Here is a 248039-nt window from a genome sequence, read left to right as displayed (position 1 = left end):
AGAGACACAGAGAAATTTCATCCAGTGGTTCAGTCCACAAATGACCTCAATAGCTAGGGCTGTGCCAAGCCGAAGCCGGGAGCCAGGGGCTTCTTTTGGGTCTCCCATATGGATGGGTGCAGGGGCCCAAGGACTTGGGCCATCTTCTGCAGCTTTCCCAGGAGCATTAGCAGGGAGCTGGATCAGAAGTGGAGCAGCTGGGACTTGAATCGGCATCTATATGAGGGGTTGGTGTTGGCTTTACTCGCTACGCCACAGTGCCAGCCCTAGCACATGGATGTTTTGGGGACACAGTCAAACTGTATCAGAGTCACAGCAGCTGTCTTGACAACGTTGAGTCTTCCAATACACAAACGTTCAGCAGTTTTGAATTTCTAAGCATTGGGGGATTTCTAAGATTTCTTTTTGCTGTTTTGTAATTTCCTTTGTGGCCAAATGCTGTATTTTGTATGATTTCAATTCTTTCTAATTTACTGAGACTCGTTCTATAGCTTCATACATGGTTTTTCCTGGAGAAGGTTCCAAGTATACTAGATTACATTAGAGAAAAGGAAGATACTTCATAATAATAAAGTAGTTACCAGGTGGCCACAGAACACAAATGATTTTCAAGCATACCTGAAACATTCCCCAGAGGTTTTCCAAGGCCATATAACAAATCACTTTGTATGCACATGCATACTATCTTTGTGCTGCTAAAATAGAAAACTCAAGATGAGGTAACTTATAAAGAACAGAAGTTCAGTGTTTCACAGTTAATGAAAGCTGGCATCTAAGATCAAGGTGCAGAAGATTTGATGTCGGAGAGGACACATCCTCTGAGCAAGAACTGTTGGGTCCCCACCTGGTAGAAGGCAGAGGAGCAAGCTACCTGAATGTTGCATGAAGCCCCCCCTCCCCTTTTTTTTGACAGGCAGAGTTAGAGAAGAGAGAAAGGTCTTCCTTCCGATGGCTCATCACCCAGAGATGGCTGCTATGGCCAGTGCGCTGCGCCAATCCAAAGCCAGGAGCCAGGTGCTTCCTCCTGGTCTCCCGTGCGGGTGCAGGGCCCAAGCACTTGGGCCATCCTCCACTGCACTCCCGGGTCACAGCAGAGAGCTTCACTGGAAGAGGAGCAACCAGGACAGAACTGGCACCCCAACTGGGACTAGAACCCAGTGTGCTGGCGCCACAGGCAAAGCATTAGCCTAGTGAGCCGCAGCACTGGCCACATGAAGCCCTTTTTATATGGGTCTTAATCCCTTTCATGAGGGAGGAACCTTCATGGTCTGCTCACCTCATAAAGGCCTGCCTCTTAGTACCATTGCTTGGGTAGCAAGCAATGCATTTTAACCATAGAATGTGCTGACACACATACACTGTCAGTTATGCCGAATGGCATGATACAGTTGTCTCTGTCTTCTGTGTCTTTGCTAATTTACTTTCTAATACTCTGACCAATTATTGGGAGTGGGCTATTAAAATCTGAAATATTGTTGAATTCTCTCTCCTTTTGATTTGTAATATATGAATTTGGGTTCTCGTCATTTGTTAAGTCTTCCACTGTATTGACCATTTTATCATTAGAATATCTTTGTCTCTAGTAGTATTTCTAGTTTTGATATACATTTTGTCTGGTATGAATATAGCCCAATTCAGTTCTCCTATGGATATTGTTTGCATGGCATATCTTTATCCATCTTTTTGCTTTCAACTTATTTGTGTCTTTGAATCTAAGATGTGCTTTTTGTAGGCAGCACATGGTTGATTCTTGATTTTTAAGGCCAGTCTGATCACCTCTGCCTTTTAATGTGTTTTAGACCATTCACTTATAATTTACCTGTTTCTATGGTTGGATTTATGAATATCATCTTGCTACTTTTCCCCATGTTTCCTGTTCTGCTTCACTGCTTTCCCTGTGTGTTAATGAGTTTTTAGGGGTTACTATTTTGATTTCTATTTCATTTTAATCCTGTGTTGGGTGTTATTTTGCCTAAATTTTAAGGAGTGTTTTGTTCATGTGGAATTACTGGTTAGCGATATTCTCATTTTAGTACTTTGAGTATGTTGTGATGCTGCCATCTGGCCTCCGTGGAATCAGATGCGCAGTCAGCCGCTCATGACCCAGGAAGTCATCTTCCATTTCTTTCAAAGTTTTCTTTGTCTTTTAAGAATTCAACTCTAAGATGTCTAGATGTGAATTTGTGTTTATTCCATATTGGTTTTTTATTTTTTAAATTAGCTCTTTGGATCAATAGGTTTAAAAAATGTTATCAAATTTTGGGAATGTTATGCCATTATGCTTATAAAGTTTTTTTTTTTCTGCTCTATCTCCAGTCTCCTGGGACTCCTATGACATGAACTTTGGCACAGTTTATATAGTTCCACAGGATTCTGAGGGTTTTCCAGTTCTCTTTTGTCAATCTCTGTTCTTCAGATTAATTTCTGTTTTTTGCTCAAGTTCACTGATTCACCTGCCACCTTGAATGTTGTATTGAAGCTTTAGTTGTAACTGTAGACTCTAGAATTTTAATTCCCTTTTTTTTATAATAATTTCTGGTCCTAAATCTCTATTTGTTGATTCACTGTTGTCACTCTTTCCTTTCATTCTTTAAACATTGCTTCTCTTTAGTTCCTTCACTGTATTTGTAGTAACTGGTTTTAAGTCTCTTTTTTTCTGTTAAGTCCAACATTTTAGGACACTCAAGGCAGTTTCTATTATTTTTTTTCTTGAATATAGGTAACACTTTGCTGTTCGTGTGTCTTGTAATTTTTTGCTGAATGCTGGACATTTTAGATAATGTTTCGTAGCAATTTTGGATTGTAATTTTGTTACCCTGGAGGTTGCTAGTGCCATTTCATTTGCTTATTCTGTAACTTCCCTTGCCTGAATGTGTGAAATAGGCATTATGCATACAATGATGTCTTGCCTCAATTTTGTCTTCAACATTGTTAATGTTACTTATAAGGCTAGCCTCCTGAGGGTCAGTGTGATGTCTGCATAATATTGGTAAGCCAATGATTTAATTCAGCCTCAAGCCAGAAAGCCAAGAGTCTCATTATTCTTACCCTAATTAAGTAGTTTTCAAGGTTTATAAACACTTCTCAGATTGTCACATGACTTTGGTTGACTTCTAGAGTGGTGAAATGGTTGTTTTTGTCAATTATATATCCATATTTATGGTTGCTAGGGGCAGGTAAGTTTTGTTTATCTCCTTCCTTGGCCCTAGCTAGACATTCTTTCTTCCACATGGATGTTTACATGGCTGACATACCCGTAGAATGGCTTTATCAGACTATCCTCTATGAGGTCTTGGGTGGGTCCTTCTGAGACCATTCAGGTGGGCTCCTTGAACTGAAATGTCTATGATATTGGCTGTGCATTCTCTCCCTTCAGCTACTTCTCTCTCGCTGGGTTTGGTTTTCCAATGGTCCACCTCACATAATTATGGTCCCATAATTCTTCCAGGTAGAACTCTGGGATGTGATTTAGACACGGCTCCTGCCCCACTCACTTTCTCTCTCACATGACCCACAACTGGTCCTCAGGAAATACACATTAATCCTTATTCTGGCGAGCTCCAGGGGTGCCAGCCTTCTCAACAAAGCAACTCCTCCTTTACTCCACCACCAAATCAATCCATCATCCATGTCTCTTATCCTCCAGATTGCCAGGCTGCATTCCAACTCTGCCCACAATTCCCAACTTCAGGGAGTACGCGGTGAGGTCTTGAGTCATTCCCTGGAAGCTCTCCTCACTTGGGGGTGAGGAAAAGAAATGAAGTGCAGATCTCTCAAGGAAATCCTCCTTCTAACCTTCTTCTCCACCTCCATACTTGTGATTCTTTTTTACAAATTTTCAGGAAGGGATTTTTAGGGGCATGAAACTGCCTCCGAGATACTTCCTTTTGAAAAATCTGCTTTTCAGCCGGTGCCGTGGCTCACTAGGCTAATCCTCCGCCTTGCGGTGCCAGCACACCGGGTTCTAGTCCCGGTCGGGGAGCCAGATTCTGTCCCGGTTGCCCCTCTTCCAGGCCAGCTCTCTGCTGTGGCCAGGGAGTGCAGTGGAGGATGGCCCAAGTGCTTGGGCCCTGCACCCACCTGGGAGACCAGGAGAAGCACCTGGCTCCTGGCTTCGGATCAGTGCAGTGCACCAGCTGCAGCGCGCCGGCCACGGCAGCCATTGGAGGGTGAACCAACGGCAAAGGAGGACCTTTCTCTCCGTCTCTCTCTCTCTCTCTCTGTCCACTCTGCCTGTCAAAAAATAAAAAATAAAAAAAAGAAAAATCTGCTTTTCACTCTAAAACATTATTTTGGGATTTCTTATCTATTCTATCTTGTTAACTCATTAAAAATTCCAATCCAGCATCCTGTTACATGTGTGTTTACTTTTATAGACTTCTTCTGGTCTCCTTCAGACCGGAAGTTCAGTGTTTCTTAAAGCTGTGGGTTGTTCATAGATGTCATGTGGGAAATGGGTCCTGGGAGGAAATAACTTTGGGGAACACTGTGCTAAGCAGAGTTGGGCATATGTTTTGCTGCAGAATTCTCAGAGCCTTCCCTCTGAGGTTCTGGGAGTGGAGGAGCAGATAGAGAGCACACAGTTCTTATCAAACTTCCTTGCCCATGAGGAACTGCCCCTTTACTTCTTCAGCAAACCATTGGAATGAGTGCTCTGTAGGAGAGGTTCTTGGGAATATTGGGCTGGAAAGTCCCAGGGAAAAGGGGGTGGGAAGGTTTCTTCTCTGTGTGGAGAACTCCTCTTAGAGAGGCAGTGTGTTACTGCCCCTCCTCTCCTAACCATGGCAACTCGGAAAGGATCAAGTGCTTCTGTCCTCTGAGCTTGCATGTCGTGAGGCTTGATTGCACGCTCCCTCCATGAGGTTACAAGTTCCTCGTGCATGGGGAACTCTATCATATTCATGTTGCCAGGGTGCCTGGCACTTAGCAGGACTGAATGAACAGAAGTGTTGGAGAGGGTGTGTGTGTGTGTGTGTGTGTGTGTGTGTGTTAGGGGGTGGTTGTTTATTTTCCGCAACTACATTTTCCCCCCTTCTTTTAAGGAAATTAAGAAAGGACTCCTTACGAGGGTCCTCAAACCACAGTTACACAGCAGTCAACAAGCCCATTGGGTGTTTATGGACCCCCCCACGCCCAGCATTTAAAAATCTGTGCTTATGAATATCCCACACACAGACGGCCATGTTCAGTGTCCAGTGTTCTTTCCAAGGGCAAGCAGGGTGAATTTTCTATCTGTGTGTGATTGTGTACACACAGCTGAAGAGATGAGTTGTTGAGAACTTTCCAGAAGAAATGAATGGGGTGAAACAGATTGCCAAGTTACGGACTAGTAATTAAGAACAGATTCCTAACATCATCACTTCACCATTTTAAGGATATCTTCCTTTAAAAGACAAAACCACGGAATGATGAAATGTGTTATGCTTCTCCTGAAGTCCCTTGGTCTTAGAAAAGTGCCTGCACAGTTTTACACATACATGTGCACACACCCACACATGCGCCAGCCCAAAGTCACACACACCTGAACGTTGTAAGTGGTTCCAAATTATGGTTCAACAGAGAAAAGTCGTGTGTGTTTGTGTGTGTGTCTCAGTCTCATCCTCACCCCCTGCCCCCAGCATAGATTACACTGAAGCTCACTGGAGCACTTGGCCTTGAACATTATTTTTCAAAGGGTTTTTGATCTACTGAAAGTGGGGCTAGGATGGAAGTTTGTATGTGATCCCAGTGGTTCCAGAAATAACACAGCAGCTGCGGTCACAGTGGGTATGGCCTTCCCCAGAGCGAGGACCTTGGGCCCCGATCAGATTGTCTGGGGCCGGGGTTCATAGAAGGCTCAGGAAAGAATCTGCCTGCTCTGCTGCCCGTCAAAGCACTTTGCTCACTGTGTGATATTCCATCCCACATCTGGCCAGGTGTGGCACAGTGGACTGGAATCGGCCTCTCTGGCCTTTGAGGGGGCCACATACCAGATTAGACACGTGCGTGGCTTGCCTCGCTGTGGGGGTGGAGGGCAGCCACCACGATGTCCCAGGATTGTGTGTCTTGTGGTTAAACACTCAGGGTTTTGACGTAGGCAAGGCAGCAGAGCTGACCCTCCAAGCCTTTGCAAACGACCTGAGAAGGCTTCTTAAAAATGCATCCCCGTGTTTCAGAAGGAGGCGGCCTTTATGGGGCAATTTTCCAATTGCTGCCTGTTTGGTGTGGTCATGTCTGAGCTGGAGGAGATTTCTTAACTCTGGGCAAAGAGGTTTGCAGAGAGCTGGATGCCAGGAACCTGGGGAATTGTCCGTTAACGTTAAGTGCATTCTTGGTGTTAGTTAACAGAGGGTGGTGTGTTTTGGAGAGGAGAGATGGAAAATAGGGTAATGACAGGAAAAAGCATATAAGAATAGTAGCCATTTGTAAGGCACAAGTATTCTGTCATGTAACTCTTGTTCCAGCACCTTGCCATTGATCTTCCTGTTCTAAATTCCTATTTTGTAGAGAAGCAAAATGATGCTATTAGTTGCAAGATTGAGGGCTGGGAGAAGCAAGCCAGGCTCTTCTGCTATATTCTAGGTCTTTCTGCTGCATTGCATGACCAGGAGAACCTAAAATACCTTCAAGCTGCTCTGACATCCAGTTTCTTGCTAAGCACTTTTTAAAGAAGAAATGTAGTAGCTCTAGGCTTTTCTTCTCCTTAGTCATTTGTATCCTTGAAAAATTACTGTCAGATAGCAGGCATCCTGTTCTAAATAGTGGAGATGGCATCCCTCACTGTAAGTGGGAGAAGCTGGGTGGGCTCACGGTCATGTCACCTGATGTGTATCGTGTCTCCCAGATGGGGTCCACTTTGGAGCAGGCTTCTTCTGCCTTGCAGACATGAATAGCATTCTTAATGATGGAGTTCAGCACCTCCTTGAGCATGTCCTGGGGAGTGGGGCAGCAGGCTGCTTCTGACATCCTAAGAGGTGGGATGAGAGAGATCCCAAAATGAGTGATTCTCCTCTTGCCTCGTCTTAAAAGAATATGTTGAGGGGGCCATCACCATGGCGCAGCGGGTTAACGCCCTGGCCTGAAGCGCTGGCATCCCATATGGGTGCCGGTTGGAGACCCGACTGCTCCACTTCCGATCCAGCTTTCTGCCATGGTCTGGGAAAGCAGTAGAAGATGGCCCAAGTTCTTGGGCCCCTGCACCCACGAGGGAGACCCGGAAGAAGCTCCTGGCTTTGGATTGACAACTGACTGTTGTAGCCAATTGGGGAGTGAACCAGTGGATGGAAGACCTCTCTTTCTCTCTCTGCCTCTCCTCTTTGTGTGTAACTCTGACTCTCAAATAAATAAATAAATCTTTGAAAGTCTCTACCTCAATACATTTTTTAATCTATTTAGCCTCATTGATCTTTACAGAAACCCCTTTGGATGGAATGATCTTCATTCCATATCATTGATAAGGAATATTATATTAGGGTCCTCCCGAGAAGCAGAACCAACAACATATACATGTACATACACACACACACACACACACACAGGCACTTCAAAAAGTCTGTGGAAAACGGAATTAAAAGTGTGAGTATTTTAGTGCAAAAAAATTGTTGGAAAATGCATATTATGAAAAACCTATGCATAGGTTTTCAATATTTTTGCCTGAAATCAACACCTTTTAATTTCATTTTCTGTAACACTTTGGAAGGACTTTATTTGCACCTATACACCCCCACACAAGGGTGCACACACACACACACGTCTGGTGTCTAATGTTCACCACCTGCGTCAAAGTCAGCAGGCCTGGGAAAGGCATATTTTTCATGGAGAGCCTCACATTGGTTGCAATGGCATGTTCATGGGGTTCCCGCTCGAGAAACCTGAGTGTTAATGTGTCCGTGTGGTGTGGACTAGGAGCTCTTCCCCTGGAGAGTGAGTAAGCAGGGATCTTCATGAAGCCTGCTGCTCACCATGATAGACTGGGCTTTGGCAGTACGTGATAGGCTTTGGGACCTGGGCCAAGCTCCGTGAGTTGTTTAAGGATCCTGCATCATGAAGGTGCCCTCTCTAGATGGGTGGTGAGTGGCAGGGGCCTCGCTGAATGAATGTTCAGGGAGCACTCCTGGAATACACAGGTGAAGAACAATACAACGCTCGAGACACCCACCATGAGACAGAGGGTCAGGGGTCAACCTGACGACTTTTGAGAGAGCGCTTCCACTTTGTGGATTCTCCAGAGCTCACCAACCTCAAAATCGGCTCCTTAGCACTGAGAGCCACACATTGTAGGGACTTCTCTTGCTCCTTGTCCCCAAAGAACCCAGGTAAGGGTCATCTGGGCAGGGAGGGAGACTGCCCTCTCCCAGACCTGGGATGCTCGGTTGTTCCTCAGCCTCACTTGCCCTGCCCTCACCCTTGTCATGGCCTCCATCTGCCCCCTCTAGCCCTGGGTGCTGGCTTGCTTCGCCTTTAATTCTGTGCCTCCTCTCTCTGCCAGGAATGAAGTTCCCCAGTGTCTGGCAGGCCAATGCTCACGGAGAGTCCCAGTGCAAAGGAGTCCATGGGGATATCCTGCTTCCCATTAGGTCTGCCACTTCACTGCTCTCTCGTCTGCTACTGCTAACTTCCACTAACCCCACCGCCTTTCCTTCCAACTGTGGAAGATGGAATTGGCTTGTGCAGTGATCTCCAAGCTGGAACGGCCACTCCATAGCTCTTAATACTAGAAATTAATCTGTCCTAACACTTGCTTCTGCCTTAGAAACTTTCCTGTGTTCTTGACCATGATAACTAAATGTAGAGACCTTCTATTTCCTACTTGCCATGTGCTGGGTGACACAGATGATAAATGTTTGGGAGAGAGGGATTACAGTTGATAGGAGGATGGTGTTTGGAATATAGACTTGGGTATGGAGTCCATAACCTGGCCTGATGGTGACTGAGCCCATGGTGGAATCTGCAGGAGTGAACATGACTGCACGAGGAAGGGCCTGTGGGGTGCCGGAGAAGGAGGGCTGCTGACAGAACCCTGGGGATCTTCGCCACGCAGATAGAAGGAGGAGAACCAGGAAGGAAAGGCACCCAGGGCACATGGGAGCTCATCATCCTCGGGCAATGTCCATGGGAGGGGACGAGTTTCACGGAAGGCGTGGTTTATACATCTCAAAGGACATGAGGACCAAGAGCCACAAGACTAGATCTATCAAAAGGGCCAAGTAACCTCGGAAAGAGCTCCCGGGATTCAGGGCAGGATGTTGGGGGACCAGGGGGTCAGGGGAGACAGTAGAATGGACTTAATTCTTGAGTGAATTAAGCCAATTTCCATGTCCAATCTACGTCATTCCATGTGCAATCTACGTCATCTTGGTTGGATTAAGTAGAATTCACAGTGACTTAGAAGAACAAGGATTTGTCACTAGACACTTGCTGTCATTAAAGACATGGCAGAAAATACAGAGTTGAAGACAGAACAAGGTTAGAGTCCAGGGTTCCTGATTTTTTTGAATGTGTTATCTTGGGCCAGACTTTTACCATGTCTGTCTTGCAACAACAGTTAAAAACATGGAGGTCCTAGTTATAATTCAGACATGGGGTTCAGGGGAGTTAGGTGTAAATGGAAACTATAAACAATTATGCAAGTACAAGCAGCATGCTAAAACAAATTGTCATATCATGGACCAGTGTGATGATCAGTAATTATTCCCATATTATATTTTAGTGGGTTGATGGAAATGTACCACATAAGATTATAGGAGTACTTGGCCATCAACAACAGAAGACTCAACTATAGAAACTTAAACACAGGGGTTAGTTTTTCTCACCAAACAGGAAGTCGGAGGGAGGTGAGTCACTTCAGGATGTCAAGTGGGTCCCTCTCTCCTCCTGCTTTCCCACTGCATTCTGCAGTGAGGACCTTTCTGTTCTCAAGGTTGCAGGATGGTGGCAGCATCTTCAAGCATCACATCTATGTTTCGAGAGAAAAGAAACCCAGGAAGTAGAAATAGGAAATGTCAAAGAACTGGAGGGGAACGGCTCTTGCCATTTCTCAAAAAAAAATTTTAAGATTCATTTATTTGAAAGACAGAGCTGCAGAGAGGCAGAGAGAGAGAGATCTTTCATCTGCTGGTTCACTCCCCAGAAGGCTGCAATGGCCGGAGCTGTGCCAATCTGAAGCCAGAAGCCAAGAGCTTCTTCCAGGTCTCCCATGAGGGCGCAGGGGTCCAAAGACATGTGCCATCTTCTACTGCTTTCCCAGGCCATAGCAGAGAGCTGGATCAGAAGTGGGGCAGCCAGGATTTGAACTGGTACCTATATGCTGGCACTGCAGGTGGCAGCTTTACCTGCTATGCCACAGCGCCGGCCCTAACCCCTGCCTTTTGCATGACAGTCTCATTGCCAGAACTCAGTCTTGGGTCTCCCTGGATACAAGGGAACTAGGAGGGTGAAGAGTGTAGGTTTCCAGCTGCTTAAGTTGAAGACAAAGGAGAAGGGGCTTATCAGTGGCTTCTGGACAGCAACTCAGAGTCTGCTGCAGAGCACAGCTCACCCTGGCAATGGACCTGCGATGTGAGGAAGGGGATGGAGGCAGGTGGCAGGGGCATATGAGGGGTAATTGTACACTGACGAAACACCGTAGCTGTTCTCCCTCCCCACCACGAGGCCCAAGCCCAGGCTTGGATCCTGCAGGCAATGAGCTCTAACTAGGAGGTAAACACATCCCAAATCCTTAAGCCCTTGCTGCTTTGTGTGGTTAAGTGTGGTTAAGCACACTCCCACCCCGTCTGGCGAAGGGAGAGCTCATCATCCTTGGGGTTTTACTGATGGCTGTTACGCACGTCTCCTCCTGTTTCTGGGGAGTTGAGTATCCACAGCCTATGTTATCCAACTTCATGAGAGATTGGTATCTCATGGGTACTGTTCCTTTTACTTATCGTTTTTAGTTTGAGAGATGAGAGAGAGAGAGCTCGCAAGCGCTTCCATATACCATCTACTATTCACTCCCAAAATGCCTGCAGTGGCTGGGCCTAGGCTAGGAGCCCAGAACTCAAACCAGGTCGCCCACATGGGTAGAAGGAACCCCGCTGCTGAGCTGCTACCACTGACTCTCAGGGTCTGCACTTGCAGGAAGCTGGAGTCAAATCCAGGTACTGATACGGGGTGCAGGTGTCTCAACTGCCAGGTCAAGCGGGCACCGCCGTGGGCACCACTTGAAAGTTCTTTCTTCAATCCTTGGAGAGCCATGAAACATTACACTCCATTTTCTCTGGAGAGACGGCGCCTCAATGAAGCCATCCCCCTGAGTCCCATTCCTGTGCTGGAAAAATAGACAATTCTTGGAACCCAGACCTGAACACCAGGTTCTGGCCGAGCGCAAGGGGGCACTGTTTGGTGGCAGAGGGGCTCCTGGCGTTGTCCGGTAAAGAGACCAGGAAATCCTCACCTTGAGAGAACGGTGGATTGCAGAGCAGACAGCTGCTGCCCACTCAGGCGATCTCAGTGCAGTCCGGGAGGTGGACCACAATGGTGTGAAAAAGAGGCGAACTTGAGAAGTATGAATAAGAGCTATTGTAAACGGCTCATACTATGTATATAAGCAAAGAGGTAAGATGAATTGACCGGCGCTGAGTTGTAAAAGCTATGCAGGGGGCAGGGAGTGTGGAGCATAACTCAATAAAAATAAACTATATATGCACATGTGTATTCCCAGAGAAGAAATGGGAAGGTGGTTATTCCTCCGGACTTGCCTCCCGCCAGGTGCCCAGAGACGCCACTGTGCAGGTGGCCAAACTGGCCTCTGTGACCCTTTCCTTGTGCCCCACACAGCGGGGCTCGGAGGCGGCGGCTCCTTGCCAAGGCGCTCAGCCCCGCCGGCCGCTGCCCTCCCGCCCTCCGCAGCCTCTGCGAGTGTGAAAGTCGCAAATCCCTCGGAACTGCAATCAGAACTCTACCTAGGGAACACTCAGAGTCTCCTTGCCATAAATATCCCGCTCCAAGACGCCTGACGTCAGAGCGGGGCGGGCGGCGGCGCGAGGCCGGCCGGGCGGGGATCGGCCGAGGTCGCTCTTGCAAGAGGGGAGCGAAGCACAGAGCACGAAGCGGGAGCGGCGGTGCTGCGCGAGGCGGGCGCGCCCTGGGGGCCTCCGGTGAGTGCAGCGCTGGGCCGGGGCACGCAGTGGGGACACGGCCTGCCTCCTTCTCCCCTCTACTTTGCTTGGGATGCTCGAGCTGGCTGGGAGAGGCGGCGGCGCCCGGCGCTCCGGCTGGCCGCGTCGGCTGCCCCCAGGGTCTTCGGGAGCCCTGCCACCGGAGTGGGCTCCCGGGCCTCTGTGTGTGTCGCATGTGTGTCTGCAGCGGGGGATGAGCGCGCGTGTCCCCCAGCACTGGCACATCTACACGCAGGAAGTGTCTTTGGAGAACTTCTAAAAAATGTTTCTTTTCTTTTCTTTTCTTTCTTTCTTTCTTTTTTTTTTTTTTTTTGTGGCTTTGAAATCGGACTCCTTGTTGTTACAAGCGGACAAAACATAGCCTGAACCTCCAAGCTGACAACTTTTGTGGAGGTGGCTTTTCCCCAGTGGGCTTTTGCCTTTGCTTGGGGGTGGACTGCAGGGGTCCCGAGCTCGGGGCTCTGGCTTGCAGGCCTGGCCGCGGGCCGCGGGCAGGGCAGCCGCAGCAGCTTGGTTCTTGTTCTCAGTGGCGGCGCTGGGACCAGGGGCAGGCCAGGAGCATCCTCAGAGAGGATCCCAGCTCTGCAGCCCTCGGCACCTGTGGCCAGGGCCTTGACCTGGACAGACAACTGGACTCCGACTTAATGGGGGAAGGGAGGACCTGGAGTGGCAGCAGGTAATCCTAAGGAGGACGGAGAGGCGGGGGGAGGAGGTGGTGGCCGTGATGCCTTGCGTCCGTCCACAGCGTGCTGGGTGTTTGGGCCTCCTGTGCCCCTGGTGGGGTGCGCTCCAAGCAGCGCGTGGGGTGCCCCAAACAAACTCCTAACCGAAGAGCCGTGTCTGAGCGGTGGGGCGGAGGAAGGGGGGCGCTGGGAGAGAGCGAGGGAGATTTTTATCAAAATTGAACACAGATTGCCGAGGTCTGGGCTTGATTTAACTCTTCTCTCTCTGTCTCGGCCCCTCTGCCACGGCTCTGTGGTGCAGTCGGGGAGTGCATGGGAGGGTGGGAGGGGAGCTCGCCCCTCTCTAGGAAAGCTTCTCCATAGATTTTCCTTGAAGCCCATATGGGGATGAAAGCAACTTCCCATCTCTAAGAGGGTTCAAGTTGTGTGTTTTCTCCCCCTTCCGAGTTTGATGTCAGTTTCTTGGGTTTCTCTGGAAAGCCAGCAGAGGAAGGGATGGCTTTTCCTAGGACCTAGAGAGTGAAGAAACGCACTTTGCTGGGGTGGGGAACAGAGGGACTATGAGGCTCCACCAGCCCTGTGCTGCACGGTGCAGGGTGCCGCACGCATGCACGCACACGTGCACACGCGCACACAAGCACAGAGGTGACTGCGAGACAGCCTGACCAGCTCTGCCTTAGCCAGGTCTCTGGTTTTGTATTTTGCAACAGAACTAACCTACATTGTTTGGGTGGGAGGAAGATGACCGGACTCTCGCTATGTCCTAGAAAAATGAGAGAGGGAAGAGACAGGAAGGAACTCTGGATGTAAAAACAGAGCTGCCGGAAGTTGAGTTTCGGGAAGGATTTTAGAAAGGATACAAATTGACCCCCAGGGAAGCGTGGTAAAAGATTGAACAGGCGGCAAAGTCAGCAATAGGCTCATTTGTTAACTTCTGGAGCGGGCTGGCAGTTAGGGAGGGTGCGGGAGGAAGGCGGAAATCAGGTAACCTAGTGGTGCTGGAAACCGGAGCGCGTGCCTTTGACAAGGGGTGGCTGGGTTCCGGAGACGCGCATGCACGCGGGTGTTTACGCACACATGACTGTGCGGTGATGGCCATGGCCTCAGGCGTGGATGCATAAATGGCCCATTTCTTCATCTCTGCTGGGAGCTGCATCCCACCCCCATTTCTGCCTTTAAACACACAACTGCGCTATTATGTCTCGCGGCTTCACACGCTCTGGCTCCTAACTGCCAGTGCCGTTTTCAGAACTTTCCCTGGATCCTGGCTGCGGAGGCCACACTCGTGCCCCCATCAGGACAAAAGGAGGAGAGAGAATTCTCCAGGGCGCTAGGGTGTGGAGGGTCAGGGGCTCAGGAAGGTGGCATTGGTGAGGGCAGGACCCACAGGGGGGCCTGGGGCTCTTTTTGCATTTGGCAAGCAGAGGGGAGCATTGTGGCACCTCTGCTGTTTGTGTGAACATGCTCTCTCCCCAGTCCTCATTCCCAACCCCCTGCCTCCAAAGTTGCGGATACAAAACAGGCTGAACTCTCCGCGTTAGTGAATCATCTCTGTGGCAGACGTGATGGCTGAGTGGTGGGGAAGGCGTAGAGATAATGAATGAGGGGAGCGTTTTCTTCTTGGGTGTTAGTGCGGCCAGAGGAAGTAGCCGGGCTTTGAAAGGGTGGACAGCTCGGCTCTCGCCCTCGGCAGTCCCTGACCGGTCCTGTGCAGGGACAAGCGTATTTCTCTGGCTTCTCTGGAGGATCAGCATGGTCCCGAACCTTCTGGGTTGGGGATAGGAGACGCTTCTTGCACCTCTACCTGGGCTGACGCTCGGGCTGACTTGAAGGCCTTCTCTCTCTGTTCCTCCGGCCAGTGCTTGGGTTATCTCTGATATCGGGCTAATCTGAGAGGCTGCGCGTTCTCAGGCTCTTCTGAAGGTGCAAAGGGCAATGCACCTGGCAGAAGGAATGACTTGGAAGGTGTCCCCGATCTCAAGAGCTGACGGCCCTCCAGGTCCGAGCAGCCAGGGTCGTGTAGCTCTGGACGTCAGGTACAGCCTGGCAGCGTGGAAGGATGCAGACTTTGGGGGAGACTACGCTGGGAGACAAGTGGGACCTACAGAATGGTGCTTCCGAAAGTTTGTGGGGAGGGGGCAGTGCTGTGGCACAGCAGGTTAACACCCTGACCTGAAGCGCTGGCATCCCATTTGGGTACCGGTTGGAGACCTGGCTGCTCCACTTAAGATCCAGCTCTCTGCCATGGCCTGGAAAAGCAGTGGAAGATGGCCCAAGTCCTTGGGCCCTCATACCCTCATGGGAGACCCAGAAGAAGCTCCTGGCTCCTGGCTTCAGATTGGCACAGCTCTGGCTGTTGCAGCCAACTGGGGAGTGAACCAGCGGATGGAAGACCTCTCCCTCTCTCTCTCTCTCTCTCTCTCTCTACCTCTCCTCTCTCTGTATAACTCTGACTTTCAAATAAATAAATCTGTTAAAGTTTGTGGGAGAACAAATCATATGCAGTGTGGGCATCTGGCCTAGTGCCCAGGTGCCAGTGAAGACCCCCAGGTCCCATATCTGAGTACCTGGGTTCCCAGCTAATGTGCACCCTGGGGGAAACAGTGGTGATAACTCAAGTAATTGGATCCCTGCCACCCTGGATTGAGTTTTGGGCTCCTTGCGTGGGCCTGGTCCAGCCCCACTGTCGCAGGCATTTGGGGGAGTGAACCAGCAAAGGAAGATGTGTCTGTTTCTGTGTTTCTTCTCAAGTGAAAAAAAAAGTGTGTGTTTCCCATGAATTTTGTGAAGGCTGCTACAGGAATTATAACCTGGGATACATCACTTATACCTTCTGAGCTTCAGTTTCGCCATCTGTAAAATGAGGGATAGTATTTACCTTTCAAGGATATTTTAAAAAGTGGCATTTATGCCAAAGGACTAAGAATAAGGCTAAGAATGTTGTGGGTCCTTCATAAAGGGAATAATATATATTATTTGTAGATAATATATTAATACATTAATATATTAATATATCAAATATTATAGCACATTATTATATTAATATATATATTTGGCTATTCAGCCATCAACACCTAGTATTGTCTGGAGGGGACCTCTCCCCAAATCCGGCTGTGGATTTTCTGTGATTAAAGGTCAGTGGGGGCCGGCACCGCGGCTCACTAGGCTAATCCTCCGCCTTGTGGCGCTGGCACACCGGGTTCTAGTCCCGGTTGGGGCGCCGGATTCTGTCCCGGTTGCCCCTCTTCCAGGCCAGCTCTCTGCTGTGGCCCGGGAGTGCAGTGGAGGATGGCCCAAGTACTTGGGCCCTGCACCCCATGGGAGACCAGGATAAGTACCTGGCTCCTGCCTTCAGATCAGCGCAGTGCACCAGCTGCAGTGCGCCGGCCTTGGCGGCCATTGGAGGGTGAACCAACGGCAAAGGAAGACCTTCCTCTCTGTCTCTCTCTCACTGTCCACTCTGCCTGTCAAAAAAAAAAAAAAAAGGTCAGTGGGTGGAGTTTCTAGGGCTCAGGTTACTCTTCCACCTTCCTGGGAAAGGTGACCAGCGAACATTATTTGTAAATTTGCCTGGTCTGTTCTCCTAAGAGGTGATTCCTGGAGGCACCTCGGCTCCCTCATGTGGAAGCCGCTCCAGTGTTTGGATTCTCCAGTGGGAGCAGAAGTGCAGCTGAGTAGATGGTGAGTGTGCGATGGGGGAGGGAAACAGGAGGGTGGGCAGGGCAGGAGGTCCAGGGCCAACTCGGTCTGGAAGGACAGGCCCGAGGTGAGAGATGGGTCAGACAGCACTGCTTGTCCCTGGTGCTCGGGGCAGAGTGAGGGGCGAATCTGATGGGCTGTAGAGAATGGAGGCCTTAGCCGTGGGTAGGGGTGGGAGGCTGCCCCTTGAACCCTGATTGACACATTATCCAGGACAGTCCTGCTCCCAAGGAGTGAAGGGGAATCAGATGCTGGGGAGAGCAGCTGCAGGTCCTCTAGGCCCGTTCCAGAGCTGCTAAGTTAGCCTTCAAGTTGACATTTAAGACTTTGAAGCTCACATTTGCTTTTGTTTTGTTCGAGCTCTCTCTCTAACCATGGCCTGGGATGACTTTTAAGCTTTTAAGAGGCTTAGTCAGTGGCCAACTTCTCTTGAGATGGCCCAGACTAGGGGTCAGTGAATGCCTCACTCCTGGCAGCGTGTATTTCTGCAACTCTCTCCTCGCATTTTTTTGGTTTGTTTGGTTTCTTTTCTTTTTATTTTTTTTCTTCATTATGAGGTTCTTAAACTGCCCGGTTTAGATGCTGTGGAGGGAGGGGATGCTTTTTCTTTGAACTTGAGCATTTTATGCAGGTGCTGTCCAAGGCTTAGCAGGCTCTCGTCGGTAGTAGGTGTTGTGGGTTTCTTTCCGGTTCTCCCCTCTAACAAAACGGAACCAAACCAAACCCTGGGAAATATGAGTGTTAGGCAATTTGGTATATTTTTAAATCCTGGCTGGAGAGGAGCTGGATTATCTATAGGCTGAGAGCTTTAGAATCAAGGAGATGGACATTTGTCTTCTGGCACCACCAGGCCACAAGCTGGTCATCCTTTCTGAGTCATCCTCATCTGTTAAATGAGAATAACCGCTATCCCTTCCCAGGGTTTATTCTCACCTGGAAAGGGGATGGCACAGAGGAATGGGCTGACCACCTGCTGGGTGCTCAGCACAGTGGCAATGCCTTTGCCCTCCCTATTTCTAAGCTCATGAAAGGCCGTGGGTTTGGACATCTGAGCGTGAGTCCAAATGGGTAAGTTACTCAGAGATCAGCGCTCTCAGCCTGGAGATGGAGACCTCCATTTCCACACCCCGGGGGGACACAGACCAGCCCTGTGTGACCATCTACTGGAATAATGGGAAGACCACCGGTCAGTTCAGTCACCTGTGAACTGAGCTATTTGTGAACTCTCCACAGGGCTTATTTTAAAAACCCCAAACACTGTCTTGGTTCAAAAAGTTAAGCTCATGGGCTGGTGCTGTGGTGTAGTTAGTTAAGCCTCTGCCTGCAGTACTGGCATCCATGTGGGCACTGGTTAATGTCCTGGCTGCTCCACTTCCGATCCAGCTCTCTGCTGTGGCCTAGGAAAGTAGCAGAAGATGACCCAAGTGCTTGGGCCTCTGCACCCATGTGGGAGACCTGGAAGAAGCTCCTGGCTCCTGGCTTCAGAGTGGTCCAGTTCCAGCTGTTGCAGCCATTTGGGGAGTGAAATAGCAGATGGAAGACTCTCTCTCTCTCTCTCTCTCTCCCCCCCCCTCCCCTCACCTCCCCTTCTCTCTGTGTGACTCTACCCCTCAAGTAAATAAATCTTTAAAAAAAATTGAGGTCAAAACTGGGTTTAAAGAACTCATTGAGGTAGTGTCTAACATTAAAACCTAGTGATAACAGCACCATTTAATGACAGCAGTGCCTTAAATGTGTGTAACATTGTACTGTTGGAAAGGCACATGAACTCACTTACCCATCATAACAATTGTGTGAGACTAGCGTTAATCAGATTTTGGAGCCTGACTCTGAGGGTTTAAAAGACTTACCTCGTTTCACACACAAGTAAGCAGAAAAAACAGAAAACAAAACAGCCTCAACCCTGGCTGCACATTAGAATCACATAGCAGCACTGGGCCCACTCTTGACCAATCAGGGAACAGTCCCTGGGAGGTGGGGCCCAGGTCTCCATAGTGTGGATCTGAAATTTCAGTTGAGAATCACTGGTCTAAGAAGAGTGGGAAGCACCAGGGCACCAGGCATGGGTCAAACAAGCAGCCAGCACTTTGCTAGGATTTGTGTATCGTGAGGGTGGGGATTTTGTACTGCTCTCCCTGTATCTTTAGAACTATGCCAGGCACAAGGCAGCCACTCAACAAGCATTGGGTAGATGGAAGAACACCTAACATACTATAGATTAGGTGTCAGTGATTTTGTTAGCCAAATTCAGTTTGTCATTTCGGAAGTGTAGTTTTATTGGATCACAGCCATGCCCTTTTGTGTGTCATCTGTGGTCCCTTTTGTGCCACAACAGCAGAGCTGAGTGGCTGTGACAGAGTTGGCCTACAAACTGGAATTATTTACTATCTGAAGGTGGGCACTTGATGTAGTGGTTAAGTGCTGGTTGATATAACCCACATCCCATAGAGGAGTGCCTGGCTTCACTCCCCACTCCAGCCTTTTGCTGGTGTGCACTCTGGAGGGCAGTAGTGATGGATCACAGTAGTTGGGTCACTTCTACCCACGTGGGAAATGTAGATGGAGTTCCTGGCTCCCAGCTTTGGCTTGGTCCAGCCTCAGCTGTTGCAGGCATTTGGGGAATGAACCAATGGAGGGGAGATCTGTCTCTCTGCCTCTCAAAAAATATTTACTATCTGACCTTAATGGACACAGTTTGTTGCCTCCTGCTCTGGCTCTCAGACATGAACAGAGCAAGTAAAGTAGCTTAGAGAAGGTGCTGGTAGCATGGTTGTTAAGGATGCATCTAGAATCAGACACACCTGTGTGTGCCCTCTGGCTCTTCAGTCACCTTGTTGTAAACTCTGATTCTCATCTTTCCCATCTGAAAACTTGGAATAAAAGTACAATAAGACCTCCCTCACAGGATGGTTGGGGCAGTTGTCACAACCATTGGCCAAGAGCAAGCACCCCCAACATGTTAGTTATTGCTGTCTATGATGGCTGTTGTAATTACTGGCAATCAACCAAGAAGAGGGACAGTTGAAGCCAAATGTAAATCCAGCATTAAGTGGCAGAACAAGAGGTATGGAAGGAAGAACTAAGGGACCTGTAAACTAGTGTGATGAAGAAAGACCGATTTCTGAGATAAAGGATGTGCTTTCAAGACAACACAGGGCAGGTCCCAGGCTGTGTGGGCGAGATGCTCCCAGAAGGCTGGTGGCTGTGTTGACCAGCGGTCCCCATCATTCCACAGGGGTTAGCTTAGGTCTTACTGCCCTGAAACTATCTTCAATAGTCTTGTCTGTAGCTCTTTCCATTTCAAAGGCCCTCCCTCTGCCCTTATCGTCCTTCAAGCCTGTCTCGGGTGTTCTTTTCTGTTTGCAAGAGTCTCTCCAGCCACTCCTTCCTCCTCACCCTCCCAAACTTGCACCCAGCTCTGCTGTAACATTTAACATGTTGCATCATAGTCAAGAAGGACTAAGCTTCCTTTGTGCCTTCTACATGTTTAGAGCTCGTGAACATCACATGGCTTTCTGGAATCCATACCTGGTAGCCAAACCACATCAAGTAGAGCCTTGATCCAGTGCGGAAATATCCAAGTTAACTCTGCAGTGGCAAGAACTTGTCCTGGGGATGTTGGGATTGCAAGAGCAGATGGCCAGGGGCTGCCCATTTTATACACGAGGTAGATGCCTTCTGTGTTCATCCCCTGTTTGCCATGGCTCTCACCTTCTGAGACACTCCTAGGTGGCAACCAGGAAGAGGGAAAGATGCAAGAAACTTAAAGCCAACTCTTTGACCTCTGGTCAATGGATGCGGTGAAAAATTGGGATTTGGCATCTCTGGGCTTTTCATGTATATGTGGCAAGATAATTGGGAGGCGGCTTGGTATGGGCAACTTTCTCTAGCCCAGTAACAAAGGCAAGTGTGGTCACAGATGGTAGCAGACATAATTCACACCCTTGCTCTTTGCCTACAGAATAGGTTATGTAATATTTAGAGATATGAGAGGTAGACTTATTTCAGTGGCAGATATACATTGTGGAATAATGTTAAGATGGAGTTCCTCTCTAGTTGTTAAAGAGAAGGCGTGGGCTGGCGCCGCAGCTCACTAGGCTAATCCTCCGCCTGCCCAATGCCCCGGTTGGGGCGCTGGTTCTGTCCTGGTTGCTCCTCTTCCAGTCCAGCTCTCTGCTGTGGCCCAGAAAGGCAGTAGAGGATGGCCCAAGTGCTTGGGCCCTGCACCCACATGGGAGACCGGGAGGAAGCACCTGGCTTCTGGCTTCAGATTGGCACTGTGCACCCGCTATAGCGGCCACTTGGGGAGTGAACCAACGGAAGGAAGATCTTTCTCTCTCTCTCTCTCACTGTCTAACTCCACCTGTCCAAAAAAAAAAAAAAAAAAAAAGAGAGAAGGCATGGAAAATTCTTCAGTTTGAATCAAATATTTCTGTTGATCAGCCCCAAATGGGCAATGAGAAGCTGTCTCCTAAGAGGGGGAAGAAGAGGGAATGAAATAGTACTCTAATAATATTTTTATAATAGTATTTTATGATAGGTGCCCCTTATCCCCATGGTGCTATGCAGATAATTTGAAAGATTTTATTCTTTGTTTTTTCCATATTATGAAAATGATTCTTCCTTGTTTAAACGAGTCAATATCACACCAAGATACATAAAAACAAGTAGAAAAAAATCACATATCCACACCTTTGTGTTCACTGGTAATTAATCTTAATAGTGTAAGGGAATGTCATTCCACAACTTCTCCTTTGTTCACACAAAAACCTACAGGTAGCTGTCCCGAGATGGAGGGATCTTGTTTGAGCACCTGTTTTTAACCAAACCCGAATCTTCCTATGCATGTCACTCTACAGCACACTTATCTCCCTCATGACCATATGTCAGTTATCTCTATAATGGGTCTAACTTGTCTGTCTTTTTTCTGATCTCATGATGCCTAGACACACATAACTTTACACACTGGGGATCCTGCTGTTCTCACTGAGCTGTTCGTTTTTTCATTAGTTACTAACTAGGGTTTCACCTTGAAGGGTCACCAGCACAATCCCCCAGGCCCCCAGAAAAGCTTTGCTTTGGGCTGCGTGGTTGACGTGAACAGCCTTGAGAGCAGCCTGGGGTAGGACTGCAGGGTATGTCTGGTCCTTGTGCCCTGTGGCTGCCCTCCCACCCCACCAGGTAGCATGTCCTCCTTGGCTCTCCTTCATCACCCAGTGGGCAGGAAATGCAGCAGAAAGCACCAAAGAGTGACAAATTCTGTGTGAGAATGGTGGGGATGGAGTCAGGCAGGATGGTATAAGGGGCAATCATGTGGACTGAACACTCGGACTCCTGAGCAGAGGGCACTGGCCTGTGCCACCCAATCCCCGCTTTACAGCTGAGCCTCCAGCTGCAGGGAGTACTGGCCTTGGGCAGCCCTCCTTGCACTCGCCTTGGCTACTGGACCCCTGCTCCCCTCTTGGGCCACCTGATGTCCAGTGCCTGGGGGAACTATGAAGGCTGGGCCCCTCTGCCTCAATGTGGATCTGTTCTAAAGAGCATCTCGGCTTCAGGACTGCGTGTGGGTGGCGCCCCCTGTCTCGTGCTCTCTCCTGCCCCTCCCCAGGCCCTAAGTGCAGGAGCCCTTCCTGATCCACCTCTTCCCTGCTGTGCTCCAGGGCGGCCCCTAAGGGACCCAACCTGCTGTGCCCTTTGACTTGCCCAGCAAGTGCCCAAGCTTCCGTTTTCAAATCTGCCAGATGGAGGTAACCATGTGCCCATCCGTGTAAGACTGTGGAGACTGCTAAATAGGAAGACACACAGTACCTGGGGAGAACTACACGAAGTGCCTCATCTTTTAGATGAGATTGTTTGGGAGGAGTTCATTGTTGTCCAGATAATTGTTGGTAGTTTTCAGAATCTGAAAAAGTGTATTGTTTTTCGTGTGTGTGTGTGTGTTTAAGATTTTATTTATTGGAAGAGCAGAGTTAAAGAGAGGTTTTCCATATGCTGGTTCACTCTCCAAATGACCACAATGCCCTAGGCTGAAGCCAGGGGCCCCATCTGGGTCTCCCATGTAGTTGTAGGACCCCTAGCACTTGGGCCATCTTCTGATGCTTTCCCAGGCACATTAGCAAGGAGCTGGATTGGAAATGAAGCAGCCAGGATTTGAACCAGCACCCGTGTGGGTTGCTGGCACTGCAGGCGGTATCTCAACCCATTATACCACAGGCTGGCCCCTCCTGGTGACTTCTAACTGGTTTCTCTGATAAGAGAGTGTGTTCCAACTGGGAAAACTGAGTGAACATCTTGACTTTTATTGTGAGTACCTATGCATCCCCTGCCCAATGCTAACCTCAAGGGTTGGGTGTATCTAGTGGGAAGCATGAGCAGATGGCTTTGTCATCCACCTGCCTGGACACGGAAGGATAGACAAGTTGACCTTTGGGAATTCCTCTTCCCTTTATTGGTGCTTCTTCAATAGAAATGGGGTGGCCTTGGGGGACCCTGCTAGCCCAGTGGGACCTGCTGCCCTGCCTGCATGGATGGTCCTGTCATGCCTATGCAAGTCTCTGCAAAATCTAGTTCCTCTGACCATTTGTTTCTTGCTCCCTTGTCTTGAGCACGGGCAGTCTGCATTCTGCTTTGGACATTCCGCCTTGCAGGTCATGTACACCTGTCACGTAGCCCCCGCGTGCCAGGGCAGAGTTAGCCTGTATGGTGCATGCTGGATCAGCCAGACTCAGGGGCATAGGCCTGGCGTCAGTTTCAACACTCCTGGCTTTGTTTCTTCCAAGGTGCCACAGTCCCCAGCCTCAAGACCCCTTGACCAGAGCAGGGAGGGAAGCAGAGGATGCCAGGTCAGTGAGAACGTCCCTGGATATGTCCGCAGTGCTACAGGTAGCTTTGGAGTTAGTTTGAAACAAATTCAGGATTCCTGTGGACTCTGGGCAGAAGGACCAGCCATTAACTCTTCTTCAGTCTCCATCGATGAATTTGGGCACTTGAATATTTTCTTGGAAAATGGAATGCAATGGAACTAAAATTTTGTTTATTTGAAAGAATTGGAGGGTGGAGAGAGACAGATCTATTCAGCATTCACTGGTTCGATCCCAAATGCCCCCAACAGCCAGGGCTGAGCTAGGACAAAGCCAGGAGCCAGGAACTCCATTCGGGTCTCCGCTGCATGGCAGGAACCCAGTTACTGGGCCATCCTCCAGTGCCTCCCAGGGTGCATTAGCAGGAAGCAGGGTAGAAAGCAGAGCAGCCAGGACTGAAACCAGCAGATGGGTGTGAGTGTCCCCAAAAGCAGCTTAACCTGCTGTGTCATATACTTACCCAAGATAAGTTTATTTTGGTACAAAAACGTGAAATTCCTGCATATGACGAATCTCCAAACAGTTCCTGAAAAGTATATATTAAAAATACAATATATGCATTTCAATTTTTTGAGCCAAAAGAAGCCTTTTATCTACAAATGTTGCAAACCCCCTCCAGTCTGTCAGTCTATTCCTTGCCATGCAGCACTATGCTGGCAGCCACTTGGAAGCAGAGTTAGCAACCGCCCTGCCATTCTAAGACATGCAGTGGATAACTTCCCAGCACCCCTGGCCTGGACAGAGGTGCTGGTTTTGAAGTGGGAGCTGGGGCAGACAGAGCTGAGAAACAGATCAGATTTCTCGGCCATAAGGCTGTTCTTCAGGGCCCAGGCCCTGGATTCACGTGGCCTCGGTTCAGATTCAGGCTCCGCTGGCTGTCTTTCTGCGCCTTGTTTCCTCATCTATAAAATGGCCTGTTATGAAGATAAAGTCAATGCGTTATTTGAGTAGGAAAAGAAGAAAGTAGTACTTGAAATCTTGGCAGACACATAGCAGGCAGTAAGAAACGTTGGGGATGATCTAGATGGCGATGGAGTTGGCGATGGAGCTGGTGACGGAGAAGAGGCACCACATCTCATTAGCTGTGTTTCCTCCGCACAGCGTCCTGAGCAATGGTGCACAGTACCTGGTGCAGAGCTGGGTCTCACCAGACATTTAGTAAGTGAAGACCCCACAGCCTCTTGCTATGTGTCTGCTGCTTAACTCTACCAAGCAAGAATGCTATTTTCTACTTTAAACTTTTATCTTAGCTTTCTATCGAAGGTAAACATAATTCAGAAAGATACACAATTTATGTGTATGTGGCCGAATGGATTTCTCGCAAACTGAACACACTTGCGTAGGCAGCACCCAGCCCAGGAAGTAGGGCATTGGAGCCCTTCCTCTCTACCACACCAGCCCCTCCCCAGAAGCACCCCCACCCCATCCTGCCCCATGGGCGCCCCTTGCTGGCCAATACCCTTCCAGGTTTCTCATCTCAAGCCCCGTGGATTAGTTCTGCCTGTTCTTGAATTCCCTGTACATGGAGTCAGACAGTGGGTCCTCATTTGTGTCTGGCTTCTTTGGCTCAGCTTAATGTGTGGCTCACTCACTCTCATTGTTGTGTAGTCTTCCATTGTGTAGACGTAACACCCTTTCTGTATCCATTCTGCTGACTGGCATTTGTGTGGTTTCCACGTTTGGGGGCGTCATCTGTCTCCTTGCTGCAAACACGTGTGTGCTTGTCGGGTGGACATGTGAGTGTGTTTCTGTGGGTGTGTTCCCGGGAGTGGCATTGCTGGGTGGCGAGAACACACATGCCCAGTTCTAGGAGGAACTGCCAAACGGTTTTAGGAAGGTGTTGGGTCACATTTTCCACGCTCTTTAAAGACCAAGAAGCAGTTATAGCTCAGTTGTGCAGGGCTTCGAGGCCTGGTGCTATCCCGGGCTTCCAGATCTTCCCATCTCCCGTGCCCTTTCCATCTGGAGCTCCTTGTTCTAGAAAGCAGACTGGGGGTAGGCAGGCCAGGCCCTGCGCTAGGTGCCTTCTGTGTCCCCATCACATAACTACAGTTAGCTCAGGAGTGGACAGTGAGAAAGAGAGAGACAGAGAGAAAGGTCTTCCTTTTTGCCGTTGGTTCACCCTCCAATGGCCGCCATGGCTGGTGCATCGCGCTGATCCGATGGCAGGAGCCAGGTACTTCTCCTGGTCTCCCATGGGGTGCAGGGCCCAAGCACTTGGGCCATCCTCCACTGCACTCCCAGGCCACAGCAGAGAGCTGGCCTGGAAGAGGGGCAACCGGGACAGAATCCAGCGCCCCGACCGGGACTAGAACCCGGTGTGCCGGTGCCACCAGGTGTAGGATTAGCCTAGTGAGCCACGGCACTGGCCGCCAAAGCTGTTTCAAGAGCGAAAGGGGCACCCCCTGGATGGGACATGAGGGCAACAGGAGTAAATCGAGACTGTCCTGGGCAGACTAGGGCGGACACTTACGCTCTGGAGGTCTAGGCAGGCCTTGCTGTCCTGGTCATGGCGTTGTACAGATTATTTTTAACCTTTTTGGGACACGGTCTGTCTGGAGTTTGCCCTGGGCCAGTGCCTTGGCTGTCTCCTGTGTCTGTGCTGAGAGCGGGGTCTGAGCCACTTTTGGCTCTCCCACACCATTCTCTGCTCTCAAGGTGTCCTGATGAGGACCTTCCTTTGATGGATCCAGGCACCTTCAAGGTTCACCTGCTGGTGAGAGCCATGGCTGCTAAGGACGGCCCCTTGGCCACTGTTATGGCCCCAAGCCTGGTGGCTGTGCACAGAGGGTCAGCACTCCAGGCATCCTGGATGACTGCGGATCTTTCAGCCATGTGTTCGTTCACTCAGTGTTCATAGAACGAGAGCTCAGCGCCCTCTGTTTTTCTGAGGTTACTCCTATTCCACTGGTCCAAAAGGAAAAGTCAGGTGTGTGTGCATATGTGCGCGCATGCCTACGTGTGTTGCAAGCACATAAAGTATGAAGAAGGAAGCCGGCGCTATGCCTCAGCCTGTGGTACCAGCATCCCATGTGGGCACCAGTTCTAGTCCCAGCTGCTCCGCTTCCGGTCTAGCTCTCTGCTATGGCCTGGAGAAGCAGTAGAAGATGGCCCAAGTCCTTGGGCTCCTGCACCCATGTAGGAGACCTGGAAGAAGCTCCTGGCTTCAGATTGACCCAGCTCCAGACGTTGAGGACATTTGGGGAGTGAACCAGTGGATGGAAGACCTTTCTCTCTGTCTCTCCTTCTGTCTGTAACACTATTTCTCAAGTAAATAAACTCTTTAAAAAATATGAAGAAGAAAAGAGATCAACTTAATTAGTAGCGAAAGATGCTTTATCATGAGACTTGGTGTCAGGATCTAGGTGTGAGTTCTAGCCTTCCACTAATTAGCTGCCATGCCTTAGATACATGATCGGGGCACATCTGAGCCCTGGCTTAGCCATGTGTGACATGGAGATGGCAATAGTGCTGGTCGCAAAGAGCAGGGGAGGGTGAGTGATGGAGGGCGTATGACAGGTGTTGGGCAGGCTGCAGAGGGCTGTGTGATTCTTGGTTGCTAATGCTTGTAGTTGCTCAACCAGTGTTTGCAAAGCTGCTGGGTGTAGGGTGCTGAGTGCTGAGCCAGGCTGTGGAAAGGGAAACCCCAGTGTTCAGGGCTCCATGAAAGTGAGGCCACAGCGTGTGGGTGTGTGCAGGTCTCTGTGACTGGAACTCCTGAGACAGAGGAAGAAAGCGGCATGTTCTTCAAGGCCTTGGGGATTTGAAGCTGTCAAGGGGGAGGATGCAGAGGAGAGCTGGTCTCTCACTAAACCCCCGCCGCATTTGTGCGATGGCAAGGCCGTGACGTGCTTGAGAACGTCGTGTGGCCAGCAGCAGCTTGGGTACAGCAGAGTGGCTTCTCCTGCAGAGCCTGGGGCTCAAACTGCCAGAATCCCTGGCTTTTACCTGGCCCACCCCTGGCTACTGGGGGCATCCAGGGGAATGAACCAGCAGGTGGAAGATCTCTCTCTGTTCATCCCGCTGTACATCACCTTTCAAGTTAAAGGAAATAATAAAAATTTGAGAAAGAACAGAGTGATGATGGACATAAACTAAAGCTCTCTTACTGGGGATCTAAAAGGCATCCAGCACACACTTTGGGATGCCGCCTTGCCACGGAGCCCTCCCTGATCTGATTTATAGAATACCTACTTGTTCCAGGCTCACTGTCCCCCAGGTGCCCTCAATAGCCAGGGCTGGGCTTGGTAATGGCCAGGGATCCTAGAGCTCAATCTGGGTCTCCCATGTGGGTGGCAGGGGCCCAAGTCCTTGAGTAAGCACCGGCTGCCTCCCAGGGTGTGCATTAGCAGGAAGCTGGATCAGAAGTAGAGGAACTAGGACTCGAAGCAGGCATATGCTCGTACTGGATGCAGCCACCCCAAGTGGGGACTTCAGTACTGCACCAAATGCTTACCCTGTCATTTCGTTCTTGAAGCTCGGAGAAGATTCAGTGTGCAAGAAAATCCTGCTTCTAAGGAGCCGTAAGTCAAGTGCCTACCAGAGCTCCAAACCCGGGTGATGCTGCCCTCGGCATTTCCAAACTAGTTCATGCATTTTGCTGCCATCCTCATGCCAGGGACAGGGCTGCCCGGATGAGTCCTCACCGTGCTCGCTGCTATGCTGGGGGAAGGATCTAGAAGAGGATTGGTGCACGTGACGAGTGCTGGGGGGCAGGTGCTCAAATCTGAGGGATTCGTGTTCTGCTGAGTGAGGGGGGAGGGGAGGCTGTTAGGGACTCCCAGGTTCCTGTTATCAGAGGAGTGGTTTTGTCTGTCGGGATGCTAACTACAAGGGCATTTCACAAAGTTCATGGAACACAATTAAAAGCAGTGTCTTTTGGTGCAAAACCAATTTGAAATCTTGTATTTGTGGGGTTTTCCAACAGCTCCTGGAGAACGCATGTTGTAGGGGAAAAATGCGTGGATGCTTGTGCACCAAAATAAAAATCCCTGTGTGATGTCCGTGCCGTCATGTGTCTCGCAGGTGAAAGGCACGGGAACATAGCCTGACGATGCCAGTGAGGCCTGAACACACACTCCTCACCTAGCATCGCGTGGGACTGCTGGCATTTCTGTTTGAGGGTTTTGTCTCTAAATTATCTCTCATTTAAAGAAATCCTGGCCTCACAGCCAGTGTGCACAACGAAGTCTCCCCTCTTCCCTCCAAACTCCATCCACTGTGTTTCTGCTCCACAGGTTTTCCAAACTTTTATGAATGGAAAGGACCATTCTTTGGATTTCTCAAAGCATGCAAATGTAATTTTTTAAAATATAAATTTCCTAGGTACAGATTTTGGATTATAGTGGTTCTTTGCTCCATACCCACCCTCCCACCCCTACTCCCATCCTACCTCCTACTCCCTCTCCCATCCTGTTCTTCATTAAAATTCATTTTAATTATATACAGAAGATCAACTCTATACTAAATAAAGATTTCAACAGTTTGCACCCACACAGACACACAAAGTATAAAGTACTGTTTGAAAGCTATTTTTACCATTAATTCTCATAGCACAACACACTAAGGACAGAGGTCCTACATGGGGAGCAAATGCACAGTGACTCTTGTTGTTGATTTAACAGTTGACTTATTTTGAAATCATTGATCACCCGAGGCTCTTGTCATGAGCTGCCAAGGCTATGGATGCCTTTTGAGTCCACAAACTCTGACGTTAGCTAATGTAATTCTAACAGTAAAATGATCCTACAGAATAAGAGATAAAGGAAAAGATGCTCAGCCTAGCTTGGCGTTAGGGAAATGCAGAATATAAAATCACAAGGAGACTTCACTCCACACTCTTTGGCACGGGCAAAGAAGACACACTCATCATATTGGCCATAGAGCCCAAGACAGCCACTATTCAGTGAGGATGGAGTTAAAGCTACAGGAACACTTAGAGGGTGGGGGGATAGGCCTGTCCCCTCTAGTGAAACTGGGGATGCATCCACAGAGGGCCCAGGCATTTCATTCCTAACCAAGTCTAGAAAGACTCTGGTTTGAGGGCTAATACACGTGAAAAGGATTTAGGAATATTCATTACAGTGTGGTTTTTAAAAGAGCTCAAGTGCCAATCAAATACTTGTCATGGACCACAAGGCTGGTTCAATCATTTGATGCACACACACAATGAGATGGCATGGGATTAGGTGGGGGGCGGGGTTGAAGGCACAGGGGAGATGGGACGAGTGTTCAGTGTGGTCTCAGACTCAGCGCTCGAGAGCGCCAGCACAAGGCTGGTACGGGCATGAGTTACAGTACCTTTTATCTCCACATCTTTGCATGTGGATGTAAAGTGTCAAATCATGTTTGGGGATAGCCACAAAATGCCAAGAGGTGGTTCCTTCTGGGGAAGGCGACAGGGAAGACCAGGAGGGCTCCACAGCGGTACTGTTGATTGTGTAAAATTTTGTTCCTTACCCAGAGCAGTGAGCACACAAATGTTTATCCTTCTTGGTATGTTTTAGATATTTTAAATATTTTTTGGTTAAGATGAGTTATTTAAAAAAAAAATGGTCCTAGACTCCTAATCCATCCCACCTGCCCATTGGCACCCAGCCATGCTGCAGGGTGAGTGGGCGGCTGCTCTGGGCTCACACCAGGTCCATCTGGGGAGCTCTCGGGGGCTGTGGCGTCTCCCAGCGGGCTGTTCACAGGCATCTGCGCTGGGGCAGCTGAACCAATGATGTTGACCTATTTCTAGCTGCCTTGTGGGTTGGTGTGGATCCCACTTTGATGTATTGGATGACAGGCAAAATGGGGTCATGGCCGTTCTGGGGATCATTCCCATGGAGTGGATTTCTGCAGCCTTCTCTCTGCCGCCCCTTCTTGGGAGTGCCTGGGGTTTCTTTCACGTGCTAGAAAGCAGCCATCAGCATCATCCCGATGTCCTTTTGAAAGGGACATGGAACCAGTGGTCTTGGGTGTCTCTCACTAGCTGGGGGGAAGGGTCGTCCCTGCCCCTCCATGACTGCTCAGCCTCCCCCGAGCTCCTGGTCACTAGTTCTTCTGCACACATCCTGCCCTTGCATGGGGAATGGCTCCCTGCTGTGCCCCTGACAAACAAGGCTGTGCCACCTCTGTCTCTGGGTGTCCCCTGAAATACAATAGATGCATCTCCTTCCCCCTGGGATCTGCTCTGAGCCCAAGGCAGTAACACACTCAGCTTCAGCCTTGCATGTCCCCGGCGGCCTCTGAACCTCGCCCCTGTGCTCTGCAGTGCTGGGTCCCTTCTCTGGTTAACCTGGTGCTAGGACTGGGGACTGCACTCATGGGCAGCTGTCCCCTCTGCACCCTGCCGAGGTGTGTGTCATATGATTGGCCTTAATTAGGAAGACGACACTCACATGACACTGGCCCTTGCCCGGGAGGACGCGGCGAGTGTGGCTTCTTTAAGAATGTATCGTAGGCCACCCGGGTGGGCTCCAGGCAGTCAAGTTGGTATGCCTTTCTGATGAGAACCCACTGAAATGGCTCCTTACACAGGAGATGTTTAGGCTCTCAAAGAAGAGCAGCCCCAGGAAGCCACTAACACTCCCATTGGCCGTGGTGCAAGGGGTGGAGTCATGTTGCATATGCCCTGTGCCAGCTGGGGCAGTGGACCTGGGTCCTGACCATCTGATCCCTGGCTTAGCAGAGGGCAGGGGGAGCGACCACCTGCAGGCTCTCCTCCCCCTGCCTTCCCTTCACCTGCACTCACTTCCCGATGGCTGCTTCCCTGTGGGTGCAGGAGCCCAGGGATCTGGGCCCGGAGCATGGAGAGAGGTGGGCAGGGAATAATGAGCACCTTAGTGTTTCTGTGTGCACTCCCTGTGTCACTGAAAGAGCCGGGCAGCACCAAGAGGCCCCATTGGTTGACCCAGTAATAGCATCTGGGCATTTGGGCTGTGCTTTGGCACAAGAAACCAAGAGGCTGGTGTGGGTAAGCCAGAAAGGTGGGCTTGAGGGCATGGGTGGGTGGGAACTGACAGAACTGGTTATGGCTTAGGGGTGGGCTCTGTGTGTCAAAGGAAGAAACTTTGCCTAGTGACCCACAGAGTGGCCATGGCTGAGCTGACTGGTCCCATGTGGCAGGCTATGAACTTGAGACCAGGCCGGAACCAAACTCAAGTCTCACACATGCAAATGCACACTCCATGTTGGTTTGAAGCCCTCCCCAGGGGTAAGCGTTTGAGGCTGAGGGTGCTCTTCGCTGGGGCTCACCTGGCTAGACTCCCTTCTCGTGTCACACCTCACCCTTTTACCCTCAGGTGTACCTGAGTACCTGTTGCCTCCTGCAGTGCTGACCCAGTGGCCCTGTTCTGTGTAGACATGGTCTCTAAGCACTGTGGCAAGGCTTAGGGAATGGAGAAAATAGTACTGCTGAGCTCCTGGCAGTAGAGGGTCTGCCTTTGAGAATTCCCAGTCCAGGGATGCACATGGCAATGGTAACCGAAAAGCAACCTATCAGAGCCTGTCCTTGGTAGAGAGCGGGGGTGAAGCTACTGAAGCTGGGGGGCCTTGGGGCTGAGCCCCACTGTTCTAACTCACCCAGGTGTTTTGAGTGAATCCCTGGCCCTTCTTATTAGCCCCCAGTTTCTTCCTTTGTAAAATGGGCACAAGCAAGGGGCCTCCCTCCAAAGACAGCTGGGAGGGTCCATGGATCACCCATGTGGAGCACAGCTCTGGGCACCCGGCAAAGGCTTAGTCTGTCCTGCCGTTATCTCTGCACCATTTTGTTTTCTGGAGAGAAGTGCCCGGCAAGCGTGCCAGGGGAATAAGTGCTCCAGAGTTTTGAGAGCCCTGGCTCTTCTTGAATCTCTGGATCTTTCTAGTTCCTGGTTCTCTTCTCAGCAACCTCAGGAGTCCCTGTTCATGGTTCTCACTCAGGTTGCATTAGAGGCCAGTGCCAGAGCTGCTTGTGGACCTCCAGAGGGGAGCAGGGGAGTCCAAAGAGATTGTACGGTGCAGCCTAGCTGTTCTCAGACCATGTGTGACAGAAAGCAGGGGGCTCACACGGTCCTAGGGAAAAGCACTCTGCTTAAGGACCTTGGTCTGATACCCTTCCATCTCCCCTACCTGTGCCCGTACAGAGCCGCGACGTTCAGTGATAAACTAGTTTCCCATCATCCCAACCTCACTCTCACAATTTATTTTATTGAGAGGGCCCTTCTAATGAGACAACCCACAGAACTAGTGTTGTAAGGTTGGTATCAGTTGTAATTTGTATTCAGTTAAGTGGAACGGAAACCCAAGCAGAGTTGCTCAATCATAGAATTCTTAAACATGTCAAGCAAACACAGGCCAGAGTTGATGGAGTACTTCCACAGTGCCGTCTGGGACCTGGTCTGTCTGTCTGTCTGTCTGTCTCTCTCTCTCTCTCTTTCTCTCAACCTTCTTTAGCATGAGTTTTGTCTTTGTGCATATTGCCTCATGGCTATAGAATGGCTGCAGTGCCTCTACCTTCACATCTGTGTTCTGGAAGGAAGAAAATGGTGATGCACAGTAAGCACACACCAGCTAATTCCGCCCTTTCTAACAAGCTCCTCTGAAAGCCCCAACCAGAAACTGGCCCAGACTGTGTTAAACAGAAGCCCCAGGTGGTAACAGAATCTAGGAGGTAACTGAACACATTGAATCGGCTGTGCTGCTGCCTCAGACGAAAGCAGGGGTCTGTTAGAATGGAAGAAGGAACAGACAGTTATTAGGTGCACAATTAGGTTGATGAAGACTTTACTTCTCAGGCTGATCCTTGAAGGCATCCCATGCCAAACAGAAGGAAAACAAAGCAAAAGCCATCAGTAGAAAATATAGCTTCTTAATTTACATTTTAAAAATCTCTAAGGTGAACAAATATCATGTATTTCATTTATACAGATCTGGGAGCATACCTCCCACACTCCTCTCCCCCATGCCTAAGTTCCCAACCTCCCTCCTCCTTACCTTCTTATTCTTTCTTAATTTTTACATTGACATACTTCCAAACCCTTTTTATAGTAAAATTAACCCTCCACTAAATAAAGAATTCAAGAAATAGAAGAAAAAATGCTGTTTCTAACAGTAGAGACAAGGGCTGTAAACAGTAATCAATTCCCAAAATGTCAGTTTTGCTCACTTACATTACATTATTTGTACTTTTGTTACCACAGATCAGGGAAAATATTTGGTATTTGCTTTTGGGACTGACTTATTTCACTAAGTATAATGGTTTCCAGTTGCATTCATTTTGTTGCAAAAGACAGGATTTCATTCATTTTTATGGATGAGTTGTATTTCATAGTGTATATATATACCACAATTTCTTTATCCAGTCACCAGTTGATAGAAATCTGAGTTGACTTCATATCTTAGCTATTGTGAGTTGAGCTGCTATAAACATGGATGTATGCTAACTCTTTCATATGCTGATTTCATTTCCTTTGAGTAAATTCCCAGGAGTGGGATGGCTGGGTCATATGACGGATCTATTTTCAGATGTCTAAGGAAGCTCAATGCTGTCTTCCACAATGGCTACACTGGTTTACATTCCCACCAGCAGTAGATTAGGGTACCTTTTCCCCCATATCCTTGCCAGCATTTATTGTTTGTTGATTTTTGGATGACAGCCTTCTAACTGGGGTGAAGTGAAACCCCTTTGTGGTTTTGATTTGCATTTCCTTGATGGTTAGTGATCCTGAGCATTTTTAATGTGTTTGTTGGCCATTTGGATTTCCTCTTGAAAAATGCCTGTTCATGTCCTTTGCCGATTTCTTAACTGGATTGTTTGTTTTGTTGTTGAATTTCTTGAGCTCCTTATAGAGCCTAGATATTGATCCTTCTTCAGTTGCATAGCTTGTAAATATTTTCTCCCTCTCAGTGAGTTGCCTTTTCACTTTGTCGAATGTTTTCTTTGCAGTGTAGAAGCTTCTTGGCTTGATGTAATCCCATTTGTCTATTTTTGCTTTTTATTGCCTGTGTTTCTGGGGTATTTTCCAAGAAGCCTTTGCCTATACCAGTGTCTTACAGAGTTTCCTACATGTTTTCCTATAGCCATTTGATGGTATTGGGTCATAGATTTAGATCCTTGATACATTCTGAATGGATTTTTGTGTAAGGGCTCTTGCTTCATACTTCTGCATGCATAGATCCAATTTTCCCAGCACCATTGGTTGAAGAGACTGTCCTTGCTCCAGGGATTGACTTTAGCTCCTTTGTCAAAGATAAGTTATAAGTTATAGGTGTGTGGGTTGATTTCTGGAGTTTCTGTTCTGTTCCATTGGTCTACATGTCTGTTTCAGTGCCAGTAATAGGCTGTTTTGATTATAACTAGTATGTCTTGAAATCTGGGATTGTGATGCCTCCTGCTTTGTTTTTGTTGTTTAAGATTGCTTTAACTGTTAGGGGTCTCTTGTGTTTCCATGTGATTTTAAGCATTGTTTTTTTCTAGATCTGAGAAGAATGTCATTGGTATTTTGATTAGGATCACACTGACTCTGTAAATTGCTATCAGTACTATGGACATTTTGATGATATTCATCCAGTCCATGAACATGGAAGATTTTTCTGTGTGTCTGTCTTCATCTATTTACTTAATGTTTTGTAATTTTCAGTGCAGAGATCTTTCACCTCCTTGGTTAAATTAATTCCAAGTTATTTAAATTTCTTGTAGCTATTGTGAATGGGACTGATCTTAAAAGTTCATTCTCAGGCATGACATTGCCTGTGTATACAAAGGCTATGGACTTTGTGTGTTGATTTTATATCCTGAAACTTTACCAAACTCTCCTATGAGTTCCAATAGTCTCTTAGTGGAGTCTTTCATTTCTCCCTATGTATAGAATCATGTCATCTGCAAACAGGGATAATTTGACTTCCTCCTTTTTGATTTGTGCCCCTTTGAGAAAATACAGTGCAACCCCTCAACCTCTCGTTGTCAGGCCCTGTCCAGTGGGCTGGAGATTGCTCACTGCCAGGCATGTAGCTGGGGGGCCACACCTGCCTCTGTAAAGGCAGAGGTTTGTAGAAACATTGCTTTGTGTTCTTAGTTTTGCGTTCTTAGGCTCAGTAACTGTTTGCAAGGACTGACTCTGTGGGGATGTGAGTGTGTGTGTGTTTGTGTTCGTGTCTGTGTGCCTGTGTGAGCATGCACATGTGTCAGTTTAGCTTTGTGCATGTCAGTGTGCATATGTGTGACTGATGTAAATGTGAGTGCCTTGTATGCAGGCGTGTGTGTGGATATGTGAGCGTGCATGTGTATATATGAACATGTGTGTGAGTATGCACATGCATTGGCTGTGTACACTTGTGTGTATATATGTGAGTGCCTTGTTGCAGGTGTGTATATTTGTGTATGTATGTGAGTATGTGAATGTGTATATGTACATGTGTGAGTATGCACATATGTGAATTGGTTATGTGCATATGAGTCCATGTGTGAGTGCCTTGTATGCAGGTGGGTGTGAATGTATGAGTGTGTATGTGTCCATTTTATGTGTGAATATGCACACGTGTGAATTGTCTGCTTGAGCAGGTATGTGTGTGTGCATGTGTGTATGAGTGGATGTTTGAGTCGGCTGTGTGCATGAGGGTGATTGTGAGTGCATGTATCTGAGCACACACATGTGGACTGACTGTGTGCACATGTGTGCATGTTTGAGCATGTATGTGAGCATATATGGGTATGTGCATGTGTGAATTGACTGCATGTATGAGAGTGCACATGTGTGAACTGGCTTGTGTGAACACATGAGTACAGTGTACATGTCAGCAGGTGTGTGAGTATATGTGTGTATACATGTATGTGTGAGCACACATGTGAGTATGTACATGCGTGAATTGACTGCATGTGTGTGTGAGTGTGCAAACATGTGAACAGGCTGTGTGTATGTGTGCTCATGAGTGTATGTGGTTCTGTCCTGGGGGCAACGCCAGGCATCTATAGCTGGATCCATAGGGCTGGTCACAGAGGTGAAGCAAATGGAAACCTGTTTGTCTTGTCTCCTCCCGGCCTGCAGTGGGAGAGCTGTGGTGAGCAGAGCCCTGCACTAGACAGAGGCACTGCCCATACTGACGCTTCTGGACAGAGTACTATGCCCTGCAGGGCCCCTGGGAAAGTGGGGTTGGGGGAGAACTCCTGATGGCCAGCCACGTCCTAGAGGTCTGTGTTGGGCCTTCTGGGCCCCTGGGTGCACCTGCCTCAGGCCAAACCTGACCCTGCCCATCCCACACAGCTCAGAGCCCTGGAGTCCCAGCAGGGCCACTTGGCTCCGTGATCTGTCTGATGCTTACCTAGGAGCCACCCCGCTTCCCAGCTGTGGGAAGCAGATGCGCTGGGAGCACCCAGGATGGCGCAGACGCCTGGTGACTTCCTGCCGGAGCCCACAAGGCCTCACCTGGGGTCTGAGCAGCCACGGCGAGAGGTGCATTCTTGCAGGGCCTGTAAGCCCGAGAAGGCAAGAACTTGGGCCTGCACCCCAGTGGGCGGCAACTCCTCCCTGGCCATGCCCGGTCTCCTAGGCACCCCGCAGAGGAGCTGCACGTATGCACGCTTCAGTACAAGTCATCCTCTGAAACCAGGCAAATGGGGTGCTATTCCACTTCGCAGAAGAGGAGCTGAGTTTCTGGGCAGTGAGGTGGCCTACCAGGATTGCATGGCCAGCTAACAGTACACACGTGCCTGCTAGAGCCCCGTGTTCTCAGCAGTGCCACCCAGAGGGCCCCTTCCCTCTCTGCAGCTTCCACTGGATTCCCAGTGCCCTGCACCTGCTGGGCATCCACCCTTGAAGGCGACTCCCGAGTGGAGTGGAGCATGGGATCCACCAGTGGGCAGCTCTCAGAGGGCCAGGGACTGGAGCAACATCTCTGCCCTCCGCCACTCTGCCCCAAATGTCCAAGTCCTTTTTCCCTGCCTGCTTCCTGCCCTGCCTGCTGCTGTGAGCCACGAGCCCTCAGGCAGAGCCAGAGCCAGCGATTCATGAATCCTTGTCCTGTTTCCAAGAATCTCCCGAATACAAAAATTCCTCATGGAAAAGCCAAACATTCTTGGGGAAAGTGTGTGTCACCAAGAGAGCAGGATCCCTCACATTGGACAATGAGATCAGGCCGGGCCAGGAAAATAAGTAGGGACTTCAGGGCCAGATGGAAGCTGATGGGCCCTCCCTGGCGGTCCCAACCCCAGCTCCCTGCTCCTTGCGGACTATAGTGGGAAATTTGACTTCCCGGTTCATCCGAGGGCACTAAGCACGGGACGCTTCCTTTTGGATAGGGGAGGAGCAGAGAGAGGCAGACTGGGGCCATGTGTGTGCATGTGTCTGTGCATATGTGTACACCCCAGTTTTCTCACCCCTGGGCCATCTTCTGTGCAGTTACTCTTAGCATGAGCTGTTGACTTCATGAAGAGCCTCCTAGTGAATTTTTGGGCTGGGAGGGTTGTCAGGGAGTGAGTGGTGGGCGATGGACCCAGCTGCTCTTCCATCTCTGGGAAGCACCTCCTCCCAGATGGGGGCAGCTCGGCTTCCCAGAGGGTCTCGAGTATGTGTGCAGGAAAATCCGCTTTCACAGCCATGGATGCAAATTCACGGGCCAGAAACATAGAACGAGAACCAAGCAGGGACACGTGAGTGAGCAGAGTGGGCATGGAGAGGTTATAACCAAGAAAAGCATTGGAAGGATGTATAATTAGGAAAAAGCATTACCCCCTGATCATAAAAGAAATGCAGGTTTAGTGCAGAAAATACAGAGGCAGAGGACAGCAATTCAGTTAGCTGATAAGCCCGTCCCTGGGGGACTGGAAGAGGTCTAGATCTTTCTGTCCCTTCAACCCCTGCCCCCCAGCTCCCTAGCTGGCCACAAACCATGCTTGGGAACTGTGTCTTCGCACTTGAGCTACTATTTGGTGAGTGACAAGCGTCTTCTCCCTACACAGACTTCTTAAGGCAGGGTTGAGTACCTACTGTGTGTGCAGATGTCAGGCCGTTTTGTGTCTGGTTTTATACAACCAGCTGTTTAAATAAGTTGTGATGTAAGTGCGGAAAGTTGTCTTGGGGGACACTTTGTTAGACAGCTCAGAACTTAGGGAGAAGTCCCTAGAATGCTGGATGATAAGCGATGGAAGATCCCTTAAATGATGGGGATGAAGGGATTCTAAGTTCAGCCTCCTCCTCCTGCAGGGGCTGTGAGCAGGGACTAGCAAGCTCCTGGGTTTGACCTTGGCGGGGTTTCCCTGGCCATGGGTAGAGCACCAATGACCTTATGAAGACTTCGAATAGAGTGGACACTCTAGTGAGCACATCACAAACAACTGATTTTTACAACTGAAATTTGGATGGTGAATTTGGCCCATTTTACAGATTTGGAGACTATAGTGTAGAACAGTTAAGACCCCTGAGCAGGAGTGGGCACTTGATGCAATGGTTAAGGTGTTGCCCGGGACACCCACATCCCTTATGGGTGTGCCTGGTCGGAGTCCAGCTCTGTTTCTGATCCTGGTTTCCTGCTGCAACACTCCCTGGGAAGCAGCAGATGATGGCTTGGGTGCTTGGGTCCCTTTCACCCATATGGGAGATCCAGACTGAGTTCTGGGCTCCAGGCTTCCACCTGACCCACCCTGGCTGTGGTGGGCATTTGGGAAGTGGACCAGTGGATGGAAGCTCTCTCTTCCCCTCCTCTCCTTCTCCCCTTTCCCCTTCACCCTTCCTTTCCCTTCCCTTCCCCTCCCCCACATCCTTCCCTTCCTCTCCCTCCTCTCCACCCCTTTCTCCCCTTCCTCTTTCTTTCCTTCCTCCCTCCTTACCTCCCTCCCTTCCTCCTCCTCCATCTCCTCCTCCTCTTCCTCCTCTCTCTAGCTCAGCCTTTTAAATAAAACAAAAACAATAATGATTTTAAAAACTGGAACTCTGAGCAAAGGGCACAGCATGCAGTAGCAGAGCTACAGGTGGGCCTCGCTGCGCTCTCTCACCGCCCGTGTCCTGCACAGCGCCCCATGCAGGGCTGTCTGCCACTCAGAGTTGCTTCAGTGACTTTCTGGGTGGATCCACCAAAGGGCACCAGGGTCATCTGAGCGAATCATGTGTCCCAGAGGGAGGGGACTGAGCCCTGCTGTCTGGAGAGGGTTTCTGGCAGATTGCAGGAAGTTGGTATCCCTGATGCCATGCCCCTCACTGCTGGGCTATTCCAGGGTTGAGTTGCCTCCAGCAGTGCCTGCCCTCCTCCAACCTCATCAGTCTCCACCTGCTGTAATTCTGGGCATCTTGGGAGTTGATGTGATGGCACATTGTCCCCGGGGGAGTCATGGCCTGGAGATTTGTCTCCCAAAGCAGCGGGTAGTGGCTCTGGAGGGCCTCCATGGTGGGACCCCTAGGACCAGCATCCCCTTTGAGATGGGCTCGTCCTTGGGCCCCAACCTGACTCCTGGATCAAACTCTGGTTTCCCAAGCTCCCAGACCACCCTGCTGCACACGTGAGCCTCAGAGAGGGCAAAGTAAGCAGGTGGCTTTGGATCTGACTTCCATCCAGCTCGTTAGGATTCTTGGTGTATCCCTCAATGGCAAGCAGGGTGGGCCCTGGAGCCATACAGCTTGGTCTTCAGTCCTGCCTCTATGGCTCTTTCATTACATGGGTGTCCTGAGTGCAGGGAGAAACTTTCTTCTGCCTCTGACATTGTCTTCCCAGTGTGGGATAATTGGGGCATCCCCCGGTGGGTGGCTGAGAGCTACGGATGAGACTGCGTGTTAAATACATGAACAGTGCCTGGCACCTGAGACAATACCTCCCAGCTAGCTACTGCGGGTTTCCCAATAGTTATGGGCAAACTGATTCTCCTGCACTATGTTGACCCAGGTGTGGGATTTGGCCCCTGTGCCATGTTCTACACACACACACACACACACACACACACACTAGGACTTTTTGAATGTAGTACACCTAAAAGTGGTCTGGAGGAGTAGCTGTTTACCTCACAATACAATTTGCAATTGGCTGACCTTAGAACAAGTTCCACTTCTTTCCCTGGGTGCTCACCCATGACCCGGATGAGCAAGCTCCCCTTTTGATCTCGCTGACAGTGCCACTGTCTTAGGCCTCTAGTCCCCCTCCTCAGCTTTGCACAGCAAAAGCCAACTTCTACATATTAGACCTTCTAGCTCATTCTCCTGCCAGAGTCCTCTGGCACAGGGAGCAGAGAGTAGCAGATTTATTTATCTTCCAACAGGAACTATGCTACACAGCAGAAGAGAGGCTTTGGTGGTGTGGTCAGTTTGGGTTTATCTATGGGAGGGTACTTCACAAAGTTTATAAAGATGTAGAATTAAAGCATAAGTTTATTTTAGTCCAAAAACTTTTTGAAATACATGCATAGTTTTAAAGTTTATTTATTTGAGGGACAGGGAGGGAGAGCGAGCGAACGAGCAAGAGACCTCCCATCTGCTGGTCCAAATACCTGCAACAGCTGGAGCTGGGCCAGGCTGAAGCAGAGAGCAGAGAGCTCATTCCAAGTCTCCCTTGAGGGTGGCAGAGACCCAGCTACTTGGCCATCACCTGCCTTTTAGGTACATCTGCGGGGAGCCGGGATTCAATCCGAGGCACTATGTGTGTGATACAGGCACTGCAAGTGATTTAACTGCTATGCCAAATACCCACCCCCATAGTTGGATTATTTTTAATATATGCATTTCCATAAAACTTTGGAAGACCCCTTGTATGCATAGGTTTCAAGTTTTGCATCACAATAACAATTATCTTGCATTTTCCATGAACTTTGTGAAGCCCTGTTATGTATGTATCAGAATATGTGTGTATGTATACATGTGTGTGTAAATACATATATAACCCCCCACACTGGAACATATCTCACTGTAAGTGTTCTGCTCTTTGTGTTAACCCATCAACACTCATATAACCGGAGTTTAAGTCTCAAGCAGGGTTGCTTAGTCTTGGTAGCAGTTCAGACAGTTCTCTGTTGTGAGTGTGTCCTGGGCACTGCAGGAGGTTTGGTGGCACCCCGTCTACCCAGGAGAGTCCATAGTTTTCCCCTCCTGTGACGATGCGACATGTCTGCACATATCATCACACGTCCCCTGGGAGAGGGGGTTAGGGTTGGGGTGGGGGACCACGAGCAGCTGAAAGCCTCCGGTCTGAGCGGGATCCTGCCTACGGTAGTGCAAGCCCATGACGTCTTATTCTACCCTGGAGTTTAATTGTGGAGTGTGTTAAGGTCAGGGGGATGGATTTATCCATTGAGGAGAAAGACACAGAAGTGCCCGCAGCCTTGGCACCACGCTGGCTTTCCAGGAGCAGTCTGCACCATCATGTTCTTGCGTTTCCGCCAGGCCTCCATGCTCAGCGCATCTGCATCTGAGCCAGGGCCATCAGCTCTGGTCCCAGGTCCCTCCCTCCCCAGGCAACCGGAAACCTCACTAGAACCAGGGAATGGCCTTTAGTTTTTGGCTTATAAATACTCATTGGATCATTTCTCTTACTGAGAATTTTTTTTAAATCATGTTTAGCATTCTTGTTGCCGTAGTGGAAACTTTTGTTCTTTGGAGAGCTTCCCATTCTAGGCTCAGGTCAGATTCCTCAGTGGAACTCTGAACATTTTAGGCAAGTTTTGCCAGAGAGGTTGCACCTTGGATGAGTTTACACAACTGTGGTCAGATCCTGGGTTAAGACTCCCAGCATCCCAAGATAGACAGTGGGGAAAGCTACGCAGCTGGACAAAGGGCACGCACCCAGGCCTCTCAAGGGAGGCTGGGATCAAACCCTTGTATGGTTCCAGTAATTTTCCAGATTTCTCTCCTCACACCCTAGCATCTGGCATGTAAGAGGACCAGCCGGCGCCGCAGCCAGCAGAAATCCAATCACTCTTGGTAACACACCCTCCCCAAAGGCCAGGCACCGGAAGATGGGTCACTCGTATCATGTGTCTGTCAGGGTCCGTGGAAGAGCCGTGCCCACCACAGTTATCGAGGAGCCCAGGCTGGCAGGATGGGCACCACCTTCCATATTGGTGGTTGCTATGCCAACGGGGGAGGAGTCAGCCTCTGCCAGGGAGCACAGGGAACAGCTGTACACCACTCAGGAACTTTGTATTGGGGTTCTCCAGAGCCACGGTACCGATGGGATCCCTTTCTCTTTGCCTCTCTGTCTACCTGGGTTTGCTGTTAAGGAATTGGTTCACATGACTGTGGGAGCCGGAAGTCCAACATCTGCGGGCTGCAGATGCAGCTGGGTTGACATGCCAAATCCCCCATCGCAACTATGAGTTTCTACTCTCGGCTCAGGGGCTGTAATTAGCTGCACGGCCCCACCCAAACGCAAGTGGCCAGGAAGTGCCCTCTGCAGTGCCCTCTGAGTGGGACCAACAGTATTGCCTAAGCACCCAACACTAGTGCAATTGTAGATAATTTTATCTGGGACTGTTGCCTATGATTCAGGCATCTCATATAGGTGCTGGTTCAAGTCCTGGCTTGAATGCCACTTTTTTTTTTAATATCTGTCTATCTATTTATTTGAAAGGCAGAGTTGCAGAGAAAGAGAGAGGTCTCCCATCCATTGGTTCACTCCCCAGATGGCTGCAACAGTTGGAGCTTCATCAGTCTGAAGCCAGGAGCCAAAAGTTTCCACTCGGTCTCCCATGTGGGTGCAGGGGCCCAAGGACTTGGGCCATCTGCTACTGCTTTCCCAGGCCATGGCAGAGAGCTGGATTGGAAGTGGAGCATTAGGGACTCGAACCAGTGCCTATATGGGATACCAGCACTGCAGGCGGCAGCTTTACCAGCTACGCCACAGCGCCGGCCCTGGCTGCACCATTTCTGATTCAGCTCCCTGCTAATGTACCTGGGAAAGCATCAGAAGATAGCCCAAGTGCATGGGCCCCTGCACCCACGTGGGAGACCCAGAAGAAGTTCCTGGTTTCAGTCTGGCCCAGCCCTGGACATTTGGGGATTGGAAGATTTCTCTGTCTCTCCCTCTCTCTCTATAACTCTGACCTTCAAATGAATAAAATAAATCATACAAAGCAGTGCTCTAATTTAGTAAAATTGTATCTGAGGATGAAGGCAGTGATGGGTGGTATTCCTGGTCCGTGCACTCTGCTGAATTAATGCAGAGGTAGTCAGAATTGGACTCGTGTGAGCCATCTGTTCACGGGCGAGGTCAGGGAAGGAGCTGCGATATGACATACCTGGTCTCCAGGGTGCCTCCATTGAACTACTGCTTCTGAACACCTGCCTTGGGTTTTTCTTTACTGCTTTCTTTATTGAGGGTTTTCTGTGGGTGGTGTTACATTTAAGGGTCGTTTGTATGATGGAAGAGTGCCCTGCGAATTGGCCTTTGTGACTTCCTCGGGGTACAAATCCTCGAGGTTGCCTTTCTCCTGCTTGCATCAGACTTTCTGGAAAGGGCTCAGGAGCCAGCTGTCATTTTTGCCACCATCTCGTTCTGGGTTTCGGACACGTACGCTCCAGTGCGGGCTCCAGTGTTTTTCCCTGGCTGTCCTAGGGCTGGGGGTGGTTTGAGCAGTGTGATCGCTAAGCGGCTTCCACCTCTGACACTCTGTGTGCAGGCAGATGAGCGTCTGGCGGTGTGACCTCTCCCGGAGGAAGGGGTGGGGCAGAGCTCTGCGATTCTCTTGGAAGAGCATGGATCCCATTTGGGAGGGCTCCACCCTCGTGACCTAATCACCCCGCAAAGCCCCAACTCCTAACACCAGCACATCAAGTTGTGACCTTCTGAGGCAGCACAAACACTCATCCATTACAGGGGGCAAAGCTTGTGGGGATTTAGGGAAGACGCACGGGATTCAGTCTGTGGGAGAGGAGGACTCCACAGCAGCAGTGACGACAAACCTGAAAGATGCCACCCCCACGGGAGGAGGGGGAGGAGGTCCTTTGCAGAAGGCACTGTGTGTGCAAGGTGTACAAGTGGCTGGGTGCCGGACAGGCTTGTGCAAGCTTTGGTATCTGGCCAGGCTGCTGGGAGGGACGGTGGAAGCTGCAGAGGGCATTGATGGTCAAACTATGAATTCCTATGGCGAATTTGGACTTGAATTTTTCAAGTACCTGGTTTTTAAATAGGTTTTATTTCAGTGTTGGCTAACAGAAAAAGCTATTGCTTTAATTTCACTTAAAACCTGTCTCTTGGTCTATAATAGGCAAACTTTAACTCAAATAGAGTTAATCACAGTGTTTCCCGCACTGTCCTGTTTTTCACTCTCTCTTAGAACTTCCACGTGGGATGCACACATCTTTCTTGCTCTGGTCTTGGTGGTTTGAAGTATTTGAGTGGCAGAGAGAAGTGCAATCTTTGTTATTTTTTTCCTCTTTATAAAGAATAAGTATTTTGGAACGTGGAAAAGATAGAAAGCTATAAAGATGGAAAGAAAGGGCGTACGTGATCTGCCCCTGAGAGACAAGGCTGATGCCGGCATTTGGGGAGCACTGTGAGGGCCAGACGGCTCGCTTTGAATGTTGCTGTATCTGAGCTGTGAACCTGACCTCGGCAGGTGCTCCAGCTCCAGCTGCAGACAGACGCAGCCAGGTTTCCCTGGACTCTCCGGAGGAAGCTTCATGTCTTAGCTCCATTAGAATCACTTTTGCTCAGTTCCTGACTTTTCCCCTCATGGCCTGTGTAGTTTTGGCAATTTACCCTCTCTAGGCCTCAGTTTGATTGTCTCTAAAATGGGAGTAACTACAAAAACAGTGATAATGGCCCCTTACGTTCTTGTGAGCGCTGGAGGAGTTTCTCCACTCGAAGCACTCGGGGAAGTGCCCAGTACAGAGTGAGTAATTACTTTTTGGATATCCGCTCTTGGTTATTGAGCTGCCCCCTGGAGGCCAGCCGTGCAATGGGAGAAGGCTCTTTGCCTCAGCGTCCTCGTTCTCTGGAGGGTGTGTGAGCTTGTTGGTCTTCAGGGTTAGGCTAGTGCAGGGCCAGGGGCCTGGAGCTTGGTCAGAGCTGTTCCTTGGGGAATGCTGGCCCAGGCTTCTCACGCCTTCCCTTCTCCCACTTCCGCCCCCTGGCTGGCCGGCTCGCAGGGCAGGCTGTCCCTTTAAGAAAGACAGTAGCACGCACAGCAGCTGCCCAGCCGGCCCTGCCTCCTCTGCTGAGCACAGAGCTAGAGCTGGGGCTGCAGCTGGAACCCTCCTGGGCTGCAGGAGCACCAGAGCCTCCAGAGAAGGGGTGCAGCTTGGGATCCAGTGCACACACCCCTCCACCCCGGGAACCCATGCCCACAGAAGGACCCCCTGTCCGCAGCCCTCCACTGCCGCCCTGGGCTGCCGCCACCCAGCTCTGGCTCTGGGACGTAAGAAGCTCATTCTTGAGGCCTGAGCTCAAGATCCCTAAAAAGAAAGTTGGAAAGTAGCAAATGAACTTGGTAAGTGAAAGAAACCTGCACTGCCTTCTCCAGGGACTGCGAAGGGCGGTATTTGGGTTGAGTTCTGGTATTTTTTTTTTTTTTTTTTTTTTGCCAATGAGATCTGATAGGCAGATGCGAGAGGAAGCCAGATGGAGGTGAGGGCTGGGATCCCCAGTGTGGGTAGGTGGTGAAACTTGGACTTGGGGGTAACCCCCAGCCCCTCCTCCCAATGGTTGTCACCCTCAAGGCAAGGAGCTGAGGGTTGACATCTGGACACAGCTGGAGGCTGGCCCAAGGCGTGCAGACCGGGGAGGGGCGGATGTCAGATTTCTCCCTCATTTGGAGAAAACTAAGTGTGGTCAAAAACGGCTGTTTGTGAAGATAGCTGGGGGCAAGTGACATATGCGACTCAGTGGGGGGTGGGGGTGGGGGTGGGGTGCCCAGGCTAGCTCCTCTTCCTCCTGGGGTGAGGAGGCCGGCCAGGCCCTGGGCTCGTTCCCCAGGCCCTGAAAGGTCTGTGTTGTCCCCGTGGCCTTGCCCGTGAGCTGTGTTGGGCAGTGCGCGGTGGGAGGAGGCAGCTGTGCCAAGGGCAGGAAGAAAGGAACGCTGTTACTGCTGAGGGCTGGGAACGTGGCCTCGGGGGAGGCCCATGCCGCTCAGAGCTGGCAGGAGAAGGAATGGGGGAGAGGTCTGTGCAGCGGGGCTGTGGGGCCGGGCCAGCACCTGCCCTCCGCACCACGCAGGGCCCTCCCACCCCCACTTGCTGTGGCACGGACGCAGGTGAGCCCCCTAGGCCTGCAGGCCAGGTACAGGGTGATGGCCAGGGTCTGTGCCGGGGGTGGCCTCCCCTGCGGGCAGGACAGGGCACCAGCCTCTGCTCTCTGGCACTTGCTCCAGGCCAGGGTTTCCAAGTCAGCACTGCTTTCTGCTAACTTCTGCTCTTCTGTGCTCCTGCTCGTGCCAGGCTCTGGGTGTGGGATTTAGCACAGCACGAAGGGTTTTGATGAGACCAGGAGCATGTGAGACCTGGGACGATGTTTTGGATGTGAGATTAGAGCCGTCTCTGAGAAGGAGCCATAGTAGTTACCATTTATTCCGTTATCTTGAATGCACCGGTCGCTGTGCCGAGGGCTTATCGTCTCGTTTAATTCTTGCAGAATTTCTTGGCGTCGTGAATAATTTTGTGGATTTTTACAGATGAAGCAAGTGAGGCCCTGAGATTAGGGCTCGTTCCCAGGGACACAGAGCGGGTACACTGCACAGCCAGGACTCACACCTCTTCATTCATTCATTCATTCATTTGTTCAGCCACACTGAACTTGCAGCCTATTGTGTGCCAGCCATAGTAGCTGAGACAGAGACTGGGGAAAGGAGGCTGGGCCCACGTTCCCAGCCTGGGTCCACACCCCCATCGCATGGGGGCCTTGTGTGTGAATGTCCTCTCCAAGGTTTGAGAGCCCTGCTCGGGAATGGTCTCTTCCTTGAGAAATGTTTCATTTTGCTTTCGTTTGAATAATCATCTAAAAATTCCAGGTCATGGGAATGACCACATAAAGCCTACCATTGGCATGAGATTGGAGTCCCCAAGTTTGCATTTTGGTACAAGTTGGCAGCAAGCGGTATTGTCAAATGATAGTGTTTAACTTTTAATGCTTCTGTTTCTTAAACTGAGTTCAACATTGGATGCTTGCAAGGCCCCAAGTATCAGAGATTAAGAGTCTACAGTGATTCTTCTGCAGAACGGGCGAGGTGTGGGAAGGGGGTCCCCAGGGGGCATGGTGTAACAGCTCCTCTCCTCCGGCCAGCATTGCTGTCCTCAGCTGGGCAAAGAGGCCTCCTGGTCTCAGGCTTGGTGGGACCCAGACAAAGTCAGTGCTTCTCTCTGGCCCTTTGCAGATGATGGGACAGTTTGTGCTGAGGCTGGGGACAGTGAGTATGGGCCTCCCTGGAACTCAGTGTGGCTCCCTCCCAAGGAGGGAGGTTATTCAGAAACTCCCACCTTTCCAGGGCCCGCTGGTGGGTGGAAGGCCACAGAGCCCTCCCTGACGTGACTCTGGCCTTGCCACAGAGGGTGCCCAGGACACATGGTGCTTGCCTTGTGTTTTGGCGCTTGGGGCTGGGCAAGCAGCTGCCCGCCTGCATCGGCTCCCCGACCAGCACAGGGGTTGTGACAAGAGGCTCAGGCCCTGTGCCTCCTTTCCCAGGTCTTCCTGCTGCTGCTGAGGTTTGGGTCCTGCCGTAAAGGGGCTTTGACGCGCTGCCCCAGTGTAGCTTCCTTCGCTGGTGACTGTCCCTTGGCTGCATGCTGGGCCTTCGGCTGCATGCTCTTCCTTGCTCCAGAGCCTGCCTGGCCCTTGTCTGTCTTTGACATTAGAGGTCAGCCAGGTTTTCTGCAAGGATCCTGAGAGCCAATGTTTCAGTGCTGGGGGTGGGGGGGCACACGGTCTGTCTCCACCACTCTGCTCCTCCATCGCAGCACCAGAGCAGCCAGGGACGCCTCGTCGATGAACAGACGAGGCTGGAGTCCAACAAAATGCCATTTACAGAACCGGCGGCGTGGGCCTGGTTTGGCTGACGCGCCACACTTTGCCGCCCTGACTCGGATGGAGTTGGCCTCCGATGAGATGCAGGGACCGTTCCCCACGGCCTGCGGGATGCTTGGGCATGCATGATGGGCCCCATGTCTTCTACACTGGCAGGTGCGCTTTTTGCACTCATCCTTCTCGTGGCCCTGTAAGCCCAGCGCTCCAGCCACACCGCCCTTCCCACCCTCCTTAAACATACTCTTCCATTCCCTGCCTCCCAGGCTGCGTCTGCGCAGTCCCCTCCACCTGGGGCGCTCCTCCCCCGCCCCCTCCTGCTGCATCCCATTCTGCTTATAAGCTTGACTTCCTGTCTGGGTCAAATAGTTCCTTTGTGTCCGGCCATAATCTCCCATCCTTCAACCCTCACCGACACAGTGACTTCCTCCTGTCCTCTGCAACCCCATCTCTTTGAGCGTCCCCACACGTTAGTAATTTATTCCCAATGTTATCCCCTCAAGGACAGGAATCCCTGGGACCCGGCTCTCTCTCATGCCTGCCCCATCCTGGCTCTGCAGCAGGTCCCTAGGGAGTATTGTTGGCATCTACCCTTGGCTTCTCCTTTTATTCCCTAGAGACCGTGCTGCAGCACGGTGCTAATTAGAGGCCAGCTGTGCCATTTGGGGAACTCAGAATCTCGTCACCTGTTGGGCACTGAAACATCCCATAGCTAAATCCATCACTGGCCCTGTAACCTGAGCCTGACGCGGGCCCTGTGTCCCCACCATCCAGATCCAGTGCCCCTGTTTGTTTTGACATCCCGTGCAGGGCATGGGAGAGCCAGATTTCAAAGTGAGAATTTTTTCTAGCAGCCGTTGAAGGGCAGGCCCCTGCCAGCTCCGGGGCTCCGCTGTTAGTGTTTTCAGTTCATTAAGAAAACAAACCCTGAATCCCTGCCGGAGGTGGCCGTGCTTCTCGAGGACGGAGGAGGTTGTGTCGGCCTGCAGGACAGGTGGTCCAGCTGCTGCTGGCAGGACGGGCTGGGCTAGGTTCCGGGAGAGCCAGTGGGGACCCCCTGCTGCTGCCTCAGCCTGAGGACACACTGCAGGAGCCGTGTTGTTCAGGAGCGAGGCCCTGGGCAGGTCTGCAGCACAGCTTCTGCCCCTCTCCTCTGCCCCAGGGTGCTTCAGGGATGAGCAAGGGCCCTGGAGAGGTTCCCAGGAGCAGGAAGACGCACGAGGCTTCTGGGGCTCACTGGTCTTTTGGGGGGCCGGATTATCCCAACTGCCCAGCTACAGGAGGCGCATCATGCCAGGTGACCTGGGAATGGCTTTGGAGAGAGGGGTATGCAGTTCATCACACACAGGTGGATGTGAGCTTCAGAAGGATTTTATTCCCCTAAGGAGACCAGCATCAGTGACACCACTGGAGAAGAGCCATTTCTGCCCTGGTGGGCACTTTCCCACACCTGGCTACATTCACGGGTGTGCCTACCCTCCTGCCGGCTGGCACACCCTCTGTGATGCCATGGAGGCAATGATGGGCCTCTGCTGTGGATGGCGGTGGGCAGGTGGCAAGCTGTCTCTGGGGGGCTATGGGACTGGCCCCACTGCACCCTGCTGACTGCTGAGTATCCAGGCTGTGTGTTCTCGGGGTGGGGAGTGGGGGGCCCCTGTCACCGCCTGGCTGTGTTTTTCTTCTGCAGCTCCCAGTCTGAACACTGCCTATTGCAGTCTCGCTGCCTTATGGACACAATGGAGTAGGAGAGACACCAGTATGGCTCTGCCATTGCCCCATAGCCCGGGATCGTTCCAATTTTAGTATATGTGCTGCCTAAGCGAGCACCCAGGATCAATTGTTAGGGCCTTGGGAGCCTCCTAATAGAAAGTGAGGCTGATGCTCTGGTATTGTGTTTGCTCAGGAGTATGCACGCTGGCAGACGTTGAATAAGGGGTACTGTGCACCTGGCTCCAGGAACCTGGCCTTCCTCCTCTCCCCCTCCAGCATCTCTCCTGATCCAGCTTCTTCTCGCTGGCTGGGATCTGGCTTGCCCTAGGCGCTGTTGGGAGAAATAACAAGCACGTGATTAGTGGCTGCTCGAGCGGGGGTGGAGGCCTGGGGAGGAAGTGGTTGCATGGAGCATCTCATCTGAGTAACTGACAGTTGGTGGCAAAAATGTTAGGGCTTTTGAAATTCCTGTCCTCAGGCCCCGGGACTCAGGGTGGGGAGGGGTCCTTGCTGTCTCTGATTCGGTGCTTACTGCTCTGTGTGGGTGAAATGAGTATTCCCCAAAGCAGACTATCTCTGAGGTCTGCAGCATGAGAGGAACCAGTCGGGGCTTCTGGGGTATCTGCCTGTCTGCCCCTGTCGTCCCACTGTAGCTGCAAGGTTTGGGCTGTGTGGCTGGTGAGCCCATAAGCGTGCTCTCCTGGAGATCAGATCCAGTGTAGCAGCGTGCTCCTCAATCCCCAGATCCCTGGGCGGCAGGCAGGCTGGCTGCCTTTCAGCTTTTACATGGTTTTCCTCTTTATGTGAGGATCGATTGCATGCTACCTTAAGGAAAAGATACATAAGCGATCGGTGTGAAATATGCAAAAGCTCACTCACGAAGAGCCAGTGATGGTGATGCATGTGTCGGGTCACCGGTTCCTGTGGCTTCAACTTGGCAAACCCAGACCTTCAGCGTTGCTAGATGTACCCCAGACGGCAAAGAGAATCTTCGGGGTAAAGATGAGAAGTTGTGAGCTTGTTTCTGAAATGAGAGAGACCTCATTGCTTGAGGCCTGGCAGGTGGCTCACTGAAGAGTCTTGGCGAAGATTTCTGCATGCCTAGATGACGTCTCGGGCACCTGTGCGCCAGCCCTGCCTGCTCCACCTGTCACACTGGCTACTCTCACCCTTCCTACCACACAGAGGTTCCAGCCAACCCTCAAGCCTCACCTCAAACATCACCACTTCTGTGGCATTTCTGGAAGGCCCCCGCCGCCCCCACTTCAGGTGGCTGAGATGCCCCCTCAGCTCTGTTCCTGAAATGTGCTGTCTCACTGTCCCTAGACCACAAGCTTGCGAACTGTGACAGTCTGACAGGTTCCGTGGTGAATTTCTGGTCTGTTTCCATCCATCAGGGCTACTATGACAAAATACCACCTGATGGGAAATTCACAGGAAATTCACAGGCAATATCCAGACTTCATGGACTTCTGGGGTCTGGGAAGTAGGAGACCAAGGCTCCAGCAGGACTGGGATCTGGTGAGAGCCGCTGTCTGCTCCTAAGATGCTCCTTGCTCCTGTGTGCTCCGGGAGGGAGGAAGGCTGAGTCCTCACGTGATCCATGACCAGAAGGGATGGGGAAGGTCAGGAGGCCCATGCCAGCTCCCCCAGGCCTCTCCCAGGCGCTACCCATCATGAGGCAGGGCCCCACCCCGTGATACCACCAGCATTGGGAACAAGGGCCAGCACCTGGGTTCCGAAGGGGACACAAACACCCCAACCCTAGCCCGTCCCGGCAACAGTATCAGTGCCGAGTAGGTCCTCACTCGGTATCGGCTGAATGAATGATTATGAAACACAAGGGGATGCGTTCTGCTTACAGCCCTCCACCAAGAAGGAAGGCAGCGTGGCTGGTGTTCGGGACGGGTACCAGGGGCCAGCAGTGGTGTCTACGCAGGTCCCTCCAATCTCTGTCTTTCCCTTCAGCACTGCAGTTCATGGCTGGGGCCATGTGTCCCACGTGGGGTGTGCTGCTGGGCCAGCCTGTGTGCTCGTGGTGGGTTGGGGTCTGCATGTCCAGCGTGATCCTGGTTTGCTGTAGATACGGAGCTGCAGTCATTGGCACCGACTCCCGCTCTCTCTGGCCGCTGTCCACGCGGCGTGTGATTCTTGCGGCTGTGCCCGGGGCACGCTGAAGGAGGGTGGCTGTGTAGGGGAAGCTGCCAGCGCTTTGGGAGGCAGACAGAATCCCCATTTGTTCTTGTGGAGGACGCCCGTGTGGGGGGCGCAGAGGTGCCTTGCTTGGTATGGTGCGAGAGTTCTGGCCAGGGATGCTTCTTACATTGCCCGGGAGGACATGGGCAGGGGTGGCTTTTGTGAATTTCAGTGGGGTCGACAAGAGCAAGGATTCCTCAGGGTCACTAGGACCTCTGCCAGGGTTGCGCCACATCATTTGTCCATCTGGGCCTCCCAGCGGGTGGGAGGACCCCAGTACCTGAACCATCCCTGCTGGCTGCTAGCGGGAAGCTGGCATCCTGACCCCAGGCGCTGGAATGCAGGCATCTCTTAACCGTTAGACCAACCCGTCCCCAGGTCATTTCTTGAGTGCCCAATGCATCCATGCCTGTGATTGCTCAGTCTCCATTCCCTGGGTCCCAGATGCTGCCCCGGGCAGCTCCTCAGAGAAGCACCCTGGTCCCACGCTTCCCTGATTTCTCACCCTCCTTCCTCCCAGGCAACCTGAGACCCCACTCGTCTCGGCTTTCCTCAGCCCTTTCCCGTGTCCCCTGCCACCTGGGTGTACCCCCTCCCAACCGAGAGCGCTTCTGCTGGCCAGGTCTATGCTGTGGCCCCTCCTGTGTGTAGCATCTGCAAGGGGGAGGGCCGTAAATCCTGGCTTTCAGCCGCTCCGCCATCGCTGTCCATACCTGAGCCCACATGTCTGGAAGCTTCCGTCTCTTTCTGGTCAGGCACAGAGAAGGACGGACTCTGGGGCAGGTGCAGATCCGGTGGAGCAAGGCGAGAAGCTGGAGGCGTGTAAGGGTCCCTGTCGGAGTCCCTACACTTTGCGGGTCCCCTTTTTGTGGCTCGGCCACTCCTGGCGCATTTGCCTTCGCGCATGCGTCCTGCTCCCCCCCCCCCCCCCCACCAAGTCAGGAGGCTCGGGGGCTGCAGAGCTGAGGCTGTGTCCTTACCCCTTGTGGGGTGGGGAGAGGACACGGCGATGCTGGGGGACAGACCTGTCCCTGCAGCCCTCCTCCTGCTCAGGCTGCCCAGCTGGGCTGGCGGGAGAGTAGGCCGCCTGGGAATAGCTGGGAAGCAAATCCGGGCCTCGGGCCCACCTCCCCCAAGGCCAGGATGTGGCGTGGGACCCAGGCAGGGAGACATTCCCACCGCTCAGCTCCTTCGCTCCCAAATGCTGCAGGCCCAGGCAGCACCTCGCAGGAGGAAGGGCTGGGGAAGGCACCAGCTGCCCGGGTCAGGATGGCACCGGGTGGGCTGCACCCCCAACGCACACTTCGGACGCGCATGCTCCACCTGGACAGCTGCCAGCAGTCCCGCGGCCCTGCCTGCCCTTGACGGAGTCGGCCGAGACCGGCCCTTCCCACGAGCCAGCACCCAGGCACCGCGTTCCAAGGACTGCGCTGGGCGCTTTCACAAATGTCACCTCCTGGAGGCCTCACAGCAGCCTGGGGGTATAGCATCAACCGACCCCATTTTCCAGATGAGCAAACCGAGGCCTGTGAAGTTAAATAACTTGCCTGCATCTAAACAGAGAGCAGAGTTCCGTGTACACACCCTCTCTTACAAGGGGCTTGGATTCTAGGGACTGTGGATGAAGGGTGGCTGAAGTTCCCGTGGCGTTGGCAGAGTGGTGGCTGATAGAGAATAAACGGGTGAAACATAAAGTCTCATAAAGTGGTGATGAGGGGGAGGGGAGGCAGCATTGCTGGGAGAGGGGCTGCTCCGTGGAAGACCTGGGCAGGTGTCACAAGGGGTCGGGTGCCACTCGCCTCTCTGTGCCTGACCCACAAGGACCACAGGAGGCAGATTCTGGTTCTCACTTTCAGCTGGGGAAACCGAGGCAGAGAGAGGTGAGGAACTTGCCCAAGGTGGCACAGCAGGTGGTGGCTGGTAGGGTTTGTGCCCAGGCAGTGTAGCCTCAGTGTTCTGGCTCTTGACCACTCTGCTCTCTGGGTGCAGGGAGGTGAGAGGTCTGCATGGCTCCACCTGGGCAGGCCTGGCCCAGGCCCTGGGAGGGAGGGCAGGCAGGTGTGCAGGTGCTTGTTCCTGGTGAGAGAGCCCAGCCACGGCCACACGTGGGTAGAAGGGCAAGGCTTGACCAGGTTTGGGGAAATCCAGGTGGGAGTTGGGTCCCAGAGGCTGCAGGGCTCCTCATGTCCCTCCCCCACAATTCACCTCCCTGAGCCCTCTGAGGACTCGGGTTAGAAATGAGGGTGCTGACTTCCTGCTCACGTCCTCACCTTCCCCCTCTCCCGGTCAATCCGAGTGTCACTGACTTAGTCTACGATGATGATGATGACAATGTAATAGATTGATTGAAGACTTTGAAATAGATGGTGAAAATGAGTCCATGACACTCGGATACACGGAGCAAATAATTACCTCCCATAATGGGCACCTTGTAGGGAAAGTCTTAGCTCACCTCGCTTTGGTTGAATACAGATGCCTGGGGTGAAGTCCCAGCAAGTCGCATTGTAGGCTTCCACAGGGTGCGTCTCTCCACGCCGGTCCCTGCACAGTCTGCTTTCCCAGGGAAACCCCGCACTCCCAAGGCAGCCAGGGAGGGGCCTGGAGCCACACGGTCCCTGCTGGTCTCCCCCTGAGATGCACCGTGAGCCCTCCGCTTCTTGGGCCTCTGTTTGGAAATCCATGGAAGTGGCCAGGTTGCGGTGGGTCTTAGGGCTTTGAGGTTGGACCTGACACCTGCTTCTGAAGCTCAGAGCTCCCCAGGGAGATCTGACCTATGCCAGGTGGTGTTCTGGGCTGTGATGGCTGGGGGTGGGGTGGGGACAGCACCCAGGGCACTCCCTCAGCTGTAGCTGAGCCATATGTGACTCTGAACGCTGGGTTCTCAAGGCCATGGTGCTGCCCCAGCCGTGCCACCCGTCTTCTGCGTTATTCCGGATGGCACCACACACCTCCCACAAACCTGGGGGTGGGGAAGGCAGTGAAATCCTGGCTGTGTTTCCTTTCCCTCCCAGGGCTTGCGAGGGTTTCTGGTGTCCTTCCTGGGCAGAGAAACAAGCTTATCTCTCGTGGAGCGCTTTTGGCGCGCTCAACCTCTTGCCCTTGGGGGTTATCCATCTGTTATCCCAGGGAAAATGAGGTCTGATTTTGGAAGCATGCAGCAAGAGAGGAAAAGAAAGACACGAATCACCTGGAATTCCCAGAGGCAAACCCACTGGGAACTATTTTATGTGGCTGCCACGTGATGTGCTCCGTGGCCTGTCGGCTTGGTCCTGACTTCTCGCCACTCTCACCACTGCCCTGCTCTGGTCTGCAAAGAAGCCAGTCGGCTTCCCTGAGGTCTCACAGCTCAGCGGGGGCAGAGCCAAGTTCAGAGTCTAAAACTTGCGCAGTCTCAACCCATCCTGTTTATTAAAAAAAAATTGTATTGATTATTTGTCATTTGAGACACACACACGCATGTAGGCAGGCAGGCAAGCAGATGGCTCTTCCATCCACCAGTCACTCCCCAAATGCCTGCGATGGCTGGGAATTGGGAACCCAATCCAGGTGTCTCATGTTGGTGGCAGGAACCCAACCACCTGAGCCATCAGCTGCTGCCTGCTAAACACCTGTCCTACCTGCGTGGTGTTTCTGAGGCTTTTGCTGTTTCTTAAAAGGGAGTGCTGGGGTCAGAGTTTATCAGCCAGCACTGGGTGACCCTGGAGTAATGTAGGAAAGTCTCCAGAGAAGAGCACATGGGCTATCCCAGCTCAGCCAGGGTAAATATGAGGGCACCCCCGGTACGTTGTCACAGGGACTCGCGTCCCATGTCAGAGCATGGTGTCCTGGCCTTTAGATTCTCTGCCATCCACAGGTGTATGAATGCCTGCATCTCTGTCTTCCTATTCTTTTTTAAAAAATTGATTGGGGCCAGCGCTGTGGACAGTGGGTTAAGGCCCTGGCCTGAGGTGCTGGCATCCCATATGGGCGCCGGTTCTAATCCTGGCTGCTCCACTTCCGATCCAGCTCTCTGCTATGGCCTGGGAAAGCAGTAGAAGATGGCCCAAGTGCTTGGGCTCCTGCACCCACGTGGGAGACCCAGAAGAAGCTCCTGGCTCCTGGCTTCGGATCGGCACAGCTCCGGCTGTTGCCACCATCTGGGGAATGAGCCAGCAGATGGAAGACCTCTCTCTCTCTCTGTCTCTACCTCTCTCTAACACTTTCAAATAAATAAGAATCAATTTTTTTAATTATTTATTTTATTTATTTGAAAGGCAGAGAGAGGGGGAGAGATCTTCAAATGACTGGTTTGTTCCCCAAATGCCCACAAGAGCCAGGGTTAGGCCAGGCTGAGGTCCGGAGCCAGGAACTCCATTTGGATCTTCCACATGGGCCCATTAGCAGGAAGCTGGGTGGGATCCGGGACCTCAACAGGTGCTCTGATGTGATTCGGGCTGTGGCTCGCAGGTGGTGGTCTAACGTGTATGCCACCACGCTGGCCCCTCTTCCTGGGCTTCACACACAATGATAGTCACTGTGTGGGTGACTGTGCTGGACAGAAAGCGGGATGGCACAGCCGTTTCCTGCCCCCACCTCCCCAGCGGCTGCTCTGTTGACCGAGCCTGGGGCAGCCCCGACTCGGCCCTCTGCTTGGCTGAGCCCTGCCCTTCTCCGTCTGCCTGCCCGCCCGCCAGGAGCTGTATTCCAGCTGCTGAGCACCGCGCTGAGACATCTGATGCTCGGCTCGGGCCTTCCGTTGTGCCGAGCTGGAAGGCCAAGGCGGGGATCTAAGCGCCACAAAAATAGGGAAAAGGAGACTCTTGCTTCATATTTTTAGCTTTTGTTGCACAATCAGCTTGGTGTCACTTAAACACTGAGTAAAAGGAAGGGAGGGAAATGCGGCCACACTCGTGGCACACACGGATTCATTTTTCCACAACCTCCAGTGCCCTGGAGCATTTGCAATCAGGGCAGGACAGGGAACAAAATCAGGAGAGATGATTAAGGAACCTGAAATGCAGCACCAAGACAATGCACAGGCTGAACCTCAGACTTCCCGCCTCTCTCAGACAGCGCTGGTGTCGCCTCCTCCAGGAAGCCTTCCCTGGTGTTCTGCTCATCAAGAGCCAGCTGTGGTTAGAAGTGATGTCTTACACTCACCGTGTGCTTCTCGCGTGGTATTATGGCTGCCTATGAACGTTCTCATCCTTGAGACTGGGAATGTGAGGTGCCCAGGGATGCATCGTGTTCTTCTGGGTCTCTCCAGGGTCAGGCACAGCCACACAGGCTGAGACGGCCATGAAGCTGAGGTGCAGGCCTGGTGTCATGAAGTGTGCTATCCTCATCTGACTTGCTGTGTTTTCCTTTGCGTGTTCTCTGTGTGTGTAAGAGACACAGTGGGAAGATTGGGCGGTGTCTTGGCGATGGCTGGGAGGTCTCTCCTCATAGTCTCGAAGAAAAACATTTGGTGTGCAGTTAAGACAACCCACATCCCACATCAAAGTTCCTGGGTTCAAGTCTCAGCTCTGCTTTATTTTATTTATTTTAGTTTTTAAGATTTTTAATTTATTTTGAAAATCAGAGTTAGAGAAAGAGAGACAGAGGAAGTCTTCTATCCACTGGTTCACTCCCCAAATGGCCAGACCAGAGCCAGGAGCCAGGAGCCAGGAGCTTCCTCCTAGTCTCCCATTGGGTGCAGGGGCCCAAGGACTTGGGCTTTCTTCCACTGCTTTCCCAGGCGCACCATCAGGGGGGCTGGATCGGAAGTAGAGCAGCTGGGACTTGAACCAGCGCCCGCGTGGGATGCCAGTGCCACAGGTGGAGGCTTAACCCGCTCTGCCACAGCACCTGCCCCATCAGCTATGCTTTTGATTCCAGCTTCCTGCCAATCTGCACCCTGGGAGGCAGCCAGTAACAGCCCAAGCATGTGGGTCCCTGCTCCCCATGTGGGAGACCCCGATTGCATTCCAAGCTCCTGGCTTCATTTCTGGCTCAGCCGTGGTTGTTGCAGCTATTTAGGGTGTAAACCAGCAGATGGAAGATCTCTCTGTCTGCCTTGAGTAAATCAAACATTAATAAAAATCAAAAAGAGGAGGAGCTTGGACATGAGAAAGGCCTTGTTTTCTTCTTCGGGCTGCACGAGCATCTATCCCCTGACTCCAAACCTTGTGCTCACCGCCTTAGCCCGCAAGAGGGCGCGAGCCCTACTCTGTGTATATCAGAATCCCTGCTGCAGGGCATAGCGCCTGGGCGTGCAGTGGGCGATGATTAAACACTTGTGGGATGAGTGATTGAATGAATGGCTGAACAGATGGAGCAAGGAGCGCTTGACATCATGTTGGGGTTCAGCAGACTGAGGGGAGGAGCATGGAGCTGGCTAGGAAGGGGGGGAAGGGCATGGGCTGGCAGAGAGGGGCTGGGGCTGGGTTGGGAGGAAGGCCGCTGTGCCCTTCCTGGTGTGGGTGCCCCTAACCCGATGGCAGAGGCATGTGAGCTGGGGGTTGGCTGCGTCTTGGGGTGGGGGAGCCTGGGAGGCAGTGGGAAGTCCTACAAATGCCCTGGCCTCCAGAGAGGGCCCCCCCCAACCCAACACACACTTTGATTTCGCCTCTTTTCCTCCAGCACTTAGAATCGGAGACATTGCTCAGATTCCTCGAGTCCCCAGGGCAGGGTGGGGGTGGGGTGGGGGCAGTTCTAACGAATGAGTCTGGACACAGGCATGTGGAGTGTGGCGGGGGGAGGGGAGAGAAGTACAGTACAGGCCTGGAGAGGAGGAAGTGCTGCTCAGGGTCATGTCCAACCCCAGCACCTTGGCAGCCAGGCCTGCAGCTCTGCCCTGCCTGCCTGCTTCGGGTCTGTGCGCCCCTCACAGCCCTGCCTCCTCTAAGACGTTGCTCCATCTCACTGTGGTGTTCTATGTCAGTATTCTTTTAAAATTTTTAAGTATTGGATGAATGTGAAATACCTGCACATGTTATGGGTGCATTAAATAGTGCAATATTTCAGGAGATTGCCTGCATCTCAAGCCTGTCTGTAGCTGTCTCTAAAAAACCAACCCTAAATAACAACACCAGCAACAACACCTGCAAATTATCCACGCTTTGACTATGGGCACCCTAAGCACTCTGCGTGTCCTCATTCAACTCACAGGAAACACACAAGGTCAAGGTCATGATTGCTGTGACCCCATTTGACACATGGAGAAGTTTGAGTAAACAAGGTTAGGTGATGGCAAAGCCATGCCTAGAATCCAGACGTGACGTGCCTCACCCAAAAGCTGGTGCGTGTGATTCCTGCATCCCTTATCGGAATTCTCGAATCTGAATCCTGGCTCTGCTCCTGATGTCAGTTTCCTGCTAACGCACGCCCTGGGAGGCAGCAGATGACAGCTCTAGTAGTTGCGTCACTGCCAATCACATGGGAGACCTGCACTGAGTTCCTGGCTCCCAGCTTTGCCTACTCTAGGCCCAGCTCTTGGAGGGCATTTGGGGAGTGAACAAGCAGATAGAATCTCTCTCCCTCTGTTTGTCTCTCTACCTTTCAATTAAACAAGCAAACAAACAAACAAACATTCATGCTCACCTGTTCTCACAGCTACAGAGCCTTGCCTCTGAGTCCCACTTGGGGATCTGCATGCGAGCAAGCCCTGCAGGAAATGCTGGTGCGTATTACAGTTTGCAAATGGCAGAGTTCACTGCTCTGGCTCCAAGCTGGTTGAAAACTGCAAGTGCAGCCCAGATTTGGGGGAGCGTGTCTGTTGACCAGCATTGCTTGTGCTCTCCCTTCTGTGTACCAGCTCTGGGCTTAGGGCAACAGTCCCTAGTGTCCTGAACAGCTATTTCCCTGGTTGCTACAGGAGAATGATCCAAAGCCTCCTAGCAGCACCCGGCTCCTTGTTTCTAGGAGAAACCCTTCTCTGTGTGGCTGCTCAACACATTGGCAGTTTAGCCAGAGGGAGAAGCATTGATGAAGTATGGGCACCTGGCTCCCTCCCCAAACCAAGCTAGCATCTCTGGGGGTAGGCTCAAGGCTTGAGCAGCCCTAGGGGACAGGGTGTGGGTGGTTCACTTTGGGCTGCTCCCTCCCCATCATGTCTTCAATGGCAGAGGCGAGGCAGCTCTGGCTGATGGCTCTGGGAGAAGCTGGGCTCTGGGCCTGTCTTGGATCTGCCACCTACAGACTGGATGTACGCAGCCAGCTCTGGGTGGTGAGGCAGGGAGCCTGCAGTCCACAGTTACCCCCTATGGCAGTGATTGGATGTGTGAATTGGCCTCCCTCATGAGTAGAATTTTCTGGAAGCCCCTTTGGCACCAAGGGGGATGTAATGCCATGTACTTCCAACAGCTTTCTCAGAAACATGGCTGCTGTTTTGACCTCTTTCGGTCTAGTTCATGAGTCTGTTTCTCAATCGGTGCTGAACTTGAGCAAGAAGAGGAAATTTTTATGGGAGAACCCCACAAAACCCCAACACCATATCCTTGGCAGAGTTCTTGTTGAGTTTGGTGAGATGGCATGTCCCAGCCAGCCGTTAGTCAGTGGTCAGTCAACATTGCTGCACTGGATTCTGAGCCAAGTCCCCTCTGGGCAGCACTGCACCCTCCCTGGGGCAGTGACCGCTCTGCCTCCAGCCATTCCAGGCAGCTCCTGCCTGACCGTTAACTCCTTCATCACTGCTTCGCTCAGACCAGGAAAGACATGGCCTTTGGTGGTGACCCACAGTGGATGTGCAGCTGAGAGAAGAGCAGGGCTTTGGAACTGGGCACCTCCGGGATCTAAGTCTGGCCTGGCCTGGTTTCCCCAGCCTCTTTGGAGCTCAGCTTCTCCATGTGTCACACAAGGGATCACAATGACAATGACCTCACGTGTTTGGAGAGTTGAATTGGGACACAGAAGGCACCCAGGGTGGCACTGTTCCATGGTAGGAGCACAGATGAGTTGTAGATGCGGGTCATCCTTGCTGTTGCTATTTAAGTTCCCAGAAGTGACTCTTGCTGCTCTAGAGACAACCTTGGAGATGAGCAGAGCTAAAGAGAGCAAAAAGGCAGCTGATTAGACCAGAGCTGAGGTAGGGGGCAGGGGCTGATTGCAAGAGACATCCCTTGGCCTGGGACTAGGCCAGGGTCTGGCTGGCTGCTCGCAGAGCTGACCTGGAGGGACTTTACAGGTGCCTGGGCCCAGGAGGGTGACCAAGCATCCCAGTGAGCCAGGGGCTGGGCCAGTTCTTGGGATACAGGACTTTTTTTTAAAAGATTTATTTATTTATTTATTTGAAAGTCAGAGTTACACAGAGAGAGAGAGAGGTCCTCCATCCAATGGTCCACTCCCCAGATGGCCACAACAGCCGAAGATTTGCCGATCCAAAGCCAGGAGCCAGGAGCTTCCTCCAGGCCTCCCACATGGGTGCAGGGGCCCAAGGACTTGGACCATCTTCTACTGCTATCCCAGGCCATAGCAGAGAGCAGACTCAAAAGAGGAGCAGCCAGGACTAGAACCGATGCCCATATGGGATTCTGGCACCTCAGACCAGGGCATCAACCTGCTTAGCCACAGCGCCGGGCCCGGGACTTTTAGTTTTAAAACTAGGCCAAAAGAAATTGAGCTGCTCTGGTTTAGGATGGAGTCCAGACATTGGCAGTTTTCAGAATGTCCAGTGATTTCTCCCTGTGTACCCAGGGGTGAGACCTGAGGACTTGGCTTACAGTTCTAGAAACAAAGGGTGAATCAGGCCTGGTATCGTGATGCCATTTGCAATGCTGGCATCTCCTACCAGAGCACCAGTTTGAGTCCTGGCTGCTCTGCTTCCAATCTAGCTCCCTGCTAATGCGCCTGAGAAAGCCCAGTTGCTTGGACCCCTGCCATCCACGTGGGAGACCAGGATGGAATTCCTGGCTCTTGACTTCAGCCTGGCCCAGCTCTGGTTGTTGCAGTCATTTGGAAAGCAAACCAGCAGATGGAAGATGTCTGTCTCTCTCTCTCTTTAACTCTGCCTTTGAAATTCGAAAAAAAAGGGCCAGGTGGCTTGCAAAAGTTGGTGTTAACAGGAAGGACAGCAGAGGGCTGGGTGTGAGTTGAGCTGCCTGCATCCAGATCACGTGGGGAGCTTGCTGAAATGCAGGTTCTCAGGTGCATACCCCAGATGCACTGACTCAGTCTCTGAGGGCAGGGCCCTGGAGTTTGCAGCTTTCATAAGCCACTGGTGGCTCTGATACACTGTGTTTTGAGATCTTCTGCTGAAGGTGGAAAAGTCAAGCGGTAAAATGAGAGAAGACCGGGATGCACAGAGGTGTGGTCTAGGCAGGTGGCTTATTGAGTGATCTTGACCTGAGAGGGAGACGGGGGTGCAAGGGAGCCTGGAAGGAGCGCCTCAGCCCCAGCCTGGGCTGGTGGTCAGCAAAGCGATGTGAAGTTGGAAAGCTGCAGCTGGAGGAATTTGAAGTGACTGTTGCTGAATTCGTGTGAAATAAGGAGATGGAGAGAGAGGATCCGAACCTTGCAAAGCCTTAGTGTGTCCTCTGTGCCAGGCTGTGCTGGGCACCAGGATTCTTAGTATTTTGTTTGTTTAGACTTGTTTATTTGAAAGGCAGAGGGTGAGGGAGAGATCATAGAGACATCATCTGCTAGTTTACTCCCCAAATGGTTGCAACAGCCAGGGTTGGGCCAGGTCAAAGCCAGGTATCTGGAATTCCATCAGGTCTGTCATTTGGGTGGCAGGGGCCCAAGTCTCAGGGCCACCTTCAGCTGCCTTCTTGGGCTCATCAGCAGGGAGCTGGATCAGAAGCTGCTCTGAAACCAGGACCCTAAGGAGGGGGCAGGGGACAGGAAAGCCTGCAACCAGAAGTGAGGCTTGCAGGTGAGCGGTGGGCAGCATGGGGAAGGGCAGGGGGAGACGCTCCAGATCCAGGCAGAGAGGCAGGAGAGAGCTTGGGGCCTTGGGGGCAGGGCATCAGCTTTCACGTGGCCTCTGCCGAGGAGATAGGATGGAAAGAGGGGCCACACAGCAGAGCTGTCCTGGGCTTCGAAGACCCAGCACTGAGGAGGGAGACCCTTTCCATGGAGAGAATCAGGGAGAGCTAGCAGGGATGTCAGCGTTGAAAACGGGGGTTTAGAAATGGGGAGTCCCCATGCAAGGGCTGCTCCCAGGGCCTGGGGACCCCGGCAGGGTGGCGGCCTGGGGTCCTGGCGGGAATCTTAGCTTCCCCAGGCTTACACCCTGGACCAGAGTCTCATACCCCTGGGGAGGAAGGCTCCACCCTTCAGGGCATGGGGAGGAAGAGGACTCACAGCTCTTCCTTGTCAGATGCCTCTTGTTGGTAGGGAGAGGGGAGATTTAAAATGGACACAGAACAAGCGAATTACCATGTGTAACATTTACAGGGACTCAAGAAGACTTTAAACATTCGTTTGAAAAGCAGAGAGACAGAGGCAAATGGTGATTGCCCCATCCACCAATTCATTCCCTAAATGCTTTGGGGGGTGGGTCAGGCTGAAACCTGGAGCCTGGAACTCAACCCAGGTCTCCTGTGTGGGTGGCAGGGACCCCAGTACTTGAGTCATTGCCCTCTGCCTTCCAGGGTGTGCATTAGAGAGTTGGAGCGGAAGTGGAGCCAGGCCTGGAACACAGGCACTCCCGTTTGGGATGTGGGTGTCCCTAGCAGAGTCTTAGTTGCCACACGAAATGCCCGCCCCTGTCAAGGTACTGGAAGCTCTGATTTAACCTGCGAGTTCACAGAGGCAAATTCCTTCGCCTCTCGCTGAGTGTCATTGAGACACCTCCTGAGGGTGTGTGGCCACGGTCTGGATGCCTTCTACTCACCAGCAGGAACAAGGGCTGGAGGGCCTGAGGTCGCAGGTCTGCCATGAAGAGTGACTCGGGGGAGCCGACCACTTTCCACTCTCTCTGCCCCGTGCTGCCGTTCTCGGTCATTCACTCTGGGAGGCTGAGGACCGGATGGCACAACGCCAGGAACTAGTCTCGTGGGACTCAGGGGCCAGATGGGGGAAAAGTTCCTTGGCATAAAATATGCAAACTAGCCCAAGAAGTCGAATATCATGAAGTGCTATGAAACAGTGAATAATGGGGTGTTCTCTAAAGAGAGCAGACAAAGCGTGTCAATTGGGGAGGATTCCGGTGGGACTGGAGGGGTGGGGAGGCTGCTGGGGGGAGTTGGGGGGCTGCCTAGGGGACGGCTGGGTGCAGAGGGGGGAGCAAGCCAAGTAGCTCACAGCTCTGCTGCTGTCTCACTTTTAATACAAACTCTGTGTGCGTAATGAAACGCCACTCCATTGATGATCTGTCTTATAATTGATAGGGCCAGGAATTCAGAAAATGTATGAAGTCCTTGCTGTGTGTGCAGAAAGAGCCCTGGGGGTGGGGTGGGGTGGGGGAGGGAGTTGAGTTGGAGATAAAAACGGAAGTGTGCATGTCCTCAAGGAATTTCAGTCCCTTGAGCAATGGAGCATTCAGGGAGGAGTCAGTGGGACCCAGGCAGGGAGCTGGGGGTGTGCAGAGGAGCAGTGGGTGGGGTAAAGGCAGCCGCGCAGTTCCTTTGCTGTGGATCAAGGCCGTTTAGGCAGGAAGCTGCCCCAGATTAAAGTAACTTGTCTCTATGCAGTCCTGACCATTCAGGGACTGTGGGTAACATTTTTGGAAACACACAGGGAGTGGCCGGCTGGGCTGTTCTTGCTGGGGAGGACTGCGGGCGCTGGCCGCTGCAGAGACAGGCGGGACCAGCTGCGGGACCTGGGGGCTCCAGGGCACGAGGAAAACGCAGGGGGCTTCTTGTTGGAAGCTTATTGAGAGTTTCCAGACGGCGGCAGTAGAGCGTGAAGCCCCGTGGGGGTCCTTGTGAGTGTGCCCAGCTCACACACCCAGGAGGCTGGCTCTGAAGATGAGGTGGCCGGGACATTGCTGCTGTGACTGAGTGAGTGTGGGCAGAGTTGGGCGGCACTGCAGACGGCCTGGGCAGGCGAGGTTTCTCTGTGCGATGCTGACTTCTGTCCCGGGAGCTGGCGTGGGGGTGTGCTGACTTCTGTCCCAGGAGCTGGCGTGGGGGTGCAGGGGCACAGGATGGGGCGCACATGCAGGGAGCACCTCCCGTTCCCAGGGCAGCTGCAGTCCTGTGCGGAGGGAATGCGTGTGGGAGCTGTGGGTCGGTCAGAGGGAGTTCACCTGTTTTCTGAACTTCACCCACTTGGGCAGGAGGTTCACCCGCTCTGAGTCTCAATGTTCCTGGATGGAAAAATGGAGACAGTGCTGCTCTCTTTGTGAGATGCTGGGATGATGACGTGAAATAAAAGTGCGCACGTTCGAGCCCAGCTTAGCTCTAACTACACATTCATGTCCTTCTTTCTAGAAATGTGTCCGATGTTTAGTTTGTAGTGGATCCTAGACTAGTTTGAGATAGATTCTTGCCAGTAACTTGTTTTTTCCACCTCAGGAGTGATAGAAAAACAGCTAAAAAACATCACTTTCATTTCAAAAAGCAGAGACAGAGGGAGGGCATGTTCCAGGGCAGTAGATACCCAATTACAAAGCACAGTAATGTCTGCTGTGCACACACACACACAGGGCAGAATTGCACATGTGCACACACATGGCAGAACTGCACATGTGCACACACACAGGGCAGAATTGCACATGCACACACACAGGGCAGAACTGCACATGTGCACACACACAGGGCAGAATTGCACATGCACACATACAGGGCAGAACTGCACATGTGCACACACACAGGGCAGAATTGCACACGTGCACACACACAGGGCAGAACTGCACACGTGTACACTCAGGGAAGAATTGCACATGCACACACACAGAGGGCAGAATTGCACATGCACACACACAGGGCAGAACTGCACATGTGCACACACAGGGAAGAATTGCACATGTGCACACACACAGAATTGCATACGTGTACACACAGGGCAGAATTGCACACATGCACACACAGGGAAGAATTGCACATACACACAGCAGACTTGCACATGTGCACATACACAGAATTGCACACGGATACACACAGGGCAGAATTGCACATGTGCACACAGCAGAATTGCACACGTGCACCCACAGGGCAGAATTGCACACATGCAAGCACACACGCACACACACACGGCTGAATCGCAGCAGGGCAGCAATGAGCTAGTGTGGTGCAAGCAGGAGCCCTTGTTTGGACATTGTGTCCTGGTCCTAAGCCCCAGTGTCCTTGCCAGTCACTGGGCTGTCATAGGATCGCACTAGAGGATGGATGTGCCTGCTCAGGCCCTGGCTCGTGGCGACGCAAGCATCCTAGGAGAGGCTCTGCTCCCAGGCTGCGGTGTGGCTCATGGAAACAAGCACATTCCCCATCACGACCTTCCCAAAGATTGTGCTTGGGTAACTCCTCCAGAAACTAAGGATGGGTGCTGGAACTGGCACGGGGCTTATCTTCTGCACTGTTCTCTTTCCTCTGCTAGCAGGCTTAGGGGAGCTGATTGGGTCTTCTGCTTAGTCTTAGAACTTGGTACAATCTTGTGTCCTTGCTTCTTGGAGAAGGATGCACATATATGCACCCCCACACATGCCATTCACACACAACATGCACACAGTGCACATATATGTATACATACTCCACACGCACACATATGCTGTTACACACATCTACATATACACCACCCATGAACACATGACACACAGCACACATATGTATATACATCCACACATGCACATATATATCATTTATACACACCCTACACATATACCACCTGGGCACATGCATGACACATATAGCACACATACATGTGTACACACCCCACACACGCACTTATGCCATTTACACACACACCTCTACACATATACTACCTATGCACACACACAATGCACATACAGCACACATACATATATACACACCCCGTACATGCGCATATGCCATTTACACAACATCCCTATACTCACACCACCTATGCCCATACAATATGCCAATGCCACACACATATATTTATAACCCACACATGCACCTATACCATGTACACACATCACACATCCATAAACCCCTATGCACACATCCTACAAGTCACTATAGTGCCTACATACACAGCACACACACGCCACCTCTGCTGAAACACCACACATGCATACATATCACCAACACACACACACATCCCATGTCACACACACACCTCTGCACTCCCGGAGCCCAGCCCTCTTGCCTGCCACCAAGCTCTGACTCGCCTCCCTCTCTCCTGCAGCCTGTGAGCATTTCCTAAACCTGCCCATCCAGGGCCCGGGATCGAGAGGCTCCCTCATGTACCCACTCCATCCGCACCCCTCCTGATGCCTTGTCCTCAAGACTGCTCTTCCTGGCTGCCATTCTCAGTCTGCTTTGCCCTCTTCTCTGTCTCTCACGAATCTCTGGACTGTAACTAAGCCTGCAAGCACCCTGATCCTACCCACACCGGGGCCTTGGCTGCAGTCACTTCCACGCGACACCCATCGACATTCACACAGCTGGAGCCAGTTTCGTGTCTGCGTCTGCTCCTCCAGGCTTCTCAGCCCCTCCCCTGTCCACTCCTAGGAGCCCCTCAGCTTCTTGCTGTGTTTGTGTGGACCAAGCCCTAATCTATGGCTATTGCTATGAGAAGCCAGGGACTGGGAGTCGGGGAGGACCTGGGCTGTGCCCAGCAGTGTGCTGGCCACTTGATAACTGCTCTTCATTTGGGGATGACAGAGGCCCCAGGAGTGGGCATTGCCATGCCATGTGCCCACGAGGCGAGGTGTGAAAGCATGCAGTCTCCACTGTGTACCAGCCTGCCTCCTGGGACGGGAGACCCACTTGTCGCTCCCCCTCTTCGTGGGGGAACGACACTAAGCCCTGCCTAGGCTTCATATCCGAGTCACGGCACCATTATGTCGCTCCCCCTCTTCGTGGAGGAACGACACAGGACCCTGCGCTGTTCTTTCGTCTGCTCGGCCCTCCCCGGGTTTGCTGCTGGTTCTTCCTGAGTTGGCTACTGTCCCTTCCACCTCCGTGGAAGGGCAGTTCCCCCTGGCCACATTCCCCACTTCCGCAGGGGAGCGGCACACCGCCGGCCGGCTCTCTCGGGGGCTGCACAGGTGTTCCCCTTAGATGTTCCCCTTAGATGTTCCTGGTGCATGCCGTCTCTCTCCTCCTTTATAGTCCTCCTCTGCCAATCCCAACTCGGCTGCCCACACGCCGAGTACGCTGCTCTCCTCCAATCAGGAGCAAGTCCTACAGCTCATTGGCTGAACTGGAGGCAGCTGTGTAGAAGCTGTTTTCTTCTCTCCCAGCGCCATATTGTGGGAGAGCGGATGCATAGAATAAGTCTTAATTCCAGTAACTTAGTCTAGTCCGGATTGCTCCCCACACCCACTGAGGCTTCTGCCTGGAAGGAGAATCCTCGCTCTCCATCTCCCAACACTGGGCAATGGGGTCTTCCCAGAATCCTAGGGTAGCAGATAACGTTCGTCTTTTTCTCGAGCGTGGCCAGCTGCCTTACCCATGGTGTTTGACATTGTGAAGCTATGAATAGAGTTGTTTATTTCTAAACAGCTATGCTAAGGTATAATCAGCATACAATAAACTTCATGAGAAGAAAGTGCATGATTTGATGTCTTTGCTCCCGGAAACCATCCGCACAGTCAAGATAACAAGGGTGTCCATCATCTCTCAGAGTTCTCCTTTGCCTGTTCATGATGCACCCTTAGATGTGTACCTGCCACACCCCCAGCAGGTGAATGCCCATGTGCTTCTAGTCACTGAATGTCAGTTTGCATTTCCGAGCAATGTTAGGCCAATGGAATCACCCAGTAAAGACTCTGCCCTCTGGCTCCTTCCACTCAGCCTAATTATTTTGAGATCCACTTGCAAGTGGCAGGGAACAATAGGTCGTCCCTTCTCCTTGCTGAGCAGTATTCCACCGTGTGAACACACAGGTTGTGGACTCGCCGGTCAATGGGCTCTGAGAACTGGTCCATATAAAGCTGCTGAGAACATCCCTGAACAAGTGTTTGTGTGGATGTATCATCTACTGCCCTTGGGTAAATGCTTAGGAGTAGAAGAGTTGGGTCACCTGCAGACAAAGAAACTGCCAAACTGCTTTCTGGAATAGCCGTGCCATTTTCTATTCCTGCCGTCAGCAGAGTGGGCAAGTTCCAGGTCTTCTATGTCCTTGCGGAGTCTTAGGTTGTAGACGGGACTTCCGGGCTGGAATTTGTGAGTCCCACCAAACTGGGGGGAACCTTTAAGAGATGCTGAAGCAAGGGATGTAGAATCCGGGTTCTCCTGGGAATGTTCTTATGAGAGCCTTTTGCAGGATGGCTGGGAGAGTGGAAGGGCGGCATGGTCTCAGCCTGGGGTCCTATGGGGCCAGACTCGTCAGCAGGTTGTTGTTTGGAAATGAAGCAAGCACGTCCAAGGTAGCAAGGTCATTATCAGGTGGGGCATTAGGGAGGCGAGGCAAGGAGCAGTTCCTGGGGCTCTGGAGGTTGGGACCCTGAAGCCGTGAGAGGGAGGAATGGTCTGTGTTTCTCCTTAAGAGCAGTGCCAGGCACAGAGCAACTGCTGAGAAAAACAGTGGTGAGGCAATGAATGAAAAAGAGAACAGATGACCACCTGGAGCACGAACAGAACTCATGGGCTGTGATTCAGTTCAACAAGAACCCCTGAACGCCTCTTGTGCTTTGTGGACAGGTCCTAGGGTCAGGACTGGAAGAAACTCCAGAGACTGTGTGATTCAACCTACAGAGAAGGCCCAGAGAAACTGTCTTCTCTTGTCTGCTGTCATTCAGATAGGCCCTTAGAGCAGAACTGGCCTCAGTCCCGAGTGTCTCCATTCTTCATCTAGGGCCCCTTCTTTTTTTAAAAAAATAATATTTTTTGGTGAAAATAATAAATTCCCACAATAGAAAATTTGGAAAAATTCCAGAAAAGCATAAGAAAAATCCCCTCGCAGTGTGAAGATAAGTGCTTCAGGCTATCAAATATGTGTGTGTTTATATGTCTGTCTCCCTCTCTGTCATCAACCATTGCCCACGAGCCCATTCTTATATTTTAATATTGGTGGTGGGAACATCAGTAACCCAACCCTGGGAAGCCCCTCTGATTGTGAATCTTCAGTAGCATCTGATTATTGCCCTCTACGATGCCCCCTCTAAACTGTGTGGGCGGGAGGCTCAGGGGGGCCAGAACCCCCCCGGGGCTGCATCTGCGAATGTTTGCAGACTCAAGCTTCCCTTAGCTCCACCATGCCCACGCCCACGTTGCTGTATGTTTATCTCCCTGCCTCCCTCCCACACCAGAATGAACTCTAGCTAACTGTGTTTTCCAGTTCTCAGCTGGTACCCTGTGCCCCACACACTTATTAGAATGAGTGGATGAGTGGATGAGACTATATGGCCAGTGTTGGGGAGGAGGTCATGGGTCACCTTGGATCTCCATTTTCCAACCAGGTTTGTCTTCTAGGAGACAGCCCAGCTCCCATGCCTGTCCTCCCCCAGTCTTCTCACTCTAAGAGCAAATGTACCTGTGTTCCAGGCCAGGCCCTTGGGCACAAAGTCCCTTGTCTGATGTGGACACAGGATGCTGAGAGGGTACCATATACAGGAGAAGACTCAGCTTAGGGGTCCAGAGAGGGCCAGCAGGGGTCCCAGGGTGGACTTGCCCTGACGTGACCTCCGGGTGTCCTGAGCACATGAGTGACAGAATGCCTTTTGTCCTGGGGCCCTGTGGGAAGAGGGCCGGGAGGAGGGGCCAGCAGGGGCTTCTCCAGTCCTGGGTTGTGCATTGATGCTGAGCTGTTTGCATTGTGGGACTCTCTGGTGGGAGAAGCACCCCCTCCCATGGAAAAAAGCTGCAGGCTATTTCTTTGCACTCCTTCAGTAAATGCAGCCCCGCCCGTGGGAGCAGGAGAGGGGCCTGGCTTCTGGAAGCAGAAGGGGGTGAGTGGACGGGTTGCCCTGTGCAGGGCGCACTCCTTTGACCTGGAGCCCCAGACCCACTGGCTTTCGTGGGTAGCAGAGGTTGTTGAAATTCCTTCTTCTCTATGACTTCACAGCCATTGCCCCGAGAGCTTCCATCATTCTGGGCCCAAGCCCCTGTTTTCTGCAGCCAGGACGTGTCCGGCCAAGGCTCCGTCAGCCACTCACACTCGTGCTGGCACGCACGCCCCTCTGTCATCTCCGGTATCCGGCCCCTCCTCTCTGTGTGGGGCAGTTGAGGGTCTCATTAACTTGCAGCCACATAGACAGAGTCATCCCCTGCCTCTTCTCCACCCTGTGACCCACCCCATGTGCTGCTCTAGGAACGGCTGTTTGGGTCCCTACTCTGATTGCACATCATAAAATCCCCAATTCTCCGCTCACAAACTCAACAGCCAATCAGCCAGCCACCTGGTCTCCATCGGCTCAGCACTGCAAGCTGAGCCCCCCCCCCCCCCCACCCGAGCTTGCTTCTCACTGCTGCCTGGAAGAGCCATTTCCCTTCGCCACCCCTCCCTGTCCCACCCGCTCACCTTGGGCTTCGGCTGGGGCCAGGTCCTCATCCGGGCACAGCCTTTGTTGAGAACACGTTCTGGGCCCTCACTGGTGGTGCCAACTTCCTTTCTTCCCCTGAGGTCCAGCTTTGATGTCCCTGTGTTGGTGATGGCTCCCAGTGACTCCAGCCAGAAGTCACCCTCCCCTCCCTCGGGCCCAGAGCTGGGAGCTGACCCCTTCCCCGCCTTCACATTCTGGTTGGTTGTGCCACCAGCTCGCTAGAAAGGCTGTGCACTTGGTGAGCATGGTCTGATGCCTACTGTATCTGAAGTACCCAGGAAATTGCTTTGTTTGAAGGAGTCCCTTAGGGCTCGGGGCAGAGGGGAGGGGGACGAGTGCTTGACCGTGGCCTTGGAAGACCACCACCTGCCCCAATAAGACAAAGCACCCTTCTTCCCTTTAGCATCTCTCTCCATGAGAAAACCAGCAGAAGAATCTGCAGCTCCCACCGTCTCCCACAGGCACTTTGAGAGCCTTTCCGCTCCGCTTTGCTTTCCCAGCTGGGAGCCCCTCCACGCCTTCCCGCTCCTCCGTGCCACAGTGGCTCCTCTCCTTGTATCACACCCGCCGGCCTGCACACAGGGGCTCCGGGGCTGAGAGAGTTTACTTTTGCTTTCTTTGCCGTTCTCAGAGCACAGGGGGGAAGCCATAATTTAGGCGGCTGCTAAAAATAGCTTCCTGAGTCCTGGAAAGAGCTTGCTGGGTTTTGAAAGTGCTCCCTGCCCCCACCCCAGCCCTGCCTGAAGCTCACCCTGCAAGTTTCAACCTCAGAGGGTCCAGAGCCCCGCCCCTCCCCGGGGTGGGGTGGGGGGGGCGCTCGGGGAAGGAGCTTCCTGCCCAGGCAGTCACAGGATGGGGCTGCACTGACCACACGGCCTGCCCTGTCTGGGAGCTGGACAGATGTGTTTCTTGTCCTGATGAGCCATGGCCATCGCTCCCAGCAGCCTCTGAGACAGACAGGGCAGCACAGCTGAAGGGGAGCTGAAGACCTGTTGAGCCCTAGGCTCCCAGCGAGCGCCTTGCTGAGCCTCAGGTGTCCCCATCTGTAGTACGGGGAGGTGGAAGCTCCAGATGAAGCTTGAGCATGGTGCCCGATGCGTGGGAAGTGTGATACTATTACACGTAGAATCCCTGGTTTGAGGGCCTGGTCTTCCCAATTTTATAGGTCAGACAGGAAAGAGGTGAACCAGTACGATGTGTTAAGATGATGCGTGTGGGGCCAGCGCCGTGGCTCACTTGGTTAATCCTCCACCTGAGGCACCAGCATCCCAAATGGGTGCCCGGTTCTAGTCCTGGTTGCTCCTCTTCCAGTCCAGCTCTCTGCTGTGGCCTAGGAGGGCAATGGAGGATGGCCCAAGTGCTTGGGCTCCTGCACCCGCATGGGAGACCAGGAAGAGAGCCTGGCTCCTGGCTTCGCATTGGCACAGCACTGTCCATAGTGGCCATTTGGAGAGTGAACCAACAGAAGGAAGACCTTTCTTTCTGTCTCTCTGTCTCCCACTGTCTATAACTCTACTTGTCAAATAAAAAAAATGATGCATGTGAAACTGATAGTTCTTTAAAATAGGTTGGTTTGAAAGGCAGAATGGGGCCGGCGCCGCGGCTCACTAGGCTAATCCTCCGCCTTGCGGCGCCAGCACACCGGGTTCTAGTCCCGGTCGGGGCACCGGATTCTGTTCCGGTTGCCCCTCTTCCAGGCCAGCTCTCTGCTGTGGCCAGGGAGTGCAGTGGAGGATGGCCCAAGTGCTTGGGCCCTGCACCCCATGGGAGACCAGGAGGAGGCACCTGGCTCCTGCCAGTAAAAAAAAAAAAAAAAAAAAAAAGGCAGAATGACAGAGCACAAGAGATCTCTTCATCTACTGGTTCGCTCTCCAGAGGACTGCCATGGCTGGGCCGGGCCGGGCTGAAGCTAGGAGCCTGGAGCTTCACCTGGATCTTCCCCTCTGGGTGCAGGGGCCCAAGCACTTGGGTCATCCTCCGCTGCTTTCCCAGGTGAATTAGCAGGGAGCGGGATCACATGTGGTACAGCTGACTCCAATTGGAGCTGATGGGGATGCCAGGGTTGCAAGTGGTGGCTTAGCCCACTATGCCGTAACAGCAACCCCGAGATAGATGTTTTGGTGGATGAAAACTAACTGGAGGTTGTCAGTTACCTAGGAGTCATCTTAAAATACAGGGATCAATGGGCGTTTTCTGAAAGGGCTCAGCAGTGAGTACTTCTGGCTCCGGGTGAGAGGATTGCCGATGCAAGAAAATAGCTGGGAACTGGCGCTGTGGCACAGTGGGTTAAAGCCCCCGGCCTGCAGCGCCGGCATCTCATATGGATGCCGGTTCAGGTCCTGGCTGTTCCACTTCCCACCCAGCTCTCTGCTATGGCCTGGGATAGCAGCAGAAGATGGCTCAAGTCCTTGGGCCCCTGTACCCACCTGGGAGACCTGGAAGAAACTCCTGGTTCCTCTCTCTCTACCTCTCTCTCTGTAACTCTTTCAATTAAAGTAAAAAATAAATCTTTAAAAAAATTCTCAGTTCTAAGCAAAAAACCTGAGATCTTCATTAAAGGAGCGGGCATGGCTGCAGCTGGCAGAGCAGTGTTCAGGAAGACGTCGTGTGAGCCGGCCCCAGCCCCTGTCCCACTTGCCACTCACCATGATGACATGCGCAGCTTGTCCACATGGGGAAAGCATTCTAAAGCACATCCGGCCAGTCCCCGGGTATGTTCGTCAGGTGTTAGCGTCATAGCAGCTTCTCTGTAGAGCGCTGAGCTCTTAGATGTTATCTGACTTCATCTTCAGGGCAGCACTGGGAAGTGCACAGATGATTATTTCCTCCGGATTATTTATTTATTTGAAAGAGTTGGAGAGGAAGAAACGGAGATTTTCCGTCTGCAGGTTCACTCCCCAGATGGCTGCAATGGCCAGAGCTGGGCCAGGCTGGAGCCAGGAGCCAGCAGCTTCTTCCGAGTCTCCTACATGGGTGGCAGGGGCCCAAACACTTGAACCATCTTCCACTGCTTTCCCAGGCCATTGGCAGGGAGCTGGGTTGGAAGTGGAGCAGCCGGGACACAAACCGGTGCCTGTATGGGATGGCGGTGGCTTGACCTGCTCCGCCACAGCGCCAGCCTCTAATTCCTCCATTTTACAGGTGAGGAGTCTAAGGTTCCGTAGCTTGGCGGAAGTCACGTAGTCTGAGCTGAGGGCAGCTGAGCGGATCCCGGGCGAGTGCGAGGGGTAGAGCTGGAGGTTGCTAATAGGGCAGTTTCAGGGAGGAAGCAGGTAGAGCTGGGTTGTGAGAGCCCCCCAGGCCTGTTTGCTGCACAACAGCAGGAGGAAATGGTCTTCAGAGGCTCAGCTAGACTGAAGATTGGGGACGCTGGCCCTGGGCCATTTCCTGGGCGACCCTCAGTGGCACACAGGGTCAGCGCCTGCGGGGCAGTCTCCTCTGTGGAGCAGGAAATCGTCTGCATTCTTATGCTCCAAGCAGAAGCTCTGGGCCCACTCCCAGACCCAGCTGGGAGAGGCAGCCAAGCAGCAGGCGCCCTGGGTGCCTTCAGCTATGCATCAAGCCCAGGCCGTCTTCTCCCCAGTCGCTTCCCTCTGCCTATTCACGTAGCCACAGAAGGACAGAGCCACTGGCCGGGGCCGGGGCCTGGGCCTGACTCTCACCATGCTGCTTCCTCCCCTAGTGCCTTTGCTTAACGCTGTGCCCCTTGCCTGGACTTCTCCTTAGGGCTGACTCAACGTTGCCTTCTCCTGGAAGCCTGCCTTGACTTCCCCTTTGCTGCCGACGCCCCCTAAGACTGGACAGCACCCCTCTTCTTGATGTTTCCCAAGCACCTCTCTCTCCAACCCTCTGTGTGCTGCTGCCTCAATTCCCCTAGCCAGCCCACTAGAAGGGGAGCTCGGAAGGAAGGGAGCTCTGCCTGGCTTACTCCTGGGTCCTTGTCAACATGCCCATGTGCAGCCCGTGCGCTCACAGCTGGTGGAGAGCGTGTGGGTTTGAGATATCACTGTCCTCTCACCCAGCCCCTTCACTCACAGGGCTTGGTCCTTGGGCGAGTCCCCTGACCCTGCAGAGTCTTAAATAAATCTAAGGAGGGACGCTGGTGCGCGGGGTGATTGGGAGAATAAATGCGATGGTGTGGAATGCTCAGCACAGCTTCTGGCTCCTGGGAGGCAGGCTGGAAGCGGCCAAGGAGAGACCATCAACAGCGCGCCCTTGCCCTGATAACCCCACGCATAGACGTGGAGAAGGGGAGAGGAGAATGCAGTCTGTGTCAGAGCTGTAGCACTGGTCTCAGGAACTGACGGGAGGGGTCATGGGTCCGCTTTGGTTCTGTGAGCAGAGCACTGCACTTGGAGTCCGAATACTGACCTGTGAGTCCCCCCTCTGCCATCTGGGACTCTGAGCAGCTGAATGTGGTTGCCCAGGCCACGCAGCAGCTCCTGAAGCTCCGGCGTCACCATCCGTAAAGGGGACAGTGATGATCATCAGCTCCTAAGGCCAAGGCGAAGCTGGCCTGACACTGCAGATCTGGGACACGCTTGGACAGGAAACACGGTGTTGAGTTGCGGAATCTGAATCCGTGAAACACTTGAGAAAGCTCTGAGCAGGTCTCTGCTTACAGCACTCCTTGGACATGGGCCTTGGGGCTTAGCAGGCCAGCCTTTGAGTCTGACAGTCCTGGGTTCGAATCCTAGCTACAGCACTAACCAGGCATGTGAACTCTCTGAACTACAGCTGTTGTTTTGTATTCTGTTGGGGTGTGTGTGTGTGCGTGTGTGTGTGTTTTAGATTTATTTGTACTTATTTGAAAGGCAGTGTGACAGATCTTCCATCAGCTGGTTCACTCCCACAGCGGCCAGGGCTGGGCTGGGCCTGTCATCTTCCTCTGCACCATCTTCCTTTGCTTTCCCGGGCACATTAGCAGGGAGCCAAATCCAAAACAGAGCAGCCGGGACTTGTGGGATGCCAGCATTGTAAGTGACAGCTTCACCCATAGAGCCGCAATGCCAGCACTGTTGTTTTTTTAAAAATAACTTAAAGATGAGCCATTTATCTTGGAGAGCTGTTGTGAAGATACAGTGTAGATACGCCTAGTATCTGGCAGATACCAAAGCCTGCACTATTATTACTGCCCAGCGTTTACAGAAGTGTAAGAAATCAGCCCTGCTGGCAGGGCGCTGTTGAGGACCTAAGACGCGGGAGCCGGCGTGGGTGGTGGCCAGCCTCGGGCTTTGGAGTAAGGGTTAAGATTTTCTTGTTGACAGGCTTAGTGGGAGACTGAGATCAAGCAACAGGAAGTCCTTCCTGGCTCAGGGTGGGATGTGGGGAGACGGCTCTGGCGGCGGAGAGCCCCTGGGGAAAGCTTTGGGAAGGGGAATGAACTGGACAGTGTGGATGGTCAGGGCTGGTTGGGTCCTTGGAGGTCTTTGGTGCAGCCTGGCCATTGTACAGAGAGGAAGCCAAGGCCACAGCTGGCTGGTGACAGGGGTTGGGGACGTGGGCTCTGGAGCCCAGTCCACGTGCTTTCTCCAGGCAAACTGGGAGCAAAGTCTGGCGGGGGCCACGGGCCAGGGGAGACCCCTTGGCGGGGGCCTCATAGCTCCCTTACAGTACTGGCAGGAGGTGCTGACTAACAGCTGATGGTTGCTGTCAAAGGCCAGGGGTTCTGTGTTTTGGCACGGGCACGCCTGAGAAGAGGGGAGGGGGCAGGCAGCTGTCCACGCTGCGGAAGTTTTCATGGGGAGAAAAGTGGCTGACTGTGGGGGCAGGTGGGATCCGCTGGCTCAAGTTCAAGTACACAGAGTTTCCTTGTGTCTCTGCTTCCTGTTTCCTCCCACACTCCTCCGAAGGTGACTCCTCCATGGCTCTTGTCTCTAAGGGACTTTGCAGAAACAAACCGCTCTGGCCCACTCTCCTTTCCACTGCCTGCTCACATCAGCACAGAAGATTTCTTTTTCTTTTTTCTTATTTATTTAGTTGACAGGTAGAGATATAGAAAGTGAGAGAGAGACAGAGAGAAAGGTCTTCCTTCCGTTGGTTCACCCCTCAAATGACCACCACGACTGGAACTGTGCCCATCCGAAGCCAGGAACCAGATGTCTCCTCTTGGTCTCCCATGCGGGTGCTGGGGCCCAAGCACTCGGGCCATCCTCCACTGCCTGGACTGGAAGAGGAGCAACCGGGACTAGAACCAGTGCCCATAAGAGATGCTGGTGCCGCAGGTGGAGGATCAACCAAGTGAGCCACGGCGCCAGCCCAGCACAGAGGATTTCATTGCCTTTCCAACTAGTGAGAGCGCAGAGCCCAGGAAGAGCCAGCTCCTTTGGATCTGATGTCCCAGTTAGTGAAGGCAAAGCTTTGTGACTTCTTCTTTTTTAAGATTTATTCTGTTTGAAAGGCAGAGTTGGGGCCAGCACTGTGGCGTAGCAGGTAAAGCCACCACCTGCAGTGCCAGCATCCCATATGGGTGCCAGTTCAAGACCTGGATGCTCTACTTCTGAACCAGCTCTCTGCTATGGCCTGAGAAAGCAGTGGAAGATGGTCCAAGTCCTTGGGCCCCTGCGCTCACATGGGAGACCCAGAAAAAGCTCCTGGCTTTGGATTGGCACAGCTCCAGCCGTTGTGGCCATCTGGAGAGTGAACCAGTGGATGGATGGAAGACCTCTTTGCCTCTGCCTCTCTGTAACTCTGCCTTTCAAATAAAATAAAAAAAAAAAAACCTTAAAAAAAAGAAAAGAAAAGAAAAGAAAGGCAGAGTTACAGAGAGGGAGAGAAAGAAGTCTTCCATCTGCTGGTTCACTCCCCAGTTGGCTGCAATGGCTGGAGCTGCACTGATCCGTAGCCAGGAGCCAGGAGCTTCTTCTGGGTCTCCCATGCGGGTGCAGGGGCCCAGGCACTTGGGCCATCTTCTACTGCTTTCCCAGGCTACAGCAAAGAGCTGGATCAGAAGTGGAGCGGCCGGCACTTGAACTGGCGCTCATATGGGATGCCAGTACTGCAGGCGGCAGCTTTACCCACTACACCACAGTGCCAGCTCCTTCATAATTTCGTAAGTCTGGCTGGGCTGATTCCTACAGGACCAGGCCTCAGCAGCCCCTTGTGTGCCTGGAGAAGCACTGATGGCTGCAGGCTCTGGGAGGGGTAACTCTCACCTCGCCGTGCTGCTCTTCAGCTGGTGAGTGTGGGGTCCCAGGTGGTTTGCTCATGTGGCTTCATTTACTCTTCTAGAACCTGGAGTGCAGATGCTGTGGTTGGGGTGGTGTCATGGGCAAGGGAGCTGGGGCTCTGAGATGTTAGGAGACGTGCTGTGAAGGCAGGGGCAGCCGTCAGATCTTCTAGGGGGCCGGCCTTCAAGGCCTCTGCCCCTGCCACCAGGAAGCTGGAGTGGAGGAGGTGCGGGAGCAGTGGGGTTGGGGAGTCAGGCTGCGAGACGGACGCAGGTCCCGTTGAGGGTGGAGGAGGGGGCAGCCTCTTGGGTCTCTGGCAGGGCCTCTGGTCTAGAGGGGGCATTTGGGACTAGGGGTGTTTCTCAAGTAAGCAGTAGAAAGAAGACTTCTCCAACAGAGGGAGGTTACTGGGGGCCCAGGGACAGGGCGGGAACAGGGCCCACTGGCCTGGGCAGGGCCCAGACCCCGGCCTGGGTGCTGGAGCCCTGAGTTTTCATCCCAGCTCTGTCCCTAGACATTTCCCTTAAGACATTTCCTCTGTGAGCCCTATTTCTCTGCTCTTTGCCACGAGACCACCTGACTTCTGGGGCTCTTCCCAGCTAAGAGCCTATGGTTTCAGCCTTGGGTGTTCTGATGAGGGAGGCAGGAGAAGACGTGAGAGGGGGCTGTCCTCCCTTTGTCCTCGGAATACAACCAGGCCCAGGAGCTGCAAAACAGGCAGCCCTCCCCAGGCGCACGAGGCCCTTCTCTTGGCCGGTGGAGCCTCCTGTTGGGAGGGTCCCTGTCTACTTCTTGACTCCCCCAAGAGTACAAGACAACCTCTGATCGTGGAGGCTCTCCTGGGCCAATTAAAAAGCCTGTTACAGGGGTTGGCATCGTGGTGCAGTGGGTTCAGCTGTCTTCCGTGGTGCTGGCATCCCACGTCCAAGAACCAGTTCAAGCCTTGGCTGCTCCACTTCTGACCCAGCTCCCTGCTAAAGCACCTGGGAAAGCAGCAGGAGATGGCCCAAGTGCTTGGGCCTCTGCACCCATGTGGGAGACCCAGATGGAGTTTCTGGCTCCTGGCTTCAGATTGGCGCAGCTCCCCTCATTGTGGCCATTTGTGGAGTGAACCAGCGGATGAAAGACCTCTCTTTCCTCTCTGTCTCTCTCTCTAACTCTGCCTTTCAAATAAATAACTCAATCTTTAAATAAAAGCCTGTCATAAAGTTTATAAAGAAACAACAGTCAGTGAAAAGCTCTATAATGAAGATTAAAATTGATCGTGATTCTAGAAGAGTCCATATCAGAGTGCAGGGAGTTGCTAGCTGTATTTTTGGGAGCTGGGAAACAAAGCAGTGTCCTCTAGAAGTTACTTTTTCACTAGGAACAAGTTACACTATGTTTGTCTTGTTTTTTTGATAAGATTCTAGAGCAGATTCAAAGGAATGCCTTAGATGTAGCCAATCTGGAGTTCCACAGGGATCTAGGAAAAACCTCTCTTGTTATCTTTACAAAAAAGGAGGCTGGGGAGCTGGCGTTTAACCTGACAATTAAGACACACACGTCCGAGTTAGTCGCCTGGGTTTCATTCCTAGCTCCAGCTCCTGACTCCAGCTTCCTGCTAGTGGACACCCGGCGGGCAGATGACGGCTCAAGTAGTGGGCCCCTGCCCCCACGTGAGAGATCTGGGTGGAGCTCCTGCTCCTGGCTTTGGCCTGGTCCAGCCCTGACGGTTTTGAGTATTTGGGGAGTGAACCACGTATGGGTGCTCTTACTTTCTGTCTCTGCCTCTCTCTTTGCTTCTCAACAACAACTTTATATATATTAAACAATAGAAAATGGGGCCGGATGACAGCATAGTTACATGGATTTTGAGCTGGTTGATGGACTGCCCCGAGAGTGATGAAGAATAAGTCTCCGTCATGCACGACAGGGTCACAGTCTCCTTGTCAGGGTTGACCCGTCCAGTGAGGATGTGGATGATGACCGTGGAAGCCTTCCACGCTGTTCATGGTCCAAATCTCAGAGAAACAGCTAGCAATCAAGACTCAAAAATAGCTCGACCCCCAAGTCAATGATATTCAACAGGATATCGAAAGAGTCCAGTATTCAAAGGATGAGGGTCTCTAAGTATGGGATGGGGTGACTGTGGCTGGACAGAGTGGTGTGGGAGTCAGGGTCTCTGCTGAGTGTACCCAGTTATCTGAAAGCATGTCTAGGACCCGTGTACATGGGCGGCTCCCACCCTCGGGAGGCCTGTGTGCTGAGTGTCGGGCTTGCTTGATCTGGAGACTGTGTGGATCTCCGTGACCAGTGGTCAGGCTTCCTCCTCAGGCTGGGTCATCACCAAGCAAGGCTTTACCAGTGGCAAGCCGGAGACTTGACCCTTTCTGTCCTGAGCACCAGCAAGTGCTGGGTATCTGTCCGTTTGTCTCTGGCCAGAGCCACGCCCTCTGTCTTGGAAAAAAGTGCAGATCTAAGCAGATTTCCTTTGAGATGTTGAACATAACTCCAGTGTCAGCCCATTTCCTTTCCCAGGGTTCACTTTCACTGCTCCCACAGTGCCCTCTGGGAAGGCAGACGGCCTCCTTTTGCTGGGTGGCTGAGCCGTTGCCTTGTGGATATTTGGCATCCACCCATACGTGCCTGGGTCAGCACACTGTGCAGAAAACCACGCGGGACCCCAAGGCTTTCCATTCCCTACCCACCCAGTGCCTGCCCCAGGAGCTCTGCCATAGGATCCGCTCGCTGTCTCCCCACCAGGCTGCTTCCTTCCTCAACCCACGACTGACTACTGCCCTTGGCTCTGCCATCCCCAGACCCTGAAATGAGCCAAGAGAGTGAGCCCTGCTGGAGCCTGGTCAGCCAGAGTGCAGAGCACAGACACCCAGCTGCAGTCCTGGAGAACCTAAGAGGAGCGCGTGCTCTGACTGCCTGGGAGGCGCACTCTGCGTCCTCAGTCCCCCTGTCTTCTCTGGGGACAGAGAGGAGGAATGTGACAGTATGCATTGCGGGAAGCACCCGGAGGGCGTGTCAGTGCATCCAGGTGGAAGGAGCTGGGGGAATAGAGAGAAGCCGTGGGAAATAGGAGGGGGGCTTTATGACTGGGTTGAGGCCCCTGCTACTCTGTGGAGCAAAGAGATTAGAAGGCAGAGTGACCTCTGTCCCCGCCTGTCTGACTGCTGTGCCTGACACCCTGTGCTCTGTTCTCCTGCCCAGATCACCATGAGGACCTAGGGCGTCTGCCTGCTGACCCCCCGCCCCCCTGCCGGCCTGCGGTGACCATGGCACCCCGCAAGAGGAGCCGCCATGGCCTGGGTTTCCTGTGCTGCTTCGGGGGCAGTGACCTCCCCGAAATCAACATCCGGGACAACCACCCTCTGCAGTACCTGGAGTTCTCCGGCCCCATCCCGAACCCCGAGGAGCTTAACGTCCGCTTCGCAGAGCTGGTGGTCAGTGCGAGGGGGCAGGGAAGGGAGGGTGAACGAACAGCGGGCGGGAGCCCGTGTTCTGGGGTCTCCTGCTCTTAAGACCCCTCTTGGACCTGAGGGGGGGGTCCCCAGGACACCTTCGCTGCGTGGGGGAAACAGGTGTCTCACTGGGGTGGACACCGGGAGCTGTGTTCCCAGAAGGATGGACTCCTACTTCCGTTGGATCCGAGGCCGTGTGGTGCAGTGGTTAGACTCTCATAGAAAGAGGTGGATCTGGGCTTTTGTGAAATAAGATGCTGAGGAGCCTCAAGAGCGTCGGAACACTTAGGAGCCATCTCTCTCTGTCCTCTGGGGTTTTCCTGGGATCCTCTCATCTCAGAGGGAGGAAGAAGGGCCGAGTGGAAGTCCACAGGCAGCCATGGCACCTGCAATGGAGGACGGCTGGCTGGAAATACAGAGGTAGAAACGCCCACTGCATTCTTGGGATCTGAGTCAGGTCTGGGATGATTGGACCCCACGCTTAGCCAGGGGTAGCCTGAGGGTCTGCCATGCATGCTAGCACCAGCCCGTCCTGCTTCCTGGTGACGTCCATCGGGCCAGTGCATCCGCCTGCTTGGTAAGAAGTCCCTGGGTGTGAAACCTGATACCCTGACCCCATGGAGACAACAGGAAGGAAGTGTGAGTCCTCTCCTTGGAGGTCTGGTGGTGAAACAAGGACTGCACACTGAGGGAAGTCCCAGCTCCGGGATGGTGCACTGAACCCTGGCGTGGAGCTACAGCTCGCGCTCATCGGCCATCTGCTCTTGGTCACTCACCCCTGTGGTGGTACCTGTCGTCACGGCAGTGGAGAAATGGCACCATGAGGTTTGGGACGTGGTTTTGCCATTAGCTTCCGGTTAAGGTGATCCAGCCCCTGCAGATGACAAGCCCACGGCAAGATGAGACCACAGGTGGTGTGAAGAAGCCATTCAGCTTCCTTGTCACACTGGCTTGAGGAAAGCTCCCCATTTCCCGACTTACACCTTTCCCCAGGGTGGGGCCGGGGAGCAGTGGCTGTGCGCGCAGAATAGCACGTGGCGCCTGGCTGGTGTTAGCTGGGGCTGTTTCCTTGAGTGCACTGGGATTTGGAAGAAGGAGGTGAAGAGAGGTGGTTCTTTATTCAACTCACTTATTCAACAAATGTTTACCGAACATCTTTAGCAAGCAGGATCCTTGCAGGGCTCTTTCACAAAAGGGAGGATGTCAGATAAATCTTGTCTGCCAAGGGTAGTGTCAGGTGTCGGTCAAACAGATCAAAGCTCTTGGAGAGCCTGCTGTGTGCTGGCCCTGTGGGGGACTTCGATGACCCTCGGGCAGGCCCCTGTCCCCAGAACTTGGGGTCTAATGGGGAAGACTGATCTCACAGGGCAATGGCAGTGTGGTGAGCATTAGATAGGGGACATCCCAGGCCTGTGGGAGCATATCGGCAGGATCCACCTGCTAGCAGGGTGTGGGCAGCAATGTTTCCACTGAGGTCCACAGGCAGTGTGAGGTCAGGTGAGTGAGTGGGGGTGCAGGACCCTGCGAGAGGAGGGTTCCCCATGGAAGGAACAGCACAGGTGGTGGTCACGAGTCAGAAAAAACTGTGTCCTTTAGGGGGACACAATGAAGACCAGAATGACTAAGGACTTGGGGTTTGATCCAAGAGGCAGTAGGACGCCTCTGAAGATTTCTACCAGGGGCTGGAGCGCCACAATCTGCTCTTCTACTAAAGGACTGTGCTCGGACGCTCTATGGAAGAAATGGTCTAGGTTCATCTGCAGGAGGAGAGCGAAGGAATCCGAGGCGGGGAGAGCAGGGGCTTGGACTAAAGTATGAGCAGTGGGGATGGAGCGGAGTGCGCAGATCCAAGAGCTGGTTAGGAGCAAAGGGCATGGATTGGGAGCATAGATGAAGGGGTAGAAACCAAGGAACACTCAAGTTCACGGCACGAGGAGATGGGTAGGATTTTTTTTTTTTTTATTAGACAGGCAGAGTTAGACACCGAGAGAGACAGAGAGAAAGGTCTTCCTTCAGTTGGTTCACTCCCCAAATGGCCACCACGGCCAGCGCACTGCGCCGATCCGAAGCCAGGAGCCAGGTGCTTCCTCCTGGTCTCCCATGCAGGTGCAGGGGCCTAAGCACTTGGGCCATCCTCCACTGCCTTCCTGGGCCACAGCAGAGAGCTGGACTGGAAGAGGAGCAACCGGGACTAGAACTCGGCGCCCATATGGGATGCCAGCACCACAGGTGGAGGATTAACCAAGTGAGCCTCGGTGCCAGCCCCAAGAGATGGGTAGATTTTGAGGTCTGTGCAGGATGGGACAGAGTGGAGGTGGCTGGCATCATGCAGTCACTTTGCGTATCCTCTCTACTTGCTGCCTCCCTCATCTGCGAAGTGGCGGTTGTCAGCTTTAAATAAGTGAATAACCCTAGGCACGTTGCCCACTGCCTGGCACACAGGAACAGCAAAGACGAGCCTCAGGGGCCTGCAGGAGAGCCAGCCAGGGCGGTGCGGGAGGCAGCTGGGCCCCGAGGCCTGGAGCTCGGGGAACGGGCGGGTACAAACTGGAGAGTGTCTGGGATCATAACTGGGTTCCCAGAAATGGCTGAGGAGGCTTTACCTAGGGTGAGGCGTAGAGGAAGGAGGACGTGGGGTGATGCCTGGAGAGCCCTCAGTGTTTCAAGGTAGCAGCAGAGAAGGCAGCACAGGGGCCCACGATGGAACCAGGGGGATCAAGAGGGACTGCCCCCGAGTGTGGCTGCTGCAGAAACCAAGGAGAGAACAGCTAAGGAAGAAGCAGCATCCGCAGGGCCCTGTGTGGAAGTGGAGATCTCTGTCCAGAAAAGACAGAGGAGGTGATGGGAGTTCTGTGAGGTTCACCGAGGCAGAGACTGCTCTTGCTGGCAAGGCTGATGGAAGACTGGCTGGAGGACGCTGACTTTGAGCATGGGAGCTGGCCCGAGGACCTTGGCCCGAATGGTGGGGAGGGCAGGCAGTCCACAGAGAAACAAGTGTGGAAGCAAAGGTACGGAGGTTGTGGAGAGGCAGACTTTGTACTGGGAGATGTAAGGTGCACAAAACTCAATTTTTTTTTTCCCGATTCTGACAATAGAAAGGAAACCTTAAACAGGGTTCTGGGAATTTTGACCAAGGTTTTTCTGGGCTGTGTAGAGTTCCAGGGAAGCAGCCTTGTTTGGAATTAAATCTCCAGGGTCTTTAGGTTGCTAGGGATGGTAAACTGATGGGTTTAATTCATATAGTCCTTGTATGTGCTGTCCAAATGGCAGCCACTGGCCTCACTGGGCTACTGGCTGGTCTGAACCGAGACAAGCTAGAAGCATAACGAACAGATCATGTTTTGAAGACTTGGTTTGAAACAGAGAATTAAAACTGCTCATTGATCATTTCTATATTGATTACATATTGAAGTGATCATAGTTTAGATGTATTCATTTGAATAAAATGTATTAAAATTAGCTTCACCTATTTCTGCTTTCACGCCACTAGGCATGTTTTATATGTATGTGGCTCACATTATTTTTTTAAAGATTTATTTATTTATTTGAAAGAGCTACACTGAGAAGGAGAGGCAGAGAGAGAGGTCTTCCATTCACTGGTTCACTCTCCAGTTGTCCACAATGGCCAGAGCTGGGCTGATCTGAAGCCAGAAGCCACGACCTTTTTCCTGGTCTCCCATGCAGGTGCAGGGGCCCAAGCACTTAGGCCATCTTCTACTGCTTTCCCAGGCCATAGCAGAGAACTGGGTTGGAAGTGGAGCAGCTGGGACTCGAACCGGCGCCCATATGGGATGCTGGCACTGCACGGGGCAGCTTTACCTGTTACGCCGCAGTGCCAGCCCCTCATATTTTATTTGTACTGCCCTGTTCTGATCTACATGGAATGAAGTCTTAAATGCTCTCCACTGAATACAAGTAAAGGGAAAGAGTGTAAGTGCCAAGATTTCAATGCGTATTGTGTCTGGAAACACAAAGGTTAACGGTATGCTTTGCAGTCCTAATGGGAGTTTTGATTTTGCTTTTACAAAAAGAGTATAATAGCTGAATGAAACAGCCTCAGTTCCCAGTGTCGCAGTGTTCCCTGGCCTATGGACCATTGCTTTTCTGAGCCCTGTCCTTGTCTTTGAACTGCAGAAGAAACTTTGAGATGAGAGTTTCATAGGGACCGTCTAACACAGCCAGATCCATTGCTGCATTGCTGACAAAGCAATGCAGGAGTCTGACAAGGGCAGAAAAGCCCTATCCTATGCAGGGTCTTCAAAATCTCGTGGAAAACACGTGTTATGGAAAAACTAGGAATGGTTCTCAATCCAATTTGCACCAAAATAAACTCTTTTCATTCCATTTTCTCTAGCAGCCTTTTGAAGCCCCCTCCTCTCTGGGGCGTTCCCTGGGCCGGAAGCAGTAGGCTGAGGGATGGGTTTGAGGGAACAGTAGCCTCCTGTGGCTCTGAGTGGTGTAATCTCAGCCATCCTGGGCTCCAGACATGTCTTTTCTCCTCTTTGCAGGATGAATTGGATCTCACGGACAAGAACCGGGAAGCTGTGTTTGCGCTGCCCCCTGAGAAGAAATGGCAGATCTACTGCAGCAAGAAGAAGGTGCCGTCCTGCCCCCTCCTGCTGCGTCTCGGGGCGGCTCTCGCTGCCTCGCTGTGCATTCACCAGCTGTGTCGTAGGAGCCAGCAGTGTTGTAGGAGCCACCGGAACAGCAGAGGCTGACACATTAGAGCTTATACCCTGGGGAGAAGGACTCCTTTTCACAGATCCATTAGGCAGGCACCTGCTGGCACCCAGGAATGGGGTGGAGTCAGGTGCCGAGATGCAAAGTGTAGATGCCTTTTTTGTGCCAGCTTTGGCCTAGGGGGTACAGCTCAAGGCCTTCCCGGGGAGGGCTTGGCTCTCGGGATGCAATTTACAGGAGTGAGCCTGGGGAGTCCTCCTCTGGGTCTTCAGCCTTCGCCCCGGCTGGGGCTAAAGGTCACACATCAGCCCCGTTCGCCCCACGGTTTCCTTGCTGTGCCCCTGTTCATCAGGAGCTACTGTTCATCTTCTGATCGGGGCTCTCCCTAGAAGGTGGTGCTTCCGGCTACAGCCAGGGCTTACTTAGATAGGAGCCACTCTCTTCTCGTTCCCCGGAGCTGCCCTCCCCCAGCCCCGTCTTGCTCATCTCTTTCTCCCTGCATCTCTCTCTTGCCCCCTCTGTATGGGCTTTTCTGGCTATTTTTATGCTCTTCATGGCCCACCCCTCCTCTTCCCTCACAATTCTAGGCTTGGGTTGTGGCTTGTTCCTTCCTCTTTGTAGTGTGGGTATGGGGGGTGGGGGATGAAGGCCTGGAAGGCACCGTCACTCCTGTGTGCTCCTGGGAGCGTTCTGGGTGGTGCCTGCTCCCCCATCCCCAGACCCCATCACAATTCTTCTCACTTCCTTGCAGGATATTCGTCCCACTGCTGGCTCTGCTCTGAGCCACACAGACCTTATCAAACTGGAGGACTGGAATCCTCCTGCTGTTCAGAGAGGAAGGAACCCAAGAAAGAACTCAGTAGATGTCGCTCCCCCTCTTCGTGGAGGAACGACACAGGACCCTGCGCTGTTCTTTTGTCTGCTCGGCCCTCCCCGGGTTTGCTGCTGGTTCTTCCCGGGTTGGCTACTGACCCTTCCACCTCCGTGGAAGGGCAGTTCCCCCTGGCCACATTCCCCACTTCCGCAGGGGAGCGGCACACCGCCGGCCGGCTCTCTCGGGGGCTGCACAGGTGTTCCCTTAGATGTTCCTCTTAGATGTTCCTGGTGCATGCCGTCTCTCTCCTCCTTTATAGTCCTCCTCCGCCAATCCCAACTCGGCTGCCCACACGCCGAGTACGCTGCTCTCCTCCAATCAGGAGCAAGTCCTACAGTTTATTGGTTGAACTGGAGGCAGCTGTGCAGAAGCTGTTTTCTCCTCTCCCAGCGCCATATTGTGGGAGAGCAGATGCATAGAATAAGTCTTAATTCCAGTAACTCAGTCTAGTCCTGGTTGCTCCCCACAGATCCCCCTTTCTTTTTATTTTTTTTGGCGTTGATATGGGCCTGTCTTCGGTGCCCCGCGGCACACACTCTGCTCTGCTTGCTAGAGTTGCCACAGGTTCTTACAAGTCCTATCAATCAGGCAAACCGAATCCGGGTCCTCTCTTCGCCATATTGTGAGGAGGTTTTTAGGCGCTGATGCGTGCCTGTGTTCGGTGCCCCGCAGCGCATGCTCTGCTCTGCCTGCAGGGGCTTACAAGCCCTAACAATCAGGCAAACTGAATCCAAGCCTTCTCATTGCCGTATTGTGGGGGAGACTTATTAGTGTTGGTTCGTGCCTATCTTCGGTGACCTGCAGCTCATACTCTGGTCGAGCTGCTTGCTGGTGCTTACCGCCTTAATCAGGCAGACCGAATCCAAGCCTCCTAATTGCTGTATTGCGGGGAGGCCTTACTGATGTTAATTCGTGCCTGTCTTCGGTGACCTGCGGCGCATAAGCTGCTAGCCGCCCGCAGGTGCTCATCGCCTCACTTAATCAGGCAGACCGAATCCAAGCTCTCACATTGCAGTGTTGTAGGGAGGCCTTTCTATTTCTCTATTTCTCTATCTCCGGGCATTCCTATTTCTCCCATTTTACTTCTATCTTCCAGCATTCCTATTTCTCTCATTTTACTTCTAAACTTCTGTTTCTCTTATCCCCGCGGCTTCCCGGCGGCGCTCGCCCCGAGGCTGCTTCTCGGCACCTCGCCCCGCGGCAGCTTCACGGCTCTGCGCGGCTTCCCGGCGCCTCGCCCCGCCGGCGGGCTCCCGGCTCTGCGCGCACGCTCCGCGGTCTCCACGCACTTCGCGCCCGCACCACGGCCTCGCGCCAGCCCCGCGTTCCCTATCTATTCACGCCCCGTGCTCTCTCTGCACGCGGCGGCTTCCGCGAATGTTTCCGCCACCACCGGCATTCAGTCCAAGTTCCCCGGACTAACCTGGCGAATTCCAACCTGGCGGCCCACGTCTCTGCCTCTGGTTCCAGATCTTCGCCTCTTGCTCCCCGGGGTGACTTGAAGAATTCCAAGGTGGCTTATGTCTCCGCCTCGGCCTGCACTCGCGGCTTCATCCTCCCTAACATTTTTCTCTACCCGGTATGTTTCCTTAAGTTTTCTTCCAACAATATTCCTCTCATTTCTCCTGGCTACTCCCCACAGTCCGTATCCGAGTCCAAGCCTCCTCCAGGTTTCACTTTCGCTTTCAATCTCCTAGCTTCCCCGCCATAGTCCGCATCCGAGTCTATGAAAGCTTTCACTTTCGCTTTCAATCCTAACTTCTTTCCCACAGTCCATATCCGAGTCTATGCCTAGGCTTTCAATAGCTTCTTCCGGCACCTTTTCCGTCCAGCTTTTCCCTAGGCTGTTTGCTAGTCTCTCTCTCCGGTATTTTCCCATTTCTTTCCTCCTAAGTTTCCTATCCGTCCTAGGTTTCCTATCCGAGTCACGGCACCATTATGTCGCTCCCCCTCTTCGTGGAGGAACGACACAGGACCCTGCGCTGTTCTTTCGTCTGCTCGGCCCTCCCCGGGTTTGCTGCTGGTTCTTCCCGGGTTGGCTACTGACCCTTCCACCTCCGTGGAAGGGCAGTTCCCCCTGGCCACATTCCCCACTTCCGCAGGGGAGCGGCACACTGCCGGCCGGCTTTCTCGGGGGCTGCACAGGTGTTCCCTTAGATGTTCCTCTTAGATGTTCCTGGTGCATGCCGTCTCTCTCCTCCTTTATAGTCCTCCTCCGCCAATCCCAACTCGGCTGCCCACACGCCGAGTACGCTGCTCTCCTCCAATCAGGAGCAAGTCCTACAGTTTATTGGTTGAACTGGAGGCAGCTGTGCAGAAGCTGTTTTCTCCTCTCCCAGCGCCATATTGTGGGAGAGCAGATGCATAGAATAAGTCTTAATTCCAGTAACTCAGTCTAGTCCTGGTTGCTCCCCACAAGTAGAGTTCTTTGTTCCATGAATGAGGCAAGGAAGGCTCAGGGAGACTGTGGACTTGGCCAGGCCCCTGGGAAGTTAAGGTCAGGGGCCCACAGGGCTGCTAGACCTCAGGATGGCTGGGAGCAAAGTGTCAGGTCAGGGCCAGGGCTAGCGCTGTGGCTCACTTGGTTAATCCTCTGCCTGCGGCGCCTGCATCCCATATGGACGCCGGGTTCTAGTCCCGGTTGCTCTTCTTCCAGTCCAGCTCTCTGCTGTGGCCTGGGAAGGCAATGGAGGATGGCCCAAATGCTTGGGCCCATGCACCCGCATGGGAGACCAGGAGGAAGCACCTGGCTCCTGGCTTCAGATCGGTGCAGTGCGCCAGCCGTGGTGGCCATTTGGGGGATGAACCATTGGAAGGAAGACCTTTCTCTTTGTCTCACTCTCACTAACTCTGCCTGTCAAAAAAAAAAAAAAAAAGAAAAGAAAAGAAAAGTGCCAGGGTCTCAGAACCTGTGGATGCCTGGGCCACACAAACTGCGGGCCACTGTTGTATACTCGATGCACACTTATTAAGCACTTAGAATACCATGCTCTGCGAATCTCACTGTGAGAAAAGCAAGCCTTACAAAAGCTTAATTCAAAGGAGGAGGAAAGAAGAAAGGAGGAAAGGAGAAAATATATTTTAGGAGTCGTTAAACACATTTCGTGATTTTCTACACACCACATTGGTTTACTATGGAGTTTCCATACGTTGATCAATACAAAATGTATTAAAATATATGGGCATCTCTTACCATCTTCCAAACCACATGCATTGACAGCCCTCTGCTCTCCTCTCTAACACCCCACCCTTCACCTGTCTCAGCTGACCCCAGCCCAATCCCCTAGGGCCCCGCCCCCTTCACACTGCTGCATTAGGGGCCGGCCTCCTCCACCAGGTCCACCATGGACAGTTCCACCGCTTCTCTGGCACTGGCTTGCTGTGTGGAAGGCAGAAGCCCTCATGTTTTCCCTGGTACTTTCAGAGCCGAGTCCAGTGAGTGGTGCTCATTAAACGCCTGTGGCTTGGGCGCAGGGCAGTGTGTGTCTGCTGAAGCTGCTGGTTTTCATGGGGTGACTCCTCCTCCAGGGCAGAGCACTTGGCTCTCAGTCGTGGACTGTGACACGTAGCAGGTGTGAAGTCACAGCACCAAAACAAGGCGGCTTTCCCACTCGTCCCACATTGGGATTTTATAAAAAATGGTGACGCTGGAGTAGGCAGAGCTGAGGGATGCGGGGCTGGCAGGCAGAGGGGCAGGAGGAGGCAAGTTTTCACACTGACTTGGAAGCAAGAGGAGCATCCAGAGTGACCAGGGCGTGGGGCAGGGGTGAGCAGGATGCATGCCCTGTCCTGGGGCAGAGCCACGTGGCGAGAGAGGCTGCTGTTCAAGCACCCTTAGTATTGATTTCCTTTTAGTATTGATCCAATGCCATCACCTCTTACAGGTGTCTGGGGAAGAACTCAGACTGTCTTGGGGAAAGAGGCTCTGTCTCCAGCTGCACACACCCTCACTCAGCAGAGTTGGGAGGGAGTTAAATCAGACCTACCAGGGGCTCCTGTGTCTTTCTAAAGTCCAGGGCCCTGGGAGTTCCTGTCTTTGTAAAGTCACTATTTGTTGAGCACGTGCTATGGGCCAGGCATAGTACCAAATGCATTCTGTCTGCTCAGACTCTCTGAAAGACGGGGTGCTTAAGTTACCAAATCATCATAAGCCAATCAATCCCTTTGTCAAATACAAGAATATGGTCAGAAAAATAAGAGATACAAGGTCTAAGCATGCATCAGTCTTGGCTCCAACAATCATAGCGTTGTGCTTTCTTCAAATATGGGCAGAACAGATATGATGGGAGAAAATGGTTCTTAAAGAGCCATACACATCATTTATCGCAAGCATGTCTGCCTGCACGGTTCTGGACTCATGCCATTTTCTAAGCATGAGGCTCAGGGTTCGTTATCTGCATTTTACGCAGGAAGTAATGGGAGTGTGGGGGATTCTGCAGCTTCCTCCAAGCTCCCATTTGTGGGCAGGGCTGGGCCCAAATCCCTGTTCTGATATGGAACAGAGCTCAGGACCCCCAGCCGTGGGCCTGCCTTGCCGGCTGGGCCACACTGTCCTCTTCATTCTAGGAGCAGGAGGACCCCAACAAGCTGGCGACCAGCTGGCCAGACTACTACATTGACCGAATCAACTCCATGGCTGCGGTGAGCTGTCTGCTCCTCTTCCACGCTGCCCTTCCCTCGGCAACCTCGCCCTTTCCTTCCACCTGCCCCTGTCCCTCACACCCCACTCGCTGGGGCTCAGCAACCTTCCAGTTACCCCCCAGTCCTGTCATAACCCACCCCTCCCCGCAGCCCTTTAAACCATCACAGGCCATGTGGATGTCACACAGGCTTGGGCATCAAGCTGGGCCATTCGTCCCCATTTCACAGATGAGGAGGGTGAGGTCCAGGACCAGAACCTGGGTCTCCTCAGAGTCTGTCTTCATCTAGCGTCCCCTGAGGTGTCACCCTCTCCCGAGACAAGGGTGGCCCCTGGGTCCCTTCTGGGCTGAGGGGCCCAGGCACCGGGATGCTGGGCCACTGGTGTGGTGTGACGTCCACCTCCTGCTGCCCATGGCTCCACAGATGCAGAGTCTCTACGCCTTTGATGAGGAGGAGACAGAGATGAGGAACCAGGTGGTGGAGGACCTGAAGACCGCCCTGCGGACGCAGCCCATGAGGTGATGACTGGGTCCCCGCCCTCCCATCCTTCCATGCCCGTCCCCAGTCAGGCCCCTGTGCATCCCGAAGCCACATGCAGTGCTGCACCTGTGTTGGTGCCTGAGCCAACTGCACACCCCGCGTTACCTGGAGTCTGTGTTGCTTGCCTCACTCCCCAGCCCTCCTGAGTGGCAGGGGAGCTGCCAAGGGGTGGGCAGGCCCAGAGGAAGGGGATGATTAGATCAAAAATGGGATAAACCTTGGGTCCCAAGGAACTCTCGAGAGAAACTGAAGGCAGGTGCTTGTTTCATTTAGGGTGTGTGTGTGTGTGTGTGGGTAGAACAGGAAGGTGGTCATAAGGACAAGGTGTGTGACAAAAGACTTTCCAATCCCTAGGACCAGGGCAAGTGCCCAGTCAGTAGAAAAGTGGGCCTGGGTTGAGACATACTCTAACCACCAGGGGGCGCTCTGATGCCCACGGGTGAGATTTGACTGTCTAGAGTAGGAGCCATGTTTGCAAAGGAAAGGGGTTGGATGGCCCAGGGGCAGTGGGAGGACTCCTGCTCCTTGCCAGCCACCGTGTGTGGAGTCCACAGAATGCCAAGAGCTGCAAGGGGTTCTTTGTGTCTGGGTCAGCCAGGGGTACACTGGACCTGGCTGGCACCAGCTGGTGAGACCTGGCTGTTGAATTTTCAACAGTTTTGCAAATTGGCTGTCAAACATAGCTGAGATTAAAATATAAATTTAGGATAAAAAATTATATTGAAAACAAAGGTAATAAACGCTTGAAACATGTCATTCTCTAATAAGCTAATCCCTTTTCTACTTTTTACCGTGAAAGGTGTACCTGCCAATTAAGTGTACTCTCAAGCTTGCAACCTATGTGTGTGTGCATGTGCACACGTGAGTGTGTGCATGATGGGGATGCCGTGTGACGGTGCCTTTCTTCCCTGGCCCAGTTCAACGATGGCTCCTTGAGGGCTTGTAATCGGCTATGCCGGGAGGATTTATACCATGGAAATGGAGAGTGCTGTGGGCAGACCTTTAATTTTTCTTTCCCCATAGATCCAGTTGCTGAAAACTAGCCATCCACTGACTCTGTGTGTGTGTGTGTGTGTGTGTGTGTGTGTGTGGAGAGAGAGATCGATTGATTGTCTGGGTTGAGTGCTCCACCCCAGGAGCCTGGATCAGAGCCTGCAGGGAGTGAGGACATCCTGATCCGTCTGTCAGTCTGCTAGGGGCTGGGGGTGGGCTCTGCTGTAGTGGGGGGCAGAACAGGAAGAAGTCAGAAGGATTGAGAGAGAATCGCCAGGCTCATCGTCACCTCAATTTATTGGACTTTCCCATGACAAGATCCTGATCACAAAAGTGACATATATTCATTGTGGAGCTGTTGTGGATAATAGAAAAGCATATAATGTCAGTACAAAAGTGCCTGTTGTTAACTTAATTTGATAGCATATTCGATGGTTGTAGACATATTCGTACAGCAATATAAAATGCACATAAATACATTTGGAATAAATATATAGTGATTCCCTCAGTTCAATTTATGGCCCTCTCCTCGGATCATTAATTATTATTCTAAATCAAGAGTTCTAAAGCCTCTTTGTGTGTGTACACGCACACACATGTGTGTGCCCACGTGTGCTCACCAGGGGTGTCTGGCGCCCGGGAAAATCTCTGGGCCGCTTCCCAGAAATGTTGTTTTTAAATAATAAAATAGATAGGCTTAAACAAATAAACCAATTAGATTAAAATACAGCTAGCAAACATTAAAAATGTATGAGATAGAAATGAATGTGCTTCTTTATGCCTTAAACAGCGAGAGCCAGCAGCGGGTGTGATGAGCACCATAATTTGGAAGTACTGATGAGTGTAAATGACACTTTGAGATACCTGCAACAACCATAATTTGATATGAAAATAGCTGTGATTTCTTTGGGTGACAGAGTCATGGATTCTGCTCACTCTGCTGTCATTTGTTGCCTGCATTCATCACAGAGGAAATGCTAAATTTCAGTTACCAAAAGGGAAAATATAATTTTTTTTCCCATTCTAGTCCTTGGATCCTTGAATGCCCTCTGTATGTGTGTGAGGGGAGCACAGCCTCTAGGTTAAGAACCTCTGTCCTAAGTGGGTTTTCATGGTTTCTCCTCACAGTCAGGATAACTGCTGGCCTCCTACCGATCCCTTGAAATATAGCTACCCCAGCCTTGGCCCTTGGATTTAGTGATTCTGATGGTGTCCCTGTATGGAAGTCCTGCTTGTTGTCTGACTGTCATTGTTTCTGTCCTTGCTGGAGATGGGCATTCTAATTTAAGGGCTGTAATAATGATGGATCATGGTCATCTCTCTTACCTACAAACCACTTAAGCTATGCAATGGATGGTGATATGCAAATACACAGTATTTGAAATGCAAATAAGATTTGAGTGCTCTGTGAGGGTCATAGGATTTCAATGTCTTAGACAAACTTTGTTAATAAGCCAAGCAGCCGCCCTAGGCGGGATGCACCCCACAAGCAGTAGGCTATGTGCAAAATGCATACAGAATGAAATGCAAACACAGGCTGCCTTTGGTTCTGCCCTCTGGCTGGTAGGTTTGTGACCCGCTTCATCGAGCTGGAGGGCTTGAGCTGTCTGCTGAATTTCCTCCGGAGCATGGACCACGCCACCTGCGAGAGCCGCATCCACACCTCCCTCATCGGCTGCATCAAGGCGCTGATGAACAACTCGCAGGGGCGGGCGCACGTGCTGGCCCAGCCCGAGGCCATCAGCACCATCGCGCAGAGTCTGCGCACAGAGAACAGCAAGACCAAGGTGGCCGTGCTGGAGATCCTGGGTGCCGTGTGCCTCGTGCCTGGCGGCCACAAGAAAGTGCTCCAGGCCATGCTGCATTACCAGGTGTACGCCGCGGAGCGAACGCGCTTCCAGGTGAGGAGGCTCAGGGTGGGGTGGAGACGTCCTGCACGGGGGACCCAGGACTCTCTGTGAGCAAAAGCTCTCTGCAGAAGGGACAGAATGCAGGCTGCAGAGAGGACTGGGGGGACCCGGGCTGGGGGGATGACAAATGACACGAGAGGCTGAGTTGGGGGTTTGGTTGGGAAAACGGACTAGACCTGCTCACCAGGCTGTGGGTCCCTTGAAGCTGGAATATTGGTTTGCTTCGTGCTGGGGGCTCTGCCTCTCTGAGCCCAGTACCTGACTCACAGTGGGGGCTCAGTCAAGAATTGCTGACTTGAGTGTAGTTGCTGGAAGCAAGATGTTAGGCCCCATGCCTCATGTGGGGATGCTGGGAGCTCAGGCCAAGCTGTTCTCTCTTCTGTGCTGCTTGGCCTGCCTAGAAAAGTGGCAGTGAGGAGGACAGTAAGTGTGACGTGTCCTAGCACGAGCCTGGTGCAGGGTGGATGTCAGTGGATGTGAACCGTTGTTAGGAGCTCTGCGGTTGATCTGCCGGTACGGCTGTCAGCAAGCAGTTTGGAGCCCTACTACGTGCAGAAAGTGGCCCCTGATGCTGTGTAGATGATGCAGGAGGGATGCAAGGTCAGTGTCCAGGCCAGCCAGGACCTGGGCAGGGAATACACGGGGACGGTGAGCAGCTGGAATATAGTCAGCGTCCAAGCAGGGCTGCAATGCCGGCCAGCAGTGGGGACCGAGCCCCAAGGCTGCCCCCGTAGAACCCTGAGCCCTCCCTTCCTACCCTGGCCTGCCTTTCCGCCCAGACCCTGCTGAACGAGCTGGACCGCAGCTTGGGGCGGTACCGGGACGAAGTGAATCTGAAGACAGCCATCATGTCTTTCATCAACGCTGTCCTCAACGCTGGAGCTGGAGAGGTGAGGCACCTGAGCACCTGCTCCCGGTGCGTTCAAGTGCTTCCCGGGGGGAGGGGTCCAGGCATCTGGTTGGTGTGGCTGCTGCCACCACCATCATCTTCAGGTGCCTGGCGCATGTCATGAACCCTGCTGTCACCAGGGCCAGCCCTGCACTGCACGTGACCACAGCAGGGCTTGCTGGTGGCTCTCCAAAGTAGTGGTGAGGACCAATGCTGGCTTTCCTTCCTCTTTAAATCTGGAAGGCCCCGGCCTAGGTAGCATCCTGCCTTAGGTGTGTCATGGACAAGCCCCAGACCTGCCTGGCTGATGCTGGCTCAGGCTGGTGGGGGCTGCATCGTGGAAGGAGGCAAGTTTGGGGCTTGCTTTCTAGGCCTTTCTAGGGACCTGCTTCTGGAGTGGTTTCTGGGATGACTGGTGATGCTTTTCTGGCATCTTCTATCGGAGGCATGGCTTCTGTTTGCTTTTCCCTTTGGGGCCAGCATGGGAGTCTCAGACCACAAAAATAACAACATTAGAAGAAACCGTTAAAGAGCAGAAGAGATGACCTCCCTAAACTCTAAGACAATCAGATGTTCCAGTCAAGGTCAACTTGAAGGGCGGAAGGGAAAAAGGGGGCAAATGACCTCTGCCTCCCCCTCCTTTGTGCCGGCATACCTTCATGTGTGCAGTCCTGCTGACCTGGGTCACGGGGGTGGAAAGGGGGAGGGTGTCATCTGCCCCTTGCATGATGCTACCTGGTCAGTACCAACTGTCTGTGGCTGGTTTGTGTTTGATTAGTTGGTGACCATGTCTCATCTGGTAAGTAGTATAGATCTCCTCCCCTAGATAAGTACTGGAGTACTCCATTTTGCAAATGGAGAAACCAATGCTTTCCCAAAGTTATAATTTTTTACTTTTTTATTTAAAGATTTAGTTATTTATTTCAAAGTCAGAGTTATACAGAGAGGCAGAGAGAGAGAGGGAGAGAGAGAGAGAGAAAGAGGTCTTCTGTCCACTGATTCACTCTCCAATTGACTGCAACAGCCAGAGCTGTGCTGATCTGAAACCAGGAGCCAGGAGCTTCTTCCCAGTCTCCCACATGGGTACAAGGGCCCAAAGACTTGGGCCCTCTTCTACTGCTTTCCCAGACCATAGCAGAGAGCTGAATGGGAAGTGGAGCAGCCAGGTCTTGAACTGGCACCCATCTGGGATGCTGGTACTGCAAGTAGCGCCCTTTCCAGCTATGCCACAGTGCCAGCCCCTCCCAAGGTTATAGAACTGGTAAGTAGGCCTGGTATCGTGGTGTAGCAAGTAAAGTGGCCTCCTGAGATGCTGGCATTCCATATGGGTGCTGGTTCATGTCCTGGCTGCTCCAAGTCCAGTCCTACTCCCTGCTTAATGACCTAGGAATAGCAGCGGAAGATGGCCTAAGCACTTGGGCCCCTGCCATCCACATGGGAGAACTGGATGAAGCTCCTGGCTTCAGCCTGGCCCAGTGCCCGTTGCAGCCACCTGAGGAGTGAACCAGTGGGTGGAAGATCTCTATCTCTCCCCCACCTCTGTAGATCTGACTTTTAAATAATAGATAAACAAAAACATTTTTTTAAAGTAAGTAGTAGAGCAGGGATTTGAGCTAAGACCTGTCTGACCCCAAAGCTTGAGTTCTGGGTCCCCTACACCACTGCTCTTCAGTGTCGGAGGCAAAGAGAGAACCGGTCAGGGGCTTGAGGGCAGTGAGGCAGGAGACCTAAATGGAACTGGGCCGTGGCCTGCGTTAGAGAAAGGGCTAAGTCGGAGGATGCTTCTTCCCATGTTTCCTTGGGCGTCTGGGCCTGGGGGCAGTTACAGGTGTGTTTGCTGCCAGAGATGTGCTGTGACTGTAGCGGGGGCATTGGAGATGGGTCCACCAGGGACTCTTGTGGGTGTTGAGACCAAAGCTGCTTCTCCCTTGTGTGCCTCCTCCCCGCCCCAGGATAACCTGGAGTTCCGCCTACATCTACGGTACGAGTTCTTGATGCTGGGGATACAGCCTGTGATTGATAAACTCCGACAACATGAGAACGCCATCCTGGACAAGTAAGGCCCAAGCCACCCAGCCCCTCTGCAAACCTGAGGACCTTAGGGAAGGCTGCACTTGTCCCTAAAAGTGACCTGCCATGCCCAGCATAGTCCAGGGTCCGCTCAGTGTGGGGCAGCTGTGCCCTTGTCTGTCTCTTGCTGACCTACCCGTCTTACCTCTGCAGTTACAGAGTTGAACCCAGTCGTCCTCGGCCATGGCAGTACTGCCCCCTGGGGGACATTTGGGAACACGTGGGGGCATTCTCTGGTTTTCAAAGAGGTTGGTGGAGGACATGGCTGGTGTTGGTTGTTGGGTCAGGAATGCCAAACATCCTGCAGTGTAGTCCTGCCCAGCCAAGAAATGCCCCACTCAGAGTGCATGCCATCAGCCCCTTGCTGATCCAAGGGCACAGCTAAATTCCTGCAAGCCGTCTCTTGTTCTGTCCCTTCAGGCTGGGTTTTAAGGAAGCAAGGATGGATCCTTTTGAGAAAGAGTTGGGTTGTGTTGTGGAAGAAGAACAGGAAATGAGAGAGAGACTGGCCATGAGGGGTGACTGAGGGGCAGTGTGAAGACCCTGGGGAAGATGGAGTGTGGGGGCTGTGGTCCTACCACTGAGGTGACTTCATCGCAGGAGATATTGGGCGATGGTTAGTGGCCTTTTTGGTTGTCACATTGAGTAGTTCTACTGGTATCTGGTAGGCAGAGGCCAGGGATGCTGTCAGCATCCAACAGTACACACGTCAGCCTCCCACAGCCATCGACAACCAAGCCAAGAATGTCAGTGGTGCCCGAGCGGAGGAACCTGGAGTGGGGTGATGGTGATGGAACGCTGGGTTGGCCTGCAGGAGGGCCGAGCGAATCGGGAAGGGGGCGTGTGTGTTGGCCTGTGGACAGATGGCTTCCTTCTGCTTTTGCCTGGGCCTCACTTCAAGAACACATTCAGATCACACCAGCCAGTGTAGGGCTCAGAGGAGCCGTAGCCCCCCCGAGCAGGGATGTTCTGGCTGTAACATCTCCACCCTCCCTGCCCGTCTTCCCCCCGCCTCCCCATCCTCTCTAGGCACTTAGACTTCTTCGAGATGGTCCGGAACGAGGATGACCTGGAGCTGGCCAGGAGGTTTGACATGGTGAGGAGCCTGTGGGGTTGAGGTGATGCCAGGGGGTTTCCAAGCAGTCCTCCCGCACACACTGACGCAGAGCGTGTGCCCGGGTGGGCCCGTGTTCCCTGGGTTCCCTCGTGGGTTTCGCCATGGCTGAGACCATGGCTGTGCGCTGGCGTTGGACAGCATCTGATGGGCTTTGTCTGAGTCCTCACCTGGTCACCTGCTTCTGAGGAGGCCAAAACCCCTAAAGAAGACCAAGGGAGAGCCTGCTGGTGCACAAGATCAGTCTCCAGTGCCTTTCCTGAGCCGCCTCTCCTGCCTCCTCCCAGCAATTTCCCGAGTCCCTTCTCTCCATCTCTAGTCAGCTCATGAGCAGCAAGGCAAATCCTGTCTTGATTTTAGTCTTAGAGATCCTGGAAGCACACAACTCTGCTGTTCAGTGTTGTGTTACCAGAGCCCTATCCGAAGAGAAGCATAGTTCTGGGCACTGCCGTCACCAAGCCCCATCCCAGTGCCCTCTCGTCAGCCCTGCACATGTAGATGAAGACTTGGGGGTGAGAGAGGGCGAGTCTTTCCTGGTGCTACACAACCAAGGGCTGGGCAGGGGCTTCTAACCCAGGTGGTAGACCCATGCCCCGTGCCAACAGCCTACTTGGAGGCATCGACACCCCTGCTCCTGTCCCTTAGCTTGCCGCAGTAGTCCTCCACCAGGCAAAGTTTTGTGCCCTCTCTCCCCAGGGACATTTGCAATGGCAGAAGACATTTTTAGCTGTCACCACTGGTGTCAGGGGTGCCACCGGCACCCAGGAGGCAGAGGCCAGGGGTGCTTCTGAATATCCTACAATGCACAAGACAGCCCTTCTCTACATACAACAAAGACTTAGCCACCCAAGATGTCAGTGCTGAGATGGAATAACCCTAGTTTATGTCATTAATAATCTCCTCCTCCTCCTCCCTCTCCCCTCTCCCCTTCCCCCCCTCCCTTTCCCTCTCTCCCCTCCTCCTCTCTCCCCTTCCCTCTCTCCCAGAGGTGGGGGGAGGAAACTGCTCCTGGGATGTGGGACTTAGGTCACAGATTCAGGGCCTTCTCTCCCCCATGTCCATTTCCCCCACTGCCACCTCTCCCCATTCATGGTGCCCTCCGCCCCCACCCCCAGGTCCACATAGACACTAAGAGCGCCACCCAGATGTTCGAGCTGATCCACAAGAAGCTGAAACACACAGAGGCCTACCCCTGCCTGCTCTCTGTCCTGCACCACTGCCTTCAGATGCCCTGTGAGTACCCCACACTCACTGCCCCCTCAGCTGGGCCTGGGCCCAGGGACGGGCCAGTGGAAACAGGGTCCCAGGGCCTCCCTTGCTTGCTGCTCTGACCATGTCTCCCTTGGCACCCCGAGGCCCCTGGCTCTGTTCTTCCCTCGCTGCCTTGGTCAGGCCGTCCACTGTTACCTGAGGGAGGAGCTGGGGAGCGTGGCCCTGAGCATCTGCAACATCCTAGTCCAACAAGCAGTAGATCTCTCATTGCAAGATCAAAACCGCTCTGGCCGGCAGCTCGTGACAGAGGAGGGGCCGGTCCTCTTGGGGGATTCCAAAAAGAAGCTTCTGTGCCTGCCTGGGAAAGCAGCTGCGTAGATGTGGCATGAACACTTCTACCTTTTAAAAAGGTGCTATCAGCCCCTCTCTAGCTGACTCCCACCCAAACATCCTTGCCTCTGCCTCTCTAAAAATGCCTAATGCTGGCATCTATGGGTGCAGATGGAGAAATTTTTAAGATCCAGGTGTGCACAGTGATCGAGTTATTTATAATTACTAATAGCCACCCCACAATGCAATTTGAAATAAGCTTTAACTGTACCATTTGGTACTTAACCCCCTCACACAGAAAACTAGTGTGGCCTATGAGAACGTTCAGCTAGCCAGACTTTCCTATGTGGAGGTGACGGTAGTGCTGGTGATCCCACGGTGGCTGCTACAACGTGTTGTGCAGCAAAGCTGAGCCAGGCCTGGAGCTAGGCGCTTGCGCACAGGGCTTCTCTCCCTTGGGATGTGCATTGTTATCTTCATTTGGTAGGGCCCAGACCTGAGGCTGAGCGTGTTATTTTATGGATGTATGTATTTGAAAGATTTATTTATTTATTTGAAAGAGTTACAGAGATGGAGAGACAGAGAGAATGTTCCATCTGTTGGTTCACTCCCTTGATGACCTCAGGGGCCAGCACTGGACTGGGCTGAAGCCAGGAGCTTCTTCCAGGTCTCCCACGTTGGTGGTATAGGCCCAAACACTTGGGCCACCTTCGGCTGCTTTTCCTAGGCCATTAGCAGGGACTTGGATCAGAAGAGGGTTAGTTGGTCTTGAACTGGTGCTCATGTGGAATGCCAGCATTGTAGGTGGTGGCTTAACCTGCTGTGCCACAGCGCTGCCCCTGAGCGTGTTCTTTCCATATAGAAGGAACTGTCATTTCTCTGTGGTCACAACTTCAGATGAAACACATTCCGCCTCTGCTAGCTGGTGACCTGACTTGGAAGGTAGATGGAAACCTACACCACTTTGCAATGCACCTGCTCGTGGAGCGGTGGAAAGGAGGACAGTCGCTGGCCTGCGCTAGGAAGCTGTTAGTTCTCTGAAGCTCCACCCAGAAGTTCTACATGGAAGGCCAGGGAAACCCGATTCTTCTGCTCCTAGGATTCCTGTGTTCAGTGTTCTGTGTTGTCCACTAATCCTACTTTTCTCCCAGATGGGTCTCTGTAGACTGGGTTGTCTGCCTTGTCAGCGTTATGATGTGACTTTGACATCAGGATTGTGCTGGTTGGTTTCCCCTCATGGTCACTGGAGACAAAGTGCTTGGGGTCAAGAACCAAGGAAGGAGGGGCCTGGTGTCATGGCATGGCAGGTAAAGCAGCCACCTACACTGCCAGCATCTGATGTGGGAGCTGCCTCAAGTCCTGGCTGCTCCACTTCCAATCCATCTCCCTGTTAATGGCTTGGGAAAGCAGTGGAAGATGGCCCAAGTGCTTGGGCTTCTGCAGCCCATGCAGAGACCTGGAAGCAGCTCCTGGTTTGGTTTCAGCCATTACGGTCATCTGGGGAGTGAACCAGCAGGTGGAAGATCTCTCTCTCTCTCTCTCTCTCTGTCTCTCCATCTTTCTCTAACTCTTTCAAATAAATAAATATTTTTTTTAAAAAAACTGAGGAAGGAGAGCTTATGGCCATTATGTGAAATAAAGTCCAGGAACATCCAAATTAGAAAGGACTGGAGTGAGACCCTGGAAGAAAAGGCACAATACATGATCTCTTTGTCTTCCTAGTTCAAGGTCACCTCTAACAAGAAGTATTCCTGAATTCCACTAGCTACTTCTGTAGCTCCTTTGACCCTTTCTCAGGCTCACTTGTAATCACTTTCCAACCATCCTCTGTAAAACAATAGCGTAGTTAATCCTAAAATCTTCTGTTAAAAAAAATTCCCCTGGAGACTTCATTATTCAGCACATAATATTTTAGAACAGATGCTTCTTATAGATAGTATAAAAAGCAATTTGCCTTCCCAGGGTCTAAACAGGGCAGCAAGGAAGCCAGGGAGCATTTCTGGGTGTAGGGAAATCTTTGAGAGAGCTGGCACGTTCATGGTCAGTTGTAGGTCATCAATGGATGCTTTATGAGTCTCTGTCATCAGCAGTGGCCATCCCTGTCCCACCAGACTAGAAGCCTACCATGGGTGGGAAAGGGCACGTGTCCCCAGCCTGAGCCCAGGGCAGGCTCCGGGCTCAGTAAAGGTGTAACGCCCGTCCTCCCTCAGACAAGCGGAACGGCGGCTACTTCCAGCAGTGGCAGCTCCTGGACCGCATCCTGCAACAGATTGTGCTTCAGGACGAGCGAGGTGTGGACCCGGACCTGGCTCCGCTGGAGAACTTCAACGTCAAGAACATCGTCAACATGTGAGCCGCGACCCGCCTCTGCCCCGACTGCCTCCACCTTCCGTCTCTCTCCCACCCTGGGCCTCAGCACTGAGACCTTTGGCTCCCTCTGTCAACCCAGACGTCCCCCTGGGTCCCGAGCAGCGTTGTCCAGGACAGCTCCCTGAGCGGGTGGAGATGCCTCATCTCTGCCGCACTGTCCAGCAGAGTGGTGAATGTGGCTGTTAAGTGCTTGCCAGGTGGCTAGTGTGACACGGAATTTAACATTGTATTTAAGTTTGCACGGCCATGTGACTGGTTGTTCCCATGTCAGAGAGCATGGGTGCACAAGGTGTGTGTTCACCTCTCAGTGACTCACTGCACAGGTTGGGTAGAGCGGGGATTTCAGCACGGTAACCTAGACTCTGCTGAACAAGCTCCCGTACGTGGACCGCCTCCACGCCTCTATGCAGTTTTCCTATGGCCCATGAGCTAAGGATTTTTTTTTTGCAGTTTAAACACAAGAATACTGCAGACTGTATGTGTACATGAAAGCAAAAATATGCTCTGTAGTCCTTTATAGCAAGTTTGCCCATGACTGACAGAGAGGGCAGCCATTTGGCCACGGGGCTGCTGGGTGGGATGGTCAGATGCTGGGGCCTCTGGTTTTGCCACCTTTTGCTGACTGTGGTGTAGAGAGACATGGAGAACTAAACTGAAATGCATATCAATGAAACACACTGCTTTCAAATTTTGAATTTTCACCTAGCTTTCTGTGCGAGCCTGAGCTAATTGCCCACAAGGAGATAACTTGGCTCTCAAGGATTCATTATATTGCATTCTAAAGCTCAGTAAAACATTGTTGCACCTTTTTTTTTTTCACTTGCACAAATCATCAGATGTTGATGTTGTGAAAATCCTAACTGGTTTATTGGACAAGTGCAACTAGAAAAATGATCCAAAAGCAGTTATTGCCATGTTTCCCACCATTCTGCACCGTGGGCGTTTAGTGAGGAGACTTCCCAATGCAGCTTTTGCTCCTCCTTGGACTACAGAAGCCCTAAGATCTCTGGGGGGACCACCCCCAGGTATGCATCTGCACCTGTGCCTTGATTTGGCCTTTTAGTCTCTCTGCTCCACCAGCAGGCCCAGGGAGGCCAGAGTGGCGGAGGTGCGCGCACACGTGCCCATGATGAATGGCTTCTTTGCTCTGTCCGCCTCCTTCCAATCCCTTCTCTCTCCCACCTGCCTTTCTACTAGCTAACCCTCAACAGGGGCAGCCTGGGGGCAGGAAGGAAAAAGGGAAAAGGTCTTAACTCAGCAGGTAACTGAGTAAATAGGCTTCCTGCTCTGTGGGCTGGGTACAAGGGTAAGGATGCTTGTCTGTTGCTGGCATTGACAAGTTCCTCGCTGCGTGTGTCTCGTTATAAAACCCAGCTCACGGGCATGCAAGATTTTCTTTGCAGCTGGCTGCTTGAAGCCGCTGTCCCATCAGCCTCTGGTTCACGCAGACTGCTGGTGTTGACATGGCCAGTTCTGTCCCAGGCAGGCCCTTCAGACAGGAGTCATGTGGCTTCAGCCCAATTCCCCCACAAGGCTTACATCTGGCCGAGGGGCAGCCCTTACACAACCTCCTGTGCCAAAATTCTGGGGGGGCTGGCAGATCCTGGCATGGTGGCACTCACCCGCTCAGTCATGCTTCAGCCTCTGGATTCGCCCCTCCCTGAGTCAGACCCCAGTCCTCCTTGCTGCCTTCCCAGTGTCGGCAGACATGGGTGGGCCCACGGGAACCCCTGCCCTGGGTGGTGGGAAGGAGGCAGGGTTGGGAAGACAGCAAAGGCTCTCTCCAAAGAAATCTCTCCACCAAATACTACCCTTTCTCAGTGCTGTGTCCCCTCCATAGCATGGATCTGGTTGAAGGGCCCACAAGTCATGCACTTACCGCTTCTGCACTTAGATATTTGTGGAAGGAGTGGTTACTGGGATCTCTCCCCTTTCACCCTGGTGTCGAGATGAGAGCATGGTTTTTACCCCTTATTTCAAGGGTCTGATATAGATGAGGCCCTCTTGTTTCAGACATCCTCTTTCACCTCCACACACTCATTTTGTCTTGTATGAGTAGGCGATTTCTCTCACTCTTACACATGAGAAGCCTGCACCATGGTGTGGTCAATACTTTGGTCTCTCTCTGAGGCCAGGGTCTGTTTTCACAAAGGGAGACATGTCATACAAGCAAGGGAAGCCTGAGATTCAGTCCTAGTTAACCTGAGATTCAGTCCTAGTTCACCTGAGATTCAGTCCTAGTTCACCCGCTGAATAGCTCTTGGCAATGTTGCTGGTCTCTGAGCCTCAGGAGCTCGACACGAACCACCAAGGGGTTGGATTCTAAGGCGTCTAAGGTTCTTTGTACTCTGGTAGTGCTCACCGACATGCAATGAGAACTGGGCAGGGGTGGGGACCTGGAGGGACATCTGGGAGCTGGAATCCTAGCCTCCTACGTGTGGCTGGGCAGACTTGAGATCAGGGTCCCAAAGTGGGCAGCAGAGAGGCTTCGTGGCTCCTGGGCAGCTGTGACCGAACATCCGACAAACACGCCACCCTTCCCTCCGCTCCCCACCAGGCTCATCAACGAGAACGAAGTGAAACAGTGGCGGGAGCAGGCCGAGAAGTTCCGGAAAGGTGAGGCACCTGCTGACCGCTCCCTAACCCTCTCCCTGCCCGGCCCAGGACCCATCTCCTGCCATAGAGGGGTGTACAAATGTCCACCAAGCCCTCCTGATCCCTTCGCAGAACACACGGAGCTCATGAGCAGGCTGGAGAGGAAGGAGCGGGAGTGTGAGACCAAGACGCTGGAGAAGGAAGAGATGATGCGGACGCTGAACAAGATGAAGGACAAGCTGGCCCGAGAGTCCCAGGAGCTGCGCCAGGCCCGGGGACAAGTGGCAGAGCTGGTAGCCCAGCTCAGTGACCTCTCAGTACGCGGGCACCCTCTCCCTTTTACAGAGCTGGGCCGAGACCCTGGGCCTCAGGTTAGGGTGGGGAGAACAGTGTGGAGGGCATCTCGGACCCCAGGGTGAGGCAGAGGAGAGAGGGGGGAACCTCACACTAGGCTGAAAGGGACCCCTAAGGCTGCATGAGTGGCATGCTCGTGTTGATTAGAAAGAGCAGCATCGTCTGTGGCTCATGCTGTCCCAGGAAGCACACCTTGGAAAGCATGGTGCAAGCGGGACTTCTGCCCCCTCCCCGTCTCAGCTGGATGTCCTGGTGCAGTCAGTGGCCTGTGCAACTGTATGGGTCAGTCCTGTGGCTGCCCTGTGAGGCTGTGACTCCAGTCGTAACTGTGTGTATGTGTTGGGGGGGTGTTGGACATTTGGGATGCAGAGGGAGCACGTGAGAGCTCAGTGTGCACGGGAGGTGAGAGCCAGATTCGGGGCCCAGCACAGACGGGGAAGAGGGAGGAACGGGAGGGTGGAGGGAACTGAGTGGAAGCAGCTCATGGCTTTCTCCTTTTGATCCTTCTGTCTCCATACAGACCGGCCCGGTGTCTTCTCCACCTCCCCCTGGGGGCCCACTCACCCTGCCTTCTTCCTCGATGACAACCAACGACCTGCCCCCACCCCCACCCCCTCTCCCCTTCGCCTGCTGTCCCCCGCCACCACCACCACCCCTTCCACCCGGTGGGCCTCCCACGCCCCCGGGTGCACCCCCTTGCTTTGGCATGGGCCTGCCCCTCCCCCAGGACCCCTTCCCCAGCAGCGATATCCCGCTCAGGAAAAAGCGTGTCCCCCAGCCTTCCCACCCACTGAAGTCCTTCAACTGGGTCAAGCTGAATGAGGTGAGCTCCTGGGAAGGGGTCCGCGGGTCGTCCTGCAGCCCGTGGCGGTCAGCCCCATGGATGCCTCTGGCCGTTTGCATTTGTCCTTGCTGTGTTCCTCCTCTGTGGCTGCAGAGGGTGGGTTTGTTGGTGCCGGGAGGCTCGCTGTGTGCTGGGGAGAACAACTCTTGTGGGGTGGTTTCTGGACACCTGGTAGAGACACCTACAAACGGAACTTGTGTGTGCTGAGGGCTAATGGAGCCACAGAGATGGCACAGCCTGGGCCAGGCAGGGAGCCTTGTAGATAAGACCAGAACTGGGCTACAGCTTCAAGGACAGGGTTGGTTGGAGACTAAGAGTGGAGATGTAGGCAGGGGATCTGGGCCGACGTGGGGAGCTGAGGACGCTAAGTACAAAGGACTGAAGACTTGGGTGCCCTGAGATGCGGCCAATTGGGCGACTTCTGGGGAGGCCCATACACACCCAGACCAAGAGTTAGGGGTCCTCTGAGAAGAAGCACCAGCCCCAGGCCACACGGGAAGCAGTTTCGCTCTTGGACTTGTGTGAACACAGAGCACAGTGTTCCTGGGTGTCTCAAGACTAGGAACTGAGGACGACTCCTAGCCAGAGTCCTGCTTCTGGTGCTGTCTGGTGGAAAGTCCTGTTATGAGACCAGTCACATTGTCCCTGGAGTAAACACAGAGAGGGCAGATGGTTCCAGTGGACCCAGCCATGTCTATACATCAACAGCAGGCATACAGACTCCAGCTGAAGCTGGGGTGATGGATCTACTCTGATCTTATGTGCACGTCTTGGGCTTACTCTTGGGGGATTCACAGCTGCACCATTGTCTTTGAACTTAAATGAGCTCAGATGGATGCTCACAAGAGATACGAGATTGTTAGTTAGGAAGGTGGCTGTTTGCTAGATGACTGCTCCTAATGCAGACCAGCTGGCCAGCTTGAAGTCTGTTTTATGTAGAGGATTTTGATGGGCAATATAATGGATCATAATAAAAGGAGCCCTGTAAGAGCTTAGTGTTTGGCAAATTAAGACATCTGTTCAAGTAAGCACTTAGGGATCCTGGGGCTGGGTTGAGGGAGAGATCCTAACTTCTAGCCAAAGCAGGTGTGGCTCTAACTAGCCATGTGACCTGTATCTGCCATGCATGTTGTCCCTAACTGACTTGGGTTGTCTGAGATTGTCTCTTAGGTCCCTTCTGCCTTTGGTGTATCAGCTAGGTGGGAAGATGGAGCATGAACAAGACCCATGCATCATCTGTTGTTTCTAGTAACTCCAATCTGAGTTCCGAACACTGTAGGGCCACTTGCTAGCAACATTTTAAAGCAAGATCCTCAGAGTCTGCAGCAACTGGCCTGCAGTGGGGCCCATGGCCGCTTCTCCTCGGCCACAGGTGAGCCAGAAAGGCCAAACACTCTGGAGAACCGAAAGCCACAGGCTGCACAGAGGCATTCAATGTTCTTGGTCAGAAACAACATTTGAATTTATGGCGGCTCAAAAAGGAGAAATAATACACTTTTGTCTCGTCTACTTAATTTAAGGTTTTCAACTGACAGTTTAAGGCCTTCAATGTAATGAATGGTTGGCACGCGTGCCAATGACTAAGGGAGATAGACAAGGCAGCTAATATTTTTGTGACATTTTCAGCCTAGGGAGCTTTGTGCATAGGGTTTTCTCTGGGGTCCAGTAATAGCAAAGCTTCCATGAATTCCCCCAAGGATGCAGAGTAGGCCAGAGGTTTGTTCCCAGCCTGGAGCGGGCAGGTTTGATGGAATATGCTGGAATGCACTTGTAGACTAGTTTGCTGGGGATCTGCAGAGGGGCACTGAGTAAGATCTGAGAGCTACTGTTCCAGTCCCTGGTATGTGATTGTGTGCTGGGGCAGGTGATCTAATCTTGGGGCTTCAGATTGCGGGGACTGGCTGAAGACAGTCCTTGGAACAGTGGCTGACGGGGAGTAGGAGTCATAGGCATATTAGGTCAGTTGTTACTGGTGGCACTGCTGTGCATGCCTATAGTGTATTCTCGCGGTAATCCTCCATCAGCTCAGTGAGGTCAGCCACACTGACTTGGTTTGCTTGTCTGTGACGTGGTCAAAGAATAGCAGCCATCCTGGAGCCCAGGGTCCCGGTGGATGGCCTACACGAGGTCAGCCTGACCGGACAGGCAATGGGCAATGCCCAACAAGAGAAATGTGATGAAGTCTGTTTCTGACAGAGTTCCCTGTAAACAGCATGCTGTCTCTAGAGAGGGGCGTATGCCCTAGGAATCCAGAATGAAGATGTGAGGCCCTGGCCAGAGTGGTGCACAACTTGAACTTGAGAATGATTGTGCATATCAGGGAGACAGAGGTAGGTTAGCAGACAGAGTGTGCGGGGAGCAGAGCTGCTCTTCCTGGCTCCAGACCTCAGTTAGACCCTCAGTGAAGAAGCTGGAGGTCTGGAAGTAGTCGGGGAGTTGGGGGGTGGGCCTGGTGTTTAGGAAGAAGTGAGAAAGATCCTGGTGCTCAGGCTGTGGCCCGCCCAGGGGGGGCTCTCTCCAGTGTTGCATCCTCTCTCCCACCCCAGCTCTTGTCTCCTCGCCCTGGCCTCACCAACCAAGAAGGGGCAGAGGCGGCTTCCCTTGTGGGGGCCTGGATTTAAGTGCGGGTTTCCCTCCAGAAGAGACTCAGGGCCATGCCCACCCACGTGACTTCAGCCAGCCCCCTCCCTGTCTTCCCTCGCTCAGCTCCCCTTCCCGTCTCCTCTCTGCCTCCCTCATCCCCCTTTGCAGGAGCCCAGCCTCTCCTCCCATTCCGTGTGCACACATGCATGCGCGCGCGTGTGCGCGCGCGCACACACACACACACACACACACACATGCTTGTTTCTGCCACAAGAAGAATGTGTCTGTGTTGGGCTTGGCCAGCTGCCTGTATCCCTGGCTGCCATGAGCTTCCCAGGTCTGCGTTCCACCGGAGGGTCCCCAGCCTTCCAAAGGCCACAGGAATGTCCCCACCCCCCGACTCTGGCCTAGCCTCCCCTCTGCAGAGTTTAAGAAAATAACAGTGAGGGGAAAGTATGCTTCTGTCTCCGAGCCTTGCAGAGGGGGAGTTGGAGGAGGGGGATGGGGAGGCAGTGAGCAGGTCCCCTGGCCGCCCTCCAGCCCAGGAGAGCTGGGAGGGTCTCCTCCAGAGGAGGCCAGAGCTCTGATGAGGGGTGGGCTCTGGGCAGAAGCGGGGTTCACTGTGTCCTCTGAGCCATTAGCAGAGCGTTACAAGGTTGCCGGGGTCCAGCTGTGGCTTGGCTCAGAGCCCCCATCCAGGCCCTCGTGCCAGGGTCCCTCCCAGAGATGGGGCAGTGGCTGCCTTGAGAGACCTCAGCATAGGAAACCCTGAGCCCCTTGCACTCCTAGGGCTGGGGGGCGCCTTCCCTGGGCCTCACCTCAAAAGCTGGCTGGTCTGAGCAGGGCCGCTACAGGGGCCAGTCTCCCCACGTTGGTACCTGTCCACCTCTGTGAATCTGAGAAAGTGGGAGGAGGAGTCTTGGGTGCAAGGAACCCATTCCGTGTGGAGGCTCTGAGGGTCCCGAGTATGTATGGGCCCTCATCCTTGCCATGAGTCTGGCCAGCGACGGGGTCAAGGCCAAGCCTGCTGGCCCATGGGGGTGGGGAGCGAGGACCTGTATGAGCGCCCTGAGCATTGCTCTTGCTCTGCCTTTTTTGCCCCCTGGGGCCATTGTTCACTCACTACTGCAGCACTTCCAGGGGTTTCTGGAACATTCTCACATGTGCCCCACACAGAAGGGAGGCCTTGGCCCTGGAGCTGAGTGTTGAGGAGGGGCCGAGGTCTGAGGGGTGGGGTGGGGCGGAGCCTGGCCACTGCAGTGCTGCTGTGGGTTCGGGAGGCTGCGGGCACCCCCATAGTGAAGGAGCTGGCTCAACCGAGCCTGACTCTCACCCTGCATCTTAGGAGCGAGTCCCCGGCACCGTGTGGAATGACATCGACGACATGCATGTATTTCGGATCCTAGACCTGGAGGATTTTGAAAAAATGTTTTCAGCCTATCAGAGGCACCAGGTAAGACTCCTGGCCCCTTGCGTCTTGATATCCAGTCTGACTTCGCACACCACATGCCTTGCCCCTGTCCGAGTTCCCTCCCTCCGTCCTTCCCTCTTCCTCCTCCCTCACACACAGACGCAATGGTGTGTTCTGTGCAGGTCCCATGTTCCTGCTGAGGATGTAGGTGCAGCCACACCCACTTCCCACCACGTCGCAGTTTGTATTTATAGGGCCAATGAGGAACTTCTATTTTGTTTATCTCTCTCTCTCATCCTGGCACTCTGGGGGTGGTCATTGTTGACCAATGCTCTCTTTGACCCAGGGTTTAAGAATTATAGCTGGAAGGCATTATAACTTAAAAAAAAAAACTATTTATTTGAAACATAGAGGGATAGGAGAGACAGAGATTCCCATCCGCTGGTTCACTCCCCAAATGGCCACAGTGTATGGGGCCTGGCCAGGCCAAAGCCAGGAGTCTGGAGCTCCATCTGGGTCTCCCACATGGGTGCAGGGGCCTGAGCACTTGGGCCATCTTCCACTGCTTTCCCAGGCCACAGCAGAGAGCTGGATCGGAAGCAGAGCAACTGATACTCAAATGTGCTCGGATATGGGATGCCAGTGTTGTAAGTGGTGGCATAACCAACCCTGCGTTATCATTTTTTTTTCTTTTGACTTATGCTGAATTTATTCCTGAGCCCTAAGTTTTTTTTTTTTTTTTTCTCTTCAGTTTTATCAGGAACATCTGTTTGTCCTGTGCTACCTCCTCTTCTGGTTTAGGAACAGTGTGTTCCTTTTCAGTGAGATCATCTCAGTGCTGCAGGGGGCGCTCTTGTATGGGGCCATGCGGCCACGGGCTCTGGAGGGGCTGTGGCACATCTTGTGTGCCTGGTTCACTTGGATGTGTTCAAGGACTAGGCAGTCTATACCAAAACCCTCAGTTCTGTGTTACTCTGCACTTGCAAGCACGCACAACAGAAACTCAGTGCTCTTTTTGGCCACCGACCCTGTGTGCACCCCTGCTGCTTGGCCTGGGTGCACCCAGAGATGCCATCGTAATGACGGAATGGCACACGTTGCTTCTTTCTGGCACACCTTGCTTCTTTCGTGTGATGTCGTTCAGATCCTCAGTGGTTTTCAGCTCTGCGTACCCTTGGTGGCCTGGGAAGTTTCTCAGGTTTTCTTAAAGTGAACACAGAGATTGGAACCTCTTGATTTGCACGATGTTGTGGGGTTTTCTAGGTCAAGTGAATAGTGAGCCATTCTCCCCAGTCACTTAAGGCCGCCTGCAGGAACAGGACATTGTCACTTTTCAAACTTCTCTGTTTTCGTCTCCCGACACCCTCAGAGTCTGCTGAGCAGAGGATGCTAACCCGGCAGGGAAGGCCTGCCTGCCACTCTGTGGCCCCTGACTGGCTTGAGGCCAGGGCTGGTCCCTGGGCCCACTCTGCAGGCTCTGTGTGTGGATGGCTGGCCAGCAGGTCTGGGCCTCCAGCCACAGAGGAAGTAGGGGAGGGGGCTGGTGGCCGAACACAGGGCACTCCTGAGGCAGGGGTCTCCAGCTATGCCAAGTTCTGCAGGGGCAAAGCAAAAATGCTGGTTCTGGGACTTCATCCTTTATCAGGAGCTGAGCTGGGGCCTGGGAATCTGCATTGCACTAGCACAGCTGAGGTCCTTCTCCCGAGTCCGGTTTGGGAATCGCTGGTGGCAGAGGCCGTAAGGTCATCACTTGCTCGCTCTCTCTCTGGCCTACTTAGGGGGGATGGCTGCCTCTCTGGGCTGCATTCCACCTTCCTTGAGCCTGCTTAGTCCAAACCCCTGCTCCAGGGCTGGGCTCACCCAGACTGCTGCGTCCCAGTATGCCGCCTATTTCCTGGGACGGAAGTCACATGGCCTTCTCTGTCTGGGGCTCTGGGTGCTGCCGTCTCTCACCTCTTCATGCTCTAGGCAAGTTCTGAGTTGGTGGCTTCAACTCCATCAAGGTCAGTGGGGGAGGACACAGGGGCCGGCTGGGCCTCCTGGGGCCCCTTGAGACAGTCAAAGGACAGACAGAGGGCAAGGAGCAAACTCAAGGGTGCTGGCTTTGCATTGCCTCAATGGATGCAACTCCCTGAACTTCTGGCTCAAGTTTGCTTGGGTCAAAGATGAACTTGTCCTCATCCTCGGGTGCAGGAATGCCCTGAGGTCTCAGCAGAGGAGAGGGGAAGGCAGGCAGTCAAGGCCAGGGGTGGGAGAGCTGGTGCTGGGCTTCCCCGGGAGGAGCTGCCGGATCTGCTGTATCTGGCTTCTCTGTGAGTGCATGCCTGCTTCACGCAGCTCCTGCCCCGTCCTACCGCAGGTCCCCGTCTCCACCTGTGGGGGTCTCACTGGGATGAGGGGACAGAGTAGATGTTGAAGATCCCCACATCCGTCCTGCTGTTCCTGGGTTCCTGAATCTCTTGACTAATGTTGTGCATGTTTAATTCTTTATTGGCTGTGGCTGCTACCTGCCTAGGAGCTGATAACTAATCCTCCCCAGCAGGTGAGTCACTCTCGGGCCTCTGAACGCTCTAACTGCCCACTGCTGTGCTGGGCTGCTGCCCTGCACTGGGCCCCAAAGAGAGGGCTTCTCCATTCCATCTCCAGCCTCACTACCATTCCACACAGGGAGGCGTGGGAAGAGGGCAGTCCCCAGAGAGAGAGGGTGATCATGGGAGAGGGTGGTAATGCAAACGGACTCCCGGAGCAAGGGAAGGGATCGTCCACTGGAGTGACGAGAAGGCTTCTTCTAGGTCTCTGAGGCCCAAGGCAAGGACTGCACAGACTGGGCACTGCACAATGCTAGGACCACAATTCCCAAAGACGCTGACATGGGTGGTGGCCAACGTGGAGCCCATGCTTGGAGGGAGCTCCTAGAGTGAGAACAGTACACCGGGGAGTCTCCAGCCTCCTCCCCCGCCAGGAGGGGGCATAGACAAGGAGGCGTGGGTAGGAGAAGCCCTGACTTCTTGGAACCCCAGAAGGAACTCCACCAGGGATTCTGCCTCACTGTTCCCCCAACTCTGAACCCCTGCATTCCCTTGACTCTGGGCATGCTGGGGTTGGGCCTGAAGTCCCCAGGGGCCAGGAGCTATGGCCTCATGGGAGCTTGGACCCAACTTCTCATCCTTCCCTGGGGAGGGTCCTGGGAGTGGGTAGGAGAGTGGGGGTTGATTCCCTAGGGGGCATGGTAGTTATGTCACATTGCCCAGAGCCTCGGGGATCGGTCACCCCCTGTCCCCTGGATCAGCCCCTTTGCCTGCCTTGCCCGGACAGGATAATCTTTAGAGAGGGGGCTGCTCACTGTGCCCCTCCACCCATCCTGGCCCATGGTAAAGTTCCAGATCCCTCCCCTTCGAGTCAGTTAAGGGCCTCCTCCTGTCTTGCCGGCTTTCCCCGGCAGGAGGGTGGACCCTGGGGGTTGGGCAGGAAGCATACTAGGGAAGACACTCAACTCCTCCCCTTGGCTCCTTGGTTGCAGAAAGAGTTGGGCTCCACCGAGGACATCTACCTGGCCTCCCGCAAGGTCAAAGAGCTGTCAGTCATTGATGGCCGGAGGGCGCAGAACTGCATCATCCTTCTCTCCAAGTACGGGATGGGTTCTGGGTGGGAGGAAACGGGGCCCCTGAGGGGTCAGAGGCCCAAGCCGGGGTGGAAGCAGCTGTGTGTGGGAGTAGGGGGACGGCACCGATCTAGAACCTTGTCCTAGGAGCCTGCGTTGAGCAGCGGCGCACGGCTCTGCCCCACTCACCAGGCCCTCGGACTGGCCTGGTCCACGTCTGGCAGTGGAGCTGCCCAGCTCAGGGAGCAGCTCAGGCCAGGGAGCAGCATGACGTCAGCCACTAAGCATTTCCTGCTGCTGCAGGACAAACAGGGCAGTGTGTGCCCTAACAGCACTGCTTCCGTGCTGGACCTCCCTCCCGTGCCAGGGTCAGAGGGCCTCACCTCCCGTACTATTCTTAGTGTTGGCTCCAGCTGCCACCGGGACGTCTGCACCCCCTCCACCCCTACCAATGCTCCAGGCCTCATTTTTCTCCCAATCTGGGGGAGGGGGTGGTTCCTAATCTCAAGGATTCCCAGCAGATGTGCATGTTGGGGCTGGGGGGAGGCAGGGAAGGGGTGGGGGTGGGGTAAGAGGGTGGCTGCTCCTTCTCCCAGCCAGCAAGACTGACTTGGACAGCTGGGTGGGAGCCGAGGTGCTGTGGGAGACGGAGAGTGATTCTGCCTCTGAGAATGAGAGAAGCAGGAAACCGGCCCCACAGCCCCATCCCGCCTTGGAGATGCAGGCATGGGGAGGAGTAGGGCCAGAAACCCTTTGCCCCGTGTCTTCCATCTACACAGAAGGAGTCCCTTTCCCTCCCAAACATTTCCTTCAGCTCTGTGGAGCCTCAAGTGATAGACAGGAGACTTGGTGCAGTTAGAGGCACAAATGCTCGTTCCACAGTCTGGAGAGAATCACGGGGCTTAGCCTGGTAGACGACAGAGCAGGCCAGCAGGGTTCCCGTCCTGTTGGGGAGAAGGCAGAGGCTGCACCTCCTGGGGGGAGGGGGTGGGGCTGTCTCCAGCCTGGGGACCCAGCTGGCTGCTGCTCAGCAGGTGGGTTTTGCCTTAGGTTGAAGCTTTCCAATGAGGAGATCCGGCAGGCTGTCCTGAAGATGGACGAGCAGGAGGACCTGGCCAAGGACATGCTGGAGCAGGTGAGGTCGTGCGGCAAAGGGCAGGGGAGCTGACCCTAAGGGGCAGCCATTCCCTCCCCAGCAGCCTGCAGAGAGCTGAAACTCCTGGGTCCAGGAGCAATCAGCCTGAGGGAGTGAGGGAAAGTTTCTGGAAACCTCCCTGGGCCAGCCTTTCTGGGGGAAGGCTAGAGGAGATAGGGGCTACAGTGCTCTGCAGGCCTCAGGGTAGAGTCAGAATGTATAATGATTTTTTTCTTCTCTAAATCTCTTCCTCCTCAATTTATCATGCCCTTTAAGAGAAATGTAGGAAATATCAATAAAAAAGCACCATCAATTGGGGTTTATTAAAAGTAGGAACTTCTATCTAACAAAAGACACAATTACTAGGTGAAAAGACAAACTTGAGAAGGAGATACCTGCCGCGTGTGAAAAGCTCATGGAAAATCTTTTAATTCCATTTTCTGTAGACTTTTTGAAGTTCCCTCATATCTAACGAAAGGTCTCGCGTCCAGAATAAAGAACTCCATGAATCCAAGGCAATGAAAAAAAAAAGGAAAAGAAAAAAAAACTTAAAAATGAGCAAAAGATTTGAACAGGCACTTCATAAAAGGCCACTTGTAAACACCAGTGAGCATGTAAAAAAGTGTTCAATACTGTTAAAATCATCATAGATGCAGCCAGACGCCAGGGGATGGTGGTCCCCACACCCACCCACCAGAAAAGTGAAAATTAAAAAGACTGACAATGCCAGGTGCTGGCAAGGATGTGAAGCAATGGGAATTCTCATCCGGCACAGTCCTTTTGGAAAACTATTTGGCGGTGCATACCAAGGCTAAACATACATGAACGCCTTTGCCCTGTCATCCCACTCTTAGGCACATTCAAGTGCAAGCATTGACTGTAAGACACACACAGGAGTATTTATAGCAACTTTATTTTTAAAGCTCTCAAAATCTGAGCAGCTCGAAAGCCCCTAGTGGGAAAGGGAGCACAGAGTGTGGCATAGCCACACCGTGGACTACTGCTCGGCAGTCAGGGGCACAGATGCCCAATACTCACACTGTGGATGACTCTCAGACATTGTGTACAGTGAAAGAAATGAGACACAGCCGAGAGCACACAGCACAGCCGAGAGCACGCGGCACAGGCTCGTCCCCATGCGGGCCGGAGACCGGTGAACCCAAGGCGAGGGAGTTCACTTGAGAAGCTACTTTGGGAATGGATGTGATGCAAGGCTGTGGGAGTGTTCTGCATGTCGACCCTGAGACATGGCTCCGTGGGCAGGAAGTTTTGACAAAATGCATTGAACTTGCTCGTTGAAAGCAAGTGCATTTTCTCTCACCTAAGTGACAGCTCGCTACAATTTGCTTAAAAAGCAGAGATCGCTGAGCCGGGTGTTTAAGAAGGGTGTACTGTGTATAAGTCACATCTCATTTCTGAAGGGTGAAAACAGAATTCTGAAGCTGGGTGGCCTGGCGTTGTCTTTGGGCAGACAGAAACATATCAGCCAGTACCCGTGAGGGGACTTCTCTTTTCAGCCCCCTCCCCATCTTGAGCAGAGGTGGTATCTGGGCTTACCCCCCCAACCCCCGCTCGCTCACCAGGGTCCTGCCTGTCATCTCCTCTTTGCAGCTCCTCAAATTCATCCCAGAGAAGAGTGACATCGACCTCCTGGAGGAGCACAAACATGAGATTGAGCGGATGGCCCGCGCTGACCGCTTCCTCTACGAAATGAGCAGGTGGGGCCAGCAGGGTCCTGCCGAGGGGAATGGAGAGCAGGGAGGTGGCAGGCTCCAGAGGAGGACGGGGCTGGGGCTGGGGTGGGGGTGGTGTGGGCTGCCCTGCAACGCAGCTCGCCCTCTCTGCAGGATTGACCACTACCAGCAGCGCCTGCAGGCCCTCTTCTTCAAGAAGAAGTTCCAGGAGCGGCTGGCTGAGGCCAAGCCCAAAGTGGAAGGTAGGACTGAGGGGCAGGAGGAGGCCTGGAGTGGCGCAGCATCTGGGAGAGCCAGGGTGGAGGGAGTCCACTGAGATGCCGAGGGAGACGCCTTCCTTATTCTCCAGCCCAAAGGAAAACAACATCAAGGATGCAATTTAAAAGCACACCTGTCGGTCTGGCACCGTGGCTCAATTGGCTAATCCTCCACCTGCAGTGCCAGCACCCCGGGTTCTAGTCCCGGTTGCTCCTCTTCCAGTCCAGCTCTCTGCTGTGGCCTGGAAGGCAGTGGAGGATGGCCCTAGTACTTAGGCCCTGTACTCGCATGGGAGACCAGGAGGAAGCTCCTGGCTCCTGGCTTCAGATTGGCACAGCGCGCCAGCTGCGGTGGCCATTTGGGGGGTGAACCAACGGAAGGAAGACCTTTCTCTCTGTCTCTCTCTCTCTCACTGTCTAACTCTGCCTGTCAAAAAAATAAAAATAAAGCACACCTGTCGTGAGCATCTGCCCTTGTGTGTAGTAGCACAAGTGCCTGCCTCTTGTCAATGCTCCCTAGGATTCAGCATTCAGACTCTCCCAGGTGGAGCTCACATTGATACCTGCACAGGACAGGAGCCCTGGGAGGCTGATATCAGCTAGCACCTGGAACAGTGGCTGGAACTTCTTCACTCCCCAAGTCTTACCTCCTGCAGAGTACTAATTGCGTAGGAGGCCTCCAGGCACATTACTTAAAGTATGAGCTGGTCAGAAAGTAGGACATTGCACTTGGTGAGCCCCAGAGGCATCTGGTTTTTGGAGCTAGAGAAAGCCCCTCCAACACAGTGAGAAATTCATATTCCAATGAGAACCATGTGCCCACCCAGGATGTGCATGGTCTCATCCACTGCTCAGAGCAATCCCATGAGTGAGTGCTGCTGTGAACCTCTGTGTGCCTGTTTTCTCATCTCTAAAACAGGGCTGTGCTAGTTGCTATGTCACATTACCGGTGGGTAAGCAAGTCAGAAAGCTGTTCTTCAAAGCCCATGCCTTCACTTGGGCTGCTGGTGGGGAGGGCCAGGCAGCTGTCAGCCCACAGGTCAGACGTGCACCAGGGCAGGCAGAAGTGGGAAGGGGCCATGAGGCTCCTCTGTGGAGAGGACAACCATGCCCCCCTCCCTCCTCTCTAGAGGACGGGGTCATCAGAGTGGAGAAAGAGCGCCTGTGTTGTAGGTGCCACGGGTGACCGCTGGCACCAAGCAGAGCACAGCTCCCCGCTGCAGGACCAGTCTGCATCCCCTGAGCCACGTGGTGTGAGCAGAGCCCATTCTGCATCCTCTGTGTACCCTGGAGTTTGCAGAGCTCAGGGCAGACATTTCCTGTAATGCGGACCCTCTCCCCCACCTCACACCACATGTACGTGCACGCACACGCACACCCTACTGCTAGGAACCTGCAGGCTGTGATCGCAGATAACCGGTGCCGGGGGGGGGGGGGGGGGGGGGAGGAAGGAGACAGCAGGAGTCTCTGTCTGTCGGGTCTGGCCCTGTCGCCTCGCCCTGGTGCTGCGTGAATCCTTATCTTCATCAGGACTTTCTTGCATCCTGCTGCAGACTGCCTTTGGGGCCTGAGGCACAGATAAGGCATGTGCTCAACTGTGTGTGTGTGTGTGTGTGTGTGTCTTGAGTCAGTGGAGCAACTGTGGGCAACTGCTGTTTGCAGCTATGGGGCCAGAGTAGCTTAGCCACCGGGGAGGTTTCATTCTGGACAGCTTCCTGCACGCAGAAGCGCACTGCTAGGCTCGCCCTAAGAGTCAGTGCACGCTCAGGAACGAGGCTCCCTTTAAGGTCAAGCTAAGACCGCAACACGTGTGTGGAGCAGCAAACCTGCTGGGGATGGCTGCCCCCATAGCCCTGGTCTGTGACGATTGCCCTGCTGTGGTTGAACAGTCTAGGATGCTGTTCGCTTCAGGAGCTGGGTAGGGAAGAGGCACCTGAGGTTGCGTATTATAGAATCAGATCAGTGTGCTTACGTGGGGCAGAGACAGGAGGATTGTTCTGGAGCTGGAGTTCGTAGTCCTTCTTCCAGTCCTCCCGGTAAGTGATCCTGAAAGACCTAAGGTTTAGCCTATCCCAGCTGGCAAGTGAGCTACAGTGACACCCACCCTCCCATCCCCTAGCAAGCAGGGGCTCTGGGTCAAGTCACCAAAAATCAGTTCAGCAAATTTGACAGATTTACCAATTCTTCTATGAATATATTCATGAGCATATTCTTGAATATATATATATATGTTCATTGCTGAATATACCAAATTTACCAATTCTTATTGTGAATACACTGAATATAGTCAAGATGACTATGGTTGCAAATGTAATATTCATATTAATATAGTCATGATTATATTATCCTTGTGAATAGGTCTAAAATGTCAGGATTACACATGGAAGTTTTCCCATTTACACCGATTTCCTTTGAACGCTTGTCATTTTCTGTTTTGCCAACATTTTAGCATTTTCAGGTGAATTCCTTTGCAAATTTTTCAAATAGCAAATCAACCCTAGAAAAGTCACCCACATGAGATGTGGATTGAGTTCTAAGCTCCCAGCTTAAATCCTGGCAGGGGGCCACTGTGGACATTTGAGGAGTGGGCATGTGAATGGGAGTACCTTCTCTTTGCCTCTCAAATAAATAAATGCAATTTGATAAAGAAGAAACAAAACTGGGAATGCCCAGATACTCAGTAGCAGTATTGCTGTTTTTAGATCATAGAGCACACTTGTGTTCAACATCTCAGTAGCCACCGACAAGCCGTATTTAATTTCTCATGTTCACGGTTCCTTTGTCTTCAGTCTCCTGTTTTTGCCTGCCACTCCCGTGTTCTGCAAACTTTTAGTCAAGTGGTCTTCACGGTCAGCACGTTAAGGAACGTTAGGTTTGATGTGAGCCAAAGATCATAGGATGATCTGATCATCTTATCACCACTTTAGTCTAAAAGCATATTCTACAACCAGTAGCCAATATCTCAGTGTAGAGTTCATATTCCACCTCTACACAGTCACCATAAAGACCTAATGGCTGAGGAAGGGCCAGATACACACATCAGAAGGAAATACTGAACTTTTGGTTACTATTAGCCCTTGTATTTCTAGCAAATACATCATGAAAGGTATTGGAAGGAAATGGTTAAAATCTAATATTGGAAAAGTGTAAAAACAATATTCAGTAAGATGACAAGTAATTTATTTCATCAAATCTAAGATAGCATCAACTATGAAGCACAGTATTTTAATTGATCCCATGTGAAAATTTAATGGATAGATTTTCTTTCTTTCCAGAAAATCAATAAAACATAGCATTTCAAAACAGGCAGAAGTGATCCCATAGTGTGTATAATGTAGAAATTAAAATTGTAAATGCTAGTTTTACTTTTTTAAAAAGGTCTATTTATTTATTTGAAAGTCAGAGAGAGAGAGGGAGAGGCAGAGACAGAAAGGTCTTCCACCCACTGGTTCACTACCCAAATGGCCAGGACTGGACCAGGCAGGAGCCAGGAGCTTCTTCTGGGTCTCCCATGTGGGTGCAGGTGTCCAAGGACTTGGGCCATCTTCCACTGATTTCCCAGGCCATTAGTAGGGAGCTGGATCAGCACTGGAGCAGCTGGGACTTGAACTGTCGCCCATATGGGATGCCGGTGCTGCAGGCGGAGGCTTAACCCAGTATGCCACGTGCCAGCCCCAAGGTTTACTTTTTATTTATTTTCATATTTTATTCAAAAAACAGACAGAGGCCTTCCATTCACTGGGTCACTCCTCAAATGCCTGCAACAGCTGGGGCTGGGCCAGTTGGAAGCCAGCAGCCTAGAACTCACCCAGGTCTCCCACGTGGGTGGCAGGGACCCAAGTACTTGAGTTGTCAGCTGCTGCCTGCCAGGGTGCACATCAGGAATCTGGGATTCAAGTCCAGGTGCTCATATCAATGCAAATGTCCCAGGCAGCATCTTATCTGTTGGGCCAATGTCCACCCCACATACTGGTTTTAGAAACATGAAAATGTTCCATCCACGTATATATACCACTAATCTTAAAATACGTACGAGAGAGAGATTCCCACATTCGTGTTCTCAGCAGAGCCAGTGAGTTCTGAGAGTGGCTGTCTGGTAGATGGGGTCGGGTGGATGTGGGGGTGCAGCATGCATGGGAATTCTGAGGGTGGGAGTAGTCGCCATCTTCCCAGGGTGCTGGGGGCCCAGCTGCCCTGGCTGAGCCCAGGCGGGGCCCTGACCTGTCCCCTCCCCTTGCAGCCATCCTGCTGGCCTCTCGGGAACTGACCCGCAGCAAGCGTCTGAAGCAGATGTTGGAGGTCGTCCTGGCCATTGGCAACTTCATGAACAAGGGCCAGCGCGGGGGCGCCTACGGGTTCCGGGTGGCCAGCCTCAACAAGATCGCCGACACCAAGTCCAGCATCGACAGGTGGGGACCCACTCCCCTGCACCCCAAGACCCTTCACTTCCTTTTCAAAACAACCTCCCTCATTCCCTGCACAGAAACATCTCCCTGCTGCATTACCTGATCATGATCCTGGAGAAGCACTTCCCCGACATCCTGAACATGCCTTCGGAGCTGCAGCATCTCCCCGAAGCCGCCAAAGTCAAGTGAGGGCACCCCCTCCCCCACCCGCCCTCTGCCTGTGACTACTATGTACACTCAGCCGAATTTCCTGCTTCAGGCCCTGTGCTGGGAGGGCTAGGAATGGCCTGGATCTCAGAGTCTGCTTCTGGGAGCACCAGAGACCGTCTGCTCTAGAGTCCTTATTGTAGAGATGCTTCCAAAAAGCACTAGTAGAGCAGTTGGGGATGTTACTAACTCTGTTACTGCCGTGGAAAGTGGCCCACTAGAAGAGTCAGGAAGCTGGCTCGGGTTGTTCCATACCAGGGGCGAGGAGCTGTGCATCTCCTGTCACTCATTAGCTGAGGGGCTCTGGGGCATGGGGGCAAAGTCTCACATACAGAGAGGCGGCTCAGGCTCAGAGAAAAAGTGCTCAGCCGGTTTGAAGAACCGGAGTCATGCACTCGAATGGGTGGTCCAAGAAACCATGGGTGGTAGTCCAACAGCATCTACCGCAGTCAGACCTGAACACCAAGGCAGGTAGAAGCCATCTCTGGTAGAACCAGAAACATAGTGGTGTGTAATGCTTCTGACAGGTACGTAATGCCTGCTGCACACAAGGTGCTGTAGGAGGTTAAGACCTTGTATGCATTTCCTGGTGCTTACAAAAGTGGATACGGTCATGGGTTAGGTGGGGTGGTGGGAACATCATGGAGTGGACTCTTGCAGGAGGTTGCTGCCGGGGACATAGCACACTGAGTCACAGTCGACTTCTGTATGGTTTTAAGTAGAAATAACAAAAAGGTAGTATAATAAGTACACAAGCCAGTAACATAACGGTGTGTTTTCAGTGCTCTGTACTTTAGGCAATGCTCTTACACAAGACACAGCACAGTAGGTTGCCTGTATCAGCATCTTCTCCCCACACTCCACATAAGCGATGCATCATGGGACAGTGACAGGATGGCCTCTCCACGGAAGTTTTTCGAGTCCATAATAATCTGGCAGGACTGCCATTGTATGTACGGTCTGCCCTTGACCATAACGTGACATGGTATGTGACTTGTGAACATAAGCTGGAGGCCACGGAAGCTAGGGTCACCTGCCACTGGCCAGGTCCACCGACTCTGAGCCATTCCCTCAACCAGTCTGGGTCCCCAGGTGTAGAGCTGATGCCCCTCCTCCCCTCCCTGTGTCTCCTGCAGCCTGGCAGAGCTGGAGAAGGAGGTGGGCAACCTGAAGAGGGGGCTGAGAGCAGTGGAGGTGGTGAGTATGGCCCCTGTACCTGCCTGGGTGGAGGGGATGCAGGCGGAGGAGGAGTGGTGGCTTGTGCCATCTGTGCCAGCTGCTCCCTGGTGCCAGAGCTGATGGTGGACCCCAGGGCACAGAAACCTGTCTGATGCAGTTATGTGATTCCAAGCTCCTGGCTGGGGTGAAAGCCAGGACAGTGACTGGATTATCTGGGCATCTCAGGCTGTTTCTGTGCCATCGTCCAACATTATGTCCATTTGGCTTGTAGGGTGGGATGAACCATTAATCGGTGTGGTTAAGTTTGATCCTCATGGTTCCCATCCCTGGGAAGCTGGCTCAGGGCAGGCAGTATGATGCTGTGGATTCATTCTGAGAGGAGGAACGTGGTGGGGATAAGAGGCGTGGAGTCACCACACAGACCCCGGGAGCTGGTGAAAGCAGGCCAGAGGCAAGCAGCCTGCAGACTCATTTATTTCAGTTGGTACAGCAGCTTATAGTCAAGGCAGCCAATCCAGTCAAGGGGCGGTCTATGACCTAACCAATAGCAGCCTGTTGCCAGGCAGGCTCCGTTGTCAGTGGCCATCTTGGCATGACCTTCTCATTCCACCACAGCAGTGCACAGTGTGGCTGTGGGCACTGCTGTCCCTAGAAGGTCCTTGTGCACTTGGGCTGCCACAACATGACAGTCTAAACTGGGGGGCTTGTAAGCAGGGGACGGTCCCTTCTCAGCACTGGATGCTGGCGTGTCCAGGAGCAATTTGCTTTCTCAGACAGTGAGTGCATTTGTACCATGTTCCCGTGCAGTCGAAGGGATGAGCAAGCTCCCTTGTGTCCCTCTTGTACGGCACCTGTTTCATTCATGAAAACTTGGTTCTCGTGACCTAATTGCTTCCTTACACCATGGATTTGGGGGTGAGGATCTCAACATGGGGATCTTGGCAGGGCACACATTTAAAGCCACACTGCCAGGTCTCTCATCCCCACCCTCCCTGCTCTGGCCACTTCTTAGCTAATACTGTCTCTGGCCCTGGATGAGGCTGGCCTGGTATCAGCATGTCCTTGATCCACTGCAGTCCACAGCTAGGAACTAAAGACCCTTTTCGTCTTCACCATGGGGCAGCAGGGAGAGAGAAAGGGCAGGGGAGAAAGGACTTAGCAAGCTTAGGTGAAGTAGGAGAAAGAAGCTCTTGTTGCCACTAAGAGGGAGAAAAGCAGGGATCTGCAGATGTGTCACTGTGCAGGCCTGGAAGGGCTCCTCCAGGTCTGGGCTGTGAGCCAGCAGCCCCAGGGGCCTTTGCCCAGCAGGTGAATCACTGGGGGTCTTGTTTAAAGGCTGACTCAGATGCAGTGGGCCTGCGTGGGGGCCAGGTAGTCTGTATTGCCGAAAATTGCCTAGTTGGCCTCCAGCTGGAGGCTCAGCTGTCTGTCCATCCGTCTGTCCTTGGCAGGAGCTAGACTACCAGAAGCGCCAGGTGCGGGAGCCCAGTGACAAGTTTGTCCCCGTCATGAGCGACTTCATCACGGTGTCCAGCTTCAGCTTCTCCGAGCTGGAGGAACAGCTCAATGAGGCCAGGAACAAGGTAAGGGCACCCCAAGCCCCTCCCGGCTGCCCCCTCCACTTCCCCCGACCCTCACTGCACTGTGGCCCAGCTCCTTCACCCGGGGCCACTGAGCTTTGAGGAAAACCTGTGTCTGTCCCCTACAGGCATTGACAATCACACTCTGCAAAGGCCATGGGCCTTTGAGCGGGCACCATGCTAAGTGTTTTAGTGATTTGCCCCATCATCTCTTACAGTTTGCCCAACATACAAAATGCCCTCTGATAGAGGTGTACACTGAGAAACAGGTGAAGCGGCTGCCTAGCTGTGAGTGATAGGATTCGGTTAGAAACCCGGCTCCCCACCCACCTGTGTTCATGTTCACGCAATGTGCACATGGATCCCGTGAGGGAAGGGCAAGCAGGGGCCTGGGCTGGAACCTGACAAGTTCCCAGGAGGTGCACAGGTGGCTGGTCCAAGGGGCTCACTTTGAGTGGTGGGTCTTTCCTGGAGGATAATGAGTGGGTTGGTTTAGAGAAGGTGGTTTCCAATACAATCACAACAGTGACTGGCACTTGTAATACTAGAAGTAATTCTATTACTCTCCCCATTGTACAGGTGGGGTAGTGGAGGCACAGCACGGCTAAATAACTAACCCAGTCACCAGCTGACCTCGGAGGTCCTTTGGGATTCTGCTCAGACACTTCTTGCCCATAGGAAGGGCTTCCCAACGTCTCTACCTCCTGATCCCAGGCCTACACCATTAGGGACCAGCGGTGTCTCTCTAGCAGGCTGTCAGCTGTTCAACCCCGCACCCCAGCAGTCCTACACTTGGCCAGCTCACTTCAGGGTGAGGCCATCAAGCTCTGGGGTGACGGTCACCAATCTTGTTCCCCTCCCCTGACAGTTCGCCCAGGCCCTGATGCACTTTGGGGAGCAGGACAGCAAGATGCAGCCGGACGAATTCTTTGGCATCTTCGACACCTTCCTGCAGGCCTTCTCGGAGGCTCGGCAGGACCTGGAGGCCATGAGGAAGAGGAAGGAGGAGGAGGAACGCCGGGCACGCATGGAAGCCATGGTGAGAGGGCTGGGCCAGAGGGAGGACGAGGGGAGGGTGTGTGGGGCAGGCAGGGAGCAAGGCACGTGGCGGGAGCCACTGCCAGCCTGGCAAAGACAGCAGGTGCAGGGGGCAAGTAAGAGCATCCCAGTGGTTTACTGTGGCCATGGCTGGGAGGGCACGGGGTGGTTAGAGGACCATGGGTGGTTCGCCCTGTCCTGGCCCACATTCCCACGAGGGTCTCAGCCTGCCACCCTCCTGCCCCGCAGCTGAAGGAACAGAGGGAGCGCGAACGATGGCAGCGGCAGCGCAAGGTGCTGGCGGGCGGCGCGTTGGAGGAGGGCGGCGAGTTTGATGACCTGGTGTCGGCACTGCGTTCCGGGGAGGTTTTCGACAAGGACTTGTGCAAGCTCAAGCGTAGCCGCAAGCGATCCGGGAGCCAGGCCCCAGACGTCACCCGCGAGCGGGCAATAAACAGGCTGAAGTATTGACCTGCGGACTGGGGGCCCTGGAGACCCCGAGACAGGGACAAGCCGGAGGTGCTGGTTGCGGGAGGCGGTGCGGCTTTGGTAGTTTGGTGCTGGTGGGTTCAGAGCCCTGGGCTGGGCCCTGGGCTGTAGGGGGCTGGACCAGGTATTTCCCTCCACTCACCTTAAGGAGCTCCTTCCGCCTCCCTTGCACGTTCTTTCTGGATCCGGGTCCCTCTTGGAGGCTGCCTGGCACGCCCCAGGCAGGCCCTCCCCCCATTCCCTCCCACGGGCAGCCTCATGTGGACACAGAAACGTTCCAGAGCTCAACGAGAGAGGCTCCCGTGCAGTGGGGAGTGTAGGTGGGTTGAAGGAATCCAGACGCTGCTGAGAGAAGGCGCCGTGGAGCATGTGGCTGCAGTTCCAATCCTCTTGGACGGACAGGAAGGAGGCACTGTGCGTTCTAATCAGCTCTGGTGTGTTCCAGGAAACGAGTGCTGGGATCGTGCTACAGGGACCAAAGCCTGGCAGAGCAGCAATGTCTGTCTCCTACAGCACAAACCCGCTGGCTTCCCTCACGTGTTTTTAAGTCTCTCTGCCTCCCTTCTACCCCGCCCTCCCCTGGCATCCTGTCTACTAATCCACAGTCCAGAGACCTCACGTTTGTGTCCCTGGCTCACTGCCAGGTCCTTGATGGGCTGGGGAGGGGGGGAGTGGTCCAGGAAAGGTCCCCAGTCCTTACCACACCTGTGCCTTGGGCACAGAGATCCTGCAACAGATGTGCCCCCACCCCACCAGTACCACCTGATCAGTATTATCAGGAGAGATGACCGTGGCCTCCTGTGTTGTCCAGGAGTTCCTTGCAGCCCTTTGCCAAGGGCAACACCTGACAGCCCCAGCTCTACCAAAGAGCTCCTTGGTCTACTTAGTGTTAATCACTCAGACCCCTTCTCTTCCTCTGACCTCTGTGGCTGGGCAGAAGCCACGATGGCCTCCCAGTCTTTCCAGCCTGCCTGTGCACGCCCGGTGTAAGGGTGGCCTTGCCCCGAGGCGTTCAGCTCAGGGGCAGGGAAGAGGAGTAGGCAGAAGCAGCCGTAGCTGCAGTGCCTGAAGGAGCCCCAAGGGGCCCGTTCCGAGTGTCCCTTCCACACCTACTTCCACTGGGGCAGGTGGGACAGCTGTATCCCCAGCACTTTGCCTCCTTCCAAGAGGGAAGCGTGTGAGGTCAGTTCACCCAGGCTCTTGTTCTGGGTTCACCGAGCATCTTCGGGAGACCAGCCCCTCCCCCCTCCTGCTCTTTCCTTGTCTCGCACCTTCTGATCTAATCCCCCAGCACTGCCCAAGGACAGCCTGCTGGGCGGGGCCCGCTCTTCAGCAGTAGCTGCAGAGGAACAAGCGCAGAGCTGTGAGCCCAGAACGTGTGTTGGTTCGAGGGAGCGGCACGTGTGTTCTGGTGGGAGGCGTCCTAGCAAGTGCGAGCCCGGCTGGTACGAGTGTGACGGGGCCGCCCTGGAACCCAGAAGAGGGCGAGGTGAAGGGTGAAGACTCCCAGAAGGGGCTGTGGAGCACTTCAGAGTCTCCATCTGCACAGCCACGAGCCCACACTGCAGGAAGCAGGCCCTGGGACGGCGGGGCGTCCCTGCTCCAGCTGACCCGGCTGAGGTCGGCCTCGCCCGCAGCCGGCAGGGAAGGCTCCGCTTCTGCCCGACGAGCAGGTCTGGATGTTGGCACTGGATAGGCACGAAGGAAGACAAGGGCTACGGAAGCATTCGATCCTCAGAAGAGCAGAGTTTGGTTTCGCTGTTTACAGAGGGACGCACATAGTCCCGGAGCCCAGCCTCCTCACCCCGCAAGATTTCTTCTTCTCTATTTATTAATTTTTGGAGCTGGCCAGCGGCTCTGGTACTAGAAACTGTCGTGGCCAGGTCGCCATTAGTGCCTTAGACCACAGGTCGTGGTCAGCTCAGCAAGAAGGGGGCTGGTGCCCGCGAGGCGGCCGAGCTGGTCATTTTTAGGTGAAATGTTAACCCTGGGTCTTCTATTCCCCAGCTGTCTAATTTTGTGTGCAGTGGAAAATTCATAGTCAACCTCAAACAAGCTGTGGCCTCAGCAGCAGCAGCAGCTCTTGCTCCTCCCCTGGGAGGGAACGGCAGTGGGAGGAGGACTTTCTGCAGGCAGAGGGGCAGGGGCTGGTCCAGGCTCTCCCCACGCCCGTTCCACTTCACCAGCTGTGCCACCTCCACCAGGGAGGCCTCCTGCTCTCACTGGCGACCAGTGAGGCTTGTGTACAAAATCCGCCATGTCCTTCTTACCTGCACCTTTTTAATAAGAATATATTGTCATACTAAAAAAAATATTAAATCCATACCATCCCCAGTCTGCCTTGAAACGTGTGCTTCTTCCCACGTGGGCTCTCAGGGTGGGCACAGCCCATATACCCTGGAGCCCGCCTGTCTGTGAGAACCGCTGGCTTACAGTTGCAGGAACCTTGCAAGCCATGGGCCGTTAGATTTGGTAGTATGCCACCGGGAATATTCCCAGCACAGAAGTTGTTGTCCAGAGAGTCAGCTTAACTTGTGCCAGCACCCCTTGGCACAGGGCCCCACAGAGGAGACCAGAAGCGGGCCAGCCTGGTGTTGGAAGACGTGAGAAGCAGGGACCTATAAGTGCATGAAAAGCTGGGTTGCAAGCACCATGCTGGGCTGCCCCTGGGGTACCTGCAAGGTCTCCCGCTCGGGGCTACACTCATGCAGGAAGGCGGCCCCCTCCGCTTCTCCCCCGGGCAGTGGGGCCCTCCACACAGACACAGCCCTCATTCTTGCGTCTCCAAAGTTGGCATCGTGGCTTTATTTGTGCGCTGTATGCGTGAAGGCATCTTCAACTCCCTTCTGTCCCTGATGTGTTCTGGAATGAAGAGGTGTGGGTAGAACGGCAGTGAGCAGGGCCAGGCGTGAGCTGTGACGGCGGCCCTCGCGTGTGCAGCCTGTTCGGCAGGAGTGGGGACGAGGAACAGGGCGAGGTTCGGCTGGAAGGCTTCAGGTCTGATGGGGCATGGGGCACAGGGGGGCTGTGGCTTCCTGCCGGGGAGAAGTGTGCCAGCAGAGTGGGTGCCCTCTGCTTAGTGAGCCCTTATTCTCCTCCAGGGAAGTAGATGAGAAAACCCAATGTGAGAAGGGGAAGTCGTGGGCTGGCCTGAGACTGGTCGACAGGGACAGTCACAGGTAACCAGGGGACAGTTCCCTGCCCCAGCGTCAGTCTTGGCCGACCCCTCCCGGGATCTGGGTGGCACCTGCTGGGGACTTCTGTGTAGAAGAAACCTCACAGGTTACTACAGTTGCCCAGAAGAGAGGGACAGGGCTGACCTCAGCTTCCTCCTGGTGAGAGTCCACAGTGACCAGGCCGAAGGAAGCTGATGTCTTTCCCTGGGCTCAAGCCGCATCCCATTTCTGGCCCTGGCTGGGCCCATGGGCGAGACGGGGCGGCGGCTCTAAGCTCGGTGGAAGTCCCCCCGCTGACCCCCGGTCTTGCTGATGAGCTTGACCTCCCTCACCACAATGTCCCTGCTGACGGCCTTACACATGTCGTACAGGCTGAGGGCGGCCACCGAAGCCGAGGTCAATGCCTCCATCTCCACCCCGGTGGGGCCCCGGGCCCTGCAAGTCGCCTGGATGGCCACGGCATGGCGTGTGCTATCCAGCTCCAGCTGCACTTGGACGTGGCTCAGGGCCACTTGGTGGCACAGAGGAATCAGCTGGCTGGTCAGCTTGGCCGCCTGAATTCCAGCCAGCTGGGCCACCATGAGGGCATCACCCTTCTTCAGCTGGTTCTGCCGCACAAGCTCGAAGGCCACGGGCCCCAGAAGGACGAGAGCCGAGGCCACAGCCACCCGCTCGGTGTCTGGCTTCCTGCCCACGTCCACCATAGCGGCCCGTCCTTCTGAGTCCACGTGGGTGAGCTGGTCTGAGGCGGGCAGGGATCCAGAGCTAAGGCACTTGGAGTCGGTGTCTGAGTGTACACAGGAGCTGTGGTGTCTCTGAGGGCAGCCAGACCCCCACCACTGCTGGGCCACTGCAGCGGCCTGGGGGACTCGGCTTCCTTTCCACAAAGCCGCCGTCGGGTTGGAGAAGCTCATTCTGGGTCTCAGACCCTGAACACGAAGGGGGGCCCAGGAGAAGACGCTTGGACTGGCTGGTGGGGAACCCTGGAGCGTCAGCAGCAAGTCTGCAAGGCAAGGGGGAGAAGGGACATGTGAGGCCCTGCTCTGCCCCCAGCCTTCGCATCCCTGTGAGTTCTCTTCCCATGGGGGAATGAGGATGGAGGACAAGCACAGCGAGAAGAAACCAAATAGGAGACATGCAAACAGAAGGCGCCTACGGTGTGCAGGATTCAGGGCTCCCCCAACCCCCACTCACGACCACTTCCTATGTCCCGGTGCACCCAGGAATCACCTGACATCTGAAGGCTGGAGCGAATAACCTCTTAAGGTCCCCTTGTTTTGTTAGAGGAAAGTGCCCTAAATTCCCAGTGACACATACGTTCGTCTTCACAAGCTCCAAGCATTCACAGCCATGGGCTCCCTAGCTTACAGGCGATGCACTAGGGAAATGCTTCATCTACGTAAATGATGTCTCGAGTCCCCTGGGCACAGCCAGACAGCACACACACGGCTCCAACAGTCCAGAGGTCCTGGGGACTGGGCAGGTGCTGGTCACTTCACAGGCAGTCTGGGGACCAGTGGTGCCAGCACCATCTGGGGACCCATTAGAGAAGGAGAATCCCACCCTGGACCTCCAGAGCGGAACCTGGAACAATGGGCCTGAGCCACTCGTATGCACACGGACGTCCCAGAGGCCCTGCTCTGCTTAAATCTTGGATTTTACAGAAACCACATTAGTAAGGAAATACCAGAGCTTTCCATCCTCCTCTAACCCCAGCCTCACCAGCATCCCTTCTCAGGGGACCGTCGGGACATCCCCAAGTCCTTGCCTCGGAGGTGTGTCAACACGGGGCAAGGTCCAGCAAGAGGACTTAGAGGCGGGAGAAGGAAGACGGTTGCTTTCTTACCAGGGTGAGCTGCTTTCCTTCCTGGGTGGCTGGCACACAATGGTGGCCCTTGGGCTCTCTGGCCCACCCCAGCCTGCTTTTCTCTGCACAACGGGCTCACGCTGCTCCAGCCTCCTCTCCCCTAGCTGGACAATGCAGGGGCCCGGATCCAGGCTGGGCCCTGGCAGGGGCCCTGGGGTGGGGTGCCACAGTTGGCTTTATAAGAAAGATGTTTCTGTTGGCAGCATCCTACCTGCCACGGGACAGTCTCACGCATGCACAAGCCCCAGCGCAAGGGAGTCAGGATGGTGAGGTCCTGGCCCTGTCCACCCTAGCCAGGGCCACAGTCTGTGCTGGCTGCTCCCAGCCCAGACCGGCATGGATGCTCAGTAACACACTTAACAGGCTCCTGTCCAGCTCCACGTGCATGGGCCGGACCCTTCTGCAGAGGGGTCGGGACGCCTGATGCTATCCAAGCTGGGAGAGGCCGGAGTGGAGAGCAGAGGGTCCGCCTTAGCCATGATCCCCATTCTCAGGGAACGGCCAACTTAGCAACCACGGAACTCGGGGGACCCCCAACCTGCTCTCTGGTGAGACAGAATGGCCGTTTCTGAGGCAAGGATGTGGAAGGGCAGCCGCAGGCAGGGGACAAGAACAAACACTAAGGATTTGAAGGAGGTGGAAACAGAGGGAGGAGGAACAGAAGCCAGATGAGGATGGAACGGGGGAGCCGGGGGTGGCTGAGGGCAGGGGCCCGCCCCCACGGGACCCCCAGTGACAAGGGCGCATGGTTACGTACTGATGGGTCACCCACCGATGAGGATCATGGGCCGGTTCTTCATCTGGGAAATATTGAACATGCCTGGGGTGAGGGAAAGAGGGGCAGGGGAGAGGAGGAGGGCAGGGAGAAGAGGTCACTGAGACAGGTGGATGGACGCAGGTGGTCTCAGAGCCCCTGGGACGTGCACTCAGCTCTATGCACCCTGACACCACCCCATGACAGAATCCAGAGAACAGGCTGGATGCTCGGGGCCCTGTCCTGACAGCAGCGTGTGGGAGGGGACAGCAACAGGGACACCTTCCCCTTTAACCAGCCCCCCTCCCCCAGCCCCTGCAGTCTGTTCACTGCCCCAAACAAGCAGCCACCCCCACTCCCTGAGCCCCAACAGGGTGAATGAGTGGTGGCAGCAAGGATGACCGTCCCCCCAGCTCCCTCGTAAGCATTGATGGTCCTTGCACCCCAAACTCTGGATCCCTCCTGCTGCCGATGGCCCCTCGCCGCCCGGCCCGGCCTTACCTGCATGCTGCTGCTTCTTCCTGCCCACGGCAGCCCCGATGATGGCCAGCAGCTCCTCCTCGGAGGCTCCCGCCCGCAGGTGGTCCCGTAGCGATACCTCTGAGTTCCCGAAGAGGCAGACCTGCGTGGGGGCGGGGGTGAGGGTCAGCAGGCCTCCCTGGTTCCTGAGCTGTGGCCTCCCAGACTGAGTAGCTCATTCAAGTGGCCCAGTGTCAGCCCGAGGGCCTGGGCCTCCCACAGCAGGACTGCACTCGGGCAAAGACTGGCGGTGAGGGACAGAGGCATGGGCTAGAAGGGCAAGAAGCAAACCTGGCTTCCCAAGACCTGGTCCTAGTTCCCCCAGGGAACTTTACAGAGGTCCATGGCAACTGAAATGCAGATGGGAGTCTCTGCTGGGAAGGTGGGTGGGGCAGCTTGGCTAGCACCACGAGAATGGCCCCAGGTCCAGCTGGAACTGAGATCCAGGGACCCCCAGACCTGGCCTACATATCATTTTTTTTTTTTTGACAGGCAGAGTGGACAGTGAGAGAGAGACAGAGAGAAAGGTCTTCCTTTGCCGTTGGTTCACCCTCCAATGGCCACTGTGGCCGGCGCACTGCGCTGATCCGAAGCCAGGAGCCAGGTGCTTCTCCTGGTCTCCCATGCGGGTGCAGGGCCCAAGCACTTGGGCCATCCTCCACTGCATTCCCTGGCCACAGCAGAGAGCTGGCCTGGAAGAGGGGCAACCGGGACAGAATCCGGCGCCCCGACCAGGACTAGAACCCGGTGTGCCGGCGCCGCAGGTGGAGGATTAGCCTATTGAGCCGCGGCGCCAGCCCCTACATATCCTGTCTCCCTTGGGTTCCTTCCTGGTCCCTCTGCCTGCCCCTATGAAAGGCTGGGTGCTGTGGAGCTCAGGGGTGCAGCACCGTGGGCAGTGAGGACACACAGGACATCTGAGAAAGCCCCCAGGGCAGAGATGCACAACGACAGGTGCGACAGAAGGTGCAGCTACTTCACTGTTGGCTCTTCCGCCTCGCTGCCCCACCAGGCCCAGCATCTACTCTCTAACCAGGATCCCGTCTAACTTGTGGCTCCCACCCTGCGGGCTCCCCTCCAGCGGGCTCCCCTGCAGCGGGCTCCTGACCGGGAGTGAGAGGGGAGGCAGGTGGGGGCCTTGCCCCTGCTTCGATGTCTGCCAGTGGCTGTTTCCTCCCGCCATGGCTCCAGCCCCCACTGGGCCCCAGCGGCACTGTCGCCTCCCTTTCCCCTGTTAGCTCAGCGGGAACAGTCACCTGCTGCTACACCCTTCTCAGGTGCCTCAATGTCCCTGACAGGTTCCCTTAACCCTGCACCCTGCAGGTAACCCCTTGGACAAAGTCCTCAGAACCCCACCCGCGGCTTGTTGCTGGAGCCTGCCTGATACACGTACCAGCCCCAGGCCGAGTCAATCCTGCCTCTCCGGCCTAGAAAACCCTCTGTGTTTTTCAACAACCTGCTGGTGGGGATCAAGCTGGATGCACCCAGACCCTGCCCTGCACCACTGCCCATCCTGACCCAGGGCCCAGGCCTCCTAGGCCCTGCGCCACGCTCCCTTCCTCATCCTCGTCTCCCACTCTCAGGTATCTGGAGCATCGCTGAGGGGCCTGCTACCTAGCCTTCCATCTGCAAATCTGCTCCCTGGCTCCTTAAAACACGGACAGAGATCATGTCTCCCCTTGCGAGGCACTGTGACCTCCTGCTGACAGCAAGGCTGGTGTAGTGCCCTCTGTGCCCTGGTCTCCCTGCACATAACTTCAGTCTGCCCCTGCCAGAGCTATGAGAACCCCAACATGCATCCCCCCCTCCCCTCTCCCACTGTGCCCAGCTTCGAGGCTGTGGTCCACGGGCTCTGCCCCAGAACCTGCCCTGCCCCCCTCATTGCCTGTCCAGCCTTGCATCTGACAAAGAATGAGAAGTGGCCGCACAGCGCCTCTTTGCTTGGCCTTATCTGTGAGGTTTTTTCCCAGCCATCAAGGAGACGGGACCTGATGTCAGGTTTGACTGCACAGGACATTGCTATTGGCTGTGAGGAGGGGATGCTGGCTTCAGAGCTGAGCTCCAGCCCAGGGCAGGGGCAAAGAACGCACCAACCTCAGCCCTGAGTGCCGGACAGGGGCTTCCAAGCCCCCAGAAGCTACTTCACCCAGGACGAGGCATGGGGGTTACCGTCCCACCCCCGAATCTGACACTACTGCACTGCCCCCGCCCCACATGCCCTGCTAGCCTGGCCTTCAGTCAGGAGCACCGGTGACAAGGGCACCTGCTGGGGACACTCACCTTGAGGTTCCCGTCGGCCGTGATTCGCAGCCGGTTGCAGGTCCCACAGAAGTGCTCGGACATGGACGTGATGAAGCTGACCTGGCCTTGGAAGCCCGGGATTCTAAAGGCCTGGGTGGGTGGGGGCAGCAGAGGGGAGGGGGTGGGCTACCTAATGAGCCCGCGCTCTCCCTCCTTGATGACAGGAGCCCGTGCTTCAGCCCTCTCCCCAGGAGCTCCCAGGAAGCTCACGCCCAGCACCACGCATTCTCCACCTGGGCCTGGCTTCCCTGGAGGAAACCTGCAAAGGGCCCAGGGACCTGGGAGAGGCCTGGCCCAAGAGGCCATGTGACAAGCTGGGTGTCCTGAGCAGAGTGCCTGAGCCCCCGGCCCACCCAAGCCCAGCCTCCTCCTCCGTGCATGGGCTGAACAGGGAGTGGGCCGCTCGAACCGTGTCACCCACACGCCGGGCCCTGACCCTCCTCGGGCTGCACCCTGCCCTCCTCCTCCCTCACCTTGGCTGTGCTGGATTCCTCCTCCGGCAGCTTCTCCAGGTCCGGCCACTGCTGCTGAATGGTGTCCAGCATCTCCTTGTAGCTCACCATCTTCTTGAAGTTCCACTTGTTGCCTGTGGGGGAGCTCCGGGGTCACAGAGTCGAAGGGGCCCTGGTGTCTGCAAGTCCACCCTCCCACCTGGAACCACCATTAGTTCTGCAACTCTCGGGTGGGAGGACAGGCAGTTTGAATAACACCCACGCTTAACTCAGGCCACTGGGGCCCAGCACGACCCACGGGGTGAGCCCGCCCCCGCCCAGCCATCGGCCGCTGACCGTCAAAGGGCATGTACTCTATGAAGCGCACGTCCAGGGGCAGCCCCTTGGTCAAGGCCACGAAGTCCAGCAGCTCGTCCTCATTGAGGCCCCGCATCACCACACAGTTCACCTGCTCCAGGGACAAAGGCACCATGAGGGCTGTCCTGCCTTCCCTTCTACCAGGGTCCCATGCGTGGCCTCCACCACCCAGTCCTCAGTAAGTTGGGGGGTTCCACAGGGCCACTGGGTTTTCTCCCCTCCCTCTCCATGGGGGAAGTGGTCAAGGTCAAGTTCAACGGCCAAGCTGAACTGCATGGGAGTGGACGAACAGGTCAGGGCGAGGAGTGGCCCGTCCTCACCTTCACGGGGCTGTAGCCCAGCTCGATGGCCTTGTGGATGCCCTCCATAACCTTGTGGAAGCCTGTGGGCGGGGAGAGAGACCAGGTCCAGGAGCTCCCCCACCACCACGATGGCGAAGCCCGGGCTCCGCCAAGCTGCGGGTGGCACGCGCGCTCTGCCTTGGGGAAGACACCACATAGCCCAGGCCACGGGGGCTTTCTCCCAATTCAAAACACAGGGATCAGGAGTGCAGCACGGAATTCAGACCGACCGATGGGGGCAGGACGGGACTCTTGGCAGGGGTGATGCTTTGCTAACCTGGGGTTCGTGGCGAATGCTCCCTGTCATTGACTGATCCCAAATGTCCTCTGGGAAGTGGCAGAGGGGCCAGAGTCGAGGGGAGGGCCGCGGTGTGTGGCCGCTGGGCTAATTCATGCCCTCCCACCGGCTGGATGACGACACAGAGGCCCAGAGACAGGCAAGGTCCTGCTCGAGACCTTGCACCTCACAGAGTGCAGGCTTTCTCCTTGGCATTCCATCACTTACTCACTCAACACACGTACTCCAAGCACCTGCGAGCCCAGGTGCTGTTCCAGGGCCGGCAGACAAGGAGGATGTGTGTTGTGCTCACACACTTCTGTGGTTAGACCACAGGGAAGGCGACCCCAGGCGGGCCTCTCCTCACCCTGCAGCTTGCTCTCATGCATCTAATCACCGGAGCCCTGACCTCAGGTCAGCCCTACTCCACCCCTAGCCTGCACAGTCCAGGAGTTGCCCGATGGAGGGTGCTCAGTGCCAGCCTCCGTGGTTTGCTTCAGCATCATTAGGTTGCCAGTGGGATGGGCAAAGCGGGGGCATGAATATTGTTTATCCGCCCTGCTGCTGAGGGACACTGGGGCCCGTGGGCTTCTCTGCTGAGCCCTCTGCTCCCCAGACAGGAGCGGGCTGCAAGAGCACAGGGCCAGGGAGGACCTGACGTTAGCAGTCCTGTGTCATGTCATATGCAGTGTGCATATGCGTGTTGGGGGCCAAGTCAGAGCCACATCTTCCACTTTCCCACACTGGACCCCCTGCAGGGTCTCTTGCCTGTGTCCTTGATCCAAGCCCACCCCTATTCCTCGAGGTCCTTATAAATGCCACCTCCTTGAAGCCCTCCCATTCCCTCCCAGCAGGCATTCTCTCTCCCCCTGGAGAACATGGCAAGTGGAGGTCGTCTGTGTTCCGGGTGCTGCCTTTTGGGCCTTGGCAACCTACAGGGCTGGGAGGACATCTCTTGTCTGCTCCACGACACCCCGGGCAGCCCTAGACAAGGGAAGGGAGTCCGTGAAGGCTTCTGCGGCACGGGGAAGCAGAGACAGGGAGCCACGCCCAGGGAACGGGAGGAAGAGGACGGCAGAGCTCGCCATGAAGGGGAAGGAGAGCTGCTCTCTGGCCTCCCTCTGACCCTCCAGGGTCTGTGAGTTATCCCCCTGCCGCCTCAGAACCACAGGGGTCCCGACCCTGCAGAACTGTCCACTGAGGCTGGCCTCCCCGAAGAAACCAAGCTGGGGGAAGGTGGGCATGAGCTTGCAGCAAGAGCTGAAGAGACCTGTCCAGACGGGCACAGGGACAGTGTGGGAACCCTGGGGCCCCAGACAGCAGTGGACGCCCAGCCCTGGCACCTCACAGGGCTGCTTTCTGCCTGGGCTGTCCCATTGCTCTTCTGAGCCTGCTCCAGGGGTTGCCTGAGTTGTAAAAGTACAAGGCTTTCATTCTAGAAACTTCCTCAGTCCTGGGAAAACGGGGAGTGGGGAGGGGGTGGATGGATAGTCTAGCAGCCGATCCCAACAAGTGAATGATGGCTACAGGGCAAGGCTGAGCAACACGAGACAGGAATCTTAATGTCAGACCATCCCTCCCAACTGTCCTAGTGTGGCCCTCACCTGTCCACGCCAGAGTGCTTGACAGGATGGCTGGTGCCAGGTGACCCAGAAGCACTGTGGATGACAGCTGCCCATTCCTCCCTTACCCTGCCCCCTCCACACCCACACCCACACCCACACCCACACCCACACCCACACCAGGCAACCGCCAAGCGCTGCTAGGAAACCACAGAGGCCATTGCCCAACACGAGCTCTTCAAACTCCAAAACCGTCAGCCACAGAAACCCCTCAGCCTCGCCACAGCCCAGACCCAGAGAGAAGACGGCCAGTTCCCTCGCCTAGCCCCAGCCCAGCCACGTGGAGGAACACCCGCCCACCCCGTCCCAAATCCCATCACCTTTCCTGCGGACGATGAACTCGAACTTGGCTGGCACCAGGGTGTCCAGGCTGACGTTGATGGCACTGAGGCCAGCCTTCTGCAGCTGCGGCAGCAGCCGGGCCAGGTTGATACCGTTGGTGGTCACCCCGATGGTCCGCAGCCCTTCCAGCCGGTGCAGTCGGGCTGCAGAGACAGGGGAAAGGTCATCAGACTCCTGCTCTCGGCGAGGCCAGGAGGGCTGGAAGGCAAAGCTCTTAGTCTGAGTGAGATGGACCAAACGGTGCTCTCTACAGGTCTCTATTAACCAGGTGTGGGAAACACAGGAGTAAAAACAAGAGTCAAGACTGTAACCACCAAAGGATTCAGTCCCTGCTGGGAGCTCTCTGCTCAGGGCTTGCAAACGTTAGCTCATGCAGCCTCACGAGCGTGATCCCCACTTAGTGGACAAGGAAAGAAGGCTCAGAGAGATTGGGCAAATGGCTTAAGTCACACAGCTGGAGTTCAAGTCCACGTGTACATGACTCCAGGACTGTGCTCTTCACAGCCAACTACAGGTCCTGAGATTCTGTCTACAAAAAGAAAAGTGTCTGGATTAAGTGTTATTCAACACTTCCATCATACCCTAAATCTCTGGAAATAACAAATTTAAAACATCCGTAACAGCTATGCTATATGCTCCAAGAGTCCCCCGAGGTTTACATATGTTGGAAGGTAATTCCCATTGTGAGTTATGAGAGGGCAGAAGCTCAAACAAACTGTGCTGGTGTTGGTGGGAGGATGAGAGGGTGGGGGACCTGCAGTCTAGATGAGTGCATTTGAGTGAAGCCCCAGGATTGACTCCTGGTGGGTTCTAGGTGGAGGGGAAGAGGCCAGACAGACAGATACACATGCTCACTGTCTGTTGCCTGAGATGCCATCTTCTGCCTCGGGATACAACCAGCAAGAACTCCATCATCACCAGATGTGAGCTGTGTCAACCCCTCTGCTGTCTAAAATCAGCCTGCTTCAGGTACTCTGTTATAGTCACTTAAAGCTGACTAATACAGAAGGTAGTAGAGAATGCCACTGATGGTCCAGAAAGGTAATGAAATGCCAGAGAGTGCACAAGTTAGCAGGAAGGAGATGGGGAGAGACCACAGCTGATGAACGCCAGGAAGAGGTTCCAAACAGGGGGCAGGGAATCCGAGCGGTCAGGCTTGGAGTTCGCGGAGCAGAGCGTCCCAGAGGCATGGCGAGGAGGCTGTCTGGCTATGGAACCGTATCTGGATAAGCTGGGCAGCTGGCCTCTGTCCGCCCCTGCAGCAGGAGCAAGGCAGCAGAAGCACTCCCCCGCAGGCTAACACACTGCTGTAGACACTGAAGCCGCCCCACAGGGGTGAAGCCCGGGTCGCCGCTGACACTCGGGAGACCCAGAGCCCAGGAGCCCAGCAGCACCTCGCACCCCATCTCGTCCACCTCTGGGCAAGCAGCAGCAACAGAACTGGCACTGCCAGCCAGGCCAACGGGAACCTCAGGGCTGGGATGAGCACACAGCCAAGAACTACTCGGCACGCAGGGCGGGATGCTGCCAGGAACAGAGAACACATTCCACCAACAGAAAGCTGCAAAGCAGCCGCAGCCAGGCAGGAAACCCAAGATGAGTTTTCCTCAAGAAGCAGAGTTCATACGCTCACTGGGACAAACACTGCCTGCTGAAAACCAAGACAAATAATTAGGCCTCTTGAAAATTACAAAACAAAACAACAACAACAACAACAACAAAAACAGGTGCTTACAGAATGAAAACACTCAGTGGAAAAGCAGGATGAACGTATCTGATGAACAAGCAAGCAAGCTGGAGAACTCAGCAAAGGATTTCTCGCAGAAACAACACAAAGGAGCTAAGGAAGGAAACGTGAGACAGAATCCACCTGCTCTGCACCGAACGCCAACAAAATCCAGAGAAAAGATGAACTGTGCCAAAACGTTCATGGTAATCTTTGATCGGCAAGATGGTAGGTGATATTTATAGGTCTTTTTTTTTTTTTTTTTTTTTTTTGACAGGCAGAGTGGACAGTGAGAGAGAGAGACAGAGAGAAAGGTCTTCCTTTGCCGTTGGTTCACCCTCCAATGGCCGCCGCAGCTGGCGCACCACGCTGATCTGATAACAGGAGCCAGGTGACTTGGGCCATCCTCCACTGCACTCCCGGGCCACAGCAGAGAGCTGGCCTGGAAGAGGGGCAACCAGGACAGAATCCGGCGCCCCGACCGGGACTAGAACCTGGTGTGCCAGCACCGCAAGGTGGAGGATTAGCCTAGTGAGCCATGGCACCGGCCAATATTTATAGGTCTTACCTAGAGCTAAATGTGACGCCATAATGAGCAAGCTTCCTTTTACAACGTTGAACAATACACACACACACTCCTTTTGGTTTGCAGTCAACCATGTGCTGCCCAGGCAGTGCCACTGCCTAGACCCTCGTGGCCACCATGGCAGGGGCTCCCAACATCCCAACCCGAGGTTAGTGTTAGAGGTCTCTCTGTGAGGGATCAGCTCCACTCCGGTGGCACCCGGCACCAGAAGCAAAGGGCACAGGAGAAGGGGACTAGAGTAAAAGGCAGCAGAAGTTGGCACAATTAGTTATGTTTGCGTACAAGGGCGAGGAAGCCCCACATGCATGGCGTATTCTTAAAATAAAACCATATGGGGCCAGAGCTGTAGCTTAGGTTAAGCCACGGCCTGCAGCGCCGCCATCCCATATGGATGCCTATTCAAATCCTGGTTGCTCCACTTCTGATCCAGCTCCCTGCTAATGTGCCTGGGAAAGCAGCGGAAAACAGCTCAAGGGCTTGGCCCCTGCAGCCATGTGGGAGACCCATATGAGGCTCCAGGCACTTGGATCCTGGCTTCAGCCTGGCCCAGCCCAGGCCGTTGCAGCCACTTGGTGAGTGAACCAGAGGATGGAAGACTTCTCTCACTGCCTCTCCCTCTCTATAAATCTGCCTTATAAATTAAAAAAAAATAAATGAAAAGAAAGTCCTATAGTTCTGCTGGAGAGAAGCGTTACATGGAACTTTATAATCCACTGGCCACAAATTTCACTTCTAGGAGTTTAACCTAACGGAGTAGTCATGGATGGGACAATATTTACCTACAACGAGTATCACAGAACACCTAACAAGAGAAGCAGGACATAATCGAGACAGCCCATAGTACAAAACCGGTTGAAGCATGTTTTCTCTGGGTGGTGGGGTATTATGTAACCAACAATGACTCTGCAAAGTAAGACATGAGCGTGGAGGAAATGCGCACGCTGTACTAAGGAGCGCGCGAGCCGGTTACAGACAGCACATACGAGAGGCAGGGAAGAGGGCAGGGAAGAGGGCAGGCCGGTCACCGAAGCGCAACGTCGACAGTGACTACCGACTTTCTGCTTCTCTGAAATAAACTTGTACTACTTTGGCAAAAAAGAAAGTGAAAGTCTAAAAATACAAGTTGTTGTTTGCAAAAGAAAGGAAATAGCTTCCCTCTGGCCCTGCCAACAAGGAAGATTAGCGAGCAGTGGTTGTTGGCTTCCTGCGCCAGATCAACCCTGGACCGACACAGAGTTGGGACACTTACAAACATGTCTCGGGCAGCTCTCAGGAAGACAAATGGTAGCTTCCACTGCTTTGAACTGGAGTTGAAGGCGCCTGGTGGAGAGCATGAGCAGGGGCAGGAAGGAGGGGCAGTTTAAGCTCCATCCTTGCCCACTGGTGCCCACGGACACCTTGGTGGCGCTTGCCCAGGGAACTGGTTTAGGTGCTACAGCAGGTAAGCTCAGGGCCGATGGCCCTGCAGGAAGGGGAGCTGAGGACAACAGGTGGACACGGACTGCCTCGGGCAATCCTGCCTCCATCCCACCTCCCTTCCCATCCTCCAGCCCCAGGACCGGGGGATCCCAGCCCCCGGCAACTGACTGCCTCCTTCCAACTCTGCTTCTCCCTCCCCAAGGGGTTCAAGGCAAAGGGCTGCAATGCTGTGACTCTCACAGCCCCAGGGATGTCGTCCTGGTGAGGGCTAAGTGAGCAGGTGCTCTTGCAATCAGGCACTGCCTGGGCCGTCTTCATGGCGAGGTACCGTGGTTTGGACGTGGCAGGGCCCCGGAACTCTTGGCAGACAGTTGAAGTTGAAACCCCCGAGCCCTGTGTTGATGGCTGGGAGGGTGGAGGCTTAATCCAGTTGTGGCCTTTAGGAGGTGGGCCCTGCGGGAGGGCCCTCAGCTGCGGGGCTCATCCTTAGAAGTAGGTTCTTGTGAGGCGGTTGTATCTAAAATCCTGAGCTGGGCCCGGCCCCTCTGCTTCCAGGTTCGCCATGCGGTCCTCCTTCTGCACACACTCCGCCATTGCCACCCTCTGGCCCCACCAGACCCAGACCAACGAGGCCACTGGTTCCTGGACTGTGAGCCGCCAAAGCTGAGCCAAGGTAAAACTTCCTCCCGCAGAAGTCGCTCGGCCTCGGCAGTTACAGCGACAGAAAGCTGACTCACACGGGAGGAGACAGCGAGCGGGAATAACTGATGTCCTGCAACCCCAGGCTGTCACACTCCTCTCTCCTCCCTGCAGCTGCCTATCAAAGACTAGGATTCAGATGTGGCCTTAAGCCCTCCCCCATTAGGCAGTGCCACACAGAACAGCTGAAACCCTCGGGGAACTGAAAATCAGGGCTAAACCAGAAAGACCCTGGAGCCCCCTCCCCTCTCCAACAGGAACCACTTTAAAATATTAAACAATTAAAAGGGAAAAAAAAGGAAAGAGGAAACTAACACTACATTCTTAGAACTGTATCTCAGAATTACATGAAATCTGTTCTCTTTATATTAATGTAAAACTAAAAGTTTTCAAACACCAAAATATATAGATATAGGAGAAATTAAAATAGACCATGAATGTTAGATAGGCATGATGAATGCAGAAAAAAAATGAAAAATAAGAACAAATATTAACAGTATGAAAAAAATTCCACTACGGTATAAGGAAACAAGAGGAATATTAGATGAAAGTATAATTGTGAAAGAAATAACACAGGAGATGAGATAGAGTCATATGGATGGATACACAAGGAGAAAATGGAATCAGAAGATTAAGGAGCTCTCCCAGGAAAAAGCTGAGGAGAATAAGACATCAAAATGTAATTTTTAAAAAAGATTTACTTGAAAGGCAGAGTTACAGAGAGAGAGAGAGAGAGGGAGTCATCCTTGCTGACTCCCGTTCCCTCTCTTCACGCAGCCCCTCCCCCCGGACTAGCAAGCACCTGCCCCGAGTGCTGGTTCACTCCCCAAATGGCTGTAATGGGCAGGGCTGGGCCAGGTGGAAGCCAAGAGCCTCGTCTGGGTACCCCACATGGGTCCAGGGGCCCAATCACTTGGGCCATCTTCTGCTGCTTTCCCACATGCATTAACAGGGAGCTGAATTGGAAGTGGAGCAGTTGGGCCTTGAACCAGCACACATGTGGGATGCCAGCAACACAGGCAGAGGCTTAGCCTGCAACGTCACAATGCCGGCCCCTTGAAATATGATTTAGGAAACATGCAGGCTAGAAGTAAACAGGACAACAGGCAGATAAGGAAGTTCCCAGAAGAAAAATAAATTAAGTAGAGAAGGAAATATTTGAAGAAATAATGAAAAAAAAATTTTCCCAAACTTAAGACAACTGGGTTAGAACTAAAATGGAGATTTCACTGAAAGTCAATAGGACAGATTGGAACAGCCTGTTCAAGACATCTTATGAAATAAAATTCATGAAAATTAGATATAAAGAAAGCACCCCAATAACTTTCAGAGTAAAATAACACATCACCTGCAAAGGAATAAGAATCAAACTGACATTTTTCAGCTGTGATGCTGGCTGTTAGGAGCCAATCAGTCCAGTAGAACCTTAATGTACTGAAGAAAGAAACTTAAGACTAAGATTTTTATATACATTCAAACTGTATTATAAAACTTCCACTTGGATGTAAAAGACAACATGAAAACCACAAGGCATACTGGATTTAACTGGACATGTCACACAAAGACCTGCATTGAAATAGAGAAAATACTCTATTGAGATGATAAAATCAGGAGATGCTGCCAGATTATGGGAGTTCTGGGTGATGCAACACCTGGGAAAAGCTGGCTGACAGAGGGTGTGCTTACAAGAGGGACAGAGGATTCAGTGACCGGTGAAAAATCTAGACAGTGTCAACAATAAGCATGGGGCAGGCAGGAGAAATCAAGGGGTGGGAGAATGCTAAAGTTCCAGTCTTGCTAGGGAGAAGAAGGGAGTCACTGTTAAAGCCAGAATAGAAGAAAAGCAAACAAATAGAGGATGACAAATTAAAATAAAGAATAGACATAAACTCAATTATTTCAAGAAAAATCTATTTAAGATAGATCAAAGACCTAAATATAACACCCAAAATTATGAAATTGCTAGTAGAAAACACAGGAGAAGCACTTCCAGATGTTGGTGTTGATGATTTCTTGGGTAAGACCCCAAAGGCATAGGCAACAAAAGTACAACTCGACAAATGAGGTTCTATCAAACTCAAACTACTGCAGAGCAAAAACTGTCAATACAGAGAACACAGTCAACAGAATGGGACAAGACATCTGCAAGCTACTTATCTGATGAAGGATTCACATCCAGAAAATATCAGCAACTCAAAACACTCAACAATCAAAATGCAACCAATCCAGTTAAGAAATGGGAAAAGGATCAGAATAGACAGTTCTCAAAGGAAGAAATACATATGGCCAACAAATACATGAAGACATGCTCCACATCACTGGCCAGAGCTCCAGAGGGCCAGGGGTGGGGAGGCATCACAGATGATGGCCAGCAGGGGGAGCCAGAGAGCCGAGTGGCCCAAAGTCTTCCCTGGGGGGTTCTACAGCAGCCCCAAGAGCATTAGAGAGGACAGGGAGGGAACAGGACTGCAGGCTCAGCCACCCTCTCACTCTGCCCTCTCCCCGGCAACTGTGGGCACCGGGGCTTGTGAACACCCTTTGCTGACTCCCATTCCCTCTCTTCACGCAGCCCCCTCCCCCCGGACTAGCAAGCACCTGCCCCGCTAGCAGCGCCCTGGGGAAGATCAGAGGGCAGCAGGAAAGACGTGGCAGGGCCGGCACGCACAGCAGTTCAGGGCGCTGCAGCTGTGTGTGTCTGAAGCACCGTGGCAGGGGAGGCATGCAGGCTTCCCCTACCTACCCAAATCCCTGAAGGGACCCTCAGAGGCAGGGCACTTGCCCTAACCCGTGTCTACTGGGCGACCTCCTCTTTCCTATCCCACGTCGTCAGCCAGGCCCGGTAACCATGAAACACAGCAGGAAAGGTCCTTGAAATGGCTAATCCACAGACGAGGGCACGGGCGGCCCAGGGCGGGGAAGGGATCTGCACACCTCCGCAGGGCCGGGCGCTGGCAGGAGGGGAACAGGCTGCTGGCTCTCCTGCCTCCCACTCCTTCCGCAGTGCAGGCCAGTGGCTCCCGTGGAGAGCCGAGTCCTCACGCCTATGCCTCGCTGACCAGCCCGCCACCCTCAGCTCCTTGGCTCTCCCTCAGGTCCTGGCAAGGGGCACAGGGCTTTAAGGTGGAGCCCATGCCAGAGCGTGGCAGGCAGAGGCGGCGACCTGCACCAAGGGGCTGGGCCTGGCAACCAGCCTGGCTCAGCAGGTGCAGTCTTTCCTGGAAGCCAGCCTGCTAATCAGCCCTGGGGAACTGCCTGGGCCGGCTCATCCAGCACAGGAACGGGGGCAGGGTCCCAGGTCGAGGGAGCAGCAGGGACTGGAGGGAGCTGGCCTCAGGGAAGGATGCAGGAGGAGGTTGTCAGGGTGCCCTGGGCCCTTCCATAGAGCAACCACAGCACCTGAGCTCCCTGCTCAGGGCATCAGTGCACAGATCGGTGCACTCCAGGGGCTGCCCCTTCCCGTGCATGGCAGGGTCTGAACAGCAGGGCCTGTGGCTGTTCCATAGGCCGGTTCTCAGCACAGTGCCAGCTGGTAAGAAGATGCTCCACTGGGCTGGGCTGAGGGCTGGGGCATGGGCACGGCCAGTCAAGACCAGGAAACCTTATTGACCTTTGTTTCATCATCCAGAACACAAGGAGCGAAGGTCACTCTCTGCCTGTCCTTTGGGGTGAGGGGCAGCACGTGGCACAGGGCTGTGAGCACCTGCATGTGGTGGGCATTCCTTTCTTACTTCCTCTGCAGGTCCACCCTACAGGGTAGGTATGATCACTGCCTTGAGGCTCAGAACAGATCTGCAAAAGATGCCTGAAGACTTGCGGCTGGTAAGAGGTACAGCTAAGATCCAAGTGGGGTGTGACGTACTCTAGTTCTCACGTTGCCCCACTCTTCATTCATTCAGCAAATACCAGTGAGCACCAACAACAGGTAAAGGCACGGCCGCGGGCAAAACCTGCCCCAGCGACCTGAGAGCTTCCACTCTCGTTAATGGAGGAGACAGACAATGAGAAAAACAAACATGCAACCCAAACTGCAACGTCTGGATGAGCGAAATGCTATGAAGAAACACAGCAGAGAAAGGAGATAGAAGAGGGGTTGCCACCTTTTTCTCTGTGTAAATATCTCCAGCTTTGCAACACGGCCTCTGTTGCAGCCACTCAACTCTGAGGACGTGCGCAAGTGAATGGTGCGATTATGCTGCAAGCAGACTGCAGTAGCCACTGAACTTAGGATTTCACACAGCTTTCATGTAGTAGAAAACATTATCTTTCCTTCCATTCCCTTCCCCTCACCCCCCCACCCCCACACCATTTAGAAACATAGAAATCATTCTTAGCTTACAAACCATAAGAACAGGTGCTGACCCAGGTTTGGCCCATGGCAGCAGCTTGCTCTGGGAGAGGGTGACTGGGATGTGTACACCGGCTACACGTTAGACAGCATCAAGGAGATGACACTGAGCGAGGCCAGGCAGTGAGCCCCAAGCCCCTGGTGCCCGTGAGCAAGGGCGCAGGCCTGGTTGTGTGACTGAGATGAGGACAAGGCAGGGAGCAGCAGGAGGCTACAGAAGGCAGCAGGAGCCAGGTCAGGTGGCCTCCTGGTGAGGACTTTGGTCTCAGTGTGACAGCAAGTCACTGGGACCTGACATTGACTGGCTTTGTGACCTTGGGCAAGTTACTCAACTTCTGTATGCCTTATATTTTCATCCAAGTGGGACTAATAATGGCACCTGTCTCTAAGGGTGCTGTAGCATGAACTGAATGTGATGCCCAATAGCCACGCTGAGGCTGGGATGCAGCTGGGGAGGTGGACACTGCACAGGGGTCAGGGCAACCCTGGGTGCAGCTGGAGAGGTGGGCACTACACAGGGGTCCTGGCGACCCTGGGGTCCAGCAGGGAGGCGGACACTGCACAGGGGTCAGGGAAACCCTGGGGTCCAGCCGGGGAGGCAGGCACTGCACAGGGGTCAGGGCAACCCTGGGTGCAGCTGGGGAGGCAGGCACTGCATAGGGGTCACGGTGACCCTGAGGTCCAGCCAGGGAGGCGGACACTGCACAGGGGTCACGGCAACCCTGGGTGCAGCCGGGGAGGCAGGAACTGGGAGGAGCAGCGACGTCCATCATCCAACTCACCCACTATGTCCACTACGTCAGGCCGGATGAGTGGCTCCCCACCGGTGAGCCGAATCTTGTCCACGCCTTCTTTCACAAAGAGCCGGGCCAGGGTCAGGATCTCCTCGGTGGTCAGTAGGTCAGCCTTGGGGGTCAAGGAGACACCTTCCTCCGGCATGCAGTACTGGCCTGGGGGCAGCGAGTGGACAGATGAGGAGGTGGAAATGGGTATGGAAGCAGATACACTCTCCCCGACTCCCAGCAGGCCTCACATTCCCCTGAACTTCACCAGACAACGAGGAGAAACTGTGGCAAACCCAAGGTGATGCAGCCCCTCATCGTGCCTTCTGGTCTCTGAAATGACAGAGCCCCCTCCCCAGCTGGCCTTAACCTCCCTCTGCAGAGGAGCAGAGGCTATGGCTCACAGGTGAGGAATTGACCAAAGGCCAAGGGCAAAGTGCCAGCTCTCTCAGCCGGGGATGGGTGGGCAGGGTGGCCGGCACTGTTCACCCTGCTTCCTGTCACCTGTCGTGGTGCCCGTGGGGAGGACAGCAGCACTGTCTGACCCGGCAGAGGCTGCCCTCTGCAGCTACCTCCAAGTGTTCTCGAACCCCACCCCCTGCCTACTTTAGGCTGCCCAGGGTCTCATTTCACAGGCTGCGGAGCTGAGGCAGGGGAGTGGGATGAAGGAGGCGGGCTCCGGAGGGGGTGCCCGAGCTCCCCAGCACTTCCTGTGGGTGGGAGGGGTTTACTCAGGCCAGATTGGGTCAGGTTTGCTGGAGGGTCATGAGTCAAGTCAGTGACTCGGGTCTGGAGCGAAGAAGATAGGTAAGACTATCAGAATGGGCTGCCTGTGGTTTGTTTTTGTTCAGTTAAACATTTGCTAAATATCCACGTGTGTGTTTACTGAACTGCAAAGTAGATGTTTTTGGGGGAGCAGGTACAGTGGAAGGAGGGAGGGAGGAAGGGAGGGAAAAGACAGCCCCAGAACCCTCGACATAGGACCATGGGAGGAGGGCTCTGTATCAGCCTGGCCTGGGGCTAGCGGCGTCTCAGCAGATGACAGCGCCAGCCATGGGCACCGCTGCATACTGCATGTGTTTATAATGGCCACCACCCTGGCCTGGACTTGGGGACTGCAGGGAAACAGGAGGCAGCAGTGCTGAGGAGTGGGCAGTGCAAGACCCAATCCTGACCCTGAACCTAGCCACCGTGCTGTTCTGTGTCTCAGCAACTCTAAAACTCAGCTGTGCCCCCAGCCCACCCCTCCGTCTTGTGCATGGCAGGCCAGGGTGGTAGACACAGGAGAGTTTCTGAGAGAAGGCAGATCCCAGAGGCTGCTTGAGCAGGGGGCCCAGGGAGGCGACTCACATCGGAGGTTGCACTTCTCGGTGAGGGAGATCCGCAGGTAGCTGTGCCTCCGGCCGAAGCGGTCAGTGAGGAAGGCAGAGAAGGGGGCCGCGTGCTCCCGCAGGAACTGCCTGCGCCTGGACAGCACCTGCAAGGGCCGGGAGGATGAGGACAAAGACGGTGGCTCTGCTACCCTTGGGGACCCCCTCCAGAGAACCGCGAGGGCCCCGCCCTCTCCACCAGCGTCTCTACAGTGCTCATTTCCCACGTATTCAGGCCCCAGAGTCCTCTACAGGCTGAGCAAAGGACCCAGCCCCTGGGGCCTCAGCTGGGGACGCCTGGCTGGGCAGTGAGGTGGAGGGAAGCAAGGGTGGGAACTCAGGCACCCTTCCCAGTGCCAGCAAGAAGGATTAAGCACCCTTTGCCTGGGGCCTAAGGGGGAGGAGATTGCTGGGAGCTCCAAACAAGGCCCAGACTCATCCTGGCGCGAGCCAGGGGGTCAGCCTCTTTCTTGTGTCCCATCGGGTCTCAGCACAACCCCAGGTCCTAACAGTGGCTGACAAGGTCATGGCTCCACCGAAGTGCCATTTAGCACTTAGTTTCCAAAGAATGTTCTTGGTTCAATTCCCATACCCACCCTGTAAGATTCTAATGAACAAGGGCAGGGGGCAGGGGGAATCCAAGAACCAGGAATCAAACCCAGATCTCCTGCCCAGGGATGGACGATCAAGTTACTTCCCTAGGACTGTGAGGGCAAAGGTCATCCATGAGGTCTACAGACAGGGCTCTGCAAGAACCCCTGGTTTGTGGGCCAGGTCTGACCAGCCACACTGGGAAGGTTCCTTAACTTCTCCAGGAGCGTTTCCCCAGCTGTAAAGTCCGAGCAGCCGTGGGCTACGGTTGGTTGTCTTGCTAGGGGCCAGGAAGCTGGTAGGTGACCCCCAGTTGGGATGATCACCAACCTGAAACTGAAAAGGACAGAAGGTCTCAGGTTCCCCAGAGACCCAGGGGAACTGCACGCCTGTTCCTCAGCCCTGGGTGCCCCACAGAACCACCAGAGGAGCTTAAGAAAAAAAAAAAATCCACCGGACATCAACTGCATCTGGATCTCTGGGGCTGCTGTGTTCTCAACATCTCAGGTGATTCAAATGAACAGCTAAGATCAAGAGCCTTGGGCAACTCAGACAAAAGGGATGTGAGAGGCTGGCGCTGTGATGCAGTGGGCTAGGCCTCCACCTGCGGTGCCGGCATCCCATATGGGCAGCGCTTTGTGCCTTGGATGCTATTCTTCCAACCCAGTCTCTGCTAATGGCCCGGGAAAGTAGCAGATGATGGCCCAAGTGCTTGGGGCCCTGTACCCACACTGGAGACCTGGAAGAAGTTCCAGGCTCCTGACTTCGGTCTGGCCCAGCCCTATCCCCAGCTGTTGTGGCCATTTGGAGAGTACACCAGCAGATGGAAGAGTTCTCTCTCTCTCTCTCTCTCTCTCTCTCTCTCTCTCTCTGTGTGTGTGTGTGTGTGTCCTCCTAACTCTACCTTTCAAAAAATTTAAAACAATTTTTAAAAAGGGGACATGAGAGGAAGTGTGTGGGGGTGGGGCTTCCATGATTTTCCTGTGTCCATCAAACTGTCCTCAGCACACCTGCTCCAAGAGTGGTTCCCCCTCCTTGGGGAAGCCCTGCTCACAATCCTGTGACTGCCTCCCTGAACTACAGCCACTGTAATGCCAGCATCCTGTCCTGCCTCCCAACAGCACAGAGAAGAGCCACCACCCTCTCCTCTCTCTATCCGTAGCCTTGGGAGTAGGGCAGGGGATGCTCTGTACCCAAGAATGCCACTGGCCATCAGAGTCCAGTCCAGAGCTTCCTGGAGATGGGATTGGTGGTGGAGCTGCAGCCTTTTCCCCATCAACAGCTATCTGCGATGTAGTCACCTGTCACTCACTCCTGGCTCCAGTCCTCCGCTTGCCAAGATACACTGCTCCCCTTAATCTTCCCGTGCTTTGTGGGAAAGGAGCGCGGGGTGGGAGGAGAGCCAAGGTCAATACAGGAATTTGGAGCAGGTGAGAGGATCAAGGAGCATGACTCAGCAGAAACCCGAGAGCAAGCAGAGGGAGGGGGCGGGGGCCATGGAGAATGGAACTGGGCCTGGGTTCTGGCAGACCCTGCACCACCAACCAGACTCCTGTGTGCGAGCGCACGCACACACACGCGCTCTCACTCTTGCAAACTCCTCACTTGGATATTCATAAGCTACCTCCCTGCCTTTGCTCTTCACGCCCTTTTGTTCTTCCATTTCTTCCCCCTTTAATCTCTTGGAGGAAAAAAGGACCTGCTGCAGTGGAAGGAGCCCAGGATTCAGTGGGGATGGCTGGAGAAAGCGGCCGGCCAGCCTGCTCACCCAGGAAGGGCCGGGACACGTCAGAGGCAGCACAAAGCCTCCAGCTACTCATGCTCCCGGGGCCTTGCCTGGGGCAGGCTGTTCGCTCTGCATAGGATGTCATCCTGGCGCAGTATCATGTGGTGTCTCCCATGGTGCGCTGTACCAGGTGTTGAGCCACTGTGTCAGTGAACAGACCTGTCGCTCATCTAAAGGGAAGGTGGTCTATGCAAAGCCAGTTACACGGATGCACTCATTTTCAGGCTGGGATCTGCCGTCAAAACGTCGTACTTGACGCTGGGGTGCTTAACCTTGGCAGCAACTCAAAACCACCTGCAGAACTTCACAGGAGTACTGATGCCAGCACCGTACCCCGAAGCCTCCAACTCAGCAGAGAGCCTCCGCACCCTGCCGTGCAGTCAGACCTGAGAAGCACTGGCCAGCACCAGGTGCTGCTGTTTAATCCAGCAGTGGAGGTTGCGGTGCTGAGGGAGGTGACCTGGACTACAAGCTCGGCTCCAGCTGTCACGTGGTCTAAAATCTGTACCTCTCAGGTCCCTCATCTATACGGTGGGGATAATTACCCTTCCTAGGTGGACTGGGGGCGTTCCCGGCACATACTGGATATTCAGCAAGCGACTGCTCATTTTATTTACACAGTCCCTACTTATCAGACGTTCACCCATTAGATACTCGTGGAGGAGCATGTGTGTGCATTGTGATTACTTTTCCTGTTCTGTGTCAACTTCCCAGCCTTGCAACACCTTGGTCCTCCACCCCTCGCAATGGCAGATGGCCTGAGGCTAGGGGTTCCGGACCTGTGGTCACACTACCCAAAGCAGGACGAGTGGAGTGAGTGCCCACGGGTACTAGCGCTAGTAACCTGGCGTATGGCTGTTGCTTGTCAGCACAAGCTGGGGTGGGGTGGGTGGGGCCTGCAGTGAAGAGGGTGGAGAAGGGTGCTACAAGGGGGTTAGTTAAGGGAAGGACACTGACCTCAAGTGTACTTGATCTGAAAGGTCAAGGCCAGCCCCAAGAGAGCTCTAGAGTCCAGAGGTGGGAGCAGGGTTACTGGGGAGAGGAGCAGCCCATTCCACATTCAAGTACCAGTGACCTCAACTGCCCTGAGGAGGGGATGATGTCGGGGCCCCTTGAGATCCCCTCTATTAGAGGAGAGGACCCAGCCAAGGGCCCAGCCACTGGTCTGGTTCTCTCTCCCTCTCCGCTACGACACCTGCCCTGGCTCCACACAAAGATTGCCACACTGCATGGAAAATGGGTTTGAGGAAGCTGGGTGGGTTGGAAGTCAAGAGAACGCCCTGCAAAGCTCTTTCCCTTCCTCCCTCCCCTACTCCAGCCCTGCAGTCCTCTCCCAGCCTCCCCCACACCCACTTCCCTCCCACACACGCCCCATGCAGCATTTGTCCTCTCGGCACCATGACGCTGCTGCCTCATCCACAGTTTTACCAGCCCTGCCTTTGGCCCAGGCAGCAGAGGCCCAGGGCCTCGGGCCAGCCCCTTGTGACCCCAGTGAAGCCTGCAAAGGGGCTCGAGAAGGGGACAGAACGGTGCAGTGCTCCTGAGCTGGGCTCCACCTGCACACGCGTTGCTCTGTCTCCCAGCCAGCCTCTCCCCTGCCTGGCATAGTTCTGTGTTCCTTTTCCACCTGTAGAAGCTGCTCCGCCCCAAGGCCTGCTTCCCACGGTCCTCACAGCCAGCTCCCACTGACACCTAACATCTCTCTCACACCCAACTCACACAACACCCAGCTGGCTTCGCATCCTGGCTCTCCCAAACCAGGAGGAGGAGGAGGGCAGGCATCCAGGATGACCTGCCCCTGCTCCAGCCAACTGGCCAGCTCTGTGGATTGGCTCGACATAGAGGAGGGCCCTTCAAAAAGTCGGTAGAAAAAGGAAAAAAGTTTGGTGCAAAACAAATAAAAAAGTTTGAAAGCCCTAAGGTTTTTTTTTTTTTCCATAGTTGGTGCAAAGTGCATATTTTGTGAAGACTTCTACACATGAATCTCAAAAACGTTTGACCTCAAAACTGACTTTAAAATTCCACCTTCCACAAACTTGAAGGACCCTTGTTGGGGGCGAGGCTGGGGTCCAAGCCCAGCGTGCTGGCCTGGGGTGCGCTCGGCCCCCGCCCTGGGGTGCACATTCTTCCAGCTGCACAACACCTCCCCTAGGCTACAGGGTAGGAGCAGCTTCTGCGTCTCCCCGCAGGGAGCAGGCAGAGCACAGGCGCTGGGGTTTGAGTGGCCGTCCCCACGCCCCGCCCCGCGTTACAGGGGAACTTGAGGGGAAGGGAATTCCCCAGTGCCCCCCCCCCCCCCGCCGTCTCCCTGCCAGCCTCTCCCCTGCCCGCATAGCTCTGTGTTCCTTTTCCACCTGCAGAAGCTGCTCCACCCCTCCCTGCAGGTGACCCCCTCAGGTCTGGGGTGAGCAGTAAGGAGACCACGGGGGAAGCCCCTGCACAAGGCCCTCTTAGGAAAGATGCAAAGTGAACTGTGGAAGGAGAGGGTGAAGGAACAGCCCTTCCCTCGGGTCCTTTACAGATCTCTCAACTGCCCTTGCTTTTCCATCTTCTCCCTCACTGAGATTAGGAATTCAAAGGTACTGAAGGGGCCGGTGCTGTGTCTTAGCAGGTAAAGCTGCTGCCTGCAGTGCCGGCATCCCATATGGGCACTGGTTCGAGATCCGGCTGTTTCACTTCCGATCCAGGAAAGCAGCAGCAGATGGCCCAAGTCCTTGGTCCCCTGCACCCATGTGGGAGACCCAGAGGAAGCTCCTGGCTCCTGACTTCGGATTGGCTCAGCTCTGACCGTTGTGGCCATCTGGGGAGTGAACCAGTGGATAGAAGACCTCTCTGTCTCTGCCTCTCTGTAACCCTGCCTTTCGAATAAAATAAATCAATCTTTAAAAAAGACACTGAAAATCTCTCCACTTTCTCCCAACGGGTCTGCTCACTTGGGAGTCCCATAGGGACTAAAGCCTGGGCAAAACCGAGCAGTTTGGGCAGCCCTGTCCCTCAGTGGGCAGGACAGGAGGATGGATGATGGAATGATCCCAGGAGTCAGGAGATCGGAAGAGACCAGCAGAGAGGTCCAGGAAAGGGAGTGGACCAAACAGGAGGAGCTACTTCTCCCCCTCAGTGGCTCCCCAACCACAGGAGTGAAACAACACACTGCAAACTTGTTAGGACATAAGAGGCTCAGAAGGGTGCCGCCGAGGATGGGGGATCCTGCCCCAACCCTTCAAGGTACATGGGAAGCCCCAACCTGGGAGAGGCCAGGTCCTGCTCGCGCTGCTCCAGGAGGAGGCTGAGCCCCCGACAGAGGGCAGAGGTCACAGAGTGTGGGTGCGGGGTGACACCTGACCGCTGGTGGCACCCAGGTGATGTTGTTAGTATCCCACACCGAGGTGTCACAGGACACCTGATCACACACGGAAACCCGGGTGTGAGGCAGAGCTGAGGACTGCCAACAACACAGCTCACCACGCCCGAAGCCGCGTCTCCCAGGCTGCCCCCATTTCTGACCTCAACTGGGGGCGCGGGGCAAGGGCGCGGCACTCCCAGGAGCCCCTCCGGCGACCGGTGGGTGGCACAGGGCAGTTCGGGAGGACACAGCCCACTCACTCCTGCGCGCCCTGGGCTCCCTCCAAACGCGGCCCCGGCGCACAGCCAGGCGCTTCCCGGGGTCAAGGGAATCTGGGAGCGGGTAGGGTGGACTCACCTCCGTGGCAGGTTGCGAAGGCTCCCCAGGGCGGGGCTGTGACACCGGACCCCCTGAGCTGCAGCTCCGGGTGCCAGGCCCCAGGAGGCGCCGCACCATCCGAGCCACCGGCCGCGCCGCCATGAAGCCTGTGGGCCGGCAGGGCCTCGGCTGGTAGCCAGTTTCTGGAGCACGCTAGCCCGGGACTCGCCGCCCCGGTGGCCCCGGCGGGGGTGGGGCCGGGGCCTGGCCCACTCAACCAATCGGCGAGGGCAGCGCGCCGCGCGGGCCACTGGGAGTTGTAGTCCACGCCTCTCCTCCCGGGCGCCGGTTAAGCGTCCTGGGGCCAAGCAGGAAGGGCTGTCTCCTTTCCCTGAGAATTGCGTCTACCCTTCTCTGGTCATGGGGTGACTGACACAGCTGCAGGCAGGACGAGGGCCAGAAGAGCGACGCCCCGCCTTGGGTGAATTTAAGGGGGCACCGTGAAAATTCTTATCAAGATAAGCAGTATTTTAATGGAAAACTTCAGAAAAACTAAAATAAAAAGTCCATTGAATATCAACTTTTTAAGAAAGAATTTGTTTATGGGGCAGAGAGATAGAGACACACTCAGATTTCCCATTTGCTAGTTTACTTCCCAAATGTCCCCAGTGGCTGGAAGCCAGGTGTGGGGAACTCAATCCAAGCCTTCCATGTGGGTGGCAGGAACCCAATTACTTGAGCCGTCACTGCTGCCGCCCGGAGTCTACACTAGCAGGGAGCCTGAATCAGGAGCTGGGAATCAAACCGAGGCGCTCTGAAATGGGATATGTGAATTTTAACCGGTGAACTAACAACAATTTTTTTAAAAACATTTATTTGAAAGTGAGAAGAGAAAGAGATCAATCTTCTATCTGCTGGCTCACCCTCCGAGTGGCTGCAATGGCAGGGGCAGGGCCAGACCCAAGCCGAGAGCTTGGAACTCTAACTTAGGGTCTCCCACATGCAGGGACACTCGGGCCATCTTCTGTTGTTCCCAGGCCATTAGCAGGGAGCTGGATCAGAAGTGGAACAGCTGGAATACGAACTGGTGCCCTTAGGGGAAGCTGGTGTCCCAGGTGGTGGCTTAATCTGCTCTGCCACAATGGCCCCCAAAGTAACAATGTTTTAAAAACAAGATCCAATCTGCATCTGCATGACTCACTTCATCCAGTCCAAACCCTGGTTCTAAAATAGTCAGCTTCCTCTCTTTTTTCCTTTTTTTTTTTTTTAAGGTTTATTTATTTGAAAGGCAGAGTTACAGAGAGGTAGAGGCAGGGAGAGAGGGAGAGGTCTTCCATCTGCTGGTTCACTCTCCAGATGGCCACAACAGCCAGAGCTGCACTGATCCAAAGTGAGGAGCCACTTCCAGGTCTCCCACGCAGGTGCAGGGGCCCAAGGGCTTGGGCCATCTTCTACTGCTTTCCCAGGCCATAGCAGAGAGCTGGATGGGAAGTGGAGCAGCCAGGACTTGAACTAGCACCCATATGGGATGCTGGCACTGCAGGCGGAAGCTTTACCCTCTATGCCACATTACTGGCTCCCCCTCCCCCATTTTTAAGGGCTTCCTCTTTCAAAATACACTTTTCCAATTGTGCCTAAATAGAGCATTAATAATCTCAGTCTCTTAGATCAAAGGAGTTTATGGGAAGAAGTCAGAGGATGAGTGGATATCACTTTTGGAATGCTTCCCACACGCCAAGCACCACACTGAGCATCCCTGAACCCATACAACAATCACGGAATGAATAGAATGTCCACTTTACGACGGACACAACTGGGACTTAGAGAGGCTGGGTAAGCTCTCCAGGGTCATAGAGCTGACAGGTGGCAAAACTAGGTTCCAAGCCCAGAACAGTCAGGTTCCTACACTTTTTTGCATCGTCAAGACTCGTGATGTGTTGGGAATGGTGGAGATGACTCAGTCCTCCCTCCACTCTCTGAACAACACTGTGGGGCTTCTAAGATTTAGGGTGCTAATTCCCACTCAGCGATTATGTACTAAGAATCACTATGCTCAAAACAGCCTAGCCATTGTGTCTCAAATTCTATCACTGTTGGGATTGCAAGACTCTAACACGACCTGGAGCAGACTAGCTGCCCAGAGTATTCCAGAAAGCAGGGATAGGATTCCTGGTCTTGAACTGATGGGCTCATGGTGGGGGAATGAGTAACTGAGTATCATGGACTCGCAAATACAGCAAGGCTGTCGGGGAAGCTGGGGTGATTTGAGCATAAGATGCAGGCTGAGTTTCTCACAATGTTATTCAGGATTCACACGGCATGTTGTGGGGCATAGTGTGTCTGGGAATGTTTGAAGCTCGAGGGACAGACGTGGTGGAAGTTTTTGGGGAGGGAGCCCGTGGATCCACTGAGGACCGATCGACCTCTGTCCTCTGCCAAGTGTAGGTGTGTCTGGATTTGTCAGGAGGCTAGGGCACGGGACTGAGAGAACAGAAAACATTTACTTTCAGGCTTCAAGTCTGAAGAGCTCTAAGAGAAGCCTCAACTCCAGGGAAGAACCCACCCGATGCGATGAAGTTGCTCTGGCAGTAAGTCCCTGGCATTTGAAGGAATAGAGGTTTTCAGTCGACGCTTTGGTTCTTAATCAGTAGCGCAAACGTTTCCTGAGGTTGCTATAACAAATTACCCCAGACTCAATGGTTCTGAAGGTGGGAGTTGAAATGAATCCTACCAGGCTAAGGACAAGATGCCGACAGGGTGCCCCCTCCCTCAACCAACTCTCACAGAGGATCTGTTTCCTCCGCCCTCTCCAGGATCTAAAGCTGCAAACTTGGTCCACACAGCCCCTTCATCTTCAAAGCTGACAGTATAGCGTCCTCTGTGACTGTACCTCTCTACCTGGCCCGCCCATACTGCCTCAGTCTCCCTCCGCCTCCCTCTTATGTGGACACTTGTCATTGCACTTAGGGACTGCTTTTCAGATCAGTGTGTCAACAGGGATCATTTTGGGGAGGGAGGAGAGATGACTAACAGAATGCATTGTAGGACAGTGAGAAGTGCCTACCTGCTAGCCAGAGAGCAGACCCCTAGAGGTAATTATAGTGTTAAATCTCTGAAATGGGTCTCTAAGGGCAATCCTCGGCTCTCACAGGATATCCCTGCCTTTTAGGCCAATGTAAAAGGCCTCCACTTACAAGAAGCCTTGCTAGATTCCACCCTCTCATCCAAATTGCGATTGTTCCTGTAGCCAGGCCTATCACTGTGCAGAATCTTGTAACTCCCGGGTTGGATGAGACTTTAACATGTATTCAGGTTTGCTTGTAGGCAGAAATCTTCCCTGCATAAGTGCAAATCTGACACCTCTAGTGCACGGACACTTGCCGACTCTTACATCACCTGGTTCACCTAAATGCCTCCCTGCCTATTACAACTCTTACCTGTATTGAGCAAAAACATGCCGTTTTGGATATATGATAAGTGTCGTTAGGGCCAAGTATTCTGCTGATGATTGGGGATAAGCAAACATGTCCAGTAGCCTGTGGATGAATGTGGGATGACCTGTAGACCCTGTAAACAGGGACGTGTGACAATCAGTAGGGGGCATTTTTTTTTCCTTAGGAGAGGTGACATTTACCATGCGTTCAATGAGGCCCATAAACCCAGACCGGGGCAGGCTGTAGCCAGAAGCCTGGAACTTAATCCAGGTCACATATGGGGAGGGGAGGGGAGCGGAGGGGAGGGGAGGGGAGAGGAGGGGAGAGGAGGGGAGCAGAGGGGAGGGGAGGGGAGGGGAGGGAGGGGAGGGGAGCGGAGGGAGGGGAGGGGAGGGGAGGGGAGGGGCGACAGTTATCTATCACCTGCTGCCTCCCAGGGTGCACATTAGTAGGAAATTGGAATCCGAAGTGGACCTGGAACTTGATCTCAGGCACTCTCATATGGGACGAGACATCCACGCAGTGTCTTTCCCAGTGTGCCAAACGCCTACCCCAGGGATGGAAAGGGTTCCCGAGACAACACGTTTGTGAGTGGCCACTTAAGTACACGTTCCCTCATGCTCAGATCCTAACAGGTCATTACCACAGCTCTGGGTCTCTATCATCCTCTACAGCCTTTGAAAATGAAAGTAATCTCACACGTATCCCTTATCTCCTGGGGCTCCCAGAGTGGGCTGCCAGTTCTGCTTAGGAGATGGCTTCAGGGCCTCCCCTTGGGCCAGCCAGGTCCACCAGAGCCCCATGCTGGGAAACAGCCCCAGCTGCTGCCATTTAATCCCACTCGCTCCATTGGTTTAGGGTTCTCATTGGTTAGAAATCCCACACTGGTCATTGTTTTGTTGTGAGAATTTTTTTTTCTTTTATTAAATGAATATAAATTTCCAAAGTACGACTCATGGGTTACAATGGCTTTCCCCCCCATACCGTCCTTCCCACCCACAACCCTCCCCTTTCCCACTCCCTCTCCCCTTCCATTCACATCAAGATTCATTTTCGATTATCTTAATATACAGAAGTCACATAAAACACGAGTGCCCTGCTTTATGTTGTTGTTTGTGGGCAAGGAAGCACCTTTCCTGTAGCTCTGCAGCCATCCATTCCTGCAGCAAAGATGAATGATTGGGGGGCGGGGGCGGGGGCTGTGGTGCAGCTGGTTAACGCCCTAGCCTGTAGTGCCGGCATCCCATATGGGCGCTGGTTCAAGACCTGGCTGCTCCACTTCCAATCCAGCTCTCTGCTATGGCCTGGGAAAGCAGTGGAAGATGGCCCGAGTGCTTGGGCTCCTGCACCCACGTGCGAGACCTGGAAGAAGCTCCTGGCTCCTGGCTTTGGATCGGCACAGCTCCGACTGTTGCAGCCAACTGGGGAGTACACCAGCAGATGGAAGACCTTTCTCTCTGCTTCTCCTCTCTATGTAACTCTGACTTTCAAATAAATAAATAAATAAATCTTTTTAAAAAAATGAATGTTTGGTATCTTTGGGCACACAGAGCTTCTAGGAGAGCTTTTATCAGAATTAGGTAACTCCCATGAGGGATTCACCGGTTCTCTGTAAACCATGAACACCTACGCTTGAATCAGCGTTAGTGGTTTTCTGAAAATCATTAGCCAAGAGCAATGATGGGAAATGGTGTGGCCACAATAATGGATCGGGAAGGCTGGGGAGGTACAAGGATTATCAAGGAGGACGGGCTCCTTGGGCTGAGCTCTCTCCAGATCTGTCACAGGCAGCCCTTCCTCCATATTACGAAGTCACCTACTGATCTCCTGAGCGAGTGGTGATGTTAAATGAGTCTCAGGAGGCTCAGCCCCGTTCCCCTCCCCTTCAATGCAGGCTGAACCAGGAACACGAACAAATAGGATGTGGAGCAGTGATGGTGTTAGACTTCCGTGGCTGGGCAGTAAGACATGGTGTGGCCCCTGCCTTGTTCTTTCTCTAGAACCACAGATCCTGAGGGCAGCCAGTTGCTGCTTCGAGTACAGCTGTTTGGAGAGACCCACGTGATGTAACAGAAGACCTGTCAACAGCCACATGTGTGACCTGTGATGTGGATCCCCATCCCCAAGTCTTCCTGTAACTGTAGCTGCTTCAGTCTTAGGAGACACCACGAGCCACAGGCTCCCAACCAAGCCACTCCCAGATCCCCAGGCCTCAGAAACTGGCGATATGATACATGTTTGTCGTTCTAAGCTACTACACTTTGGAATAACTCGTGGTAGATGGACGGTTAATACAGTTTGCAAATTCTTATGGTGAGTTCATATTTCTTGAAGGGCATAGCCTGTTTTCATGACAAGAAAGAGACGCCACTGCCTATCTGCATTGGTGGAGCTTGGGCTTGCTTCTTCTCCATCTGCCTCAACCTCTCCTGGGATCCATCCTGCACCTGTCTTTGCCCCAATGTCTGCTCTAAGAAGTTGATCACACAGATCCCCCTGCCTTGCTTGCAGGTTTCCATTTGGATTCCATCCATAGAAGGTGCTAGTAAGGGAGCAGAGGACAGAGTGAGAGAGATCAGAACATCCCCTCTGACTCGTCCCACCACTACTCCCAGGGAAGCAAGAGATGTTACCTGTGAATTTATTCTACTCAGACCTGCAGAGTTGCCATTCTACCCATGCACTCAGCAAAAGAGCAGCTCACACTTGGCTCTAGCTTGGAAGCAGAAAATTCCCTTTAATTCCCCTAGTCGGATCCACTTGCTTAAGCCTGATGCCTCTGCGAGCAAGATCACGCATTACCCAGATTACGTGCTTGCTTTAGTTAAATCCAAATGGCCTAATTATTGGGGTGGAGATACCAAACAAGACAATTCAAACGCAAACACTTCTGGAAACATGTCAGAAGTTGCCTCCTGCCTTAGGAGAGTTGGCCAGGCTGGGAACACCATGACACATTCCCCCCTGGAGCAGTCAGGGAGGGGCAGACCTCTGAACACACTGCAGCGGGCTGGAAAGAGCCCTGGCTTGGCAGCGGGCACAACGGACTGCCAGTCATTGCTTGCCACAGATTCCCTGCCTGGCTGTGGGCCAGTTACTTAACTTCTCTGGTTTCCTCATGGGTCTGAGGGAAAGCTGCTCGTCTTATTTATGTCACAGGGCGATGGCTAGTTTTAAGAGGATTTTGCAGTGTTACAACACTCTGAGATGAGGCACAAAGAGGCTAGGTAACCAGTTCAAGTACACACAGCTGGCAAGTGGCAAAGCTGAGATTCCAGCTCAGGGAGCCCAGCTGCGGAGTCCAGGCTCTGAAACACTGGGCTCTTCTGGGACACCCTGACCACGCCCTGCGAATACCTCCTTTGGCTGAGTATCCCATAGGCTCCTTCATCTTGTTCCTATGACAGTTTGTCTCATGATCTCATTATCTCCAGAAGGGGCAAAGTGGATACCTACACAACTACATCTGAGTTTAGGAGAACTTTATACATTATCATAACCAATATCAAAGCCAAATTCCATGTGCAGAAATGACATGAGACACTTCTAAAAGTTCCTCCAAAAAAAAATTCATGCAGTCTTTAGTAACTTGCATTTTTCCTGAGCTTTTTGAAGATTCCTCATGTACCAGTTTTTTTTGTTTTGTTTTTTTTTTTTGCATTACAAAAACAATTGCTGATACAACTGACATCATAAGACAAAGAGGCTCATTTTGCCTGACTGCTCTGGAGGTTCACGGTCCAAGGCTGGGAGGCCCCTCTGGCTCTGTATCTGGAGACAGTGGTCTTCTGGCAGAGTCCTGAAGTTCACTGAGCATCAGACGGCCAGAGGCAAGGAGCAAGCTTGTGTCTCCCTGTCCTGAGGTCGCATATAGAGCCAGCAGAAATCAATCACAGTTTGCAAAGTTCCAAAGGCCTCACCCCAACACACCACGAGTAAGTTTTCACTCTTTTAGTCTCATTTACATATGACATCCGGGGCCAAATCTTTAACACCTGGGCTTTGGGGGAACATTCCAACAACCACACACCCAAACCATAGCACTGTGTGTGCATGAATTTCAAAGTTTCTTGGCACCAAAACACCAAACTCACCTTTTAATTCTATTTTCCCATGATCTTTTGGAAGTCAAATATTATAAATGCAAGACATAACTTTCCCTATTCCTTTTCTAAAGAATATTGTGGAGCTGAAATGAATCAGAATGCAAGCCCAAAATCTCTCTCCTGAGGCCCAAAGGGCCAGGTTGACTTTGGGAACTTAGAAATGTTTTTGGAAAAACCCTGCACTGTCAATTGTATATGGATGTCCGTGAATGTAGTGTGCAGAGCAGGGGCTGGGAGAGCACGGAGTATGGAAACAGCTTTCCTTCATATTTACACCAAGTGGGATGGAGCATGGTGACAAGGAGCTCATGTCAATACGTCATGTGTGGTGACAGTTGAAGTGCAGAAAAACTTTGTTTTCAGAAGTACTTTGGACTTTGGAATCACTTTTGTATTGTAGATGTGAGGCAATACAGCCTTGGGCAATGAAGGGTAATTAAGGTAAACTTGATCTCCCTGGTGAGAAGATGACACCCTTTCCTTTTCTACTTCTAGTTGCTCTGCAGGAAAGAGGACCAGGTTCTGCAGCTCTGCTTCCTCCCCGAGATTTCTCTCCCTTGAAGGTTGGTAGACGGCCAATCGTACACGTGAAACCCTGCAGCTAAGACAGCCATTGGAGCTTTTGCTTTTGGCACGACGAGATCTTCTGTTTGCATCACCCAGCCTCTTTCCCATCTTAGTCTTGCTCTGACCTCAGGATTCTGACCTACAGGGATGACCCTTGCCATCAGGCTTGTTAATGAAGTCATGTGGTGGGGAGCACTGGCAGGAGACCAGTGTACGTGAGGGTTCTGGGCCTTTGGGTGCTTGCTCTTGGATGGCTGTGACCTCAATTGCAGCCATAGTGTTCCCGGAGAAGCAAAGGGTCCTTGTCTTCGTGCAAGAAAGAATTCAGGCGTGAGACAGAGAGTAGTGGAAAACAATATAGCAAGGTTTATTAGGGTAGGGACATCCGTAAGAACAGATGGGCACCTCTCCAGACAGAACCTGAGAGAGAGTATGCAATTCACATTTAGGCTCGGGTTTTTAAGGCGATAGGTCTTGTCTTCCCACCTTTTCTCTCCCCCTCTCCTTCTCCTCCTGAACAAAGGACTTGTTGGGTGTAAATACAAAAAATTCCTTTCTAAGTTTTTCCCATTGAAGTTATCAGACAGGGGAAGCCAGCTGGTGTCACCCTGCCTTAGAGGAAGGATATTTATCAGGCCAGGTAGAAGGGGCAGGACCCCCGGAAGGTCATCAGGACCCGGGCAGGACTTTGAAGTACAAGATGATGGGCTTCTGGAGCTTCCCAGTGGGTGCTGGTCTTCAGGCCTTTCTCATACACACATAAGCTCAATTTCTGACTTCCTACCTAACAGTAGCTTGTTATTAAGGAATACTGATTTTATAGGAAAATCATCCTAAACTCAACTTTGAGTGTGGACAAACCTATTCTATGCGTGGATTCATGTAAATCCTTCCCGGAACAAGCTTGGATACAGGCACGGTGCACAGTGAAGCCAAGGCGCTCGCTGCTGTTCCTCCAGGAGGCGTCTGGGAGGCTCATGTTCGTATTGCAGTTCTGCGTGCAGGAAAATAGCACTTGCACCAGGCTGCACACTCCCCCAGAGCCTGGGGATGGGGTGCTGTCTGTTAAGTGTCCTCAACAACCACCCAAGACAGATAAGGCGTACCTGGCTTGCCTTATCTCCTGGGCACAAAGGCTGGTGAAGCCTGATGTGCCTTAGGTGGGGGCTTGGAAGGGAAGGATTTGTGCTTCCAGCAGGTCTGAGAGTCCCTGAACTCCCCTGGAGCTCGGTAGACTGGGGAGCTTGCAACCTCTACCCCTCCCAGAAGGAAGGGTGGAACATGGGCTCTGGAACCAGGATGCTTGGGGTCAGATCCCGTTTCTAGCACTTAACAGCTGTGATCTTAACAAGGTAGTATGCCCCTTTACGACTCAGTTTCTTTATAGGTGGACTAAGCAAACAGTTGTACCGACTTCCTAGGGTGGTTGGGGGTTGGGTGAGTCAGTGATCAGTCTCCGAGCCATGCCCGGCCTGATAGAATACTCAGTGTTGCTGCCACTGCCACGGTCTACATATTTGCATCCTCCCCCGACCCAAATTCCTGTGTTGAAATTCAGTCATCGGTGCAGTGGTGTTGGGAGGCTCAGCGGTCACCCAGACTCCACCCCCACGAAAGGGGCTAGCATCCTTCTGGAAGGGGTTTGGGGTCTCCCTTGCTCTTCCTCTGTAGCAGGATGCAGCTCTCACCAGATACCTTATCTACTGGTGCTTTGGTCTCAGACTTGTTAGTGTCTAGGACGGTGAGCAGGGCAATTTTAGAGTTTATGACATACTCACGTTCAGGTATTTTGTTAAAGGAACAAAAACAGATGCAGAGATCTGCCTTTGTTGGTGTTGTCAACCTCCCCGGCATGTCCATGCATCAGTTTCTCTGGGCAGGACCTTTCACTCACTCCGTCCCACCTAACACCAGTCTGTCAGGCCTTCCTCACATTCCTGCCAGGCGCCACCAGACCCCTCAATGGCATCTGCACCATACACAGCTGGGCACTTGAGAAGGGTTGGGTAAGAAAAGCATTGTGTGACCTCACTTCTACATGGAGAAATAACGATGGAAGAATCTAGAGAAGGAGCACTGTATTTCCCCCGTGAGTTACAGAAGTGGGCGTTTCTGATGCGGGATACACGAACCAGAGAGCACAGAAAAACACAAAGGAGCATACATGAACTAATGGAGAAGGCACAACCTGTTCTCTAGTTCAGAGGTAGGCAAGAGGGTGTCAAAGATGGGTAACAATAAATTTGTCCTTTTTGTTCAATATAGGTTGTGTATCTCTTATGTGATATGCTTGGGAGCAGAAGTATTTCAGAGTTGGGATTTCCCTCCCCAATTTTATAATGTTTGCACAAAAATTACTGATTGAGTTTTTTGATCAGGGATATTCAAAGTCTAAAATACTACAAAATCCAAAACCATTTGAATGTCACATCAGTGCTCAAAAACTTTTCAATTTCAGATTTTCGGGTTAGGGATACCCAATCTGTATACCTTTTCCACGTGCCTGTCCTGTTTTGCTGGCTCATCAAGGAAATGTTCCCGAGCCTGTGGAAGGGGTCTCGGAAAGTTAGGAAAAGACAAGAACCTAGAGTGAGGATAGAAAGACACAAATTATACAGATGCTCCTTAGGAAAAGGGAGATGAGCAGGTAGAGGGGCCTCCACTGGAGGATGAGGGGCAGGTGGGAGTGTGGCGGTGAGTGGTCAGTGGCGCCCTCTTAGTCATGGTGTGGGAGTTTGGCCACAAGACAGATGTGCTCCAGGCCTGGCCACAGACCTCGTGCAGGCACCAAGGCATCACCTACTCCACTTAGAAGGCGACCACACCCAATTCCTCCCCAGTGCATCCAACCCCCTTCCTGTGTGCATGCTTCCTCCCCTTGAGCTGTTATCCAGGATGCCCCTTTCTCCAGACACAAGAATGGAGAGGGCTGGCACTCAGGCAAGGCCATCAAGGATGAGGGGGTACAGGCAGCCCCAGGTGGCAGGCACCAGCTACTCAGCTCCAATCCCAGAGTCCACCCCAGGTCGCTTGGCTCTCCCAGGCTCTGGCTGTGTGCACCTCCCCAGCTTGTGTATTCAGAAGGCATGGCTGGATTCTTGGGCTCCGCTTCCACCAGCCAATAGAAGGAAGACCTAACTCTCGCTCTACTCTAAGTACTGCCTGCCCCCTCCAGCCTTCTCCTGTGTTTCTGCTGCTCTTGAGTTCTGGGGACTGGGACAGGAGGAGGGAGGAACAGTCCTTACCAGCCTCTTCCTCGCAGGCTCTCTTCAGGTCAGATGCAGAAAACACAACATTGTAGGATCTCACATGCGGCACAGTAGTGATGGAACAGCTCAAACTCACAGAGATAAAGAATGAAACTTGGTTACCATGGGGGGATGGGGAAGGGGAGTGGAAATGGGGAAAATGTTGGTCACTGGATACCAACAGCGGATACATAAAAATGCACACATTTAGAGTTGAGGGCTCTGGTCACAATGGCACTGTGTTGGGATTTTTGTTCAGTGAGTTTTAGCAGCTCTGTCTCACAGCTATATGATTGATGTTAGTATCATTACTATAGTCATCATTTTACTACCTATATGTCTCCCATATCATGTTGTAAATCTCAAATATACACAATAAAGTTTATGTTTCTTTGGAGAATACCATGCTGGCACAGGTCTGTAGCACATTTCCTGACTGGCCTAAGGTTCACTTTTGGGGCTCATTTTGTCCCTTAGCTCCTGGTGCATGGTGCACAATCAGTAAATGTTGAGGGCACAGAGAGGTATACAAGAAAAGAAGGGAGAAGCCCCGGGCTCTTGACTTTAATACAGTGAATACAGGGTTTCCTTCTCAGGGGTGAGAAGGAAACATGGCCAGCCTATCAAGGCATCAGCCCCATCCCTTCCACACTTCCGCAGCTGAAGTTCGCAGGGCTGAGCGCCATGACTCCACCTGCTCCTTTCCCGCTCCTGCCCTTTTCAGGACGAGGAAGTGGGGCTGACAGCAGCCCTACCCGACACCCACCTCTGCAAGAATTAACGTCTTGCCAGCACTCTGCATTCTCTCATCTCCTTTGTTAGGCTAGAAGTCTCCATCATACACCTGCCTTGAGTTATACACTTAGGTTCTACAAGGTCCCCTCCTATGACCTTAGCCATGCAACTTGGCACAGGAGTGGAGGGGTCACAGGTGGGGTTGGTGTGGCAGACAACAACCTTGCTGTTGCCTTCCCGTACGATCTCTGGGCCCTCCAGAGCTCAAGGCAGCTGTGGTGGGCAGCTCCAGCACATACAGCTTCCCACCTGCACCCTGAGGCTTTTCTCGGCTGCCACAAGAACTTGCTTGGTGGCCAGTACAAGGGTTGAGGAGCGGGGAGTGTGCCTTCAGGGGTAGCCCTCAGCCAATGGGGCCTGGCAGGTGGTGCATATCTGCTCTGGGGCAATGCTCCAAAGGCCTGGTCCACGGTTTCTCAGGGGTCCAGGAGGATTACGCCTCAGACGTGCACTGCGCTCTAGTCTGCCACGCCCCTTGACCACCTTCCTTCCATCCTATCTGCCCTACCCTGCTTGACCTGGGGTCCTGGGCTTCATCTCCCAAGTAAAGATGTGGCGCCCAAGTGCTTGGACTTGGGTCTGCTCTTGGGGAAATCCAAGCTAGGACAATAGGAAACAAGAAGCTCCCCTACCTCGCTAACAGACCTTCTGGCTCTTTCCCCTCAAACTCCCAGTGTCAACTCCAGCGATTTTGTCCAATCGTGCTTGACCTCGTGGGAGCAGCTGGTCATTTCCTCCTTGGAATATGCTCTGCTCTTTGCTGCTGGGACCATCTCTCTTTTCCTCTTGCCACTGAGCTTTCTGTCCTGTTTTCATTCAACAATTCTCTTTTTGCCCACAACCCCCTTAAGTATCCATGTCCCTGAGAATCCGGCCTTGGCCCTCTTCTGTTCTCTGCTCTTCTTGCGCTCACTGGAAGGCCCTGCCAACTTCAGTGATACCAATCCTATCTAAAGCCAGTGAGAACCCAACTTCTTTTTTTTTTTTTTTTTTTTTTTTTTTTTTTGACAGGCAGAGTGGACAGTGAGAGAGAGAGACAGAGAGAAAGGTCTTCCTTTGCCGTTGGTTCACCCTCCAATGGCTGCCGCGGCCGGCGCGCTGCGGCCGGCGAACCGCGCTGATCCGAAGGCAGGAACCAGGTACTGATCCTGGTCTCCCATGGGGTGCAGGGCCCAAGCACTTGGGCCATTCTCCACTGCACTCCCGGGCCACAGCAGAGAGCTGGCCTGGAAGAGGGGCAACAGGGACAGAATCTGGTGCCCTGACCGGGACTAGAACCTGGTGTGCCGGCGCGGCCAGGTGGAGGATTAGCCTAGTGAGCCGCGGCACCATCCGAGAACCCAATTTCTGTCTTCCTCCCTGGCCTCTAGTCTGAGCTTCTATGTTCAATGGCCTACTATGAGGAAACTATGAAATAGTCTATGAATCTTCATCCAATCATGCCCCCTGACTAAAGTCATTAGGATAGGACATTTTCCTAAGCAATTTGGCAGAGAAGGAGGCAGGAAAGAAAACAAGATGGTGGCATTGAGAATAGTTGCAGACTGCTTATGTTGGGGAGCATTCTATCTAGAATGAAGGGTGGATGGACAGAATTAGCAGAAAGATAGGAGGCAAAATAGATGAGAAGTATTATGAGAAACTAAGTTCCTGAGAAGGTGGAGAGGAAAGACTAGAGTGGATGAGGAAGATGGGTTCAAACTCAAATTCTTAAAGGTGCCAGAGAAGTAAGTTGATGTGGTTTCTGTGAGATGCCTCCTATTTCCTCCCTCAGTGGGTGGCAGGACCATCTGTTGGGGGTGTAGTGAATTGGGAGAACTCAAGGGTAGAGGGAAAAAAATAGGAATGGGGCCTCATGAGCTAGGATGTAAGCACTGGAAAGCTCAAACTCGCTTTGGAAAAGCAATGAGGAGATTTATTAACTATAGTGTTGAATATCTAAAAACAGATCTGGTGATAGGCATAAGTTGATCCAGAAATCAAGGATATTATTAGCATTCTGACTCCTTGAGATTCTCTTGTCCTTGGCTTGCCCCACAGGTTCCAGAAGCTCTAGACATCACCTCTACACTGCAACGCCCAGAGAGACCAAGTCCCCTCCTAGGTTTCTGCAGAAGATAGCCTATGCTTATTTCCCAGAAGCCCCTTCAGCTGTGTCTTCTTGTCTCAGGTTTATGTGCTTGTCCGTAATGAACAATCACTGCAGTCCCAACCTGAGAAATGGGAATGTTGATTAGCTTCAGCCCATCAGGTTCCACCCCTAGAGATGGAATGGTGGGAGGGGTTGGTCCCTCAAATCCATTCGAAAAGCCTGATTGAGGGAGCAAAGAGGAAAAGGGAAGATGGAGACTGGAAAGCCAATAAGCCAATGTCCACCATTTGTTAGACACTAGAGAAAATGTGAGAAGGAGCTGCTGAAAGCTTGGTTAAGGTGCGATTTTGCTGAAGGGAGAGTTCTGATGAGAATGGAGGAGAGAAATTTGTAGTGGCTCCAAGCCTCATTGCTTTGCAATTGTCTCCAGCAGCCTGAGTAGGCTAGGAGTAGGACTGGAGAGTGAACAATTGGATTGATCTGAAGCTGGAGGTTTGCCAAGTACACATTCTGTAAGGACAACAGGCAAGAGGCGAGTGGAGGGTAATGGAGCGCTCGACATGATGGATAGGGGAAGAGGAGAATTTGGAAGGGAGCTGATGGGTTAGGATAAGATGGAATGAATTCAGAGACTGAACCTTCAGATGGACTTGAGTTTGGGAGGCAGGGGACAGGGCATAGGTGAGAGACCCAGTGAGTTAGAGAGTGAGAAAAATCTACCGAGAGAGGATGAGGTGTTGCCATTGATAATTTGGAGAGGCAGTGATAGCAAGGGGTTCCCTGGATTCTTTTTTCCAGAAGACATTGTGACACCCATGTGTCAAGTTACAGTGGGCTCCAGAGCAACATGATAAATGTCTAAAAGCCCACACCAGCCTCAGGAATTGGAGCCATGCCTCCAGTGCTTCCAAGTGTCAGTACAGCTGTGCCCTTTGAATAACAAGGGCACTTGGAGCTACTGGACATCTTGTCTTTTTGACAATTGAATCTGCTCTCTTTCAGACAGGGACTCTGGAGTGGGGTTTTCTTACTTGAGTTTTTGTCTTTCTTCCAAAGATATACCAGGCCACCATGGTTCCTGGGATAGGGTGCTAGGAACCCTATCTACCACTCCTTTTTTTTTTTTTTAAATATTTTCATCTATTGGAGGAGGAGAGAAGATAGAGAGGAAGAAAAGACCTTTCACCTGTTGGTTTACTCCCCAAATGCCTGCAGCATTTAGGGACATGCCAGGCCAAAGCCCAGAACTCCATGTGGTCTCCCACGTGGGTGACAGGGGCCCAAGCACATGAGCCATCATCTGCTGCCTCCCAGGATGCATTAGCAGGAAATTGGATCAGAACTGGAGCAGCTGGGACTCAAGCCAGCATTCCAATATGGCATGTGGGTGTCCAAGTGACAGCTGAATCCACTGTACCATAATGGCCCCCATCACATTTTGTAAAAATCAAACTCTTCTTTTGGGCAAGGGAGAAATGTACAATGGGATTTTTGTAAGAACAGCAGGCAAAAAGGAGCCTTGGAAGGAATCCTAAGTCCTAGGTTGAATGACCAGCTCTACCACTAACAAATTCTGAATTGAATCCTATCATCGAATCAGAGCCTCCGTTTCCATACACATTCAGAGCACAATCATGATCTCTACAATAAACCTGCTGGCCTACGATGTCTGTTAGGGTAACCAAGTCCACCACTGGAACACAGAATCTGTTAACATCCAACACCTAAACATACAGGCATGGCTGGGACCCCATGAATCATTGTTCATGGAAGAATGTGGCAGGAAGGATTTGACCCCTGACGTGGATACAGGGCTGGAGGAAGGAAGATGTAGCTTGTGTTGCTCGAGTCCCTTTTTCTGAGCTCCAACACGCTTATGGTACTGATCGCTCCTGTGGACTAAGCTGACTTCTTACTGAGATAGTCCTGGGCATCCAGCGGATCTTTCAACATGCTAATCAATACCACAAGTCACCATGTTATTGCTCATGTCTTCTACTTCCACACTTGTGTGTTAGTGGCCAAGGCCTCCTGTCCCATGTGAGATTCGCCATGTTGATCTTGTGCACACAGTAGAAGCCCTGCTTTTGCCTCCAGATTTGGTTTAGATACCTCCCCAGTGCCACCTTGTTCTGCTGGATTGGGAGCTGCCAAGAATTACACAAGATACACCATATGCATAGCAAGTGGAATTGGATGTCTCTCATTCCTTGTGCTATTGTTAACATCTAACAGAGGCACTAAAATAGATAAGCTAATGCTTGCTTAGGCCCCACACAATGGGGAAGAGAAACTTAAGCTTGGAATCAGATAATAAAGTTCATATTAGTGGGTATAGTGCTACTATGGTTGACAAACTTATTTTCAGTCTATTACAAATGTATTGGTTTATTTTGCACTTACAACCCCATACACATGAGAGAGAGAGACTCTCTGCTCCCACATGATCATTCAAGGACTCAATCTTATTCCTCCACATGATTCTACCATCTTTTAGCAATTTATCTTGTTCTACATTAGATCAGAGTGGGAAAGGGAGTGGTGGAGACGCTGTAATCCATGTCTCGGGATGGAATATGATTTTCACCCCCTTTCATCTGCCGGTTGTGTCCTATGGTCACAATCAACTGCAAAGGAGGGTGGAGAATGTGGTCCAACTGTGGATCTAGGAAAAGAAGCAGGTTTGTCGACTGTAGGGGACGAATGGAGTGACAGGCATTGTGCTCTACTCAGAATTGCGTTTCCCAGTGGACTGTTACTGCTGGGATACACTTTTTCCTGGACCTCATCTTCTGAGATGAGACACAGACAATACCCTGAACTGTATTTTTATGGATGCTTACACGGTGCCACAAACAACCTTTGAAGGCAGAAGTAGTGCTTCCATTGGAGCAGCAGGTGGTTTGATGTCCAGCATAATAAAGATAATGCCTCACTCTGGGGAAAAGTTGGCTGGGAAATCTCACTCTTTTAAACAGGTTGCAAGCAAACCTAAGTTTGGATTTTCTTAGGTCTGGCACAAATCTGTCTTATGTTTAACATCCATCTGGGTCCAGCTTTGAGTTGCCCATGGATTTGGTAGACAAGAGGAACAGTGCAAACACTGAACTTACTGTACCTTCTGCTGTGCTGTAAGTAACAAAGCCTTTTGGCTCATACCCAGGCATTCTGGTCTCCTCAAAGAATCTATGAATCTGTGCCAGACTAACTTGGCAGCATTGTAAGCAAGGTAACAATCTCAGATTCATAGTTTTTGAGTTATATATAGATCATGATCAATGTATTTTAATCATCAGCTCTTTTTAGCCTTGTGAGACGTCAAACATTAGACCTGGTTCAGGCTTATGTTGAAACCTCGTACTTCAGTTATGTGATAACATAAATTATGAAGCCTCACTCACATGTAACTTAATGTCAGGGCCTCTACAACCTACAGCTTCCAGCACACTATTTGCATCTTGGCCTGTGAATATGCAGTGTGCTGCTCCAAGCACTACAAGCTTTCATCGTACCAAGTACCACCAATGGTGAAATAGATTTTTCATTTTATTTGAAAGGTTTGTGCATGTTCTCGCACAAACATGCACATACACACAATCTTCCATCTGCTGGTTTTCTCCCAAATTCCTAAAACAGCCAGGGCTGGACCAAGCTCAAGCCAGGAACCCAGAACTCAACTGAGGTCTTCTAACATAAATGGCATGGGACTAAGCACTTGAGCCATCACATGCTGTCTCCCAGGCTGTGCATTAGCAAGAAGCTGATTGGAAGTGAAAGCAGGACTCAAATCCAGGCACTCTTATACGGGTGCAGGTAACCACTGCCTCAAAGGCCTTACCCACCCACCATTATTTCAGATATCACTGAGAAAGGACATTACCCATTAAACTGACAAGATACTCTGGTTTTGTTTTTTGAAAGAACTCAATATTTACTTAGATTTTCTATATATTGATCTTGTGTACACATAAGAGGTCAAGCCAACACAAGGTAAAGAAAAAACTAAGGCACACACATTGGGCAGGAAGATGTAAACCCACTTGTAGACAATGATTATTTACATAAAAAATCCTGAGGAGTACAAAATCAAAGCTACTGTTGAGTTTACCCTGGTTGTAGGATATAAGGTGAATATTCAAAGTTCATTTTCTCTCCATACACTAGCAATGAGTAATTAAAAGCTTACAAAGAAATGCCATGTACTAGGGTACTTTGAAAATTTTTTTGAAAATTAAATTGAAAGAAAAGCTTATTTTGGTGCAAAAAAATTTAAAATCCATTTTTAAGACACATTTTTCATGAACTTTCTGAAGACTGCCCCAGCACAAGCATTGTGTTTTTTTTGTTTGTTTATATAAGTATGTAGTTTTTTAGTTTTTTTTGTTTATTTTTTAAAAAGATTTATTTGAAAGGCAGAGTTACTGAGAGGCAGAGGCAGAAAGCCAGAGAGGGCTTCCATCCGCGGGTTCACTCTCCAGATGGCCAGAACGGCCAGAGCTATGCCGATCCAAAGCCAGGAGCTTATTTTGTGCCTCCCATGTGGGTACAGGGGCTCAAGGACTTGGGCCATCATCTACTGCTTTCCCAGGCCATAGCAGAGAGCTGGATCAGAAGAGCAGCAGCCAGGACTAGAACTGGTGCCCATAAGGGATGCCGGCATTATAGGCTGCAGCTTTACCTGCTATGCCACAGCACCGGCCCCTCATTGGTTTTTAAATAAACTTATCTTCTAAAAAAATTTTTAAAGAACATTTTGGTAGAATGTGAACTCCCATCCCCTGGTTCACTCTCCAAATTCCCACAATGGCCAGGTCAAAGCCAAGAGCTAGGAACTCAGTTCATGCCTCTCATGTGGATGGCAGAAACTTAATTTCTTGAGTAATCACTAGTGCCTCCCAGGATCTACATTAGCAGGAAATAGGAGTCAGGAGCCGGAGCCTGGAATCAAACTCAGGAACTTTAGTGTGAGATGCACGTACCTTAACTGCTAGGTTAAATGTCTGCTCCGTAAACTAGTATTTTAAATCCATTTTTTTCATGAATGTTTTCAAGTACTCTCATACAATAGCACCAAAAAACTCCATAAAATGTTTAGAGATACAGTTTACAACATAAACCTTGTACATATTTTATTTGATATAAGATCCTGGCTGAGAGAAATCAAAGAACTAAGTCAATGGAGAGAGATGCTTCATTTGCAGACTGGAAGACTGTTGTTATGGTGTCAATTCTCTCCAAATTGATCTATAAATTCTGCACAATCCCTAAATCCTCAAATCCTAGCAGGTATGGATTTTGTAGAAATAGAAGAGCTGATTCTGAAATTTATAAGGAAAAGCAAAGCAACAATAGTCAAAACAATTTTGATAAAAACGAGCAAAGTCAGAGGACTTGTACTACTTGACTTCAAGATGTGCGCTAAAGCTACAGCAATCAAGGCAGCATGGAATTGGCAAGAGGATGGAGAAATCGATGAGTGGAACAGAATAGAAAATAGACTCACACTTACATGGTCAATTGATTTTCAATAAGACTTGAATTCCACGGGGGAAAAGATAGTCCTTTCGACAAATAGCAGTCAAACAATTGGACATTAACCCATACCTTGCAGCAAACACAAAAATGGGTTACAGACTTAACTGAAAATCTTAAAAAAACTCTAAGACTTCTACAGAAAAACAAAATCTTTGTAACCTTGGGTCTGACAGACTTTTATAGATCAGACAGAAAAATCATGAGCCATAAAAGAAATGGTGACAAACTTGACTCTATAAAACTTAAGTATTTTGTTCCCTGAAAGACACCATTAAGGAAGTGATATCAGAGGTAATATTTGCAAAACATATATGTAGTAAATAAGACCCAGAATATACAAAGAACTTTTATAATTCAATAACAGGAACACAATCCAATTAAAAATGATTTGAACAGATATTTAAGTAAGATATGGATAGCAAATAAACCCATGAAAATGTGACCAAGATAATTGGTCAACTGGGAAATGCAAATTAAAACAATGGGTTCCACAAATTGTTACAATGATCATAATTTTCAAAATTTGATCAAACCAAGTAATAGTGAAGTCACACAGAAGCTGGAATTTTCCATTACTGGTGGTAGGAATTTCTGCACACTTTGGAAACCTTCATTTCTTGAGTCAAGTTAAATCTGCAGTTCACATCTGGCCTAGCAGGTAAGATCCCAGTTGGGAAACTTGTATCTTTGTTTCCTCCTACTTCTTCAGTGTCTGCTGTGTTGCTAGAATGAATGATCTTCATCCAAAAGTTCTGATAGAAGCCCAAAACAGATGTACCCCCTTGGGAGGGTAACTTTGTGGGTGAGGGACGGGGTCGGAGGAAATCTGGTTCCTTGCTGTATTCTTTCACATTTTAGACTTTGTACTATATTTACATATATGCTAAGATAATTTAAAGAATAGTAGCTCTTTGTAAAAATTAAAAGATTAAAATATTTTATCACGTCACTACCCTCCACAAGACTTTAAGGGCATTTAGGACCTAGCTTCCCTATGAACCCTACTCCCAGCAGTCATCTATTATACCATTTTGAAGGTGAGCATTTTCCACATTACAAGAGCTCTGAGGTTGGGCCAGTGTTGCAGTACAACAGGCTAAGGCACAGCTTGCAATGCTGGCCTCCAAGATCCAAGTGCCATTTCAAGCCTGGCTGCTCCACTTCTGATCCAGCTTCCTGTGAATGCACCTGGGAAGGCAGCCGGATATGGTCCAAATGTTTTGGCCCCCACCACTCACATGCAAGACCTGGAAGAAGCTCCTGGCTTTGTCCTGGTCCAGCCCTGACCATTGCAGCCATCTGGAGAGTGAACTAGTGGATGGGAGGTCTTTCTAGTTTCTGTTTTTCTCTCTACTTTTCAAATAAATATTTTAAAAGTTCTAAAATCTACAATCACTATTGCCCAAGTAGCAGCCATGGTAGAGATGTTGCTGCCCATACACAAATCTAGAGGCTCACCTTGTTTTAATTGTCACTAAATATGTTGAGGCTTGCAGTTGTCCAGTGTGCCATCAGAAATGGGAGTCCTGACTGTTGTAGTCTAACCTTCGGTCAATATCTTTTAGTAAGATCCTTCAGTGCCAGCAGCAAAACTTACCAAAGGAGCCTCAGTATCATGGAAGAAAATCCCAGGGGCAATGAGGAGGTGACCTTGAGGATGTTATCAAAGCTCCCCAAGACCCAGAGGATATTAGAGCATGAGCAGGAAACAGCCCCGACAGGAACTCTAGCTTGAGAAGTGAATCAGAGGGCTGAGGTTCTCTGGGGGAAATTCTCGGTGATGCCTTAACTAATCTTTAAAAATTGAAGTCAGGGGCTGGAATTGTGGCCTAGGGGATTAAGCCATGGCCTGCGATGCTGGCTTCCCATATGGGCCCCACTTCTGGGAAAAGGAGAGGAGGATAGCCCAAGTGCCCGGGCCCCTGCATCCATGTGGGAGACCAGGAAGAAGCTCCTGGCTTCAGTCTGGCCATTTCAGCCATTTGGGGAGTGAACTAGTAGATGGAAGATCTGTCTCTACCTCTCTCTGTAGCTCTGCCTTTCAGATCTTTTTAAAAATGTATGAAGTGATATATCTGCTATTGAAGTCAAGAGATGGACTACTTCTTGTTTTCTCATGCCCTGGTTAGTCAATTCTCCATGCTCATTAGCAGCCTTGGCCACCACCAACCTATTTCCTACTCCTGGCTTTGCCCCTCTTACAAATGTCAAACAGAGTTTTGAGTGTGGCTTCTTAACAAAATATCTTTACATTTATGAATGGCTCATTCCTTTTTATTGAGTAGTATCCTGTTATGTAGATATATAATATTTGTTCATCTATCTATAGAACATTCCAGTTTATATTTCTTGGCAATTATGAATGAAGCCATAAACATTCAGGTATAGGTTTTGTGTAAATACATAATTTTATTTTGTATGGGTATACACTTAGTAAAAGGATTGCCAGGTCTTATGGTAAATATATACTTAATTCTCAAAATTTGCTTATTTGAGAGTCACAGTGAAGACTCCCATCTACTGGTTTACTCCTCAAATAAAAATGCAGTGGTTGGGGTTGGGCCAGGCTGATGTTGGGAGCTGAGAACTCTACACAAGAAACTGAATTGGAAATGGAACCAGGACTTGAACCTGATCACTCCAATAACATCCAAGAAGGAATGGCAACAGCCCGGGGAAGGGATGATGATGATACAGTTCTGATAGTGGAAAATTACATTTAACTACAAGTGTTAAGTGATCCCCCCAAAACACAGCAGCCTAAGACTTTCTTATAAAAATAGTATTGTGGGCATTTCGGGGTTGATGAGACTGTGGCATTAGTTGTTGGTGCTCAGGTTGCTTCCGTATTTCTACTGTGCCGTCCTTTGCTGTTTGCTCCCGTCTTCAGAGTTGCCTCAGCATCACATCTATGCAAAGGAGAAGGAAAAAGAGAGAAAGGCCGAGCACATGTGCTTGCTTTCTCCCGTGCATCCGACCCACGTGGATGCTCTGCCCTTCTCCTACCCTATCTGCTGTTTCAGTTGGGTGTCCCATGTGAGGTGCTTCAGTGATGGTGTTGCCTTGCATTTCTGATGAGTTTAGACAACAGAGATCCTTAACAGAAGATTAGGATGTGGGAAGACGATGGGTTTAGGGTGTTCCCTTCTGCCACCCAAGCACCTCCTACAAAGTCTTCCACTCTGTGTCTCTTGACCTGAAGGTCACTGTTCAAGGTGTTCTGCTGTACCTCCCTCCCTCCTTACCAGTTCAGGCAAAGAGATGACAACTGCTCAGCCGATTCCAGTCTTGGGTCCCTATGCTACTCTTCACAATGCCCTTATATGGTTACTTTTAATTTCATTTTCTCACGAACTTTAAGCATTTTCATGCCAAACGTCTTCGAAATCCATGCAGAGGTTCTTCTTAATATGTATTTTCCATGAGCTTTAAAAAATTTTTGAAAAGCATAGCAAAAGCAAGGAAGATTATCCCTCTGCTGGTTTACTTCCCAAATGGCCACAATAGCCAGGTCTGCGCCAGACTGAAACCAGGAGTCAGGAGCTCCACCCAGGTCTCCCACATGGGTGCTTCAGGGCTTTCTTCTGCTGCCTTCCCAGGTGAGCCAGTAGGAAGCTGATCAGAAGTGCAAGTGTAGCTGGGACTCAGACCAGCACCCTGGTATGGGATGATGGCCTGGCACACAGAGGCTAACTGCCCTGCACCACCGTACCAGCCCCCCTCCATGAACATTCTAGGGACCCCTTGAATGTTCTGCCAATGCCTTTCTAATAGCTCCAGTATCTGTGAACCCCACCCCCCAGTTATTTTGATTCCTGTGTGCCTTCAGCTTTTATGCTGGAAGTCTGAACAAAACAGGGCCAGCTGAATCAGCCTCTTAAGATTTCCTGAACATACACCCACCAAATGGATTATTCAGCTATAAGGAGTGAAATCCAGGCATTGACAGTAAAATGGATGGAACCTGGAGACCATTAAATGACATTAGCCAGGCACAGAAAGACAAATACTGCATGTTCTATCATATGTGAAAGTTTAAGAAAGCTGACCTGAACTTAGAATAGTGGTTACCTGAGGCTTGAAGGGTGTGGGTAGGGATTGGAGTTTGGATAAAGAGCACTAAGCACGTTCTCACCTTCCACAGCACGGAAGAGCAACAATAGTTCACAACATTCATTACCCCCTGCACACAGGACTCAGAGCTAGCAGGCGCCCAACACAAAGGTGAGGAAACTAAAGAGTTAATTTCTCAATTTGAGCAGTTTATGCTGATCGCATGGGTTGAAATGTTGCCCTGTATCCATAAAAGGTATAAATATCATGTTAATCAAAATTTTAAGTTTAAAAAAAGATTTCCAAACGATGATGTGATAGTCTCCCAGTACAGATCTTATCATTCTACATGGAACATAGCTTCTCAGTTTTTGCAGGGTGAGGATTTCCTGGAAGTCCCAGCCAACTGATTTTCCTGCTAGAAGTCAGATGGCCAACCTGCCTGATGGAGTGAGCAGGGGGATGGAGAGACCACGGGTTGTTCTCTAGGACAGATCAGTGATGGAGGATGAACACTGGACAGGGGGCAGGCAGCCAGCTGTGTCTCTCAGAAGGAAAGAGACTTCCTGCGAGGGGAGAACCCCCACCTATTTGTAACTAAAACTGAGGCAAGGGGAGACACACACAAATAGTCACGTAATTCTCATTGACACAGTCATAATCAAAAAGGTCACCATCACGTTCACGCCCCCTGGCCTTGAGGGTTCCCACTTCTAAAGGCCTTTTGTTTCTTTTGTAGAGCCTCTTGTGCAATCTAAAAATATAGCTTTCACCCTGAAAAAAGTGCTAGTTATATGCACATTTAATATTCTTCCTGTACATAGAATGCGAATTTCCAAGGCAGTAAGATCTTTAGAAAGAAAGAAGCACGAAATTGTTACTATGAAGTTGTGTCTCGGAGCCAAACTCCCTAACTCTGAATCTGTTTCCACGCCATGGTGGTTGTGGGTCCTCCAGCGAGTTAGGCAACCTCTTGTTTCCTCATGCATGGGGTGGGTGCGGTGGCCATGAGAATGCACCTGGGAGACTTTGAGTACAGCATTGGCCACGGGCCACACCCGCTGCACTTTGGAATTCATCACAGCTTTTGTGCCCAGGCCACATCTTGCTTGGGCTGCTTCCCAAGAATGGCTGAGCGTAGCAGGGCTAGGAAGGCAGGCCCATTCCTGGGATACCTGGGACTCCTTTCTCAGCCCACTTTGGCTCCAGATTCTCCCACAGCTCTGCAGAGCTTGGCCAAGACCACTCTGCAACCTAAGATGTTTCAGCCTTCGCTCCCCTCCCTTTCTCCTTTCCTCGGGGGTTAGACTTGGGTTACGATCTAATGACTTTCCCAGCCTTTGCCAGCTTGTACCCTGTTTCCTTTTTTATTGGCATTTCCTTTAATAAAAATCTTTTCCCATCAGTGAAAAGTGTCTTGGAGAACATAGACTAGTGTCTTACCCACTTCAGAGCTGTTGAAAGTATAGAGGATTTAACTCATTTACTATGCGCAGAAGGGTGTTTGAAAAATAGTCATAATTCAGTCTATTGTAGTAATTATTAACGACAGACCTCAGCTTACATTTCTAGCATGACAGATTACCTAATCCAAAAAACCTTCTATGATAAAATATCATGAAAGTGTGATAAAATAGACAATAGTCTTCTAAGTCCATAGCTAAGCTTGTAAGAAAATAATATAAACCCAAGGGGCCAAACTGGAGAAGGAATTCAAGACTGGAGCTGCAGTTGTCTCTAGAGGGTTTCTCTGCCTCGGAGACCTTGATGAAGCTTTTGTATAAAAGGCCAAGAACTGTCAAAGAACTGCTCTACTTTCAGCCAGAGTAGGGACTGACAACAAAGCAGCCCATCGGCAGAGAGGGGAACCAAGCACGCTTATCAGTCCTCGTGCGTATCAGTTAAAGGGAATGGATCCGCTCCCAACCCCACCCCCACCCCCAATACCCAAGGCTTCTGCCCTCCCTAAGTGCGGAACTTGGCATTTCCACCGCCTGTGTAAGCGAGAACTCTCAAGCTGACAGTATCTGTGACAAGGCAAATGCAAGTCTTCTTTGGAGGAAAAATTCCCAGCTGAAGATGCTCAGGGTTTCCTTCAATAAACCCTGTTGGAGATGAACTCACAGCCCCAAGTCACAGAACACACAAGGCAAGCAGCCACCAGCAGTGAGTTGTCAATATGAAGAGCAGGGTTAGGAGCAGGTGTTAAGCCACAGCTTGGGACACCTGCGTCAGTACCTGGGATTGAGTCCCACCTCTGCATCCTACTAATGTACTTGGGAGGTAGCAGCTAATGGTTCAAGTACTTAAGTCCCTGCCATCCACATGGGAGACACAGATGGTGTTCTGGGCTTCAACCCATTCCAGCCCTGGCTGTTGTGGTCATCTGTGGGAAGAACCAGCAAATGTAAGGTCTTGGTCTCTACCTCGTGCCCTTGCTCTGTCCTTCAGGTAAATGAATATTAAAAATACCACTTGGAAGAGCAGGATTAGACTCTCCACAAAGTTAATTATCTTCAACATTTTATAGGATCTGATAGCTATATTAATGTTATAGTATCTAAAATATATATATATATATATATATATATTCTAAGAACAAAAGGAAAGATCGAGATTCTCAAAACCACCAAGCAAAATTTTAAAGCCCCTCATAGCTGAAGTTCACTAGAGAGCAGAGCCCGAGGTAGAGATTAGGGTGCATATCTGATTCTGTTCAGGAGTTGGAAGTCCAGTGAGATGAAGCCAAGGAAGGAGGAGCAAAAGGGGGAGGAAACTGTGAAGCAATGGGATGTGATGCGTGACTGCACCAGGCACTGGTTCTTGAGAAGCCATGAAAAACACAGCGAGGCACTTCACAGGTGTGTTTGCTTAGCATGCAGGACTTTTCTGGAAAGTTTGCAAAGAGAAACACCACATCTGATTAGAAGGCAGAGGGATAGAAAACTTGTCCAGTTCCTTACTATTGCCCATTAGTCAGAAAACTCCATGGGGAGCTCACCCATAGGTGCGCATTAATTATCCTTCAGTGCCACTCAGGAAACCAGATTCTATCTCCAGAAGTGGAGGGAGAAGCAGGGTGCAGGCAGGCACAGCATGTGAGCTGTGGTGATCACGCGACCTCAGGCCTCCAGCCCATCTGGGAGACTCAGCCAAGGCAGCAGAGGGATTTCGAGAACAAGGGAGGCAACTGCTTCCTGAGCAGGTGCACAAGGCTGGTGACTGATGTGACATGAGGAATCCTGGGGATCTTTAGGAGTTCATGGGAAAATACAAAACAAGATTTCAAAATTTGTACCAAATATATTTCAAAGATTTGTACCAAAGTAATCTTGTTATTCCATTTCTCCATGATCATTTTACAGTACTGTGGGACAGCCATTGAAATTGAGAAAAATCCCAGTGGCAGATTAGTCAGATTCAGATGAAGGCAGAATTGGAAATTCTAGGAGAGAGCTTAGGCAGTTTCTCACCTGTGCTATATTCTAGTCATTGAAAAAACAAGGCAGGAAAGGGAGTGGAGGAGTCCAATGTGCACTCAGAATTTCGGAAGAGAGGGAGCCAGCAAAATGATGGTTTCTACAAAGGATTTCTGATGTCCAAAGGCAAGTTTGGTGCAGAGATCATTTTCATTTATTTGGATTTGATTATTAAATCTATTAAAATTATATAAATTATATATTTAAAGACTTAGCTTTCCTTAAGTGCATAAATTCATCTTGTAGATTTCATTATACTATTTTAAACCTACTACATTTTATATTAGAGTCATTTTCAGGGAATCTTTAATGTAAATTGGATAACTTAAGGGAATTTGATTTTGATTAATGTTAAGTAAACTTGAGTTGAACAGACTTATTTCCTTTAAGTGCTTTAAATAACATTTATAGATTTAATATATTCAATTTTCTTTAAGTTAGAATGTTTAAACTCAAATTTATGATCCAAAAAGCTAATCATTCCTATGTTATTAAGCAACTCTTTACTACAAATTCTCTTAACCATTGTAAAACTGTTTAGAAATTAAGTCACTTCTTATACCATTCAAATTCAAATCAAGCATATATTTAATTTAGAATCACAGGCCAATTTGCCATTTACTTTAGTGTTACAAGTTCAATTATGTTTTACAAGCATTTTAAATGCTCAGAGATTATCCTGAATTTAACACAACCTAATGCCATGGATTTGATATACTTCTTAATTTCTGTATTTCTAGGGTTGAGATTCTTAACCTGTAAGCTTTTCCTGTGACTTCAGGTTGTGAGATAGGCATTCATGCTGTCATGTGATTGTTACCTGAGTCAAATTAGCATTGCTTATTGGATATTCAGTACAGAGCGGACCAGGAGCTGTCTATACATGGTGCGATCTTTCTGCACCACAGAAAGACACACCAAGTCCCATTTTAGTAATCTATAGATTACAGGAGAGCCCCAAGTCCATACTCCACAGGTGGAAGTGATACCTCTCGTTTCAATAATAGCATCACTCAGTACCTTTGGTAATTGCCTTATGATTTAATTTAAGTCCTTGGAGTTCTTCAATCTCTAACTAGCTTTCAGTTGATTTAATTTACTCATCACTACCAGACTAAACTATTTTTTCCCTGAGTCTTGGTCAAAAATTGAAAGAACCCAGGCAGACTCTACCCTCATCTTGTGTCTTGGAGCAGCTTCATGGCCACAACACCCTTGAATGGCATAAACAAAACTAAACACACATTGAAGTGTAGTAGAACATACACAAAGAGTGTCTTAAGACAGACTGGAACTGGACAGTGGAATGATGGATAATTGACTTCAAATCAACAATAGCACTTGAGTATCATATCGTAAGTACTGAGAGAAGGTAACAAGGAACCTACAATTTTATACCCACTCTAGCTGTCATTCGGTAGTGGGGAACAAAATCATTTGAGAGACAAAGACTAAATTCTTGATGAATTTAGTTTCTTGCTGAAAAAAAAAAAAGATTCTTCATGAAAACTCTTGTTATTTGCTCTCTGCAAACTCAAGAGTGAAAAATATTTCCGTAACATTGGATACTTTTCAATCTCAATATACAAATACCATCCATGCTTAGGAGCCAAAAAAATTTCAGATTTCAAGGAACACTTATACTAAAAGATAAGGGATATTAAACCTATACAATAAGAAATGACGTTCGAGAAGGAGTAGCTAGCAGGGGAATGAACATGCCAATTAAATCTAAGTGATTGTTTAGAAGAATGAAATATTCACTTTTTGGAGATGTACAAAGAAGCAGAAATAAATATATACTGATGAAGTGGGCATTTGTCCCAGCAGTTAAGAAGTCCACACCCCACACAGGAGTGCCTGGGCTTGATACCTGGTTCTGACTCCAACTCCAGGTGGGAGACTGGCTCCCAGCTTTTGTGGGCATTTTGGGGTAGGAGGGGATGAATCGGTAGATGAGACTTCTATCTCTCAAATTTTTTAAAAAATGTTGGGGGTTGAGCACTATGGCATAGCGGGTAAAGCTGCCGCTTGCAATGCCGGCATCCCATATGGGTGCTGGTTCAAGCCCCAGTTGCTCCACTTCCAATCCAACTCTCTGCTGTGGCCTGGGAAAGCAGTAGAAGATGGCCCAAGTCCTTGGGCCCCTGCACCCGCATGGGAGACCTGGATGGAGCTCCTGACTTCGGATCTGCTCAGCTCTGGCCGTTGCAACCATTTGGGGAGTGAACCAGCAATGGAAGAACTCTCTGCTTCTCCTTCTCTATGTAACTCTTTCAAATAAATAAATCTTAAATATATATGTTGCTGTACATAAGTAGGACAGGTGAACAGGATGAAGAAGTCAAGGTTCTGGCACGGAGCAAGAGATTGGGAATACTTGATATGGCCAATGCTGTTCATACCCAACCTGTATCCTCTGCACCCACCCAAGCAGCAGCTGGACGGATGGTTTAACTGAATGCTCCTACTTGCGCATGTGTCTGCCTTCTATGCCTGATGTCTTTTTCTTGCTCCATGGAAATGTGTTCTGCCTTAAGCAGCTGCAGGCTGAAGAGATGGAGTTGCCACCCACTGATAACTTTCAGTCCATGGGAGAGTCCGATCAATGCCCCACCCTTCTCCCCAGGAGGAGGTTGTTGGGCACAGTCCTCCTGAGTGTTCAGAAGGGTTGAGCTCCAGCTGCTGCCACAGTCACTTGCTCAGGAGTGCTCCCTACACTGGCTCCCATGTCTCACCTGCCTATTCCTTCACTCATGCATGTTGACGTCAATTCCCAAATAGCCGAGCTCTTATCTTAAGGGTAGCTTTTGGAGGAATCCAATTAGGATACCAATTAGCTTTAGAATTGAACTCAAGCATGCTTTTTATAGTTTTAATAGTAACCACTAAAATGATACAGATAGACTAACTTCTAAACAACTGCAAGGAGAAAAGGGAAATAAAAACATTAAGTTAATAAAGATGGGAACAGGGTAAGGGGACAAGAAACACAAATTCTACATTTTTTTAAAGATGACATCAGTCGTAAAATATATCAAAATTCTTTTGCCACAAAAAAGCTGCTAAGTATATCATGAATTATAAAAAACATTCTAACTTCAAAGCTATTAAAATGTTTCTTATGAGGTTTTTTAGCACAAGAGTCTAGAAATTTAAGTATTCCATAATCATAATATAAAGGGGCTTAGACATTTAGAAGATCTGATTATCTAACAGGATTTTAAAGATTAGCTGTATGCTGTTCAGAGAGATTCAAACAGGAAAAAGCACAAAGGCCACACTTAAAAGAACAGAAAAACGTGATACCAGGCAAAGGCTAACCAAAATCTAGCTTGTGGTGCGGTTGTTCCAAAATGAGACAGAGGCACTATCACTACAAATACTTTTCACTTTGAGAAGGGCTACTTCAAAGTGATAAACTTTCAATTCAAAGATGTGTTTCTAAATAGTACATACACAAAATACAGCCTCAAGATATGCAGGTAAAAATTGAGAAATACAAGTGTCAAATCCACAACAATGGTGTTTTTTTTTTTAAAGCCTTAATCTGATAAATCAAAAATAAATGGAAGATGTTAATAACAATGGTTGAACCCTTTTCTCCAAATTTAAATTTAAACTCTTCTCAAACACATGGAACAGGTATGAAAATTAGCCACAAATTAAGCCACAAATCTCCATAAATACCCAAGGAGGCACTGCTGTGCAGGTTGTATTATCTAGCTACAGTACGATTAAAAGTTAGAAAGCAGTAATAAAAAAGATACAAAGATATGCTTGGAAAATTTAAAACAACTCTGTTAAGCAGTTTTTTGGTCAAAGGCAATTTTGTAAGGATTGTCGGGAAATATTTCACCTGAAGAATGATGGAGATGTAAATAGCCAGATGTAAATACCCAAATTTCATGAGGTACAGCTAAAGCCGCACCTTTAGAAAAATGTACAGCCTTAGGTGATCAAAGATTTGTGAGTTAATCATCCAACTCAAAAAAGAGAACAGAGTCCAAAGTAATAAAATGGAGGACAATAAAGATAGAAAGAGCAATTAATTGTGATAAATTGGGTTACTGGGTTCAGTTCTTCATTCTCTTGTAGTAGGGTCACACACCCTACCCACAATGGAAATACTTCAGAGCCATCAGGTAGGATATTATTCCTTGCCCCTTTGAATAAAAGCTTTATTATCAACCAGCTTTAGCCTGTGGCATGTTGGCAAGTTCAATAGGAGCAGGAGACTTAAATAAGTCTGTGCAGTTTAGTTTTGTCCCTTGCACGCCTGCCTTTCATTGAGGGTCCAAGGAGGAAAGATGGGAATGCAACCTCAACTTAGAGCCAGGGACCAGCATTTCAGCGTGGCCCAGCTGAGTGCAGCTAACTCACACATCCTTTACTGAGGGTGGAATGCTTGTGATTTAAATACCGAGTCTTGGTGGTTTGTTATGCAGCATTATTGCAGCAATAGCTAATGTACGAATCGAACAAACTGTATACCCTAGTAGAGTATCATCAAACCTTAGGTCTCATCTTCTGAAAAGATAAGCCTCTGCCAAGCGTAACTGGCAGAGGAAGAGGAAAAAATTGACCAAAATGACTGGAAAAGGAGATGTTACTACAGAAATTCTAGGGCATTTTAAAATGAATGCATCTTATGAACAAATTTTATGCCCATACATTTGAAAAATAAAGTAATCAGTGTCCTAGAAAAACATGCAGAAGTCAACAGAATGAAGGGAAAATCTGAACCGGCTTATAACTTTTTATTTTATTTTATTTATTTATTTTTATTTTTTTGACAGGCAGAGTTAGTGAGAGAAACAGACAGAGAGAAAGGTCTTCCTTCCGTTGGTTCACCCCCCAAATGGCCGCTATGGCTGGCATGCTGCACTGAACCGAAGCCAGGAGCCAGGTGCCTTCTCCTGGTCTCCCATGTGGGTGCAGGGCCCAAGCACTTGGGCCATCCTCCACTGCCTTCCCAGGCCACAGCAGAGAGCTGGACTGGAAGAGGAGCAACTGGGACAGAATCTGGTGCCCCAACCGGGACTAGAACCCAGGGTGCCGGCGCCGCAGGCAGAGGATTAGCCTAGTGAGCTGCGAAGCCAGCCTATAACTATTTTTAATGAGACAGTAATTTAACCTTCTGATGGAATAGATGAAACAATGGTGAATATATTCTTTGTCATATTCCTTCTATGAAGTACAACTAAAGATCCTGGACATTATACACAGAACCAACGTAATGCGAGCTGGAAGATAGAGAAAAGACAGCAGACCAGTTAGGGACTTTAGGACCCATGAAGTGACATGGTGGTGAGTGTCCCAAGTTTGCTTCTTGCCTATACACTCCAGATTGAAGTTGAAGTGCCCCAGTGCTGATAAGCCAACAGGGGCAGACAAGAAGGTCTCAATAACATTACACCTTCTCTAGCCTTGGGACCAGAAGAGGGATAGCTTAGCAATATAGAGAATCTGGACAGCGATTACTCTACTCCAGCAAATACCACAGGAAGAAACCTGTGGCCCTACCCACACCCAGGTCAGCAGAGGCCCGGGGGAGCCTTAGCCAGCCTGAAAGGAGGCAGCAAGATCTCCCAGCCTCCCCAAACTGGTATCAGAGAAGGCTAAGTAGGGAGTGGGCATGTTTATTCTGCAAGGCAGTGTCAGGCTCCTCCTCATCCCTACCCTCTCTGCGGGGTCAATGGGGACCACGGGGAAGCTCAGCTTCGTGGGTTACCTGGTGGTAATGAGACTCCTCCCTCTTGCTGGGTGGTTTCAGAGGAGGTTGAATAGAATGTCAGCTTTGTCACCACCATCCAACAGTAACAAGGCTACCTTCCAGCCCATGGTATCAGCGCTGGCATGCAGGGAACACTTCTGAGTCACTGCTGCCTCCCAGCCAGGGAGGTCCAACAGGAAGCTGGAACTCCCACCCATGCCAAGCTGTTAAGGAAAGCCAAGTAGGAAACCTGGACTTCCACCCTCACCCAGCAGAAGGCAGGCAACTTCCTGTTACCCTGAGGGGAGTCTGAGGCATCCAGCTGATGTAAGATCAAGGAACACTCGATGTCCAGTGTTCAATCACTCATCAAACCGAGAGCCAAGATCTCGAACTAACTGAAAAAATGTGCCAATATGACACGTTAGAATGATGTGATGAAAAGCTTTAAGTAGTCACCATAAAAGAAAAATGAGAAATTGCCCCATTCAAAAATGGGTAAAAGAGTTGAATCAACATTTCTGAAAACTTTTCAAATGTAAACAAGCATATGAAAACATTTTCAATGACAGTAATCCTTAGCACAATACAAATGCAAAGATACCACCTCATACCTACTAAATGACTACTAGCAAACCAGAAAATAGCAAGTGTTGGTGAGGATGTGGAGAAATTGGACTCTGCACTGTAGATTTAAATGTAAAATGGCATTGTCGCTGAGGAAAACATGGAGGCCATGTGTTGCAATTCCACTTCCCCCCAAAAGAATTAGAAGATCTTGATGAGATATTTGTATACCCATGTTCATATCATCCACAATAGCTAGAATTGAGTAAATCAAGTATCCATTGACAGATGAATGGCTAAACACATACCATGGGATACTTTTCAGTCTTAATAAGAAGGAAATTTTGACACATGCTATAACATGGGTGAATCTGTAGGATATTATGTTAAATGAAGTTAGTCAATCACAAAAACCCAAATAGTGATCATTCTACTTCTTGAAGTAGTTACAGTACTTGTCATAGATACAGAAAGTAGAATGGTTGCTGCCAAGGGCTAGGGGAATGAGGCAATGGAAAGTTATTGTTTAATGGTCACAATGTTTATTCAGTTTTGTAAAATAAAAAGGATTCTGGAAGTGAATGGTAAGTGGTGGTTGCATAACAATATAAACGTACTTAACATTGGGGAAAAAAGCCAAGGGGGGGGTAGTCAAAGAGCAAGTATGAATATTTAAAATAAAGGAAAAAATTAGTCTCAAAGAATCAAATAGAAATTTTTTTTTTTTTATTTTTTTTATTTTTTTTTATTTTTTTTTATTTTTTTTTGACAGGCAGAGTGGACAGTGAGAGAGAGAGACAGAGAGAGAAAGGTCTTCCTTTGCCGTTGGATCACCCTCCAATGGCCACCGCTGCAGCCGGCGCACCGCGCTGATCCGATGGCAGGAGCCAGGATCCAGGTGCTTTTCCTGGTCTCCCATGGGGTGCAGGGCCCAAGCACCTGGGCCATCCTCCACTGCACTCCCTGGCCATAGCAGAGAGCTGGCCTGGAAGAGGGGCAACCGGGACAGAATCCGGAGCCCCAACCGGGACTAGAACCCGGTGTGCCGGTGCCGCATGGTGGAGGATTAGCCTATTGAGCCACGGCGCCGGCCAAATAGAAATTTTTAAATAAAAATTACATTAGTCTCATTGAATGGGCTTAACAGCAAAGTAAGTGAGGGGGAAAATCACTGAATTTTAATGTGGAATATTAGAAATTAACAAATTAGAATAATACAGACTAGAAGTAACAGTCTCTAGGAAAAAGGTCTAAATTTTACATTAGTAATATCCAAAATGGATAAAGGGAGGGAAACATTTGATGAAATAATGGCTAAATAACTCCCAAATTTGGTGAACTAGAAGACCATAGATTCAGGAAATTGAGAAAACTCCAAATAGGATAAGCTCCAAAAATCAAGAACAAATTTCAATAAAATTTCTGAAAACAAAAGAAATCTCGGAGGCATCAAGGAACGATGGCTATAGAAGAAACAAATTTGAACAATGGAGATTTCTCATCTGAAATCATGGCGGCCAAAAAGAAATGGTACAATATTTATCAAGTATGAAAGAACAGAACCAGCAGCCAAGAGTTCTGTATTCAGCAAAAACATTCTTCAGGAAGGAAGGAAGGAGAAATCAAGGCATGCTCAGATGAAGGGAAATCAAGATAATTTATCACCAACAGATCCACACTAAAAGAGCAGCTAACAGAAGTTGTCTAAACGGAAAGTGACGAAGGAAGCTTGAACATCAGGTATAAAGGACAAATGAAAGTGAAAAGTTTTCTAAATTATTTGAAGTAGAAGTTCAACATTGTCCACTGCGATTCTAAGTATATGTGGAAAGAGTATTTAAAACAAGTTTATCATACAATGGAGGCGATGAAAAAAGCTTAGAAGCAGCTAACATTTTTATACATGATAAAAATTATCAGAATAGGAACTGAAAGGCACTTCTTCAAACTGATAAACACCGTCTATAAAAGAAAATCCTACAGCTGACATTTTCTTCAGTGGTAAAGGATTGAATGTTTCCCCAAGATCAAGCACAAGGTAAAAATGTTTTCTCCTGCCGTTCCTATTCAATGTAGTGCTAGGTGGTGTAGGCTGTTCAGTAAAGAAAAGGAAATAGAAACATAACTACTCCTATTTTCAGATGACATAGTAGTCTATATTGAAAATAATCTCAGGGAATCTAAAATGAAACAAAAAATGGCAAACTCCTGGAACTAATGAGTCTTGTGATGTCACAGAATAGAAGATAAAAAATTCAACTGTAGGGTTCAGTGGTTGGTGTAGTAGTTAAGATAATGCCTGAGACACCAAAATCCCTCTCAGGGTACCTGAGCTCAACCCTGGTTGTGCTCTAGACTCCATATCCTGCTAACGCACACCCTGGGAGGCAGAAGGTGATGGTTCAAGTAGTTGGGTCTACACATTGGAGGCCTCCATGGAGTTCCTGACTCTTTGCTTCAGCCTGGCCCAGCCCTGGCTGTTTGGGAGCTGAACCAGCAGATGGGAGATCTCCACCTGTCTCTACCTTACAAATGAAATAAATTAAGAAAATTAAACTGTATCACTGTATCAGTAAACACACACCATAATTAAATACCATTTACAACTGCTCAAAAAATGAAATACCTAAGTACTTCTCTTATAAACCACATATGGAACTTGTATGCCAGAAGCTACAAAACAGTGATGAGAGAAATCAAGGAAATAAATGGGGAGATATTGAATAAAATCCTGACATTTGCAGCAAAATGGATGGAACTAGAGATTAGAATGTCGGGTCAAAGAAGCCAGCCAGATACCACAAGTTCTCTGTCATATGTGGAAGTTGAAACAATAGTTGATCTGAATTTAGAATCATGATTACTAGAGGCTGGGAAGGTTTGGTGGTTGGGGGTTGAGGGAATTCGGGTAACAGGTGCCAACACAGTAAAGTCTTTCTTCAGATACGAAATAACAGGTTCCAGCTTTCCTTAGCATAGTAGGGCAACTGTGGTTCATGAAAATGTACTTCATGCTCTATGAGGAGAGAAGGGTAGGCTCCAAACACAAAGATATGGGAACAGGAAAGTTTAGCTGCCTGATTTCATTGGTTTATAGTGTGTAGAGGTACTGAAATAGTCCTAACTCAAAATTGTACAAATATGTTAACAGGTTAGGAAGCATCAAAAAATGTTAATAGTAAGTAGTAGAGACCTCAATTATTCCCCAGGTTTAACCTAATTTTCATAAAAATTTCAATGAAATTATTTTAGAACTCATATGGGAAGGAGAAGTAATGAAGTGACCAAAATAATTTTATGGAAGAATGAAATAAGAGGAATTCATTTACCCAACCATAAGAGTTATAAGGCAATAGTAATCAAGACTGAGGTATTAGAGACCAGTGGAACAGAGGACTATGCTAGGAAAGGAGATGGATGATATCTCAATGGCTGTCACTCCATGAAATCCTTAGCTAACAGATGCAAGGAAACTAAGTCTATTAGGAATCTTCAAAAAGTTCATGGAAATGGAATTAAGTTTATTTTTGGCATGAAAAATTTTGACATCCACATGAGGAATCTTCAGAAAGTTCTTGGAAAATGTGTATCATGAAAAACCTGAATGGATTTCAAGTTTAGTCAAAGTAATTCTTACTGTTTTTACTAATATGAACAGATTTCATGTATTTCATATGTACAAGTTCTAACAAGATTACCATACTTCCTTCCCTCTCTCCATCCCCTTCCTTTAATTTTTGCAAAGACATACTTTCACTCTACTCTGTAATCATAGGTTTAATAATTCCACAGTAACCATAATATAACAAGTAGGAAGATGACAGTTCTACTGGAATAAAAACAAGGGCTAAAAAAAAAACCACAAACCCGATCATATCACAAGATGCCCATCTCATTCCTATACTTTTATTTTGTATTTATGTTAACTGCCATATACCAAAGAAAACATACTTATCTTTTTGGGACTACATTATTTCACTAAGCATAATGGTTTCCAGTTTCATCTTTTTGTTGCAAAAGACAGGATTTTATTCTTATGCCTCAGTAGTACTCCATCTCACACACACACACACACACACACACACTGTAATTTCTTTAGTCACCAGTTGATGGACATTTGGATCGATTCGATAGCTTAGCTATTGTGAATTGAGCTGTAAAAAAACACAAAGGTACAGAAAACTCTTTTATCGGCTGATTTCATTTCCTTTGGGTAAATTCCCAGGAGTAGGATGGCTGTGTCATATGGCAGATCTTTTTTTCAGATTTCTGAAGAATCTCTGTACTGACTTCCATAATGGTTGTGCTAGGTGTATTCCCACTAGCAGTGTATTAGGATACCTTTCCCCTCCAACATCCTTGCCAGTATTTTTTGATTTTGGATGATAGCTATTCTGACTGAGGTAAGACATTGGTTTTTTTGTTTTGTTTTGTTTTTAACTTTTATTTAATGAATACAAATTTCCAAAGTACAGCTTATGGATTACAATGGCTTCACCCCCCTCATAACTTCCCTCCCACCCGCAACCCTCCCATTTCCCACTCCCTCTCCCCTTCCATTCACATCAAGATTCATTTTCAATTCTATTTATATACAGATCAGTTTAGTATGTATTAAGATTTCAACAGTTAGCACACACATAGAAACACAAAGTGAAAAATACTGTTTAAGTACTATAGCATTAAATCACAATGTACAGCACATTAAGGACAGAGAACCTACATGAGGAGTAAGTGCACAGTGACTCCTGTTGTTGACTTAACAAATTGACACTCTTGTTTATGGCATCAGTAATCACCCTAGGCTCTTGTCATGAGTTGCCAAGGCTATGGAAGCCATTTGAGTTCACCGATTCTGATCATACATAGACAAGGTCGTAGTCAAAGTGGAAGTTTATTTGAATGTCCCTGATGGCTAGCAATCCTGTATACTTTTTTTCATGTGTCTGTTCTGTTGGCCATTTGAAGTCCATCCTTTGAAAAGTGCCTGTGCATGCTCTTTGCCCATTTCTTAACTGGATTGTTTGAGTTTCGGGAGCTCCTTTTAGATCTTAGGTATTAATCCTTTTTAAGTTCCATAGTTTGCAAATATTTTCTCCCATTCTATTGGTTGCCTTGTCATTTTGTCGAGTGTCTCCTTTGTGGTGTAGAAATTTCTTAGCTTGATGTCAACTATTTGTCTATTTTTGCTTTTGTTGTCTGTCCTTCTTTCCAAGAAGTCTTTGCTATGCCAATGTCTTGCAAGACTTCCCGGAAGTTTTCCTCTAGTGATTTGATAGTATCAGGTCATAGATCTAGATCCTGGATTCATTTAGAATTGGTTTTTGTATAAGGTGTAAGGTAGGGGTCTTGTTTCATAATTCTGAACACTGAGATCCAATTCTCCAAGCACTATTTGTTGAGGAGATTTTCCTTTCTATAGAGATTTTAACTCCTTGTCAAAGATTAATTGGTTACAGATGTATGGATTAACTTCTGGGGTTTCTATTCTGTTCCATTTGTCAACGTGTCTATTTTTTTTGCCAGCACCAGACTGTTTTGGTTGTAACTCCCAAAAGTATGTCCTAAAACCTGATGTGATACCTCCAGCTTTGTTTCTGTGTTTAAGATTGCTTTAGCTGGCCAGTGGTGCGGCTCACTAGGCTAATCCTCTGCCTGCGGTGCTGGTATTCCGGGTTCTAGTCCTAGTTGGGGCGCTGGATTCTGTCCTGGTTGCTCCTCTTCCAGGCCAGCTCTCTGCTGTGGCCAGGGAGTGCAGTGGAGGATGGCCCAAGTCCTTGGGCCCTGCACCCCATGGGAGACCAGGAGAAAGCAGCTGGCTCCTGGCTTCGGATTGGCACAGCACGCCGGCCATGGTGGCTGTCTGGAGGGTGAACCAACGGAAGGAAGACCTTTCTCTGTCTCTAACTCTGCCTGTCCAAAAAAAAAAAAAAAAAAAAAAAAAGGATTGCTTTAGCTATTTGGGGTCTCTTGTGTTTCCATATGCTTTTTAGTGTCATCTTTTCTAGATCTGAGAGAATATCCTTGGTATTTTGATTGGTATCCCATTGAACCTGTAAGTTGCTTTGGCTAGCATGGACATTTGATTTTAATTCTTCCAATCCATGAATATGAAAGATTTTCCCCATTTTTTGGATATTCTATTTGTTTCCTTAAAATGTTTTATAGTTTTCTTTATAGAGATCTTTCACATCCTTGACTAAATTTATTCCAAGATATTTAAGGTTTTTAGCTATTATAGCTAACAAATTCTTCTTAGCCATGGCATTGTATATGCATGCAAATGCTATTGATTTTTGTGCATTGATTTTATATCCTCCAACTTTTCCAAACTTATGAGTTCCAATAGTCTCTTAGTTTCCCTATATATAGGATCGTGTCATCTGCAAACAGGGATAATTTGCCTTCCTCCTTTCCAATTTGTATCCCTTTTTCTTTTTTTTTTTTTTTTTTTTTTGACAGGCAGAGTGGACAGTGAGAGAGACAGACAGAAAGGTCTTCCTTTGCTGTTGGTTCATCCTCCAATGGCTGCCGCGGCCGGCGCACCGCACTGATTCGATGGCAGGAGCCAGGTACTTATCCTGGTCTCCCATGGGGTGCAGAGCCCAAGCACTTGGGCCCTCCTCCACTGCACTCCCTGGCCACAGCAGAGAGCTGGCCTGCAAGAGGGGCAACCAGGACAGAATCCGGCACCCCGACCAGGACTAGAACCTGGTGTGCTGGCGCTGCAAGGCGGATTAGCCTAGTGAGCCGCAGCGCCGGCCCCTTTTGATTTCTTTTTCTTGCCTAATGGCTTTGGCTAAAACTTTCAGGACTATATTGAATAGCAATGATGAAAGTGGGCATCCTTATCTGGTTACAGATCCTAGTGGAAATGCTTCCAGCTTTTCCCCATTCAATGTAAAGCTGACTGTGGGTTTGTCAGAATTGCCTTTATTGTGTGAAGGAATGTTTCTTCTACACCCAGTTTGCTGAAGGTTTTCATCATGAAAGGGTATTATATTTTATCAAATGCTTTACCTGCGTCTATTGAGATAACCATATGGCTTTTATTGTTTGTTAATGTGATGTATCCCATCGACTGACTTGCAAATGTTGAACCATTCCTGCATACCAGGGATAAATCCCACTTGGACTTAAATATTTCTGATGTGTTATTGGATTTGATTAGCTAGCTTTTTTTTTTTGTTGAGGAGGTTGCATTTATGTTCATCAGGGATATTAGACTATAAGTTCTTTCTTTGTTGTATTCCATTTTCTACAAACTTTTGGAAGTGCCCTCATATCTTCCAAAAACTTACTGGAAACATCCTTCATAAGTATCCTTTTAAAATCAGGGCAAGATAAGGATACCCATGATCATCACTAACATTTAAACCTTGAACTGGCAATCATAGATAGTGCAGTAAGAAAAAAATAAAGATACTAGCACCAGAAGGATAAAAGCAAAGCTTCCACTAATCATATAATTGTTCTTATTGAAAAGCCAAGAGAATCTTATTCTTACATGTAAGAATGATTTTAAGAAATTTAATTATATTTGATTTCTCTACTCTTAGAATCTTATCTTTGGTTCCCCAAGAGATAAGGGTTTGAAGCCATTCCAATGGCTGTAGGAATTCCATTCCTCCAAAATTAACTGCTTTCAACAAAGTTCATAAATCTGTCCAAATGATGCAATTCCAGGGTTCTCGGAGGTTTTTCCTACCACCACCAGATTGTTCTGCTGCTCTCATCACACTCGTTTTGTCCAAGGCTGGGCACTGCATCTGTCCCTCACCTTGTTACAGGTTTGGCTGTCATGCACACTGCTAAATGTTTTGAAGTAACAGATGATGATTACACTGTGAAAAAGTAAACATTGATGCTGAATGCTGAATGTCACAGCTTCTGGAATCTGAATTCTGCACCCAGTCCCAAGATGCCTCCTCCAGGCCTTCACCAAACCATGTCTCTTCTCAGCCTGGGGCTGCCCTGCCTCCAGCCCCAGAGAAGGGCCTCCCTCCACCCCTGTGCTTTCGACAGCAATATCCACATTACGTTGGTTGGTCATGGCCTTATCCTCCAGACATAGCCATGAAGCGTTTGAAACGTCATTCCCTCAAGTTTCCCTTTTTACTGGAATAACAGCAGACTTGAGGCTTATGTCTGGGAAAGAGCTTGGCTTTCACCTGTGACTATTTAGAATTCTGCTACCAGCTTAAGATACACATTCTGATCCTTTGTTCTGTCTGTATGCAAGTCCCAAGAATCAACACAAAGAAACAGACCCTCCAAGAACAAAATTCAGAAGCAGATAAACCTATTCATAGGCATTTATTCAAATTTCACCTTGCTAGAATTCAACGCAACCAGCATTACTAAATAGAACGCTTGGCAGCTGCTCCAGTCTGATATGTCTGCACTCAGGTGAAAAGTGACCTCAATATTTTTCCTAAGGATAGGTGCATTCTTGTTTCACATTTGAGTAACTAGAAGGTTCTGCATTTACACTTTCTCTAAAACAAGATTGTCAGCATTTTGAAAATTTTAAGCTACAAGCATGCTCTTTACCCACTTACAATGATAAAAATCTGTCAGTGCACATGGCATAAGTAGTATCAAATAGAACACCACAAGTTAAAATCTCCTCCCCCAGTCTCACTTCCCAAGAACTTCAATTTGATAGCTCTGGCAGTTATTGATGTGAAACGTTAGATAACACTTATAAGAGTATCCTTCTCTGCTCACATGTAGACACAACCTATGCTGTAAAAGGCGAGAAAAATCAAAGCATTTGCACCCCTGTCCACTCCCTCTTCCCCTCCAATTTGCAGTGGTATCCTTTTCACTTTGTTGAGGTTTATCACATATTTGTTCTTGTTCTTTCACCAAAATTACCTTTGTGCTTTTTCTACATATTGATTCTAAAAATCCAGAAGCACAATTATAGTTCGTTGATAAGACTCTGATCATTTTGCTTTGATTCACAGCAGAATCCTAAGGGGGTAATCGATCCCTAAGCGGAAGGGAGTGCAATTTTTTATCATCTGTACCACTTGAAGGGGACCATGCCAGGCACTGAGCTAACCTGGGCTTGCTTTCCCCCAGTTTACAGCTTCATTTGCTGGGTTTGGGGTACTCTCAGCTCCTACTACTTCTCACATCTCACTCTGATCCTTCTGGGATCTTTCTAGAGTGCATCCTTTTCAGCACACGGGGTTAAATTGATTCTCACAGGCTCTGTACATCTGCTTCAGAAATCCAGGAGCACGCTGAGGCTGGAGAACAGCCTGGGCCCGCGAGCCTTCCTGAACTCCTCCACCTGCTTATCCCCCTCTCTGGCCCTCTCCTTTACACAGAGCCAGGTGGTGGTGGAGGCCGGGGAGCTCACCCAGCCTCTGCCAACCCCGTCTCTCACAGGTGTTTGTCCAGTCCATCACGGGGATACATAACCCCACGTGGAATGTTTCTTTGCAGGACGTGGACTTGTATACCATCTTCACTTGTCCTCACACTGGGTCTCATGGTTTGCACCTAGCCATTGCCTTTGGGTTTTTGAGGACATGGCTCTGTTGTCATTTTGTGCTTTGCTAATGAGATCTTTGTGATCCTTGTTCCTTTGTTGAAAGATACATAATTTTTCATCTGAGTGCTTTTGAAATTTTTCTTTATTCCTGAGATACAGAAATGTCATAAGTATGTATCTAGGTGGGCATCAAGTTTTAAAAATTCTTGCTGCTTAATACTTGATGGGCTTTTGCAAGTGAAGTTATAAACTTAGCTATGGCTTTCTTAGTTCTGTTCCTCTCATTTCTGTACTTCTTAGACTTTTATTAAGACTCCTCAGTTTTAAACTCCTAAAAATCTTGTATTTTAGAAACACAGTGGGTTTTATTTGTTTTGGTGGTAGGAATCTGAGAATGCCATAGCAGGTGGTAAAACCAGAGAAGAGTTTCCTTGGAGCAGAAGCTCTGAGCACATGGCAGGAAAGCAGGTACTGGGCCAGGTGTGGCTTTGGCTTTCCACCAAATGATACTGCACATGTAGATACAAGCTGACATTCTTTGTGGTTATGGGTACACTTGCTTCTGTGTAAGCCATCTAGGTTTATGGTGATGAGAATATACATCTGTGTAATGGGGAAAATCCACTGGGTTTGAAAACCACCACATTCATCCCTAAGACCCAGTAAGCTCAAGCTTTGAACAGTGCATGCTGCCTGCCACGGCAAAGGAAAGGATGCTTACCAGGAGGAACCAGCTCAGAAGGGATCAACATAGAGGGGAATGACAATTGATTCCTGTTTATTGGCATACCAGAGGCAAAGCTAGTAGTTCGTACGACCCAAGGTTAATTTAGAGCTATGAGGATGCTTCAAAAAGTTCACTAAGAAGTGGAATTGAAAGGAGTTTGTTTTGTGCAAACTATTTTGAAATACATGAATATGAGGGTATCTTCAAAAATCCATGGAAAACATATGTGTGGGTTTCCAAATTTTTCTGCACCAAAATAAACTTAACTTCATCTTCCAAGAATCATTTGGAGTGCACTCCTTTTTGCATGTCATTAGGAACTGTGGAAACAATTGATAGGACTCGGGTGTTCTGAACCCAACGCTCTCCTCAGCTGAGTCCTTTTAGAGTCTACTGATGGGAATGACAACACTGGAGGGAGCTGTGACACCGAGCTCTGATCCTGGAACTCAGGCACCTGCACCTCGCTTCTCTTCAAGCACCTTAGATATCTCATTTGTTCACCAAGGGGTTGAACCTGACCCCCCACCTGTGGAATGCAGGATTTCTTAGGGCTACCTTCTTCCTGTCCCCACTTGGGCATCTCTGGTCCCAAGTCCCCTCTCTTCTCCACTGCCCCAATGACTTCCTTCCAAGAATCTTTGTCCTTTACAACGCTGACTTAGCAGTATGCATGCTCGTCCAAGTTCCCCTTTCTCCATGCCACAATTCTGCTCAGTCGCGTTGCAGAACAGTGGGTTTCTGGATGGATACTTGCAGTTCATGGTCTGACATTTGAAATCTGGAGGACGTGGGAAAGCACAGGGCATTACCTTGAACCTGGCCATGAACATCCTTTATAGCCAACCTCAGCAACTCATCCTTCCTGGAAGCACTGGCACCCTCCATCCCTGTTGCCCACTGCTGACCTAACATCCTAAACCCATTCCTGCCCCAGCCTTTAGCACGAGTCATTTCCTTGACTGTAAGAGCCCTCTTGCAATTGGCAGTCACCTCTGTCTCTAACACGCACACAAATCCAGTTTGGAGCCCCTCTCTAAGGGTGAGGCACATAGGGTAAGCCGAGGTGAACAAGACTGCTAGTGACCCAATTGTGAGTCTGTGTGGGTGACACAAGGGCAAGTACAACAAGGGAACCAAGTCTATGTGAATTGAGGCAGTAGTTAATTGGTTGAAGGGATGAGAGCAAGGAGGAAGTGGTCCAGAAAACATCAAAGGCAATGATGCTTGAGCTGACAGGTTGAAGGCCTCCTGGTAAGACCCAAATGTAGGGATTAATCTTGGCCTGTGGCCATGAGCATGTGTGGTGGGGTGGGATTGGGTTTTTGTTCCCCATATATAGTGGAGCAGTCCATGCACCAGGAGACATGGCTGCGGTGCAAGACGAGTGAGTCAGGCTGCAGTGGGGAACAACTTGCATGCCCTGCAATGAATGTGGGGTTTTTCTATTTTAAAATTTTAGTTTAGAGATCCAATATAGTTCATAGGTACAGTTTATATAAAGATCATTTGAAAGGCAAAGTTACATAAAGAGAGGGAGACATGAGGGAGAGAACTTCTACCCCCCTGGTTCACTCTCCAAATGGCTGCAAAGACTAGGGCTGGGCCAGACCAGGAATTTTTTTTTTTTTAATTGACAGGCAGAGTGGATAGTGAGAGAGAGACAGAGACAAAGGTCTTCCTTTTTCCATTGGTTCACCCTCCAATGGCTGCTGCGGCTGGCGCACCACGCTGATCCAAAGCCAGGAGCCAGGTGCTTCCTCCTGGTTTCCTATGTGGGTGCAGGGCCCAAGCACTTGGACCATCCTCCACTGCCTTCCCAGGCCACAGCAGAGAGCTGGCCTGGAAGAGGAGCAACTGGGACAGAATCCGGTGCCCCAACTGGGACTAGAACCCGGGGTGCTGGCGCTGTAGGTGGAGGATTAGCCTATTGAGCCGCGGCGCTGGCCTCAGACCAGGAATTTCTTCCAGGTGTCCCATGTGGGTGCAGGGGTCCCAGTACTTGGACCGTCTTCTGTTTTCCTGGGTGCATCAACAGGGAGCTGCATTGGAACTGGCACCCATGTGGGATGATGGCACTGCAGACAGTGGCTTAAGCTGCTGTATCATGGCACTGGCCCCTCATAGGTACAATTCTAACAGTGATATTCTCTTCCTGTCCATTTTTGTCTGAGATCACATCTTGTAAATTTACAGTAAAGGAGATTATCTTTTCTGAGTATTTCTTTTAAAAAAAATTAACTTTTTATTGTGGCAAAAATACCCTTAATGAAATGTTACCATCTTAACCACTAAGTGTTTAGTTCAGTGGTATTATGCACATTCATGTTATGCAACCACCACCACCACTCATCTCCAGAGCCTTTTTGTCTTGCAAAGATGAAACTATATCCATTTAACAATACTGTCCTAGTTCCCCTCCCATGGGTTCTTAACCACCATTCTACTTGCTGTCTCTTCAAGTCATATGGTATTTATCTTTTTGTGGCTGGCTTATTTCACTTAGCGTAACGTCTTCCAGGTTTATCCTTGTTGCAGAATGTGTCAGAATTTCCTTTCTTTTAAAGGCTGAACAGTATCCCAAGCTATGTATATACCACATTCTGCTTATCCATCTGCTGATGGACACTGGAGTTAGTTACTTCTATATTTTAGCCTTTGTGTATAATGCTGCTATGAATATAAATGCACACATATCCCATCCAGACCTTAGCTTCAGTGCTTTTGTGTATACTTAGTTAAATGAGGCAATATTTTAAGTTTTGAGAAGCCATCATACTGTTTTCACAATGGTCATAGCATTTTACATTCCTAATAGTCCACAAGGGCCCCAAGTTTCTTCTTACCTTGCTAACACTTTTTTAAATAGTGTCCATCCTAATGAATGGGAGGTATCATCTCATTGTAGCTTTGTTTTGTTTTCTCAATGGTGTTGAACATCTTTTCATGTACTTAGTGATCATTTGGATATCATCTATGGAGAAATGTCTGTTCAAGTCCTTTGTCCATTTTTGAGGTTTGTGTTATTGTTGAGTTTTAGGAATTGTCTATAGATTGTTATCAATTTTTCTTTTAAGGATTTATTTGAAAGTGAGTCACTGAGGGGTTGGGGGAGAATGTCTTCCATCCACTGATACACTGGACTGGACTGGTCAGAAGCTAGGAACCAGGAGCTTTACCCAGGACTCTGAAATGGGTGGCAGGGGTTTAAGCCCTTGGGCCACCTGCTGCAGCTTTTCCCAGGTTATTAGCAGGGAGCTGGACCAGAAGTGGAGCAGCCAGCACCAGAAGCAGTGCCCATACGGGATGCCGGAGTTGCAGGCAGCAGCTTTACCTGTTATGCCACAATGTGACCAACATCAGTTTATTAGATGTGATTTTGAAATATTTTTTCCCATTTTGTGGGTTGCTTTTTACTGTTTAACGTGCCTGATTACAGACTTAAAATTTTCCTTCAAGTGTAAATTATCTATTTTTTTTTCTTTTGTTGCCTATGCCTTTGGCATCCTATTAAAAAAATCACTGCCAAATCTAATGTTGTGAAGCTTTTGCCCTAGGTTTAAGAGCTTCAAGTCTCTGGTCCATTCTGGGTTAATTGTGACAGATGTTATGGACAAGGGCCCATCTTCATTATTTTGCTTGTGGAGATTGTTTTTCCCAGCACCAGTATTTGAATACTCTGCCCTTTCCCATCTAATAGCTTTGACAACCCTTGTCAAGAAGCCTTTGGCCAAACACATGAGAGTTTATTTCTGGGCCATCTATTCAATGGGTCTCTATGGCAGGATGATGTTGTTTTGATTACAATAGGGTTGCAATAAGGTTTGAAGTCAGAAAATGTGAGTTCTCCACTTTTTCCTCCTCCAAAATTGTTTCACCTATTCATGATCCTTTGAGATTCCATGTAAATTTTAGGGTAAGGTTTTCTATTTCTGCAAACATTGCCTTTGAGATTTTGATAGAGATTGTGCTGAATCTAAGCCATGTTGGGCCCTATCAACATCTTAGTTAAGTCTTCTGATCCATGGCAAGGAGATCTGATGTCATGTATATACTTTAATTTCTTTCAGGCATGGTTTATAGTTTATTGTACAAAAAATATCTCCTTGGTTAAATGAGTTCTTAAATATTCTTTGAGTTCTAGTATACATGGATTATTTTCAGATTTCTTCTTGTGATTGTTCATTGATAATGTATTCTAAAGCTTTGAGTAGGGGAACACTACAATCAGCAGGTCTAAGTTTTCTGAGGATGCCACTGGTGGGAGGTAACTCAGAGATAGGAGACTTGGAGATAGAAGAAAAAGAGGGAGACAGAATGTCTACACAGGAAGAGGCAGGCTAAACCCAGATGAGCTTGGTGCTCCATTTGGGATCCTGGCTTCTGGCAAAGGTCAAGGTTTCTAGAAACCTATCAAGAATGAGGTCAGGAGTCCATGTCCGAGGATCCCACCTTGCTTTTCTGGAGATGAGGAACAGACAACTAGGGCTCTCTGGTTCTTCCATCTGGTCTTGAACCTAGCCTTGATTCACCTGTAAGCACTGAAGAAGGGAAGAACCAGAGCATACTTTGGTGAGCTGCATCAAGAACTGACAAAAGTCACCTTGCTCTTCTGACCATAGGTCTGCCTAGTTTTTGGGGAATAGAAATAAGCAAGTAGGGTTAAAATAGGGGTCTTTTTATCCCAAGTTGGTATACTTGGCCAGCCTGTGGACCGTAGAGTAGAAATCTTGTCTTCTTAAATGGTTCATAGGACATGGTCACATTAGAGTGATAGGCGTGATGACAACTGGTGATGGCAAGGGGAGATCTGAGGAATGATGTCTGGGTAACAGCAACTTTGGAATAGTCAATGCCATGACAGTGGCATCAGTTTAGACATTAAGGGACATCTGGTGAAGCCCTCTTCAGATATCTATCAATGCCCTCAACATCTCACATGGACTTTCCAGCTCATCAGGCCTGGGGAGGTTGTGACATTCATGAATCAGTTACAGGAGGTCACATCATCCCAGCAACTTAAAGACCATGAGATGGGGGCAGAGCCAAGATGGCGGAATAGTGAGGACGTGCACTGATAGTCTGGGAAAAGATAGGTTGATAAAAGAGGAATTACAGTAAATACAAGGAAAGGCCCAGGGGAAAAATGCAGAGGAAACTCTTCTGGATCTAGTGGAGGTGACACAGATGACCTGTGGGGAGAGCAAGGAGGCTCACGGCTCCGAGTCTACACATCCGTGCTGAAAGGGAAGGTAAGCTCAGTAACCTGAGACGTTGGCTAGGCAAACGGCAGACAGAGGGAACTAGGCTTGAAGCCCCATGGGGGAGAGTTCACCAGACTAAATTCAGGAGAGAAGAAAAAAAAAGGGTAGGGGGGACCAGTACGGACGAGTTTCTCTCTCCACCTACCTTGCAAAGGTGAGCAAGAGACAAAGAGCAGGTGCCATTCAGGATATACATAAAAGGTATGCATCCTCAGGGCTGTGCATAATGTCAGAGCTGTGCATGACATGAGGGCTGTGCATGAACTCAGAGCTTAGCGCGAACTCAAACAGAAAAATCTGACTCTGACGGGGGGGGTGTGAAATACCAGGAGGTGAGGATTTAGTGAAAGGGTAGAGCTAATGAACTGAGGCGGGGAAAAAAAAGAGACGGTGGGTGAGAGAACTCACAGAGGTCAGGTAAGTACTCTCCAGAGATGCTACAATTCAGTAACCTTGGCAACCCGGTGGGAGACTGAAGGAGAAATTGAACCCACACTGAGGGTAGAACAGATTCTTTGGGTGGTCCGTGGAAAAAAAAAGCAGATGAATGCTATACACACAGAAGCCAGAGATTGAAAGCTAACTACCATCAGTTCTGTTCAGCTGTGTGGTATTACTTCTCGAATGAATGAATGAATGAATGAATGAAGAGAGAGAGAGAGAGAGAGAGATCAATCTACCATACCTAACCTGAATGTGTCACCTTTGGCACACCCTTAACCCTGAAGAACTAAGCAGAGCTCTCTGGCCACACCCATCTCAAGCCTCCAAGGCTCCTCCAACAGCAGACAGTCCACTTAACACAGTTATAGTATAACAAGAAAAAAAAAAAAAACACCACAGTAAGGAAAGAATTCAAAGAATTTCTCCAAAATGCCAAGCAATAAACACAGAAACCAAGGGAACAAGATCAACGAACATATTATGATGCCCCCAAATGAACAAAACACCCCAAGCCAAGATTATGAAAATGATGAGATAGAAGAAATGCAAGATACGGACTTCAAAAAATTTATGATAAGAACATTTAGAAGTTTTCAAAAGCAAATTCTTGAACTACAGAAATCCTTACTGGACAGGATAGAAAATCTCTTTCGTGAAAATGAAATCTTAAGGAGGAACCAAAATGAAATGCAGAAACTAGTAGAACAGGAAAGTGTGATAGTGAAGAGAAATCAAAATAAAATGAAGAACTCAATAGATCAAATGACAAACACATTTGAGAGCCTTAAAAACAGAGTCAGTGAAACAGAAGAAAGAATATCAGACTTAGAAGACAGAGCACAGGAAAGTATACAGTCAAACCAAAGAAAAGAGGAAATTAGAAATCTAAAAAATATTGTTGGGAATCTACAGGATACTATTAAAAAACCCAACATTCGAGTTCTAGGAATTTCTGAAGGCATGGAGAGAGAGAAAGGATTAGGAGGCCTTTTTAGTGACATACTAGCAGAGAACTTTCTGGGTTTGGAGAAGGACAGAGACATCCTAGTACAGGAAGCTCATAGAACCCCTCGTAAACAACCAAAAGAGATCTTCACCACGACACATTGTATTCAAACTCACCTCAGTGAAACATAAAGAAAAGATTCTGAAATGTGCGAGAGAGAAATGTCAGATTACTCTCAGAGGATCTCCAATCAGACTCACAGCAGACTTCTCATCAGAAACCCTACAGGCTAGGAGGGAATGGCGAGACATAGCCCAGGTGCTAAGAGAGAAAAACTGCCAGCCCAGAATATTATATCCTGCAAAGCTCTCATTTGTGAATGAAGGTGAAATAAAGACCTTTCATAGTAAACAGAAATTGAAAGAATTTGTTGCCACTCGTCCAGCCCTGCAAAGATGCTTAAAGATGTGTTACACTCAGAAACACAGAAACGCTGCCATCAATATGAAAGAAGGTAAAGGAAGAACACCTACCAGTAAGATCATAGGAAGCTCAAAGCATATACTAGAAAATATCTTTGGGAAAATGACAGGGCAAAGTCACTACCTATCAATAGTCACATTGAACGTTAATGAACTGAACTCTAAAGTTAAAAGGCACAGACTGGCTGAATGGATTAAGGAACAAAACCCATCTATTTGCTGACTACAAGAAACACATCTTTCCAACATAGATGCATACAGACTGAAAGTGAAAGGCTGGAAAAAGATATTCCATGCCAACAGAAATCAAAAAAAGCAGGTGTAGCCATATTAATATCAGACAAAAGAAACTTTAACACAAAAACTGTTAAGAGAGACAAAGAGGGACACTATATAATGATTAAGGGTTCAATTCAACAGGAAGATGTAACTATTATAAATGTATATGCACCTAATTACAGGGCGCCGGTTTATTTAAAAGATATGCTAAGGGACTTAAAGGGAGACTTAGATTCCACTACAATAGTAATGGGGGACCTTCAATACTCCACTCTCAGAAATAGACAGATCATCCAGACAGAAGATCAAAAAGGAAACAGCAGATTTAATCGACACTTTGCCCAAATGGATCTGACAGATATCTACAGAACTTTCAATCCTACAAATAAAGATTTTACATTCTTCTCAGCAGTGCATGGAACCTTCTCTAGGATTGACCACATACTAGGCCATAAAGCAAGTCTCCGCAAATTTAAAAGAATTAGAATCATACCATGCAGCTTCTCAGACCACAGCAGAATGAAGATGGAAATTAGCAACTCAGAAATCCCTAGAGCATATACAAACACATGGAGACTGAACAACATGCTCCTGAATGAACACTGGGCCATAGAAGAAATCAAGAGAAATAAAAAAATTTTCTGGAAGTAAATGAGGATAACAACACAACATATCATATCAAAACTTATGGGATACGGCAAAAGCAGTGTTGAGAGGAAAGTTTATAGCAATAGGTACCTACATCAAGAAATTGGAAAGGCACCAAATAAATGAGCTTTCAGTGCATCTCAAGGATCTAGAAAAACTGCAGCAAACCAGACCCAAATCTAGTAGGAGAAGAGAAATAATTAAAATCAAAGAAATCAACAGGATTGAATCCAAAAAACATTACAAGAAATCAGCCAAGCGAAGAGCTGGTTTTTTGAAAAAATGAATAAAATTGGCACACCATTGGCTCAACTAACTAAAAAAAGAAAAGACCCAAATCAATAAAATCAGAGATGAAAAAGGAAACGTAACAACAGACACCACAGAAATAAAAAGAATCCTTAGAAATTACTACAAAGAGTTGTATGCCAGTAAACAGGGAAACCTATCAGAAATGGACAGATTCCTGGACACTTGCAATCTACCTAAATTGAACCAGGAAGACATAGAAAACCTAAATAGACCCATAACCGAGAAAGAAATTGAATCAATAATAAAGGCCCTCCCAACAAAGAAAAGTCCAGGGCCAGATGGATTCACTGCTGAATTCTACCAGACATTTAAAGAAGAACTAACTCCAATTCTTCTCAAACTATTCAGAACAATTGAAAAAGAGGGAATCCTCCCAAATTCTATGAAGCCAGCATCACCTTAATCCCTAAGCCTGAAAAAGAAAGAAAATTATAGACCAATATCCCTGATGAACATAGACGCAAAAGTCCTCAATAAAATTCTCACCAATAGAATACAACAACACATCAGAAAGATCATCCACCCAAACCAAGTGGATTTATCCCTGGTATGCAGGCATGGTTCAATGTTCAAATCAATCAATGTGATACACCACATTAACAAACTGCAGAAGAAAAACCATATGATTATCTCAATAGATGCAGAGAAAGCTTTTTATAAAATTCAAAACCCTTTCATGATGAAAACTCTAAGCATATTGGGTATAGAAGGAACATTCCTCAATATAATTAAAGCAATTTATGAAAAACCCACGGCCAGCATCCTATTGAATGGGGAAAAGTTGGAAGCATTTCCACTGAGATCTGGTACCAGACAGGGATGCCCACTCTCACCACTGCTATTCAATATAGTTCTGGAAGTGTTAGCCAGAGACATCAGGCAAGAAAAAGAAATTAAAGGGATACAAATTGGGAAGGAAGAAGTCAAATTATCCCTCTTTGCAGATGATATGATTCTTTATTTAGGAGATCCAAAGAACTCTACTAAGAGACTATTGGAACTCTTAGAAGAGTTTGGCAAAGTAGCAGGATATAAAATCAATGCACAAAAATCAATAGCCTTTGTATACACAGGCAATGCCATGGCTGAGAAAGAACTGCTAAGATCAATCCCATTCACAATAGCCACAAAAACAATCAAATACCTTGGAATAAACTTAACCAAGGACGTTAAAGATCTCTACAATGGGAATTACAAAATCTTAAAGAAAGAAATAGAAGAGGATACCAAAAAATGAAAAAATCTTCCATGCACATGGACTGGAAGAATCAACATCATCAAAATGTCCATTCTCCCAAAAGCCATTTATAGATTCAATGTGATACCAATCAAAATACCAAAGACATTCTTCTCAGATCTGGAAAAAATGATGCTGAAATTCATATGGAGACACAGCAGACTTCAAATACCTAAAGCAATCTTGGACAACAAAAACAAAGCCAGAGGCATCACAATACCAGATTTCAGGACATACTACAGGGCAGTTGTAATCAAAACAGCATGGTACTGGTACAGAAACAGTTGGATAGACCAATGGAACAGAATAGAAACACCAGAAATCCATCCAAACATCTACAGCCAACTTATATTTGATCAAGGATCTAAAACCATTTCCTGGAGCAAGGACAGTCTATTCAATAAATGGTGCTGGGAGAACTGGATTTCCACGTGCTGAAGCATGAAGCAAGACCCCTACCTTACACCTTACACAAAAATCCACTCAACATGGATTAAACCTAAATCTAAGACCCGACACCATCAAATTATTAGAGAACATTGGAGAAACCCTGCAAGATATTGGGACTGGCAAAGACTTCCTGGAAAAAACCCTGGAGGTGCAGAGAAAGCTTTTGATAAAATTCAACACCCTTTAATGTGAAAACTCTAAGCCAAAATTAACATTTGGGATTGCATCAAATTGAGAAGTTTCTGTACTGCAAAAGAAACACTCAGGAGAGTGAAGAGGCAACCAACAGAATGGGAGACATTATTTGCAAACTATGCTACAGATAAAGGATTTTAACCAGAATCTACAAAGAGATCAAGAAACACCACAAAAAACAAAACAACCCACCCACTTAAGAGATGGGCCAAGGAACTCAATAGACATTTTTCAAAAGAGGAAATCCAAATGGCCAACAGACACATGAAAAAATGTTCAAGATCACTAGCAATCAGGGAAATGCAAATCAAAACAACAATGAGGTTTCACTTCACCCCGGTGAGAATGGCTCACATTCAGAAATCTACCAACAACAGATGCTGGCTAGGATGTGGGGAAAAAGGGACACTAACCCACTGTTGGTGGGAATGCAAACTGGTCAAGCCACTATGGAAGTCAGTCTGGAGATTCCTCAGAAACCTGAATATAACCCTACCATTCAACCCAGCCATCCCACTCCTTGGAATTTACCCAAAGGAAATTTAATTGGCAAACCAAAAAACAGTCTGCACCTTAATGTTTATTGCAGCTCAATTCACAATAGCTAAGACCTGGAATCAACCTAAATGCCCATCAACAGTAGACTGGATAAAGAAATTATGGGACATGTACTCTATAGAATACTATACAGCAGTCAAAAACAATGAAATCCGGGCATTTTCAACAAAATGAAGGAACCTGGAAAACATTATGCTGAGTGAAATAAGCCAGTCCCAAAGGGACAAATATCATATGTTCTCCCTGATCGGTGACAACTGAGCACCAAAAAGGAAACCTGTTGAAGTGAAATGGACACTATGAGAAACGGTGACTTGATCAGCCCTTGCCCTGACTGTTGATGAACAACTTAATACATTATCCCTCTTGGTATTTTTGTCTGCTCTACTTAATACTATTGGTTTAATTCTGTAATTAATACACAGTTATTCTTAAGTGTTGAAACTTAACTGAAAAGTGATCCCTGTTAAAAATAAGAGTGGGAATAAGAGAGGGAAGGAGTGTACAATTTGGGACATGCTCAAGCTGACTTGCCCCAAACAGCAGAGTTAGAAACATACCAGGGGATTCCAATTCAATCCCATCAAGGAGGCATGTACCAATGCCATCTCATTAGTCCAAGTGATCAATTTCAGTTCACAATTGATCATAATGATAGGACTAAGAATCAAAGGGATCACATAAACAAGACTAGTGCCTGAAAATACTAACCAATAGAACAAAAGAGGGAGAGAATGATCCCACATGGGAAGCGGGATACACATCAGACTCATAGAATGGCAGATGTCCTAAACAGCACTCTGGCCTCAGAATCAGCCCTTAGGGCATTTGGATCCTGCTGAAAAGCCCATGAGAGTATTTCAGGCATGGAAATCCAAGACACTCTGGCAAAAAAAAAAAAAAAAAAAAAAAAAACACCACCTAAATGAAAGATCTCCATGAATGAGATCCCAGTTGAAAGAATGGGTCATCAAAGAAGGAGGTACCTTTCTCTGAAGGGAGGAGAGAACTTCCACTTTAACTATGACCTTGTCTAAATATGATAAGAGTTGAACTCAAAAGGCTTCCATAGCCTTGGCAACTCATGACTGGAGCCTAGGGAGATTACTGATGCCATAAACAAGAGGGTCAAATTGTTAAGTCAACAACAGGAATCACTCTGCACTTACTCCTCATGTAGGATCTCGGCCCTTAATGTGCTGTACATTGTGATTTAATGCTATAACTAGTACTCAAACAGTATTTTTACTTTGTGTTTCTATGTGTGCGCAAACTGTTGAAGTCTTTACTTAATATATACTAAACTGATCTTCTGTATATAAGAGAAATGAAAATGAATCTCGATTTGAATGGAAGGGGAGAGTAGGCGAAAGGGAAGGGTTGCGGGTGGGAGGGACGTTATGGGGGGGGGGGGAAGCCATTGTAATCCATAAGCTGTACTTTGGAAATTTATATTCATTAAATAAAAGTTTTTAAAAAAGACCATAAGATGGTAGTCAGTTACCAACATGACTAGAATTGTCAAATGGTGCTAGAATTCCCAAAGTTACTTGGGAGGAATACAAGTGGGAGTTGTAGGACATTGCAAGTAGACAGTGAAGAACCCATAGAAATGCCATATTTGGACAGTATTGCTGTCTAATGTTAGAAACAAGTTGATGAATGGATTCCAGAAAGCAGGGGTTATAATAGTTTTGGTGTGGGCTAGAAGCTGGTATTTGAGCATGGCTTACAGGCTGTAGAGTCTTGTTTTCATGTAGGAATTGTGTCTGCAACCACAGCCCTGGGAAGGCTAGGGGCAAAGAACTTGCATTTAAGAGATAATCACTGAACAACTACACTTAGAGGATGATGGAGGATTCATGTCTCCAAGGTTGCCACCGTACAGAGGCTGGGGGTGATCCTATGAGATGGTTTCTCAAGGTTCCCACTAGATGGCGGTGTTGGTTAGTACATGAGTCAGCAAAAGTTCCATCAGGTCTCTTGGGCTGGGTGGGAAATGTCATTTCACAGATGAGAAGACTGATCTTGGACCTTCTGATCTTCCATGTCCAGCACTGCCTCATTCTCCCTTGCCTCAGATTGCTAAGGATGCAATGAGTTGAGATACTGCTTCCATCACTAGAGATCTTCAACATTTCATCTCTTCTACCTCCCAAGACAAGACTCCCAGACTGAAGCGGATCAGCTGCTTTGGTTGAGTAGAGAGGTCAGGGGGAGCCGGCGCCGCGGCTCACTAGGCTAATCCTCCGCCTAGCGGCGCCGGCACACCGGGTTCTAGTCCCGGTTGGGGCGCCGGATTCTGTCCCGGTTGCCCCTCTTCCAGGCCAGCTCTCTGCTATGGCCAGGGAGTGCAGTGGAGGATGGCCCAGGTGCTTGGGCCCTGCACCCCATGGGAGACCAGGAAAAGCACCTGGCTCCTGGCTCCTGCCAGGATCAGCACGGTGCGCCGGCTGCAGCGGCGGCCATTGGAGGGTGAACCAGCGGCAAAGGAAGACCTTTCTCTCTCACTGTCCACTCTGCCTGTCAAAAAAAAAAAAAAAAAAAAAAAAGAGGTCAGGGGTCCTGTATGGTAGATGCTGTGGCTCCCCACTGCCTATGAGATAAAACTTAAATGCTGCAATTTGCCTTGCTGCAGAATTGCCTTTTTACTGTGGTCTGTTATTTGAAGCTCCTTAAGTTCTGCCATGGTGTGTGTGTGTGTGTGTGTGTGTGTGTCCTGAAAACCTATGCCTTTAGTAGGCATTGTTTCCTTGGGGAGTATCCCCTGACCCACTCAGGCAGATTTGACTGCTGTTGACTGTGTGCCATCACTTTTCTAATCTAGACAATAAAGGATTTAGGGTGAAGGAGGTGGGATAGCCAGAGACCCAGAAATGCCCACACAACCACCTTTAATCCCTTTATTAAATCAGTCAGTGCTCTCTTGTGACAGAAATCCAATTAAGTCTGCCGTGGACAACCAGGAAATGTTATTGGCTTTAGGAAGGGCATGAGCGCAGCTAGGGAAGATAGGGTGAGCAGGGATTATGTGAACTCTCTGGAACATTCTTGCTGATTTCAGAGCTTTGAGTGTTGAATTATTTCTCTCCTATGGAAGACGGACTTTCTCCCTCTGGTGAGAGTTGGGGCTCCTGGTCACTTTGTGCTTATCTTTTACCAACTTCACTACCAGTACAGAAAAGACTCTTCTAGGATTCAGCTAAGCAAAACCCAGAAAGAATAATTAAAAAGATGACCACATGATCAAAGCATAGCTTGTCATTTACTGTTGCCCAGACTGGTCCCGGCACCTACCTTATAGCCTGTTATTGAAATTCTTCCACTTAAACTGGGACTAGAGTTGGGGAGAACTTTTTAAAAGGAAAGTGTTCTTGCAAAAGGTCATTGGGAGGGAGAAAGTTATGGGGAGACAACACCTCTGCTCCCTAGATACTCAACACATTCATTTACCAACGGAATGGAATTAAACTCAAAGTTCTTCTTTATTAGTACATAGGTCAACATATTGGGTATTTTAATTATAGTTTAAAAAAGCTAAGAGATGCTAATTATGAGGAAAGGAGGTTTATTTCAGCTCATAATTTGAGTTTCATAGCTAGGATCAGGTGACCTTTTTAATTTGGCTTCTAATGAAGGTGGTAGATGGCATGTAGAGGGAGGATCACATGGTGATCCAGGAAGCAGAGATGGGAGAACACTCATTGTCCATTGTGTCTCTCTTCAGAAAGCCATTTTGATTCCATCATGAGGCCCTATCCTAGAAACCCAGTCCAATCCAATCACTTTGCAGAGACCTCATCTTCAGACACCAGGCTTGGATCAAGCTTTCATCATCTTTGGTATTAACTAATGATTTTGGGGGTTTAAATGCCTGCATGATATGGGGGCAAAGTCTTGTTCATACTTCAGCAGTTGACAATGTGACCTTCAACATAAAGCTCTGACTTCGTCACAAGCCTTGAGTTGGAGGCTTTGGCAGGACTGTTACCTGTCTCCTAATTTCAAGAGTGATAGACCACAACCAATACACTTAGGAAAAGAGACCGTCTACTGAAACATACATTTGGTGAAGTTACCCACACAATGAAGACCATGAAACTCCTTGGAGGCCTCTTTTATTCCAACAGAGGAAATCGGCACACAAAACCAGAGATCTTCTAATGGGCCTAGCTCTGTTCTAACTAGTAAAAGAGACTCAATCAACAATTTGGCATTTTGGTTGGGTAACAGATCTCCCCTGGGGAGTAATGAGTTAAAAGGGGTTAGTCAAGTGTTTTTCTCCTCTCTGCTTATCCAACTTGTGTTGTTAGCCCAGTGAGCTCAACTTTACAGCCATAACTCCAGTCTATGGTCAATCAGGAGAAAGCATGATCAGTGGGAGAGACCAGTAGTCATGAATGGAAATCCAAGTCTGCTTCCTAATACTCATAATTGATGTTTACTAATCAGTGAGACCAGAGAGATGGGCAGTTTCACTCTTGGCTCCAGAAGCTTCTAAAGAGAGTAGAATACAAGAGTCCAAGTTCAATGAGTCAGACATTTGTTCCCCCATTTCTCAACTGGAATCATTCCTAGTCTTCTTGAAGAATCTGGCTCATTAGGGAAGTAAGCCTAAGAAGCACACACATGATGTCCACAATACAAAGACTGCCCCAAATGGAAACCATAGGGATTTCTCCCTAAATTCTGATAGATATTTAAGCTCCAGTAGCAACTACTTTATTTCTGTGGAGAAAAACTCGCTTCACTTGGGGAAATTAAAGTCCAAGTGAAATTGAAGGCCAAAAAAAAAAAATAAAATCACAGTAATTTTCTTATTTTCTCCAATCCCTGCCAAAGACAGTGTCACTGTGTTGATTCTGCTTACTACCTCACCCATGCCCCTCCATGGTGCTCAGATCATTTCCTACTGTCACTCCCCCTCTTCGTGGAGGAACACTACAGGACCCTGCGTTGTTCTTTCGTCTGCTTGGCCCTCCCCGGGTTTGCTGCTGGTTCTTCCCTGGTTGGCTACCATCCCTTCCACCTCCGTGGAAGGGTGGTTCCCCCTGCCACTTTCCCCACTTCCGCAGGGGAGCGGCACACCACCGGCCGGCTCTCTCGGGGGCTGCACAGGTGTTCCTTCAGATAGATGTTCCTGGTGCATGTTGTCTCTCTCCTCCTTTATAGTCCTCTTCCACCAATCCCAACTCTGCTACCCACATGCCGAGTATGCTGCTCTCCTCCAATCAGGAGCAGGTCCTACAGTTTATTGGTTGAACTGGAGGCAGCTGTGTAGAAGCTGTTTCCTCCTCTCCCAGCGCCATATTGTGAGAGAGCAGATGCATAGAATAAGTCTTAATTCCAGTAACTTAGTCTAGTCCGAGTTGCTCCCAGTTACTCCCCACAGATCCCCCTTTCTTTTTTGGCGTTGATACGCGCCTGTCTTTGGTGCCCCATGGCACACACTCTGCTCTGCTTGCTGGAGTTGCCCACAGGTGCTTACAAGCCCTACCAATACGGCAAACCGAATCCGGGTCCTCTCTTCGCCATGTTGTGAGGAGGTTTTTAGGCGCTGATGCGTGCCTGAGTTCGGTGCCCTGCAGCGCATGCTCTGCTCTGCTAGAACTGCCTGCAGGTGCTTACAAGCCCTACCAATCAGGCAAACCGAATCTGAGCCTTCTCATTGCCGTCTTGTGGGGAGACTTATTGGTGTCGATAACATGCCTGTCTTCGGTGACCTGCAGCGGGTAAGCTGCTAGCCGCCAGCAGGTGCTTATTGTCTTACTAATCAGGCAGACCGAATCCAAGCCCTCTCATTGCCGTGTTGTGGGGAGGCCTTATTTTTCTCTATTTCTCTATCTCCAGGCATTCCTATCTCTCCTATTTTACTTCTATCTGCCAGCATTCCTATTTCTCTCATTTTATTTCTAAACTTCTGTTTCTCTTATCCCCGCGGCTTCTCGGCGCCTCGCCCTGCAGCGGTTTCCCGGCTCTGCGTGCTCCGTGGTCTCCACGCCCTTTGCGCCCGCACCATGGCCTTCACGCTAGCCCTGCGTTTCGTACTACTTGCGCCCCGCATGCTCTCTGCGCGCAGCGGCTTCCGCGAGTCACACAGCCTAGCTCACGTTTCCGCCACTTGTTTTTCAGTCTAAGTTCCCCGGGCTAACCTGGTGAATTCAACCTAGCTCATGTCTGCGCCTTTTGGTTTGGCTTCCCGTCTTTTGCTCCCCGGGCTAATCTGACGGATTCCAACCTGCCTTACACGTCCGCCTCTAGTTTTAGCTTTTCACCTTTTGCTCCCCGGGCTGACTTGAAGAATCCCAGGCTGGCTTATGTCTCCGCCTCAGCCTGCCCCCACAGCTTCATTTTCCCTAACATTTTTCTCTACCCGGTATGTTTCCTAACTTTTCTTCCAACAATATTCCTCCCTCATTTCTCCTGGCTTCTCCCCACAGTCCGTATCCGAGTCTAAGTTTCTTCTTGCTTTCACTTTCAATCCTAACTTCTTTCCCACAGTCCGTATCCGAGTCTATGCCTAGGCTTTCAATGGCTTCTTCCGGCACCTTTTCCTTCCAGCTTTTCCCTAGGCTCTTTGCTAGTCTCTCTCTCTGGTATTTTCCCACTTCTTCCCGCTTCTTCCCTCCTAAGTTTCCTATCCGAGTCACGGCACCATTATGTTGCTCTCCCTCTTCGTGGAGGAACGACACAGGACCCTGCGTTGTTCTTTCATCTGCTCGGCCCTCCTCGGGTTTGCTGCTGGTTCTTTCCGGGTTGGCTACCAACCCTTCCACCTCCGTGGAAGGGCGGTTCCCCCTGCCACTTTCCCCACTTCCGCAGGGGAGCGGCACACCACCGGCCGGCTCTCTCGGGGGCTGCACAGGTGTTCCTTCAGATAGATGTTCCTGGTGCATGTTGTCTCTCCTCCTTTATAGTCCTCTTCCACCAATCCCAACTCTGCTACCCACATGCCGAGTACGCTGCTCTCCTCCAATCGGGAGCAGCTCCTACAGTTTATTGGTTGAACTGGAGGCAGCTGTGTAGAAGCTGTTTCCTCCTCTCCCAGCGCCATATTGTGGGAGAGCAGATGCATAGAATAAGTCTTAATTCCAGCAACTTAGTCTAGTCCGAGTTGCTCCCAGTTGCTCCCCACACCTACCCTGGAATCTGTTTCATTGGAGCTCCCTTCTAGGTAACCTCTTATCAGTTTCAGCCAGTGAGAACCACTGACAGATTGGCAGGTGTGCAGAGACTGAAGTATCTCTTCATTTGTTTTAGGCCACAGTCCTGGCAGTAACTGTATATTTGAACTAGAAATCCTGTACAGCAGCCCCTTGTCCCCAGTTCTAGCTCTCACGGCTAAGGTTGCCTTATCTCCTCTCCTTTATCACTTAAGGGCATCACCAGGTTCGTGCTGAGGCTGTTTCTGCCTTGATTGCATCAACAACCCTGTTAATTCTCTTCATTCTGCCCACAACTCTGAAACTCACCTCCTTCCCTACTGCAACCTTGACCTCATACTCATACAAGTATACTTCATACAAGTATCTCACACCAGGCAGCCTAAGAGGACCCTTTTCCCAATGGTAGCATTCAGCAAAGTCTTCCATTGGAGTGTATGGAATCATTTCAGCACCTGTACTGCTGAATCAACTACAATTCTGAGTCATCTGTTCCAATTCTCCAAAGGGTAAAAGGACCTATGGGTGTCAAAACACGGATCCTCGACTCAGTTATGATAGCCTGTCCTAAATAAGAGGAGTGTTTTCAGAACACAGTCCATATCAGAGTCTCTGTACCCACATAGCTGGTGCTATTTGTAGACACTAACACAGATGAAGTGCTATCTGGGGGAATTAAGGCAGACAAGAAAGGAAAAAAATTTCTCGGTTTCTGTTTCAATGGAAGGCCAGTTACGCCATTCATCAGTGCCTTCTTTCACTATGGCAGACACGTAAGGAGGATTGCATCTCCTTGTCCCCTATGGTTGGGTGTGTCATACAACTAATTCACTCAATGACTTATGAGCATATATGACCATAAAGGATGTGCAAGGGCTAAGCATTTAATTTCTGGAAGACTCCCCAGTGTGCTCTTTCCTTCTGGCATCATGACCTGCTGCCTTCAGATGGTGGCTACTTCACAAGTCTGGGCTCCTGGGTGACTGCCACGAGCAGAACATCCAAGCCAATCCATTATGGACATGAAGCATCAGAGAAACTGTTGAGCCAGCAGAAGTTGGGAGTTGTTATTACAGTACAGCTGAGCCATACTGACTAATGGAAGACGTTGTTTATGTCATAAGTAAGTGTCAATTGTTAAATCAACAACAGGAGTCACTGTGCACCTAATCCCTATGTAGGATCTCTGTCCTTAATGTGTTGTACTATAGGAATTAATGGTAAAACTACTACTCAAACAGTACTCTATACTTCGTGTGTCTGTGTGGGTGCGATCTGTTGAAATCTCTACTTAGTATATACTACGTTGGTCTTCTGTATATAAAGATAATTGAAAATGAATCTTGATGGAAGAATGGGATGGGAGAGGGAGAGGAAGTGAGAGATGGGATGATTGCAGGTGGGAGGGAGGTTATGGGGGGAAGGCCTCTATAATCCAATAGTCTCCCCCAATCCCACCCCAGATATATATTCCCATGTCCTGGAACATATATCTGTAAAAGTCCTTGAATCTTCAGGGATAAGAGTATTCTTTGTATGCTAATAAGATTACTGCTGGTCCATAGGTAGACTCAGGATCTGGGAAAGACCAGGGCAGTATTAGAGGACAGAGACTTTCAGCCCCATTCCCACAGCCTCTGGAGATTGGAAAAGGGAGAGAGAAGAGGAGATGAAGGTTAAGGTGATTACCATTGGCCAATTATTTAAATCACTCATGCCTCAGTCATGAAGCCTCCACAGAAACCTGAAAGGACTGGGTTCATCAGGGATTTCTGGGTATTTCAAAATATGGATTGCCTTGGGGAATGGTGCATCTAGAAAGAACAAGGAAGCTCTGTACCCATTTCACAGGCCTTATCCCATGCTTCTCCTCCACCGCATTGCTGCCTGTCAGGGTCCTTTTTAATATCCTTTATAGTAAGAGTATGTATAGTGTTTCCCTGAGTTCTGTGATCAGCTCTCAAAAGTTAACCAAACTGAAGGATCATGGGAACCCCCTAGATATAGCTAATTGGTCAGACGTGTAGGTGACAACCCAATAGTTGCAATTGGCATCTGAAGTGGGGAGTCGGCTTGTGCAGCTCAACTCTGAACCCATCAGATCTGATCTCCAATTGGCATCATAACTGAATTGACATATAAGATATCCAGTTGGTGTCTGTTGGAGAAGTTATTGGTTTTTGTGTAGGGAAATCCCTGTAGTTTGGTAACCAGACGTGAAATGTTCCATGATTATTAAATAAGAGAAGGGGAAAAAATCCACCCCCATACCTCAGATTACCCCTATTTCATGCTTCAAAACACAGTGAAATACAGCAGGACCTCTGCCTCACACTCTATAAAATCTTTTTTTAGCCTTTGGATTTCTCAGACCTTGACTAATTTTCCTCCCCAAAAAGCAGCACCAAAATCACTTTCCTCTACCATTTTCTGTGAAGTGAGAAGTTCGTGTAGCAGTTAAGATGATTTTTTTGAGATGAGAGAGGAGGAGTTATGGTAGTGAACAAAGCCATTACATCCAAAGATCAAAAGCACTTGTTTCATTGTACTTTCTCTGGCCCAGGAGAGAGCCCTGCCATCTACATTTGGGATGAACTCAGCCTGTGAGGACTCATTATATGTACAGCCACTTCCATGATCTATTGTCCCAGAGCAATTTTCCCCTGACCCTTGGAAAGACAGTTCTAATGCTGGCCAAGACAAGATCCAGATTGAATTCATTTGTAAGATCCTAGACCAGCTATACACCAGAGACCTCAACTTTCTAATATAGTGCTTGACTCCAAGCTCTGTGAATGTACTCACTTGATATGCCATGATTAGTTTAATAGCATTAGAAGGTAGTTCCATGGGACACCAACATGTCAGTCATCCTTCCAATTCTGTGTTTCCTAGGGAAGCACAAGGAAAAGGTACTGAATTAGAAGCAATTGCTGCTTGATTGTAAAGCAAACTACAACCTCCTCCTTCTAGTACTAACTGAATGCTGGGTAGAATGGTATTCACACTCTTTGGTAGCATCCTTCCACTTTGTACTGGGATTGGGGTTTGTGTCCAAGAGCATGCAGCAGAATCAATAGAATTGTTTCAAAAAAGACAATGCAACTTTTATTTTGCAAGTGGTTCTTTTTGGATCACTTGCTCTAGGAGAGCCAGCTGCCATGTCTTTGAACATCCAGAGAAACCCAGACCTTCATTCCAATAGCCTCAGATAAACCAAGCCTGCCAACAACAGCATGAGTGACCTTGGAGCCTTGGATCCTCGGAGCCCCATTCAACAACTCAACTGCATTCTTCCAAGCCAGGACTTCAAACAAAGCCATGATTGAATTCCTAATTCTTAAAAACTACATGGGGACAATAAGTTGTTGCTCTTTCAGCCTGCTAAGTTTTGGAGTATATTTATATGGCAACAGATGACTATTAAGAAGCCAATGGCTCTCCACATTCTAGGACTTCCAAGATTCTAGTAACTTACATTGTACTGGGACTTAACATTCAGCCTCTTGGTACCGTGTTTTGAGGTTGAGAAGCATGATCCTGGATACTGGTAAACATGGCGTACCAATCAATTCATAGGGAAAGGAAGATCAAGAGAATATAAAGACATGATCATGCAAGTAGACCTCTGATAACAAAAGGGATTTCAGACATTTATTCTCACTAGTCACATGCCTATATTGATACTACTCTTAACTAATGAATGGTATTTTGTTGGCCAAGTTGGGCACCTCCCCCCCATCAAGTGTACCTAGATAGGCAGATAGATACAGGATGAGAGTTGTGGCTTTATGACTTGGGAAAGCAATTTCAGTAGGGGAGGGAAATTCAGAAAGCAAGCACAGGCAAGTGAGAAGAGGGGTCCAAGTGCCATCTGGCCCCAACAGTAGTGAGAAAGGACATATCTGCTCTTCAGGAATGACTATAACACAGACTGAAGCTTTAGGGACCAAGGAGAACCCTCCAGAATTTGGGGGCTGGGGACGTGGAAAGTTTTTACTGGAACCCAGGAACCCAGGTATTTAGGAGGGAAAACCTGGGTTGCATGCTTTGGGTGCCTGCTTTATCTCACAGAAGCAGAGGCAGACTGGATGAAATCACTGGAAGCAGAACTGCCAAGTCCCACCCTGAGTTAAAGCCCCACTTTGAAACATCTGGACTGGTTTCTGCATTACTGACTAAACCATTATTGACAAAGGCCTGATACACCAGGAAATCAGATGAAAAGGAAGGGATGACAGGATAAACATGAGACTCCAGAATAAAGTGGCCAAGAGGTGGAACACATCAAGGTGGCATGTACCAATGCTATCTCACTAGTCCAAGTGATCAGTTTCAGTTCACAATTGATCATAATGATAGGTCTAAGAGTCAAAGGGATCACATAAACAAGACTAGTGTCTGCTAATACTAACTGATAGAATTAAAAAGGAGAGAATGATCCAACATGGGAAGCGGGATATACAGCAGACTCATAGAATGGCAGATGTCCTAAACAGCACTCTGGCCTCAGGATCAGCCTTTAAGGCATTTGGATCTGGCTGAAGAGCCCATGAGAGTATTTTAGGCATGGAAATCCAAGACACTCTGGCAAAAAAACAAAAAACAAAAAACAAAAAAACAAACAAAAAAACCAAAAACAAACAACAACAACAACAACCTAAATGAAAGATCTCTGCAAGTGAGATCCCAGCGGAAAGAATGGGCCATCAAAGGAGGTACCTTTCTCTGAAGGGAGGAGAGAACTTCCACTTTGACTATGACCTTTTCTAAATAGGATCAGAGTTGGCGGACTCAAAAGGCTTCCATAGCCTTGGCAGCTCATGACAAGGGCGTAGGGTGATTACTGATGCCATAAACAAGAGTGTCAATTGTGAAGTCAACAACAGGAGTCACTATGCATGTACTCCCCATGCAGGATCACTGTCCTTAATGTGATGTACAATGTGAACTAATGCTATAACTAGTACTCAAACAGTACTTTACACTGTGTGTTTCTGTGTGGGTACAAACTGTTGAAATCTTTACTTAATATATACTAAATTGATCTTCTGTATATAAAGATAATTGAAAATGAATCTTGATGTGAATGGAATGGGAGAGGGAGTGGAGATGTGAGGGTTGCAGGTGGGAGGGAATTTATGGGGGGGAAGCCACTGGAATCCATAAGCTGTACTTTGGAAATTTATATTTGTTAAATAAAAGTAAAAAAAAAGAGGTGGGGCAATTATTAATGTATTACCAGGAGCACATGGAGACCATCTGGGCCTAAGTGCCCTGTCCTGAGTCTTGTACCTGTTTGGCACCAGGTTGTATATCTGTGCCTGACCAGCTTTCACAGCACATGTAAGAATCAATGCAAATTGGTACAACCATCATGAAGAACAGCAGGGAGACCCCTCAGAAAGCTAAAAATAGCCCTGCCATATTTTCCAGCTGTCCCACTCCTGGACTCTAGCCAAAGGAAATGAGATCAGACTATGATAGAGATACCCACACCCTCATTGTCCATAGCCCCTTAACTTAAGATAGCTAAGATAAGGAATCAACTTAGATGTCCATAAACATGAGTAATTAAAGTGTGGTTTATACACACATTGGAATATTACTCAGCCATAATATGAGATCTTGAGATTTGCAGTAAAATGGACGCAACTGAGATTATGCTAAGTCAAGTCAGACCCAGAAAGGCAAGTGTCATGTTCCCTCATTTGTAGAAGTTAATATAGAATATAAAAGCTGTGTGGATGCCATGCTATCTGGTTATACATGATGTCTTGCCAAATCACACTGTGTAAGTGACAATACACTCATTTCTCACATTTAGAAAAAATAAAGGGAATAGGAAGACTATTGAGGTACTAATAATGCTTTCTTAATTTGGGCTCAGAGGACCAAAAACATTTATCTGTATGCTTATGTATATTTCTTTCTATATGCACTGCATTTTCAAAGGAGCCATAAATGGGAGAGGTTTGCAGAGAAGGGTTACCTTCAGGGAGAGCTGAACACTTGCACATGCCTTGCTCTGCCTGCTTAGGATTCTTTCTAGCAGCATCCCAGGTGAAGATTTCCTTTGCATTAGGTCAAACCTCTGATGTGAAAAGAATGCAGACAATTGCCCTGAATATTTAATGCTTTTTGCTGGAAGGTTTGGAGTATGAAGAACAATGAGAACGTGAACACATGAAACCAAAGATTCTTGCCTCCAGGAAGAATCAAACTAAGCCTACTCTGGTTTTGGTACAATTGAATCACATTTATAGTTTTGGCAGACATTGCTTTATGAGAAGCCTATAATTTTCCTCTAAAATGTGGCTTTATTCTTTTATTCTACTTATTTTTCAAAATCTTAAGTTGAAAACTTCATTACCAATATCAAAACTCATTTACGGTTCTGCAGTGCATTTGATTAGAGGCAACTGATATTGCTGGGTTTCTAATGTGGCTCTACTGCACATGGAAAGAACAGCGTGTGATGGCCTTGTGCTTCCTGGGGAGTGCTTAAAGGTCAGACAGGGTGCACTGAAGTAAAGGAAAATAACTGAGGTTATTTTAAGCACTTTTTAGAAGATATGAGAGGCAGAGTTACAGAGGTGGGGGAAGAGACAGAGAGGTCCTCCATCCCCTGGTCCACTCACTCAAATGGTTGCAATGCCTGGAGCTGGGCCAACCTGAAGGCAGGAGCTTCTTCTGGTCTTCCACCTGTGTGCAGGGGTCCAAGGAATTAGGCCATCTTCTGCTGCTTTCCCAGGCCTCCAGAAGGGGGCTGGATCAGAAGTGGAGCTGAAGAGCAAAATATCTTGGATGCTAAGAACAGTTCTTGAGACTTAACACCCATTGCATTCCATTGTCTATGAGCTTCTCAAAGAATAAAGGTGCACCAGTAAACTAGACTTACTTCCCCATGAAGGAAAAGATACATAGCTAAAGTAGTCTTTGTACTCACAAATCCCAAAGTGTGTGCATTGTGGTTGGTGATGTTTTTATATGCTTGCAGATGTAGAGCTGAATGTGAGAAGTCCTTCCCCACTTATACTATGTACATATATGCCATGTCTTGTATGATAGTTATTACAAGCTTGTGGTTTTAATACATGGTCTTATGACTTCTGAGTTCTTGTACTAATTTATATATTTCTATACATATATAAATAACACTGAAGGAACTTTTGGCAACATAATTTACTTTTATGCCAACAATTCGTAAGTAGGCAGCTGGTTGGGATAGTAAAATATTTTTACTTTATATATTTTTCACTTCAAAAAATTTACATAAGGCATTGGGGATTCCTGGAACATTGGATCACACACATCTGATTGCTATTCAAGAATGATCTATTCAGAGTCCTCCAAGATGGCAGAATAGGGAGGGAGTACACTGATAGTCCAGGAAAAGATAGTTTAATAAAAGTGGAGATGTTGTAGTTTCAGGGAAGAGTTAGGGAAAAAATTGCAGAGGAAACTCTTCCAGAACTAGTGGGACATGGTGGACCTACGTGGAGGGCACAGGTGCCCATGACTTGGGACCCTAGCCACTGAGTCTACGCACCAGCACTGGAAAGGGAGGTGAGGCAAAAACTCAGTAGCCCTAGACACTGGTGGGAAAGCGGCAGGAAGAGCCTAGAGGGAACGAGGCTTGAAGCCCCGTGGAGGAAAGTTCACCAGGCTAACTAGAGGAGAGAAAAAAAATAAAAGGAATGGTATGGACACGATTCTCTCTCTCCATTCAACTTACAAAGGCGAGCAAGACAAAGAGCAGCCGCTATTTTGTACATACGTAACAGCTGCAGCACCTCAGGGCTGCACCTGCTCTCAGCCAAGCAGAAAAACCTGACTCTGGTGGGGAGAAATAACAGGAGGTTAAGACCTAGTGAATGTGTGGAGCTTATAAACTGGGACTGTGGAAAAAAAAACAACTGAGGGTGTGTGAGAGAACTCATGGAGTGCCTGAGACTTGAGTACTCAGTGGGAGACGCCACAAACTTGGTAACCTTGGCAACCCGTGGGAGATTGCAGGGGAATCTGAGCTTACCCTGAAGAATGCACAGATCCTTTGTGTGGTCCTTAGGACAGAGCAGATGAATATTATACCTACAGGGGCTAGCACTCACTGATTGCCTTCAAGGAGAATAGCTCAGCTGTGCAGAATTACTTCCCTTCTGGAGAGAGAGAGAGAGAGAGAGAGATTGATTGATTGATTGATTTACCCCACCAAACCTGGGTGTGTCACCTTCGGCACACCCTTAACCCTGAAGAACTGAACACAGCTCTCTGGCCACACCCATCACAAGCCTCTAAAGATCCACCAAAAGCAGACAGTCCACTTAATCTAGAGTCATAGTATTATGAGAAAAGCCACCACAGTGAGGAAAAAGAAAAGAAGAAACCAAAGAATATCTCCACAATGCCAAGCAACAAATGCAGAAACCGAGGAAACAAGAACAAGGAAGACATTATGGCACCCCCAAATGAACATGACACTCCAATTCAAGATTATGAAGATGATGAGATAGAAGAAATGCAAGATTCAAGTTTCAAAAAATTTATGATAAGAACATTTAGAAGCTCTAAAAAACAAATTCCTGAACTACAGAAATCCTTACTGGACAGGATAGAAAGTTTCTCTCATGAAAATGAAATCTTAAGGAGGAATCAAAATGAAATGCAGAAACTAGAACAGGAAAGTGTGATAGTGAAGAGAAATCAAAATGAAATGAAGAACTCAATAGATCAAATGACAAACATATTAGAGAGTCTTAAAAACAGTCAGTGAAACAGAAGAGAGAATATCAGACTTAGAGCACAGGAAAGTATACAGTCAAACCAAAGAAAAGAAGAGGAAATTAGAAATCTAAAAAATATTGTTGGGAATCTACAGGATACTATTAAAAAACTCAACATTCGAGTTCTAGGAGTTCCTGAAGGCATGAAGAGAAAGAAATGATTAGAAGGCCTTTTTAGCAAGATACTAGCAGAAAACTTCCCGGGTTTGGAGAAGGACAGAGACATCCTAGTACAGGAAGCTGTTAGAACCCCAATAAAATGACCAAAAGAGATCCTCACCACACGTTGTAATCAAACTCACCACAGTGAAACAAAGAAAAGATTCTAAAATGTGCAAGGGAGAAACAACAGATTACTTTCAGAGGATCTCCAACTAGACTCACAGCAGACTTCTCATGAGAATCCCTACAGGCTAAGAGGGAACGGCAAGATACAGCCCAGGTAATAAGAGAGAAAACTGCCAGCCCAGAATGTTATATCCTGCAAAGATCTCATATGTGAATGAAGGTTAAATAAAGACCTTTCATAGCAAACAGAAATTGAAAGAATTTTTCGCCACTCATCCAGGCCTGCAATAGATGCTTAACGATGTGCTACACACAGAAACATGGCCATCAATATGAAAGAAGGTAAAGGAAGAAAATCTCCCAGTAAAAGATCACAGGAAGTTCAAAGCATATATTAGAAATATCTTTGGGAAAATGGCAGGGCAAAGTTACTACTTATCAATAGTTGCATTGAATGTTAATGGCCTCACTCACCAGTTAAAAGACACAGAATGGCTGAATGGATTAAGGAACAAAACCCATCTATTTGCTGCTTACAAGAAACACATCTTTCCAAGAAAGATGCATGCAGACTGAAAGTGAAAGTTTGGAAAAAGATATTCCATGCTAACAGAAATAAAAAAAGGGTTGGCGTAGCCATCTTAATACCAGACAAAAGAAACTTTAACACAAAAACTGTTAAGAGAAACAAAGAGGGGCACTATATAATGATTAAGGGATCAATTCAACAGGAAGATGTAACTATTATAAATGTATATGCACCTAATTACAGGGCACTGGTATATTTAAAAGATATGTTAAGGGACTTAAAGGGAGACTTGGACTCCAAAACAATAGTATTAGGGGACTACAATAATCAACTTTCAGAAATAGACAAATCAACTGGACAGAAGATCAAAAAGGAAACAGCAGATTTAATCGACACTATTGCCCAAATGGATCTAACAGATATCTACAGAACATTTCATCCTACACTTAAAGAATTTACATTCTTCTCAGCAGTACATAGAGCCTAATCTAAGATTGACCACATAATAGGTCAAAAAGCAAGTCTCACCAAATTTAAAAGAATTAGAATCATACCATGCAGCTTCTCAGACCACAGTGGAATGAAGTTGGAAATTAGCAACTCAGGAATCCCTAGAGCATATGCAAACACATGGAAACTGAACAACATGCTCCTGAATGAACACCGGGTCATAGAAGAAATTAAAAGAGAAATCAAAAACTTTCTGGAAATAAATGAGGATAACACAACCAATCAAAACTTATGGGATACGGCAAAAGCAGTGTTGAGAGGAAAGTTTATAGCAATAGGTACCTACATCAAGAAATTGGAAAGGCACCAAATAAATGAGCTTTCAGTGCATCTCAAGGATCTAGAAAAACTGCAGCAAACCAGACCCAAATCTAGTAGGAGAAGAGAAATAATTAAAATCAGGGAAGAGATCAACAGGATCAAATAAAAAAAAATTACAAAAAAATCAGCCAAACGAAGTGCTGGTTTTTTGAAAAATAAACAAAATTGACACACCATTGGCCCAACTAACTAAAAAAAGAAAAGACCCAAATCAATAAAATCAGAGATGAAAAAGGAAATGTAACAACAGACACCACAGAAATAAAAAGAATCCTCAGAAATTACTACAAAGAGTTGTATGCCAGCAAACAGGGAAACTTATCAGAAATGGATAGATTCCTAGACACAGGCAATCTACATAAATTGAACCATGAAGACACAGAAACCCTAAATGGACCCATAACTGGAAAGAAATTGAATCAGTAATAAAGGCCCTCCCAAGAAAGAAAAGCCATTTATAGATTCAATGTGATACCAATCAAAATACCAAAGACATTCTTTTCAGATCTAGAAAAAATGATGTTGAAATTCATATGGAGACACAGGAGACCTCAAATAGCTAAAGTAATCTTGGACAACAAAAACAAAGCTGGAGGCATCACAATACCAGATTTCAGGACATACTACAGGGCAGTTGTAATCAAAACAGCATGGTACTGGTACAGAAACAGATGGATAGACCAATGGAACAGAATAGAAACACCAGAAATCCATCCAAACATCTACAGCCAACTTATATTTGATCAAGGATCTAAAACCAATCCCTGGAGCAAGGACAGAATATTCAATAAATGGTGCTGGGAAAACTGGATTTCTATGTGCAGAAGCATGAAGCAAGACCCCTACCTTACACCTTACACAAAAATCCACTCAACATGGATTAAAGACCTAAATCTATGACCTGACACCATCAAATTATTAGAGAACATTAGGAAAACCCTGCAAGATATAGGCACAGGCAGAACTTCTTGGAAAAGACACTGGAGGCAAAGGCAGTCAAAGTCAAAATTAACATTTGGGATTGCATCAAATTGAGAAGTTTCTGTACTGCAAAAGAAACACTCAGGAGAGTGAAGAGGCAACTGACAGAATGCGAAAAATATTTGCAAACTATGCTACAACAGAAAAAGGATTAATAACCAGAGTCTACAATGAGATCAAGAAACTCCACAACAACAAAACAAACAACCCACTTAAGAGATGGGCCAAGGAACTCAATAGACCTTTTTCAAAAGAGGAAATCCAAATGACCAACAGACACATGAAAAAACGTTCAGGATCATTAGCCATCAGGGAAATGGAAGTCGAAAACCACAATGAGGGTTTTTTTTTTTTTTTTTTTATACAGGCAGAGTGGACAGAGAGAGACAGAGAAAAAGGTCTTCCTTTTGCCATTGGTTCACCCTCCAATTGCCGCCCCGGCCGGCGTGCTGCGGCTGGCGTGCCGCGCTGATCCGAAAGCAGGAGCCAGGTGCTTTTCCTGGTCTCCCATGGGGTGCGGGGCCCAAGCACTTGGGCCATCCCCCTCTGCACTCCCTGGCCATAGCAGAGAGCTGTCCTGGAGGGGGGCAACTGGGACAGAATCCTGTGTCCCGACCGGGACTAGAACCTGGGGTGCCAGTGCTGCAAGGCGGAGGATTAGCCTAGTGAGCCGCGGCGCTGGCCCACAATAAGGTTTCACCTCACTCCGGTTAGAATGGCTCACATTCAGAAATCTACCAACAACAGATGCTGGCGAGGATGTGGGGAAAAAGGGACACTAACCCACTGTTGGTGGGAAAGCAAACTGGTAAAGCCACTATGGAAGTCAGTCTGGAGATTCCTCAGAAACCTGAAGATAACCCTACCATATAACCTAGCCATCCCACTCCTTGGAATGTACCCAAAGGAAATTAAATTTGTAAACATAAAAGCTGTCTGCACTTTAATGTTTATTGCAGCTCAATTCACAATAGCTAAGACCTGGAATCAACCTAATGCCCATATACAGTAGACTGGATTAAGAAAATTATGGGACATGTACTCTATAGAATACTATACAGCAGTAAAAAAAATGCAATCCGGTCATTTGCAACAAAATGAGGAATCTGGAAAACATGCTGAGTGAAATAAGCCATTCCCAAAGGGACAAATATCATATGTTCTCCCTGATCGGTGACAACTAACCGAGCACAAAAAAGGAAACCTGTTGAAGTGAAATGGACACTGAGAAACAATGACTTGATCAGCCCTTTTCCTGTTGACGAAAAACTTATTACTTTATCCCTTTTAGTATTTTTTTGTTCTATTTAATACAATTGGTTAAATTCTTTAATTAACAATTATTCTTAGGTATTTAAATTTAACTGAAAAGTGATCCTTGTTAAATATAAGAGTGGAATAAGAGAGGGAGGAGATGTACAATTTGGGACATGCTCAAGCTGACTTGTCCCAAATGGTAGAGTTAGAAACGTGCCAGGTGATTCCAATTCAATCCCATCAAGGTGGCATGTACCAATGCCACCTCACTAGTCCAAGTGATCAGTTTCAGTCCACAATTGATCATACTGATAGGTCTAAGAGTCAAAGGGATCACATAAACAAGACTAGTGTCTGCTCATACTAACTGATAGAATTAAAAAGGAAGCCAGTGCCACAGCTCACTAGGCTAATCCTCCACCTTGCAGTGCCGGGACACCAGGTTCTAGTCCCGGTTGCCCCTCTTCCAGGCCAGCTCTCTGCTGTGGCCCGGGAATGCAGTGGAGGATGGCCCAAGTGCTTGGGCCCTGCACTCCATGGGATACCAGGATAAGTACCTGGCTCCTGCCATCGGATCAGCACAGTGCGCTGGCCGCAGTGCACCGGCTGCGGTGGCCATTGGAGGGTGAACCAACGGCAAAAGGAAGACCTTTCTCTCTCTCACTGTCCACTCTGTCAAAAAAAAAATTAAAAAGGAGAGAATGATCCAACATGGGAAGCAGGATACACAGCAGGCTCATAGAATGGCAGATGTCCTAAACAGCACTCTGGCCTCAGGATCAGCCTTTAAGGCATTTGGATCTGGCTGAAGAGCCCATGAGAGTATTTTAGGCATGGAAATCCAAGTGGCTCTGGCAAAAACAAACAAACAAACAAACAACAACAACCTAAATGAAAGATCTCTGCAAGTGAGATCCCAGCGGAAAGAATGGGCCATCAAAGGAGGTACCTTTCTCTGCAGGGAGAACTTCCACTTTGACTATGACCTTTTCTAAATAGGATCAGAGTTGGCGGACTCAAAAGGCTTCCATAGCCTTGGCAGCTCATGACAAGGGCCTAGGGTGATTACTGATGCCATAAACAAGAGTGTCAATTTTAAGTCAACAGGAGTCACTATGTACGTACTCTTCTTGTAGGTTCTCTGTCCTTAATGTGATGTACAATGTGAACTAATGCTATAACTAGTACTCAAACAGTACTTTACGCTAGGTGTTTCTGTGTGGGTGCAAACTGTTGAAATCTTTACTTTATACTAAACCGATCTTCTGTATATAAAGATAATTGAAAATGAATCTTGATGTGAATGGAATGGGAGAGGGTTCAGGAGATGCGAGGGCTGCGGGTGGGAGGGAATTTATGGGGTGGGGGGAAGCCACTGGAATCCAAAAGCTGTGCTTTGGAAATTTATATTTATTAAATAAAAGTTAAAAAAATCACAATAAAATCTAAACTCAATCAGCTATTTGGCCCCTGCATTTTCACCGTTTAGGGCTCTGTTTCCTCATCTTATTTAAGGGTTAAGGGTCAGAAGGAAAAAGATGTGAGTGAAGAACTCTTGAATGATGAGAAGCCCAGTTCCTCCATGTGAACCACTGAATAGTTTAAACAGTTTAAATCCTAGGTCAGGGCACTGGTTCTCAAGCTTGGATGAACACTGGAATTGCCTGAGAGTCAATCATTCCGATGCTTAGATCTGGCTTGGTTTCTTGATTTGGTGGTGGGTGGGTGTGACCCATGCATTGGGAGTTTTAGAAACTACTGGCGATTCTGATGTGTTGCAAGATGTGAGAAATATAGATGGAAGTTTTTAGGGAACCATTCATGGAGAAAGTAATTGTAGCGCTGTTTGAAACAAAGTAACTGTAGCACTCTTTGAAAGAAAATAACTGCGCAGTAGCACCCAGCTTGAAAGAAAAGTAGAATGGTAACCACCCTAGCTGGTAAGATTTGAAAACTGACGGCCTAACTAGAGGGCCTAACCACAAACTGTCGTTGCCATGATGATGGGACCCTGGGGGGTCAGAATGTGGGCGCGGCTAGCCTCTAGAAACTATAAGGGGACCCTCAGACGCTGTAAACCAGAGGTTGCTCAGCCTCTCTCCCTGGTCCGTAGTGCCTAGTGCCTATGGGGAGAAGCTCCTGGTCCATAGTGCCTAGTGCCCGCAGCAGTAGGCTTGAGCGATCTCTCCTCCTAGTCACCTAGAGTATCAATAAAGTGTGTTTAGCTTGACCTTCCTCAGTCTCCTCGACTCTTCCTTCGCAGTAACCCGGCCAGTTCCCAAAGGGGGAGATCCTGACAGAAGTCATTAATTAAAATCACCCAGGTTGCTTCTTAAAAGGTACAGTTGGCCAGCGTCGTGGCTCAATAGGCTAATCCTCCACCTAGCGGCACCGGCACACCAGGTTCTAGTCCCAATCAGGGTGCCAGATTCTGTCCCAGTTGCCCCCCTTCCAGGCCAGCTCTCTGCTGTGGCCAGGGAGTGCAGTGGAGGATGGCCCAAGTGCTTGGTCCCTGCACCCCATGGGAGACCAGGAGAAGCACCTGGCTCCTGCCATCGGATCAGCACGTACAGCGCGCCAGCCATGGCGGCCATTGGAGGGTGAACCAACGGCAAAAGGAAGACCTTTCTCTATCCACTGTCAAAAAAAAAAAAAAAAAAAAAGGTACAGTTATCCTGCTCTCAGGCTAGGAGATTAAGATTCAATGGGTGTAAGATAAAATAGGTTTAAGACAAAACCAAAAAATGTACTTCAAAATTTGAGATACACAGGGACAGGAAGTGAAAGCTTCTATCTGTTCATGCTATCCAGGCCCTCTGGTAGTGGAAGGGACCAAGGGAGGCCGTCTTGGTGGAACAGACACTGTTAACGCCCTGCCAAGTCTTTTCTAGTTCCTCCCATTTCAGCAAATGTTGCCCTGACTTCCATCTCCCAGAACCTGCTTCTCTGCTCAAGTACTTCCCCTGCCTCTTTCCTCAAACACAGCAACACACACACTCTAGTAGCCCTCAACAGCTGTCTGATGTGAGTTGATGTTAGATCCTTTGATTTCTGGATGGGATAACTGGGCCAAGTTTCCTGCTATGGCTACAAAAATTCATCAACAAGATGGAGCTTCAGTAGCCCACAATGGCAAGTGATGCACCCTCTGTTGGCCATTTTCCTTCCTCACTCCCCAACAAATGTTTCCTGGGATCACATCCAAAAGAGAACTGCGTGTACTCAAATCTTACTATTTGTCAGGGAACCCAAACTAAGATGAAGACATTGGGATTTCTGGCTTCTTGTAACTAATCCCCCCATATTTATAGCCCAACTACTCTTTTTAAAAAAAAGATTTGAAAGTCAGTTACACAGATAAAGGAGAGGCAGAAACAGAGAGACAGCGAGATCAAGGTCTTCCATCTGCTGGTTCACTCCCCAATTGGCCACAATGGCTGCAGCTGTACCGATCCATAAGCCAGGAACCAGGAGCTTCCTCTGGGTCTTCCACACGGGTACAGTGGACCATCTTCCACTGCTTTCCCAGGCCACAGCAGAGACCTGGATTAGAAGTGGAGCAGCCGGGTCTCGAACTGGCACCCATATCGGGATGCCATAGTCTCAGGCCAGGGTTAGGGTTAGGGTTAGGGTTAGGCCTGCTCTGCCACAGAGCTGGCCCCAAGCCCAACTACTTTTACGTATTTAGATGTTATGCCCTTGGGAAGAAATAAGCATTCTATTTGGCTAGAGAAGGTTCTAGCATCCTGATATCTGAGCTAATCACCTTCATCAATACTCCTTGCAAAGGGGTTCTTAAACTTTAGACTGTATAATAGAGAATGGTATTACAAATTGCAAATTATTTTCTGATATGCCTAGTCATTCAATCATTTTTGGAACAAGTCATGAATAAAGCAGTTGGCAGGCTATTAAGCTTGCAGCATTATTCCAAGCCAAGACACATGACATCGCCATGACATTGTCAATCCTTTTTACTAGGAAATTGATGCAACCCTTGACAAGACCTCTCCTTTACCCACTCAGGTCTGTATCATTTGCTGATCCTCTGAGTCTGCTATTCCTTACCCTACAATGCAGCAGACAGAAGGTGAATTTGGCTTGTTGAAGGAACCACATACCCAAGTGTGTATTTCTCTAACACTTTCCATCAGCTGTGTTTTTATAGTTCTGATGCTCTAATTCACCACCAGAAACCTTTATGATTTGGAATACAATTGATTTATTTTCAATATACTTTGTGAGATGAACGACAGCCATGAGTAACATGGCTCTTTTGGGGCAAAAAAAACCAAACAAACAAAAAAACAAAAAAAAAACACACAACTTCCTGACTCCCGTCTAAACATCTTCCCTCCTAGGTGGAGCATTACTGGACCTGAGTTAGTTGAATAGTGAGCCCTAGTCAGAAGCCCATGTGATTCTAGCACCACAATGGCACGTGTGGACAACCCTGAGCAAACACTGGGATCTTTGGGGACGTCATTCATTTTCATTAATATTTCTCTCATCTCACAACCAACGGAAAGACAAGTACCAGAGGCATCTCAGTGGTGATCAAGCAGTAGGGGTCACTGCTGGTGGGCTACACAATGTGGCTTGGGTCTGAACTACTTGTTGCAGAGATATGCCCCCACCTTCCACCTCTACAAATCTTGGCCTTTTACCCCTAGAGGAGACAGCCTATAGAGAGGAGATACATGCCCAGCGTCCTTGGGTGGAGCATATGACCTGAGTGTAGGTGAGGCCCTGGTTCAACAATTCCACCCCTGGAGAGAGCCTATCACGGGGTGTATGTGCTGGATATGGAAATGCAAGGGAAAGCCACGGCACACGAGTACGCCCACACAGTGACCCCGTCCACTTGTGAAGCACGGCCTGTGGACGTCAAATTCCCACTTAGGATTTTCGTCACTCCCCTCCTAGGGATGAGAAGCCATTGGGACCTCTTGCTCCCACATGAAGGGAAAGGAGACTCCCTCACGTGAGTCTACTCCTAGTTTCTCATTATCTCCTATTCTATGCCTTAGTCTGGGCCACCACAGTGCTGGATGACCACAGAGCCTGTCTTAGCTCAGCCTGTCCTAACAAAGTACCATGGACTGGTGTTGAAGAGCAGCTATCTCTTAGATATTTCCAGAGGCTGACAAGTCCAAGGTGAAAGTGCTGGCAGATTTGGTTCCTGGTGACAGCATTCTTGCTGGCTTAAGTACAGCGGACTTTTCACGTGGCAGAGAAGCAGGGTGCTGTTTCTCCCAAGAATGTTAATCCTATCGTGAGGGTGCTGTACCTGTAACTTGATCTAAATCTCCAAGTCTGGTTATGCCAGGGCTAGGGAGACAAGCATTTAGTTCATAGGAAGCTTCCTGTTCAAGTTTTCATTGGCTCCTCTGCAACCTGCCCTGGGTCCAGCAGGCTGACATTCACAGGCTGCCCCACCCCGATTCCCACCATGGTCTCCTGGTTGGGCTGGGCCAGCGGGAAGGATGGGCAGGAAAGCAGAGGGCAGAAGGCATAGCATTTGGAGGTACCCCCTCACTTCCTGTAGCATGGTTTTAGCAGTGAGTGGCCACCTTCCTCTATAGCTGTGGCTTCTGTTCAGTAGCTCCAGGTCCCTCCTCTTAGCTCCATGGCCTGGTATGTTCGAGATTCTACAGTTGCCAGCAGTTGCCCCATCGCTCATTTTGTAATCTTGCCACCACTTGCCTTAATCTTTCCCTACCTTTGTAAACAGCCCTTTGTCCAACTTCCTTCAACTCAGCTCTACAGGAGCCCCATGTTTCCAGTGGGAACTCCAACACCCTCATTTAGCTTTCTTAATGACCTGCCTGCACATAGCAGCCCAGAGCCACCTGTCTAACATGTAAATCTGATGCCACTTCTTTGAGTAGCACACTCCAATGTGACTAGCTACCCTCAGGCCAAAATCCAGATGTTCTCAGGCCCCGCATGATCTGTTGATTCTCATTGTCATCTTCCACTTTGTTCTTTGTAATGCAGGCAGAATGAGCTTCAGAGTTGCTCAAGACAGCTTTCACTGGCATATTGACACATATGGCTTCTCAGCCTAAAATAACCCCCTTGACTCTCGTCTTCAACCTCCATCCCTATTGCCTTAACCCTTACCTGGATGGATCCTACTTACACCTTTAGTTTCAGGTGGGAGGTTATGTCTTCCATCAACAGTCAGGGTTAGGGACCATCCTTTAGCTTCCATCACACCCCTTTATCTGCCTACTTGTCCCAGCAAATGGATTTCCATCTTCAGGACTCTCCTCTGCACCATCCTATCCCCGGTCCCAGCAAAAGTGCCTAGCAAGGGAGTGGGACAGGCAATGGGGCAGTCACTACCTCATTTGTTCATTATTTTGTTTCATGTACAACGTCTCATCTGCTCAGCCTTTAACAGTGATAAAGACCCTTGTAGAAGAAAATACAATATAGTAACTCCAACGTTGATTCAGATCCTCTCAAAAAGAATGATCCTCTGGCCCCAGGCCATTCTGAGGACATAATCTGTAAAATAAGGTGCACATCCATGTTTTAACTCTATCCCTAGATAACTGAGAATTCCTCTACATACATACCCCTCCTTTCAGAGATAATGTCAATAGGACCAGCACCGCCACAAGGGCTTTTTAAATTAACATTTTAGGTATACAGAATTGCATTATAGATTAGTTGGTTCATAAGGCATTCATCATTTATTTATAAGCTACCATTTAGATGTTTTTAAGATTCTATGGCAAATCCCAATTGATTTTTTTTTCAAGATGTATTTACTTATTTGAGAGGTAGAGTTACAGAAAGGAGACACAGAGAAGTCTCCCATATTCTGGTTTACTCCTCAAGTGGCCGGATCTGGGTTGATCAAAATTAAGGGAGCTTTTTCTAGGTCTCCCATAAGGGTGCAGGGGCCCAAGCACTTGGGCCATCTTCCACTGCTTTCCCAGGTCATTAACAGAGATGGGTTGGAAGATGAATAGCTGGGACATGAACTGGTGCTCATGGGATGCTGGCACTGCTGGTGGAGGCTTAACCTATTACACCATAGCGCTGGCTACCACTACTTTTTTTTTTGACAGGCAGAGTGGACAGTGAGAGAGACAGAGAGAAAGCTCTTCCTTTGCCATTGGTTCACCCTCCAATGGCTGCCGTGGCCGGCGCGCTGCGGCCGGCGCACCGCGCTGATCCGATGGCAGGAGCCAGGAGCCAGGTGCTTTTCCTGGTCTCCCATGGGGTGCAGGGCCCAAGCACCTGGGCCATCCTCCACTGCACTCCCTGGCCACAGCAGAGAGCTGGCCTGGAAGAGGGGCAACCGGGACAGAATCCGGCGCCCCAACCGGGACTAGAACCCGGTGTGCCGGCGCCGCTAGGCGGAGGATTAGCCTAGTGAGCCGCGGCGCCGGCCCACTACTTGATTTTTGATGAAGACTTTTGACAACCTACATTTGATAATATAGATTCTTCCATGTTTCAGCTTTTTAAAATTTTTTTAAAGATTTCATTTTAAATAGAGTTAGAGGTCTTCCATCCACTGGTTCACTCCCCAGATGTCTGCAACGGCCGGAGCTGCGCTGATCTGAAGCCAGGAGCTTCTTCCGGGTCTTCCATGTGGGTGCAGGTGGGCCATCTCCCACTGCTATCCCAGGCTATATCTTAGAGCTGGATTGGAAGAAGAGCAGCTGGGACTAGAACTGGCACCCATATGGGATGATGGTGCTTCAGGCCAGGGCTTTAACCTGCTGTGCCACAGCACCAGCCCCCATGTTGCAACTTTTCATGCCTCATCTAATAACTATCCTGAGTCCTGCATTTGTAATTTTTGGATTTATTTAAAAGTTTTTAAAGATTTGAAAGACACAGTGAGAGGGACAGATCTTCCATCTGCTGGTTTACTCCCCAAACACCTACAATGATCCAGGCTGGATCAGGCCTAAGCCAGGTACCAGGAGCTTCATCCAGGTCTCCTATGTGGGCACAGGGATCCAAGGAAGAGGTCTTGAGCCATCCTCTGCTGCTTTCCCAGGCACATTAATAGGGAGCTGGATCTGAAGTGGAGCACCCGGGATTTGAACTGGCACCCATATGGGATGCTGGCACTGAAGATGGTGGCTTAACCCACTGTAAAACAGCACTGGCCCTGTGTTGTTATGTAGTTATATGTATTCTTCAGGAATACTGTTTCAGATGTTTAAAGTTTTATAAAAATGTATCTTGATATGTACATATGTGTATCATTAGGTGTTCTAGCTTTGCCTTTTCAGGTTATATTGCTAGAGTCCATGTGTTAACGTATATCACTAGTGCTTTCATTTTTAAAACAGGCAGAGTTAGAGAGAAAGATCTTCCTTCCATTGGTTCACCCCCCCCCCAAATGGCTGCTACGGCCGGCACACTGTACCCATCCTAAGCCAGGAGTCAGGTGCTTCCTCCTGGTCTCCCACGCAGGTGCAGGGCCCAAGCACTTGGGCCACAGCAGAGAGCTGGAGTGGAAGAGGAGCAACTGGGACTAGAACCCAAGGTGCCAGCACCACAGGCAGAGGATTAGCCTAGTGAGCCACGGTGCCAGCTGTGGGGAGCAACTCGGACTAGACTAAGTTACTGGAATTAAGACTTATTCTATGCATCTGCTCTCCCACAATATGGCGCTGGGAGAGGAGGAAACAACTTCTACACAGCTGCCTCCAGTTTGACCAATAACCTGCAGGAGCTGATCCTGCTCCTGATTGGAGGAGAGCAGCATACTTGGCATGTGGGTAGCAGAGTTGGGATTGGTGGAAGAGGACTATAAAGGAGGAGAGAGACAACATACACCAGGAACATCTAAGGGGAACATCCGGATAACATCTGAACAGCCCCCGAGAGCGCCGGCCGGCGGTGTGCCACTCCCCCGCGGAAGTGGGGAAAGTGGCAGGGGGCACTGCCCTTCCACGGAGATGGAAGGATCGGCAGCCAACCCGGGAAGGGCCGAGCAGACAAAAGAACGCAGGGTCCAGTGTCGTTCCTCCGCGAAGAGGGGGAGTGACAGCCGGCCTAGTACTTTTACTTTCACTGCTAAATAACCTCCCCAGAGTAGATCCAGCAGCTTATTCAGTGCCCTACAGGGGTCAGGCACTAGGGTGCTCTCCAAGGCTGCTGTGAACACTGGTGCACTCACCCCCTATTGAGAGCCCATCAGAACAGGGGTCATGCACTGCAGGAACCACCCTCAACATCTCAGTAGGTTAACACCACATAGATTTGTCTCCTGCTCATGCCGTGTCCTTTGATGTCCCCAGGGAAGACTCTGCTTCCTGGAATCACTCAGGGTCTTGGACTGACAAAATAGTCACCCCTAGATGTGGGCAGAGGGCCAGAGGGAACAAGGGGGCTCTGAGGAACCTGGAGTCAGTGTTTTGCCACTCCAGCTCAGAGCAGACGTGCCACTTCTATCCCCTTCTTATTGGCTACCACTAGACCTAGGGCCCCGCCCAACCACAGGGGCCAGAGCAAGCAAGTGAGCATACAAGGAGATCCAATTATAACTGGGGGAAAAGCTCAAAAGCTCAGATGTAGGCGATAATGCCAAATGCTATTCCCCTCTTGCACTAGTACATAAGGAATTTTGCACACTAAGATATTTATCAAAGTGATTACACCATTTTTGTACCTCCATCTAAGAGGTGAATCGTAATATTTTTTACAGCTTTTCTAATGGTAGCATCAGACTTCCAATTTTTGCCAATGGAACACAATTTTTCCGTACTGTGACTTTCATCTGTACCTTTTTCATCATTGATGAGTATCTCCTTATCCTTGGTTATACACTTTGCCTATTTGTAGGACTCCTACATTCTGCATATTAACCATTTAGTATTGTCATAACTCATCTAAGTGAATAGAAGTCCTTAATTTTAAGTTTACCAATATCCATTTATAGTCCATGCTGTCTAAAAATATTAACTCCAAGGTTAAAAAATGAAAATTTAAAACTCAGAAAACATGAGCAAATTCTTGAACTCATGTGTAGTTCTCACATTGTGTGAGGTAGGGATCCAATTTAATCTTACTTTGCATCAATATTTCTCAAGTATTTGTTGAAAAATTTCTTCCATTCACCTTTAACGTAGTATTCTACTCTGATGGTCTTTCTTGGGAATCCATGTTCCATTCCTTTGCCAATAGTCAATATTGTGAATGTTACCTGGTTTACATATAGCACCATAGTAATTTTATCTGCCAGTGGGATGCTTCCTCTGTGCTAGTTCTTTGAGAACATACTCAGCCATTTCCTATTCAAGACTCACAATCTTATTGAGTTCTATAAAAGGGCTATGTTCATCTATTCAAACATGTTAGTTTTTCATTTGTTTAGATCATCCAAGATGTTTTAGTTTATCTTCCCTATAGAGGTCAGATGTTCTATAAAACTCTCAAATATTTGATGTCCTGAGAAAGCCAAGACATCATTCATAAACTAGTTATTTTCTCATTGTTTATTCATGTTTGGTTATCTATATACATGAGCAATAGACTATTTGTATACACTATTCTTAAGCCTCATCTGTTAAATGATATTTATAATAGCTTGTCTAGGTTACTTTGAGTATCTCACACAAATGATGGTTTTATTTCATTCTGATTCCTATATCTATTTTTATTACCCTGGCCATGAATTTCAATACTACACTAAGATTGCAGTGAAAATTGTTTTTAAAAATGATTGCTTGGGGCTGGCGCTGTGGCGCAGTAGGCTAAGCCTTCACTTGCAGCACCAGCATCCCATATGAGCCCCAGTTCTAGTTCCAACTGCTCTTCCAGTCCAGCTCTGCTATTGCCTGAGAAAGCAGTAGAAAATGGCCTAAGTGCTTGGACCCCTGCATCTTCATAGGAGACCTAGAAGCAGCACCTGGCTTCTAATAGGCCCAGCTCTGGCCACTGAGGCCAGTTGGGGAGTGACCCAGCAGGTGGAAGACCTTTCTCAGTCTCTCCCTCTCTATAACGCTACTCTCTCAAAAATCTTTGATTGCTTTTTAATCTCTCATTATACAATGGGACTTGAATTTTCATGGAAAATGGAATTGAGAAAAACCACCTAAGCACCATCAAGCTCAAGACACTGAGTGACGAGACCAGCCATTAATCCACCCCTGAGGAACTGAGTACAGGGAATTTAATGCGTGTCAATGCAATCTTTTTGCATTAAATGGGTGGCCTTTCAAAGCTTTTAAGATTAGAAAGGTAAAGCAGCCACAAGGAACCAGATTAGGCCCTTCCAGTGGCCGCCCAGTGACCTCCCATGGAGACTGTCCTGGTTTCAGAACCGAGCATGGATCACTGATGTGGAGGAAAGGGGTTCTCTGGTGGAGCTTTCTCACTCATTCTGCTGCTGCAGCTTCAGCTCCCTGTAGGATCCTCTCTCCATAAGCAGTTGTTTCTCGGCCCTCCAGAAAGCCAACCGTGCTATGACTTCGCTGTTCGCCCCTTTGCTTTGACTGCACCGCTTGCACCCATCACAATCCATCTTCGGGTTGTGTCCTCTTCAGAACTGTTCTGATAGAGCTACGTTCCATCTCCTGTTACAGTTCCTCCAAGAACCACTTCAGGATGCTGCTCTCTCATCTCAAATCCCCGCTGGAGGCTCTGCTCCTCCAACTGTCATCTGGCAGCAATCCCACTCCACTTTTTTTCAGCCAGGATTCTGTGAGCTGAGCCAGTTGATGCTTATGGCTTTGTAGTCACTGTTCCTCTTCATAATGGGCACAAACGCATTTTCCTCCAACTGCCATGGCTGGACTGATGCCACTGGCTTCATCTTCAACATTCTTATCCCTTTAGAATAATTTGTAAACTGGTTTCTTTGGCACATTGTCCTCATGCACTTTTTATATAGTGTCAATGATCTCGCCATCTTGTTTACCATGAATTTGACATCTGTCCTTGTCTCAGCTTTAGTGAAATTTCTATTTCTGATATGTTCCTAATGAATTTCTTAATCCTATCATATCTCTTGATCCTGTTCAGATGTTCTAACAGATTAGTATGAGTTTTGGTGCAGATAATTTGAGATGTCTTATGGTTTTTTCAAACAGCGTTTTCCAACTTGAAGGGCTCCCTATGTAAGTTTTCATTAATTGGATGTTGATTATTATATGCTTCATTCTGGGTGTTTTGAGATAATTCCATAAACCTAAGGAGCTGAGCTTTTGTCAAGAATGCAAGCTAACATGTTGGCATAAGACAGGGGACTCTGGGGCTCATGGCACGGAAGCAGACATCTGTAGCATGAGGTAGTCCAGCTATATGCTGTACATACCTTGGATTTCCATCACAGCTAAGGAAACCGGAGGTTTTAAAGCTATGCTACAGGAATGAGCACTTAGTCTAGCTCTAAAGATGCCTATGTCCCACATAGGAGAGCCTGGGTTTCGAGTCCCAGCTTTTGTCCTGCCCAGTTCCAGCTTCCTGCTCATCTGTGCCCTAGGAAGCAGCAGCTCACAGCTCGAGTAGTTGTCTCCCACGTAGGTGGAAGGGACCCAGAGTGAACGCCGAGCCTCAGCCTGAGCCAGCCCGGCCACTGCAGGCATTTGGAGGATTTGTCAGTCTCTGTCCTGTCTTTGTTATCTGATCCTAGAAATTCATCCAGTTTGCATCAGGTTTTGAAGTTAGCATATAGTTTTTTTAAAAAAAAAAATGACAGTATTAGGACTTCCATCTGCTGGTTCACAATGGCCGGAGCTGCTTCCAGGTCTTCCACACTGGTGCAGGGGCCCAAGGACGTGGGCCATCTTCTACTGCTATCCCAGGCCATAGCAGAGAGCTGGATCAGAAGAGCAGCTGCCAGTAGAAGAACTGGCACCCATAGGGGATACCAACACTTCAGGCCAGGGCATTAACCTGCTGAGCCACAGTACCGGACCCCTATACGTGTCTTGCTTCCTTTTGTTAGATACCTTATATGACCGTTGTGACTGATTTCAATAAAGTCCATGTGGAGTTGCAGACTTGTTTCCTATTTATATTTAAGATATGTTTACTTTTATTGGGTTTATATAACCTTGTATGCTGTAACTCGTCACCTTTGACTCCTGCCCTCCCCACCCAGGTACTCGACCATTAAGGCTCCACTCCAATCCACTGCTAGCTTTGTCACCATTTCTATGTGCTTTGCCATTCCCGTGACTTCTAACCTAAAATATTAAAACCATTAGGTAAGTCTCCATTGTTAGTATAGATCATGAACTTTAAGATCTGACCTTGAAATTAAGACTTATGTGTCCTAGTGAAAACTCATTCCTTGGAGTATTTCCCTGTAAGTCTGAAGGGTAATTAGATGATTAACTGTTGTTCAATTATGTATTGGCATTTGAGATGTGTTGAAATCTCCCACCATTGTAGTCAGTTGACTTTTCTATAGCTTTAATCAACCCCTTCATGTTTTGAAGCTAATTTAACAAAGATGGTTTACCATAAAAAAATCAAGATAGTTTATCTAATACCTTCTTTATCCATGATTATGTATTTTGTCTGTTTATCTGCTATGGCCTATGTGTTTCTTGTAAGAAAGCATAGACAACTATCGAATTTCACTGCTCAATCCTGTCAGTATTTGTCATGATTTTTGCATGTTTTAGAATGTTTATTCTAATTCTAGAAGATTTCAAAGATTACGGCTTAATGTTTCTGACAAGAACTAGAGCATGCTCTTCCCCACTCCCTTTGTATGACCTGTTTTACATGGACTCCATTTGAATTGTTTTCCAGTTTTCAAAAAAGACATTTGCTTGTCTAATTTGTTCCTGTCTTGTGATATGTTCTGTATGAATCTTGTGTAAAATACTTCAAAACTGGAATTCAGCAATATCAGGATGGAACAGGTCTATAGTTTGCATTCCCCTAAACAGGAATTGGGCAGTAATCCAAAGACAAGTGCCTTCCTGAGAAGCACGGGACCCAGTCAAGAAGCTGCAAATTCTCCATGCCTCATCCAAGCCCACTGCAAGGCCCTGGACTGAGGAAAGAACTTTTGGAAAGGTAGGCAGTATTCTGCAGGAAGGCTATCCAAATGTGTCGGTTAGACCAGAAGCATCCATTTTCCATGGTCCTGGCCTTGCTTACTCTGGTCCTCCAACCAAATCCATCCGCTAATGGACCTGGGAGGAGCCATGATTGCTCATGTTCCCAGTAACAGACCCTCCCCACCCACCACCTCGACCTCAGACTCAACAGAACATCCTGAAGTGGCTTTGAAACCTGGCTCTGCTTCGGCTCAGGAAGTTGAAGCTCCTTGCAGGCAGTCCCGCTTTCCCTTGAAGCTGGCTGCTCAGGGACCCAAGTAGCAACCACATCATCTGTGCGCTTTGTTCAGGCCTATCGTCTACAGAATTGACTCCAGGAGTAAAAGTGGCCCCAGGACTTGGCTCTACCCTAGCCACATTCACCTGGGAACCTTGCAGGAATCAGGCGTGTTTGCTCCCCTGTTAACAGGATAGTCCACCAAGGACCCAAGTGTGGGCCCAGCAGCATTGTGCAGTCTTCCTCTAGCCCTGCTTGACTGACCCCAAAGGCAGTCCCAGGAGTCCAGGAACCTGACAAGAAGGTCTGTACCTGCCAAAGCACATCAATACAAATGCCAGAACAGAAGGGAGATAGCAGTGCAGTAACACCCTGGAGTGGGTAGGGCTCAGGAAGAAATGGCAGAACTGAATGTTGTAGGCCAAGTGGTTACAGCAGACATAGGACTTCCCATCACATGGCAGAAGCACACACAATCTTAAGTGCACACATCCATGTTGGATCACACATTAAGAGTCATTCTAAACGTCTTCTCTGGCTATGTTCTTAAGCTGTTTGGTTTTATTTAAAAGTGAGAATTCACAACAGTTGGCAGCTAAGCACTTCTAAAAGGTACCAGGTCAAAGGAAATCAAAAGGAATTTTAGAAATATTGAGACATTAAAATAAGAACCGTATATTTATAGTACACATAAGTCAATTTATCCATTGGATGTGAAACATGGTTTAACATAATCAGTGTAAAACATGTTAAATTGCATATCAATGTAAACTGTCAAGCATTTATAAGTTCATTCTTGAAGTATAAGGATCAAAATTCATATGAAAAGCCGATAACTATTCTTAAAATGAGGGGGAAAATTGGAAAGCTAATTAAGCCAGGGTCATCACTTTCAATGCTTCTAACAGTCCTGCCAGGACATTTAGACAATAAAAGTCATCAGTAAACAGAAGTAGTAAAATTTCTTCAAGTGACATGATATGAAAAATTCTGAAGATCCAGTAGGAAAACTGTTGTAAAGCTGCAGGATATGAGTCACACAGAAGTCAGGAAAGGGGATTGAGTGATTCCATTAAGATAATTGGGAACATGAAAGGTGAAAGTCTTTACTGAAAGTCACAAGATATTGAATAGAATTAAAGATACAGGTAAATGTAGACACATTGTTCATGGACTGAATAAAGATGTCCATGATACTCTAATGTAATACAATGCAATCTGTCAAAATACCCCTAATATTCTTAAGATGAGATGGACTACACAACAGCCAAAAAAATCCAGAGCAAGAATAAAGTTGGTGGCCAGCGCCATGGCTCAATAGGCTAATCCTCCACCTGGTGGCGCCGGCACACCGGGTTCTAGTCCCGGTCGGGGCGCCAGATTCTGTCCCGGTTGCCCCTCTTGCAGGCCAGCTCTCTGCTGTGGCCAGGGAGTGCAGTGGAGGATGGCCCAAGTGCTTGGGCCCTGCACCCCATAGGAGACCAGAAGCACCTGGCTCCTGCCTTCAGATAGGCACGGTGTGCTGGCCGCAGCACGCCTGCCGCGGCGGCCACTGGAGGGTGAACCAACAGCAAAAGGAAGACCTTTCTCACTGTCCACTCTGCCTGTCAAAATGAAGTTGGTGGCATCACACAAAACTTCAGAGTATGTTCCAGAGCTACAGTACTTTATAAGAACATACCTGTAGACCAGTAGAATGTAGAACCCAGAAACAGATCCAATTTATATTCAGCTGATCTATGAATATCAAGAACATACAACAGGGAAAAGGATGGTCTCCCTAAGTAGTGCTATGAAAACTGGATACCTACATGAAGAGTGAAATTTGACCCTCATCTCAAATGTATACCAATACATATACTTTGTCCGATTTTGACAGGCAGAGCAGACAGAAAGGTCCTCCTTTATGGTTGGTTCACCCTCCAATGGCTGCTGTAGCTAGTGCGCCGCGCTGATCTGAAGCTGGGAGCCAGGTGTTTCTCCTGGTCTCCCATGGGGGTGCAGGGCCCAAGGACTTGGGCCATCCTCCACTGCACTCCCAGGCCACAGCAGAGAGCTGGCCTGCAAGAGGGGTGGCCCGGCCGGGACTAGAACCCAGTGTGCCGGCGCCACCAAGGCAGAGGATTAGCTTAGTGAGCCACAGCGCTGGCTATACTTTGTCCAATTTTAAAATTCAGGGGTGGGCAGGGTGGAGAAGCAAGCTAAGCCTTTCTCTGCAGCGCCAGCATCTCACGTGGACACCAAGTTCCAGCTGCTCTTCTGATAGAGCTCTCTGCTTATGGCCTGGGAAAGCAGATGGCAGTCCAAGTGCTTGGGCCCCTGCACCCACGTGGGACCCAGGTCAAGCTCCTGCCAAGATCCAGCTGTTGCAGCTATTTGAGGAGTAAACCAGCAGATGGAAGACTTAACTCTCAAAGTCTTAGAAAGTTAAGAATTCTAAGACATTCATAATTCAGTTAAGATAACCCGATGCTGGCGAGCATTGGACCTATTGGTTAAGATGCTGACATCCCACATTGGAGTGCCTGGGCTCAATTCTCAGCTCCTTGTCCACGCAGAGCAGGGAAGGCAGAAAGTACATGCACATAGCGAGAGGTGGCCTGATCTGAAGATGTGATCCTTCAACACTCCCACCATCATCATCTGTCCTCATGTGATATAGCCAAGAAGGCTTCGTGCAGAGCTGAGCCAATGGCAGTGCCAAGCTGGCACTGAATCTTCAGAACTGGGAACCAAGTAAACCTTTAACAAGACATGAGCAGGATAACCTTAGAGTGACAGGAATGGACTGTACAAGCAGACGGCCAACAGGTATGCTACACTACTACTCATCAGGAAATGCAAGCAAAGCCCACATTGAAAAACTGCCTCATGCCTGTTAGAGTAGCCATCCAAACAGAAGCTTTGGAAAGGGGGTGAAAAAAGGTGAACCTTTGTATAGTGCAAATAGAAAATTGGTACAGCCATTATGGAAACAGTACAGAGGCTTCAAAGGTTATATGATCAAAACCACTT

General features: G+C 50.1%; 2 protein-coding genes and 1 long non-coding RNA gene across 15 annotated transcripts; 1 reads left to right on the top strand and 2 right to left on the bottom strand.

The window, feature by feature from the left end:
- Positions 1 to 11955: 11955 nt before the first annotated feature.
- Positions 11956 to 129631, top strand: DAAM2 (dishevelled associated activator of morphogenesis 2). Of its 12 annotated transcripts, XM_017345100.3 has the most exons (27): positions 11996 to 12113; positions 12662 to 12810; positions 82051 to 82283; positions 86810 to 86899; positions 92422 to 92496; positions 92920 to 93014; positions 95597 to 95930; positions 96719 to 96829; positions 98781 to 98884; positions 99928 to 99994; positions 101128 to 101245; positions 103765 to 103903; positions 106482 to 106540; positions 106652 to 106890; positions 107394 to 107696; positions 111646 to 111753; positions 114227 to 114253; positions 115232 to 115338; positions 116363 to 116447; positions 118059 to 118165; positions 118295 to 118383; positions 122639 to 122807; positions 122882 to 122989; positions 124148 to 124208; positions 125642 to 125773; positions 126639 to 126809; positions 127058 to 129631. In XM_017345100.3, the coding sequence occupies exons 3-27, from the start codon at positions 82116 to 82118 to the stop codon at positions 127277 to 127279; spliced, it is 3288 nt and encodes a 1095-aa protein (XP_017200589.2). In that variant the 5' UTR covers positions 11996 to 12113; positions 12662 to 12810; positions 82051 to 82115; the 3' UTR covers positions 127280 to 129631. The 12 variants fall into 12 exon arrangements, with proteins under 12 accessions (XP_017200586.2, XP_069930209.1, XP_017200589.2 ...); XM_017345097.3 differs by lacking the exon at positions 12662 to 12810 and having other exon boundaries at positions 11956 to 12113; XM_070074108.1 differs by lacking the exon at positions 12662 to 12810 and having other exon boundaries at positions 11981 to 12113; positions 106652 to 106836.
- LOC138849666 (uncharacterized) lies at positions 49618 to 53239 on the bottom strand. Its single transcript, XR_011388686.1, has 3 exons — positions 52884 to 53239; positions 50854 to 50998; positions 49618 to 50305 (listed from the first exon to the last, which is right to left on the bottom strand). It is a non-coding gene; the product is annotated as an uncharacterized lncRNA (long non-coding RNA).
- Positions 129632 to 130073: 442 nt separating the features above from the next.
- On the bottom strand, positions 130074 to 156544 carry MOCS1 (molybdenum cofactor synthesis 1). 2 transcript variants are annotated; one of them, XM_051854766.2, is made up of 11 exons: positions 156310 to 156544; positions 150213 to 150339; positions 148863 to 149030; positions 139284 to 139448; positions 137044 to 137105; positions 136703 to 136814; positions 136388 to 136500; positions 135894 to 136004; positions 133596 to 133716; positions 133113 to 133160; positions 130074 to 131476 (listed from the first exon to the last, which is right to left on the bottom strand). In XM_051854766.2, exons 1-11 carry the CDS (start codon positions 156430 to 156432, stop codon positions 130743 to 130745), a joined length of 1884 nt encoding a protein of 627 aa, XP_051710726.2. In that variant the 5' UTR covers positions 156433 to 156544; the 3' UTR covers positions 130074 to 130742. The 2 variants fall into 2 exon arrangements, with proteins under 2 accessions (XP_051710726.2, XP_051710728.1); XM_051854768.2 differs by having other exon boundaries at positions 133098 to 133160; positions 156310 to 156543.
- Positions 156545 to 248039: the final 91495 nt, after the last annotated feature.

This window comes from Oryctolagus cuniculus, chromosome 5 (assembly GCF_964237555.1).
Source record: "Oryctolagus cuniculus chromosome 5, mOryCun1.1, whole genome shotgun sequence".
In the NCBI taxonomy this organism is placed as follows: Eukaryota; Metazoa; Chordata; class Mammalia; order Lagomorpha; family Leporidae; genus Oryctolagus; species Oryctolagus cuniculus.
The sequence above is the reverse complement of the archived record's forward strand: the minus strand, read 5'-3'. Positions and strand labels throughout refer to the sequence as shown.

Coding starts and splice junctions, on each gene's coding strand:
- DAAM2 (XM_051854761.2), top strand. CDS start 46,402: ATGGGGGAGAGGTCTGTGCAGCGGGGCTGTGGGGCCGGGCCAGCACCT. Junction 95,931..96,718: donor CGGAGCGAACGCGCTTCCAG/GTGAGGAGGCTC, acceptor CTTTCCGCCCAG/ACCCTGCTGAACGAGCTGGA. Junction 103,904..106,481: donor GTCAAGAACATCGTCAACAT/GTGAGCCGCGAC, acceptor GCTCCCCACCAG/GCTCATCAACGAGAACGAAG.
- MOCS1 (XM_051854766.2), bottom strand. CDS start 156,432: ATGGCGGCGCGGCCGGTGGCTCGGATGGTGCGGCGCCTCCTGGGGCCT. Junction 149,031..150,212: donor CGAGAAGTGCAACCTCCGAT/GTGAGTCGCCTC, acceptor CGCTGCCCCCAG/GCCAGTACTGCATGCCGGAG. Junction 137,106..139,283: donor GTTCATCGTCCGCAGGAAAG/GTGATGGGATTT, acceptor CCCCGCCCACAG/GCTTCCACAAGGTTATGGAG.